This window comes from Cervus canadensis, chromosome 25 (genome assembly GCF_019320065.1).
Source record: "Cervus canadensis isolate Bull #8, Minnesota chromosome 25, ASM1932006v1, whole genome shotgun sequence".
NCBI classification, from domain to species: Eukaryota; Metazoa; Chordata; class Mammalia; order Artiodactyla; family Cervidae; genus Cervus; species Cervus canadensis.
In genome coordinates, this window is record NC_057410.1 from 48,057,856 (window position 1) to 48,346,213 (window position 288,358).

The 288,358-nt window shown below is 40.5% G+C and overlaps 3 protein-coding genes and 1 pseudogene across 4 annotated transcripts; 2 read left to right on the plus strand and 2 right to left on the minus strand.

Moving 5' to 3' along the window:
* Window positions 1–15,872: 15,872 nt before the first annotated feature.
* Window positions 15,873–18,328, plus strand: LOC122427662 (heat shock protein HSP 90-alpha-like). Its single transcript, XM_043447283.1, has one exon. It carries the CDS (start codon window positions 15,927–15,929, stop codon window positions 18,126–18,128), a length of 2,202 nt encoding a protein of 733 aa, XP_043303218.1. The 5' UTR covers window positions 15,873–15,926; the 3' UTR covers window positions 18,129–18,328.
* A 17,770-nt stretch (window positions 18,329–36,098) lies between these two features.
* CSRP2 (cysteine and glycine rich protein 2) lies at window positions 36,099–55,868 on the plus strand. 2 transcript variants are annotated; one of them, XM_043447285.1, is made up of 6 exons: window positions 36,099–36,249; window positions 47,100–47,212; window positions 50,188–50,356; window positions 53,927–54,056; window positions 54,948–55,041; window positions 55,561–55,868. In XM_043447285.1, the coding sequence occupies exons 2-6, from the start codon at window positions 47,101–47,103 to the stop codon at window positions 55,635–55,637; spliced, it is 582 nt and encodes a 193-aa protein (XP_043303220.1). In that variant the 5' UTR covers window positions 36,099–36,249; window position 47,100; the 3' UTR covers window positions 55,638–55,868. The 2 variants fall into 2 exon arrangements, with proteins under 2 accessions (XP_043303220.1, XP_043303222.1); XM_043447287.1 differs by having other exon boundaries at window positions 36,244–36,262.
* A 5,729-nt stretch (window positions 55,869–61,597) lies between these two features.
* Window positions 61,598–157,466, minus strand: ZDHHC17 (zinc finger DHHC-type palmitoyltransferase 17). Its single transcript, XM_043447284.1, has 17 exons — window positions 157,245–157,466; window positions 132,969–133,072; window positions 128,872–128,994; window positions 109,110–109,187; window positions 108,400–108,544; window positions 103,288–103,352; window positions 102,508–102,670; window positions 95,630–95,755; window positions 80,672–80,814; window positions 79,230–79,330; window positions 74,349–74,473; window positions 72,869–72,931; window positions 70,104–70,197; window positions 68,723–68,806; window positions 67,381–67,538; window positions 66,321–66,415; window positions 61,598–64,445 (listed from the first exon to the last, which is right to left on the minus strand). The coding sequence occupies exons 1-17, from the start codon at window positions 157,335–157,337 to the stop codon at window positions 64,307–64,309; spliced, it is 1,899 nt and encodes a 632-aa protein (XP_043303219.1). The 5' UTR covers window positions 157,338–157,466; the 3' UTR covers window positions 61,598–64,306.
* A 99,974-nt stretch (window positions 157,467–257,440) lies between these two features.
* LOC122427193 lies at window positions 257,441–260,722 on the minus strand (annotated as a pseudogene).
* Between the last annotated feature and the right edge of the window lie 27,636 nt (window positions 260,723–288,358).

Genomic DNA, 288,358 nt, shown 5'->3' on the forward strand with positions numbered 1-288,358 from the left:
AATGATACATAGATCATAAAGTCCCTTTCGGTTTATTGGATGACCTCTACAAGTTATAACAAATCCCAGAGGAAAAATTAAAATGCCATTTAAATTTACATTTAAAGCTAAATTCAGACTTAACATAAAACTGACTTGTATGAGTTTATTTTTTTGCTAAATTATTCTAAAGATGTTTTCTAGAAAAATTAGCACATCATCTGCAGATGTACTAAAATTTATATCAAGGTAATTTATCAGAAACTCATCCCACTGTTGTCACTTTCTATAAAATACTTTTAACAGCTCCAGTAACAGTTGTATCAGCAGAAAGATCCTTCACAGTATTACAAATAAAATTATCTGCCACAAATGGCTGACATCACTTTAAAATACATTAGAAGTATAAAATTTGGTAATCCACTGAATTTGCAGAACACTGAGCCAGAAAAATTGTATGAGCAATCAAGATATCACATTAATAAAGTACGGTTTTAACAAATGTAAAAAACAGAAACCAAATAGCAAGACATAAATATCTTTATAATTTATATATATAAAGTTTTTTAAAACTTATATAATATGTATATAAGATATAAATATCAATAATGACTGTTTGGTGGCTCAATGCTAAAGAATCCACCTGCAATGCAGGAGACGTGGGTTCGATCCCTGGATCAGGGAGGTCCCCTGGAGAAGGAAATGGCAACCCCCTCCAGTATTCTTGCCTGAAAAATCCCATGGACACAGTAGCCTGGTGGGCTACAGTCCATGGCGTTGCAAAGAGTTGGACATGAGTTATTGACTAACGCTTTCACTTTCATTTCAATAATTGCATGTAAATGGTGCTAAATATTCCAATTAAAAGACAAAGACTGTCACACTGCAGAAAAAACAAGATCCTACCATATGATTGCTGTGGGAAACCTGCTTTAGGTATAAAGACACAGATAGTTTAAAGATAAAAGGATGAAGGAAAATAAAACATGAAAATACTAAGATAGAACTGATTATATTAACATCAGACAAGGCAGACTTCAAAACAAGAAGTATTAGAAAGAAAAACAGGATCACTGCATCATAAAAAAAAGAGAATCAAGTCCCTCAGAAAACATAATAATATGCACTGATGACAAAGCTTCAAAGGGCATAAAACAGCAACTAAAAGAACTGAAAACAGAAATTAAAAAAACACACAATTACAGTTAGAAATTTCAAACAAAGACTACATGTTTTAAAATTTAATAACCAAAATAATTAATTTGAAATATGAACACCTACAAAAAATTCTTCACAACCTTTTAAGTCTATAAAGACATCATTAAAATATAAAAACATGATGACAACAAACACCAAATTCAGGATACCATTCACATCTGAGGTGGAAGTGAATTACTGAAAAGAGATACAAAAGGGGCTGCTACTTGACTTGCAATTTTCTATTTAAACAATCTGAAGTAAATGTGGCAAAAATAAATAAATTTTGAAAAATCTGAAGAAAAAAGTACTGTTTTAATATGTAAAATTATGACACCAAAGAATGCTCAAACTACCGCACAATTGCACTCATGTCACACGCTAGTAAAGTAATACTCAAAATTCTCCAAGCCAGGTTTCAGCAATACGTGAACCGTGAACCGCCAGATGTCCAAGCTGGTTTTAGAAAAGGCAGAGGAACCAGAGATCAAATTGCCAACACCCGCTGGATCATCAAAAAAGCAAAAGAATTCCAGAAAAACATCTATTTCTGCTTTATTGACTATGCTAAAGCCTTTGACTGTGTGGATCACAACAAACTGTGGAAAATTCTGAAGGAGATGGGAATACCAGACCACCTGACCTGGCTTCTGAGAAACCTGTATGCAGGTCAGGAACCAACAGTTAGAAATGGATATGAAACAACAGACTGGTTCCAAATAGAAAAAGGAGTACATCAAGGCTGTATACTGTCACCCTGCTTATTTAACTTATATTCAGAGTACATCATGAGAAAGCTGGGCTGGAGGAAACACAAGCTGGAATCAAGATTGCAGGGAGAAATACCAATAACCTCACATATGCAGATGACACCACCCTTATGGCAGAAAGTGAGGAACTAAAGAGGCTCCTGATGAAAGTGAAAGAGGAGAGTGAAAAAGTTGGCTTAAAGCTCAACATTCAGAAAACTAAGATCATGGCATCCAGTCCTGTCACTTCATGGCAAACAGATGGGGAAACAGTGGAAACAGTGGCTGGCTTTATTTTTGGGGGCTCCAAAATCACTGCAGGTGGTGATTGCAGCCATGAAATTAAAAGACGCTTACTCCTTGGAAGGAAAGTTATGACCAACCTAGATAGCATATTAAAAAGCACAGACATTACTTTGCCAACAAAGGTCCGTCTAGTCAAGGCTATGGTTTTTCCAGTGGTCATGTATGGATGAAGCTGAAACTCCAATACTTTGGCCACCTGATGCGAACAGCTGATTCACTTGAAAAGATCCTGATGGTGGGAAAGATTGAGGGCAGGAGGAGAAGGGGACGACAGAAGATGAGATGGTTGGATGGCATCACCAACTCAATGGACATGGGTTTGGGTGGACTCCAGGAGTTGGTGATGGACAGGGAGGCCCGGCGTGCTGCGATTCATGGGATCACAAAGAGTTGGACACGACTGAGTGGCTGAACTGAACTGATGACACCAAAAAATACTTTTTGCAATTTATAAGTTTATGTTGTTACTCATGCATCATTATTACCCTTATTATGCTTTATAATAATAAAATCTTTTTAAAGAAAACTTTATTTTAGTACCTTTAATGGCACTGCCCCTCCTTTTTGAACAAAGAGACCTACATTTTCATTCAGCACTTGGCTCTACAAATAATGCAGCTGGTCCTGCTAATAGTCATTTGAAACGTCACCATTTGAATCTGGACATTAATTTGAAACAAAAGGAGATCCTTTCACTATGAAGAAAATTAAGTGTGGCATGTAAACAGGATCTAGCATCTGGCAGTGGTCCTTGCTGCCCACCCTTCTGGTAGGAGAAGATGACTAACTGATGAGAAAGATGAAGGAAAGAAAAAGTCTTTCTCTGAACATACATCTTACAAAGTCAAACTCAATACCTTGAAAAAGAAATAGAACTAGTGGTTGAATTCAAGAATGCACATAGAAAAATATAGTCCCTACCTATAAATAACTTGTTAATTGGCAACACGAGTTAAATACATAAAACAAAACAAAATCAGATGAAAAGTCTTACTTGAGAGCTAAATTAAATATAAACCAAGAGACTATAGACAAACTATAGACTACCAAGAGACTACTACAAACTATAGACTACAAACTATAGACAACGAGGACTCTGATGAGAGAGGAGCCAATGTTTTAAATCAGAGGAGTTCCTAAGATCTAAGATTCAAGGAATTTTTCTTATGGATCAAGATGGAGATGAGCTGGTAGCTGGCACAGAAGGAAGCAATACAGACTGTTATTTTCCTCAAATATTAAAATGCTAGATGGTTGCCCATAATCATCACTCTTACATTATGTCAACGTACAGAAAGCACAGTTGATAGGCCAAGTGGGATTTAGGGTTCTTGGTCTGCCACTAATTATCTACATAACACAGAGCAAATGTAGCCACTTTTTTTCCTAATCTGAAAACTGAAGGAACTGTAGATAAGATAGTCTTCCCACTCACAGGATTATATAGAGATAACATACGTGAAAGTGCTTTGGAAAAATAAAAAGTAGTAGTCAGAGCCTTAAATTATACATTCCAGCACCTAGAAGAGCTGCTTTATGTTAAAAAAAGAGAAAGAGAGAATGGGTTTCCTGTGATTTAACAAAGACTATAATTTCAGTGGAGTGATCATCAGTAGTATTATCTCCTGAAGCATTCTTAAAAAAGTATCTATCAAATGCTGAATAACAAAAATACCAGTAATTACTGAGTTGTCCTCAAATCTCTCCTAAACTGAGCACAGTCATGATAAACAGCTAACACAGAAGTAGCTGACCAACGGAAAACTGCAGTGGTGAACACTCTGGATTAGAATCCAAAATAAATACCAAATTGTTTAAAAATAGCTTCATGATTTCGAAAACACTAAAATACAAACACACAAAATTCTTCAAGTTATTTGGGTAAATTATGATAAACATGACAAAAATATCCTGAATCTTAAAATCAGACATGAATTTTCCCAAGCTATCTCTTCAATCTTTATAGCAAAGTTTCTTCCTAGGGAATCTGTAGAACCTAAGTGAAACTGCAAGGTTTGTTTCCGGGACACAGTTATGTAGCCTTGTATATATTTCTGTATTTTGAAATATTCCATTTAAGCATTTGTAAAATAGGATAATAATCTCTCCTCTGCCCATTGCATGGTGCTTCAAAAAAAAACCGAGTGTGAAAATGTCTTGAAAACAATGAGGGAGACATATTTCTTCCAGTTTTCATTATGATCTAAGATTCTGGAATCTTGTCTGGAAAAAGTCAGAGGTAGTGAGCAGGGGGAAATCTAAAAAATCCTTCATTTAAGGCTATAATGAATAATAAAAGGACAGAATACTCATTAGTGGACTTTGTTAGAAATAACGCAAAAAAGAACTAAAATTAATGACTATTAACCTGTTAGCAACCAGCTCCTGGTTACCAGAAATCTCTGTCTAGTCAAAAATTAATAAGTGTTATGTTGCAGGGGAAGAGAGGGATAAATTAGGAGTTTGGGATTAACAGATACACGCTACTATATATAAAATAGATAAACAACAAGGACCTACTCTATAGCACAGGAAACTATATTCAAAATCTTGTGATAACCTTTAATGGAAAATAGTCTGAAGACTATATACATGTAACTGAATCACTTGCTATACACCTGAAACTAACACAACATTGTAAATTAACTATACTTCAGTTTCTAAAATCCTATGTATTTAAAAAATAAATCCACTATAAAAAAGAAGTGTCATATTGCATACATGAAACAAACTTATGCAAAAATATCTGAATATTTAAACAAAGTGTTGTTGCCCTCAAAATAACCACACTTTTTTTTTTTCAAACTAGACAACTCCCCTTCTTCACTGTTCAAAATACTTTTAGATCTGCTTCAAATTTTATTTGTAAACCAAAATAGTAGTATCCAGAATTGCCCCCCCCACAAAGAGTTTTGGTTCCTTCCAAAAATCAAATCTGTTCTTAAAGACTGACATCTTGCTTTCATTGGGGATTATTCAATAGCAGGGGCTACAGGCTTCAATCATAGGTTATCACAAAAGTTGATGTTCAAACTGCTTTAGCAGTGGCAACTTCAATGTTAACATTTGTATAATTTTGAGAAGGAAATGGCAACCCACTCCAGTATTTTTGCCTGGAGAATTCTGTGGACAGAGGAGCCTGGCAGGCTACAGTCTACGGGGTCGCAAGAGCCGGACACGACTAAGTGACTAAGCACACCTATAGCTGTACAGGTAACTTCCTCGGAGAGATCCAACAAATTGCCGTTTTGTTCTACTGTTAATCGGTCATGTTCCGTCACAGTGACACTGCCCACATCCATGTCTGTATCCTGAGGTGTGCAGATCTGTATTTGTGAGCTTGTGTCCATCAGTGGCAGCTGGCATTCTTTAATACCCTTGAGACTGCTAGATGACCTGAAAAAGCTCATACAAATTTGACCCTCAAGCAAAGGCTTTATTAGTGTGAAAAACTGGCTTTACCTACTGGTAATTCCTCTTTATCTCATTGCCCTGTTTTTTTAATTTTTTAACACCAAAAAGATTTTGTATTGGGGTACAGCCAACTAACAATGTTGTGATAGTTTCAGATGAACAGCGAGGGACTCAGCCATACATACACATGTATCCATTCTCCCCCAAAGCCCCCTCCCATCCAGGCTGGCACATAACATTGAGCAGGGTTTCATATGCTATACAATAAGCCTTTGTTGGTTATCCATTTTAAATACAGCAGTGTACATTACCTTCCCAAAGTCTGTAATCATCCCTACCCCCTGGCAACCATAAGTTCCTTTTGGAAGTCTGTGGGTCTCTTTCTGTCTCCTAAGTTCATTTGTATCATTTCCTTTTACATTTCACATATAAGGGATGGCTTATGCTGTTTCCCCTTCTCTGTCTGACTTACCTCACCTAGTAGGACAATCTCTAGGCCCCTCCATGTTGCTGCAAATGCGTTGCTCGGTCTTCATGTTCATCATACCACTGATGATTTATCTCAGATTATCTTCATTCTGTTTGTTCCTTCTCCCTATTAAGACTCTAAGCTCCACTTGAGTAGGATTCTCTGGGTCCTTCTCCGCTCCAGAGCCCAAGGCCTGGAACATAAAAAAAGCTTAAACTAAAAAAAAAAAAACTTAAACTATTCAGGAGAGAGAGAGAGAGGGCTCCCAGGTCTGGGCTGAGATTTTATTCACTTCTCTGTGAAACAAGTTGGCTGGTGGTTCCCTTTACACAATCAAAAACAGGTGAGGGAGCCAAGGATCAGCTGGTCTCCCTTTCCTAGCCAACCCCCTGCATCCACACCCATCATCTCTGCCAGTTCCTACTGGACTCACATCTACATCCTTTAATATACCTTCTCAATCTTAAAGTACGATGAAAATACAGCTTCAAGGCAAGGATTCCAGCCATTGTCACCCTTTCTGCATAGGAATCACGGAGCTGCCAAGGAAACCCACGGCTATGGTATCAGCCTGAGTCTTCTTTTGGCTCTCTGGCTCCTGCAGTGGGGTGGGGAGAGAGAGAGAGAGAGAGATTAGCCACTACCTCCACGGTAGCTCATACTTACAGTCACCTTTGGGGGTGGGGGATCATGTTAAAAATGGCTTCCTAAATGCAAACGTTTAAAATTAAATGTGCTCGTGTTCGGACATTTCTCCATTTTTAAAGATATTGGGAGTCCCAAGAAATGGAACTGGCTTGGGCACTGTCTACCTCGAAAAGGTCCTGAACAAGATGGAAAGTTCTAGCTTCTAGTTACTTGACCTTGAATATATTTTTGAAACTTTGACCACCTAGTTTAATCATTTATAAAACGGAATCATCATCTCTACCCCGCCTATTGCACGGTACTGTTCAAAGGGCCAAATATGGGAAGACCGCGGAAAGCGGTGAGGAGCGCCCCTGGGAGGAGCTTCGGGAGCACCGCCCGCCTCCCCGGCGGCTCCGGGCCTGGGCCGAGCCTCCCGCCTGCGTAGCAAGAAGTGCGTGTCTGGCTCTGTTCTTGTGGCCACCAGCTACCCAATTCCGAGATGTTAAAGGTGATAACTACTATCACCACTGTCTTTTCACCTTTGGTAGCCATCCTTCCAACAGAAGGGGCTGAAATAAACTGGCCTTTTTGACTGTCACTTATTTTATGGAACGAAGAGCTCACCATTAACCCCAGAGAAATGAACAGAGGGTGGAGCTAAAAGGAAAAGGCAGCGTGTTCGCTGAGAAATGGGCGTGTTTTGAAAGTCGATGGCTAGTGAACTAAAAAAAAAAAAGAAGAGTCTTCATGCTTCTAGCCATCGTGGATCACAGGTGACGGCCTCATCTCTGTCCTCCTCAGAACTAGCCAACTGTAGCCAGTCTATTATTACAAGCAATTGAAAACATCTGACACAAGGAAAGGAAAATGAAGGGGGGTGGGGGTGGGGAGGAGGCCAAAGAAAGTCAATTTGGTCTGCACGTGCTTAACAAATAATAAAAGGGGGAAAAAAGGACTGTCTGTTTTGAGTTTGACAAGGACTAGAATAAAGCAAGAGGCTGAAGTATTTATTAAAATGTCCGCTCTCTTCAAAACCTCCTAAGTAAATAATTTCACCAGTTTTCCTCAAATAGATATGAACTTGGTTTTTTTCCCAGGTTCTCAAACCTGTCCTTCAGCATAGAGTTTAGATTTTCTTGAGCAGATGCTAAATTATATATATACACACACATTTTAAAAGGGCTGATTTCTAGTTTCTCAAAAAATTGAAACACGTGGCAACGATGGACATGAAACACGTGGCAACGATGGACATCCGATCTTCTGTCCTCTACCCCTGCTTTCTCCCCTCTCTTCTCCTGTCCTCCCCTTTGCTGCCCTCTTTTCTGTGGTGGGGAAAGCTTCTACCCCACTTTCTCTCCCCTCTCCCGGCTTTCTCTCACAGTCTCTCTCCTGTTCTCTCTTTAAAAACCTGAGTCCCTCTTATTTATTTAGACTTCCTGCCTGGCCCCACTGACTTGTGAATTTTTTACCCCAGACCATGAGGCGGATAGTGTCTTTGTTTGGATTTCCTTTATTTACACTACATTTTAAAAGCTTTTCCTGCTTCTGAGTTTTTGTCTTAATGTCAATATAATATGACCACCTTAATAGTAAAAGACTAGGAAGACAGACTTTATTTAAACATATTTCGGGGATGTAAACAGAGAATGCCTTTGCTTTGTGTAAATAGAACAAAGACATTAGAATTGTGAATGGAAAATATATATACTAATAAAAAAATAAGCAAATTTCACCAAACTCAGAAATCCATTCAAATGAGTCTGTAGATAAGAAAACCTGATTTTATTAAGCTTCTAACTTGGAGGAACTCATTTTACAGTGACAGAGCATAATAAACTAGTTTTCTTTTTTAAGGGTATGCTTATGTAATTGAATATTGCACCAGTTACATGGTGGGGCCACCAGTACCACAAATGAAGTCCCTGGTTGTAGATCAGGACCTCCTAAATTTGGAATCACTTTGGATGCCTTAAAAGAAAAAAAAAGTCTAACTCTACTCCAACAGTTTAGGATTTAATTGGCATGCAGTGTGGCCTGGACATTGGGATTTTAAAGCTTCCCAGGTGCTTCTAAAATGTGAGAAAATTTTAGAAGCACCGCTGTAGCTGTTGCTTTGGCTATAACTAAATCTTAGTGCTACTGCTTCATAAAGCCAGCCTTATTTGTTGAAAATAAAATCATCTGCATATTCCCAAGGCTGAAGGGAGAGGCAACTCCTCCCAAAAGGTGCAATATGTCACTAAACTCAGGATCTGAGAGAACAGCTGGCCACAGGGCAAATCTTTTTACCCCAAAGGAACTATCTGATCCATCAAGATAATTTCCACAGCCCTACCGAGACTCTGACAAGTTAGTTCCTGAACTGAGCTTTGCTATCCCCATTTGTAAAACGGAAACAGTAGTACCTTCTTTTGAAGGTTGTTCTAAAGATAAATAAGATCATGTATGTGAAGTAATATTTTGTTCTTAATAAATAGTAACTATTTTGAAAAATTCAGTATTAGTGATTTTAGTTGTTCCCCAAAGCCATCGCCAATAATTCTAGCTAGTATTAATCTCGCCTCCCTTATGTTACAAAGCACAGCAATTTCAAATGATTTTGTATTGCTCTACAGTTGTTCAGTGAATGTGGTCTTACTGGCTAGACAAGAATTATTTGCAAGAAAGGGAAATTAAACTGATCATTTAACAGCAATGATAAAACCCGTGTGCTTCTCACACAATTGAATACAGCATGTTAAGTTGAGAGACTTGGCCCTAAAGTTCTTAGAGGAAACGGGCCGTGACTTGTAAGGTGGTGTCCAGGCCCCCAGGGAGTCAGGAGATGGGAGGGAACTGTGGATCCACATTTTCCTTCTCAAAGGCAGACTAACCTGTATTGTGTGTATTACTTTTTTTGCTGCAGCTGTAACAAATTACCAGAAACTTGGTGTCTTATACAACACAAATTCATCTCACAGTTCTGTATGTTATGACAGGTAACAGAATATGGCTCCCCCAAATATGCTACTGTGGCATATTGATTATTTTGAGCTGTAGGCACTTGCAAAACAGCAAAGGCAGGGAGAGGCTTTTTTCTGATCTCCCCTTATCTGCCTAAAGACAGGACTTCCAAAAGGAACTCAACTGGGATAAATTCCCCTCCCCAAGAGTTTCCTTAGCCGGGGAGGAGACTAGTGGCTGACATCACACCCAGACAGACTTTGTCACAAATGCGACAAATGTCCTGTCTCCCATCTGTACTCCCAAGGGCCTATTTATCTTTCATAAGAATTCTTTGCTCTCCCCTAGGAGGTATACACCCCCACCTCCCCTTTCCCTGTTAAGATGGTATTTAATGCTGAATCGTAAAGCTACCTCTTTTAATTACTCATCTTCCTGGCTATTTTCTGAGTTATGTGAATGCTAAGTCACTTCATTACCTGCCACCTGACCTGCCTCCTCAGAAATCTGTATGCAGGTCAAGAAGCAACAGTTAGAACTGGACATGGAACAAGACTGGTTCCAAATCAGGAAAGGAGTACGACAAGGCTGTATATTGTCACCCTGCTTATTTAACTTATATGCAGAGTATATCATGCAAAATGCTGGGCTGGATGAAGCACAAACTGAAATCAAGATTGCCGGGAGAAATATCAATAACCTCAGATATGCAGATGACACCACCCTCACGGCAGAAAGCGAAGAACTAAAGAGCTTCTTGATGAAAGTGAAAGAGGAGAATGAAGAAGTTGGCTTAAGATCATGGCATCTGGTCCCATCACTTCATGGCAAATAGATGGGGAAACAATGGAAACGGTGAGAGACTTTATTTTTGGGGGCTCCAAAATCACTGCAGATGGTGACTGCAGCTATGAAATTCAAAGATGCTTGCTCCTTGGAAGAAAAGCTATGGCCAACCTAGAGAGCATGTTAAAAAGCAGAGATGCTACTTTGCCAACAACAACAGTCCGTCTAGTCAAGACTATAGTTTTTCCAGTGGTCATGTATGGATGTGAGAGTTGGACTAGAAAAAAAAGCTGAGTGCTGAAGAATTGATGCTTTTGAACTGTGGTGTTGGAGAAGACTCTTGAGAGTCCCTTGGACTGCAAGGAGATCCACCCAGTCCATCCTAAAGGAGATCAGTCCTGGGTGTTCATTGGAAGGACTGATGCTGAAGCTGAAACTCCAATAGTCTGGCCACCTGATTCGAAGAACTGACTCAATGGAAAAGACCCTGATGCTGGGAAAGATTGAGGGCAGGAGGATAGGGGGATCACAGAGGATAAGATGGTGGGATGGCATCACTGACTGGATGGACATGAGTTTGTGCAAGCTCTGGGAGTTTGTGATGGACAGGGAAGCCTGGCGTACTGCAGCCTGTGGGGTGGCAAAGAGTTGGACGCGACCAGCGACTGAACTGACTGAAGTCTCTTCAGTCATGTCTGACTGTCTGACGCTACGGACTGTAGCCTGCCAGGCTCCTCTGTCCGTAGGAATTTTCAGGCAGGAATACTGAATGGGTTGCAATGCCCTTCACCAGGAGGTCTTCCCGACCCTGGGACTGAACCCACATCTCCTGTGTATTGGCAGACAGGTTCTTTACCACTAGTGCCAATTGGGAAGCCCATCTCCTGAGGTATACATGATAATAAACGTCTGTTTGTTTTTCTCCTGTTAATGTCTTTTAATACAAGAGGGCTCAGCTAAGAACTCTCAGAAAGTTAGAGGAAAAATCATTTTTTCTTCTCTATAGTTAGAAATAGGACATGGATCCCACCTATTTAAGAGCAAGGTGCTGGCAGGACACATTCCTTTCTGGGAACTCAAGAGGGACCTTAGTTTCTCGAGTCCGCTTTCCTTCACTCTCGGCTCCCTTTCTGCTTTTTCAAAGCCGACAAAGTGAAGCAGCGTCCTTCACCACGCAGCTGATTCTCTGGTTCTCATTTCCAGAGCCGCAGCTCTGCCTTTGTCTCCTCTGTCTCTCACGCTTTGAAGGACGCTTGTGATTAAAATGGGCCCACCAGGATATAATTCACAGTCCACTCCCTACATGAAGGGAGTGGACTAATCACTAATCACTAGCTGATTAGTGATTTATTCCATCTGCCCCTCTGCCATGTAACGAACATTCACATGGCAGTGGCTATGGGAAGAGGTGTCTAACTAGATTGCCAGATAGGTTGCAGTCAGTAATCATTTTATCATTCCATTCAGTCAAACGTGACTGTTATCCCAGTTCTCAGGGTTAGGAGGTAGACCTCTTTGGGGAGCACTGTTCTGCCTGTCCCATTTAGAACTCATCCCAAGGAGTTAATTAGGACCAAGAGTTTATAAAGAAGTAGGTCCTGGTACAAGATGGGTTACATGACAGTAACCGACAAAGTCGTTTCGCTGACAGGACAATCAGGCCCCTTCTCCTCTATACCTGATCCATGGCAGACGTTGCTAAGCATACTCTCAGGATCCTTCTCCACACAGCATAATAGGTAATCACCAGTACAGTCAAACAGACTTGGCAAGCAAACTGAAATCTATTTTCCATACTAAAACTGAACAAACGTAGTGGAAACAGACTTTCTCTCGGGGCCTTTTTTGGTATAACTTGCTGATCTGCTGTTTTTAAATTGGCAGACAAAAGGAGTCCCAGCTGGCCTAAATAAAGAGATCATAATATGAAAGTAAAATAAATGGAATAATTTATTCAATCCTTGACAGAAGTCTCTTTCTATGATACTTTGTAGAGCACTCAAACAGTAACTAAAAAAGTCTGCATTTATTAATGGCCCTGCCCACACAATGCAAAGCCTTCTCTTGAGATTTTTTTGAAAATGAATTTTTTTTTCCTAAGAGGATATTTTGCTTAGATAAATATTTGACTGTGTGCTTATATGTAGATATTTGAAAGCTTTTAGTATTTCTAAAATAGAACATTATGATCTTTTACATGCAATCCATAATTGTGGTAGTGAATTTTGGAAAAACAAAGAAGAAACAAAAAAGGAAAACCACATAGAATTCTGTCAGAAGTACAGTCTGGTTCTCATTCTGCCAGATATGTTTACATTCATTTATTCATTCAACACATTTTTACTGAGCCTTTGTGCCACGCAGTTTTGTTGTTGTTCAGTTGCTCAGTCGTGTCCAGCTCTTTGCAACCACATGGACTGCAGCACGCCACCTCACCATTTCCCGGAGTTTGCCCAAATTCATGTCCACTGAATCAGTGATGCCATCCAGCCATCTCATCCTCTGCTGCCCTCTTTTCCTCTTGCCCTCAATCTTTCCCAACATCAGCATCTTTTTCCAATGAGTCAGCTCTTCACATCAGGTGGCCCAAGTATTGGAGCTTCAGCATCAGTCCTTCCAATGAGTATTCAGGGTTGATTTCCCTTAGGATTGACTGGTTTGATCTCCTTGCAGTCCAAGGGGCTCACAACAGTCTTCTCCAACATCACAGTTCAAAAGCATCAGTTCTTTGGCATTCAGCTTTCTTTATGGTCCAACTCTCACATCCGTACATGACTACTAGAAAAACCATAGCTTTGTCTATATGAACCTTTAAGTGTATATTATGGGGAAAAAAATAAACAGACAAAAATCTATTCCCTCAATGAACTCAGTTATGTACAGAGAAAAAAAAATTACACCAAAAATGATACTATATTTTTCAAATTGTTTGTAACTCACTTTTTTGATATGCTAGTTTTTTTTTCTTTAAACGATTCCTCTAATTTTGTCAGGCTTTTGTAGTTTTCCCAACAGTCTTGATCGCTCCAAGAGACAGGATGATTGTAGATTGCTACATAATTGGCAGTTCAGTCTTCGGTCTTGACCCCTCCTTCTAAGATGTGATGCTATGTGATCAGGAAGAAACCTCCCACAAAGAGAATGCTGTGAAATCGTACGCCACAAAAGATGACCTAGGAAACTGAAGAGAACTTCATTCTATCTGCTTCCAGTCATCCATCGTTGTACTGTGTGTCTTCCTAAAGCTTAGCAGCTTAAGAGAACAGTGGTCATTTTACTATTATTAACTCTAAACAGTTCTCAAGATTTACTCAACTCAAGGGGCAAGCTCCCCTTCTCGGAACTTGTTTTTCATGCAGCCTGACAATTCTGGGTACTGGAGTCACCTTCTATGTTTCTCCACTCACACGGCCCATTGCTTATGGCCGTTGGCTAGGACGTCAGCCAAAGCTGTGGTCTGGAGCACTCACACACAGCCTCTCCGTGTGGCCTGCCTTCTTTGAACAACGTGGTTGGAACACAGGTGGAAGCTGTAGCATAGCCTTCTATGCGGTAGCCTCACAAGTCACATAGGGTCACTTCCCCCATCGTTACAGGCCCGTCAGATTCAAGAAGAAACAGAGATGCCATTTCTTAACAGGAGGAGCATCAGCATCACATTGTAAGGGGTGGATTGTGGTGAGCATCTTTGGAGAATGCAATCTGCCACAGGTCTCAAACACCTTACACCGTTCACCCATATGATTAAAATCAGGGAGAGCAAACTTCCAGGATCACTATAAGTTTAAGAAGAAAAGTTCTATCACTATCCAGACTCTCTAAAAAATGCAACTCAAAGATTCATTTTAGTTAAAAAAAAAAAATTCCAATAATTGAATAACCAACTAGTCTGCCATTCCCTACATTTATCTTATGGATCCCACTTAAGAGTATTGCTACGTGTGTGCTAAGTTGCTCTAGTCATAACCAAATCTTTGCAACCCTATGGACTGTAGCCTGCCAGGCTCCATAGGATTCCTGGCAAGAATAAAAGTGGATCGCCATTTCCTTCTCCATTAAGAGTATTAATTGATGATAAAATGACTTGATCAGATTTTTTTGTCTTTAATTTACAAAACTCACCTTGAGAAAGTGACACATAGAGAAATAATCTTTCCTATGTATGAAGCATGGGAAGAACCGTGAGCTAAATTTGTCATCCATGGCTATTAAAATTATAAAGTAAGTTAATTTAAGAAAGCTGTTAAATGGGTTCCAGACATCTGCGGGATCTCCATGTACATCACTGTGAAGAGATAAACACATTAAATCAATCAGATTACTCTTACCTAAAAAGCCAGATAAGAATTTAGAGAAATAATTAATACTTGGTAAAACAACCATTTACAACAGCCCAAGACATGAAACGTCTACTAACAGAGGAAAAGATAAAGATGATGTGGTGCACGCTAAGTTACTTCTGTCATGTCCAACTCTTTGTGACACCATAGCCCACCAGGCTCCTCTGTCCATGGGATTTTCCTGACAAGAATACTGGAGAGGCTTGCCGTGCCCTCCTCCAAGGGATCTTCCGAACCCAGGGATCGAACCTGCGTCTCTTAAGTCTCCTGAATTGGCTGGCAGGTAGGTTCTTTACCACTAGTGCCACCTAGGAAGACCATATATATGTATATATATTATATATATATAATGGAATATATATAACATGGAATTTCACTTAGCCGTTCAGTTCAGTCACTCAGTCATGTCCAACTCTTTGCAACCCCATGGACTGCAGCATGAAAGAATGAAATATTGCCATTTGCAGCCACATGGATGGACCTAGAAATTAGCATACTAAGTGAAGTAAGGCAGAAAGAGAAAGAAAATATGATATCACTTATATGTGTAATCTAAAAAAAGATACAAAACAGAAATAGACCCAGAGACAGAGAAAACAAACATGATTACCAAAGAGGAAGGGGGAGAGGGATAAATTAGGAGACTGGGATTAACAGATACACACATTAGTAGATACAAAACAGATAATCAACAAAGACCTGATATATAGCACAGGGAACTCTACTGTGCTACAAACTCTATTTTGTAATAATCTATATGGGAAAAGAATCTGAAAAAGAATATATATGTGTATAACTGGATCCCTGTGCTATACACCTGAAACTAACATGACATTGTAAATCAACTATACTTCAATATATAAAGAAAGGAAAAAGTAAAGAAAAATACTTGCTAAAATGAATCAACATTTTACCCTTTTATTTCAATTCTTAATGATATATCTGGTTCAAATACTATGTACTCATGTCATACTAGCTATTTAGGAAATAAAGTAATATTAAAATAATCAATACTCTGTAAGTTTAATAGTACAAATAAAATCCTATTATAGTTGCCTCTGCGTCCCTGTGCTGCGTCGTTGCGGAGCCCGTGCTAGTCCTTCAGCCAAGATGCCCGAGGAGACCCAGGCTCAGGATCAGCCGATGGAGGAGGAGGAAGTGGAGACGTTCGCCTTCCAGGCGGAAATTGCCCAGTTGATGTCACTGATCATCAACACTTTCTATTCGAATAAGGAGATTTTCCTGAGGGAGCTGATTTCAAACTCCTCCGATGCTCTGGACAAGATCAGGTATGAGAGTTTGACCGATCCCAGTAAGTTAGACTCTGGGAAAGAGCTGCACATTAATCTCATACCGAACAAGCAAGATCGAACCCTCACCATCGTGGACACCGGCATTGGGATGACCAAGGCCGATTTGATTAATAACCTGGGCACCATCGCCAAGTCCGGGACCAAAGCGTTCATGGAGGCTTTGCAGGCTGGCGCTGATATCTCCATGATAGGCCAGTTTGGTGTCGGGTTTTATTCAGCCTATTTGGTGGCTGAGAAAGTGACCGTTATCACCAAACATAACGATGACGAGCAGTACGCCTGGGAGTCTTCTGCAGGAGGATCCTTCACAGTGAGGACTGATACAGGAGAACCTATGGGGCGTGGAACAAAGGTTATTCTGCATCTGAAAGAAGACCAGACTGAGTACCTGGAGGAACGGAGAATAAAGGAGATTGTGAAGAAGCATTCTCAGTTCATTGGCTATCCCATCACTCTTTTTGTGGAGAAGGAATGTGATAAGGAAGTTAGTGATGATGAGGCAGAAGAGAAGGAAGACAAAGAGGAAGAGAAGGAGAAAGAAGAAAAGGAGTCTGATGACAAGCCTGAGATAGAAGACGTTGGCTCAGATGAGGAGGAGGAAGAGAAGAAGGACGGGGACAAGAAGAAGAAGAAGAAGATCAAGGAGAAGTACATCGATCAAGAAGAGCTGAACAAGACAAAGCCTATCTGGACCAGAAACCCTGATGACATCGCTAACGAGGAGTACGGAGAGTTCTACAAGAGCCTGACCAACGATTGGGAGGATCACTTGGCGGTCAAGCATTTTTCAGTTGAAGGACAGTTGGAATTCAGAGCCCTTCTTTTTGTCCCAAGACGAGCTCCTTTTGATCTGTTTGAAAACAGAAAGAAGAAGAACAACATTAAGTTGTATGTTCGCAGAGTTTTCATCATGGATAACTGTGAGGAGCTAATCCCTGAATACCTGAATTTCATTAGAGGTGTGGTGGACTCTGAGGATCTTCCTCTGAACATTCCCCGTGAGATGTTGCAACAAAGCAAAATTTTGAAAGTTATCAGGAAGAACTTGGTCAAAAAGTGCTTGGAACTCTTCACTGAACTGGCAGAAGATAAAGAGAACTACAAGAAGTTTTATGAGCAGTTCTCTAAAAATATTAAGCTTGGAATACATGAAGATTCTCAAAATCGGAAGAAGCTTTCAGAGCTGTTGAGATACTATACTTCTGCTTCTGGTGATGAGATGGTTTCTCTCAAGGACTATTGCACAAGAATGAAGGAAAACCAGAAACACATCTATTACATCACAGGTGAGACGAAGGACCAGGTAGCCAACTCTGCCTTTGTGGAGCGTCTCCGGAAGCACGGCTTGGAAGTGATCTACATGATCGAGCCTATTGATGAGTACTGTGTGCAGCAGCTGAAGGAGTTTGAGGGGAAGACCTTAGTGTCAGTCACCAAAGAGGGCCTGGAACTTCCAGAAGATGAGGAAGAGAAAAAGAAACAAGAAGAAAAAAAGACAAAATTTGAAAACCTTTGCAAAATCATGAAGGACATTTTGGAGAAGAAAGTTGAAAAGGTGGTTGTGTCTAACCGGTTGGTGACATCCCCATGCTGCATTGTGACAAGCACATATGGCTGGACAGCAAACATGGAACGGATCATGAAGGCTCAAGCCCTGAGAGACAACTCAACGATGGGTTACATGGCAGCCAAAAAGCACCTGGAGATCAACCCTGACCATTCCATCATTGAGACCTTGAGGCAAAAGGCAGAGGCTGACAAGAATGACAAGTCTGTGAAGGATCTGGTCATCCTGCTGTACGAAACCGCTCTCCTGTCTTCGGGGTTCAGCCTGGAGGACCCCCAGACGCACGCCAACAGGATCTACAGGATGATCAAACTCGGTCTTGGTATTGATGAGGATGACCCCACTGCTGACGACAGCAGTGCTGCGGTCACTGAGGAAATGCCTCCCCTGGAAGGAGACGACGACACGTCCCGCATGGAAGAAGTAGACTAAGCGCTGCCTGAGGATCGCTTGGCTGTGTGTTCAGCACTCTGTCTCCATTCCCTCTAATATGTTTTCAAGTATTTCTTTATTTTTGTTAACGTTTAAAAATCGTATGGCATGGTAACTACATAAGGGGAGGATAAGATTTCTTTATACTAAGTGTGATACTGTGATACTTTTAGCACTAAAGCAGAGCTAGTTTTTTCCTAGTTTCATGTTGGCTTATTTTAACAGATGGAAGTAGTTACGTTTGTTGTAAGGTGTGTGTGTAACCTGTGTTAACTTTGTGGTCTGAAGTGTTTAGATATCAAGCGGATTGTTTAGTAGACCAAAATTTTTTGTCACTGAAGTGTTCTGAAGTATATACCGTGATGTTTAAAAGAAACACTTGTTAAAGCAAGTTTTCATCTTCTGGGATATACTTTTTAAAACTTCCATCCCCTGTAGTTATGACTACATGTGCCAGGCCTCTAGAAGTTAGTGTGTTAAGCTGAACCAACTTGATTGGATTCGCTGTCCGTACATAGGGCTTGTTTTCCAAAGAAAAATATTGTTTAGAGTAGCAAACTTATAAGCCTGCTCAGGCATGTTGTAAAGCCGCTGGAAAAGTAACTTGGAGCAAGTTTTGTGAGTGGAAATGCAGTGCTCAAGTCACATTCTGCTTTAAAAAGTTGTAACAAATATAGATGAATTAAAAAAAAAATCCTATTATAGTAAATACCATTATGAAGAAGTATACTCTAGAGCAGCTATTTATACTATAATACTATAGTAGACTATCCACTACATCACTGCACTATTGATCTAATCTCAACACACTTTTCCTGTTGCTTAGCCAAAAGAGTTACTTTACAGGTTCATAATGGATTCCTGTGGAGGGAAGAATCAAGCTGGATGTTAGCTGAATGCCACTCGTTTCTTTTGTCTGGATGTCAAGAAGCACTGACTTCTTTCCATGTTGTATGAATTCTCAAATCCTCACTCTAAAAGTCAACATAAAGAAGGAAACATGCTTTCTTTCTGAGTTCAGTCCTTTTTCCCTATTAATTCACAACAGTGAATATCTTTTAATGATTTTACTTATTTATTTATGGTTGTGCTGGATTTTTGTTGCTCAGAAGTTTCAGCTCCCGATTTCTAGAACACAGGCTCAATAGTTGCAGAGCACAGACTTAGTTGCTCTGTGTCATGTAGGATCTTTCCAGATCAGGGATTAAATCTGTGTTCCCTGCATTGGCAGGCAGATTCTTTACCACTGAGCCACCAGGGAAGCCCCACAATGAATATTAATTGTTTCTTTCAAATCTGTTTCTAATCATGAGTTCATTAAAACTGAAGTTCTTGTTTTAAATTTTGTTTATTCTCTAGAGGGCATTAGAATGCAGGTTGACTCCTGAGATCTCCAAGAACATTCTGCATTAATTAGTTGATAAAATCAGCCTAAGAAATCTGAGATTTTGTGCATGATGTACTCAACTTTATGAACTTAATGGGCCATTTCACTTAACAAGCGGGAAAAACAGATGAGAGAAAACTGTCACAAACTATCAAAATTTTGTCCTCTATTGTTTTTTTGGTTCAGAGGTTTGGGTTTAGTTTGGGTTTGGTCTTGCTGGTGAAAGGACCGTTCTCACACATATCAGGAGCTTGTTCACCAACATTGCCCTGACAAAGATACCTGGGCCAAAACCCTATTTTCCTGGAATCGCAGCCTTTTCTCCCCATCACTAAAGACAGTTTAGGGAACTCACACCACCCAGGTTTCTTTCCAGGAAACTCCATTTCTTTCTTGAATCATACACTTACACAGGGAGAGGAAATGATGAAAAAGTTTTCTTTCTGTTCTCAGAATAGACTGTGTCTGTGGGTCCATGCGTGGGGACTGGAATCCCTTGTGGGCTTTCTAGGGTCTTTAGTGAATAGTCTTCGTCTTTTATTATTTAGAATTTCAAATGATCTAGAAGAGCTCATGAATCTTGAATTGTTTGATACTGTAACTACCATAGTGACCAGTTGTTTTCCTCCAGATACTGCAAATGTATAAACTACATGATAATCATATATTAACCACTTTTTTATACATCTGTTTAGGCCTTCTTAGGTCACAGAAGCATAATGGTTTAGTGAGACAAGAGTCATCGTTTCTTTTGATGATATAAAATAGGGGAGAAGAAAGAATATTAGTTAGATTGATTCATTCCCAGTTTTCCAAATCTGTCATAAGTATCAAGGTTTCACTTCATAGGCATTCAATACTTATATCTGGGAAATCAATTTCTAAAACCAGAGTAAATCGGCCTTTTCATGATGGGCCTTACTCTGGTTTGACTTCATATTTTTTCCCACATTTTGTTCATTCACTCTGCCAACATTCATGAAGTACCTAATATGTTCCAAGCCTGTGCATTAGGCTGGGAGCTGAAGACAAGTGAAACGAAAAAACAAAATTCCTGGTCCTCAGAGAGTTTAAAATTTAGCAGGGAAACTGACGATAACCAGTCACAAGACAATGTGTTTATACAGGATGCACTTAAAGAATGGCTTATGCAACAAACATTCCAGACACCCTACAAGGTGGTAGGAATAGAACAGGTAACAACAACAACAAAGACACAAACTCTGTCTCTGTGAACTTTAGTCACGGAGATAGGCCTGAATGAGACGTAACACAGATATAGGTCGAATATTATAAAATTTAGAACCCTTTCAACTCCAAGTAGCCAAAAACCCAGCTCACACTGGCATAAGCCAAAAAAGGGCATTTATGGATTCATGTAATATACAAAACAAGGGCTAGTTGAGGCGGGGATTGGTATAGAGGTACCTGGTACCTCGCCTTATTTCAGCCCTGCTTTTACCTGTGTTTGGGTTCATCCTCACACTGAAATCCACTAGTAACAGAAGAGTGTTTTTCTCTTCTCCCAACAAGTACCCTGGGCGTGAAGCTCACCAGGCCACCTTCCCTAAGCGGCTCCTGGTCAGGGCACGTGGGCGCCTGGTGGGCGGGGCCAGCGTCACACGTGAGGCCTCGGAGGAGGGGCTGGGCCGGTTCCCGGGACGCCTGCGCAGTGAGAGATGGGAGGCGGGTCAGGCCCCCGAGGCAAGACGGGCTGCCTAACCCCAGGGGGTCTGGACGCTGGCGGCCAAAGCCCACTGGCCACGCTGCACGGCCGTTTCCAGTCCAGTCCAATCTCCATGTGCGGTCCTACTCCTGGGGACAAACACAGCAGCCGAAATCCCAGCAAAAGCGATTTCCGTCCTTACTGGTGCCTCTCAAAGTCTGCCCAGTGTGATTCGATTCGCAGGCCTGACGCACACCGCGACGATCCCGTTTCCCTTCCCTCTCCCTGGCTCTCATACCCAACATCTCCCCACTGCCTCTCTGCAGCCCTGCTCTCCAGCTCCTGCCCGACGTCCTCTCGACCCGAACTCATGCCCCTGCAGCCCATCCCTCAGTTTCCCAGCCTCCACTCGCCTTGTCTGGATCCACTGCCCCCTCTCCTCTAGTACTTTCCACCTCCAGCGGAGATCTTCCAGGCTTAGCTGTTTCTCAGGTTTTCTCTCCACCGATCACCCTCATCTGCATAATAAAGGTCAGGATACCATTACAAAGTGGGGGGTGGGGGGAGGGATGAACCCATTAACTATGAAAGATTGGACTTTTCAGCTGAAGAAGCGGAGACCATGAGCACTTTTAATGTCTTTTCTTCTGTCTCTGCCATCCAAATAATCACATTCCACAGTACATAATTTCAAACTGTGACAAGAATCTGGAAAGCAGGTAGAGGACATACTGGCGGACGTATGGATTAAGATCTAAAGAATGAACGAGTTCAGCAGGTGAGACGGTGCTCTGAAAAGGAGACACATCATTGGACAAGATAAGCCTGGGGAAGGTAGAACGGAAAAGCGGGAAGAGTGTTCAGAAGGAGGGAGCAGGACGCGGGATGAGGCCAAGGGCTACGTGCAGGTAATCCCCAAGCATTGGACAACGCAGGAGCAACACCCACGACCCAACAGGAGAGTCTGGCCCAAAAGGCCTGCACAGTTCCCTTGGGTCTCAGGCAGACAAAGGAGAGTACTTTTAATAGTGTTGCTAAGCCCCAGGCTTGGAAGAAAGAAATCACTTTTTGAATCCTCTGTGCCTGGGTTGTTACGCTATAGCCATCTGAGTTATGTAAGTGCTCTGAGAAGAAAGAAATGAAAAGTGCCTTCGGCTCAGCGTCTCTTGGCTGAACTTGTTAGTCATCTTTCTGTGATACGCTAAGTCAGAGGAGGAATCGCTGCCAAGATCATTTTGCTGTTATGATTAGTTCAAGTTTCTAATCTTTCACTGCACTGCTTTTGGAGAGAAATTTAATGCTAATAGGGGATAAAAAGTTAACTTGTTTATTTGCTGAAGCGTACAGGGGGCAAAACACCTGGTTTATTTGCCCAAGTGTTTACAGATATGGATGGGTTTAAATCTATCATCTTGCAATTTATTTTCGAGTTGACTTACCTATTCTTTGTTCCTTTTTTAAAAAATATTTTTCTACTTTCTTTTGGGTTGAGTGTTTTTATGGTTCCATTTTATTTCCTTTGGTAGCTTGCTAAGGTTGTTTCCTTTTGTTGCTTTAGGGTTTACAGTATATGTCTGTTGCAGTCAACTTTCAAGAAATAATGTACCACTTCAAACAGAGTATAAAAACCTTACAATAGGACACTTCCTTTTCCCACATCTATGTATGCTATTGTCATACATGTTACTTCTACCTACATTATAAGCCCTAAAATACATCATATACATTGCACTATTTTCTTGTTAAGCAACTGATTATCTTTTAGACAGATTTTCAAAATAAGGAAAAAATGGTCTTTTCTACTTACCTATGTACTTACTGTTTCTATTCTACTGTACCTATGTACTGCTCTTCAATCCTTTAAGTAGCTCCAGATTTCCTTCTAGTATCATTTTCCTTCTGTTTGAGGAAGTTTTTTAACATTTCTTTTGGTTCATGTCTGCTGTGATGAATTCTTTCAGCTTTTATATGCCTGAAAGTAACTTTATTTAACCTTCCTTTTTGAAAGATTTTTTGTTTGTTTTTGAATTCTAGCTTGGCAGATTTTTTTTTCTTTCAGTACTTTAAAGATGTTAATCCACTGTCTTGTGGCTTGCATTGCTTTCTATAGGAAATCTGTGATCATTCTTCCTTTTGTTTCCCCTCTGCATAGATTGTGATGTTTCCCTTCTGACTGCTTTTAAGATGTTTTTCATTATCATTAATTTTAAATACTCTGATTACGATATGCCTTGGTATAGTTTTCCTGTTCCTTATTCTTAGAGTTTGTTGAATTTCTTAGATTTATAGATTCATAGTTTTCATGAAATTTGGAAAATTTCTGGTCAATATTTTAAAATATTCTTTCTGCCCTTCTCTTTCAGGGACTCTCAGTAATGTATTTCATCACTCAAGGTTGTCCTGAAGCTCACCAATGATCTACTGATTTTTTTCCTCACACTCTTGCTTTGGTCAGTATTCAACTGCAGATTTCAGGAGGAGCATCTGCAGTTCTCTAGACTTTTCTTTCTGTGTAGTTTTCTCTTATCTGCTGTTCTGCTGGGGAAGTCCTGGGCATCTTGGTCTCCCTGGACTCTCAACTCCCTCCCCACTACTCAGTGAGAGAGGCAGGCCCTTCCTGGGGCCCCCTCTTCCTTCACCTAGAACTCTCTCTGTGTGCTAAGCTGGAACAGTTGTCGGGATCATTTTCTTTGTTTTCCACTTCTCAGGATGACTGTCCTGAGCTGCCTGATGTCCAGTGTCTGAAAACCATTGTTTCATACATTTTTTCCAGTTTTTCCTTTTTTTTTCAGGTAAGAGGATAGATAAATCTGGTCCCTGTTCCATGTTATATGCTGAAAGCTGAAGTTTTAAACTATGTGAAAATGGTGATTCTTAAACCTTTGTATGCACGCGTTAACTGGTAGGCTTATTAAAACACAGGGCATAGTGGTAAGGAAGCTGTATGCCAATGCAGGAGACAAAAGAGACAGGGGTTTGATCCCTGGGTTGGGAAGATCCCCTGGAGAAGAAAATGGCAACCCACTCTGGTATTCTTGCCTGGGAAATCTCATGGATAGAGGAGCCTAGTGGGCTACAGTCTTTGGGGTCATAAAGAGTCAGACAGGACTGAGCACACACATTTGTCATTCATCATTTGAGTTGTTAATGGGTGCTGTGTGAAAGATGTTTATAGTCGAATAAGGTTAGGGACCTATAACATGTTAATGTATTTTATGAATCTTCCAAGGGGAAGATGATAATAAGAAATGTTTTCCAAACTGATTTGACCACAGAGACATTTATTTTGCAAAACATCTATTAGTAACTTGAGAAACTTTATTGCTCCTTGGAAGCTAGTTTGGGAAATACTGGAGCAGACCCTTGGCTTTTGTAAGTTTATTATTAATGTTAGCTATTTGTCAGAAGGCATTTCATTGCTGTAATAATTTGTGGTTCTGCTGGAGTGAGTTTCCATTCCCAGGAAGTGAGTCACTCAGCTAATGAATGAACCTGACCACTGCCCATAATCCATACCCTAATTTGCTTAGCTGCTCATCACTCAGTAGCTTTTGTAGTAATAAAAATTTGTTTGCTTTGTGAAAATGATCCTGAGAAAAAAAGTCAGCTATTGGTTTTGGTGGAAGAGAAAAAAAAAGGATTTGGTAGTGTTGGAAGTTATATTAAAAAGGGTGTCTTAGCAATGAAATAGAAGTTTGGGGATAAATTTTAAAGGCCATCTCCTAAATTTGTCAGGGACTTGGCTCTGTATGCAAATAAGCTCATCCGGTAACCTACTCGGAAACCAACAAGAATGATTCATGAATCTCTTTAGTGAGAGACAAAACCTAGCAAGATAAGATGTTACACAAGCAATTGCTGACTGAAGTATAATTCAAGAGAAAGCCAAAAAGCCTGGGCAGGTGTTTCTGTGAAGCCGCAGGAGGTGAAGACACTCATACATAATGAAATTGGCTTCTAGATTCTAAAGAGAATTTTTTTTTGGTATATTACACTGTCAATAAGGGAGATATGACCTTAGCTGACTATATCTCAAGGAAATGGAATATGTTTCATCCTATGCTAAAGACCTTACAGAAGCCTGAGAAATAAATTTCATGCCTCAGGACATAAAGAAAGTTATAGAGGGAAAAAAATGCTGCTAATCACAATGGTTCTTTTATAAGAACTTAAATTCATGTTCCTCTTACCCCTTTCATACTCTACTTAGGGCTTTTCTCGGTTAACTTAACCAATGTTACCAGTATTTATTAAGGACCAGGGGTATGATAGTTATAGGAGTTTGAAGTGTAAAGAAACCAGCGCCCTGCCTGCAGGGACCTCAAGGGTGAGGGATGTTTGAATTACTGCAGCCTGACTGATTCACCACAGTTGTGTTCCCACAGGGTCCCTCACTAAAATGTCAACTCTGTAAGGGCAGATATTTGATCCGTCACTGTATTTGTGGAATATACTTTAATTGATTAAATAAATATGCCTTATAATAAAGCTTAAAAACAACTTAGGTATTTAAGTATAGAGAATTGAGTCAAGCAAAGAGTTAACACAATGAAATACTAGGCAGTAATAAAAATAAGAAATAGTGTCAGAGGGGAAAAACAAATAGAATAGAGTTATACCAATGAGTTATTAAAGTATCCTGCCTTGTCTAGGTTTATGCTCCAGCTCTCCCCTGCCCACATCTGTAGATGCCCTACCTCTTTAAGGCTCAGCTGAAGCACCACATCCCCTCTCAGGTAGCAAGACTCCTGCATCCCTCCACCCTCAGAATTAGCCTCCTAGAAGATGCTGGCGATCCTTACCCACACACCTAGTGTTTTACCTTCAGTGCTAACAAGTGGATTTCCGACTGCAAGTAGCAGTGTGTCTTTGGTTGAGAAACCTTCTCCAAACCTGGCGAATGCTGCTGTGTCCACTTGCTTGGCGGGCCAGAATGCTGAAGAAGTAACTGCTCCCCATCTGGGCCCCTGTGTTCCTGTATTGTGATGTGTCTCACATTATGCACTTTACTGTGAGGTTTTGTGACTGTCTTGGCTCTTGTAACCTGCAAAATTATTTGAGAACAGACACCTTTAAATACTGTATCTCCCAGAGGCTAACAAAGTATCTTGCATACAGAAAGTGTTTTTAAAAAACTAGATTAACTACATTAATCAAATTGAGTATTTCTAGAAGACAAGCACTGTAGATATCTAATACCTAAATAGTTCACAGCATTCTCTGTGGTATTTAATCAATGAAACTACTTAAGCAAGTTTTTATGAATCACGGTTATTGATTTTAAAATCTTATAATAAAAGTCTTATAATCATTGTTTCAAGTTCAAAGTTGGGCTTTGAGTTTTATATTGAGTATATTTTAACATTTCCTGATTGAAAAAACTCAGCATCCATTGAGGGAAATAGAGGGGATAAGATCTGAATTGAGTCTGTACTTTTTTTTTTTTTTGGCCGTACCATACGGCTATGGGACCTTAATTCCCTGACCGGGGATATAGCCCTGAACTCCCTGCAGTGGAAGCTTGGAGTCCTAACCACTGGACAACCAGGAAATCTCTGTATTGCTTAACACAGCATCCAGAAACCCACATGTTCCAACCCCCACTGTCTTTCTCAATTTTATCTTCCATACTCTGGCTACCTTTCCTATGTATACAGCTGTGGAATCTTCATGCAAAAGATTTGTAGTTCATATTTATCTTTGCTTGTTAACCACACTGTGTCATTGTTAATGCACAGATAACAACAATGCAGTGTTCTACAACAATGCAGTGTTCTTATAAAGTGATATGTTCTTATGAAGACATCACTTCATAAGAAAAACTATCATTTGAAAAATGGCAATGAAAGATATGACACATGGCAATGAAAAATGGCAATGACAGTGTGATACGAGGACAAAAAAAAACTCCACATGATAATCCTTCTTGAGATCCCACTTTTGCTTCCCTATCATTATTATATTGTCTTTGAGTCTTTACTAACAAATGTTCAAGTATCTAGGAATTTGATAACATGACCTAAATTTGAATAATGATTTACATGCCTTTCAAAGTTATTTCCCAGGTCTAATCCAGTGGCCAGTATCCTGAAGACGCATATCTACAGGACACAAAAAGGATACCACCTCTATGTCACATATAATCAAAAGAACATAAACAATAAGCATCATTCTTTTAAGAAAAAACACAAGATATACTCATCCTTGGTAGAAATATCAGGTAATATAGAGAAATGAAAAGGCAGTAAAAACACAGTAATATTTCTGATCAAAGCAAAATACTACTAAAATTTTAGTGCATACCACTCCCAACTTTTTTGGTATGGTATTTTTAACATAGATATTTAAAGGGCTCATGGTATGTGCATGTTTTTTTCTCCTCTTTGCACTCAGTCATGTAACACGCCGAACCAGGCACCACACACAGGCTCACTTGACACCCACTCAAGTTCGAACACAGCTTTCCATCCTCCAGAGACTACTAGTAGTAGTAGTGTTAGTCACTCAGTCGTGTCAGACTATGTGTGAACCCATGGACTGTAGCCCACCAGGCTCCTCTGTCCATGGGATTCTCCAGGCAAGAATACTGGAGTGGGTAGCCATTCCCTTCTCCAGAGGATCCCTACCCAAGGATCAAACCTGGGTCTCCCACATTGCAGGCAGATTCTTTACCACTGTACCACCTGAGAAGCCCAAAGGCTAGAAAGCCAAACATTTCCAAGACTCCCTTGCAGCCTGGCTTCCACAAATAATTGAGTTTCCACCAAGCCCAGATGGAAGATACATTCTCTGAGCCAGATTTGGAAGGCAAGTGAGTGACATGAAGTGATGATCATGATCAGGGATGGCAGATCTACTGGTAACCGAGACAGAATGCTTACTCTCAGTCTCTAGGATAATAGCCATTGAGAGGTGAGCATGGGCAGACATGGCGTCTCCTTTCACACTGCGCTGTACTGGGCTCAGCTATTGTTCTGGGCTCTATAGCAACACTTGCATCCCTGCTCCTCTCAGAAATTCTGTGGTCTGCAACTAAGAACCCTAATGAATACCTGTGAACGCCTTTTCATGTCAAAAAATACAAGTCAAGAAATATTATATAATTGCCACTAGTAGAATCAGAGAATTCTAGAGCTCAGTGGGAACCAAGCAATCAATTAGACTTAGGAAAATATGCTCAAAGAAGTTAAATAACTCACCCGTTTCCCCAGATGGAGACTGGTGAAGGCAAGACCACATGTAAATCTCCTTATCCCCACTCCATATAAGGAATTTACTCCATGCTTGCGTCCCAGTGAGAAGATGGACAAAAATGGCAGTGCTCCAAGTTAAACTTCAGTGTTTTGTGTTGCATAACACACTCATCCATCATCGGGGAGACGTTAGCCCAAGAAAAGCCACAGTGTGATGTCTTTTTAATGTGTTGCCTCTTCTTTCCATCCACCTCCATACCCCAGCACAGGTCCATCCCCAGAGCTGCTCCCCTGGGTGAAGACCTGCTGACTTAGTCAGGGTGCCATGACCAAACACTGTAGCCTCCACTCCAGTTGGCTATGGGGTGGAGCATCTCCTCAGGCTACAGAAGTTTCTGTTTGGTTTGTATGAATGAAGACTTGCTCCCAGGGAGCTAGCGGTCTGTAATGCTCTCAAAGAGGGATACTTCTTTTCGCTCTTCTCTTATGACAGCAAAGATTCATTGTCAAAAGCCTTTGGATCCAAACTGGATCTGAATCCCAGCTCTTCCACTTACTAGCTATGTGACTGTGGGAAAAGTTATTCAATTTCCACAAGTCTCTCACTTTACTTCTTCGTAAAGTGGAAAGAAAGATAATGGCTTTTACAAGGCTGTTCTTTGGACCAGAAGACATATTTCTGTAATGTTTGACATGTAAGGGACATTTTCAGGTGGCTCAGTGGTTAAGAATCCACCTGCCAATGCAGGAGACTTGAGTTCAATCCCTGGGTTGGGAAGATCCCCTGGAGGAGGAAATGGCAAACCACTCCAGTATTCTTGCCTGAAAAATCCCAGGGACAGAGGAGCCTGGCGAGGTCACAGAGAGTTGGACACAAATGAGTGACTGAGCACACACAATAAATAGTTCTTTTTATTGGGTTGCAATATATGCTGTTAACCTGAAGAGCAGCCAATGGAGTATATATTGACCCTTCCCCATTTATGATTTTATAGCTGAATTTGAGCAGAAGAGTAAGATCACTCCAGGGTAGCCCACTGCCATTTTACAAAGGGTTTAGACGGTTTCTTGAGTCCATATAAACATACATATCTGAGCTCATACCCAGCCATTAACAGGTCACAGGAGTTTGTTTCTGCTGCAGCCCTACAAGTCTTCCACCAAGTGAACATAGGGGCAAATAAATCAAAGCTTGGGTCTTTGAACATACGACATTATTTAAGAATTAGGTATGGAAATTAGGTATTCCCACAATCTCTGGAACGGTGTGAGTCAATAATATTTAAAGTAAAAGCTAAGTCAGCTTTCCCTATAGACATATAAATATACAATTTATAGGAGTTGGGGTGTTTTTAGGTATTAACCTTTTTTCTATAGCTCAACATTTTTCTTATGAGGTGAGAGCTGCAGGACATGACAATTTTTATTTTGTTTTGCAAGAAAAGGTTCATTTTACAAATGACGTTTAATCCCACATGGGAAGAAGATTACACAAAAGTCCTGGCAGGCATATGCCGTAAGTAAGTAATTAAGTGCTGGTCAATTATAGCGTTGTGCATTGTTTCCAAAATCAGGTTAACTTTCCTTACATCATTTCCCAGAGAAGCATTACATATATACATATATATATATGATGTTTTAACTGGAAATTTTTATGAGGCTTTCTCTGAAGTTTTGTTCAATGATAAAAATACATATGGAAATCTTGTTTAACAATATTTGAAATGAAATATATACCCAAATGCTGATTCTTAAATCCCAAACTAGACTAATTTTCTAGTCTTTTTCCGAACAGAAGGGAAAAAGTCAAAATACTTTGATAAGCACTACTGCAGATTCTAAAATTTTTTCTTGAAATTTACTGGATAAATATACACTTTTATACAATCTGTAGCAAGGGAAAACTATATGAAAGTTAGAATATATATATATATATATATATATATATATATATACATTTTATTTTCCTGAAATTATCTAGTGTTTCTTATCAAGCATGAGATAATTCTTTGGGGGGGGGGGTAGAAATAGGTTTCCCAAGTGGTTGTGGCTTTGAGAATTCATTCCCATTTCTCACCAAAACAGTCTTAAGACAGAAGTTAGCATTTGTGTGAAACTTTAGAACTGTGACCTTTCTTAGAAAATTCCATTCTGTGAGTGTACACACAATCACATATTCATTCAACATTGTCTCATAACCAAGAGGTCAAGTAGGGTGAGCCTTGGAAGATGGTAACTGGTTTGGTAATCAGGGCCTCTCTGTGACCACAGGGAGAGGCTCAGGGTCTCTCGGGCGGGTGATGTCAAAGCTGCAGCAAGCACTGGAGTCATTTCAAGCTTGACAGACTATAGAATCTCCTTCCAAGCTCACTCATGTTTTTGTTGGCAACAGGCTTTGACTCCTTGGAGTCTATCAGCTGCAGGCCTCTGTTCTGCACCACGTGGGCCCTCCACGGGCTGCTTGCGTGTCCTCCTGACATGGCTGCTGGCTTCCCCAGAGCCAAGATCCATCCAACAGAGACAGAGATGCAGAGAGAGAGGGATGGGAGTGCAGGACACAGGAGGAAATCACAATGCCTTTTAGGATGTAGGATGAGAATTATAGACTTTATGCTATTTTCTGGAAGTGAGTCACTAAAACCACCACACACTCAAGGAGAGGAAAATTAAATGCCACCTAATGAAAAATCTAGACAGCATATTAAAAAGCAGAGACATTACTTTGCCAACAAAGGTCTGTCTAGTCAAGGCTATGGTTTTTCCAGTGGTCATGTATGGATATGAGAGTTGGACTGTGAAGAAAGCTGAGCGCCGAAAGATTGATGCTTTTGAACTATGGTGTTGGAGAAGACTCTTGAGAGTCCCTTGGACTGCAAGGAGATCCAACCAGTCCATCCTAAAGGAGATCAGTCCTGGTGTTCATTGGAAGACTGAATGCTGAAGCTGAAACTCCAATTATTTTGGCCACCTCATGCAAAGAGTTGAAAAGACCCTGATGCTGGAGGGATTGGGGGCAGGAGGAGAAGGGGACAACAGAGGATGAGATGGCTGGATGGCATCACCGACTCGATGGGCATGAGTTTGAGTAAGCTCCGGGAGTTTGTGATGGACAGGGAGGCCTGGCGTGCTGCAATTCATGGGGTCGCAAAGAGTCGGACACGACTGAGCGACTGAACTGAACTGAACTGAATGAAAAATTAAAGAATTTGTGGACATAGTTTTAAATCACCACAATCAGTTGAGAGTCCTAACTGCAAGTTACAGAAATCCCACCTCAAAATGAAATAAACATCAATGAGAATTCATTTGTTCTTAAAATGAAAAGACCCTGCAAAGTAGACAAACTTTGTGCATCATTTGTTCAGAGCTCTGGCTCTATTTCTCCGATTCTCTGTGTGTTGAATCATCCTCAGGCTGGTTTCCTACCAGCAAAATATGACTGTAGAAACTCTGGGCCCCATGTATGTGCATAGAGCTTTCCAGACTGAAGAGCGCTGGCATCCTCTCAACATCCCAACAGAGTTCAGAGACTCCCCCTGCCGGGACGGGCTTAGGTCGCGTGACTCGCCATGCAAACCAGGGGTTGGAAGGCCTAGATTGGCTCCAGAGCACCCCAAGTCAGGGCTGTGGCGGCTGTTCCCTGAAAGCACATGGACCTCCAAACAGAAACATGGGCCTCTGGGAAAGGGGAACGGATGCTAGTGAGACAGCCACCAAAACCTACTACAAAACTCAGGGAAGTTTCTGCCAACTTTTAAAAATATGGGGTAGAGAGCATTTTTGTAATTATTGATAGAAAGGGAAGGAAGCAGTAGAAATAGAGAAATTGAAGCGCAAAGTAATATAAGCATGCCAAAGAATGAAAAACACAGGCAGAATGGATATTCTTGGTAAGATGGGAGAAGCCCTGTTCCTCTGTAAACATGGGAGAAAATATGGTGATTCAAGGCAAAGTGGAGGAAGCTCAGGCAGTGTTGGCTGGTGAATGGGAATTAGAATGAGGGAGAAAGTGATGTCACCACCTGAAATAGAACAGTATATGGGGCATTTAAGGGGTTAAGATGGTTGAAATGGACAGACTCAAAGGCTAAAGTTAATGGTATTTTTCATACTAGAAGAGCTAGAAAAACTCTGCTGCAGTAAGAAAAGTCTAAACCAGAGGAGCCTGGTGAACTACAGTCCATGGAGTCGCAAAGAGTCAGACCTGACCGAGCGCGCGCGCGCACACACACACACACGCACACACACACACACACACACACACACACACACACACACAAGCAGAGCTGTTATAGAAAAGAAAACCTAAATAATGCTGTAATGAAAGGTAATAGCACTGAAGGGAAATACCGTAGTATTCAATAAGGGAAAGGTTAAGAAATAACCAAATTAAAGAAAGTGGGAGTTTGAAGCAAGTTTAAAAAAAAGCAAATATGGTAAATGTCAAAAATGATATTTTAATCTACCTTTCAGATTTTAAGCATATAAAACTTACATTATTCAGTCTCTGCCAGACAGTGCCTCACAGAGTACTGGGGTAATTTTTGAGTATGGGTGATTTTTAATTCTTACCATGGCTTCTAAATCTTGGCAACAAAATGAGGTGGGAACATCTGCTTCTTTTTTATTTTTAAGCATGTAGATAAGCAAAATGAGAGAATGTATTTTTTTTCCCCTTTATTTAACAAATACTAAAAGATTCCTTTCCACCTAGCTGGCTTCTGGGAAGGAATCCTGGCCTTAAAATAAAATAAAGAAGCTTTATGTTTATACTCATACGCTCATCTGGCTCAGAGTTTTGTTAAGAAAAAGTAGCATGAAATAAAAAGAATAAAAATATTTGAAAAATCCAACCTTGAAGCACAAGGTCATGAAGAAAGGCAACCTTGGTTCAACTTGCCTTAGGACAGCGACCTTGATAAAGGACTTTGATTCAAAATTGGCTAATGGGTTCCAGAGACTGAAGGAGCTGTTATACAAGTATAATGTGCCTTTCTTGGGAAAAAGAAACACCCTTCTGGATACATTTAACCTTCAATTTTGCCTCTTATAATAAGGTGGAAGGAATCAAGCAGACTAGGACCATATGGAAATTAAGAAAGGCCTATTCTTCTCCATGAGGGCACATTTCTCCCACTAGCTCTTTCCCAGGCTGACAATTTACTTTCTACTGGCAGTCTCTTAATCGTTTTGGGAAATACTTCATACTTTCTTACTACCAAACCCTTCATGGGCAACATAAGATGAACTATCAGCAAAGCCTGGCTTCTATTTCTTTCTCAAGGCAGAAGAGGACATCAAGATATCCTTGTTTCACATAACTATCATCATTTACTGAGTGTTCACCAGGTGCCGCATGCTGTACTTGGCATTTTACATACGTCATCTGATGTAACTCTCCCAACAATGCTACAAGGTGTGTGCTATCGTCATGTGACAGGTAAAGAAACGGATACAGAGAAGACAAGTATTCGGTCAAGCTCACAGGGTTAGTAGGTGTCAGAGCTGTATGTTGAAACCACATGTGTCTGAAGCTCACACTCTTTCCTTTGTGCCACTCTGTCTAAATAAATGGAGAGAATTTCCCAACATTTATATTGAAAAGAGTCAACAGTTTAAGGAAATGTTTAATTTAAGAGAAATAAAATAGTTTTTAAATGTGGATAGTTCAGTACAAATATAGATTAAAAATCAAATGTTGTACTTTACCCCCAAACTCACTGTGAAATACACTCAGACAAATACACGGAGAGATAGCAGAAATACTTTTTAAGCTCAGAAGCAAAGTGAAAGTCGCTCAGTCGTGTTCAACTCTTTGCAGCCTCATGGACTATACAGTCCGTGGAATTCTCCAGGCCAGAATACTGCAGTGGGTAGCCTTTCCCTTCTCCAGGGGAGCTTCCCAACATGGAGCCCAGGTCTCCGGCATTGCGGGTGGATTCTTTACCAGCTGAGCTATCAGAGAAGCCCCCAACTTCAAATGCTAGGAGGTAACTGACAAGTTTAGGGATGACATGAGCATATCAGAAAGCTCAGGCCTGGAGATAACAGAACCCAAAGTAACTGAGAAAGGACAACTAAATTGAAACTGAAAACCAGTGTGGCATCAAAATTCACTGATGGCTTCCTTCAGTTAGAAACACAACATAAACCAGTGCAAGAAAAAATAAATAGTGTAAGCAGCAGAGCTAAAGGGAATATAGAATCTGAAAAACAGATTTTTCATGTTAGCCCCCGGAGTCAAGTCACTCTTACATTAGATGATGTCATGAAAATAGGGGCTGACCATATTTAGCAACACTCACAGCAGGCAGGAATATTTTCAGACTCCCAAGACAATATCAGGAGATGTCAATCACCACTATGTCTTTTTGCACAGTACTGGGTGGACAGAGAATAACGGCTGCTGTTTTAATGGGTTTATCCTGGATTGGTCCCAGCATATAAAATAAAACAATAATAATACTATAAGCCACTTCTGCACTTTGTCATGAGGATATATACCAGGGTGGTGTTCTCAACCAATGTCCTCTGCCCCCTCCCCAGGAGGGCATTTACCACTGTCTGGAGACTTTTTGATTATTACAGTGTGGAAGGAGGGGTGTTATTGGCATATCGGTGGAGACATTCTACAATGTGCAGCAAGCCCCCACAGCTAAGAACCATGCAACCCCAAATGTCTACAGTGGGGAGCTGGAGAAGCTTTGCACTAGAGGAGACTATTGCATTTGTGACCTGAGGGAAAGCCTTGGTCACTGCCTCTTGGAGTTCTCCACTTTCCCAAACGCCAACTCTCAGGGATCATCGCTGCTGGCACAGGTGACTAGCAGGCCTAGAACTGTGAACAAGGTAGAGATGCCACTGTTTATTTTTCTTTCCACCGGAAACAATAAAGCTGACTGGGGGTCAGGTATCAGGTCGCCTCGGTTGTCACTGCCGTCCCTGGGGTTCCCTGGGGTTTTCCGACACCGACACGGCAGGGTCCTTTGGCGCCCGGGGTTTCTGGCTGGATTTGCCCCCCCACCCCGCCTCTCCACCCCCGCAGCAGAGTGTGCAACCGTGCCCCAACGGTGGGAAAAGCAAAACACTTGGGTAATGAGGCGTTTTCTGTAACGTCATTTATTTAGTCTAGATGAGAAATTTTGCTCTTTAAGAACAGGAAGGCTGCGCGAATTCCCAGAAGCTGGAAATCGGGCCAGAGGATACTTATCCATTGGGGAAGTTGATCACTTTGAGTTTATTTATAAGGATAAGGCAAGGGAGGCGGTGGTGGAAACCCCCGATCTGGCCGATTTCCTACTGCTGGAAACTCTTCCACCTTGGAGTGCTCCGTCCTGAAGGAGAACTGGCGCCCGCCGTAGGAAGGGCACGTCGCAGAGCTGTTTTCCCAAGGGGACCGTCCCTCCGTCCGGCCTCGCGGCAGGGTGAGGCGGTCTCCTTTCCCAGTTCCTCTAGAAACCGCGGGCTTCAGCGGCTAGGGCGAGAAGGAAACCGGCGGGAGCGGGCCCGGTACGGTGGGGGACGCCGGGCGCGCGGGAAGCAGCAGGAAGAGGCGGGATTCTGCCTTTGTCTCTCCGGCCTCACCCCGGAGCCCCGCCGCGCGCGGCGCTCCCGCCAGACGCCCCCAGTCCTAGCAGCCGGCCCGGGAGGCCGCCCGGCGCGGCGGGGCGGGGCCGGGGCGCACATAGGCCACGCCCACGGGGCTTAAAAACGTGCCCGGCGGGGCGGGGGCGCCGCTATTGGGGGCGGGGCGTTCAGAGGCCACGCCCACGGAGCTTTAAAAGGTACCGGCGCTCCCGACCCTCCTGCCAGACTCCCGCCGCCGTTTCTGCGACCTGTTTTCGATCGCTTAGCGTGGTCCTCCTTCCGATTCGAGTGAGTAACCGGAGTGAGTAAGGCGATGGGGGTGTCCCGCCGATCCAAGGGGTGGGGGTTCCCCTCAGCCCCCCCGGATCCTCAGGCCACCCTGCGGGCGCCCCCTCCCATCTCTTCCGATGTTACCATCGCGATCCCCATTTGGTACCCCCGCCACCCTCCTCACTTATGCGCCCCGATCTCCGCCATCCCTCTCCACACACCTGCCCTGGTCCCCGCGGCCACCCGAGCCCTGCTCTCGGATCCCGGGTCCCCTGGGCAGAGAAATAATGGTGCGTGATCTCCATACCGGTTTTTCCGCGAGGGAGAGGTAGGGTCGAGAGTTTCGCGTGGCTGCTAATCCGCCTTTTAGTAGCCTTGGGCCCGCTCGTCCAGTGGCGCATTCTCTCTCCGCGGAGGGGAGGGCGGAATCCGAGTCCTGGGGTCTCCTGTGCCCCGAATGTGCTATGCGCCGAGGGCGACCTTCCCAGGGGCTGGTTCGGAGCCCTGGGGGTGAGCAGGGGGCTTCCATAGCCGGTTGAACCCAGAATGCGTCCTCTGTTGCGGTACAGAGCTCCTGGTAGCCCCGTTGTTCGGTGGCCTCTGCCCACCGAGCACCGAACCTTAAATGTTGGAGGAACGGGAGTGAAACGTCATATCGATCAGTCCCAGCTTTTTCCGGAACTTTCTACGATTCAGGTACAAACCGGGAAAGCAAGAATGCTTGGTTGTAAATTCTGCAACAGGTTCTGAAAATCACAACTGCGGTTCCAAAACTCCACGTAGGCAGCCCCCAGGGGGCAGGGGGGAGGGGGCTTTTCTGAGTCAGGAGACACCCACGTCTGCCCCACCCCCACCGCCCAGCCTGCACATTTGTAGAACGGTATCTGTTTAAATGGTTACTCAAAATGTTTAAGCTGCTTTATTCGCGGTCCAGAGACCAGACTTATTTTTCATTTTCATTTTATAAATACTTTTTATTTTGGGTAATTTTTTAACTCGGGCAGTAAAAATGGCCTCTATAATTCTTAACTTTTCTAATTAACCTGTTTTAAAGCTCTACTTAAAAAATGCCAAGAATTCAAATAGGACAGCCCCAGAGTTGGCTATAATTTGACTCAGATTTTCAGGAAAGAGCTGGGCAATAGATTCTAAAAGGGTAAATTTCACATACTCTGTGTGTGTGTGTGAGAGAGAGAAAGAGGTTTATTGTTACTTGTAGCAAAGAAGGAGAATACTTTCCCAAAGCAGTGTCTCCCCAACAGCAAAACCGGGGAAGTTTTAACCTAAGGGCACATGCGTATTCATGAGGGGGCTTGAGCAAAGGAGAATTCAACATAGAATTGGGACAGAGGTCAACAGAGTCCAAGCCTTAGTTTATTGAAGTTGGGGGCAGGGGTGTGTCAATATCATTATTCCATCCTCTACCTGGGTGGGAGGGCCTTAGTTCCTGGTCTCAGGACTTAATGAAACCCAGGTTCTTGATGCCTCATCTCAGAATTCACTGAGAAAGTATTAGGTAAGAAGTGGAGTATTTAGAGAGAAACACACTCCACAGACTGTCTGAGAAGGTGACAGACTGACGTACTTTAAAACTGTATATATTCAAGACATACTTTAAAAACTGCATACCAAACTAGAACAAATTTTATCAAGTTCTCTGTGGTCTCCCCCCACTATCTCATTGGTCATTGCCCTCTAAAATTGATTGCCTCTGATACTTTACCAGTATTTCTCAAGGTTCTTTCTACTCTGAATTCTAGTTTCCTTTTCTCTTTCAGAGTGAAGTTAGGTAGAGACAGGGTCTGCATCTCACAAGTCTTTGAAATTCACAGAACTTTGCTTGGGTATCTTAAACACTGTTGGACCAGAACCAGTACTGGGTAACTGAACGAATGAATGAAAGTTTCAGTAAGATTGCAATTATAGAAAACAAAGATTTAATTGGACTCAAACTACGTAAGTATTAGCAGATTGGAGCCACAGTTTCTATCTTGAATTTTTTAATGGATTCCTCTAAATGTATTCACAAATACTGATTGATACTGGTATGTGCGAAATACTGAAGTGAAAAGCCATACTCTTCGGAGGTCTGTCCTGATGAAACCGCCAACTCACTTGGATTTTGAGGAAACTCTATTTTACACTAAAACAGCAAGAATGATGGCATAGAATAAAGGTTGGCAGTAATAAATGAGCTTGAGAAACCTCAATGCCACTGAATGTGAAGATCTGGGCCTCTAATTTTTCCTCTCTGTCAAAAATCAGGTAAATCAGATGAGCGGGGTCAGCACGCCCGCTGCAGGAGAGGAGGCATATAGCATGGTGAGAAGGACAGGACTGACTGGCTGGGCCCAGATGTACATCCCAGCTTCAGCACTCACTGCTTTGATGACCTTAGGCAAGTTAGTTTACTTTGGGTGTTACGTCATCTTATAAAATGGGTATAATAGCACTTACCTTGCAGGGGTTCTCGAAGGCACGCTGTTCCTTGTACTACCCTGTACTTTGTTGAACACAGGGGTAAATGGCTATCCATGAAAGCCTCCTCTGGGAGAGTGCTGCCTTGGACAGTGTTGCCTGGGCCTTGCTTGGAGGCCAGCTTTCTTCCCTTTTGCAGGTTTCCTCAACTGTGTCATTTCCTGGGCTGGTATCGCCGGGCATCCCTTGTGTTCTCTTGGATGGGGTTCCCTGCACCTGGGGTCTCGATTACTCAGGATGGCACTACCTAACTTTTTCGTGTCATGGAACTGTTTGGCAGTCTGGTGAAGCCTCTGGACCCCTTCTCAAACTTTTTAAGTACATAAAGTAAAGTTCATGGTACCAAGTTCACCGATCCCCAGAATTTCAGGGAATCTGTGGACCTCAGGTTAAGAACCTTGACTTAGGGGGAGTTTTCTCAAAATGGATTGTGGAGGAGCCAGGCACAAGTTCTGATTGTTGAACATTTTAATGTAAGTCTTAGAGGAAGAACCAAAAGATGTGTATTGTAAACATTTTGCAAAGGCCATCAGGTTCCTTTGTTGCTCATCTCATTGTGCCCACACTACTACTAATTGTCCTTGACTAACAGGAAGACGACACATACCGTTGAATACATCTTGGCCGGATGTCTTCCCAGTAAGGTTTCGTCATGGCTGCTTTTCCAGAAGAGAAGAACAGCATCGAACCCTCACCGCTCCCACAGCAGGACAGAAAATATCCAATTTAAAAAGAACTTGTTGAGAGTGTAGCATTGACATAGATATACTACCACGTATCAAACAGATAGCTAGTGGGAACCTGCCACATAGCACAGGGAGCGCAGATGGGTGCTCTGTGATGACCTAGAGAGGTGGGAGGGGGGAGGTATAGCTATATGTACACATGTGTGACTAATTCACTTTGTTCTACAGCAGAAAGTAATACAACACTGTAAGTGTCCTCTCTGCTAACCTCACACCCAGACTGCTGCTCTCAACCGAAAAGTACTCTACACTCCTCTGTGCTCCCCCAAGTCCATCCTCCTACTGAGGGAAACCTCCCTTCTGCCCAACAGGCACCCCTGTGTTCACCTCACCCTCACCATTCACTGCTAATTCTATATCCTGTTGCCACGCATGTCTTCACCTTGGAGGACAGCAAAATCCCTGACACAGCTTTGGAGACTAGCTGTCAGATCACCCATTAGAATACGACTACGCTCTCAACTCGGTCACTGACCTCCGTCTGCCAGCCACAGCAATCCAGAATCTGTGCAAATGACAAGATATTTACTCAGACAATTTAATGTTTGTATGGTTTTTACATACAGTCACACTGAGATTGATCTGCCACAACTACTGTTTATTTGCCAAAAGGTCTTAGGTTGGTTATCTGATCCGCTTATTTTCTCATTTTAAAAATGGAGATACTGCTTATTTATATCATAAGGCAGTTTTGAGATTGGATGATATTTGTAAAGCACTTAGAATAATGTCTGCCATGTGATAAGTAGCAGTAATTAGAAATAGTTATGTAAAGGGGCTTCCCAGGTGGTAAAGAACCCTCCTGCCAGTGCAGAAGATACAGGAAACACGGGTTCAGTCCCTGGGTGGGGAAGATCCCCTGGAGAAGGGAATGGCTACCCACTCCAGTATTCTTGCCTGGGAAATCCCATGGACAGAGGAGTCTAGTGGGCTACAGTCCATGGGGTCACAAAGAGTTGGACACGACTAAGAAAAATCAATCAACGGTAAAGCTTACTATACTTATGTTAAGTAGTTTACTTATATTAACTTACTTAATCCTCATGACAGCTGAGGATTATCATTATCATTACACTGTATGAGTGGGAAAGCTGAGGCATAGATTATTAAGTGACTCATAACTGTGAAACCAAAAATTACCAATTCAACCTAAAAATACCAATGAAATTCAAATAGACTATATTGAATTTATTTGACTGATGTTTCACTAAAACTAAACCACTGCTGGCTAGATGGTTGAAGACACCAGAATGGAAGGCATTCCCGGGTGTAAGTTATAGTTCATGCTCCAGTGATCTGAATGTTCTCCACCCTTAAATCAGATACGAGAGTTTGGGGGACAGCTTGTGGTTCTGGAGTCAGACATGAGTGGTTGAACCTATATTTGCATCTCTGGAGGTCACTGATCTGAGCAGGTCAGTTAACCCCGAACATTTGGTAACCATATTTCAGGCCCACTGGCACTCCTGAAGGAAAAGGAGGCCCACGTTTGTGGAGCACAGGCTCTCTGCCAGGAACTTTACGGATGTTATTAATACCTCGTTAGATCCTTAACAGTCGTCCTATGAGAAAGAGACCGCTCATCCAATTCCAAGTTGTAGCTGAAGACACAGAGGCTCAGGGGGTCAGGAACTTGGTTAAGATAGCAGAGCTGATCACTGACTTGCAAGCTTACAAGTGACTGATTCTGAGTCCCACACTTTATCTTACTCCAGGAATGACTTAAGAGGCGGTGTGTGCACTGCAGTTTCTATAGCAGACATTAAATAATAATCTTGAATTCAGAACCTTGACTGATCTCTGGAATCTTTTTTTGGCATAGTTGCAGGAACTCGTATCAGTGAACAAGGTGAAACTGTCCCGGCATCCTTCTGTCGATAGACTTCCCAAACCCTTTCTCCATGCGCCTGGGCTTTGGGTTATGTTATTTTGCTGTTACTTGTTTACATACTTCTACCACCAAAGTAGGACTCCCTGAGAAACTGACACTCTTCCTTTACCCTTTGATCCTCAGCTCCCGACCCAGGATGTGGCTTGTAAGATGCTGAGCTAATAGATTTGTAGGAGAGCTTCATAAACGGCACAGCATTACAGTGTTTATTAGCTGCTCCTATGCTGGAAGAATTACTTGAGATTCAGAAATGAAGTCAGGAGTTAACTGGATGAGTGAGGGAAGTCAGTTTTCCTGATGTTAGAGGGATTATGGGTATAATGGAGGAATGCATGGACTCTGAGATGGGTAGAAGATGAGTATTGATAACAAAGACTGAACCTGGCTAAATACCAACGGTAAAGGCTACCAATCATTAGAGGCTGACTAGAAGGACATTTTCTCATCTGATTCTCTTAACAATTCTATATGAAAGGCATTTTGCATATGAGGGAAGTGAGTTTGTTGACTCCAAAATCCGTTTTCTTAGTTCACCTTGAGTCTGAGCTCTCCTGAAGGCTAGCTTGAGGGTCTGGCTTTGGTAGAAGGAGCCCAGTGGAACATGGAGAGCATCATTCAGATTCAGTCTCACTCAGATAAGGGAAGTAGACTAATAAGAAGGTAGTTTGGGTTGAAGAAGAAAATTTTAGAATGGGCATTCATACATGAATGCTCGTGAAGCTTAATTTCCAATTATTTACAGCTCTCAAACTCTAGCCTCTTTAAAAACCACTGTAATTGGGGACAGTTACATATTCTTTAACAAGTGACCCCATCTGGATGTGGCTCAAAATGAAACTGGTTTATAGTAGATTCTCCTCTTGGGAAGTTAGGTTATAGTATAATAACAAAGATTCTTGTATAATAACAAAGACCTGCATGTAGTCGTAAAATGGCAGATCTTCTGGAAGCATTTAGAACCTAGGTGTATGAACGATTCACTCGGCATCAGAGCAATTAACTTAAATTGCAGGTGGTGACATGGAGACTTGAAATTCATGGATGTGCGTCATTCAGATCCTAAAAGAAGGCAGTTAGCGCAGCACAGGTGGGGAGGATGATCCCTGTGGCCGCTGGCCATCTAGAGAATGAGCTAGCTTTACCACACGGTGACTCAGATTTAGACGACAGTAAGTTTCTTCTTGGGCTAAGTCTTATGAATTCTGGGTGTGGTGCCTTTAAACTAGCGAGAAGCAGCAAAGAGAAACTGCACATAGGTGTTTGGATGAAAATCAGGTTTTTTCATCCAGCACAGTGGATAAATCCTAGTGCTGGAACTCTTTCCGGTAAGGAGAACCAAAGAACAAGACGAAAAACCTGAATTAGCCCAAGTATGGCCTCTTCTACAAGGGATGTGTAACGTGGGGTTTTCTTACCATTCTGTAAATTAACGCCACAGGATCAGGGAAAGGTATGCAGACTGCTCATTGCAAATCCAGTCTGCTGTGATTCATGTCAGCTGCTGTGGGGTAGTGCAGCCGGGGGCTTGTAGGAAGAATGAAGCTTTGGGCTTGTGTGTGTGTGTTTTAACATATGCATAGCAGTGCCAAGAGCGACAGAAACGGAAGATGGCCCCATTTCCCTCTGCCAAATTTAGCAAATGTGCAGAGGGGCACACCCAAACGGTGTGAATCCGAACTTCATCTCATAGTCCCCACAAGCGCCAACTGTACTTGTGGTGCATTGCAGTGTCCCAGAAGAAGGTTTATGAGTGACTGATCAGGTAACTTTTCTCTTTACGGGCTGTTGCTCTGAGCTGTGTCCTGTGGGTGCTGGTCCGGGGGTTTCCTCTAGGAAGACTACTGGCAGGGTGGACAGTATAAGACGCTCCCCCCATCCTCAAGCTGCCAGTTACTGGATATCTGCCAAGAAATTTATGTATTTGTGTTTTATCTTCACAATATCTCTGTGAGGTAGAGAGGGCTACCTTCCCCCCCTCTTTTGCAGATAAGAAAGCCAAAGATTGCACAACCATTAAAATAGTGAAATTAACCCAGGTCTGTCTAAATCAATGTTTTCCTTCATCTCTCCCGTCCTTCTTTTCCCTCCTTCTTTCCTTCCATTACAAAATATTTCAGACGAAACAGAGAATAACGTAAGAAACACCCAGCTACCCACTGTCCGGCTTAACCAATAAACATAAACCCAACTGAATCTCTCTGAGGATGCCCTATGAGCTTGGCCCACAGGGAGCGTAATTCAGAAACCTTGAGCAAAGCCTTTAAGCGGAGTGCAACTTTTAAAAAGTTAATGATTTGGAAATTGTGCTGAGAATCCAAGAACGTGACGGAGAAAAGTAGGACAGTGCCACCACTGTCTTCATAAGATCGAATTGGGAAGTGTACAAACATTGAAAATGGAAGGATTCTTTGAAAACAATAGAAATTACATATTTTAACATGTGCCAAATACTCTGGTAGATGGTGCGGAGGAGACAAAACTGTGGTCCCCACCCCCAAAGGAAGAAGTTCTTAAAATGCTAAGCTGAACAGATATTGGATAGGTATTTCCCCAAAAGATTTGACTGGCATGCTGTGTACGGTAGGAATCAGACTTGACTTACAAGAAGTGAATTTAAGTAACCCTGAACTGCATAAGAAAAGGGAGGATATTCTTCCTTTTTCTTTTTTTTTCTAGACAACAGCATCATCCTTTATTTTGAAGGAGAAGTCTGTATATTATAAATACAAACAGTCCTGAGTTGCTCTACAGTAGAGAGAAACATAGAGTGATGAGTTAGTTTTGATGTATTTTTAAATGCTATTCAAAGAAAATCCAGGACAGTTTTAGTCTTGATAGAAGTCTGACTCCTTACAGGTGATTGCTCCAAAGTAAATATAATACAGGTTGGCGTTTCCATGACACTTTCGAATGTGATGAAAAGTGCCTTGACGATGATGTATTTTAAAAGCCAGCTAGGCTGTTGATGTTTGGGATCCGATTTTAAGTCGCTACAGCATCGTTACCTACAAGTCTGGCTTTGGTGTTTGGATTCCTCAGAATCACGGGGTTACTTCCAACAGATGTCTGTTGTATCTGTGAGCGTTCCAGAACACAGGTAACTTTGGAGCCACGGGGCAAGGTCGTTACATTAATTCAGCTCCAAGCTCAAGCCAGGGCAGGCTGTTGGAGCCAAGTTCTGTGTCGAGTTCTGCAGCCGGGTTCAGGTTTCACTGTGGATTTAAACACTGGATTTAAGCACCTGTCTCCAGGGATGGGAATGAGAGATTTATGCCACTACTGAAGGACAGCGTGCAGATATACTTCATTGGTGCTGGGTATCGATCCTATATGACGCCTTCACAGGAGCCTGGTAACATGTGGACCCCAGGAACTACTCTGTTCCTGTCTGAACAAGGGAAATAGGCTTTCTGCAAGTTGAGGCCAACAGTATAGTGATAACTGGTCCCATCAGTCAGGCCTTGGTGTGTCTCTTTGTGTGTTGCTGTTGTTTATTTCTGGGACCAGGGGCTCTATCTCCCAAAGGGAATTTATTGGCTCATATAACTGAAGAGCAAGGGATACAATGAGGTGAAGCTGAAAAGCATCTGGTTTCTCTGTTTTCCTCTATGCTGGGTTCCTTCTCAAGTTTCCTTGCAGACAGCTGCTAGCAACTCCCCTCCTGCATTCGCCCAGTTCTAAACCAAAGACCAGGTTTCACTTCCATTGAACTGGCCTGGGGTCCTGTGCCTGGTCCTAAACCAATCACCATGGGGGATGCAGTGATCTGACTGGCGTGACGAGTTGCATGTCTGGCCTTGGAGTGGAGGGTAGAGGCAAACACCTCTAACCCAGTGCTTCTCAGACCATCTGTGGTGAAGGACTGTTCTCTTTAATTCCCAAATAGAGACTGACTGTCCGACTGGCCTCTGTCCGACAAGATGAGTCCACTGATCATGCTCTTGACCGTTGTGGCATAAAATTGGGGAAAGGTTTCTAAACACTTACCTGAATGTTGTCTTGAATTGGTAGCAAGCACTGTGAACTGTCACCAGGAAACTGCATCTTAGTAAGTCAGTCTCTTAGACCATGTGTGCCAAGAAAGAGATGGTTGCTTCCCTGGAGAGAATCTGGGGAAACTATTCCCAGAAGAGGAGCCAGGGAAGGCTGGGTACCAGCAGGGTGCCCAAAACGGTGACTAATTCTGTCAGGCTTTCCTGTGGAAAAGACCTCATCTCAGTGTTCAGGAAGCCTTACGTTCTGGATGGTCTAAACGGTGTAGGATGGTAAGTGGGATGGGCATTTTCTCCACCCTCCTTTTTATCTTAAGACTGAAGATTCTTCAGCTTTTTGCTTAGAGGCTGTCCCCTGTCCCTTCTTTTTCTAGCCAGATTTGAGTTAGTCAGGACATCCCAGCTTTCTTAGCAAGCTATGAATACTTCTATAGAGGCCAGCCGCTCATCCAAGGGGATGCAACAGACAAGGGCTGCAAACGCCCGTGACTGAAGGGAAGCCTGGAAATGATGGTGGAAGCCAAAGGGATTCTTGTACTTTGTTTTTAGATACTGTGTTGTCGCTACAGCGGGGCTGACATAACATGCTGTCTTTACAGGAGAACTCTTAACTGGCAAAGGCACTCGAGCAGGTTGGCCATTCAGAACTAGGCATTTTAAACGGTCCAGGGAGACCAACTCATTGAGAAAGAGATGAGACCACGCTGCCCTACATCATAGCAAGACAGCCGAGGATTTTGACTTCCAGCTGCTCCACCCAGCTCCCAGGGCACACTGCATGCGTGATCAGTCGCTCAGTCGTGTCCGACTCTTGCGTTGCTATGGACTGTAGCCCCCAGGCTCCTCTGTCCATGGGACTGCCTAGGCAAGAATACTGGAGTGGGTTGCCATTTCCTCCTCCAGGGGATCTTCCTGACCCAGGGATCAAACCCACATCTCCTGAGTCTCTTGCTTTGGCAGGTGGATTCCTTACCACTGAGTCACCTGGGAAGCCCCATCAGGCCACACTGCTTAGGTTATTCTGACGCTCAATGAACAATTCACTTCACCAGGAAGGGACTAGGTAACATGTTTTGTATGGATGGACAGGCCCATCAGAGAGGGACAGCCAGCTGTTGGCTGGACTGGAGGACCCTGGGATTAGTGGCCATCTGGATGGAGGTCTGCTGTGGTTACAGCCAGGCTCCACCCACGCAGTTGTGCTTAGTCAGATAAACAACTGTTTACGCCGTGACCTCCCAGAACTTTACAGAAGATATCCAACTTAATGTTACCGGCCATCCAGCACTTCCTTCCTAGAGAGTGTGTCATAGCTTGTGTATGTTAAGTGGTTAAGAGTTTGGCGGTGTTATGATGACATAAACGTGTAACAAAAAGCTCTCCCCTTGAGCTGAGTTTTCAGAGCTCATCACAGCCGCTGCGGCTGGCGGCAGCGTTGGCCCTTCCACTCCTACACTGCTTTCTTAAACCCTGTGGGTGCGGGGCGGTTTGGTTTGTGCCTGGCGACGTGCACGGCTGTATTGTCCTTTGTCCTGCAGCAGAAAAAAAACCTGTGCTTGACAACCCGGCTTCCTAGTGGAAGAGCTGTAATTTGGGAGGCGAGATGAGGTTATGCTGGAGGACCCGCCCGTCTTTGAAAGATGTGGTCGGGGCAGGTGATAGAGAAATGAACGCGGTTCCTCGGGTCTCAGCAGCCCTCCGGGGACCTTGTGCGGCATCTCGTCGGGTGGGGGCCCGTCCTAACGAGGCTGTCTTCCGCAGGATGCCTGTCTGGGGAGGCGGCAACAAGTGCGGGGCCTGCGGGAGGACCGTGTACCACGCCGAGGAGGTGCAGTGTGACGGCCGGAGCTTCCACCGCTGCTGCTTTCTGTGCAGTGAGTCTCCTGAGATCCCCCATCCACCTGCTTCAGGCAGAAGATGCTGTTAACAAAGCCGACACCCCGGTCCCTGTGGCTTCTGCCTGCCTGTCCTCCTGGACGGTGCATGCGCCCAGCCTCCCAGCGAGGACGGCGACCCAGACACCCAGCCTTGCGTCCCCACGGCACCTCCCCTCCATTAGGCTCCAGTGCACGTTGTCATGTTGTCTCCCCCGCTGCGCCCAGAGCGCGCCGGTGTCTGTGGTTTGGCGCCCCGCACAGTCCCTGGCGCATCCCCGGGGCTTGGCTGCGATCCCCGGATGAACGGCTCACTCCCCGTCCGCCCGGGCTTTCTCGTCCTGGCTGAGCTGCTCCTCCTTGAAACCTACTGGCCGGTTTCTCAGCATGTCATTCGTTGAAATTCACATGTCTAGGAGCTCAGATCCTAACTTCTCTGACAGTGAATGTTTACAGTTCTTTCTTGTTATTGATGTCCTAAATTTGAGGGAAAGGAACTAAGGAAATGAGAATACCATAGAATTTGTGGGGAATTCCTGTTGTTTCTGGATGGAGAATGAGCAGTGTCTGATGGAGACAGGAAGTAGCCCATTAAACCGCACATGCCCGTCTGCTCCAAGGACGAGCAGTACCTGATAAGGAGAGAGAGAGGATAGGACAGAAGCCCCCTCACCCACCAGGCTGCAGACTCCTCCTGAGGACAGCCAGGTCTTCAGTCTTCAAACAGGAGAGTAGCTGCTTCAGAAAGCTCGACGTTAATCAGCTTCTGATTCAAACGACATTTTCTTTAATGAAGGATTTGTCACATGAGGAACCCAACCATCGGTGCAGCTATCTGCCATCTCTAGAGTGCCGTGCAGTGAAAACTACTGTTAGGAGTTCTGTATGTTTAAAAAAAAAATTAGTTACACTAAGGAATAATCAGAAAGAGCGTCCCTCACAAATTTTAGTCATCCTTTTCCTTCTAGGCACCAGCACTGAAGGCGTCTGGACCTTTTTATACAGCAACTGCTTTGCAGGCGATCAGAAACATGAAAGTTGCAGTTACAAAGAATACAAACACAACATAGGAATGTCTGCTCTGTAGCCTCCGTAACAGCTAGCACGTCTCAGATTTGGTTTAACCATTTCTTCTTATAAGTTAATTTTCTTTTAAAGGAATCTAATTTTTCCACAGCTTTGTACCAAGAGAGTGTAAGAACAGAGAGGAAATGCAGATACTTGAAAAATTGTTCTTAGTCTCCTCTAGGTTAAGCCACGATGTCTACACCATAATCAAGCCAGTGTTTATTCAATGTCAAGGTCATTACTGGTCATTTTTATTACTCTTTCCTAATATTTGCCTCTGCTGACCAAAGCCTTTTAATTTTTTTTCTCCTAAAGCCTTTTAAGGAAATAGTTTGTAGACCTAGAATTTTACTGCATAGAATACAGATGAGACCTTAGGGGGAGGGGGTGGTTCTGTAGTAAAAATTTCATATATTTAAACTTGTTCTGGTTCATAGATACGTGTTAACAGTTAGTTTTCTGTGCATTCTGTGAAGGGTGTTTGTTCTTTAGCAGTGTACAATTTTAGGTTAACTCTGTCTTTAGGCAGACATCCGTATGTCAGTATTTGAGCCTCAGCATCAAGGTTCAAAGATGATGATGTCATTCTGTTCTACCAGAGAGGACTTCAGTCTAAGATAACAGAAACTTCATCGAGCTCTGCTCTGAAGCAGCCTTTCCCTGCTCTTCTTTCTGTCTTTCCTCTTTTCATTTCTCCCTCTTTAAGAAAAAGGGGGGCGGAAAACCCCCTCTCCTGCTGCACTAATGTGGGGTTTCCTGCAGCCCAACTGTGCCACCAGTGAGCTTTCTGACAATTCTTTTTCCCTCCAGCTTAATTGAAGTTTTAGAAAGTGAAATAATGTCTGGATAAAACTTGATGACATTTGGCAGTTTTATGAAGTGGGATACGTGGAAATGTCTTGTGGTAAGAAATCCATCAAGAAAGAATGTGTTCCCCTTTGGGACTGAAGGGAGACTTGAAACCACTTGAAATCAGACTTGAAACCACTTGACGATTTTCAGACGTACTTATCACTGCTGGAGAAGCCGCTGGTGAGATGAGGGAAGACTGTTTTTTTCCCCTTCCAGACTAGTGATGACAACTAGAATTCTGGATTTAAAACTGTGTGCATCCCAGGAGGTGCTTTTGGGGGAGGAGAAGCTGCTGCAGAGGCAGCCCCGCCCCCTGCCCAGGCTCTCCTGCCCTTTTGTTCCTTAACAATGCTTGGATGAAGGGAATGAAAAGGCTCGGTGTTGAGGGCTGGGAGCAAAAGCCTGGGCACAAAGTGCTAGCTTCCTTGCTTTGTGCAGGTTATCAGTCATCTCTGAAACTTCTCTCACTCCCGCCTGGGGGGCAGATCCTGCCACCAAGTCTGAGGCTTCAGGATGTTCACATTCTAATGTACTTTTTTTTTTTTCATTTATTTTTATTATTTGGAGGCTAATTACTTTACAATATTGTTAGTGGTTTGTCATACATTGACATGAATCAGCCATGGATTTACATTGTTCCCCATCCATCCCCCCTCCCACCTCCCTCTCCACCTGATCCCTCTGGGTCTTCCCAGTGCACCAGGCCCGAGCACTTGTCTCATGCATCCAACCTGGGCTGGTGATCTGTTTCACCCTAGATAATATACATGTTTCGATGCTGTTCTCTCAAAATATCCCACCCTCGCCTTCTCCCACAGAGTCCAAAAGTCTGTTCTGTACATCTGTGTCTCTTTTTCTGATTTGCACATTCTAATGCAAACCATCATATAGGTGGGGGAAGGCAGAGCGTTCGTGGGGCTTTTGGGAACCAGAGAATACAGCAGGACTGAGCGCCTCTGCCTTTCCCATTTCTAAGTTTTGTGTCAGCGTTATCTTTGTTCTAAGGAAAAAGGCATCTTTGGCACATTCTTAAAGTCTAACTTTTTCCCCCTCAGTGGTCTGCAGGAAGAATTTAGATAGCACAACAGTGGCAATTCATGATGAAGAGATCTACTGCAAATCCTGCTACGGAAAGAAGTACGGGCCAAAAGGCTATGGGTACGGCCAGGGCGCAGGCACGCTCAACATGGACCGGGGCGAGCGGCTGGGCATCAAGCCCGAGAGGTGAGTCAGGACTCTGACTGGCAGGGAGGAGCAGTGGCGATTCACGTGGCTTGAGCAATGGGGGAATCTTGGTGTTTCCAGGTTTTTAGCTTGAAATAATCAAAGACAATGACTCAGATTTACTGCTGTTCTTTAAGCTTGAAATAATGGACAGTTTTAGACCTGGCAAAGTTCTTATTGATTATTCTAGTGATTTCCAGTCCTGGTTTATAGCATTCTGAGGTGTATCAAGGAGTCATGATATTCTCAAAAGCAAGTGCCACTTTCACAGCACTTCAAAGACGTCAGATGCAGTGTCGGAATCCAGAGATGCATTTCTCCTGTGCAGTCACGCAGTCGCCGACAATTCCTCAGTCACTCCCTCCTTGCCAGAATGCTTCCTCACCAAGACATGACTTTTCTTTAGCTTACTTAAAACTGGAAATTATTTCCTGTATTTGATTCTATGAGATGAGTTGCTATTAAAGGTGTCAGTACCCAAGTAAGCCAAATGCTAATAAATCTGCTAAATTTTAGTGATTCATGTTGACGCTAATTTCTTCACGTGAAACTTAATTTCTATTGTTGACCCAATAATTCCCTCATTAGAACTTCATATTTTTCACATCCATTTTTATACTGAAGAAGCCAAAAGTAGTATAATAATCCTGTAAGATGGCCTTTCTCTTGGATAAGGCCATTAATTGTGCCCTTACTCTAGACTAGACACCATGCAATAATATATGGTAACTCATATAGTTCTCGCAGTCCTATAAAGTAGGGTTTCCCATCTTACTCAGGAACAAAGAAAGACAGAATTAAGTGATTTGCCTAAAGTCACACTGCTAGTTAACTGTAGAGCCTGGAACAATGTAACTCCAAAGTTTATAATCTTAAATACAAAGCACTATGGTATGCCTGAAATAATGTGTGCTGAACATTTATGTTCATTCTGTGTAATCTTCATAGTAACTCTGAGTTTAGGTACTCTGTCCCTGCAGGACACTAAGGCTCAGCTCACACAGGTAAGGAGCAGAGCCAGGATGTGAACGTTTGTCCTCTTGGCCCCAAACCTGTGCTCCTTTCTGCATCGAAGCTCACCTCTCGTTTCTTCTCCTCTCTGAGCTACATGGCCTTGCTGGGCGTCAGTTGTACCAGGACTGACTCATTCCCTGCTGCATGCCATCACTTGCAGGAAGGCCAGCTTACCTCTGACTTGGTTAAAGTTCACTGTTCTTGTTCTGCTCTTCTTTCCCAACCTGTTAAAATCCATTCTTGTTTCCCAAGATTTTATTTCAAACACAGATCTGTCCAGCTTCCCCCCTAAACTAAGCTCATCCATGACCCCAAAAGTGTCACCAGGACCCGTGGCCCGTCCTTATCTGCTCTTCACATTCTCCAGTAACTGGCCAGTGTTCCAGGCTGGCCTGTGTTGATCTGTGCCCTCACCTCATCCTTGCGTCAGCCTGGCCCTGTGCCACGCACCCAGCAGGACCAGGTGAGGTTTCCTTTTCTGGACGCCTCTCCGTGACTGCCCCCTGGGAGCACCTGTGGTCGGGATGGCCCTCACAGTGCGTGGTCAGAGCGCCAGGCGTGGGGGGCACACAGCTCCGGGAGACTTTCTTGACGAGGCCACACTGAGGGGGCAGGAACATCTTCACTGGGGCAGACCTGCATTTTTTTAGTTCAGGCTCACCAATTTACTAAAGCTCTAGCCTTTCAGCAGGTTATTCAACACATTAGCCCATGTTTCCTCATCTGACATTCAAGGTAACTATTAACCATACCTTCTGAGGTTGTTAGTTCCCTAGTGACTCTGAGGGTAAAAACAAAACACAAAAAAACTGCCTGCCATGTGGGAGAGCCAGGTTTGATCCCTGAGTCGGGAAGATCCCCTGGAGAAGGGCATGGCAGCCCAGTCCAGTACTCTTGCCTGGAGAATCCCATGGACAGAGCTGGGTCACAGTCCATGGGTTTGCAAAGAGTCGGACACGACTAAGTGACTTTCCCTTCCGAGGTTGTTGGAAGGAAGGTGGAAGATAATCCATACGAAGTTCTTCTCAATATAACTAGCAGATCTGGAAATTTTTCTTGGAGAACACGTAACTACAAGTGTTGGATATTGTGAATAGCTTTTAAAGATCACAAAGCAGGTGCAAGTATCCTTTGGTACCTGCAGGAATTGGTTCCAGCACCCTTACAGATACAAAAACCCAAGAATGCTCAGATCTTATACAGAATGGTGTAGTATTTGCATGTCACCTACACACACTCTCCCAGGTACTTTTAAATCACCTCTGAATGACTCATAAGACCTATTACAATGTAAGTGCTATATAAATGGTTGCTGGTATGTGGTAAATTCAGGTTTTGCTTTTTGGAACTTCCTGGAATTTTTTTCTTGAATATTTTCAGTCTGAGGCTGGATCAATCTGTGGATGCACAACTTGTGGATCAAGAAGGCGAACTATATATATATATATATATACAGTGGGTTGTGGAGTTTTAAAAATATGCCTATTTACGGACAGTTCAATCCTGTGAATTAGTACTGTGAATTGATATTTGTTGCTTAGAATAAAATTTCCAGTGGCACGTCAAACATGATTCAAGAAATGCTGTGCATGAGACAATTTAGGTAGGTGGAAATGTAGGAAACTTGGAGATGAAGATATTAATGATACATGTGAAGTTTGAATAAACTGTCTTATGAAAAGGTGGTATTTCTCAGTAAACATTTCATTTAAAATATATATGTAAGTTACTTAATAAAATATAACTAGGACAAGATTGTTTTCCTAGGTGGAAAAACTGACACTTAGCTGCCCTTTGCTGAATGCTAACTGTTGCTGTCTTCTCTGCTCAGCCCATGTGTAAGGTTTTAGAGGAGCCTTTCAATCTGTTCAGAGCCCAGAATGGTGTTCTGTGCAGGTGCATCTATATAATGAGTGGAGAGAAATTGCAGAACAAGGAAATAAGGTTTTATCTAGTGACAAACACAGCACTCTATACAGAGAAAAAGTAAAAGATAGGCAGATCACATAGTAATAGGAAAACTTTCTGAAATATTTTCCCATGAAGAAAGTAATTATAAATAAATTATACTTTATTTAATTCCCCAATATATTGGGGAATTAAATAATCTGTAAAACATACTTTTCATAATTCTGCCTATATGCAGAAACTTAACTGTCTAAACTACCACTGGTTTTTTTCTTTTTTTTGTGGAGAAGCTAGCTGTTAATTCCAGTGTTATATGAACAATAATATGAATGTGGGATGCACATAGGTGCTGTGGTAGGTTTAGTGCTGAGGATTCCATGAATTCTGATGAGTTTAGACTCAGAGGGACAGATACTTAAGTCTGGAGCCTTGTCTGACTTGGTAACAATAATGAGCCCATAAATAGATTAAGATAATAACTGGCTAGCCCCTGAGATTTCTTTCTCCTTTGCCCTGGCCTGGCCTGTGGAGGCCTCCAGCCAAGGACAGTAGAGCAGTTACATCCCAGAGTTCTGCTGGGTCTGCCTTGTGGCTTCCGAGAGCCTTTTGGGAAGTCTTACCTAGTTCCTTTTTTCCCCTTTCCTCAAGTGTTCAACCTCACAGGCCGACAACAAACCCAAACACTTCTAAATTTGCTCAGAAATACGGAGGTGCCGAGAAGTGTTCCAGATGTGGGGATTCCGTATACGCTGCCGAGAAGATCATTGGAGCGGGAAAGGTGAGGTGCTGAGTTAGTTACCTGCTCTCTGCTCCCTCCACCCAGGTCCCTTCAGGGTCCACTCAGGCGCTGTACCTTATACGTCAATGCCTTGAATTAAACTTTTTCTTAATCAGATTTCCATCTGAATCAGTAATTTTTTGAAGTGATCCTCTTGTTTGACAGATCACATCTATACATCTATGTTTAACAGAAACTTGTTTTCATCGGGGGCACTTAGGAAGGTGTTAACGAATAAGGCCAGACTTTTTTTTTTACCAGAGTTCTAGGACTTTTAATTTGTCCCAAAATTGCTGAAGCAAAAATCATGATAAAACATTCGGCTTTCCTTTACACCCGCCAAGGCAAAAAAAAAACAACAACAACTCCGTAGTGTTACCTGATCAATGACAGAGCCTTCTGAGGACATTCCAAGACAGTATACAGCCCTGTGGTCTACTTGGAAATCCATATAGATAACATTTCAAGGGAGATAACCCTGTTGGTGTTGACTGGATATTCGTATAAACTTTTTAAAGGCCAGACTTTTAACAAACCTGGACTCCACAGGTTTTTCAGTGTGGTGAAAGGGGAAAAAAAAAAGGAAGGAAGCAGTGACTTAGTCAGGGCCCCTGATACACTTCCCCTCTTTAAGCTGCAGTGTTCTCAACCACAGAGGAGGCAGTCTTTAAAGGGAGCACTGCGCTTGAGGCGCGCTTGTGGACAACTCCGGGAAACGGCCCTTGTGTGGCACAGCGCCTGCTCCGTGTTCTGTGGATGAAGATAGAACTGAGCACCTCTGCGGGTAGAGGGTCTGGCTTTAGCCTTCTGGTCGGGGCTCGCCCACAGCAGTCAGGAGCCCGTGGGGGCTTGATCTTCCAGCTCCTAAACTTACTCATTCTTCTCTTCCAGCCCTGGCACAAAAACTGTTTCCGATGTGCCAAGTGTGGGAAGAGTCTTGAGTCAACAACTCTGACTGAGAAAGAAGGTGAAATCTATTGTAAAGGTATAATTTAACTTCAGTTATTGCTGTCCATATGAATATCCCATATTGGCTACTAGTGAAGAAAATGTCACCAGCAGGGGGGGAAAAGACTCTGAAAATGGGGGAAAGGTGGGGGATAGTGCCACTGGGTATTTGAAAAGATCTAGATATGCTTACAGATGACAGAAGACCACAGAACATTCTTGAGGACACAGTAAGTTAAGTTCCCGGCCATTTAAAACACCCCTACATAAACAAGTCTTCTTTCAACTTAAATGTTTTAAGCAAAACATATGAATATATGAAGGTAATAGACAAATATATAACTAGTCTGCTCCCAACTTGCAACTCAGTTGGGACCATGAGCTGAACCCTAGGGAACTAGAACACTCAGACTTAAATTTGTAGCTTTAAGATAGTTACTGTAAGGCATAGCCAGCAGGTTTTTATAATTTACAGAGGTTTGTTGATACATGGGTCTTAAGCAGTGCTAGCAAAGCTTAATGGACTTGCACTAATTCTTCCCTTTTCTTTTTGTAGGATGCTACGCGAAGAACTTTGGGCCCAAGGGATTTGGCTACGGCCAAGGAGCAGGAGCCCTTGTTCATGCTCAGTAGAGGTGCAAACGCAGAACCGAGAAAGATCACACACTGAGAATCTACATAATCTAGGCACAGATAATCTAACACTAAACTACTGTGAAATTCTACAGTACTGAAGTACTGTATGTTGCCCTGTACTTGGATAGGCTGGCTGACTAGTAGGAAGACAGGACTGTATCTTTTCACTTTATTCATCAGTATTTCAAGAACTATTTCTTTTACATTTTAAATAAAACCTCAGCTTGATTTAGGTATTCCGTGTCTTTCAGTTAACCTTTGGGAAGAGTGCTGTGATGCTGGCTAGCATAAAGCTAACCAGTGGGTCCCCACCTGCATTTTTATTGGTTAAAGAGCGTCTACCTGCCCCATTACGTGGTTGACTCGCCAGGTTAATCTCTGCATTACAGCTGTTGGAAAAGATGGCTCTCTAAGCAGCAAGTGTGCCCTGAGGGAGGGTTGCTAGGCAACAGGCCCACCACGCCAGCGCCTCAGAGCTGGCATTTAGCAGCGCAGAACTCCTGTCTGTCTGCCCCCCTCAAGCGCCGTGGGTGCACTCCTGTTGTTGGGTGCCGCCTCCTAAAACAGGGCTCCTAGACAACCTGCACCAGTCACCTGAGGGCATGAGAAGGCAGGTGCCTAGGCGCCACAGAAGCAGAATCTCCAGCAGCGAGGCCACAGAAGCCCTTCTACACAAGCTTCTCAGAAAGGCACGCTGACCCAGGCTGAGCACATTGTTCAACAAAACACTTAAAAATTCTTTTGATTTATCTAGATCATTACAAATAGCTACCTGTAGACAACTACAGAATCTGAGGCTTAGTGACACCCCACTCTCCTCTGATAAGATGGTGAATTACTAATCCAGGAAATGGGTGATTATCTTGCAAGTTTCAGTTCTGCAAAATCAGCAAAGGATGTTACATTGATGTGGCACATTCAGCTGGCTCAGGTAGAAAAGGAATGTTCGACTATATGAGGTATATTTTCATTATTTCTCCAGAAACTTTTAGTTCATTATCAAAGACTCAACCCTTTATTTTTCAGGAGCAGGGTGTGAAATTGTTCTGTAATGTGTAATTATAAAATTGAACCAGCCTAGTGTGTGAATATCTCTTAATCTCACATAACCTTAGTGGGAAAAGACTAGTTGAGGGTGTACCAGGTGAAGAGAGCTCATGATTATTGACATCACAGCCTTGAACACTCTGCATGTTCCATAAGCTAGGTTTCACTGTGAGAAAGGGGACAGCAGGCTGGGGAAGTTCATCAATAAGGGACAGAGTTCCCTCGTGGTCCAGTGGTTAAGAACCTGCCTGCCAGTGTAGGGAACATGGGTTTGATCCCTGCTCTGGGAAGATTCCACATGCCTCAGACAACTAGGCCCATGCGCCACAGCTGCTGAGCCTGGACTCGAAAGCCTGCGTGCTGCAATACCAGAGCCTGTGCTCGGCCACGAGAGAAGCAGTCCCTGCCTGCCACAATTAGGGAAAGCCTGCACAGCCAAAAATAATAGTATGTAAAAATTAAAACAATAAAGGATACAGGGTTATGAAGAAGACTTACGTGATAAATGTAATTCATTCTGTGGCAGTTTCAAATGTGTACAAATACTTTTGGCAGCTCCATCAAAAGATGGGAGTCTTAATTACCGTTCCCTTGGAGTAAGGGTCAACTTTAGTGACTCATTTTTATAACAGTACATATAATGGACCAGGCTAGGCTAGAAAAGACAACAAAGCTACCTGCCTGTTTCTCGAGATGCTTACTCTTGGGTGGGGAGGCCACATGTAGGTATTACAGCCATAACCTCAGCTAAGATCTCCCTCATCAGACAGTATCAACCAACAGCTTGCAGACTATTCCAGTGCCCAGTTTTTTGAACTATCCCTGTGGATACCAACTGGTGCAAAGTGAGTTATTCCTGTTGAGTCCTGACTAAATTGCAGATCCGTGAACAAAAATGCCTTTTTAAGCCACTAAACTTTTCAGTGCTATAGATAATCAGAATTTAACTTACCACAGAGCCAACATTCCCCATCATACTAGGTTTCCCAAACTGTACTGCAGATGCTAACAGATATTCAAGAGGAAAATACATGAAGTTGTCAGGCACCTGATAATTTGAAATTTAAAGTTTAGCCACCCCCCCATTCAGAATTAAATTTATTCTTAAATTGGGAGCCATGGCAAAACAGCTACTCCAAAGGTTCCGGTGGTTCCAGGAGTAGAAACGGAAATGTGGCTTTGAGTAGGCTCTGTTCTGAGAGGCATCGCTTTCATCATCTGGAAGTGCATCAGTAGGGTAGCCCCAAATTAATCCAAATGTGATAAGTGTTGCACCATAAATACCAATATTTTTGTTTTAAAAATGACCCACTTGGGATATTCACCCCAACAGGGGCCAAACCACTCAGGCCCCTGTGGTGGTTTGGTACATTTGTTGACAAGTCTAGTTCTGAAGGGCTTCCCTGGTGGCTCAGATGTTAAAGAATCTGCCTGCAATGCATGAGACCCGAGTTCAATCCCTAAAAAGTTTCCATGATCAATTAAGTTTAGGGAGCGTTACAGCCATCTCTGTCTATACCTATGTTCCTTTAGATTCACAGTGCACATCAGCATATTGAAGTCTTGAGACTTGTGGTTTTAACTTGAAGAAAGCCTTGCATGGAAGTAACTGTTCATAGAACCACTAACATCTCAAGGAACAACACTGGAAAATGCTGGCCTGGACCACTGGTTCTCAAACTTTCTGACTGCAGGACCTCTTTACATTCTTCAGTTACTGAGCCCCCCACCCCCGCAAAGAGCTTTTGTTTATGACAGTTAAATCTGTCATTACTTTCCATATTAGGAAATTTTTTAAAAATTTTAAAAATATATTAGCTCAGACTTATGGTCAAGCTGAGATTGAGAGGAACCAGATTCACCTCACTTGAAACAATCAAAAATAAAGACAAATTACATGAAAAAAATAAGATTTTGAGAACTGATAATAGGCAACAAAGGATAGTTAAGGGGAAAATGAGGTCAGCCTTGAGATTAGCAAGCTTATTACTCTTTTTGGGAGCTGGGCTATAGTGCAAGGAGGGGGAATAAATGAGGGAGCTGGAAGGCACCCCAGTTGAGACAGAGCTGAGGGTCCAGAGGGACCAAGGCGGCTAGAGGTGGAGGGGCTGGAGAGAACTGCACAGAGCAAGAACCCCAGGAATTCATAGAGTCCCGCCTAACCCCCGACGTGAAGTCTTCAGCTATGTTCTGGACTGAACATGCGTGTGAGGTGACTGCTCAAGAGTATGGAAAAAACCATCTGAAAGATTTAGACAGAACAGTGTCTGGTGCCCATACAGAGCTGGGAATAGTGCCTACTCTCATCAGTGAGATCGGGAAGCATGACTCATGGAACTCTGGATGGAATACACAGGTCTTGCTTCAGTAATGGCGAACAATTAACCCTAAACTGAACACTGCTCTGGTTCTGTCTTAAAAAACCCTGCTTATCAGCAAACCTGAAAGGATCAAAGTTTCCGAATAATTGCATCCCAGAGCAATGCTCTGGAGTTTCTATAGGAATTAAAAAATACCCAATACTCAGTTTCTAGTGTCTGGTATCCAATCAAAAATTACCAGGCATTTGCAGCAACATGGATGCATCTAGAGATTGCCTTACTGAGTAGAGTAAGTCAGAGAAGGAAAAATATGGTACGACATCCCTTATATGCAGAATCTAAAGTGGCTCAAATTTACAAAACAGAAACAGACACATAGATTTAGAGAAAGAACTTATAGTTGCCGGGGGTAGGGGGAAGGGATAGTTAGGGAGTTCAGGATCACCATGTACACACTGCTATATTTAAAATGGATAACCAGCAAGGAGGTCCTACTGTATAGTACAGCAGAGAGAACTCTGCTCAATGTTATGTGACAGCATGGATGAGGGGGAAGTTTGGGGGAGAATGGATACTTATACTATATGTATGGATGAGTCCCTTTGCTGTCCACCTGAAACCATCACAACATTGTTAACTGGCTATACTCCAACACAAAAGTTCCAAAATAATAGTAATAAAAAAAGTTAAATTTACCAAGCATGCAAAGAAGCAGGAAAATAGTCCATAATGATGAAAAATAAAATCTATCAGGACCAACTGAGACCTGATATACATTGTGATAATTAGCAGGTAACAATATTAAAACAGCTAATTTTAACAGTAGTCTATTTTGAAAGTGTTAAGTAGCAATCAGAAGATGTAAAAATGGCTCAAATAAAGCACTGGAGGTGAAAACTATAATGTAGCAGATAAAAAATACACCAAATAGTACTGATGACAGACTAGACAGTGCAGTAAAGAACTTAAGTGAACTTAAGAGAATTTTAATAATGAGTTATCACTGAGCTTCAGGACAATCTCAAACGGCCTAATATGTGTGTAACTGGAGTCTGCTGAAAGGGGGCAGAAAAATATTGGAAATGATGACTGAAAAATTTCCAAATTTGATGAAAACTGTAAAACTAGAGATCCAAGAAACAGCATTAGTAGCAGTGAGGCTTCCTGATGCTTTGGATGGCAACAGTCCCTCTCTCTTACTCAGTACCAGAAACACTGCTGTGTATTAAAAAGCATTTACCAAGACGAGGGTGGGACGATATGAGAGAACAGCAATGAAACATGCATATTACCATATGTGAAATAGATGACCAGTGCAAGTCAATGCATGAAGCAGGACACCCAAAGCTAGTGCTCTGGGACAACCCAGAGGGATGGGGTGGGGAGGGAGGTGGGAGGGGGCTTCAGGATAGGGGACACTGTACGCCCATGGCTGATTCATGTCAATGTATGGTAAAAACCACCACAATACTGTAAAGTAATTAGCCTTCAATTAAAATAAATATATTATTTTCTTTAATGTATTTCCCAATACCAGTCTGTTATCTGATGACAGAGATATTCTGGTAAAATTTATCTAAGCAAAACACTCATACTTCAATTCAAAGGCAAAAACTTTTCTAAGAGACACATATGATTTCCTTGAGTTGGTGACTTAGCTGACCTAGATCAAGGGACATTTTGAATTTTCCACTTGGAATTACAGATTTTTCTATTTTAAAAGCCACATAAAGATATTTAAAACTCATATACCAAAAGTTTGATAAGATTTAAGGTTTACTTTCTGACTTGAAGCTAAGATTTCTTGCCCTGGTATGTACTTGTTTCCAATTATCTCCATAAACTCTTAGAACCAGGCATCCACATCACAGTGCAAGCTGCCAACCTGGGGAGGACTAGGGGATCCACTGCAGAAGATAACAAAGAGAAAAGGACCTAGCCAGAGGGAAAGGGGAGGGCTTACTGTATGATTTCCTTCTGTATTTGTACTTGTTTAAAACATTGTTACTTGAGTTCTAATAGCTCTGGAGGCATTACTTTCAATATAGCACAATAATTATGAAATGAGTATTGGGTCAATCTATTTTTTTAATACCACTGGGTTCTCAGTTAAACCATAAACAATCATGTGATCAACAGGAAAGGATTCCTCCATAATTTTTCCTTTGTAAATTCCCAAATAAAGCTTTCCTTGTCACACAGTTTCTCAAGTAACTGAGAGCAATGTTTCATAGGTTTCCAATTTACTAGAGTCTTTAGACACACTTAAGGTTTAAATCTTGGGGGTTCATACAGTTCCTGAGAATCCTAATTAACTCTATGGAATCCAAAATTCTTAAAGAAAAATATACTTTCTTATTTTAAAATTATTAATTACAAACATGCACACATACACAGAATGAAAGTTTTGTTTGTCTTTTAACAATACTTCTCACCTTCTACTTTTGCCAATTTGTAGTTTTGCCACTTGATTCCTTGTTGACCCAGATATAAACATATAGAATAACCTTTTCATATCACAGGTACCAATATTAGCAGTTCATCAATCTCGTGAAGTGAACTGAGCAAAATAACAAACACACACCACACTTAAGAGTCAATATTTATTCTGATTAATATTTTACAAAATTTTGACAGATTTAATTTATGTAAGGAGAGCTAATTTATTAAACACTTTACAGGTTTTTCTTTCCACAGAATAACACGTTAAGTAGCAAAATAATACTTGGCACAGTTATAAATAAAATATAAAATAAAAATATCCATAGCTTAAGTATAATAATGATGCTGTTTTATGCCTATTAATATTTCAAACAAATTCCTGGGAACAACAAAAATAAGGAAAAAATTCCAAAGAAGTAATTCATGTTTAGAGCTGAGAAGTAAGTTCCTATTTGCTAAAAGTATCCAATTAAGCTGACATGAACTATTCCTCAAAGGGTCACCCTTATACACAACTTCAGAATGGGGTTAAACTGGTTCCACGCGTAAGACCTGTAAAATCATTAGAAGATACACTGCTGCATAGTTGGCTCCTGACCATCTGACCATTTCTGAGTTAGAGATTTCAGTGGTGCTATGAGATAGCTTAGTGCTAAAGCATTAACATTGCTAATATTTTCCATGTATACATCTAGAGGTTTTTTTTTTTTCTATTTAACTGAAAGACATTTCTTTCACACTTAAAAGAATATTGTACCATAAAGAAAGAACATGGTAACAACACTCTCATTCAAACTCTGAGAAAACCACCATTGTATTTGACTGTTAATAAAAAATGTTTCGATAAAAATTGCAACTGAGTCTTCATGTGAAGTGGCTCAAAATACAAAAAATTAAAACAAATTCTAGCCTTTTATAAATAACTTTGAATTTAAAAATTATCTAAAATTTCCCCCAATTAGTAGTCAAAACTAGCAGAGACATTTGTAAAGTTAACCAATTTTGTACATTCTATGACAAAATGGCACGATGCTATTGCCACCCCACACCCATCTCTTCCCTTTTCAAAAATAAAGTAGGTATGCCAATTTTCTAATATTAAAACACTCACATACACTAAGTAATCTTTTTGATGTATGACTTATGGTCAAAGAAACTACTATATAAAAATGGTACTTGGAAATACTGAACATCAACTATATACATTTTCGCTGCTCCTCCTACTAAGGCAAGGGGCGGGTTTACCACTAGATTGCTTTAATACCTGTAATCTGCATTTTACAGAGAATACTAATTTTACCAAGCATCAGACATGCAGTGAACTTGCAGGGTATAATGCCTATTAACAGCAATATTGAACATCACGAGAAGCTCATTAGTTATCTCCCTTTTCTTTTTGGTTGGATAAAATGAAACGAGCAGCTTTAAACACACTAACACATGGAGACACAGAGAGAAAACTATTTGATAAATTATTATATACAGATACACAATCTTTACACTGGGCTAGGGTCTGTCATCAGTCTGGCCACCCTCGTCCCACTCTCCCCGGCCTGTTCCCTCTCACACGTTTCCCACAGGTCGCTCGAACCACAGTCTGCTACAGCACTTAAAGAGGACCACACCAACCCTCACTCTGTAAACAATACTCGTGGAAGCAGTGACTAACAGTTCACCGTGAGACTATGGAAATGCTGCAACGAAAATTGATCAGTGCATCATGTTTAACAATTAGAAAATCTTTCTGAGATTGTTTCAGACAGCATTAACAAATTTCAAAACATTCAACAATGGGAAAACTGAAACAATCTTAAAGATAAAATCCTTTCTGATAGGTCATTTTTTAAAAACCAGAATATACCATTAGCTTTTCTTTTATTCACATGTCCATTATGTACAGAAATCATGCTCCATCTTTAGCTAGACTCCCATTATTTTGTCTATAATTTATTTTTGCTGTATATCCATTTATCTCTATTACTGAGAATTTTGCATTAACTTGAAAATAGCTCAACTCTTAAAAATTGGACTATTTGCACATCAAATTAAATTCTAATTTATGCTTTACTGGATAGTGTGTGCTAGTATACATTCTATGAGGTGCATCATGCACTTAGTAGGGCTTTTAAGTTGAACAAAATAACATGACTTACTATACTCATGCAAGTGCTTTATTATCAGACCATAAAACCTTAAGAGCAAAGTTACTACAAATTATTTCACTGAACCAGAAATATATCAGCACTTCAACAGCTGATAGCAATAAAATATTGTTAGCACATTTTTTTGGTGAACATTATTTTCCTGTGCCTCTGAAGACACATTACAGTAGATCCCTAATAAAACCACATGATTTTCATCACAGTATTTACATGTACATTCTAACACGTACATAATACTAGTCTGAATCAATTTAAGACAACTCTCTTGGAATTAAATGCAATACTAATAGTAGATTGCATTATAAAATTTAGCTGTATACCATAAATTTAGTTTTAGCTAGACTCGAACATTTCTGATCAGTAAACCATGTCTGTCAACAGAATAAGTTCCCTCTTTCCTCATGAAAAATGTTATGAGAACAAAACCAAAAAGCTGCGTATGTTGTGAATTCCCACATTAAGAACCATTAAAATTCTTTTTAAGATCTTTATTCTTCCCAGAAGTGGCAGTGTGTTCTGTCCATGTTTACCTTTGTTAATAAAAGTGTTGGAAAAAAGACTGTAAAGTTCACTGTTAGCCCTACATATAGCATGCTATTTGTTCAAAGGATGTGGATTCGAGTGTGAGAGAGACACGGACAGACACAATTTTCAGGCACCACTCAGCAATATGCTTCAAAGGATAAAGATGTTGCTACACGAGCTGGTACCCAGATCCTGATATTTGGTCATATTCTATCGTATACTGCCTGGTCCAGTCCACGATAACAGGACGAAAGAGGCCACAGCATCGAAATTCAAAGAAGTCTATAACATTCCTTACACATCCATGGCTAAACAACCCCCCACAAAAAAAAAAAAAAAACAGAAACAAACAGAAAAAGAAAAAAATAGTCTATTAGTATAATAACTTTGAGTTTAACATAACTTTTTAACATTTTAATGTTAAATATATTTTTTCCAAACTTAAATACTCAGATTTTTTGTCAGAAAGAATCTGCTTATAACTCTACAAGTTATGCATTCATGTTTCTTCAGAGCTCTGACAACACTGATTTTTCTCTTGTGCTTATACCATGGGTTACACTATTATATTTTAAAGTTATTCAAACATCCATCTCTCATTCCTATGTAAAATGCAATTTTTGATAAAACCTTTCCTTGACTGGCAGCTCTTTGGCAAGGAGACAAACTATATTCAAAACTGAGAAAGTAAAAGAGAAAATAAACATAAATAGCACAAATGTGACAGTGTACCTAAGAGTAACAATTTAAAACAAGAAATGTCAAGGGAAGTTCCTGGAATTTTGGAATTCAAGAATTTCAGAAACTTCAAGAATACCTTTGGAAAAACAGTCAGTTTTACACCTTATGTAATTATTGTGCCAATGGGAGAATTCTCAAAACTGTTCAACTGACTGTTGTTATTTTTTTCTTTTAAAGATCTGCGTGCTTTCTAGAAGCATGCAACAATTAATAGCACCACAAAAGCTTGAAGGTAGTAGAAAATTTGTTTGAGTAAAACTCAAAGTTTTAAATATTTCATATTATTAGGAAACTACTGTTTAACCAAACTGAATGCAAATTTCAAAATATATACATATATAAATAAAAGAATAGTACAATCTCTTCAATAAATGGTGTTGGGAAAACTGAACCACTATCTTACACTATATACAGAAATTAACTCAAAATGGATTAGACTTGAATTTATGAATTGAAACCAGAAAACAGAGATGGTAAGCTCCTTGACATTAGTCTTGGTGATGAATTTCTGAATCTGACACCAACAGCAAAGGTAACAAAGCAAAAATAAATGAGACAACATTAAACTAAAAAGGTTCTGCCCAGCAAAGGAAACCATCAGCAAAATGAAAAGGCAACCTACTGAATGGGAGAAAATGTCTGCAAATCATATATCTGATAAAAGGTTGACATCCAAACTATATAAAGAACTCACACAACTCAATAGAAAAAAAGCAAATAATCCAACTAAAAATAGATGATCTGAATAGACTGATGGCCAACAGACATGAAAAGACGTTCAACATTACACTAATCGTTAGGGAAACACAAATCAAAACCACCATGAGACAGATGTGCGTCATTCAAACAGCAAATAAAATAAGTAATCAGTGGCTAAGAATACACACTCTCAATGCAGGGGACCTGGGTTCGATCCTTGGGCAGGGAACTACATCCCACATGCTGCAGCTAAGAGTTTACATGGTGCAACTAAAGATCCTGAGTACTGCAACTAAGATCCAGTACAGGCAAATAAACAAATAAATATTAAAATAATAATAAGTAATCTGAAGCAAAAAGTAGCTGCCCAAGAGTCTAAGAAATTTCCCTAAATAATGAATTTCAAGCAATTGTATTTTTAAAATATTATTTCAATTTTTTCATTTTTGAATGAAAACTTATAAATTGATGGAAATGTTAAAGAACAAATACTAAATGTTAGTAGGTCAATAAAGTTTGAATTATATAATTAAAGGAAAAAGTGAAATCTTGGTATTTATGTTTTACAAGCTATTTTATACATGGCTAAGTAAAGAAATATTCCCTATTTCATATCTTATTGCCACTTTAAAAGAAAGTACTTCTCTTTGAGGTACTCATTACCTATTTGCTTAGTGTAGTTAGTAAGGAACTTCGTGAAGGAACTTCAAGAGAAAATATTAAATCCACAGAAATGTACGTACTTGAATGGACTTTCAATAGATGTTGTTGTGACTTTAAAGTGCTTGTATCTCCTGGCATTCATTCTTTCATTTGTAGTAATACCTAAACATGATATCTAAGAGGCAAAAGAAAGCAAACCATTAAATCTCTGAATATTTAATATAAAATAAATTTAAAATTAATTCTCAAGAGGATTAGGATGGAGAAAACAATGATGAAGTCTGTCTTTGCTTTTCCATCAGGAGACATCAAGCTGGTGTACATGAGATCATCTGTTCTATGAAAAGTAGCTAGCTAAACAGGGAAATAATTTTTAAACAGGCATTGTGTATGTGGAGAGACAGACATTATGTACATACTACTACTCCATCGGCTCCTTTAAGCAGGAGATTTTAAAACTCTAATTAAAAGGAAAGGGCTTCCCAGGTGGCTCAGTGGTAAAGAACCCGCCTGCCAATGCAGGAGATGCAAGAGATACAGGTTCGAACCCTGGTCAGGAAGATCCCCTGAAGAAGGAAATGGCTACCCATTCCAGTATTCTTGCCTGAAAAATTCCATGGATACAGTAACCTGGTGGGCTACAGTCCATGGGTTGCAAAGAGTTGGATACGACTGAGTACACACAGCACACACAGAGAAAATCCACGTGTATCAGTTTTCTTAATTAAGAAAAAATTCTTAACTTAAAAAATTAAGTTAAAAAAAACAAACGCTTGAATAAATACTGATATTTGCAGGTAATAAAATATTACCATTCAAACACATACAAAATTAATGTCACCATCAATTTAAGCTCACAGTTATATCCAATTGGATGTATGTAAATCAGCAAAGACAGAAATCATAAGCTTCGTCAAGAGCAGTACTGCAAGTCAAAAGTCCCTAATATAAGAAGAGGGGGGAGAGGTGGGAAGACAGGGAAGAAGAAAGGAACAGCAAATTGAAAATTTTAACTCTTGAAAAAATTTTAATTATTGAAAAGTAGGAGTGGTTATAAAGAGGATACGCTATTATCTTTTAAGCAAGGAGTGAATTTTTAAGAGTTCTCAGCACACTAAAGAACAACGCATGTGCACATACCTGATACATTTGACACATGAGTAATACAGCCACCCACATGAAGTGAAAAACACTGTTCAGAAACATCCAGAACATCCAAGGTGAACAGGTGGCAATTTGAGTAATATACGTCCAAAATCCATCCTTGGTGTAACTGGTCTCACAGTGGAGTCCCCAGTCTAAAATCAGAGCAGACGTACTCAGATTTACTCGATCATCATCCAGGCCCCTTGTGGATGATTTTGTGGTAGGTACCACTAAGAAAACATGACCTAAGAATTTAACTGATGACTTTCAATGCAAATATTTTTGTACTCATAAATAATCCCCTTATCCATTAGTGAAAAAACATAAAGAACAGAAAGGAGCAGCCAATCTTAAAAACAAACAAATCTGTACTGTAACAACAGCTTTTATCTGATTGGTACTGCATACATAGAATACTTTAGAAACATTTCCTTTATACAAAGATAAGATGATATATACATGTGAGACTTCTTTGGAGGGAAGGCATATAATATATGATCACCTCGGGGAGGAGAGCTTTTTCCAAAACAAAATTTACTCAGAGAGCTGCTGCCATAAAGAACTGGTGTTATTGCTGGACTGTGCTCTTTCTTAGGGGTGCTGGACTGCCAGAAATTAGGTAAAGATCTCTAGCCAAAACTTTCTCTCTGTTCATCTCTATTTGAGGAACTAGCCTCCTTTTTCATTACGGTATTAATAATAATAGAGATTATTCTTAATATCTGTGGGAGTAGGAAGACTAGGAAATCATCCAAGACTTATTTTCAAGTCAGTATCTAATATGTCTTCATGCTAAATACCAACAAGGCCTGAAGGACAGTAACTAATATTTTCATTCAAATTCTTTCCAAATTATGTTCTCAGTGCAATAAAAGCCTATTATTTCTTCTAAAATACTAAACCATATGACCAGTGAATGACACCTTATTTTTAACCTTTTAAATATTCTCTAGTAGACAATAATTATACCTTACTCTTCAAAATATTTCAAGTTCTGTGAAAACTGAACTTCAACTATATTTTCCCAGCTGTTTTATAAGAAAGAGCAACTGGCATAATCCCAAAATTTACAAACTACTAAAGTAAAGCAAGCATGCAACGTGAAAAATCTTGGTGTATTTTACCCAGCTATTCAAAACCTATTAAAAGATAATTAACTGATAACTCTGTTGCTTATACTCTACTGAATGTTTGATAGTTCTATATCTATTTTTTCATTGTAGTGAAGTGCCCCAGTTAAAAGACATTTGTCATTACAGTGTTTTTTGTTAATATGGTAAAGCGTGAGGTTGCAAACATTTGCTTTAAGAAGATAAAAAGTACTAACTGTACTCACAAGAAATACAACCATAAATCATCCAGCAGATCATAAAAAGCAAGAAGAACAGGTAGCCCATAAAGTATCTGTGGTTGCCTGCACCTAAAATACAAAACAGAAGCAATTTTTTTCCAGCTAAGAAAAAACAACCAGACACATACCTAGAGATGATGCTGGGGTGGGGAAATGCCATGAATAGTGAGATACACACTGGACAATAATCACATATGTTATTCATTTCATAAAATGATTGTCAAGAAAACAGTTGTTTTAATCAAAGTCTTTAAATAAAAGAATGCTTACAATTACACACAAAGATATAGTGACTGCAATGAAATGCATTCTGAAGTCAAAAGTCTTAATGAACCAAATAAATCACAATTTTGAGCTTTCACTGTGTGCTTTGAGGTTTAAACAACCCTATTTTATCTTTACTTTTATAAATTTTATAATCCAACTTTTTAAAGGTTTCTCCCCAAGAGTCATACAATCTTTGTAACATTTCCCTGCTGTCCCCTCATAAAATCTCCATGGTCATCTCTCAGGCCACTGAGTCCACTTCCTTAGACTGTACTATTCTGAACATTGACGAATGTAGAGTTCTTTTTTTTTTTTTTTGAATGTAGAGTTCTTATCTGTCATTCTTCTTTGCCTCTGTACGTAACAATCTTGTAGCAAATTTTAATCATCTTACTTTCTCTAGTTTAACTAAAAGACAACACAACATGCGTCTTTACTGATTTCACTGCTGTCCAATGGAGAAAACAGGAAAGAGGAGGTACCAGAGAGAACTGATTAAGAAATTATATCAGTCTTTCCTAGACACTGATTTTTTTTTTCCATTTATTTTTATCAGTTGGAGGCTAATTACTTTACAATATTGTAGTGACTCTTGCCATACATTGACCTGAATCAGCCATGGATTTACATGTGTTCCCCATCCCAATCCCCCCTCCCACCTCCCTCTCCACCCGATCCCTCTGGGTCTTCCAGTGCACCAGGCCCAAGCACTTGTCTCATGCATCCAACCTGGGCTGATGATCTGTTTCACCCTAGATAACATACATGTTTTGATGCTGTTCTCTCGAAACGTCCCACCCTCGCCTTCTCCCTAGACACTGATTTTATGATGTCTTTTCCCCTCTCTCACAACTGAGCTGATGTACTGCGAACAAGAAAATAATTAGGGGAACGAGGGGGTGTTGCATGTTGCAAGAACAAAGCTTCTGTGTCTACTTGAATGTTGTACTTCATTAGTTACCTAGAGCAATATAAATGAACAATACATTTAGAAATTACTTACCTAGAAATAAAACTTTAGAAATAAAACCTTTAGATGTTTTAAATGTTTAAAACTTTTAAATGTTTTAGAAATAAAACATTTAGAAATAAAACTTACCCACACAGTTACCCACCCACGGGCAATGATGGTCGAACTTTGCTATACAGCGGTTACACACACCACAGTGTTTGGACCTTACTGGTTTCCGTATCTGTTAACAGGCATGTGAAAAGATTACAAAGGCACTGGACCTAAGACAGAAAAGCTGAACATTTTCTCAAAATACAATTATGAAAAAAACTATTTTTTGAAAAGGATTACACCAAGGTTTCCAAAGGAATAGATCCAATCAAAAACCATTCTTGTTTAATAAAATTTCAACTGTAACAACAAAGATGAAAAAGAAGGCTACACTAAAATACAAATTCCTTGCTGTGTGGACAGTCAAATAAACAAACAAATAAATAAAAACTCCTAAGGTGGGGCAGAACTATCAATTTACAAAAATAAGAATCAAATACCAATCTACTATTGCAGTGAATGGTACTATATTTAATTCATAACCCTTAAATTCCTCAAATATCACTCTTCTGGCTTCTTAATGAAAATCTATCACAGTGAATGATACTGGTTGCTGTTTAATAAAATGAAACTGTTCCTTAGTAATAGGAAAGTCCTTAGAAGTGAATAAAAGCAGCTTTTAAAATTCAAATCATTAATAAAATGTCTTCTCAGAGTTAACAAATCTAGCAACAACAACAACAAAAACCCAGTAAGTGCACGTGTCTTTCAGAGCCTCTTCAGATCTCATTAAGGCACAGCACTTTACCCTGCTGAAGTGCAAGACCACTACCTAAGAAAATACAACATGCTTGTGAAGTTTAGGCAGTCCCTGTGTGTTCTAAAAACAGAACATATATTATACAGCTCTTGACAGGCAATAAAGAGTTAATTTTCATAATGCCTTCTGTTTTAAATGTTGTGAAATGCCTTTCTCTCCACGACTCTAAAGCAATCAAGTGAATACAAGAACTCATTAGTGACCTTCAAAGAGCTGTTAGCCCCAATGCTGGATGCGTGACAAGAGCTAGAGTTATAACACTTGCTAGAAGCAAATTTTATAATGCCCTTCACTGGTGCTTCAACAAAAGCACTGTCGTCTCCCCAACACTTTACATAAGCATGCATGATTCTGAGGGTACTAAGAAAAAGGCATCGGTGCATTATGTGGCTCTTACCTGTACTAAAATTATCTGTGGACCCAAGAAAAGGCTAAGTTATTCTTCATCACAGATATGAGACTAAATCCATCAGCAGAAAGAAGTAGGATATACCAAACAACTTCTACCCTAACTTGCAACTCTCAGCTAAGTCTCCTCTTTGGGCAACAGCTATGAAGGAATTCTGCACAAAAACTGACGCAAGGCTCCTGAACACAACAGCTGCCTTAGTTCACTTCCAGAGCAGTTCATTTTCAGGAAATTCTGATTTATGTATGTCTTCTTACCTATTTGTCAAACTGAAGAATACCCAAATAATTACAAATACCTCTGTCAGTTTGAATCATTTTATAATACGACATGCTCTTGAAAGATATAATATATGCTCTTCATATAATACGACATGCTCTTTTACAATGCCAAATTATCTATCCAGAACTACAACTTACTGTAACATAACACATAATGAAAACATTTATGCTATAATGACAATAGTCTTGTTCTTGCCATCAGATATTTACTTAATAATGAAACTGTATTGAGCAACTTTATATAAAAGAATCTGTTTGCCATATGGCAAAAACATCAGCAATGTATACTTGACTTTATGGAACAGGATAATATGTTCATAGAATAGTAGAACATAAAAATGTTCTAAACGTTAAGAATACAATTCTGAAAAAAAGAAGAATACAATTCTGCAAATTACCCATTGTAAAGCACAGAAATAAAAATATTTTTAAAGCATTCTTTAAAATACAAAAGAATCAGTACTCTAAAGTTGTTACCAAAAATAAAACAGTATATACAGTGAAAATCCAAAATCATAACTGTCTAAGAATGTTAAGTGAAACAAAAGAATCTGTAGAATTAGAGCTTAATTTCAAAAACTCAATCCAGAATTCTCAACTAAGTCAATTATTCATTATTATTGTTAAGATGTTAATTCAGTTGCAGTGTATAACTTAAAGGTATAAAAGAACATTTAGTTTCAAGCATGATTTGGGGATATTTCCATTTCCATACAGAGAAACATGGTTTATACAGGAATGCTATATGCCACAGAAAAGACTGTGGCAGTCCATACATTTTCCACAAGAACTGATTACAAAAACCAAGCAGAAAATCCCTAAACCACAAAACTGTTTTATTATCTATGACCTGGCTGAATATGGTAACTTTTACTGTCAATGATGAAAGAGTGCTCTAATTTGCATAAACACTCTAACACAGATGGATAACTGCTCTAATGTTGTCTTAAAGGTTACCTAATTTCCCATCATGGCCTTTAAATATAAGAAACAAGTTTCTTAAAATATGATTAGGATAACAGCATATTAGGGAATCATGGTAAACTTTTGATTTTAAATACTTTATTAGTTTTTTGTTGAATTACATTCTGAGAAAAAAAGAATGAATATAAATGAATGAACGATACTGAATCAGAAATGCAGTTAAGGTGTAACATCAGTGGGAAGGAGAACACTGGGAAGAAGATATCCTTTCACCATCTTTCCTCCTGTCCCATGATCCAAAAGCCTTCTGGCTGGGGGATCATGGAACGTGCTCAGTGAAAGACACTGTCCTGGTTTCCCAAACTCTCTATGCTACGCCACTGCTAAGGGAAAAGGAGAAAGGGAAGAATAAAGAAAAAAATACTACCAAACAGGTACTGCAGAATATACTGAGGTCCAGACTTCCTGTCTCTGCAAGTTCAACTATTGTCTGTGAATTAAAAAAAAAAACTTCATTCAAAACAGAACAATATTCATCAGCTATTATTCCATCAATATGAGTGTCAACAGGCACTACTAAATATAGATAACCAACAAGGACCTACTGCATAGCACAGGGAACTATACTCAATATTTTGGAATAAACTGTAAGGGAAAAGAATCTGAAAGAGAATCTATTATTTCTCGGATTACACATATAAAACTCAGTGACTCAGTGAACACAGCTGAGTCACTGTGATGTACACCTGAAACAAAAACAACACTGAAAATCAACTACACTCAGTAACAGTATTCATGTAAGTGTCAACAGACACATTTATTTTTAATTAACCAAGGTTTTCAGCTGAAAGTAATAAATTTCTTCACTTACTTCTGTTATTTTACTATAATCTGGATACAGAAATTTTATTTCTTGGATATATGAAAAAGCAACCCTAAACCTAAGTTACGGGAATAAAACTAAATTACCTAAGAACTAGTCTGAATGGGTTTTGATGATTAAGAGATAAATGTAAACCTGAATCCAAAAAGACTCGAATCTTCGGAGCTAGATGATGACTTAAGAAACCTGGCAAATCAATTAGCAGTGAAGCCTGCGGCCCCCTGGGACACAGAGCAGCGCTCTGGATGCAGACAGAGAGGGGCAGACTGTAAGGGACCGCTAGTGCCTTACTCACTGTGGGCAGAGTCACTCATCAGGGTCTGCTCTGCGCTCTGGATGTAGACAGAGAGGGGCAGACTGTAAGGGACCGCTAGCGCCTTACTCACTGTGGGCAGAGTCGCTCATCAGGGTCTGCTCTGCGCTCTGGATGCAGACAGAGAGGGGCAGACTGTAAGGGACCGCTAGTGCCTTACTCACTGTGGGCAGAGTCGCTCATCAGGGTCTGCTCTGCTTTCAGCGACTGGGTAAACAGCTCTTAAAATAATTTAACTGCCTCTGGTCTAATTCTCTACTTAACATGACCTCTTTGGATTACAAATTCGGCTTCCTAAGTACCTGGGCTATAGATGAGGGGTGCCCTGGATCATATATACAAATATGTTTGTTATTAGAACAATTTATCTATACTATCAACCAGTTTTCTGGCCTTCTAGTTTACATGGTCTTTTAACAAACATTTACTTAATGGATGCAAATTTATGTGCTGAAGGTTTACAGAGTTGTTTAAAATACTTTATTAGTCCCTTAAAACAATCATAATCCTTAGAGAGGAGAGAAACATGAAAATTTTAAATGTCATTTTAAAATATCAAGGAAGTATAAGGACAGGCATCTCAAGAGCATCAACTATATACATAATCTCAGTTTGGTTTGAAATTCTGTTTCTTTGTATTCTCATATCTGCTAAAAATACTGATAATCTGGCAATAAAACACATGTAACTAGTTAGATTGTATCTTGCTACCTTTTTCTTTTGTTCTTCTGTGGCTTTAATAATCCCTGGATCTGATTTCCAAGATTTTCCAAAATTGTAGAAAAGTGCAATACTATTGGCAAGGAATGGAAGATGGATAAATAGAAAATTGAGATGTGCCTAAAGTTAAGGAATCTAAAGAAGCAATGAAAACTAGTTATTACTATAGATAAACTTATACTCTGCAAGATTTTATCACACATACAAAAAAACCTAGAAAAAAGTACAAGATGGTTTATTAAATCAAAATGAATTCCATCTATACATGCTAGTCTATTACATCGCAACAAACACATTTTCCATTGTGCTCATAAGTAAATGTAAAAAACAAAAATGTCAATTGTTTACAAATTTTAAACCATGTAGGGTAAGCTTATCTGACACTTTTTTTAAAGTCAGTGAATACATTATTTTAAATGATCATTACTTCTTTCGACAAAAACGAGGGGCTTCTCATGTCCAAAGTAATTAGCATATTACTTTATCTATATTCATTAAAATCTATGAAACACTTAGATATCATACCCATATATCTAAAAGATTGTTTTTACATTCTCTTCATTGCCATTTTTGCCCACATTCAAGTTGACTTTAATTTTAGAAAAAGTATTTATAAACTTGCTTAAAACAGAAATACTTTCTTTGGTTACATTTTCCTTCCTAATAAAAACATGATAAATGTACCAGGCACTTATAAATGTTAAGTGAAGCATCAAAGACTATTTTCAATAACACTGGGGAAAATAACACAACGTTGCTAGAGCAACACATTCTTGAGGCACGGAACACACCGTTCCCAAGATGTGACCCAGGTACCAAAGCTGCCCACGACGTTTCCGGGAGAGTGGGGCCGCCGCGGTGCCAGGGGAGAGAGGAAAGGCCTCTCGCAGAGGTCTGGGATGGACGCGACGGCCGGGATCTCCGTTCACACACTGACTGCACAACCGTGCACCCCCACACACCTGCTGGCCACACCCCACCAACGACTGCCTCAGCCACATCCTTGTCTTGTTACTGCTTCACAAATGCATTATTGGTCTAAAAGGCATGAAGAGTCCTACTCCGCTCATCTGTTAGGTCTTCATTATTTATGAAGGCCCCTAAGTACACGTTAAAAAAAAGAAAAGATTTAGTAAAACATGTAAGCTAGGAATTCCCTGGTAGTCCAGTGGTTAGGACACCACACGCTCTTTGCCAAAGGCCTGGGTTCAATCCCTGGTGGGGGAACTAATCCCACAGACTGCAGGATGCAACCAAAAAGAAGAAAAGTGTATGCTTTTCTCCTTTTTTTTTTTTTTTAAAAAAAACCAAACAATTTTATGTAGTACAAGTATCATACAAATATTCTGTAAGATTTTTAGGTATTATCATGTATACACACTCTTTACATTTCTCATGGAAGCACAGGTTAAGAAAGAACCATTTCGTAAATGAAACAAACCTGTATTTGTTTGGTAAATACCAAAACACTACCCAACCACTTAAAATACAGGAGGAAAAAAAGGAAGAAAAAGAGTAGTTAATATCAGCTGCCACATATAAAAGTGATTTTCTTGCCCAGTCCCATTTATTCCCACCTTTCACCATCCTCATTCTCCAAAATCCATGGGTACAGCCAGCACAGGATACACAGAAAGCCAAATTTCCACCTCTTTCAACAGCCAAAAAATAAATAAAATAATAAATAAAGCTTAAGAATAAAGCTGGATAAATGTTATGTGCAAAAAATGCCGAATGGTGGCATTTTTCAGTGCAGAATCTTTATTATAACAGTTTCAGAAAGTGCTAACATATGTAACAAATATACACAGCAGGTTCTTGCTGTCCTTCAGTTACTCAGTCCTGTCTGACGCTTTGCGACCACATGAACTGAAGCCTGCCAGGCTCCTCGGCTCATGGGATTTCCCAGGCAAGAACACTGGAGTGGGTTCCCATCTCCTTCTCCAGAGGATCTTCCCGACACAGGGATTAGACCCATGTCTCCTGCATGGGCAGGCAGACTCCTTACTAACTGACTCACCTAGGCAGCCCACATGCCATTTAGACTGCACAAAAACCCATGATAAAGCTTGCTGCCATCCCCAAGACAAAACTGAGGTGGAGGTTAATCAAGCAGTCTAAGATTAAAGAATGGATTAGAGATGGAGCTGGTATTAAAACCTAGGCTCTTACTACATATGCTATCCTGCCTCTCCAAAGTACTCTGCAGAATATTCTGAGTCATTAAATGTTATGGGAACAATGATCACATCCACCTCTGATTTAAGAAGCTTAAGACCTGACTGAAAAATAATTTATTTTTAGATACAGAATTCCTAATAACCTATTTCGAAAATTTTGTCAACACACTAAACAGTAGACTATATTATTTACGAGAGCGAATTTCAGGGTTGTATGATAATTATAGAAGTATGAACAAAATTTTCAAACAAAAGTGCAAGCAAATCACTCACAAATCTCACAACCAGAAATAACCACAGCTAAAACTACATGTGCTCACTTCCAGCTCTTATCATTCTAGAATCTCTCTGTAAATACAATTTAGTATTTTTTCATTTGTTACAAGTATGAGCCCACATCACTAAGTCTCAAAAAAGCATTTTAATGGATATTTTATTGTATACCACATGTCAGATAACTGATAAATCTATCCTCCTATTCAGGTTATTTCCATTTTTTCCCTATTATAAATGGTACAATGATAAACTTCTTTGTAAATAAACCTTTGATCGGATCTCTTATTATTTCCTTGTACAAATTATGGTCAGTGTATAATACAGGGCATTTGAAGATATACTGCAGCAGGTCAAAGAACTGGGTTCTATACCAGACTCTCAATAATTACCTGGCTATGAAACTTTGAGAAAGGCATACTACTTCTATGAACCTCAATTTTTCTATCAGTTAGAAAACAGCATTATGATTTGTGTGGTTTTTTTTTTAATCTCAAAGAATTGTTCTGAGAACCAAGTAAAATAATATACCTGAAGAACTATAAATCAAATAGTAGAATTTATTTATTATAACAAATGGTTTATATCAATACAAGACTCATTATCACCACAAAAACACTGAAGCTGAGTAACATATGAGAAACTAAAATAACTTATATAGTTATGTTTACTAGCTAAAATTTATTTGTAACCCCAAAACCAATATTTAGAACGCTTCTGCAGTCATTTGTGAATATGTGCAAAGTAACAATAAACATGAGTTGCCTTATGCACACATTTCCAGTTGAGCTAAACAAGGCAATACTTTGCCTTCTTGTTTAGCATTTGTGTGCTTTATGTTGGTGATTTTGCTGTTTAAAATGGTCTCCAAGTATAGTGCTTAAGTGCCATCTGAAGTTTCTAAGCAAAAGTTGATATATGGACTATATAAAACTCTCTGGCATAAAGTTTTCATTATTTGTAATTTACTAATTATCCTGCTTTTCTCTATTTAAATGCAAACAGATTAACAGTACAGCAACAGTCTAAAACATTCTGAGATGTGAATTGGATTTTTTTTTTAAAACATAAAATTTACCGTCCGATTTAGGAAGCCAAGCTAGAAAACATGTCTGAAATACTAGTCATTTCAGAGGTCAGTGCTTTTTATAAATTTAAAACAGATGAGGCACTGAAAATGAGCAGATATGTTTTACTCATTAAATAATCCAATAAGACAATTCTAATGCTTAATAAATCTCTGAAGAACAATTTTTATATCAAAGTATAATACAAGCCCAGAATGAGCTAGTGAAAACTGCAAGTGAAAAAATTTCAATAGACACTATGCTAAGAAGGTATTTTAAAAAGTAATCCTATAATGCTGTGAAAATTAAGAATTAGAAGCACAGTTATAATTCTGTCGCTCAGTTTCACAATGAAACATATTTTGTTCTTGTCTAATACACGGAACAACTTAACAAAAAGAACATAATATTATAATATGCAAGACTGTGAAGTGAAGCCAGGTATCAGTAATAATTAATATTGTTCAGCACAGTTAAAAGTCACTGAATACTGCATACCATTTAAAATATCATATACTTTTCATATTGATAGTAATGTTTTGAAGAATGATCTAAGACATCAATCATGTACCTTTATTATAATAAAACAGACTGTCTTACTGATTTTTTCTATTAAAATATCAAATGCAGACACTGTCCTTATTTCTTAAGATGTACACACATGCACACACAAATTTACAATGTCTAATTATACTATGTTTTAAAAGTACATTGAAACAAAAAACAAAAAAAGTACATCAAAATAATTTGCAAACATCTGAAGATAACAGCACTAAAGGCTTTTCATAAGCAAAAGAGAAGATTAACTGTTACCTATCGCAACAGAACAGTAGTAAGCGTGACAGTAAGAAAACGTGCAGAGAAAATGCTGACAGTAAAACATGAAAATCACAATTCAGTGGAAAGGTGCAGAACGCGTCACAGAGTCAGACAAATACGTGTTTCTACTCTCCTCTATTAGAGAGGGGCTGTGTGATCTTGGGATCACAACAAATTAACCTATTTAAACCTAAGTTTTCTCAACGATAAAATGGAGACAACAATATAAACATATATATAATAGGATGTGTAGTAAATGGAACACAAAGTATTTAGGAAAATGCCCTTTAAAAACTCAATTAATGGTCACTATTATTGATATTATTATTACTACTGATGTTATTAAAAGCAGCTTTGAAAAGCAATTTATTAAATATGAAACATTTAAAAATACATTAGTTCATACTTATGTTTCTAATAAAACTGTTTTATTCTAGCATATAGTGAGTAGCTCATCTATGTTAAATATTAAACATTTGTTTAAATAGCAAACAAAAATTGTTTTAGATAAAACCTTTATAACCAAAGGATATCATTCCAAAACCAGAAGAACCACGTCACATACATCCAAAATTTGGTTGCCAAATATATTCCAAGGGGCAATGCACTATGCATTGAATGATCAAAAAAGGATCTGTAAAACACAAGTTTTATAAAACGTGAACTCCATATTTCATTGTAAAAATGAAGATTTATTTATTTAAATGAAAATTACATCTATTCCGCATAGTAAACTTTTAACAAAATCCAGAAATTCAGGATGCTTAAATATGAAGGCTGTTTTCCACAGTAATCAGTAAGACATGAATGCACAGCTGAATGACTCAAGTCTGAAGCTACTTTTAATTCATCAAGAATTAGAATTATATTCTATATACTTTCCAACTTTAGAATTTCATTGTATTCCCATTCTTTTAAATAAAAAACCCACTTTAGCATATACAGTAACTCTATCATCCAGCTTACTACACACCAAAGGCATGTTATAATTTTAACAAATGAATGCAAAGTGATACCCGAGTTTTTCTCTATGCTGCATCATTATTTCTCCTTACCTACACATTCCCACTAAGCTTTCAGCACATCTTTTCAAAGAGAATGAACCAGCTAGTTTGGAGGAATTAAAGGTCATTATTTACAGCATTTAGAATTCAGGAAAAAATAAACACTGATAAATCTTATTAAACACTAAGTAGGATCAACCATCCAGGTATGCTAAGAAGGCAGAATTGGTGAATTCTTTCTTACACCTCTTGGTGAAAGTAAACACTAAAATAAGATTAAGTTTCTTCCTGAGAGTTACCACACTGGTGCATTACCATTCACTCTCATCTCTGTGAATTATTTTTAGAACTCTCTTTTGAAATTCTAGTGAAAACCAAGTACTAAAGGAATGGAAATTAGGTGGGAAATTCTGGATCATAAATAACTTCCTAGTTTGCTGGATGGGCAACTTTAGGGCAATAGGATTTAAGGATAAGAATAAAGCAGAATGAACACAATGCTTAGAGAACAAAGGAGAAAATTTTAAAAAACAACTGAGCCCACTTCATATGCTTAGACTCCTCATGTGTTTAGGTGTTCCCTCATTCTTGCATGCTGCCTATGGCCAAAGAAAATTTAATTTCTATGGAAAGGTAAGCTCAAGCATTACAGTTAACCAGAAATAAGCAATATATTACATTCAGAGTTCAACAAACTCACATTCATGTCTATTGAAATGTTTTAAAACTGTATTTTAGCCTTAAAATGTTAGACTTAGTCACTATTAAGTACCCTTACAGTCATTTTTCACAATGATGTTAAAAATGTTAACGATTTCAGATATAAATTTGCCCAAAATTCTTTAACATTACATTAAGATCAAACATGTTACATAAAGGCAGTGTTCTAAATATAATTAATTTTACATAGCCAGGTGCAAATTATGATTTTTATCTGTCTGGTTAAAAACACAGTTAAAAACAACACTTACTTTGAAAGAAACTGCACTGTAGCCCAGACGCCACCATACATTAGCCCTTTAATGAGCCAAGAGTCAATGTTTAGGTCTGCTATAAACCCAACCAGCCAAATGACTAGGAAAGGAGTTCCCAGCATCACTTTCTGCCGAAATTCCTGGACAGGAAAAAAAAAACACACACAAAGTTTTTCATGTTTCAAGTAACCTCAATGTGAATCGCTGTTACCTTTGTGAAAACACACAACCGGGGTGAAATTATCAAATATACCTACTACGTGCAGAAAGTATTCAAGGTGCTAGTCTGATTTCTAGAAAGAGGTATTAAATAATTTAAAAGTACCTGGTTAAAGTCGTGGAAAACGAAAACAGAAGTTATAAAAGTGGGTTTAGATAGTCAGATACAGACAACAGCAGGTACCCCCTGCTAACACATGGATGGGCTGAAAAACAGTTCGTGAAAATACTACCCAATTTTAACAAATGCACGGACATCTAAGGAGACAAGGGCAACCAGAATGACTGAAGGTCTCACAGCTGTATCAGATAAGGAAAACAGTACGTTTAGCCTGGAGAAGATGTTTTGAATGATACATGTAAATAGTATATACCAAAGTAAGAGAATAAAATCAATTTTATTTACAGAGCCCCAGAGATCACAGAATGGAGATGATGTGCCTCTGAACACGTATCAAAGGACAGTGCTTCAAAGCCCAGCTGTAGCACCACTGCGCTTCCGTACCGGTCTAACTGCAGAGACACTCCAAGTATGAAACTGCCTGCCTCCCTCCAGCAGCTACTACGACCGTGTCTCTGGAGCAACACACACATGGCCTCTCCTACCTAACAGCCCTTCACAGACTTAAAGGCAGCTATTACGTCTCTCGAGTTACCTTAGGGGACAAAATTATATGAGATATTCCAGTTGTGATCTAACAAAGCTCAGAGTGTAAACATTACTCTCCTCATTGAATATTTACCTATCTGAAGGACAAGATTACATCAGACCTTTTTTAGCACCCCTTTCATACCATTGGCTTCTAATGAAATAAACACTTTTTTCATATAAATGACTGTTTTCCCCAATTCAGTCACTGTAATTCATATCCTGAACTAATTGTGTAATTTTAACTTAGACTAATAATTAAACATATCAACTTCAGAGTTTAATTTTATGCTGTTGTGAAATGTCACCCTTCCAATTTGTTTTTTATCTCTATTATGTGTGAATTTTGTATCAAGACATTAGAGAACGTGTAATTGGGAAGAGTATGTGAGTAGGGTGGATATTGGTGGGAGAGAAGGCGAACGTGTGGCATTTGAAAAAGTATTTTCTAAAATTATCTTTAATCTGGCTTGTTTTTAGTCAAGACATTTTTCCCCCCAGCAATGGCCACATTTTCTTCCTTATTAAAAATTAAGACACAATTTACATACAGTGAAATTCACCCTCTTTTGTGTATACTTCTCTGAGTTTTGATGAATATACACAGTTGTGTAATAAGCATAAATATCAAGACACAGCACAGCCCCATCAAGCCCTGAGACGCCCTGAGCCACGAGGCACAGCCCTGGCGGCCACTAGTCTGGGGTCTGACCTTTGACTTTTTCCTTGGCATGCATGTCACGAAAAATGGGTCATACTGAATGCAGTCTTTTACATCTGGTTTCATTCACTTAGGTAATGCATTTGACATTCATCCATTTGTTTCATGTATTAGTCGTAAGTTCCTTTTGAATGCTGAGTAGTATTCCATTACAGAATTTAACACAGTCTGCTTATCCATTCCCCAGCTGAGAGACTATGCTTGTTCCCAGTTTCTGATTGTAAATAAAGCCATCATAAACACTTACATATAATTTTTTGTGTGAACACTGGCTCATTTCACCCGGTTAAAAGCCTACATGTGTGATTCCTGGATGTTTTCCAAGCTGTCATTTAATATACATATTACAATATTGTAAAGATGTAACAGTGATATGTTGCTTTTATAGATACAGAAAAAATTTATATTTCATTACAGAATTTTTCAAATATATAATAAATTTGAAGGGATTTTGAAGTGAATCTACCACCCAGATTCAATTTAGTTCTTTAATTCCACTTTTTGTTTTTAAATAATTGCAATTTTTAATCTATTTTAAAAACTGATGTACAGTTAAGTACAATGTTGCATTAGCTTCAGGTATATAGGTATACAGCAAAGTAATTTCAGTCATACATATAAAGGGATATTTATATATATTCCTTTTCAGATTCTTTACCATTATAAATTATTACAAGACACTGAACATATTTCCCCGTGCTATATAGTAGGTACTTGTTGTTTATCTATTTTATACATAGTAGTGTGTAGATGTTAATGCCAAACTCCTAACTAATTTATCTCCCCCCACCCCCTATTATCCTTTCTGGTCACTGTAAGTTTTTCTATGTCTGTGAGTATCCTTCTATTTGGAAAAGACATTCATTTATATCATTTATTAAGATTCCATGCATAAGTGATACTGTGTATTTGTCTTTCTCTGACTTAACATGGTTTCTAGGTTCATCCACGTTGCAGCAAATGGCATTAGTTTATTTTTTATGGCTGAATAATATTCCACTGTGTACATATACCATCCTTATCTTATTTAGGCTGCTTCCATGTCTTGGCTATTATAAATAGTGCTGCTATGAAAATTGGGGTGTATGTATCTTTTTGAAATAGAGTTTCATCTGAATACATGCCCAGGAGTGGGATTGCTGGATCATATGGTAACTATTTTCAGTTTCTTAAGGAACCTCCATATTGTTCTCCATAATGACTGCACCAATTTGCATTCCCATCAAAAGCATAGGAGAGTTCCCTTTTCTCCACACCCTCTCCAGCATATATTATTTGTAGACATTTTAATGATTGGTGGGCCTCCTGGGTGGGACTAGTGGTGGCAAAGAATCCACTTGCCAATGCAGGAGTTATAAGAGAGAGGGGTTCAATCCCTGGGGTGGGAAGATCCCCTGGAGGAGAAAATGGCAACCTGTTTCATAATCTTGCCTGGAAAATTTCATGGACAGAAGAACCTGGTGGGCTACATGTTCCATGGGATCACGAAGAATTGGACATGACTGAGCACACAGGAGAAAGAGCAACATTGGTGGGAGTGGGATTAGGCGGCAGGGTGCTCTGTTGCCAACCTGTGAATATGTAAATATATACTGACTGGTGTGAAGTGGCACCTCATCGTAGTTTTGATTTACATTTCTCTAACAATAAGTGATAATGAGCATCTTTTCATGGCCGTCTGTATGTCTTCTTTGGAAGGAATGTCTATTTAGGTCTTTCACTCATTTTTTTGATTGGGTTTTTTTTTTATATTAAGCAATATGAGCTTTTTATTTTAGAAATTAATCCCTTGTTGGTAGCATCATTTACAAATATTTTCTCCCATCCCACAGGCTGTCTGTTTTGTTTATGTTTTCCTTTGCAAAAGCTTTTAAATTTAATTAGGCCCCATTTGTTTCTTTTTGTTTTTATTTCCATTACTCTTTAGAGGTGGATCTGAAAAATACTACCATGATTTATGTCAAAGAGTGTTCTGCTTATGTTTTCCTCTAGGAGTTTCATAGTATCCAGTTTTATGTTTAGGTCTTTAATCTATTTTGAGCTTATTTTTACACATGGTGTTAGAGAAAGTTCTAATTTCATTCTTTCACATGAAGCTGTCCAGTTTTCCCAGCACCCACTTCTCGAAGAGACTGTCTTTTTTCCATTGTATATTTCTGCCTCCTTTGTTGTAGATAATTGACCCTAACTGTGTGGGTCTCTTCCTGGGCTTTCTATCCTATTCCACTGATCCACATACATATGCTTCTGTACCAGTACTATACTGTTTTGATTACCATAGCTTTGTAGTACAGTCTGAAGTCAGGGAGCATGATTCTCCCAGTTCCCCTTTTCCTTTCTCAAGATTGTTTTTGCTATTCCAGGTCTTTTGTGCTTCCAAACAAATTGTAAAATTTTTTGTTCTAGGTCAAGAAAAATGCCATTGGTAATTTGATAGTGATTGTGCTGAATCTGCAGGTTGCCTTGGGTAGTATGGTCATTTTAACAATATTGATTCTTTCAATTCAAGAACATCATATACCTTTCCATCCGTTTATGTCATCTTCAATTTCTCTCATTAGTAGCTTATAGTTTTTTTTTAAGAGTACAGGTGTTTTATCTCCTTAGGTAGGTTTATTCCTAGGTATTTTATTCTTTTTGATGTAATGGTAAATGAGAGTGTTTCCTTAATTTCCCATTTTGATATTTCATTGATAGTGTATAGCAATGCAACAGGTTTCTGTATATTAGATTTGCATCCAGTAACCTTATCAAATTAACTGATGAGCACTAGCAGTTTTCCACTAGCATCGTTAGGATTTTCTATGTATAGCATAATGTCAGCTGCAAACAGTGACAGTTTCACTTCTTTTCCAATTTGGATTCTTTTAATTTCTTTTTCTTCTCTAAACTGCTGTGTCCAGGAATAAAATGTTGAATAAAAGTGGTGAGAGTGGGCATCCTTGTATTATTCCCAATCTTAAAAGGAATACTTCCAGCTTTTCATCACTAAGTATGATGTGAGCTGTGGGTCAGGCAGTTTTAATAAAAAATGCAGGCAGATCCCAAGTACTCGATACCCAGAGTTCCCATCTTGCAAAACAGTACTATAATATCACAACCAGGATACTGACACTGACAAAATTAAGATACAGAGTATTTCCCTCACTACAATGAGTATTTCCATCCTTTAAAGCAACTTCCCTCATCCCTTACCCCTCATCCCCGTATAAACCTCTGCCAATCACTACATTTCCATAATTTTGTCATTTCAAGAATTTTCTATAAGTGGAATTATATAGTATGTAATCTTATAGGATTGGCTTTTCATTCACCATAATTTTCTGGGTATTCATTGGGTTACTGCATATACCATTAGTTCATTCCTTTTTATTGCTGAGGAATATTTCACAGAATGAATGTGTTAGTTTGTTTAATCATTCACCCACTGAAGGACTTGGGGTTGCTTCCGTTTGGGGTCTATTATGAATATATGAATGAATATTATGAATATATGAGTATGGATGCTATAAACAGTCACATACAAATTTTCGTGTGAATGTCAGTTTTCATTTTTCTGGGATAAATGCTTAAGAGTATAATTTCTGGGTTGTATGGTACTGCATGTTAAGTTTTTTAAAAGAAAATGCCAAAGTGTTCTCCAGGGTACTGTACTGCTTTACATGTCTACCAGCAATGTGTGAGTCTCTCAGCATCCTCATCAGCATGTGGTGTAACTTTTTACTGCAGTTATTCTGATAGGTATATAACAGTAAGTCACTGCAGTTTCAATTTGAATTTCCCAAATGACTAAAATGATGTTAAAGATTTTTTTCATGTGCCTGTCAATTTTATACCTCTCTTGGTAAAAACTGTCTCTTCTTTACACTATTTTCTAATTGGATTCTTTGATTTTACACTTCTGAGTTTTGAAAGCTCTTAATATATCTTGGAAACTAATCCCTTTGTTGGATATGTGGCTTGCAAATTCTTTACCCCAGTCTCTAGTCTTCTTTTTCATTTTAATAACAGGGTCTTTCACAGAACATAAGTTTTTAATTTTGATTCAAATCTGAATGATCAATTTTTACCTTTATGGATCATGCTTTTTACGTCAAATCTCTGTGTAGCGCTAGATTTTTATAGTTTTACATTTTACATTTAAGTCTTGAACAGTTTTGAGTTAATTTATTAATAAAGTATGAGGTCTGATGGAGAAGGCAAAGGCAACCCACTCCAGTACTCTTGTCTGGAAAATCCCATGGACGGAGGAGCCTGGTAGGCTATAGTCCATGGGGTCGCGAAGAGTTGGACACGACTGAGCAACTTCACTTTCATGTTTCACTTTCCTGCACTGGAGAAGAAAATGGCAACCCACTCCAGTGTTCTTGCCTGGAGAACTGTCTATGGGGTCGCACAGTCGGACATGACTGAAGCGACTTAGCAGCAGCAGCAGCATGAGATCTGAGTAGAGGTTTATTTTTTTGCCTATGCATGTCTAGATGCTCCAATATCAATTGTTGAAAAGGCTATGTTTCCTCCACCAAATCGCTTTTATACATCTGTCAAACATCTGTGGGCACATCTCTGTGGTTGTAATTCTAGGCTCTCTATTCTGTTTCACTGATTATTTTATTCCTCCAGCAACACTACAGAGTTTTGACTACTGAAGCTATATAGCAGGTGTTAAAACTGCAGACAGTGATTCTTCCTTTTCAAAATTGTTTTAGATATTCTAAGTCTACTGGTTATACAAATAAAAAAAAAAATCTTGCCAGGATTTGAGACCAACTGCAGACAACACCACCCTTATGGCAAAAGTGAAGAGGAGCTAAAAAGCCTCTTGATGAAAGTGAAAGAGGAGAGTGAAAAAGTTGGCTTAAAGCTTAACATTCAGAAAACTAAGATCATGGCATCTGGTCCCATCACTTCATGGGAAATGGATGGGGAAACAGTGGCTGACTTTATTTTTTTGGGTCCAAAATCACTGCAGATGGTGACTGCAGCCATGAAATTAAAAGATGCTTACTCCTTGGAAGGAAAGTTATGACCAACCTAGACAGTATATTAAAAAGCAAAGACATTACTTTGCTACACAGGTCTGTGTAGTCAAAGCTATGGTTTTCCCAGTAGTCATGCATGGATGTGAGTGTTGGACTATAAAGAAGGCTGAGTGCTGAAGAATTGATGCTTTTGAACTGTGGTGTTGGAGAAGACTCTTGAGAGTCTCTTGGACTGCAAGAAGATCCAACCAGTCCATCCTAAAGGAGATCAGTCCTGGGTGTTCATTGGAAGGACTGATGCTGAAGCTGAAACTCCAATACTTTGGCCACCTCATGAGAACAGTTGACTCACTAGAAAAGACCCTGATGCTGGGAAGGATTGAGGGCAGGAGGAGGAGGGGACGACAGAGGATGAGATGGTTGGATGGCATCATTGACTTGATGGACATGGGTTTGGGTGGACTCCGGGAGTTGGTGATGGACAGGGAGGCCTGGCGTGCTGCGGTCATGGGGTCGCAAAGAGTCAGACACGACTGAGTGACTGAACTGAACTGAACTGATATATTTACTATATTTATTGTATATATTATATATACATATAATATAATATATATATATACATACAATATATATATTGTAAATATATATATTTACATGAATCTTCCAATTCATGAACACAGTAAGTCTCCCTACTTACTTGGATCATCCTTGATTTCTTTCATTGGCATTTAAAATTTTTCAGCATACAAGTACTTTAAAACTATTTACAGAGAAACTCTCTAGGAAAATAACCTGAAGACTAGCAGAAAAGGTTTTCCATAACTGAAGAAATAAAGATGGAACCACAATGAGACGGCAGGAAGGGGTGAACACAGTATAACCAGGGCTCACATCTCCAGGATCAGTGGACTTACAAATGGAAGGAGTATCACAATCCTGGAGGTCTTCCCCAAGGAAGAAGTGGTTTAAGCCCTATGTGGGGCTCCCCAGCCACGGGGTCCTCCTACACTAGGAAGAAAAGCTCCCACACATCTGGCTTTGAAAAGCAGCAGGACCCATTTCAGGAAAGCTGCAGGTCCACAGGAGACAGAGATTCTGCTTTTCAAAGACAATGGCAAAATTTCAGACACTCCAAAGTACCAGCACAAAGAGGCAATAGTTAGAAGCCTGTAACAGATCTACTAGCTGAGCTTAAAGAGTCCTCTGGAGTGGCAGAAAGCAAATAAAAGACCCCTACATATATAAAAATTGGTGGCAGCTATTTTGGGGAACTTCTTTTACCCTAATAACCCTAGGTTTTCTTGGTGGCTCAGCTGGTAAAGAATCCACCTGCAATGCAGGAGACCTGGGTTCGATCCCTGGGTTGGGAGGATCCCCTGGAGAAGGGAACAGCTACCCACCCCAGTATTCTGGCCTGGAGAATTCCATGGACTGTAAAGTCCACGGGGTCGCAAAAAGTCAGACACGACTGAGCAACTTTCTCTTTCACTAACACTAGGGCTGGAAAGCGGCATTTTAGAATCCTCCCTCTAGCCTATTGGTCCCCAGAACCTGGCCCCACCCTCCATCCAGGCAGCACACCCTAAGCACTGCCCCTGCCACCTGCTGCTGCTGCTAATGCTAAGTCGTGTCAGTCGTGTCCGACTCTGTGCAACCCCATAGATGGCAGCCACCAGGCTCCCCTGTCCCTGGGATTCTCCAGGCAAGAATACTGGAGTGGGTTGCCATTTCCTTCTCCAATGCATGCATGCATGCTAAGTCACTTCAGCTGTGTCCGACTCTGTGTGACCCTATGGACAGCAGCCCACCAGGCTCCCCCGTCCACGGGACTCTCCAGGCAAGAATACTGGAGTGGGCTGCCATTTCCTTCTCCACCCAAACAGCCAACCAATCAGCATGATATACTACACTAGCAAACTGAAGCATAAATATCATACGATTACCTCAGTAGATACATAAAAATTTTTTAACAAAATTCAACATTCATTTATGATAAAAATCTCAACAAAAGGGGTATAGAGGAAACATATCTCAATATAAAAAAAGGCCATATATGAAAAACCCACAGGTAACATCATACTCAATAGTAAAAAGTTGAAAGCATTTCCTCTAAGATCAGGAACAAGACAAGGACGCACACTCCTCCACTTCAACACAGTATTAGAAGTCCTAGCCACAGCAATGAGACAAGAAAAAGAAAAAAAGAATCCAAATTGGAAAGGAAGAAGTAAAACTGTCACTGTTTGCAGACGACATGACACTATATATAAGACATCACCAAAAATCTGTTAGAACTAATAAGTGAATTGAGTAGTTGCAAGATATAAAATTAATAAACTAAACTCTGTTGGTTACATACTAATAACAAACCATCAGAAAAAGAAATTAAGAAAACAATCCCATTTACAAGTGCATCAAAAAGAATACAACACATAGTAATAAATCTAACCAAAGAGGTAGAAGATTTGTACTCTGAAAACTATTAAGACATTGATAAAAGAACTGAAGATGACACAACAAATGGAAAAACACACCATTCTCACAGACTGGAAGAGCTAACATTGTAAATGATGGTATTACCCCAGGCAATTTACAGATTCAATGTGGTCCTTATCAAAATGCCAACGGCACTTTGCACAGAACTAAAACAGGAAATTCTACATTTGTATGGAAACACAAATGACCTGAATAGCCAAAGCAATCTTGAGAAAGAAGAACAAAGCCAAAATACCACATTCCCTGATTTCACACTATACTGCAAAGGTACAATAATCAAAACAGTACAGCCCTGGCAGAAAAACAGACACACAGGTCACTAATCCGTGAAATGCAAATCAAAACCAAAACAGGATGCCACCTCAGACCTGTAAGAATGGATATCATCCCAAAAGACAAAAAAACAAATGCTGGTGAGGAGCTGGAGAAAAGGAAATCCTTGCACACTGCTGGTATAATTGTTAAGTTGGTACAGGCTCTATGGAGGGTCCTCAAAAAATTAAAAACAGAACTGTCGCGTGTCCCAGAAATACCACTTCTGGGTATTTACCCAAAGAAAACAAAAAGACTAAATAGAAAACATATTTACACCTCAGTGTTCACTGCAGTATTATTTACTGTAGCCATGATATGTAAGCAACTTAAGTGCTCATCAGTGTATGAACGGACACAGAAGATGTGATCTATATATTTAATGGAATATTACCCGGCCATTAAAGAGAATGAAGCCTTGCTATTTGTGAGAACATGGATGGATTGAGAGGTATTATGCTAGGGGAACACATCAGAGGAACACAAATATCACTACCATGTGGTCTCATTTACACGGGGAATCTAAAAAAACAAACAAAACAAAAACAGACTCGGAGATATCAGAGGGGAAGGGGCTGGGGCTGAAAGAGATTAAGAGGTACAAACCTCCAGTTATAAAATAAATAAGCCATGGGATGTAATACACAGCATAAAGAATATGGTCAATAATATTATAACAAATTTATATAGGAACAAATGGTTACTAGACAATGTGGTGATCATTTCATAATGTATACAAATGTCAAATCACTATGCAGTACATCTAAAACTGACATAATATTGGAAATCAACTATATTTCGATTTTAAAAAGTTATATTTACACTATAGTCCATTAATAGCCTTATGTCTTAAAAAAACATATCTTTTCATTTAAAAATATTGCTAAAAAATTGCTAGAAAGTGCTAGCCATCACCTGAGCCTTCATCAAGTCATAATCTTTTTGCTGGTGGAGGGTTTGAAATACTGCAAGCATTACCAAAACGTGACATGCAGACATGAAATAAGCAAATGCTGCTGAAAATGGCATCAACAAGACTTACTTGATGTAGCTTGCCACAAAACTAAACTTGTTAAAAAAAGAGAGAGCGAAGAAATACCTGTGAAATGCAATAAAATGAGATATGCCTGGAGTTTTCCTTTTTGTACTGTCTTTGCCTGTTTTTGGAATCATACGTCATTTCTATTCTGCTACTTGCCCATACAAGCAACTTTCCAATATTCTTGTAGGTGAAGTGAGTTTCAGACAGTATATAGTTGAGTCATGCTTTATAATCCACACTGCTGATATCTGTCTTTTAATTTGTATATTTAGACCATTTATGGTTATTCTGGGCTTTCTGGGTGGCAGTAGTGGTAAAGAACCTGCCTGCCAATACAGAAGACTTAAGAAATATAGGTTCGATCCCTGGGTCAGAAATATCCCCCGCAGGACATGGCAACCCACTCCAGTATTCTTGCCCGGAGAATCCCACGGGCAGAGGAGAGCTACAGTCCAGAGGGTCGCAGAGAGTCGGACGTGACTGAAGCGACTTCGCACACAAACAGTTACTCTAATTACTGATATGTCAGGATATAAATTTATAATTTAATCTTTTGTTTTCTATTTGTTCTGTTCCTATCTTCTTGTGAGTTACTGAAAAACTTCTCGTAACTCTATCTATAAGAGCTTTTCAGAATTTATGAGTATATCTCTTTGAATAGCTATTTTAGTGGTTACTCTAAGTGCAATATAAATATAACTTATCACAGTATACTGGTGTCATCATTTTACCAATTTAAGTGAAGTGTGGAAACCTTACCTCCGTTACTATCCCTCTGTCCTCACCTGTTTACAATACAAGTTGTCTCAAATCCATTCTCTACATGCATTTAGATCCACAGCACACAATATTGTGATGTTTGTTTCAACTGTCAAACATAGTTTGGAAGATGCAGAATAAGAAGGAAAGTCTACTGTATTTACCTGTAATTTTGCTTACATGATATTATGTTCCAAGAATCTCTTTTATCACTTCCCGTCTGTCTAAAGAACGTCTCTTAGCCACTTTTAGGGCAGGACTGCTGTCTACAAATTCTGACTTTTCCTTTATCTAAAACTGTGCTCTTCCCCTTCACTCCTGAAACATATCTTCACTGGACATGGGATTCTGAATCGATAGTTCTAACCATCCAGCATTTGGAAAACACAGCAGCCCCTTCTGCCTCCACAGAGTCTGAATAGAAACCCACTGTTACTGAACGGTTTATCCCTACTGGTAAGGGGTGTTTAAGATTTTTATTTCTTGGTCTTTAGTTTCCAGAAGTTTCACTATGATACATTTATTTGGTTTGGATTTCACTGAGTTTACTCTGTTCAGAGTTTGTTCTACTTCTTAAACTACAAGTCTGTCTTTTGCCAAATTTGGGGAATTTTTGGCCATTCTATCTTTGAGCACGTTTTCAGCCCCACCCTCTTTTCTTCTGGAACTCCAACCATACCAATGTTAGATATTCTGTTATAACCACAGGCCCCTAAGGTTCTCCTTTGTTTGTTTTCCTCAGTTTATTTCCTTTTGTCATCTTCAACGTCATTGATTCTTTCCTCTGTCACTTCTCTTCTGCTGTTGAACTTATCCACTGACTTTTTAAAAAAATTTTTGGTTATTTTAATTTTCAGTTTTACAATTTCCATTTGGTTCTTTACAGTCTATTTCTAGGTCTTCACTAAGCCTCTATTTTTCACTTGTTTCAAGTGTGTTCAGAGTACTCACTGAAGGCTTTTCACGAGGGTTGCTTTAAAATCTTCTGCCACACAATTCTAACAGCTTTGGCAGGACACTGGCATCCACCGATTCTCTTTTCATTCAGTCAGACCTTCTTGATTCTTGTTTTGATGAACAACTTCTGTTTGAAACCTAGACATCTGGGGTATTATGAGATGCTGGATCTTATTTAAACCTTTCGTGTGGATTCCTCTGATGCAGGCAGGGGGACTGAAGTAAGACACCTTCTCATTATTGGCAGGGGAGGTGAAAGTCCAGGATCCCAAGCGGGCCTTCACTGACACCTGAGGAGGGGTTTCCTCATTACTGATGGGCAGAAGTGGGGCTTCCAAGTCTCCAGTATCTTTCTACCGGCACACGCCCTAGCTGAGAGTGCCTCATGCCTGCGTGCTACGTGATCATCACTAACACAGCAGGGAATGGGCCCTCACTAACAGCCAGTGGGGACGCAAATCCCGACTCTTCCACTCCACCTTCCCTGACACCACCCCAGGAGAGAAGCTGGGGCGCATCACTATAGTGTGGTAAGGTTAGAAAGCTAGGTCTTTGCTGGTATGAGTCAGGGTGGGTCCACAGCTTTTGCTGTTGTTTCTGGCTGTAGCAGAAATTTATTTTCTAAAAATTTCTACCTTGCCAAATACGCTGTCTCTTTTGTGGTCTTTGGCTTAAGGGCAAACTTTTGGGGGAGCTGTTTTTGTCTGTACCCATTCATGATTCTGGGTTGTTGGCTTTGTCAGTTCCTCTTCTGGAAAATATGAAGCAAAAAAAGAAAAAGGAGGGAACTCACCACCACGTTATTCTTTGGATCCTTAGCTCCCTAACTCTCTGCCTTCTTCTCTCCATCTTCAGCCTTCCTATATGTGTTTTGTACATAGTATCCAGGTTTTTTAGTTGTACTTGGCAAGAAGGAATAGGGAAAAATACATCTACTCCATCTTCCCAGATTTATTTTCACATAATTAATAAAAAAACATTAGAGAGTAATACTTGTGAGATTTTCACTGCTAACAGAATGGATCCTGGGTTTTTAAATGTTGAGAAACACTAATTTAGAGATTTCCTTATAACTCATCAAGATTCCTTTCATATCTGTCTACTATCAGTGTCCAAAAATAATTTTTTTCCTTTTGGGCTGCTTATTTTTAGTAAAAAGCTATTGAGTCTTGGGCGGTTTCTTGTTTAGTTTTAAATACAGAACATACTTCACAGACTAGCAAATCAAGTCATGTTCATAATTTAAATTTTTCTAATGTGAGATGGAAAGAGCATAGTCTATACAAATACAAATACTTACTTTCACAAAGCCCCACTTAATGAAATCATGAACTTTCATCTAGTGATCGCTTTAGATTACATAATATTTTTAAAGCTACTAATGCAAAAAGCTAAAACAAAAAAGCCAGGAATATACAACTTCTGAACTGATCACAATAATATATACAAATGTTAATAAAATTGTGCAGAACTTTTTAATGCAGCTCTCTTCTTAAAAGAAACCGCATTCAAACATATAACCCTGATACATAGTTCACTACTGCTGTAATAAATAATTTTATAAACATCTACAACTTCACTAAGCAAATGAAAGCATAAAGACAATGAGACGTTCCAGAGTAACAAGAGACAGCTTTATCAGTGGCCTGGTTATTACGAGAAATTAGCCACTTTTCACTCTGCTGAGCAAAACTGCTCCAAAGCCTGGAGGACAGAGCGACATCCAAGTATTGGGGTGGCCAAAAAATTTGTTGTGGTTTTTCCATAACACTGTATGGAAAAACTGGAAGAAACTTTTGGGCCCACTCAATAAATAATTAACTATTTTTAATAGTACACGTAAACAGTAAAATGAAAAGATGACATGACATGCAAAAACCGCTCCTCAGCCTCAAATATGGGGCTGAAAATGGCCAAGTTTATAAACTACAAATCTACTTCTTCTGATGTCTAAGTAATGGACCAATGGACTTTTCAGCTCATTACGACATTAAGGAAGTCTAAATCCTACATATCAATGAGGCATGCTTTTAAATAAATCTGTTTCTCTTTACCCAAAACTTGTTGTTTTGTTTTGGTAACAGATAGATCAGTGTTAACTTTATATAAAAGTATTACCATTAGAACCGACTGAATAAGACATATATGATACCCAAGGCTTAATGCCATTCAAATTGTGATTACTAACAAGTTAGCAAATATCTCATCAATTATTTAGATATACAAAAAAACTATCAGTCAACTAATTTTTCCTTTTAAGGAAATAAATTTTTAAGAAATACAGATCCTTCTTTTGGGGAAAAATGTTCTTAGTTTTGAAATCATACAATTAGGCAACTAAGGCAAAAATCATACAGTTTAAAACTGAAGAATTTATGGAAGATTTAAAATGAACTTTCTATAGAGAACTGAATAATAAGTTTCTCTCTCTCAATGAAAGTTACAACATATTACAAAAGAATGGAAAGCTTAAATTAACTATAGAGTTGTAAGTAGTTTCAAAATATATAAGGACTAAGATTTTTCACAATTTATTACTATACTAACAAATACACTTAAAAGGAAAAGTTTTATTACCTCTCTATAAAAACTTAACAAAGGCCAGATGAATTAAAGTTTATGTTAGTAGTGAATTTCAGATATACCCATCCTTCTTAAACTTTGGTATCTACCTTTATTTAGCTGGGTGAAATAATATTTTAAAAACTACACTGGCCAATGCCAAGACTAAAGCATGTAAATACACATGCTAAGAAAATATGCTTATGAATTTTACTTAAAAAGACTATCTGCTGAAAATCTTCAGTCATGGATTTACCTTATCAGCTTTCAGCTTTCTAAGGAAAGATGGATTGTCATATCCCTTTGCTTGCCGTGCCTCTTGCAAATGGTTGATCATCCACACATTTTTTCTCTGCTTTGCCAAATCAAGTGCTGATTCACCCTGATGATATAAGCAGAAGAAATTCACATTAAAAAAAAAAGAAAACAAAGAAAAAACAGAATATTTTAGTTACAAGCTTTTAAAGCACTTCCACAAACGGACCGCACTATTACTTCATTAACATTGCTTTTACATTTGGCAAAGTCAATCACTAAAGACTCTAAATGATATATTACTTATGCTTTTCCACTTAAGGTACAGTCAGAGAATATATTTACACATCCTATTCTATAGACTATTTCTGGCTTGCATTTTAACTTATTTTAGAGAGTAATCAAAAAGTAGGTATTTTAGCACCTGCTGGATCAGAGGCTATCACTAAGTTTATGCAGTTATTCCAAATTCTTTAAGGGTTTCATTAGTAATAGTTATTGCTACAAACCATTCTGCTATAATACCAAACTGCCAGAAATCTGCCTGTTTAATTTTAGTGATGAAAGAAGTCTAAAGAAGACAAGAGAGAAGAAAAAGAAAAAACTTCCACTTCTACGACTATTATATCGATATTCTTGATCATGTTAAATTCATTCACTCATCCAGAAACTTCCAAAGAGAACTAGGGCAGTAACAAAAAAGTTAAACTCATTTTAGAGACTTGAAGCTCCCTTTAATTGCAAGAAAAAGAACACCAGGAAGTATAAAAACAGAACTAAAACGTTTTAAAGGAAGTAAGAAACAAGAAATGAGCGTCCCCAATTCTAGATTTATGCTTCTTTATGCCTTTATTAATTTAAAATCTTATTTCTCCTTTTGGTAGTTAGATACCTACATTTTTATTCGATTTCATAGTTTACACTTTTATCTACTTCCTCAAAAGGAAAAAATAATTTTGTTTGCCAAAATTTCAAGAATTAAGGATGAATATTCAAAATTACTTTAAAAATGGAAGAAAAATACTGAAATTTTATTTTTAAAAACTGGATAAAAATAAAGAAATAAGGAGGCCTGGGTGCCTTACTTATGAGGGATAATTATTAATCAAATATGGAATATGGTTTATTCAACTTAAAAAAAAAACACTGAAAAATAATCAAACAACAAAATAAACACACCACTACCACCAAGAGCAACAACAATAACAACACAACAATAAAAACAAAAAGCCTAACCAATCCTTTAATAAAAAGATCAATAGTATTTAATAAGAAATGGGCTAACTTAGGTGAATCTTCCACAAATAGGGATATTTACCTTAAAATGTCTCCTTACCTATTCCAAAATTCTATCACCTAGGTTGTCAGAATCAGCTAGTTAATCCAAACTGAAAGATTACCTGAATAAAAGCAATCCCTTGGGTAACAACTCCCAGAGAATATTCTGCAGTTGCCTCGGTCCAGCTGAGCATCCCTTCCACTAGAGGGCCATGTGACACCTAGGGATTGCCTAGATAAAAAGATGGAGGGAGCTTTAAGAAATCTTTCAACTACTCCTCTAGTCATCTGACTACTTTTGTACAGTTCTTTCATTCAGCTGGCAAAATAAACAAGCAATTAATTTTAAAAATTCTACTAAAACCAAGGATCCAAGTCAAGTCTATATTTAACACTCCATGTGTTAGCCAAAATAGCAAGTGATAATAACAAGAGCAGTAACAAGAATCATGGAGTATTACAGAGTATGTAACTAACTAGTAATGAAAGATATTCTTCAGGGGTTTTGGTGAGATAAACACTATGGAAGGTGGAAGATCACTTTTTGCCTAAGTGAGGTAGAATTTCATTATTAAAACTAAGGGAAGTTTTTCCTTGGAGACCATCAAGGTCGGGTACCTAAGGGGTAATGAAAACTATTTTCTGAATATAGTTTCTTAGCTCTTTTCAAGAAACCATACAAAAGTCTTTCAATGTATTAATTAACAAAGCTCAGTAATTTTACATTTTGCACAAGCTAAAAATTATGTCCTTTGATAATTTTAGAAAGAATAAATTATAAATGTATAGGCAGCACTCAAGATTAACTGCCCTCTCCAAACTCATCGGAATTTATCAACCAAAAACATGTGTAAGGAGGTGAAATATATTTTTTAAATCCACAAATGAGATGCTACCATGAAAAGGGATTACTGCATAGGTCATTTTTCTTAAAGTCTGTTTCCCAAATCACTCTCTCCCACTATTGTTACTACCTCAGAAGATTTAAATTTATTCTCTGTAACCATTAATTAGGGACATGGTTTTTAAACTCTTTTAAGGCATGTCTGATGAAAGTTTGGTGACTTCCTCGCCAGAAAAATGCTGATACTTTTTCATGAACAATTTTAGAGCTCATGGACCTACCCCTTAACCAAAATCCACTGGTGGGCCCCAGATTAAGACCCTCTAATTGAGGATATATGGTCATTCCTAATCCTTCTAAGGATAAAATTAGTCATTTTAAAGTTACCTATCATTTAATAATGTCTCCAAAATAAGTTATTATTTTGATAAAAGAATCATTTACTTATATATTATAAGAACTGAAACACTCAAATAACTAATTTACAAGGCTATAAAGACAGATTCCTAAGAAACTTATGCTTAATTTTATTTAGGAAATAGCTTTCACAAGGAATAGAGTTAATCAATAGTTAAATACTATAACATATACTTTTTCATATTCTTTGAAGAATGTAACTTCTATTAGCTATTAAAGCCATATCCAGATTTACAGGCTCCATCTTGGTAAAATTCATGTTTATCAACCAGACCTTCTTAAGACTTAAAATGAAAAAAGGAAAAATACACAGCTATAAATCAACTTAATCTGTCAAATTCCAGGACAAACAATCTAGGTTGGGTTTTTTTTAATTAACAAATTTTTCACATAGCTATGTGACATTCCACATAGCTAAAAGGCACCACCTCAAATTATATATGACTAAAACAGAACCAAGTCCTATTGCCCCCAAAAAGCTTATTTCCTTCCGTTTTCACAACTTCAGCATATATCACAAGATACTCAGTTATTCAAAACAAAACTAAATCAGTAATGTTTTTTCTTTCATCTTTATTTTCATTCTACCTTTTCTTTTCTACTCTAAATTAACATTTCCAAAACCATTCATTTTTCTCCATCACTTCAATCTTAGGCAAAAGTAACATTGTCACTTGCCTGATTTATTATAAGAACCAAACTGATCTTAATACATCCCCTTTCATTTTCTCAATTCTTCAATATATTCTCCAAATAAAGTAATGTTTAAAATATATTTTAAACACAAAGATTACATAACAGTTCTACAGACATCTCCCCAGTCTGACTGAACACAGTCAGAGCACTTTCTCACGGCCTGGCACCTGTCTCTCGGGGGCTCTTGCTCGGTCAGCACCGTCGTGCCCACACCGCTAACACGACAAGCTTGCTCCTGGCCTTGGCCTCACACTTGCGGGTTCCTCCACATGAAAAGTGTTCTCTCATGTATCTAACTGGTCCCTGTCTCAGAGGCACGCACAAATCACTCTCACCTGATACAGCCCCCTTAGCCCTCATCACGACCGCATTTGCCTGTGTGTATGTGTTTGTTATTTATTTATTGTCTATTTCCTCAATACGGTGCAATTTTCTGAGAGAACAGGGACTTTGTCTATCTAAAGCATTGACTGCCCAGCATTAAACAAACATTTGCTGGATGAATGAACACGCTCCACTAGAAGGTGACCAGGCTTCAGCATATCAGGAATGCCAGATTCCAGTAGAAAAGGTACTTGATACTTATTTCACTCTTGTAATCACATTAAAATTACAGTTTTAAACAAAAATCTACTTTTTCACCAGTGCGGTTAAAAAGATTGTTTTTACTCTGAAAGTATAAATGCTCCCTGAGCAACTGAAGCAACTCCTTAGACTTTCTTTCCTTTAAAAACAGTGTCACTTCAAATAAGTCAGAAGAAAGACAAATACCTTATGCTACCACTTACATGTGGAATCTAAAAACAAAACATCAACAAAACGCAAGCTCACAGATACAGACTGCTGAGTGCCAGAGGCAGACAGTGTGGGAAGTTGGGGAGATTAGCGAAGGGAGTCAAAGGTATAAACTGCCAGTTCTAAAAAAAAAGAAATCACGAGGATATAATACATGACAACTATAGTTAACAATTGTTGTTATTTAGCTGCTAAATCAGGTCCAACTCGTTTGTAGCTGCATGGACTGCAGCTTGCCAGGCTCCTCTGTCCGTGGGATTTTCCAGGCAAGAATACTGGCGGGGTTACCATTTCCTCCTCCAGAGGGATCTTCCCAACCCAGGGATGGAAGTTGCATCTCCGGCATTGGCAGGCAGGTTCTTTACAACTGAGCCACCAGCAAGCCCACAGTTAACAATACTGTAGTGCATATTCAGAAGTCACTAAGAGTAAATATCTTGAGGGTTTGCATCATGTGCGCGCTAAGTCACTTTAGTTGTGTCCAACTCTTTGCAACCCTTTGGACTGTAGCCCACCAGGCTCCTCTGTCCATGGGATTCTCTAGGCAAGAATACTGGAGTGGGTTGCCATGCCCCCCTCCAAGGGATCTTCCTGACCCAGGGATCAAACCCATGTCTCTTAGGTCCACTGCACTGACAGGCAGGTTCTTTACTACTATGTCCATCTGGGAAGCCCAAATCTTGAGGGGTTTGCATCACAGGAAAAAAGAAATTTGTAACTGTGATGGTGATAGATGTTTACTGAACATGCTAGTCATTTTGCAAGGTGTGCAAATGTCAAATCATCATGTTGTACACCTGGGAGTTGTATGAAAGTGAAAGCATTAGTCACTCAGTCATGTCTGACTCTTTGTGACCCCATGGATGGTAGCCCACCAGTCTCCTGCATTGGCAGTCAGATTCTTAATCATTGAGCTGCCTGGGAAGCCAAAAGCTTATCAAAAGTTTATACAATGGTTAATTTGGAGTACAAGATGAAAAGACATTAAACTTACAAACCACATCTCAAATACATAGAAGTTCATGACTAAAGAGAAGTTATCTAAACTTTTATATGCTAAGAAAAGATAATTTTAAATGCTATGAAAATACTAACTACTAGTTTCAAATTATAAAACTGTGCCGTCACTTTGTCATAATTCTTTGGTACTACTGTAATTTCAACATATCTATACGATTCTTGGCAAAGTCTATGGGCATACACTATTTGCCACACTGAAACTGGTTCTATTAAAATATAACACTAAATACTGGAAATGTATTCCTGAGGCATGACTCACTTTAGGAATGGCTATTCAGTAGCTAAGAGAAGAAAAATAACACTCTAAAGCAATTCAGATCATAAAATATAAGGTCATCTAGTTAAATTTTTTCTCACAGGGATACTGATTAGGTTTAGTCAAACTCCTCCTTTCTTTTTCTTCAGGCCTTGGGATCAGCCTAATTTACTAATTACGATATTACGAACTTTTCAGAACTTCCTACTTTAAAATGTTTGGAAAAGCAAAAATTTCTATGATTTCGGAAGTGGCAGAGAGGTATGCCAGCACAGTCATGAAGACCAGCCTGGGGTGAAGCTCAAGACAAGAATCTTCATTCGGTCAACAAAACTAAAGAGTGTTCATCACATGTCAGACACGAGGGTAAGCTGACTGTACTCTTTCCATAAATTTACCAGCAGGTAACTAGACCGTTCTGATCACTTTGGGTAGACAAAAAGACTTGAACTTGAAAAAAGGTAAAAGAAAATACATGTTTTTCTCAACTTCTTAGTGTTTCCAATAAGATATTTGATAGTAACTTTTAACTAAGTACTTTTAGTTAGAGACTCACTTCTAAAAATTGGTTGTAATTATAAATAAATTAGTCTAAGCTATTTTAGTAGTTTAATCTTCTCAGAGTAATCAAACAGAGAAAGAACTATTCACTGCTACATAAAAAGATGCCCTGATCCAGCAGGAGATAACCAACTTTTTGATTGCCATTTTAGATTATTATGCAACTCAAATTCCTTTCATATTTAAATAGCATATACTCCTTAGAAATTTAAGAGGCATGACTGAGACAATACTATGGCTTACAGTAAAAATTAAACAACATTTGTTAATGAGTACAAAGTTATTTAAGAAGGCACATTATTATAAGATGTTTAAAATTTTCAAGTCATTTCACAGAAGAAGTCTGTTGCTAAAAGACAAGCTTTAAAACTGAGAATGGTTAACCAAAATTTAAGATTACCAATAGAATTTTCTTGCAGGTATTCATAAAAATGTCTATAAATTTCTAAGTGCTCAGAGTGTAAATGTTAACATTGTGTATACTTTTTGGGTACATTTTTCTTGGATTACTCCAGCATAGAGAGAAATTCTCCTATAAATATCATAAAGGTGATTATCAAATTTAAAGGTCTTGACCTTTATAAAAATAAGACAATTAATGACCAAGTCAAAAAATTAATGAAAGTTATTATGCATACTTGGGATAAAAATCTGTGATTCTCTGTAATGATATTATTTATTTATTTATTTAGGTTGCATGGTGCCGCATGTGGGATCTTAGTGCAATAATCTTAAAGAAACCATAAAACTATCTATTCAGTTATAAATAGATAAAAGTCAGTAAGAATTTACTAATGAAAAGGTCACCAAAATCTGAAAAATACTTCAATACTAAAAGACAAAAATAAATAAATTAGTTTTTCAAAACAAATTCTTGCATGGAAACAAAGGGTTGAGAGTAAGTTAGTTACTTCCACCTCTGACAGTCTATTAAAAAACCTAAGTTTTATTAAAGAATTCCAACCTTGGTAATCACATTTCACAAAGCACAATCAATAAAGGCTATTTTTACCTTGATATTCTGGGCATCGACATTAGCTCCAGCTTCCAGAAGAAGACTAATGACTGTGGTATTCCCTGCTAGTACTGCCCAATGCAGAGCAGTGTTTTTGTGATACTTGTCACCAAGGTTAACTGAAACATTGAATGTTAAAAGCAATCTAGTTGGATCCACACTGAAAAGGAAAAAAAACACAACAACAACAACAACCCTAATTTCAATTATAGAAATCATTACAGATACTAAACTGATTGTGGTTATATTCCATCGTGGAACACTTCTATTCTAACCTATTTTTGACAGCTTTAGAATGAGTAATGAGACAACATTTTTAATGTGAAGTATTAAGTATGTTCTACATCAAAGAATGTAAACTAGTTCCAAGAAAGCGCACAATTGGTCCTGATGTTTATATTCTACATCATGGAATTAATGTCATTAATATTTAAATACTTAAACAATTAAAATTTTAAATTTAAATCTAGACTGTTCCAAAAATGATTTAAGGCAACTTATTAATGTTAAACTTGCCAACACACAAGTCATATAAAAAATGAGTTATACTTTTAATAAGAAGGTGCTTAAGACTACCTGAAGGATGCTACATTTACAAACATAAAAGTAAACATAAAGACTCAAAATATCCAAAAAGATAATCTGTGTTAAATACTATGTATTCATTGTAAGAATTTTAAATGTTAATAAGTGTAACATTGATTGCTTTTCCTCACCACCTGTTACATTTCATCATGCTGAAATGACCTGAGTAAGTGTTCTGTAATGGTTACATACCTGTGTGTCCTATAAGCTGCCCACATTAAAGGCGTCATCCCATTCTGATCCATCATATCTACATCCTGATAGAGTAAAAAGCCAGACAGTAAAAATTTCTAAGTCCCTACCAAATTTACTCAGAAAAACATAATTTACACATCACAAAAGAAACCAGAATGATAACACCACTCAATCAAGGTTGATTTATGAAACTTTTTCTTTCTTAATTTTAAAATAAAACTATTTGTTAAATATTTAAATTAATATGGATATAAGTATCTACATAAATATACTTATTTATAAATATATGTTTAATATTTAATTACCTTCTATTTATAGTTTTCTCTTTTAAGATGCTTCACTCAGCCTTTTAATGTCTTCATTTAAAGATCTTGACCTTCTCTTGATCTTTCACCCACAACGAATAGATTAAATAAATGATATATGTTTCTGAAAAACTTATTTATACTAATTCATGATATGAGGGAATAATAAAACCCTGTTTATTTCTAGCCATTTTAAAACAAAGAATAAATTCAATAAATTTTAAAAGAGTCAAATGTTCTGAATCTATTAAAATTTATTGAATTTGTTCTTTGTTTTAAAATGCTTTTCATCACTATGTCACTACACATAAATATTTTTAGAATTAACTAACTCTACAAAGTCTGTGGTGAAAAAGCAAATAATAAAGCAATCCTCTGTCTTACTCCCTACCATTTTCATTTTTTTAAAACTCATTATTGTGCTTTTTACTCCCACATACTTAAAATGAAAAACCTGAATTGGTACTTATTGATTTTTCAGTTTCAGGCATTATCCTCATGTCTCACATATTAACCTCAATACGAAAAACGGCACATTCTCTCTTTCTTCTCACTGCCCCATCACAGACATGCACCTTTCCTATTCCTTCCTCTGAACAGATAATAATTCAGGTTCTATAAATATTTGATACTTACATTATTGTAAATATGTATGAATACTATTCCCAATAAAGTTATGTAGAAACCATGATTACTTTTCCTCTCCTACCCAGCTTTTTGCTTTCCTTGGTACTGTATTTTTTCTCCCTTATGCTTAGCTTTTTTTTTTTTCTTTTTAGAAAATTAGAACTAAAACTACTACCTATTCAACCCAAACTCTTCTCAAGTTATCTAAATCTTCTTTCAAGACATGCTAATATATCAGGGATTCTGTTAGTTTCAGTTCCCTACAATTCTTTCTCTTGACCCACTCCAGCAATCAATTTGGATTGATTCTGCTATGTACCTGAGGTATCTGTCTCATTAACTAGAACAACACTTCTTTAAAGATCAAAATTGTTTTAAAGTCATCTTTGTATCTACTTTTCTGGGCATGGAGAATAATAAAAAGCCATCTGTTAAATGAAAAGACAAGTTTACCTATCTACTCTTCTAGACTTGGGAAAGGCATGGGCGTTAGAACAAGACAGACATGATTTTGAATTCCTAGCTCCATCACTTAACTGTAAAATTGGCAAAATTACTTTAATTCCCTGAACCTCAGCTTTCCCATCTACAAATGTGAATACAATAATGGCTTCGTAAGATCCCAGTGATGATTAAATGGAATGATGTGTGTAAGGCAACCTAATTCTATAGCCTGGAACATAACAGACATTCAATAAAAATTGTTTCCTCTTCATCCCATCCCCATCTCCCATTCCTGGACTACATCAAACCCACAGATGTTATCCAACTTATGTTATCTAATCTACCACCCAGCGGAGAGAGCACAGTTATAGTGAGTGCACTGTAAAACACTTCATAACTCTATGTACAGTTCTCTGTAAGTCACTCTTACTGATGCGAGTATGTCTCAAATGTCCAAATACATTGAGGTAAAGAGAAAAAAAGCCGAGAACCACTATCTTGACAAGAGGTAACATATATCCTTGGACATCACTAATTTCAGTCTGTCTCATGAAAACTATAGTTAGGTATCGTGCCTTACCACTACAAATCCATTTCTAAATTTATTCTATGTGTTGTTGGGAATATCTCATGTAACCTCACTCAATATTTACATTATACTTTTTCTTCTTTCCAATAAAAATCTTTTAAAAAAGCTGCTCTGAAGAAATGACAGACTTCCTGGCTTCTCACATGAGAGCTGAGTACTGTCACTTATTTTACTTCCTTCACTGCCCTGGTTTCAAGAAAGCTCAACTAAATTTGATGTCCAATTAAAACAAACATGTAAATTCTTATGTTTAAGTTTCTTCTTCCTTCTTAGTCATAAGTCTCTGCATTATTATTTTTTAAAAGTGACAGTATTAAAAATATTAATAAATAAAAAATGTAAAACTATGCCACACCTCTAGAGTACTAAAAGAAAAATGAAAATCAACCTTTTCTCTCTTTGGGTCAGGATTTAAAACTTGGTACTTCTTTTCCAAGTTCAGCCTGGACGTATGAGTATTCTCTATTAGGAAGAATTAACAAGCCCAGATCAAAAGGTTATGGGAATTCCATGATCAACAGGGCTCCATTACTTAGCATTTTCCCCTGAAAATCATTCAAAAGAATTGGTAGTGAGCACTGAATATATTTAACAGTATAACTGACATGAAACAACTGTGATGAATAGAATGACAAACTGAGTGGAAATGTTATTTGTTCTAAGAATGTAAATTTGGCACAATTAATAAAAAAGGGGGGTGGGGTGGGAAAAGGCTGAAAAGAAAGTATAATGAGTGTCTACCCTGCAATAGCTATGAGTCAAAGAATATTATTTAGAGCTGAAAAATCAAGTAACAGAAATGTAAGTTATATTTATCAGAAAAAAGTTAACACTAAGAAAAACAGTATTACTGACTAATGACAAAATAAGATGGAGAATAAATAGGAACTAGAAATACACTAATTTTATTACTGCTTATAATTGGGAACTAATCAGAACTAATCAAAATTGAGCAAACATCTGATTAAAGTGAGAGAAAAGGAGAGAGAACTGTGTGACTGAGAAAAGAATTACCAAGCAGAAGAAGAGCAGGCACAAAGGCCCTATGAAAAAACTTATCAAAGCTGCTGAGCGAACTGCAAGACAGGTGTGGTAAAAGCAGTGAGTGAGGCAGAGACGACAGAAGATGAGATGACAGGTTTCCAGGGCTAGACCACACGTAGTTCAGTAGGCCAGAGAAGGACTTTGGAACCCATTTAAAGTACAATGGAATGCACGTTAGAGGGGTTTTCTTTCTATGATATTTTAGCATGTACACTGACAAATTCTGGAAAAATACATAGTAAACATTAGAGGAAGAGATCTCAGTGGGGGTGAGGAGGTAAACAAAGAGGTGAGATTTCATTCTCTAAGCCATACTTTTCTGTTATGTTTGAATACAGTAAGTACTGTTACTTTTGTAAGCAGGAAAAAACAATTACTCATGAAAAAGAAAACTAATTATCTGTCAGACATTCATTAACATCATCATGTATTTACTGCACGAAAAGTACTATGACAAAAAAGTCTACCCTAGACTTTTACAGCCTCCACACTATGCGAGAGTTAAACTGACTGAAACATCCAAACTCAAAAACCAATAGGTTAGCAAAGAGAGCCAGAACTTTATTCCACTATTCCTACCCAGTGAAAAACTGGAAGAGAAAAGGTGAACAAGTATTGTAAACTTATATCTGTAATATAGAAGGCCAGTAAAGACAATGTCATGTGCAACAGCGCCATCTACTGCTTTTATCCCCAGTCTAGAAGGAACTGTAGGAGAACAAAGATGGTCCCTCCTGGTAGCTGGTCTCCAAAGACAGCCTCCAATAAACCACCTCTCCGGGTGTGCAAACCTTTGTGTTCCTACAATGAACATAGGTTGGCCCTGTTACTTGGTTTAATTGACAGAATGGAGCAGAAATGTTGCCATGCTGGTTCAAAACCTTTAAAAAAGTCCGACAGCTTCTGCTTTTGCTCTTTGGGGAGCTCTGAGCCACCATGCTTCCCTGCTAGAGAGAGCGCATGGAGGGGTGGTGTGGAGAAGGAGAAATTCTGGGACTGCATGGAGAAAAAGAGATAGGTATCCCAAGTGAGCCCAGCCTTTTGGCCATTCCTATCAAGATACAAGGTATGCAAGTGAGACATTCTCCAGCCCAGCGGAGCGCCTATATATGTCTCCCCTGCCATCATCACAGGAAGAACCACCTAGCCAAGCCCAGTCAACCCAGAGAACTGTGAAATATAACGGTGGGTACTGTTCTAAAACCATCAGATTTAGGGGGCAGTCTTTAACACAACGATAGATGATAAAGCTCCCCCTTTCAACAATGAACTTAACCAGCTTCCACCTCCTTTTCTTAGCAATAGCGTACAGCACACAGTCATCACTGACTGGCACTGCCAACAGCAAACACCTCCAAGGAGTCACAAAATGGCATTCAAGTCCTAAATCTAATGTTTCACATTAAAATAACAAATATATCTTAACAACACTGAATTAAAACCATTTATCTTACTTTTATGATGAGATCCTTAACTATAAAACTAATGTGTAAGTACAACTAGAAAAAACTCATGAAAGAAAAATTAAGTGATATAACTTTTAACAAAATACATTTGCTATTAGAAAATCATGGTACACATAAACTGATAATATTTAATGTGATTATAGTCACTACATATTCAGGAGTAATTAGGAAGAACCACTTATATCATGAGAATTCTTCTGACATGTAAGAAGCAGTATTTTAGACATCGGAAACAGAAAATGAGTGAAGAATGTATCCCCCTTGAGAGGGACTTAATATAGAAAATAACCAGTATTATGTTCAAAACAGTTTAAATGAATTCAGATAATATATTCAAAGGGTGTAATTAAGGGGGAAAAACAGACAACCTAAATTTTCTCCTTACTTTCTGAAATTCATGTCTATCACTACTGGAAATAAAAACCCAACTTAACGGGTCATTATCTGGGTCATAACTGGTTTTTGTACTTTTAGGTTAACTACAATAAACAGCTCATTTATTTACTCTCTTCACTCATCAGAAAGTACTATTTTAATATCACTAGACTGTTACACTTGTTAACACCAATGATATTAGGTATTCAAACCATGAAGAAAGTTTGATTAAAATCTACCCCACTGTGATTTTTTTTACCTGTCCTTTTGCTATGAGATAAGCAACAATTGAGGTATGTCCAAACTGAGCAGCCAAATGAATACAGCTACATCCTTCTCCATCAATTAATGAAGGGTCTGCACCGTATTTCATTAGTTGCACAACCATAGATAGATGGCCTTGTCTAAAACATAAAAGAATAAACACTTAAATATATAAAGTTATTTCAAACAAGAAACTCTGGAAAGATCTTTTAAAAACAAATAGGGTAATGGTAGAAAAGATTAGAAAAACCTTACTTTATAGATATATGTCAAGACACATTTAGGATTTTATGTTCTTAAGTCTTAACTGGTATAAAAGTCTTTGAAAATTTATACTCATAACTTCTTGAAACATGTATTAAATAGTTACTATATTCTATTAATCCTATTCCAGTATGACCTTAATTGTCCCATGAACTAGACGCTTCTTTCAGTGTAAACATATATAGACTGCAAAAGTATTCCAAAGTTGAACCCCAACTTATAATTAACTGGATTGATATCAGCATGGTTAACTCCTAAAGGACACTTTAGACAACAAACTTTGCTTTCAATGCAAGTAACCCTGGACAGCAATAAATGAGTTCATCACTGACATTAACTATCAGCATAACAAGTTCTCCCATGCATTTCAGCACATCATTCTTTTAAAAAGTCGATTATAGACTGCTAAAAGAGGAAAACAATCCAGAAGTAAATTTAAACCTTGTGGCCCAGTGCAATGGAGTTGAATTTAGGTCTCCTCCAAGTTGATCCACAATAGCACCTTTCGAAATATAGTATCTATAAAACAAAATTTTAAATAATTAAGACAATTTCCAAGTTCAACTTTAAGAAATTATATGAAAAACAAAGAAATAAATGTTCTTTATTTTAGATCTCATGCTAGTTTATGCCTCTGGCAATAAACAGTCTTTTGTGAGTTTTTAAAATACATTAGAATTTTATATGAAACATATCTGTCCTGTTTGTTCCACAAGTAAAAGGAAAACAATGTTTTTAATTACAGAAAAGAATAGCAAAGCCAAACAACCATCATATAAAGAAGAAAGCAGTCCAAGAGCCACAAGATTTGGTTCCTATAGTAGGATCAGGTAGAATTTTGGGAAGAGGAACAGTTGTAGAGTAGGCCAGACCTACTCCACATGGGTAGAAGCTGTTTTACCTTCCTCACAAGATTACTGTAGATTAAATCAAACAATGTATGTGAAGGAGTTTTCTAAGCTGTAAAGTGTAATACAGAGGTTCTTTATGATGCCTTATTTGTGATGCTTTTAAAGTTATGTTGCTTTAAAAAGAAAGAGCAACCTCATTGCTTACTAAATTAAATGTCATAACATCTTGACATCCTCTGAAATGAACAGGACCTAGCTGTTTATATAATGCTTGCTTTCAAACTGATTAATGCAATGAATCTTGAATACAAATGATTTCAAGGCATTTGATGGCAAATATTTGACATATGTATTTTACTGAGGTTCTTTAAACTGTCCTAAGCAATTACTGCTCTAGACCACTAGTGCATTCTCTCTTAATGCTCAGTTCTACACATTTAATACATTCATACTTATGAGCTTGATTCAGAAATTTTCTTCTATGTATGCCTAAGTTGGTGCTTTTAAGGCATTATGCAATGATGGGCCCAATTCCACTCTATCATATAGAACAGTTTGAAGTAACTTAAAGTATTTCCAGACTAACATATTTTCAGTCCAAAATAATTTTCAGTTCAGACAGTCTGAACACAAACATTCAAATACTCCTAAACTGCTTCTTGAGATACTCAGCAGACATCAATGTAGTAAGAAAAATGGTTTAGTTGAGCCCAAAGAGAAGTACAGCACTGCCAAAGAACTGCTTTGACAGGAAATATTTTCTTAAAAATTCCAACTAGAAAGAAATTTTTTAAAAGCAAGTTTATTGCCTTCTCTATAGTTAATATAGCTGTATCCCTGAGAGGTACTTTTACTCACATTTCAAATTCATGCTAGGACTATGGGCAAAGAGTCATTTTCAAAGTTCTAAAGTACAACTTTGTTTTCACAAGGATAGGGGAACTTTTTTCCTGCATTCTAAAGAATAACTTCTTTTTCATTGTAAAGTTTTAGAAGAAAAACACCAGCTTTTTATAATCTGTTATTCTTTGCAGCTTGAATATTTTAGTTCAAAACTCCAAAATTCTGAAATCTTATAATTCTTACTTTTAAACCTAAGCCTCCTTGCAATACTATAAGAAGGTTATTATCAAAAAATATACTTGCAGGTACTAATGATCCCTAGGTTTGAGAAGAGAGTATCAGTGAACAAGAGATAGCAACACATCTCTGAAAGAGGAAAAGCAAAGAGCTAAAACCCAAATGTCTTCAGAAACAACAATGAGAAGCAAGCCAGAATATGTTTTAAAATCCTAGAAAGGTTAAGGGATTAAAGGTAAGAGTTACAACAAAAGGAAAAGGTAAGAATCTGGACTGTAAACAGAAACAGTGGTTCAAAGTCAATATAAGTTGCTAAAAATTGTTGTTTTCCAACTTATATTCTCACTGAAAATAATTATTTATTTAGCACCACCACAGGCATTTTGGGCTTTCCTGGTGGCTCAGACAGTAAAGAATCTGTCTGCAATGCAGAAGACCCAGATTTGATCCCTGGGTCAGGAAGATCTCCTGGAGGAGGAAATGGCAACCCACTCCAGAAGTCTTGTCTAGAGAATCCCATGGACAGAGAAGCCTGGCGAGCTACAGTCCATGGAGCTGCGAAGCTTGGGACATGACTGAGTGACTAACACACACGCACACAGGCATTTTAGTGACGTGGACTCAATCAAGCTGCCAACCAGACTACACTCGTTTTCTCTGTGCAATGTGTTCTTAAAATGTGACTGTTCAAATTTTTAATAATATGACGGTATTTCAGGTATGATACCTGAAAGTCTATTAAAATCAGACTGACTCTAGTGCCCTGACACTTCTCACGCTCCTGCTGATTTTAACACTCAGCCACTCAGTACTTGCCAAAAGGTGATTCAGTGCGTCTTTACCAGAGAAGTTTAGGCACTCAGGGAATTACACCACAGAAACACAGGAGCCACTGAAAATGTAGCCATGAGAGTTTACAAGCTGAAGGGACATTTGGGAGGTTCCTGTTGTGAACTCTATACGTTCCACAACTTCTAATCAGCTTTGTTACGTCTCCTAAGTATGAATGGTCAAACACGATCAGATAATTGAAAAAAACTTCAAATATGGAAGGAGACCAAAATAAACAGAAGCTCCAAATCAATAACATACAGAGAAGAAAACCTTAAAAGAGAGACTAACACTGAGAAAGACTGAAGGCAGGAGGAGAAGGGGCCGACAGAGGATGAGATGGTTGAATGGCATCACTGACTCGATGGACATGAGTTTGAGCAAACTCCGGGAGCTGGTGAAGGACAGGGAAGCCTGGCGTGCTGCAGCCCACAGAGAGTTGGGGTCACAGAGAGCTGGACACGACTGAGTGACTGAGCAACAAATAATTAATATCCTCCAAAATATTATATCCTCCAAATATGACATAAGAATAAAACATTTTTTCAAAGTGGGGAGAGAGGTAGAGATCAACAAAGAATGCTTCAAATTGAAAGCGCAATAGATAAAATTAGAAATTCAAAAGAAGGATTAAAAGATAAACTAAAAAATCTCCCTGAAGTACAACAGCTATAAAAGGACCATATCAATGTACAATGATGTGAACTTTCACAAAGTGAAGGATAAAGAATAAAAACTTACATGTTTTTAAGAGAAGAAGAGTAAGCCACACACACAGAGTGTTCTCAGAATTTATAAGCTCCATGTTTTTTTAACAAATCCCCATGCTCATTAGTTACACCTTGACTTGAAATCAAACTGAAATCAGAGACTATAAGCATTATTATCTGTTGTTAATGAAGAATCCTGAGATAACAGGAGACTGCTAAAGCCAAAAACCTGCACTAAACCTTTCTAGTTCATTCTATCTGGATAAAATATCAGGAACAGTTCAAAGACTTCCACTTGAAAACATGAGAAATATGAGAAATCCGAGTTAGGTGAAGGTCTCCTCCTTTCCAAATTATACTTACTTTAATCTTTATCATCATGAAAGTGACCCAACTACTTTGCTTGCAGTAAGTTTCTTTAACACGTCCTGATGGAACTTAAGACACTTCTCCATTGGTCTCTGGGGCTCCCCTATGTCTTGCTGAGTACATGAGAACACTGCAAGGTCCTAAACACTCTTCACATAAGACGTTTCTCAGAGCTGTGTGTGCATCAAGCAACCTTGAGGATGAGGTAATGTCTCCCTCTGGAACAAAAAGCAACCTTGCTTCCTACATACCATAAAAGCAATGAGAAGAGGAGGGAGCGGAGCAGACAAGAGACCGCGCGGCAAGCAGAGCAGCGGCGGGATCCACAACTCCAACACTGGTGCGCATGCCCTGGCTGCCAGGCGGTCACCCCCGCAGGCACCGCCCGGCGCTCCCAGACCGTCCCCAGGTGGGGCCCGCGGCCACACTGGGCACGCCTAGCCAGGCCTGGGGGCACTGATCAGGTGGGCGCAGCCGAGGAGCCACGGACTGCAGCCTGGTGCGGACACTGCTGCATGGATGCTGTAATGGGGAGGAGGGTTGGGTAGACAGCTGGACCGTTCACGGGGGCCATCGGGAGCCTCCCTGCCAGGCGCGGAGGCCTACATCCTGCGGAAGTACCGGGACAACAGGATCGTCTCCAAGCACACACTGTGGAACTGCATGCCCAAGTACTGATTTGAGCAATTCAGAATAGCCAACTTTTATTTCCTTGTATTTCCCGTATAGCTGATTACTGATACGCTCAGGAGTCTGGTGAGGAGTGGTCTCTCCTTGTTCTTCCTCATCACTGTCACACCCAACTCGGGTGAGCTTCACAGACAGAGAAGAGGAAGGTTCTAAAGAGTCTGTTCCCGCCTATCACCTTTCATCCAAACCAGTCATCTGGCTTGTTTGAGCCACTTCATGGGAAATGTGACTCACTTCTAGAAGGTCGCTTTTGTAACTGCTTTAGACGGATTCTCGAGTTGAGACTGTTGTTCTTTGTCCAGTCACTAAGCTGTATCTGAGTCTTGACCATGCCATGACTCCAGCGCACCAGGCTTCCCTGTCCTTCACTCTCTGAGTTAAAATAAGAGATTCTACAATTTGGTGCCAGTCTGGTGCCCTGCGAGTTTGAAGAAGAACCTATTGTTCTCACACGGCATCACAGGGAGACGGCACCTACGACGTCGCTTCACCCGCTGTGTCACCAGCGGCCCTAACTGCTAGGACCTGCTCCTGCAGGGCGTCTGAGATGTGACCCCATCGCTCAGCCCACTGACTCCTGACTCGCTCAGTGGGGAGCCTGATGTCCTCTGCTGTCCTGACGAAGGAAGATGACAGTGACTCACGGGAGGAGCGGTCCACCTTTTATTTCCATAAACTGATCACTGAAGTTCAGTACTTACCCACCAGCTCTAGTCAGTTCCAGAAAATTCCCATCATCCTGAGCATCTCTCTCTACCTTCCTCGCCACCCCCAGCCCCTGGCAGTCACCAGTCCCCCTTCAGTAGCTTTTGTTTGCTTATTCTGGATTTTTATGAACAGAAGCACACACTAACAACCTCCGCGTTGGGCTTATTTCACTGAGCGTGTTCTCGAGGTTTATCCATGTGGTAGTGTGTGTCCGTGCTTCAGTCACAGATGAATAATATTCCATCATGTGGGCAGACAACACATTTTGTTTATCCACCATTCACTGATGAACATTTGCGGTGCTTCCACTTTTTGGCTATTATGGAGAACACTGTTATGAACATTTGCATAAAAACTTTGTGTGGACATAGCTTTTCAGTTCTCCTGCATACATATAAAGTAAAATAATTGCTCTAAAGTTGTATTTTCCAAACTGACTGCCCTCTTTACATTCTCATCAGCCATGTTTGAGATTCCAGTTTTTCTACATTCCTGCTGAGGCTTGTTGTCCATCTTTTTTATTATACTCATCCTAGTGGGTGTGAAGTGGTACCCACCATGGTTTTAGTTTTACATTTCCTTGGTAACTAATAATGCTGAGCAACTTTTCATGAGTTTACTGACCTTTTGTAAATTGTCTTTTGAGAAACACCTTCAAAATCATTGGCCCATTTTTAAATGGGGTTGTCTCTCATCCATGAGTTGTGAAAATTCTGTGTGTGTTCCAGATACAAGTCCTTTATCTGCTGGCAACATTTGAACAAAATGATATTTGCATTTGAAATTATTTCCAAAAGGAAGCATCTAAATTCTTGGTAATCACATTGTTGCTGACAAAGTCATGCTTTCTGTGTTAGTCTCTAAATTAAAAATAAAAACACTAGGGGAAAAAAGGGGGGATGAGAGAGAAGATGGTGGAGGAGTAGGTGGACATGGGAGTACATCTCTCTCCACAGGTGCACCAGGAATACATCTTCTGATGCACAAGATCTCACAGAATACCAGTTGACAGTCGACAGGAGTCCCTGACCATTGTAAAGAAATATATAGATCCATACAAAGTTCAGTAAGATGAAGGAAGGAAGGGAAAAAAGGAGAGTGAGCAGGACTGGACCTCCATCCAAGGGTTGGGGTCAGATCCCCACGTAAGACCAACTGTTTCAGACAGAGGGGAGGCATTTGAGGCTGATGGGACAGTGCAGCAGCTGATTTGTAACAGTGAATGGAGTAATAACCACACAGACAATCCTTCAGCAGCCCCACATGCCCCAGACAAGGATGCAAGTCTCCTGGAATGGGTGGCAGCTGAGACTGGAGTATGGGGAATGGAGAGCAATCCTAGGATGAGGTCTGCTGCCGACTGCACTGAGACGGCTGGAGGGGGCATAAGGGAGATCACAGAGGGGAATACCTTTGGAGGAAAGCAGGGCAGTCGTGGAAGCAAGGCAGTACTGCTGAGTCATGCGCAGGCTGTGGGGCCATCATTGTAGCCTCTCTTTCCCCACACACCTGTGCTGGCGGCTGACCAACAGGGAAAGACCCCAGAGAGGGTGGATCTTTGAATGCCTGATCTGTGGAGCAAACAAAAGGATCCCAGCCAGGGGGGCACTCTGAGCACATGCTGTGCTGAGCAACACAGAAGGACCCCAGCTAGGGGGGGTCTTTCGAGCACCAGCTGTGCCAAGCAACAGAGAAGGAAGAGCCAGTGAAACTCTTTGAACAACAGCTGTCAGAAGCCACAGAAAAGACTAATGGGGCCTTCCTGGTGATTCAGATGGTAAAGAATCTGCCTGCAGTGCAGGAGGCCTGGGTTCAGTCTCTTGGCTGGGATGATCCCCGGGAGAAGGGAATGGTGCCCACTCCAGTATTCTCGCCTGGAGAATCCCATGGACAGAAGAGCCTGGCGGGCTACAGTCCACGGGGTCGCAGAGTCAGACACAACTGAGCGACTGACACCACTACCAGCAAGTACCACAGCCCCCGTGCCTGAGGATACCAGTGTCCCTGCCTCCTGGGGCTGCCAGGGTTCCCACTGCCCACGCAGCCGCCCCGCCTCCTCGCCCGGTCCCTGCGCGGCAGATCTACCCGAGGCTAGAAAAACCCCAGCAGTGCCGTGTCTCCTGTGCTCAAGGCCGCCAGCTCCCCTCACGCCTGGCGCTGCAATCCAAGCAGCTGCCCTGCCTCCACGCCCGGTCCTCACGGAGCAGACCCAAGTCCCAGAGGGCAGTCTCAGGAGCAAACGTCTGTGGATGGCCCACAGGCAGAGCGGGGCTAGAGGCACAACTGAACTCCAGAGGCAGTGCAGCTAAGGAAGACTAACAAAAACATTTCACCAGCTATACAAGCTGCGGATTAAATCCACAGGATCAACAAGGCCGACTCTGTGTCCATGGAATACATAAACGGATAATGAGAGTCCCCACAGAAGAAAACCACCCAGCTCTGGCAGCTGGGGGCAGTGGAGGCAACAACACGCAGAAGTAGGGCCAATGAGAGTCTGAGCTGTCCCATGGCAGGTACAGCGATAGCCTAGTGTTGGAAAGCAACCTAAGGAGGTGGATGTGGACTGTGACTCACAGCAAGGGAAAGGACGCTGACAGCTGAGATCAGAAAAAACACTATTCTTCTTATATTTTGATGCGTTTGGTAGTTCTGGATTTTTTTTTTCTCTGTTGCTATGATTGTTGATTTATTATTAAATCTATTTAAGCTTTTGAGAACTTTTTTATTTTAATCATACTTTTATTTCCTTTATAAACTTCTACCTCTACTGTGGCTCGGATCATGAACTTATTGCCAAATTGAGACTTAATTGAAGAAGGTAGGGAAAACCACTAGACCATTCAGGTATGACCTAAATTAAATCCCTTATGATTATACAGTGGAAGTGACAAATAGATTCAAAGGATTAGATCTGATAGAGTGCCTGAAGAACTACGGATGGAGGTTTCTGACACTGTGCAGGAGGTAGGGATCAAGACCATCCCCAAGAAAAAGAAATGCAAAAAGGCAAAGTGGTTGCCTGAGGAGGCCTTACAAATAGCTCTGAAAAGAAGAGAAGGGAAAAGCAAAGGAGAAAAGGAAAGATATTCCCATTGGAATGCAGAGTTCCAAAGAATAGCCAGGAGAGATAAAGCCTTCCTCAGCGATCAATGTAAAGAAATAGAGGAAAACAATAGAATGGGAAAGACTAGAGATCTCTTCAAGAAAATTAGAGATACCAAGGGAACATTTCATGCAAGGATGGACTCAATAAAGGACAGAAATGGTATGGAGCTGACAGAGCAGAAGATACTAAGAAAAGGTGGCAAGAATACACAGAAGAACTAAGCAAAAAAGATCTTCACGACCCAGATGACTACAATGGTGTGAGGACTCACCAGAGCCAGACATCCTGGAGTCCGAAGTCAAGTGGGCCTTAGGAAGCATCACTATGAGCAAAGCTAGCGGAGATGATGGAATTCCAGTTGAGCTATTTCAAATCCTAAAAGACGATGCTGTGAAAGTGCTGAACTCAATATGCCAATAAATTTGGAAAACTCAGCAGTGGCCACAGGACTGGAAAAGGTCAGTTTTCATTCCAATCCCAAAGAAAGGCAATGCCAAAGAATGCTCAAACTACTGCACAATTGCACTCATCTCACACGCTAGCAAAGTAATGCTCAAAATTCTCCAAGTCAGGCTTCAACAGTATGTGAACTGTGAACTTCCAGATGTTCAAGCTGGATTTAGAAAAGGCAGAGGAACCAGAGATCAAATTGCCAACATCCACTGGATCATCGAAAAAGCAAGAGGAAAAACCTCTACTCCTGCTTTATTGACTATGCCAAAGCCTCTGACTGTGTGGGTCACAATAAACTGTGGAAAATTCTTCAAGAGATGGGAATACCAGATTACCTGACCTGCCTCCTGAGAAATCTGTATGCAGGTCAAGAAGCAACAGTTAGAACTGGACATGGAACAACAGACTGGTTCCAAATCCGGAAAGGAGTACATCAAGGCTGTATATTGTCACCATGCTTATTTAACTTATATGCAGAGTACATCATGAGAAACACTGGGATGGAAGAAGCACAAGCTGGAATCAAGATTGCTGGGAGAAATATCAATATCAATAATCAATAAAATAGAGATGACTCCACCCTTATGGCAGAAAGCAAAGAAGAACTAAAGAGCCTCTTGATGAAAGTGAAAGATGAGAGTGAAAAAGTTGGCTTAAAACTCAACATTCAGAAAAGTAAGATCATGGCATCTGGTCCCATCACTTCATGGCAAATAGATGGGGAAACAGGGAAAGTGACAGACTTTATTTTCTTGGGCTCCAAAATCACTGCAGATGGTGACTGCACCCATGAAATTAAAGGACGCTTACTCCTTGGAAGAAAAGTTATGGCCAACCGAGACAGCATGTTAAAAATGAGAGATATTACTTTGCCAACTAAGGTCTGTCTAGTCTAAGCTATGGTTTTTCCAGTAGTCATGTATGGATGTGAGAGCTGGACTATAAAGAAAGCTGAGCACCAAAGAATTGATGCTTTTAAACTGTGGTGTTGGAGAAGACTCTTGTGGGTCCCTTGGAGAGCAAGGAGATCCAACCAGTACATCCTACAGGAAATCAGTCCTGAATATTCATTGGAAGGACTGATGCTGGAGCTGAATCTTAAATATTTTGGCCACCTGATAGGAAGAACTAACTCATGTGAAAAGACCCTGAAGCTGGGAATGACTGAAGGCGGGAGGAGAAGGGGATGACAGAGGATGAGATGCCTGGATGGCATCACCAACTCAATGGACACGAGTTTGAGTAAACTCTGGGAGTTGGTGATGGACAGGGAAGCCAGGGGTACTGCAGTTCACGGGGTCGCAAAGTCAGCCAGGACTGAGTGACTGGACTGAACTGAACCTACTCATCGGCCGTTTCTGGCTCTGTGGGTGTTTTCTTTTCCTCCTTTCTTTATTTCACCATGTTTGTTAGTTTGCTTTGTTTTCTTTGTTTATCCCCCAGCTGGCACTCTGCTTTGGTCTTGTTTTCTGGTGTGTTTTAGTTGTTCGTAACTGGTCAATATCATTTTTTATTTCCTTTGCTCAGCAGGTTACTCTCTTCTACTTCCTTTTCCTCGGGCTGTTTTAATTGTATGTGTGTGTATGTTCCTTGTCTTTGCTTTTATTTGTCTGATTTTGTGTTTACCTTTGCCTGGGGTTTTCCCTTTGTTTCTTGTTTTGTCTTTTGTTTTAATCCCCTTTCATGCCATAACAAACAACTTGTGCAATCTTGGTTCCCAAACCAGGATCAGGCTTGAGCCTCTGGAATGGGACCTCTGAGTCCAAGACCCTAGACTGCCAGAGAGCTCCTAGCCCCAAGAGTGCTAATTTGTGAGAACTCCCACAAAGGTCTCCACCTGTATCCCAGGTCCAGCAGCACCCAGCACAGGACATCTGCCCCAAACCACAAACAAGACAAAAACACAAACTCCATCATCAGCAGACAGGCTTCCCACAGACCCCCAAAACATACCACCTCACACAGCCCTGCTCATCAGAGGGAGAAAAGCTGACCTCCTCCGACCAGAATGCAGAGACCAGGCCTCCTAACCCACAGCCTACACAAACAACTGGACCACCCTAACCCACCATGGGCAGAAACCAAAAGGAAGAAGGAAGACAACCCTAAAGCCTGTGAAAAGGAGACCTCAAACACAGTAAGTTAGAAAAAAATGAAAAGAGAAATACTGCACAAGGGAAGCAACAAGTTAAAAAGAAGCAACAAGTTACAGACTTACAATACCAAACAAAGGAAGAGGAAATAGGCAAACTACCTGAAAAAGAATTCAGAGTAATAGTCAAGATCGTCCAAAACCTTGAAAACAGAATGGAGAAAATCCAAGAATCAATTAACACATTTAACAAAGACCTAGAGGAAATAGAGAATAAGCAGAAAGAAACAACACAGTTAATGCCATTAAAAACACTCTAAAAGGAATCAATAGCAGAGTAACAGGCAGAAGAACAGATAAATGAGCTGGAAGGCAGAATACTGGAAATAATGACTGAAGAGCAGAATAAAGAAAAAAGGATGTAAAGGATTGAGGACAGTCTCCAAAACCTCTGTGATAATATTAAACACACCAACATTCACATTATAGGGGTCCCAGAAGAAGAAGGAAAAAGAAAGGATCTGAGAAAACTGAAGAGATTATAGTTAAAAACTTCCCTAGCATGGAAAAGAAAATAGTTGATCAAATCCAAGAAGCAGAGTCCCCCCAAAACAGAATAAACCCAAAGAGAAACATGCCAAGACACATACTAATCAATCTAACAAAGATTAAACACAAAGAAAGAAATCTAAAAGCAGCAAGGGAAAAGTAACACATGAAGGAAATACGATTTCATTTTCATATGATTTACAGCTGATCTTTGCAGAAACTCTGCAGGTCAAGGGAAGGGCAGGATATATTTCAAGTACTGAAAGGGAAAAATCTACAACCAAGATCACTCTACCTAGCAAGGATCTCATTCTAAACTGATGGAGAAGTCAAAGGCTTTACACAAAAGCAAGAGCTGAGGATTTAGCAACACCAAACCAGCTTTACAGCAAATGTTAAAGGAACTTCTGCAGGCAGGAAACACAAGAGAAGGAAAAGGCCACAAAAACAAATCGAAAACAAGAAAATGTCAAAAGGAAGACATATCGATAATTACTTTGAATGTAAATGGATTAAATGCTCCAACCAAAAGACATAGACTGGCTGAGTGGATACAAAAACAAGATCCATATATATGCTGCTTTTAAGAGACCCACTTCAGAGCTAGAGATACATATAGGCTGAAAGTAAGAAGATGGAAAAAGATATTCCATGCAAATGGAAATCAAAAGAAAGCCAGAGCAGCAATCCTCATATCTGACAAAACAGACAAATAAAAATATAACAAGACAACAAAGGACACTACATAACGATCAAGGGATCAATCCAAGAGGAAGACGTAACAATTGTAAATATGTATGCACACAACATCAGAGCACCTCAATACGTGAAGCAAACACTAACAGACATAAAAGGGGAAACTGACAGTAATATAGTAATAGTAGGAGACTTTAACACCCACTTACACCAATGGACAGATCATCAAAACAGCAAATTAATAAGGAAACACAAATCTTAAATGACACATTAGACCAGAGAGACCTTATTGATATCTTCAGGACATTCCATCCAAATGTAGAAGAATACCACTTTCTTCTCAAGCGTACATGGAACATTCTCTAGGATAAACCACATCTTGGGTCACAAGTCAAGCCTAAGTAAATTTAAGACAACTGAAATTGTACCAAGCATCTTCTCTGACCACAACACTATGTGACTAGATATCAATTACAGGAAAAAAAACTTAAAAAAACACAAACACATGGAGGTTAAACAATATGTTTCTAAATAACCAACAGATTACTGAAGAAATCAAAAGGGAAATCAAAAAATTCCTAGGGAAAAAAAAAATTCCTAGAAACAAATGACAATGAAAACACAACTCAAAACCTATGGGATGCAGCAAAACCAGTTCTAAGAGGTAAGTTTATAGCAATACAATCCCACCTCAGGAAACAAAAATACCCAATAGACAACCTCACTTTACAGATAAAACAACTAGGAAAGGAAGAACAAAAACCCTAAAAGTTAGCAGAAGAAAAGAAACCACAAAGATCAGAGCAGAAATAAATGAAAAAGAAGTGAAGGAAACAATAGTAAAAACCAAAACAACTGAAAGCTGGTTCTTTGAGAAGATAAACAAAACTGACAAGCCATTAGCCCTACTCATCAAGAAAAAAAGGGAGAAGAATCAAATCAACAAAATTAAAAATGAAGGAGGAGAGGTTACAACAGACAATGCAGAAATACAAAAGATCATAAGAGCAACATGCCAATAAAATGGACAACCTAGAAGAAATGCACAGATTCTTAGAAAAGTTCAATCTTCCAAGACTGAACCAGGAAGAAATTGAAACTATGAACAAGCTAATCAAAAGGAAATAAAAATCAAAACTGTGGTAAAAAATCTCTAAAAAAAAAACCAAAAGTCTAGGGCCAGATGGTTTCAAAGGCAAATTCTATCAAACATTTAGAGAAGACCTAATGCCTATGCTTCTCAAGCTCTTCCAAAAAACTGCAGAGGCAGGAACACTTCCAAATTTACTCTACAAGGCCACCATCACCCTGATATCAAAACAGATAAAGATATGACAAACAAAGAAAATTACAGGCCAATATCACTGATGAACACAAATGCAAAAATCCTCAGTGAAATTCTAGCAAACAGAATCCAACAACACATTAAAAAGATCATACACCATGACCAAAATGGGTTTATCCAAGGGATGCAAGGATTCAATATACACAAATCAATCAATGTGATACACCATATCAATAAACTGAAAGACAAAAACCATATGATAATCTCAATAGATGCAGAAAAAGCTTTTGACAAAATTCAGCGCCCATTTATGATAAAAACTTTCTCTATCTAAGATAAGGAAGAAAAAGAGTGCCCACTCTTGCCACTATGATTCAACATAGTTTTGGAAGTCCAAGCCATGGCCATCGGAAAAGAAATAAAAGGAATCCAGATTGGAAAAGAAGAAGCAAAATTCTCACTGTTCGCAGATGACATGATACTATACACAGAAAACCCTAAAGATACTATCAGAAAACTAATAGAGCTAATCAGCTGTAGTAAAGTCACATGATACAAAATCAATACACAGAAATCACTAGCATTCCTATACATTAACAACTAAAAATCAGAAAGAGCAATCAAGGAATCAATCCCATTTACCACTGCAACAACAGTAACAACAATAACAAAAAAAACCCTAAGAATAAACCTACCTGATGAAAGAAATCAAAGACAACATAAACAGATGGAGAGAGATTCCATGTTCCTGGGTTGAAAGAATCAATACTGTGAAAATGATTACACTACCAAAAGCAATCTACAGATTCAATGAAATCCCTATCAAATTACGAAAGGCATTTTTCACAGAACTAGAACAAAAAATTTCACAGTTCGTATGGAAACACAAAAGACCCCAAATAGCCAAAGCAATCTTGAAAAAGAAGAACGGAGCTGGAGGAATCAACTGTTCCGACTAAAGACTACACGACAAAGCTACAGTCATCAAAACAGTATGGTACTGGCGCAAAAACAGAAACATAGACCAATGGAACAAAATAGGACGCCCAGAGATAATCTACACAACTACAGGCACCTTATCTTTGACCAAAGAGGCAAGAATATACAATGGAGAAAACTATCTTCAGTGAGTGGCGATGGGAAAACTGGACAGCTACGTGTAAAAGAATGAAATCAGAACACTTCCTAACAACACACACAAAGATACACTCAAAATGGATTAAAGACCTGAATGTAAGACCAGAAACTATAAAACTCTTAGAGGAAAACACAGGCAGAACACTGTATGACATAAATCACAGCAAGATCCTCTATGACCCACCTCCTAGAGTAACGGAAATAAAAACAAAAATAAACAAGTATAATCTAATTACATTTAAAAGCTTTTGCACAGCAAAGGAAAGTATAAACAAGGTGAAAAAACAACCCTCAGAATGGGAGAAAATAACAGTAAAATGAAACAACTGACAAAGGATTAATTTCCAAAATACACAAGCAGCTCATGCAACTCAATACCAGAAAAACAAACGTTCCAATCAAAAAGTGGGAAAGAGACCTCAACAGACATTTCTCCAAAGAGGAAATACAAATGGCTAATAAACACATGAAAAGATGCACAACACTGCTCATTATTAGAGAAATGAAAATCAAAACTATAATGAGGTATCGCCTATCAGTCAAAATGGCCATCATCAAAAAATCTGCAAACAATAAATGCTGGAGGGAGTGTGGAGAAAAGGGAACCTTCTTGCACTGCCGGTGAAAATGTACATTGATATCTCCACTATGGAAGACATTATGGTGTTTCTTTAAAAAAGCTAGGAATAAAACTAGTTATTCCTAGTTTTATTGCTGGGATTGACCCAACAATCCCACTACTGGGCATTTACCCTGAAGAAACCATACCTGAAAAAGACACATGTATCCCATTGTCCACTGCAGCACTATGTACAATAGCTAGGACATGGAAGCAACCTAGATGTCTACTGACAGATGAATGGATACAGAAGCTGTGGTACACACACACAATGGAATATCACTCAGCCATAAAAGGAACACATTTGAGTCAGTGCTAATGAGGTGGATGAACTGAGAGTCTATTATACATAGTGAAGTCAGTCAGAAAGAAAAAAACAAACATCATATATTAACGCACATATATCGGATCTAGAAATATTGTACTGCTGAACCTATCTGCAGGGCAGCAGTGGACACACACAGAGGCAGACTTGTGGACGTGGGGCGGGGGGGAGGACGGTGGGACAAAGAGAGCACATGGAGACATGTACACTGCCATACGCACACAGATGGCCAGTGGGTCTGCTGTGTGACTCAGGGAGCTCAGTGACAACCCAGAGGGGCGGGATGGGGCGTGAGGCGGGATGCAGGCTCAAGAGGGAGGGGACGTATGTATACCTATGGCTGATTCATGCTGATACATGGCAGAAACCAACACAGTACTGTAATTATCCTTCAATTAAAAACAAATAAATTTAAATAAATAAATACAATTTATATCTAAAAAAATTAAGTTATTAGAATATTTTTCTAATATCCTGACTCAAGCTTTCTAACAGCTGGCTTATCTTTGTCTTTTTGTCATATTTAGTTGCATTTCATTTGTTTTGTTACAGACCCTGTAGTCACACCTAGACTTTCCAAACTGAAAACATTACATCTATATATGATCTACAAAGTCAATATATGATCAATGATCAAACTGGAATATCTGAAAGAAATGCAATTTTGAATTAGTGTCAATGTTTCATATTTCTATTTTCTGAGTAAAGAAGAAATAAATATACTTTCTTGTTATACAGCAAAATAAATCTTAAATACTGCTTAAAAAAAAAAAAAAGCAATGAATATCCACTGTGTGTGCTACATCCATATGGACCATATCAAGCTGCTCCCACAGAACCTATGGAGCAAGAGGGAGCTATGAAAATAAGATGCTCATGCTATTTGCTATACTGTGAATAATAAAGGCCTTTGTCTCTACCAGAATCATGTATCTTCTGCTAGCATCCATGAAACAGTAATATGCTTTAGCTTTAAAGTAGGGTGTAATTCTAGACTCAAAAGTAAAAATCTTGAGGCTATGAATACTATTTGCTATTGAAAATAGTATTTACTCACAATTATGTTTGTTTTAGGAAAGTAACTTGCTAGACTATGTATTGTAAGAAATTAAGCTTACCCCCCTGAAGGTATAATATACACAGACACTATAATTATTAACCCACTCTATAATTACTGACTTTATTTTGTAACCTCACTTGTCCATAAGTGGCGGACAATCCATAAGGCAGGCAACATCAAGACTTTCTGTCTGCATTTTATCATTTTAGAGTTTCTTATTTATTTTTACACAAGACAAATGTGACTTTTTGATCAACAGAATGAGATCAAACAAATCTCAACTGCAACACTTGAGCAAAAACATAATCAAGTAATGCTTCAAAATTCTGAGAAAATTAAGTTCAACCTAGAAGTCTATGCTCAGCCAACCAACCAATAAGGTTTAAGGGCATAAGAGATAGTCCCTTCAAAACATTTTCCTCCCAAGCACTCTCTTTCTCTCAGAAAGTTATCAGAAAGTTCATTTATCTCCTAAGAGCAGAGAGTAAACCAACAGATAGAAGCATCTGAGATGCAGGAAACCAACAATGCAGCAAAGGGATTTCGCAGAAGGCATGCAAAGGTATGTCTCAAGATGATGGCTGTATGCAGCTCTCAAGGGCAAACAGTCTTTGCTAGAACAGAAAGGCAGAGAAATTCAGAAATGATTTCATCCTCTCCACTCCACCGAAAAAGGAACCAATAAATTATCTGATACTATTACACAGACGGTTTTTAAGTTCTATTTAAGAGTATGGAACAATCAGTTATGATATACAGAAAGTTAAACAAATGAGGGGAAAAAAGCAACTATTACTTCAGACAAAAATAAAAATTCTACAAGAAAAAAACCAGATCACCGAACACTTCTGGGCTTATCAGTGAGAATTTACATACACACAGCAGTTTAAACTTTACACAGTAATTTAACTAAAACTGTAACAGCAGATAGAGGAAGAAGTATTAGCAGTGAGGTGTTCTAGGACATCTGGCTATCCCCAAAAGGAAAGTCAAAATAAAATAACTAATAAGCCAAGAATAAAAATATAAAATACAATAATGAAAGAAACATCTGAAGTACTGAAAATAGTTACCTCTGGGGTATAGAACCCAAAGGGTAGGGAGGGGCTGCTGTTTTTACTGTAAGACTTTAAGTACTATTTAATTTTTTTAATTGCTTATGTACTATTGTGACTAAAATAACAGTAATTTAAAAAAATACAGAGCCTACAGAAGGCTAGATAATTTGAACCAACTCAATGAAAAAAAACTTTAAAAAGCTCAACAAAATATAAGAAATATTTCCTAAAAATAAAACCTAAGAAGGTTAAGAGCATTCACTTTCATCAGGAGATTAAGATTCAGGAGAAGGTTAAAACTGGGAAAAGTCAGAAAACTGCTTGGGCTCCATCTGCCCAGAGACACTCTGCTGAGGCAGGAGAGCTGGCCCAGAGACAGCCTCAGCAGACAAAGGAAAAGAAGGGCTGGGACCCCGAGAGCTTAACTGCAGAAGTAATTAAGGACCAGAATTAAACCTTGCTCTAACACAGTCTTCAGCTACCTGAGTGACCCAGAAAATCTAAAGCTTAAAAGTTGGGCTTAATGAAAACAAATGGTATCTTCTCACCTTAGGCCTCAAATTATTCAACAACTAAGTTTTCAAACATAATATCTAGTATACATTCAAAGATAAAACAGGCACACAAAAGAATAATACAACAGATACAGACCCACATGGGCTCCCAATGCTGTCTTCTCAGACAGATTATATAATAACTATATTTAAGTATGTAACACAAGATGGAAAATTTCAGCAACAAAAGAATCAAATACAAGCTAAAAGAAAATAAAAATTCTAGAACTGAAAAACAAAATTAGGAACTCAATGAATAGATTTAACAGCAGATAACACATAGAGCACAAAAGAACTGGAAGGTAAGTCAGAAGAAGTTTCCAGAATGAAGCAGAGGAAGAAAGGACGGCGCACACAGAAGAGAGGTTAAGAGACACGGTATACAATGAAAAGGTCAGACACACATGTAACTGGCATTCCAGGAAGAGACAAAGAGAGAATGGGGCAGAAATATCTGAAGAAATGCATGCGTGCTAAGTCACATCAGTCATGTCCAACTCCTTGCGACCCTATGGACTGTAGCCCACCAGACTCCTCCATCCATGGAATTCTCTAGGCAAGGATACTGGAGTGGGTTGCCATTTCCTTCTCCAGGGGATCTTCCCAACCCAGGGATCAAACCCGTGTCTCTTGTGTCTCCTGCACTTGCAAGTGGGTTCTTTACCACTAGGGCCACCTGGGAAGCCCTATTTGAAGAAATAATGGCTGAGATTTTCCAGAACTGATGAAAACATCAATCCACAGAATCAAGAATTTCTTGCAATCTCAGAGTAAATAAAAGAAATCCACACTCAGAAACGTCATCATGAAACTACAGAAAACCAGAAAGAAAACAAACTTAAAAGCAGTCAGAAAAAAAGAAAGGAAAAAAAAAGCAAAGCCTTTAAAAGTGTAATACTTAGACTGACTTATCAATAACAGAAGCCAGAAAACAGTGGAACGATACTCTCAATGAGTAAACAACAAAAATAAAAACAAAATGGCCAACCTAAATTTCTATGCCATCTGAAAATATCCTTCACAAATGAAGATGAAATAAAAAAATTTTCTGACAAACAATAACAGAATTTAGACATCAAGAGACTCTGTGCAGGCAGAGGAAAAGTTAGAGGTGTAAGAAGGGGGAAAAGAGCAAATAAGATGGAAACACACTCTCCAGATGAAAGGGATTCACGGAGTTCAATGCTTTAATTATTACTTGCTTAATCTTTTTTTAGTACTCTAAGGGCTAATTCTTTTACTTGATATTAACATCCTATTTATCTCTAGACTCTGCATGCTGTACTTCAAAGGCACATCTGCAAGTAGTTCATTTCAGATTCATGTCTCTATCTAAAGATCTTAGGCCCAAATTGCCAGAGACTATTAAGCCAGATTTACTAAGTAGTTCATTTCAGATTCATGTCTCTATCTAAAAGATCTTAGGCCCAAATTGCCAGAGACTATTAAGCCAGATTTACTAAGACTTTGTCATCATTCTGACTCCTGCTTATCTAACTTATTATTACTGAATAAGCAGAAAGTAATAAAAATAATTTATACTGAGTATATAAGGTATTCTTCATTTATGCTGATATGAAGTTAGGTTACTACCTACTATCTTTGTGACACCTCTTTCCTTTTCCTCTTTCCTTTTCTCCATAGAATTCATATTTAGACTGTGAGCTACCAGTTAGACTGCCTGAGTTAAAAGTCCAGACACCAACCTTTAACAGCCAAATGTCACTGGTAGTATATTTAACCTCTTTATGCATCAGTTTCCAAATCATTAGGGCAGTAGCAAAAATTGTTATTTTCACATAGGTTATTTCAAGAATTAAGATCTAAAATATACATGGAAAAGCTCTCAGCAAAGTATCTATCACATAATAAACATTCAATATACATTAAAAACAATTTTTTCTCGGAAAAAAAGTACATAGAAACTACATTTTAAAAGCTATGAATTTTAGAAATTATATGTTTTAAAATTATTCTCAATAATTTTGTAGTAACAACTAATTCCTTAAAAATAAGGGACTACTCACTTGACTAGATCTGTTCTGTTGTTGATAGCAGCCCAATGCAGGAGTGTAACGTTTTCTTTGTCTGGTTGCCTCACGTCATAACCTGCTTCCACCAACTCTCGGCAGCGTTCATATATTCCGTATCTTAAGAAGAAGGAAAATGAGGCAGTTACCATTATTTGACAAGAAGTTTAAAGCTGAAAATAACATTTCTAGATGCTCCATTTTGATACCTGGAAACTAAAAAGCCTTTCTCAATATAAAGTGTTACTTTAGAAATATCAATACTCCAACAGCTTTTACTAACCCATATTATAATTTTAAACTTCTCTTCTCTAACAATGCAATACCTCGTAAAGTAGAAGAGAACAGGACACTATAGATTAAAATATCTATCAGTTTGTTTTTATTAATATCACCACTTATTCCACAAAGCACTGAAGGCAGCTTATTAAAAATACATATAATTATGTTAAAATATTGTCATAAATAAGCAATAACAAAGTTTGTCATTGATTTACAACATCAAAAAAAAGGATGTCTTACAACTTTAAGATGCTTTATTTAGAAACTTAGCTTTGGTATTCCTAAAGGCAAATAAAAAAGGAGGTGTGGAGGTGGGAAATAGCGTGGGTGGGGAAGTCAATGAGACATAAGAGTTTAAGTCAATGTGACATAAGAGAAAGACATTGTGAGTTTAAGTCAATGAGACATAAGAGAAAGTTTACTGGAAAAGCGTGAGAAAAGATGTTAATGTAATAAAGAAGAAAGATGTGTACAAAGAGCTTAACCTTTTCCTCCCTTTCTGTTTAGGTCATTGTGTGGCTGCATATATATTTCTCAAAATGCTGTAACATGGAAATTTTTATGCACAAGCAAAAATGCAAAGAAGACAACAAATCACCAAGAATCCATCATGGAGTCTCAAAAACCATCAACTTTATCCAAAACAAAATACTGGATCCTTGGAAATATGAGAAACAATAACAAATTTAAACGAGCTTTGACCATATTAATCAGAATGGTCTCCAAAATAGGGAAGGCATACCACAGGGTGAGGCTGGGGAAGAGGTGACATAACAATGGGACATTTGGAGCAAATATTAAAACTACATTCGTATCACAGTTTACAGGGAAAAGAGATTAATCTTCACTAATGTTCAACAGCCTTCACTGCTTTAATGCTCACCTACACTGGCTCCGAACTGCGTATGTTCACACATACACACACACACACGTGCGCGCGCGCACGCACACACACGCACGCACACATGTGCGCACGTGCACACACACACACAAACACACAAGGTCACTCAACCTAAGCGAAGAGCAGGAGTTCCACAATTCACAAGTAATGAAAGTAGCACCTTCAGTTCTCTGTTCTTTTTCAGAAAACTGTTTACATGTGCCCAGTTAAGTGAACTATGACTGAACAACTGCACACACACACACAGAGGAATGCTCATGAGAATGATTCATAGTAATTTCATGAGACGTTTCCTTGGGGAGATAAGGAAAAAGGATGCTGAGCAACCTGCAGCAATTATAGCAAAATGTTAGCATCTGCTTAATCTGACAGTTATATTCTTCTCTATATTTATCTGGAGGATTGAAACATTTCAAAATTTAAATAAATGTTTTAAAAGGTAGAAATCATAGACCGCACATATAGTTAAGAGGGTATTTGAGGAATAAAGGTGTTTTTTTTTCTTAAGATGAAAGATGCTAGAGTATATCTGCTGATGGAAATCATGCATTAGAGTGCGAGATTAATGACAAAGGAGAGAAAGAATATATTAATAGAAGCCAGGTTTGAAAAGGAAAAATTAATGTAGAGCAGTATAATTTGCTGGTAAATGGAGCTGGCGGGGTGTGCTGTGAGTTCTGACTTCGTGGACACAGTGTAAATTAGGGTGACAGCGGACTAAGAGCTTCAGAAAGTTTGCCTCTCCACAAAAGTAATGAAAAACTGGCAGTATCAACGTTTAAGATTTTCCAAAAAGTTCTTCTCACTGCTAAAGAATCCACCTGCAATGCAGAGGATGCGGGTTTAATCCCTGGGTCGGGAAGATCCCCTGGAGAAGGAGCTGGCAATCCACTTCAGTATTTTTGCCTGAGAAATCCTGTGGATAGAGGAGCCTGATGGGCTACAATCTATGGGGTCACAAAAGAGTCAGAAATGACTCAGCAACTAAACAACATCAAATTTTTCAGAATCTAGGGGGAAAAAAAGTTAACAAGACTTCCAGCTACCAAAGGTATCTTTGGTCAAGAAAAACAGGAAGACTTTCAGGAAGAACAGAGGACTCTGGTATTTTAAATACAACACTCCCAGACTTCCCTGGTGGTCCAACGGCAAGAAACGGCCTGCCAATGCAGGGGACATGGGTTCAATCCCTGGCCTGGGAAGATTCCACATGCTGCAGGGCAACGAAGCCCATGGCCCACAACTACTGAAGCCTGCAGGCTACAGTGCCCATGCTCCACAACAAGAGGAGCCACTGTGATGAGAAGCCTGAGCACCAAGCTAGAGAGGACCCCACTGTCACAGACAGAGGACCCCACTGTCACAGCTAGAGAGCACCCCCCACTGTCACAGCCAGAGAGGACCCCACTGTCACAGAGAGCACCCCACTGTCACAGCTAGAGAGCACCCCACTGTCACAGCTAGAGAGGACCCCACTGTCACAGCTAGAGAGGACCCCACTGTCACAGAGAGCACCCCACTGTCACAGCCAGAGAGGACCCCACTGTCACAGCCAGAGAGGACCCCACTGTCACAGATAGAGAGCACCCCACTGTCACATCTAGAGAGGACCCCACTGTCACAGATAGAGAGCACCCCACTGTCACAGCTAGAGAGCACCCCACTGTCACAGCCAGAGAGCACCCCACTGTCACAGCTAGAGAGGACCCCACTGTCACAGCTAGAGAGCACCCCACTGTCCCAGCTAGAGAGGACCCCCACTGTCCCAGATAGAGGACGCCACTGTCGTAGCTAGAGAGGACCCCACTGTCACAGCTAGAGAGGGCCCCATGTCACAGCTAGAGAGCACCCCCACTGTCACAGACAGAGAGGACCCCACTGTCCCAGCTAGAGAGGACCCCACTGTCACAGCCAGAGAGGGCCCCATGTCACAGCTAGAGAGGGCCCCACTGTCACAGCTAGAGAGGACCCCACTGTCACAGCCAGAGAGGGCCCCATGTCACAGCTAGAGAGCGCCCCACTGTCCCAGCTAGAGAGGACCCCCACTGTCACAGACAGAGAGGACCCCACTGTCCCAGCTAGAGAGGACCCCCACTGTCACAGACAGAGAGGACCCCACTGTCCCAGCTAGAGAGGACCCCACTGTCACAGCCAGAGAGGGCCCCATGTCACAGCTAGAGAGGGCCCCACTGTCACAGCTAGAGAGGACCCCACTGTCACAGCCAGAGAGGGCCCCATGTCACAGCTAGAGAGCGCCCCACTGTCCCAGCTAGAGAGGACCCCCACTGTCACAGACAGAGAGGACCCCACTGTCCCAGCTAGAGAGGACCCCACTGTCACAGCCAGAGAGGGCCCCATGTCACAGCTAGAGAGGGCCCCACTGTCACAGCTAGAGAGGACCCCACTGTCACAGCCAGAGAGGACCCCACTGTCACAGCTAGAGAGGACCCCACTGTCACAGCTAGAGAGGACCCCCCCCCACTGTCCCAGATAGAGAGCACCCCATGTCACAGCTAGAGAGCACCCCACTGTCACAGCTAAAGAGCACCCCATGTCACAGCTAGAGAGGACTCTCCACTGTCGCGCAACTAGAGAAAGCCCGAACACAGCAACAAAGACCTGGCAAGGCTAGACTAATAAACAAACAAAAATCTTTTGAAAATACCGCCATCCCATCCTCTGCTCCCCAGCAGCCTTGAAAAAGATGTTATATTCCTGGTACTGGTATCAAGAGTGAACAGAACAGGAAAGGAGTTCTTTCAAAGCCTCATTCCCAATGAGGGGTCATTATCTCACCTACATGGCGGTTCCCTGGAAGAGTCTACTTGAAAGGCTTATCAACGGGATCTCACCCAGTTGATGACTTCAAAACAGATGTCAAAGAAGAAGACAACTCCAACAAGAAACTTACTGTGTAGCCTTAACTATGTCCCATGTGCTATAATCATCAATGTGAGTTTTCCGTCCCAGGGGTTCACCATATCCATGGTTATAATGGCTTTGAGGTTTGATTTCCTGTTAAAGAAAAAAAAATTACACAGAAGAAATGAGAAAAGTACAGAAAATATTTCAGTGTTTTACTATTGCTTCTGTGCTGTTTGAAGAATGTTTATTATTTAAAATATTAACTTTAACCTTATGCTGAAGTCCGTACTCTTTGGAGAAAAAGCATATTCAAACAGATACACTCCTTATACAAACTCTCAAAATAAACAGCTGTAAGACCTTAAATTAGTGACAAATTAGTCACTGAAATTTATCTTTAGCTCCAAAGAACTCTACTTCTTCATCAAATCAACTCTCATTCTCTCTGACCAATTTTTCTATTATTCCATCATCACCTCTAGTTCTACATCAAAACTTTCATCACCTGCCAAATAAAAACTAAGGTCCTAGAAAAGGAACCCAGGATACTACTTTATCAGTCTCAGATGTCACCTTTTCCTACACTCTGTCATGCTGAGAGCACGTTACGCATTTCTTAGGTGAAAAAGGAAAATGGGGGCACTCTGTGTGTGTTCAGCGGCTCAGTCGTGTCTGACTCTTTGTGACCCCATAGATTGTGGCCCACTAGGCTCCTCTTTCATGGGATTTTCCAGGCAAGAATGCTGGAGTGGGTTGCCATTTCCTACTCCAGGGGATCCTTCTGTTCCAGGGACTGAATCCTTGTCTCCTACATCTCCTGCTTTGGTAGGCAGATTCTTCACCACTGCACCACCTATAAATTCGCTTAAGTAATCCTAAGAATGTCAACATCCTTAAAGAAACTAATTTTTAAATAAAAATTTAAACAGCCTTATAGAATATTATCAATATATCCACTTAAAGCTTGTATACTATGTGCAACTTTCTATTTAAAATACAAAATTTGCTATGCATAGTCAATTTCTTCAATATATAGCACTAAGATCCAATTACTTCTTCTATATGAAAACAGAAAAATTGAGCATGCTTGGCTCTACTATCATCCATTCAAATCTCTATGATTCTGATATTTTTCTCTTATAGGTGCACACACTTGCAAATGAAAAGATAAGGCATAACAAGATATTCGGAAAGAATTAAATCCTTAGAATAATTCATTTTTTCTTGGTCACTGAAATTTAGTAATACAAATTTAATGGTAGTTCACTGGAGGAAAAAAGGCTATTATCTTCAGCTCACTCTAGCCATTCAACCTGTGAAAAATTCCAAACTGATTTGTCTGGGCCATACATTTAGAGGACTATCAACAATACAGCTGAATATTTTCAACAACAAAATATTTAGAAGTTTCACAAAAATAAATTCTGCCTAATATAACCTTTCAACAAAGAAAGCTTAGTTCCTTATGAAAATACTATCGCCAATATTAAAATACCACCACAACAATCACAAATACACATTTGCAGAAGAAAGAAGATAGACGTCAGTCTTAAGCCAAGATTCACAACATACATACTGCATACAGTTTATTAAGTGATTTTTTTTTTGAGAGAGATTGTTCTTGGATTCCATTAAAGTACAATTGGTTAAATGTGAACACAAGCAGGTACACTATATTGGGTGTAGGCAACACTGAATAATTGATGGAGCGAACCAATACATGACTTGCTGCTGCTGCTGCTGCTAAGTCGCTCAGTTGTGTCCGACTCTGTGCGACCCCACAGACAACAGCCCACCAGGCTCCTCCATCCCTGGGATTCTCCAGGCAAGAGTACTGGACTGGGGTGCCATTGCCTTCTCCAAATACATGACTTACCCAATTTAATTTTTTTAGAACTTTCCTGTTAAATTTCTCCACTGAATTCCAGTTCTCAACTTCTCAATGCTCTATATTCAGTGGCATAAGATACGAGAAAGACACTTCTCAGATCAGTAACACTGATCTTCCTTTTTTCTAAATATTTTTATATTATTCTCCCCTACCATAGGGAAAATAACTTTTTAAGAGGGTGTCAAAAAACTCCATAATCAAAATCTTAAAAGTAAAAATGAATTATCTTTTAAAAATCAAACCCCTCCCAAAAAAAGACTACCCAAACATCAAAATTTTAAATATAGATATCACTAGTAGTATTGCTCACTGCTGTTCCTTTGCACCAGGCTCCACTGTGGCTTTTTCATACTATCCACGGGGTTCTGCTGTTACAGTGCTGTGTTCAAATTGGTCACCAAATTAGGAAAAATCAGCTGCGGCCACAGGACTGGAAAAGATCAGTTTTCATTCCAATCCCAAGGAAGGGCAATGCCAAAGAACATTCAAACTACCATAAAATTGCACTCATTGCACAAGATAGCAAGGTTATGCTCAAAATCCTTCAAGCTAAGCTTCAGCAGTATGTGAACCAAGAATATCAAGATGTATCACAAGCTAGATGACTCTCAAGCTGGAATCAAGACTTGCCAGGAGAAGTATCAACAATCTCAAATATGCAGATGATACCACTCTAATGTCAGAAAGCAAAGAGCAACTAAAGAGCCTCCTGATGAGGGTGAAAGAAGAGTGTGAGAAAGCTGGCTTGAAACTCAACATGCAAAAATCTAAGATCAAGCCATCCAGTCCCATCACTTCATGGCAAACAGATGGGGGAAAAGTGGTAGCATTTTATTTTCTTGGGCTCTAAAATCACTGCACACGGTGACTGCAGCCATGAAATTAAAAGACACTTGCTGCCTGAAAGGAAAGCTATGACAAACCTAGACAGCATATTAAAAAGCAGAGATATCACTTTGCTGACAGAGGTTGGTATAGTCAAAGCTATGGCTTTTCCAGCAATCACGTAGGCATATGAGACTTGGACCATTAAGAAGGCCGAGTGCTGCACTGATGCTTTCAAACTGTGGTGCTGGAAAAGACTCTTGAGAGTCCCTTGGACTGCAAGGAGACAGAACCAGTCTCCTTTCCTAAAGGAAATCTACCCTGAATATTCATTGGAAGGACTGTTGCTGAAGCTGAAGCTCCAATACTTTGGCCACTTGATATGAAGAGCCGACTCACTGGAAAAGCCCCTGAAGCTGGGAAAGATAGAAGGCAAAAGGAAAAGGGGGTGGCAGTGGGTAAATGGGTTAGACAGCATCAGTAACTGAAAGGACGTGAATCTGAGCAAACTCCAGGAGAGAGTGGAGGACAGAGGAGCCCGGCGCGCCATGCAGTTCATCGTTCAGTCACTAGGCTGTGTCGCTTACGGTCACTTAAGGTCACCAAGAGCGGGACACCACTTAGCGACTGGGCAACAAACCACTGTGCTTGGATCAACTGCAAACCAAGATGCAAACACCCAGTGTGGTCTCTTGCTCCCAAGGCCTTTACAAACCAGAGTGGAAGGACAAAGTAGATAAGAAGCAAGGGCAAAGATTAGAAGCCCAGAGCTAAGCTAAAACCTAAATGATGGCAACATAAGGACCAAAAAGTAATACTATAACTTCAAAACCTATGTCAACATGAAAATCTGCTAGGGCAAACTGCTGTTCTTTTTCTTCCTAAGGACAAACATGTTCTTTTACAGGCAAATAACAAATATTCATTAAATAAAATAAATATCTTTTTAAGGCTTACTACTATAATACTTTCATGTGATTTTAATTTCATTTTTATAAAAACCCCAGAGACCTGTTATTATATATGATTAAACTGTATTCTCAGTTTATCTTCTATCCATTTTATCCCACTGACAGTGCCAAATGTGATATTCCAATATACTAGAAATCAGACTTTTTTCCAGTAACATTTAAAAGTTAAACCTATAACCAGTATTTGTTTTATCATAATTATCTGATTTTTATTTAATTTCCTACTTTTTAGTAAAGGAAATAAGATTTTTTGAAAGATGGTTTTACATATATCCCTAGAGTAATTCTTAAGAGGTAGTTATTCCCACTAAAAAGGTAGAAGAAATGGTGTTTAAGCAACTCTCCAACCTGTTTTACTTAAAAAAAAAAAAAAGTAATAATATAGAATTCAAATTATTTTTCTCATTTTAAATCACACTGGAAACTGACTCATCTCTGGAACTAGTACCCTGCCAATCTGACATGACAACATTCTCTATCAAGATAAACACCACTATCACTAGGTCCAGGAGCAACAGCTGTGATTTTTAAACTTTAAAAATATAAAATAAAAAATAATGTGCTAATGTAAATAAATATCACCTATAAACGTAGAGATAATATTAATTTTAAATTATAAATTTGCTACCATACATCAGATGAATTTTCAACATACAAATATTTAATAATAATTTAATTTTTTTTCCATTTATTTTTATTAGTTGGAGGCTAATTACTTTACAATATTGTAGTGGTTTTTGCCATACATTAACATGAATCATAGCACATTAAAATCTTATAATTTTTCCTTGATTTGAATGAAAACCAAGAAGCAATTTAATTGGTTTCTCTGCCAAGGAAAGTAATACTGATTTCAAAATACATATGTAGGTCATCACAACTTTTAAGAATACAGTTATTCTGTTAAAAGCAGCACAGAATAACAGAAAAAGTCCTTGACTGGGAGACTATTGAATTGAAAGTCTGCCACTCTCTTATCTAGGCTACAACCCAGCAAGGCAATTAACTACGGCAGGATTCAGGTCCCTTATTTGCAGAAAGAGGAAGATGAATAAGATGAGCTGAGAGTTTCACTGAGGTGCCTCAAGGACCACACCAGGGCACCAAAGAGCGTGATGGTTTCAGCTCCACTCAACTCACTCCCTTCTCAAACAAAGCACTTTATTATTTAGCCTCTTCTTACATACATGGCAATTTACATAGTATATCTTTAATTTTAAAAAAAGATTCAGCTGTGTTTTAAAAAACTTGAAAAACTACTAGATCAGAAGTCCTCCAAGATCCCGTCTAAGGCTAACACACAATGAAATTATCTTACATACTGGAGCAACACAATTACAGTCACCAAAGAGTCTTAAAGGCTCCTAAAGTGACAGAAAAGGTTTTTATAGCCCTAGGATTGCTGAACAGAACTGGCAGGAAAGCATCTCCAAACCTTGCTGCTGAAACAGCTGACAGGAATGAGAACTGTGACAAGCTCAGCTGTCATACACTGCCGCTAAGAGAAATCAATAAGATAAAACTCAAACTTACATGCAGGTACAGGCAAACACTGGCTTGCACATCAAGATGGTAAGACTCCATGTGTGCATGCTCAGTTGTGTCTGACTCTTTGCAACCCCATGGATTATAATCCACCAGGCTCCTCTGTCCATGGGATTATCCAGGCAAGAATACTGGAATGGGTTGCCATTTCCTCCTCCAAGGGATCTTCCTGACCCAGGGATTGAACAGGAGTCCCCTGCAGTGGCAGATGAATTCTTTACCATTGAGCCACCTGGGAAGCCCCAATAGGCTCCATCTGTTCAGTTCAGTTCAGTTCAGTCACTCAGTCGTGTTCAGCTCTTTGCAACCCCATGGACTGCAGCACACCAGGCTTCCCTGTCCATCACCAACTCCTGGAGCTTACTCAAACTCATATCCATTGAGTCGGTGATGCCATCCAACCATCTCATCCTCTGTCATCATCCCCTTCTCCTCCTGCTTTCTATCTTTCCCACCACCAGGGTCTTTTCCAAGGAGTCAGTTCTTCGCATGAGGTGGCCAAAGTATTGGGGTTTCAGCTTCAGCATCAGTCCTTCCAATGAATATTCAGGACTGATTTCCTTTAGGATTGACTGGTTTGATCTCCTTGCTGTCCAAGGGACTCTCAAGAGTCTTCTCCAACACCACAGTTCAAAAACATCAGTTCTTTGGCACTCAGCTTTCTTTATGGTCCAACTCTCCCATTCATACATGACTACTGGAAAAACCATAACCTTGACTAGATGGACCTTTGTTGGCAAAGTAATGTCTCTGCTTTTTAATATGCTGTCTAGGTTGGTCAATAGCTTTTCTCCCAAGGAGCACCTTTTAATTTCATGGGTACAGTCACCATCTGCAGTGATTTTGGAGTCCAAAAAAATAACATCTGTCACTGTTTCCATTGTTTCCCCAATCCCCATCTATCTGCCATGAAGTGATGGGACCAGATGCCATGACATTAGTTTTCTAGATGTTGAGTTTTAAGCCAACTTTCTCACTCTCCTCTATCACTTTCATCAAGAGGCTCTTTAGTTCTTCTTCACTTTCTGCCATAAAGGTGGTGTCATCTGCATACCTGAGGTTATTGATATTTCTCCCGCCAATCTTGATTCCAGCTTGTGCTTCATCCAGCCCAGTGTTTCTCATGATGTACTCTGCATGTAAGTTAAATAAGCATGGTGACAATATACAGCCTTGATGTACTCCTTTCCCAATCTGGAACCAGTCTGTTCTTCCATGTCCAGTTCTTCATAGTCAACAAAAGAGTCCAAAATGCAGAACTTGGACGCAATCTCAAAAATGACAGAATGATCTCTGTTCATTTCCAAGGCAAACCATTCAATATCACAGCAACCCAAGTCTATGCCCCAATCAGTAATGCTGAAGAAGCTGAAACTGAACAGTTCTATGAAGACCTACAAGTTCTTCTAGAAGTAACACCCCAAAAAGATTTCCTTTTCATTATAGGGGACTGGAATGCACAAGTAGGAAATCAAGAGATACCTGGAGTAACAGGCAAATTTGGCCTTGGAGTACAAAACAAAGCAGGTCAAAGGCTAACAGAGTTGTGCCAAGAGAACGGACTCATCATAGCAAACACCCTCTTCCAACAGCACATGGACAAACAAAAGACTACACAAGGACATCATCAGATGGTCAACACCGAAATCAGATTGATTATATTCTTTGCAGCCAAAGATGGAGAGGCTCTATACAGTCAGCAAAAACAAGACTGGGAGCTGACTGTGGCTCAGATCATGAACTCCTTATTGCCAAATTCAGACGTAAATTGAACAAAGTAGGGAAAACCACCAGACCATTCAGGTATGACCTAAATCAAATCCCTTAATGATTATACAATGGAAGTGACAAACAGATTCAAGGGATCAGATCTGATAGAGTGCCCGAAGAACTATGGATGGAGGTTTGTGACGTTGTACAACAGACTCCATAATATGTGTTTATTCACATGCCTGGGTGGATAGCTAACAAACTAGTTACCAAGTGTCTGTGTGCAATCTAGTTAACTTTTAAAAAATGCTAGACCTATTAAATTCATTTAAGACAAAGAGGGAGGCAGCACTGACCAAAGAATCCTCTATGGCACAGGACTTTATCACCCACCAAATACAGATGTTTTTATTAGTGCTCTATAAGAAAAGGTGCTCCAAGAATTGGTTCTATGGTAGAGTATATCTGAAAGAACAAACATGCAAAGAGTAAGTTCAGGAATGCTCAGAAAGAACAATAAGGGCAGGGACTTGTCCTAGCATTAATTACAATATATTAGAAAGCAAGCTAATGAAAAACTAGGAGTGCTGCAGTAATAGGGCAGAGGATAAAGCTTGAAGAATGAGAACTGGGATCAAGAGGGAAAGGCATGTTACTCAGTAAATGGCTGTGCATGTGTGCTCAGTCATGTCCAACTCTTTGCGATCCCATTAGGCTCCTCTGTCCATGGAATTTTCTGGGCAAGATTACTGGAGTGGGTTGCTATTTCCTTCTCAAGGGGATCTTCCCAACCCAGGGACCCATGTCTCTTGTGTCTCCTGCAACGGCAGGCAGATTCCTTACTACTGCGCCACCTGGGATCCCCTAGAATACCTGACTGAGTAAATGGTACAAGCGGACAACCAGCCATTTAGGATTTTTAAAAAAGAAATTAAACAAGCTCCAACACAGAAGGGTGATGTGTATGACAGAAAAGCGCCAACAAATACAGCCAAGGATGTATTTTCTTTAATGGCAGATGCTGCTGAAACTTGTCTGAAAAGGCAGTACCACACAAAGCAGAATTCAGAGCAACATACTCCCAGGTGGAAGCTTCCCAGGTCAGCAACATATTCCATGAGAACATACAGGGAGACAGCTATCCCACTTTCCAAGCGAGAGAAGCATGCAGCCCCCTGTTCTTAGGGGGTCTCTGTGCCATTCTGGACGCTCCTATTCTGGAGACACAACCATATGTTTGCTGCTGACCAGGTCTAAGCAATAACTTGTTCAAAAGAGCTCTAGGACTTTCCAGAATGACTAATGCAAGACCAGGTAAGCTGCAGATCAATTTCCCAGGCTTCCTAGATAAGTGACTATCAGGTCTCAGGACCAGGCCTCAGTCTGCCTAAGGACTCTTCCTCTAAGATTCCCATCTCATTCCTTACATTAGATAACTTCCAATCAGATTAAAGATTTAAATATAAGAATATCAGTAATAATAATTCTAATGTTTAAAAAAAAAAAGCTCTGAGAAAAGCATGAGTAACAACACATTTGAAAAATGGGCAAAGAATATGAAGATAATTCAAAAGAGGGCAAAACACAATGGCAAATATAGGTAGGAAGACACCATAATTCTCAATTAATATAAATGTATTTCCAAAATAAGAGGGAGAAAGAGAGAGAGAGAACTGGAGCACAAAATCAATTCAATGAAATCCTAGGGCACATACATGCTGCCTACAAGACGCGTGTTCCCTGCCTGCCTTTGGGGCACTCACTCATAGGCACGGGTGCATCAGAAACCCAGCAGGGCTTAACTGCATGCTTATGTCAGGGCTTACCTGTACGCTGAGGAGCTGCACCGTGCAAAGGTCTGCCGTCAGGTCACTGTAACAGGGTGAACTCTGAATCAAGGCGCTAACTGTGTTTAATTATATAATTTTGAGCTGCTCAAATTTAGTTCTATAAAATGTATAGAACAATACCAAGGGTGACTGACAGGAAGCAAGGAAAGAACACCTCTATTCATAACTGACTTATTCTTAGTCCTAACCACAACTGATGAGCCAAATGTGAGACCTTCTTAAAACCCAGGTAGTGATGAACGAAATTCTAGGACTATCATAAGGGTTTTTTTTCAAAGAATAAATAACGAAACGACCCACACAAGCATAAAAACATACAACCAAGTGAACAATGAAGGATAAAGAAAAGTAATAGCCACCACAAAATTATAAAATAACTTTCTTTTTAAATATATCTGATTAACAATGCCAGCAAATGGCATTACACTCAAGACAGAATTTCTCACTAATCTATCTGATGCACCCTCTTTAAGGGAAGATTGGACAAAAAAGATTTGGTAGTACAATGGAAAGATTTCACATCAATTTTTCAGTTAGAGGCCTCTTACATAGTATGTGATCCGCTGTGGTCCCTGATCCCTGGTTAAGAGTATATGACTTTTACTTTTAAAACAGACCAACTTGAGGCATAAGTTCTCTTCATGCTGCAGAACCACCACTGTCTCAAATTCACTTTGCTTGCTTCCAACAAATTTTACACTAGGAAAATATTTATCACCTTCTATTAAAAGCTGATTTTCACTTCATTTCCTTCTAGCATTAATCTATATGTATACACATGTATATAACAATATACATAAATCTGGCATACTTTTTTTCCTTCCACAGACATTTGATAAACAAATTCCTATATGTGTATTTTTATCCCTCTCTTAGAAAAAACAAATAACTTTATTTTAGGATTTTTATTTAGGATAGTTTAAGATTTACAAAACCAAGGAAGAGTCCCCATAATTTTTTCACACACCCAGTTTCCACTATTATTAACATCTAACATTCAGTTCAGTTCAGTCGCTCAGTGGCGTCCGACTCTGCAACCCCCATGAATCGCAGCACGCCAGGCCTCCCTGTCCATCACGAACTCCCAGAGTTTCCTCAAACTCATGTCCATATGGTACAATTGTTCTAATTCAATCAACATTACTATTAACTGAGGTCTATACTTTATTCAGACTGCATTAATTTTTAGGTATCCTTTTTAGGTGTCCTTTTTCTGTTCCAAGATTCCATCTAGGGTGTCACATTAAAGTTGTCACGGCTCCCTAGGCTGTTAGTGGGTATGACAATTTCTCAAACTTTACTTATTCTTGATGACCTTGACGAGTGTTTTGTTTTATTTTAGGGCTTCCCTCATAGTTCAGCTGGTAGAGAATCCACCTGCAATGCAGGAGATCTGGGTTCGATTCCTGGGTTGGGAAGATCTCCTGGAGAAGGGAAAGGCTACCCACTCCAGTATTCTGGCCTGGAGAATTCCATAGACTGTAGAGTCCATGGGGTCACAAAGAGTTGGACACAACTGAGCGACTTTCACTTTCTTTCACTTTCATGGGTTTTTTAAATGTGTGAGCTTTTAATGTAACCTAGTTTTGTAAGTTCCCTTCAGTAGTGCTATATAATCTTTATCTGCCCAAACATTTATATATCTTTGTGTAGTCTGTAATCACAGTATTCATGTATTTTATACTCTTCCCTTTACATTTCCTCTTAGAATGACTACCAATAAAAAGACAAGATATAACAAATGTTGGAGAGGATATGAAAAAAAGGAAACCCTTGTACACTGTTGGTGGGACTGTAAACTGGAACAGTCACTATGGAAAATAGTATGGAGATTCCTCAAAAAATTAAGAATAGAATTACCGTACGACCATACTATAGTTACACTGACCAGGTTAATTTTGGAGGAATCTGATGGGTACTAAATTGTTATCTTGTTTTCATCTGCATTTCCCTGAAGCAAACTGAAAAAGATTTATCTAGAATATGGATCCTGCTGAAAAGTCACCAAGTCAACCACTGGATGCAGCAACACAGACGTCCTGTTGCTTTGACAAGGGGGGTGGGGGGGACACGCCAGACTACAACTGATTAAGGAAAAGACTGAAGGAGAGAAATGAGGAACAGCAAGTACAGGCAAACCTTCTGAGTTTTGATACAAGGAAGAGCAAAGGACTAGGGCAGTAGGCAGAAAAGTGGAATCAAAGGAAAACAGTTTGGGTTTTCAGAGTTTTTAGGATGGGAGAAATGACTGCTAGTAGAAATGACCTGGTCAAGTCAAACACTGATGAGGCAGAGGTATGAACAGAGAACTGATGGAGAGACTCCTTGAGTGCGCATGAGAGGACAGACATTACCATAAGCAAACACATGCAGTACTTCTAAACTAAAAACACAGAACACTGATGAAAGAAATCAAAGAAGATCTAAATAAATAGGCAGACATACCATATTTACAGACTGGAAGACCAAAAATGGTTAAGATGTCAATTTTCCCCACAAGGGATGTAAGGCAAGTCCTATTAAAATCCCAGCAAGATGTTCTGTATGTATAGATAACACTATTCTATTAATAAAACTTATATGCAGGGTTTCCCAGGTAGTTCAGTGGTAAAGTGGAGACACAGGAGACGCAGGTTCAGTCTCTGAGTTGGGAAGATACCCTGGAGGAGGGAATGACAACCCACTCCAGTATTCTTGCCAGGAAAATCCCATGGACAGAGGAGCCTGGTGGGCTACAGTCTATGGAGTCGCAGTGAGTCGGATACAACCAAGCGCAAACACAAAATTTATATAGAAAGGCAACTAAAACAGCTAAAATAATTTCAAAAACAAAAAAAGAAATTGTACAAAGCAACAGTCTATTCAATTCAAGACCTAGTACATAGCTCCAACAATCAAGACTGTGTAGTACTGGGTGAGAGATAGATACATAGATCAATGAAATAGAACCCAGAAACCAGAAATGAAAACATACAAATATGCTCTCCTGATTTCTGACAATAATATAAAAGCAATTCAATGGAGGGATGATAAACTTTTCAATAAATGGGGCTAGAGCAGCTGGACATTTATGGGGGGGGGGGGACGTTCAACCTAATTTTCACATGTCATGCAAAAAAACCCTCAAAATTTATCCTGAACTTAAATATAAATGTTACAAGTAAAACCATAAACTGTTTAAACAAGAAAAAAAACCTATTGGATCTATCGCTAGGCAAAGAGATCTCAAACTTGACATCAAAAATACAATCCATAGAACGAAAAATTTATAAACTGAAGTTAATCAAAATTTAAATATATATATGCTTTGAGAAAGACCCAGTTATGAGAATGAATAGACAACCTACCCTGGTGGTTCAGATGGTAAAGGGTTTGCCTGCAACGCAGGAGAACCGGGTTCAATCCCTAGGTCAGGAAGATCCCCTGCAGAAGGGACTGGCAACCCACTCCAGGATTCTTGTCTGGAGAATCCCTGGTGGGCTACAGTCCACGGGGTCACAAAGAGTTGGACACGACTGAGCGACTTCCACTTTCAAGTTAATCAAACTTTCACAAACAAGCTACAGGCTGAGAGAAAATATTTGCAAACTATAACAAAAAACTATTGCCTAGGAAATTAAAAACAAACAAAAAAAATCTTCTCAAAACTCAAGAGTAAAACAATTCTTTAAAAACCGGAAAAAGACACTGTCATGGGCTGAACTGTGTCCCCCCCACATCCATCTGCTGAAGCCCTAACTGGGCAAGTTAAAATGACGTCATCAAGGAGGGCCCTAATCCAGTGTGACTGGCGTCCTTGGCGCTAGTCGCTCGGTCTACCCGACTCTTTGCGACACCATGGACTGTAGGCTCCTCTGTCCATGATCCCATGGACATGCCAGGCTCCTCTGCCCATGAGATGCTCCAGGGAGGATACCAGAATGGGTTGTCATTTCCTGCTCCAGGGAGAAAATCTGGACATGCCGACACCAGAGATGCATATACACAGAGAAACAGACGCGCTGCGGACACAGCAAGAGGGCTGCCATCTGCTAAGCAGAGGGACACCTCAGGAGAAACCACACCTGCCGACCTCACTCTTGGACTCCGTGCTTCCAGAACTAATAAATGAGAAAATAAATTTCCATTATTTAAGACATTTCATATGTGATATTTTGTCACGGCGGCTCCAACAAACTAACACAGACATGAAGAAACATTTAACCCAGGAAGGTACAGATGGCAAGTGAGCACATGAAAACAAAGTCAGCATCGTCGGCGGTTAGGGAAATGTAAATTAATGACATCAAGACTTAACACCACATACCTATTAAAATGGGCTAAAATTAAGAAGTGACAACACCAAATGCTGCAAAGGAGGCAGAGAGATCAGATTACTCATACACCACTGAGTTGGTTGGAATGTAAAACGTACAGCCACTCCAGAAAACAGTCTGGCAGTCTCTTAAAAATTTTAACAAACAACTATCATATGGCCCATTAACAGTACTCTTAGGTATTTATCCTAGAGAAATGAAAAACTTACGTTTACACAGGAACTTTACACAAATACTTAAAGCAGCTTTATTTATAATAACCCCAAACTGGAAACAATGTGGATGTATATCCACATAAGTGAAGTGAAGTGAAGTCGCTCAGTCGTGTCTGACTCTTTGCGACCCCTCATGGACTGCAGCCTATCAGGCTCCTCCGTCCATAGGATTTTTCGGGCCAGAGTACTGGAGTGGGTTGCCATTTCCTTCTCCAGGGGATCTTCCCGACCCAGGGATCAAACCTGGGTCTCGGATCGACCCGGGTCTCCTGCGTTGCAGGCAGATGCTTTGCCCTCTAAGCCACCAGGGATTTAGTAATAAGAAGGAATGAACTACTGATATATGCTAAAACCTGGATGAATCTCCAAACTGTTATGCTAAATGAAAAAAGCCAGTCTCACATGGATACACACATGATTTCATTTAAAAAACATTCTTAAAATTACAAAATTATAGAAATGGGAGAATAGATTGGTATGGGTATACAAAGGCAGTATGAAAGATATGGCAGTATGGTGATAAAATATCCTGTAACTTCACTGATTCAATATCAGTCTCTTGGATGTGGTATTATAATTTTGCAAAGTGTTACCGTTTGAAAAACCTGGATAAAAGGGTACACAGGATCTCTCTGCATTTTTTCTTGCAACAATATGTGAATCTATAATTATGTCCATATAAGAATGTTTTAATTCAAAGAAAATTAACTTAAACATTTAAAATGTGTAATTCATAACTATACAGACCAGTGTTGTCCCATAGAACTTTCTGCAATTACTGATATATTCTATATTTCTGTGCTATCTGTAATAGTAGTCACTAGCCACACATGTCTAATAAAATACTGAAAATGTGGCTAATATAACTGAAAAGCTCAAATTTTTAATCAGTTTAAATAGTCACAAGCCATTGGTGGCTACCAGACTGGATAAGGCAGATCTAGATATTATAAAGAATGGGAAAGATCATTATGTGCTAAGATGAAACTACGGCAAAAGTGTATTCAGAAAAAGTGTAAATTTTATAACACTGTATGATACCAATAGGGTTTCCCAGGTAGCACAGTGGTAAAGAATTCATCTGCCAATGCAGGAGATGTTAAGAGTCACAGGTACAGAGTCAGGAAGATCCCCTGGAGGAGGAAATGGCAATCCACTTCAGTATTCTTGCCTGGGAAATCCTATGGTTAAAGGAGCCGGGTGGGCTACAGTCCATGGGGCTGTAGAATTGGACCCCACTTAGCAAGTAAACAACAACATTCAATTATCCACAGGAAAAAGGAGACAAGTAAGGAAAAAACAAGTATTATAGCAAGTGTTAAATCAGAAAGCAAAACTTCCTCAGAAAATGATGCCTACATTTTATTCATATTATAAAAATTACAGAATTATGAATGAAGATTAATGCATATTTATAATTACAGTGAAGGGAGATAAAATCTCCAAGGTAGAAACAAATTCAACAACGGTGAGCAATCTCTCTCTCATAATCTTGAACAGCAGAAAGGGAAGACTATAAAACAAGTAACAGCTAACTCTGTGCCAACTGCTATTCTAAACTTTACAGGTAGGATTCCTCAGAATCAAAGATGCTGTTGACTGTAAGATGCACATTGTTGTTCGTTGTTCAGTCATTAAATCATGTCTGACTCTGCCACCCAATGGACTGCAACATACCAGGCTGCCCTGTGCTTCACCATCTCCCTGACTTTGCTCAAACTCATGTCCATTGAGTTGATGATGCCATCCAACCATCTCAATTCTCTGCTACCCCTTTCTCCTGCCCTCAATCTTTCCTAGCATCAGGGTCTTTTCCAATGGGTTGGCTATTCGATCAGGGTTGGGGCCAAAGTACTGGAGCTTCAGCTTCAGCATCAGTCCTTCCAATGAATATTCAGGGTTGATTTCCTTTAGAACTGACTGGTTTGATCTCCTTGTTGTCCAAGGGACTCTCAAGAGTCTTCTCCAATACCACAGTTCGAAAGCATCAGTTCTTCGGCGTTCAACCTTCTTCATGGCCCAACTCTCACATCCATACATGACTACTGGAAAAACCACAGTTTTGACTAGACGGACATTTGTCGGCCAAGTAATGTCTCTGCTTTTTAATACACTGTCTAGTTTTGTCATAATTTTTCTTCCAAGGAGCAAGCGTCTTTTAACATCATAGATGTGGTCACCATCCGCAGTGATTTTGGAGACCAAGAAAATAATATCTACCACTGTTTCCATTGTTTCCCCAATCTATTTGCCATGAAGTGAAGGCACGGGATGCCATGATCTTAAGTCTCTGAATGTTGAGTTTTAAGCCAGTTTTTTCACTCTCTTCTTTCACCTTAATCAAGAAGCTCTTTAATCCCTCCTTGCTTTTTTGCCGTTAGGGTAGCATTATCTGCATATCTGAGGTTGATATTTCTCCCAGCAATCTTGATTCCAGCTTGTGATGCAAACACAAGATGCACATAGTACTGTAGTATTTAATACTGAAAAAAAATCCATGTGTAAGTAGATCCACATAGTTCAAGCCCATGTGTTCAAGGATCAACTGTACATGACATTATGATAAAGGGATAACTATGGAAACAGCAAAAAGATCAGAGGTTGCCAGAGTTAGCAGAGAGGGAGGGATGAGTAGTCAGAACACAGAGCATTTTTAGGGTAATGGAACTCTTCTCTATGATACTTTAATAGTAGGTACATGTCATTACTCATTTGTCAAAACCCATATTAAAACCCAGAAGAGAACCCAAAGTGAAGTACAGATTTCGGATGATAACAATGTGTCAGCGCAGGTTCACTGACTGTAACAAACATGCCACCTCTGGTGCACGTTGTTGACACCTGGTATGTGGGAATTCTCTGTACTTTCTGCTCAGTGTTGCTGCGAACCTCAAGCTGTCTAAAAATTAATCTATTAAAAATATTTCTTATAATATCAGGGACATTCACCGTCACAGCCAGCTATTCAATCAACTCTATCATCACTATCACACGCTGCTGCACAATACTAAAGGGGCAACTGGATTTAAGCAGCTTGAACCCGAATTCAAATTCAGTTCTGCTACTTACCACCCAGTTACCCTCTTTATGCCTCAATCCTCTCCTTTGTAAAAGATGTATTTCAAAAGGTATGGGAATTAAATGAATGAACATATATGCAAAACTGCTTAGGACAGTGGCTAGCTCATAGTTATAATTTGATAACTGTTAGCAATTACATTTGTGATTATCAGAAGACTGAGGATCTTAGTCTTGAAAAGCACACAATACAATGCTTTATACCTTAAATCTCAAATTAGCATCCTTCTTCCTTCTTGTGCAAAAAAAAAAAAAGTAATAAAATTTTCCCACATATCAAGTGTGTATCAGAGAGGGCAGGAGAAAGTATGGGATTGTTTACAGCATCACCTCTGAAAGTTTTTCAAAACATACATACCACAAACCCAAATACTAAATTAGAAACTTTGAAATGTGTATACGGAAGCATGTGTATTCTAACAAAGTCCTCCATAATACACACGCACAGACACACACATTCTTATTTTACCCAACCCATCTCCCAAGCTGATGGGAGATGAAGTTATTGCATACCAGCAGTGAATGGAACTTAATGCACTGAAATAGCAAAGATTTTAACATAAATTTCTTGGAGTTCTTACACATTATCTAGGTTGGGGCTGGCAAATAGAGCCTATAATTCAAATCTGGCCCAGCATTTAATTTTATATATAAAGTTTTATTGAAACACACTCATTCATTCCCATACTGCCTACAACTGTTTCCATACAATCACCACTGAGCTGAGTCACTGCTCCAGAGACTACACAGTCCACAAACTTGAAAATGCTTTCTATCTGGCCTTTACAGAGAACGTTTCCCAACCGTAGTCTGGATTATTCATGCAGAATGCTATTCAGTAGCTCAACTAGAACATTTACTGTTAACAATGAGTGCAGTGTAATTACAGAGTCCCAAAGTACGTAAAAAACTAGAAGACCGGAACAAAGCAAATAAACGGTCTTCACATTAAGAGCAGAGAGCACAGAAACAGTCTCCCTGGAGCATTCCTTCTTTAAGGAAACTGTTTCTCCTCCGCTTCCAAGCAGGAAATCTTGGCCAAGTTTAGGCTCTCTCCCATGGTCACAGGAGTGGGCACATAAACTAAATCAGGACGACCTGATTCCACTTCCCAGTGTGGCATGAGGAAAAGACACGCAGTCCCTCTCTAATAGTTGAGATTTTAGATATAATGCTGGCATCCATGTCCCCTCTGCAGAGAACACAGAAGCTACTCTGCATAAGGAGAAAATGAAGCTGAAAGGCAGAGATGAGACGAGAGAGAAGACTGTCTTGGTGACATTCTCGGCTCAGGTTCCAGGTATCCTTGAGCCCAGCTGCATCGCTGGCATGCCAAGTGTGGGCTATGTGAACGAGTAAATTCCCTTTTATGCCCAAGGAGATTTTTAAAAGGCTGGTGACATTTGCAGTTCAAGGACTCTAACTAACATGACAAGCAACTTCTTCATTCACAGAATGGTTTGTTCATTCAATCATTCATTCATTCATTCATTTATTTTAACAAGAATGAGAATAGTTCTGGTCACCAATTTTGTTCATCCTTCATCAAATCTTTCATAAATTAATAGATATTCATAATTAGAAAGTTATTCTAAAAAACTGAACTAGGGTACAGTAACTTCTCAACCATTAGTTATTATTTCTCAGTTGATTGTTCCTAGTATAAAACAACTGAGAAAAAAAAATAAGTTATCTGACATAGGTACAAAAAACCCTTCAGGTATACTTAGCCCTACTGTTTCGATCTCCTCAACAATAACTGTCGATAATCAGAAAGATGAGCCTAAGACACTATAATATTCTGATTTATCAAAGAAAGATTCTATCATATTTAATATGTATTAACCCTAGAAAGTCAAAGTAATTCATTTGGCAAATCTTCAACAACTGAGGCAAAAACAAAAAATATTTTGTTAACCCTCTATAATTCAGGAAATTAAGCTTTTCATAATATCTCACAGAAAGCTCAAGTTTCACTCCACTTTTAAATTAGCTGCCTATAGCTCCATTTTAAGGAGAATTTAACAGAAGACATCATCCTACAAATGTATAATTATTGCATGGGGTGAGAATTTTACCTGCATATTTTGTAAATACAACACTGCCTTCAATCAATTTTTTAAACTTCACAGTTTAAACTATTTGATATCTTATTCTTAAATTACCTATCTGTAATAGAATCTAATCATAAAATAATATTAGAAATAGATGATGCTTTGAAAGCACATTTCACATAACCTTGATATTGAAACATCTTTTAGGATTACGTGCCTGTTGGGAGTTCTGTTAAAAGCACACCACATCAAGACACCGTAAATGACTAACCAACCCTCAGACACCCTTAAAGACACTCTTCAGAGGAAAGGCGGTCCACAATGCATTTAAAGATTTTAAAAAAAATACACACACACACAGGTGCACCTTCATCTATCCAGAGGGACCTGAAGGCTGCCAATTCATCTTTTGTTATTTTAGAATGACTTACTCTGTGGCCTATCAAAGCATGAAGACCATACTGAGCTTTTCAATAAACACTCCTAGATCAAAGCACACATCTTTAAGAAAACTGTTGTTGTTTAGTCACTAAGTCATGTCCAGCTCTTTTGTGACCCCATGGACTATAGTGCACCACGCTCCTCTGTCCATGGGATTTCCCAGCAAGAATACTGGAGTGGGTTGCCATTTCCTTTTACAGGGGATCTTCCCAATCCAGGGATTGAAGCCCATGTCTCCTGCTTGCCAGGCGGATTCTTTACCAACTGAGCCACCTGGGAAGCCCTTGGTGTTGGTTTAGTTGCTAAGTCATGTCCAACTCTTTGTGAGCCCATTGACTATATAGCCCGCCAGGCTCCTCTGTCCATGGGATTCTCCAGGCAAGAATATTGGAACAGGTTGCCATTTCCTTCTCCAGGGGATCTTCCCAACTCAGGGATCAAATCCGGGACCCCTGTATTGTAGGCAGATTTTTAACCAACTGAGCTATGAGAGAATGGGAAGCCCTTAAGAAAATTAAATACTGCAAAAAAAAGTTTATAATAAAAAGCTGCCTGCCCATCTGCTCTTCAAACCCCAGACAACCAATTTTCGTTCTTAGCTACTTACTCAGCTGTCTCAATATCTAATACATGTATACTACTCTTGCCTGAGATGTTACTACCTTATCACAGCATTATCAGCTAACATGCATTGTGTTATTAAGTGCCAGACACAGAACTTCATATATGTTTTCTCATTTAATCTTCACAGCAGCTCCATGATGTAGGGGCTATTATATCCCCATTTTAGTCTGGGAAACTGGAACACAGTACTCTGGAACTTGCCCAGAGTCACATGGGTAGTAAGTGGAAAACTAGGATTTGAACTGAAGCACTTGCAACCTATACATTCCTACATTTACCTACTGAACAGCCCACTCTTAATAAAAATTTTTGGGATAAGTCTCACAAATTAAATAAAAACAGTGATCAAAACAGTAAAATGGCACTTCTCACAATCGAATGTAATTTTTTTGTTCCGCACATCAGTAATTTTCAACTTTGGCTTTGCCACAGTTCATGAGGTGACCAATTGGTTGCATTTTCATTTTATATATATTGACTCAGTGGTTACTATGCTTAAGGTATAGTATTTTAAAATATAAATTACAAGTATATGGCCTACAGCTGAATTTTTGCTGAATAAAAAAAGGGATTAGATTCTTAAGACTGACAGAAAGACCTGTTTTGAAGGGAAAGAGTGTGCCAGTAACCTATTAGAAAAAGAAAAGCAATTTTCAGTACTTCAGTTTAATACTCTAAATAAACAAAGAAAAAATGAGACATGCATATACACAAGTGTAATGTGAAGCAAAAAAAAGTTAGCATTAAAAAAAAAGGAGACACTAGAAAAAAGGCAGTAACAGAAGGTTTGAAATTGAGGGGGGGTGGAAAGGAAGCAATCAAGAGATGAAAGTTCTACGTAATCTAGGCAATCCAGTTCAAAGCTCTAAGTCAGCTCTTGCTGAAACAGAGAGCCCTTAAAATAATGCTCTGACTGAAGGAGATATCATGGCCTCATTATACGAAAGAGCAGAGATGGCTTACTGAAGATATACTGGCAAGTGAAATGGAAGGCTGGTGACAGACAGCAAGTCAGCTGGATCTGGAGACCAACATACGGTATCCATCTCTCCGCTCTAGATGACAGGAATCCAAACTTACTAACTGGCTACACTTCTCCTTTCAGCACTTGGTTTCGGCGATCTTCCCAACTAGGCCATTAACCTCTGGACAGCTGAAGCTATTTATTTCATTTTCACCCATAAAACCTAGCAGAGGTTGATCTGCAGAGGATCATCTAGCAGAGAGATGATCAAGCCTATCAACCTTGAAAAAATCACAACTTACGTCAGAACACTAAAGTTTGACGAAATCTGAAGACAGCACCTAGTCTAGCCTCTTTATCTTAAAAGCAAAGAAACAAAGTATAGTTTAAATGTCCACTAGCCTAAAGTAGGAGAGCTGGGATTAGCACCCTAATCCCCTGATCATCAGTTTATCTTTTTCCAAATAGCCTCTAATTTTTTCCACTACAATAAAAGTCTATCTCATCAGAAAACAAAAGTCAACAGCATCAGTACTCTCTTTACATCAGGGACCAGCGCCCTTTAGATTTGGTTGGCAATCTATGTGCCTAGATCTGCCATGACTGCTTTATAAATGTTATTCTACTTAATACTCACAAGGACTCTAAGAGGTAGGTATTATTAACCTAATTTCACAAAACCATAAAATGTAATTTGACCATGATGATAGTAAGAGGCAGAATCTAGATTTTCCATTTGTCACTAGTCTTGGCTCTTAACCAGTATCCTATACTGTTTCACATTGACTTTATCACAAATATCCTGAAGTCTCAAGATAATGAAATGACTTACTAAATGAATGGATTATTTAATTAACTGAAAAGTAAGGTTCTCTCACAGCAAATACTTCCAAAACGGAGGGTTCATTGTTCATCTAGTTACATAATCCCCTAAGAAAGGTTTTAACAGTGAGCATCTGCATACTAACAGATTTAAGGAATAGATAATGTCTTTACCTCACAAATGATCTATTCAACAAATAGAAACAATTTTTGTGACACAGTGCTAAATTTGAACATAAAAAGTAAAATAAACTTGTTCCTGCAAGATCTTATTCCATTAAATTAAAATCCAAACAAGTTTTTTTTTTTTTTTCCAAACAAGTTTCTAAACCATTATCAAAATCAAAATAAATGTATAACACCACTCTCCTGGTTGGAGAGAGGAGAAACATTAGCTGAGCACCTACAATGTGCCAGTTCTTAAAGCTCAACAAAACCTGATCCCTTAAAGCCAAGTGAACTAGGCAGCATTTCCATTTTCTGATGAACAAACTGAGGTTTTAAGAGGTTAAGAACCTGTCTCAGGTCACTTGGCTAATTACTACAAATCCAGAATTGGAACCCAAGTTTGTCTAGCCAAAAGTCTATGTTAACCAAGTTAAAGGTACTATTATCTTATTTGCTCACCAAAGCAAATAAAGGTTTGCTCAGTTTCTTTCCAAAGAAGAATGAAGACGCTGCTTACTTTAACAACAAAAAAGGATACATTATCTCGCTTAATCCTTATTATAGCTTATTAAAATTATTACTTCATCCCATTATTAAAAATCATGAAGCTAAAACTCAGAGAAGTAGCTTGCCCAAGAACACACACAGAATTACCCCAGGTCTATTGTTTAGTTCCTAAGTCATGTCCAGCTCTTTATAACCCCATGAACTGCAGCATGCCAAGCTTCCCTGTCCTTCACCATCTCACAGAGTTTGCTCAGACTCATGTCCACTGAGTGGGTGATGCCATTCAACCACCTCTGTCGCCCCCTTCTTCTTTTGCCTTCAATCTTTATCAATGTGTCGGCTCTTCGCATACCAGGTGTGAATGCAAAACTAACCACAGGAAAAATGCAGAAAGACCATAGCTCTGGTATTAACAGTTATGAGCTTAAGACTCAAAATATCTAAACTAAGCAAACCCCATGTTTGTCAAGTAAAAAGGAATGGTAGCTATCCTGCATTTCAACTTTCACTTTCACTGATGAGGAAGTTGATTTTCCAGTTAAGAGTCTATTAAATGGCAACCTGAAGCCTGGTCTCTGAATTTCAAGCCTACAGGCCATTCCATCACACCAAGCAATCTCTGGATTTGTCGCCTGTTGAAATTATTCCTGAAGTACCAAACAATGAACTACTTCACAAAGCAAAAGTTTGAGAGAAGAGTTATGTTAAAATACACAGAATCAATATTTATGTATTTAAAAATACTTTCAGAGGAATAGGTGATTAGAAATATTTCTTAGCAACATTTTCAGTGCATCTTCTGAAAGCTTCGTCTATTTCTTGATATAATTTTAGGGCCTGAAGCCTGAACTAAAAGAGAGATGTCTCCAATGCCAATTCTGAGAATTTTTTTTTACCATCTGGTCAAAAAAGAACGTTTAGTTTTATTGTACAGCTCTGTTAGAAATCCAGAGTAGCCTTTTCACTGAGAGTGGCCCAGGTATACACCTAAGGAACTGTCCCACTGTTTTTGATAAGTCAAAGTGACAAATGAGAAGGTAACGAGTATTAGTATATAACACGGGTAAGTGCTTATATTTATATTCTACTAAGTAATATAAGCATGCTATGGGCTTCCCTCCTGGCTCAGTGGTAAGGAATCCACCTGCCAATGCAGGAGAGGTGGGTCCGATCTCTGGGTGGGGAAGATCCCCTGGAGAAGGGAATGGCAACCCACTTCAGTATTCTTGCCTGGAGAATCCCACGGTCAGAGAAGCCTGGCGGTCTACAGTACAAAGGGTTGCAAAAAAGTTTGTACCAGACTGAACCACTAAACAACAAACAATAAACAGGGTATAATCTCAAGTGCAGAAATAAACAATTATTCTAATGCATGATAACCAGTTAAGAGACTTCCATGTTTGTTCATCCTACAACACAGAGACTGTCTTCATCCCTTAAGTTCATAAAAACTATACGAGTTTTTCAGGAAGCTTTGCTGCTGCCCTCCGCACATCACTGTGGGTCATTTAAAACCGAATGTATCAAGAATCGCGTCCAGGCCTGAATGAGCACTACCTCAGCTATAAAACTAATAGTAAACACGTACAGAATGCTCCTGATCCTGGAGCGGAGCACTGTTTACTGTTTACCGGGAAGACACTCATGTGATGGGAAAACGTGTTGCACTATCCTCTTCTGGCTCCTGCCCCCCGAAAAAACAAGATACTCTGACAAGCTAATGTGAGCGTGGGTTTATTCCCTAAACTTTCGACCTCTCTTTTTAATCGCTTAAGGATAAACGCTAAAATACGGAGATCCGACACAAGGTGCCCGAGGTGCTGCCCATGGCATAACAGGAAGGACATCACTTTGGCCAAGAAACTGTGTTCGTACCCTACACACCTCCAGAGAGCCAAACGCGAAGAACAGACACGACGTTCACTCTGGTGAAGGGAAACAAGAAATCAAAAGCAGACGCGCTTCCTTCTCCCCCCACCCCCGCGGGGAGGCTTGAGAGAACTAGGAGCTCAAGGTGCGGTCCCAAACCAGCACCAGGCCCCCGCGTCCACCGGACCGGCGAGCAGCGCAGCGACAGAGGAGACCCGTCAACACCTCCACCTCTGTCCTCCAGGCACAGCCGGGCCGGCGTCCCAGAGCCCGCCCCGGCCGGGCCCGCCCCGCTATCTCCTCCCCCGTTATCCGCTCACAGCCCGCTCGGGCCTGGATCTGCCTGCCCGCCCTCCCCAACTCCGGCACGCTCCACTGCCCCACACACGCAGGCCACCGCCCAGCCGCGCGTCCCGGGGGCGAAGGGCCGGGGGGACCGGGGGCGAGGACTGCGCTCGGTGCCGTTCCTCACCTCTGGATGGAGAAGGGGCACGCAGCCCGCTTCGCTCTCGTACTCATCCGGGCCGTCCGCCATCTTGGTGTTAAATCCCTCCTCCCGCTGCATGCCGGGAGAAAGCGTTTCACCCTCGCGGGGCTCGGGCGAGGCGGAGGGCGAGCGCGAGGGCGAGCGCGAGCCCCGCTGGAGGCGACGCGGTCGCCGCCGCCTCCTCCCCTTCCCCCCGGGCCGCCCCCTCTGCCCCCTCCCCCTCGGAGCGCGCGGGTCCCTGCGCGCGTGCGCGCGTGTCGGCCGGCCCGCGCGGGAGCGCGCTCTGCTGCACTGCGCCTGGGCCGGCGGGCCTGAGGCTCTGGGCGTGGGCGCCGCCGCGCGGGGGCGGGCCCTGGCCTCCGGCAGCTGTGGGCCACTGGCTGCCGGGGGGCTTCGGCCGCCCCACAAGCCGGTAACCCGGTCCTTCACGTGGGAAAAAAACCTTGCGGCGGCGCAGCCACAAGGGCAGGGCTCCGGAGCCGCGCAGCCGGGACTCGGGGCCCCTGACAGTCGGGATAGCCCACGCCAGCAAATCCCACTGTCCCGATCCGAGCCCCCCGGGACCCGTGCCCAGCGACCTGGGGTGCAGCCATCACCCTGCTCCAGGTACTAGCTTTGGGACGCTCAGGCTTGAATCCAGATGTGCATCGCTCCTGGAAAAAGAAAGACGCACCCCTTCCTCCGCCCTCACAAAGATCGCCCCGCAGTTTATGCCTCCGGGGGGACACGCCGGAAAACACGGGTAAAGCTTGGGATTTCTTCCTGAAGAAGCCTTTTTAAAATGATCCCAATCAGCCCTCACTGGTCTTGAATTAAGAATAACCACATTTAAAATGAACGCCCTCAAAACCCGCACGCCCCCATCTGCTACATTTTAATGTAATCCAGGAATTCAGAACTGAAAATTGAAACGGAATTCGCCTAAATGCGAACCAGAGAAAATGACTAAAGACATTTTTAAACTGATATTAGGACTCCATGGGAGGTAGCGGGGATTGGGTTTTAGAAATGTGCTGATGGCACTGTTATAGAAAGTCTTATTTATTAGCTATTAAAAATAGAAAATCTAAACTGCTCAGAGAACTGTTTAGCAAGAAGCATAATTTCTTAGGGACCCTGATACTAACCTGTCTCGTGTTAAAGCCAAATCAGGAAGAAGCCTGCAATCCGACAGTATCAGATTTATTTGTAATCAGGAGGGAGGGCACTCCAGAGGAAGCTTGGATACCGCTCAGAAAGGTAGGAGAAAGCATCTTCTGTAAGGTTTAGGTTCCCGCCAGAGGAGGTCTGTAGGGTCTGGGTGAGCGGGGATCGGTTCTGGATTGGACGTTGTTTCTGAGGCGGGATTTGGAAAAGAGGGGTAACCGGGGATTGGATGCTGTCAGTGGGAGAGGGCGGCTCAGTAATTGGGTAGTCTAGTAATAAAAGAAAAAAGCAAAGTGTGTCTGGGCATCATTGGCAAGAGAAAAGTATCGCTCAGAGCGGAGTGAATATGGCATCTTACAGACGCTGCATGTCTGGGGGGAAAAAATAGCGTCTCTGTTAACTTTGTGGCTGGTTTTATCAGTGTATCTTCTTCCAGCACAGTTGCTTTTTCTCATTTTGGTCTGAGCTTATTTTCATTCTTTTGGTCCTGGCCCAAACCAAGAATTTTGGTTCTGACTCCTACACCCGTTATGCAGAATTAAATAATTAGGGTTCTGCTTTTGGTGCTCCAGACTGCTTTCAGACACATTTTAACATGGACAGAAATAATTTTCGCTACAATTCAGTTTTCATCTTGTCCCATTGGTGTAGATAAGATCGAATTAGAGAACTAAAGGGAGCTTGTGGAATTTGACATGTGTTTAACTTGGGGATGAGGTGCGGTTACTGACCAGAGTCCTTGGACCCTTTAATCAATAGAAATTGATAAGAGGCCAGGCTTCAGGCAAAGCTTTATTGGGACCCACAGCAGGAGGAAGTGAACTCAAGTAACAAGTGCCCTTGCTTGCTCTCCCAGGAGGTCAGACTGGTTCCTTAAATGGATTAAGTGTTGGGCTGATTGATGAGATGGGCTGGGGGGCAGGGGATTTAGGTGGTCTGCTCACCCCCTTGGTGGTACTGTGTGTAGGGATTATACGAAATACTCTGCTCCCCACAGCATCAAAATGGCAGTTGGTTTGCAGCCTGTTTGTGTCTTATTTTTGACAATTGCCCTAGCTGCAAGCGTAGTTAATTTTAGTCCCTTAGTTTCGCTGTATTCTGCTGCTCCAGGAAACTTGTCCGGGTACACAGGCAAGCAGTCGTCCCGGGTCCCAGTTAGCTCGGTGCTAATGGTGCTCTGGTTCTCTATGCTGGACCCCTGCCCGGTTTCCTGTTCAGGAGGAAATTAAAACAGCGAACTTATAAGAGGGCCTCCCTGGTGACTCAGACGGTAAAGAATCTGCCTGCCACACAGGAGATGTGAGTTCGATCCCTGGGTCTGGGAGATCCCCTGGAGAAGGAAATGACAACCCGCTCCAGTATTCTTGCCTGGGGAATTCCACGGACAGAGCCTGGTGGGCTGCAGTCCATGTGGTCCCAAAGAGTCGGACACAACTGAGCAACTAACACACAGACACGAGGACTTTCATTAGGACAGTCTGGACGTGTGACAACTTACAGGCCTAGACTGTGACCGGCTGCTTTCATAATGCTCCCTGGCAGTGCTGTCCCTGACCTCTTCCCCGAGCCCCTGGCCCATCACTGCAGGGACGGATCCTGATTAGTTTATGTCCCCTAAGGTATCAGATCAGGCTTCCAGGGTGGCTCAGCAGTAAAGAATCCGCCTGCAATGCAGGAGCCACAGGAGACGCGGGTTCGACCCCTGGGTAGCAAAGATCCCCTGGAGGAGGGCATGGCAACCCTCTCCAGTATTCTTGCCTGGAGAATTCCATGTAGAGAAGTCTGGTGGGCTACAGTCCATGGGGTCACCAAAGAGTCAGACACAACTGAAGAAGCTTAACACACATGCAAAGTATTAGATCAGCAACCAGGGGCTCCTCTCTCATTGACTTATTTATACCTAAGAATCAAATTGAGAGTTGGAAATTGAACTAAAGTTGGCTCAGCTGATTTATATTATTTAGGAAACATTCTTCTATCCAGTTTTTTCAGGCTAATCAGACCACCTAGGTTTGAATCCTGTTTCTGTCTTCTTTACTTTCTTCCCTGCATATGAGTCCAGTTTCATTTCTACTCTTAGTTTCTGTGTGAGGACAGAGTATTTCTTCTTCTGTTTACTTTTCCTTTCCTTGAGGAAATGGTGGTGGAGACAAAAGCCCAGCTGAGGCAAGATACAGCCTGCGTGAGAAAACCTGGGTTATGTTATCTTTGCTGAAAGTTTATTCTCATATCTCTTATCTCTTTCCCATAAGGAAATGCCCTGAGACTTCAGATTGTCTCCCCATCTTAGTGAAAGCCCTGGAACTTTCGCTTTCATTGTAAACCTCAGCTCCATGGTTCATGTTCTCTACCTCACCAGACTTTCTTGCAGCTATTTCTAGTAATGTACAGTCCCAAAATGAAACACGAAACCAAACTAGGTTGGTTTCTCTGCCAATTAGTGTGAATCTCAGATATTTGCTATCTTTATCAGTATAGCTTGGGTTAGGTAGGTGGGTGAAAGGGCACAATTAAGAAGTAAGCTCATTCATTCTTCTCTGCTTTGTTTCAGAATATTATGTTCCTTTGTGTCCCTGTCTATTTTTTATTTCTCTTTTTTTTTTAACTTGAGGATATACCACTTTCATTTTTTGATTGCTAAATTGGTGAATTTTCTAGACCTTTTTTTTTTTTAATCAGGTATTAAGGAAGAAAATCTGTAGTGCAGTTTTAATTGACTATCTGGATATTTCAAAAATCCCTCACAGCTGAAAGCTTTCCTCCATCCTCACTCAGCTTTTGATCTGCTAATATAATCAGGTACTCTAGAGCAGGGGTCCCCAGTCTCTAATCTAATGCCTGATGATCTGAGGTGGAGCTGATGTAATAATAATAGAAGTAAAGTACACAATAAATGTCATGTGCTTGAATCATCCCCCTTACCCCGGTCGGTGGAAAAATTGTCTTCCATGAAACTGGACCCTGGTGCCAAAAAGATTGGGAACTGCTATTCTAGAGACTGTTCTCAGATTTCTGAACCTGAGAGTTCCCTGACACCTCCGCCCCTCATTGCTAAGTCTGGGCTCTTTCTACAATTGGTTACCTCATTCATTGCAAAACTTTTTTCTTAATTGCATCCCCTGAGATTGAGCTCAAATTCAACTTTTGGGATACTTGCCGTTAGATTGGTCCATTATGAGAAGACAGTGGGAGCTACAGGTTTCTAAACATACGTACACACAATTTTGTATAAATATTAGAGAGTTCAGGACTTTCTCAGTCAATGGATCCCAGGTTGGAAAAAAAAAGAAAAGAAAAATCCTGATTGTGTTAAATGATGACTCTAGTTCTTGACTAATAACTTTAACCTTTGAAGGACTTTGAGAAGTCATCTAGTTTATCTTAGGTTAAAATAAGATTAAAATAATTCTCAGTAAGTATATGGGCTTCCTTGGCAGCTCAGCAGTAGAGAATCTGCCTGCCAATGCAGGAGACACAGGTTCCATTCCTGGGCTGGGAAGGTCCCCGACAGTAGGAAATGTTAACCAGCTGTTGACTTTTTTTGTGATTATACATACAGTTCAAGTAACACTCCAGTGGATGCTCATTTAACTTGATTTGAGACTCACTGTGGTCTGTTAGTCATCATTACGGAGCTCTGTGGGTGAAGATATTCCGGTTGTCATTCTGGCCTTGCAGCCCATTATCCCAATCATGTCCACTTTCCTTCTGTCGTTTTGGTGCTGCCATCTGGCCCCCACTGTTTTGGGTTCCTATCAGTCCAGATAAGGTTAAGGAGCCCAGTCCCATAACAGCATCTCTTCACTGTGACCCATGATGGATAACTACCACTGAGCTTCTTGGAGATGTCAATGGTACCCTCACCACTGACCTTCTTACTGCCTTGGAGATGGATGCATCCACTGGGCTCTTACAAAGAACACAGTCAGATGGTGAGTTCTCAGGTATAAAATTATCCATTTTTTCTTACATTCTAACCTCTCTGAGCCTTCGGACACCTTCCTCAAGGCAGTCAAGGCACTTCTAGAGTCTATCCTTCGTTTTCTATAGGTCTTTACTCTATCCAAGGTCTAAGGAGCCAACCTAGCAATATATTAGACTTAGCTCATGTGTCCTGCCATGAAATGAAACTCCAGATGGTTTTCAATGTCAGTGAATTCTCTTCTGTCCTTCTTTGCCTTCCCTGGTCTGGCACTTTCAGGATTCACTCCTCCGTTCCTTTAGGTAAATACATATTAACCAGCTCTTACGGGTCTTTGTTTCTATGTCTGTTGCTTCATAGGGGTTTATTGTAGGGTCTCCAGAAAAGGGAGGCTATTCTTAAGCAAAGCAGAAGAAGCTACTTGTATGGACACAGATTCCACAAGACATTTTGACAATTTCTCAGACTTGTTCACCTAAGTGCTACTGTTGCAAGTCTCAGGATTGTATTTTTTCCCCTTTTAGGGCCCTGCCTTTAACATAGAAGACTTGTCAAGAAGTATATGCAGTCTTCTGTGTAGCTCTGTGACCTTCCAGCTCAGTCCTGGATCTGGTTATCAGCACAGTTTGCTCTGTGGATACAAAAAATAAGCATACCTTTAAGTACTGCCTTGGAGGCTTTCTGATTTTCATAGCCTGCCTGGAGTTAAGTATTGGCAGCATGAGTCTATCCTTTCTTTAAGTCTTTTCTTTTTTTTAAATTAATTTATTTATTTTACTTTATATTGTATTGGTTTTGCCATACATTGACTTGAATCCGCCATGAGTGTACATGTGTTCCCCATCCTGAACCCACCTCCCACCTCCTTCCCCATCCCATCCCTCTGGGTCTTCCCAGTACACCAGCCCCGAGCATCCTGTATCATGCATCGAACCTGGACTGATGATTCATTTCACATATGATATTTTACATGTTTCAATGCCATTCTCCCTTATCATCCTGCCCTCGCCCTCTCCCATAGAGTCCAAAAGACTTCAATACATCTGTGTCTCTTTTGCTGTCTCACATACAGGGTTATCGTTACCTTCTTTCTAAATTCCATATATATGCTTTAGTATACTGTATTGGCATTTTTCTTTCTGGCTTACTTCACTCTGTATAATAGGCTCCAGTTTCATCCACCTCATTAGAATGGATTCAACTGTATTCTTTTTAATGGCTGAGTAATATTCCATGGTGTATATGTACCACAGCTTCCTTACACATTCGTCTGCTGATGGGCATCTAGGTTGCTTCCATGTCCTGGCTATTATAAACAGTGCTGCGATGAACATTGGGGTGCACGTGTCTCTTTCAGATCTGGTTTCCTCGGTGTGTATGCCCAGGAGTGGGATTGCTGGGTCATATGGCAGCTCTATTTCCAGTTTTTAAGAAATCTCCACACTGTTTTCCAGAGTGGCTGTACTAGTTTGCATTCCCACCAACAGTGTAAGAGGGTTCCCTTTTCTCCACACCCTCTCCAGCATTTATCGCTTGTAGACTTTTGGATAGCAGCCATCCTGACTGGCCTGTAATGGTGCCTCATTGTGGTTTTGATTTGCATTTTCTCTGATAATGAGTGATGTTGAGCATCTTTTCATGTGTTTGTTACTCATCTGTATGTCTTCTTTGCAGAAATGTCTGTTTAGTTCTTTGGCCCATTTTTTTGATTGGGTCATTTATTTTTCTGAATTGAATGCAGGAGTTGCTTGTTATATTTTGAGATTAATTTCTTGTTCGCATGCATCGTTGCTGTTATTTTCTCCCATTCTTGAAGGGCTGTCTTTTCACCTTGCTTATTGTTCCTTTGTTGTGCAGAAAGCTTTTAATTTTAATTAGGCTCCATTGTTTATTGTTTGCTTTTATTTCAATATTCTGGAGGTGGGTCATAGAGGATCCTGCTGTGATTTATGTCAGAGAGTGTTTTGCCTATGTTTTCCTCTAGGAGTTTTATAGTTTCTGGTCTTACATTTAGATCTTTAATCCATTTTGAGTTTATTTTTGTGTATGGTTTTAGAAAGTGTTCTAGTTTCATTCTTTTACAAGTGGTTGACCAGTTTTTCCAGCACCACTTGTTAAAGAGGTTGTCTTTTTTCCATTGTATATCCTTGCCTCCTTTGTCGAAGATAAGGTGTCCATAGGTTCATGGATTTATCTCTGGGCTTTCTATTCTGTTCCATTGATCTATATTTCTGTCTTTGTGCCAGTACCATACTGTCTTGATGACTGTGGCCTTGTAGTAGAGCCTGAAGTCAGGCAGGTTGATTCCTCCAGTTCCACTCTTCTTTCTCAAGATGGCTTTGGATATTCAGGGGTTTTTGTATTTCCTTCTTTAAGTCTTCATGCCCTGCCATGCACTCGTGCTCACGTAGCCCGCTAGGCTCCCCTGTCCATGGAATTTTCCAGGCACGAATAATACTGGAGCTGATTCTCCATTTCCTTCTCCAGGGGATCTTCCCAACACAGGGCTCAAACCTATGACTCTTGAGTCTCTTGCACTGGCAGGCAGATTCTTTACCACTGTACCACCTGGGAAGAACGTCTTTGTGAGTCCTTAACAAAAATGAATCAATCTACAGGTCTTATAACTCCCATTGTCTTCAAACTATTCAAGGACCATCCTTAAAACTGTTCAAGGGTTCAAAAACAAATGCTTGACTTTCTACCTGTAATTCATCAGTCATCTACCAGTGAGTCTTAGTGATGCTGATTCAGGCCCAGGGTCATCACCACCCACGCTTCTCACCAAAAGTGCAGCTGTCTGACTGGTGAAGGAGTCCGTTCCAGAATACTCTTCTGGGTGCCTGCTTTCTAGGTCTACTCTTGAGATCACATGTCTTTCTTGGGTTCCCTCAAAAGCGTAGAGTCTGAGACAAAGATTTAGATGCAGTTAGTTTACTTTGGGCGGAGAAGGCAATGGCACCCCACTCCAGTACTCTTGCCTGGAAAATCCCATGGATGGAGGAGCCTGGTAGGCTATGGTCCATGGGGTCACTAAGAGTTGGACACGACTGAGTGACTTCACTTTCACTTTTCACTTTCACACATTGGAGAAGGAAATGGCAACCCACTCCAGTGTTCTTGCCTGGAGAATCCCAGGGACGGGGGAGCCTGGTGGGCTGCTGTCTATGGGGTCGCACAGAGTCGGACACGACTGAAGTGACTTAGCAGCAGCAGCAACAGCAGTTTACTTTGGGAGTAATCCTAGGGGACAGGAGTGTAATTGCAGATTAAAATCATAAAGACAAGAAAAGAAGGCCAGTCCACGCATATGTATTTGGTTGGTTGGTTGGTTGGTTTTTTGTGTATTCACTGTCTTTTAAAATTTTTTTTCGATTGGAGTATAGTTGCTTTACAGTGGGGCTTCCCTGGTAGTCCAGTTGGTAAAGAATTCACCTGCCAGGGCAGGAGACAGAATAGATGCTGTTTGATCCCTGGATTAGGAAGATCCCCTGGAGAAGGGAGTGGCAACCCGCTCCAGTATGCCTGCCTGGAAAATCCCATGAGTTGTATTAGTTTCTGCCGTACAACAACATGAATCAGCTGTAAGCCTCCATGTATCCCCTTCCTCCAGCCCGCCCCTCTACGTCATCACAGAGCGCCGGAAGGAGCTCCTCGCGCTGCGCAGCGGCTCCCCACGTGACGTCTCTTGCACATGGTACTGGGTATTTGTCAGTGCTGCTCTCTCAGTTCATCCAACCCTCTCCTGCCCCCACCCCACCCCCAGCCTCCATGTCCTTCTGTTCTCTACAAGCATAGGTTTTTGAGCTGGTCATCACTCTGGGTACCGGGAGCTTTGTCCTGATGAGAGCCTTTGGAGAGCTGTGTAAATTGTCCCTCGGAATTGTCAGAACTGTCTGACATGGAGGAGTTGATGATTGATTCTCTGGCTCTACCGTTAAGCGTCAACCCCTTCCACTCCCCAGTCTGCCTGTGCTAAAATAGCTGGTTGGGCTTCTGTAGGTATCCCAGGTGGCGGCAGAGGATTCCTACTGCAGTAGCAAGAGATGCCCCAAGCACTTGACACAGACCGTGGCAGAGCATAGTTGGCTCCAGCAGAAATGGCTGGAGCAAAATGGTAAGCCAAGAAAATATGAAGAATGAATAAATATGTCTACACAGAGGTTCATCTGACTTACTGTGATGATCAGACTATACCAGAATTATTTCTCTGTGTGCTGTCACAAATCCTAGATGCTAAGTACTTTAAAAATAGGAACATGGGATAAATTGGCATTATGTGTCTCCTGAAATGATGCACTGAGAAGAAGCCAATGTCACTTCTGTGATATTCCTACCAAAATCATATCCTGAATCTAATCATTAAGCAGAAACATCTGACAAACCCAAAGTGAGGGACATTCTACAAAATATACGGCATGTACTCCTTAAAAATGTCAGTGTCATGAAAGACAAAGGAAGAGAGAGGGATTATTCTGAATTAAATAAAAATTGAATGCAATATATGACCCAGAATCTTACGTTGCTATAGCAGACAACATATGTTGTTATTGGAACAACTGGCAAAATTTGAATACAATCTGAATAGTAGACAGTGCTCATGTATCAATGCTACCTTCCTGATTTTAATCACTGCCCTATGATTATATAAAAGAATGTTCTTGTTTTTAGGAAATTCATGCTGAAGTATTTAAGTATAATGGAACATTATGACAAAGTCTCAAAGAGAAAATGATAATAAAATGTTAATGTTTGAGGAATCTGGGTAAAGGATATGTAGCAATTCTTTATTCAGTTACTGCAGCAAAGATCTGAAATTATGTCAAAACAAAGAATTTTAAACAAATGGATAGATATTTATTCACATATATGTATATATGTGTATAAATGTGCATGTGTAATTAACTAATTAATTATTTAAGCACCCAGAGCAATGCTTGCTGTCATGTAGTAGGTTTTCAGTAAATGTTATATCAATAGAAGTCAGCAAAGGAGTACTCTGAAACAAAGCAAGGGCGGGTTTCTATGTAATCCAGCATTTCCTTTCCCCATCGTGATAATTCCAGACACCATGCTTAGGATTCAAGCTGTTTCACCATAAGCTACTACATAATTTGCAAATGCAAACTGTACTTTAAAAGTGTACCTTGACCTAACATTTAAGGAGAAAGTTACACTAATTCTCTACAATCTTTTTTAGAGGACAGAAGCAGAAAGAATACTTCCTAACTCATTCTAATGCTAATTCACTAGCATTACTCTAATATTAGGATAAGACAAAGATGTTATTAACACAAGAACAGAAGGATTCCCAGCAATTTCTCTCAAGAACACCAATGCCAAAATTCTCAACAAAATACTAGCAAATTGAATCCAACAATGTATAAAAAGAAGTATGCCCTACAACCAAGTGGGAATTATCCCAGCCACCCAGGTGATTCAATGGAAATCAATTAACAATCCGTCACATCAAAAGGCTAAAAAAGAGAAATAAGATCATATCAGTAAATGAGGAAGAGGCATTTGACAAAATCCAATACTCATTCATCATAAAAATTTTCAGTGAGTTAGCAATAAAGGGAAAACTTCCTCAACTTGATTTTAAAAACTAAAAAAAAAAAGTATGATATAGCTAACATCATACTTAGTGGTGAGAAACTAGAAGCTTTCACACTAAAATCAGAAATAAGGGAAGGATATTCCCTCTTATTGCTTCTTTGCAACACTATATTGGAAATACTGGCTAATTCCATAAAACAAGAAAATGAACTAAAATGTGTACAGCTTGGGAAGGAAGAAATTAAACTGTCTTTGTTTGCAGATGGCAGGATTGTCAGAGATTTGACAAAAAGAAACCTCCTGGAGCTAATAACTGGTTATAACAAGGTTGCAGGACACAAGATTAGTACACATAAATCAGCTGCCTTCCTATATACCTGCAGTGAAACAAGTAGAATTTGAAATTAAAAACACAATGCCGTTTACAAACATGAAATAACTAGGCATAAACATAACAAATATGTGCCAGTCCTATATTAGGAAAATGGCAAACCTCTGAAGGACAAAATTAAAGAACTAAATAAATGGAGAAAGATTTCATGTTCATAGGTAGGAAGACTCAATATTGTTTTTCCCAAATTGATGTATAAATCCAATGCAATCCCAATCAAAATCCCAGCAAGTTTTTGTGTTGTTGTTCGGTTGCTAAGTTGCATCCGACTCTGCCACCCCATGGACTGCAGCACTCCAGGCTTCCTTGTGCTTCACCATCTCCCAGAGTTTGCTCAAACTCATGCCCCTTGAGTCAGTGATGCCATCCAACCATCTTATCCTCTGTCACCCCCTTCTCCTCCTGCCTTCAATCTTTCCCAGCATCAGGGTCTTTTCCAATGAGTCGACTCTTTGCATAAGGTGACAAAAGTATTGGAGCTTCAGCTTCAGCATCAGTTCTTTTGTGGATATTGACAACATGATTCTGAAGTATATATGGAGAGACAAACGATAAAACAGTCAACACAACATTGAAAGGAAAGTACAAAGGTCGAGAATGACACTACCCTATTTTAGACTAACTATAAAGCTATAGTAATCAAGACAATGTTATTGGTGAAAGACTAGACAACTAGATCAATGGAACAAAATAGAAAGCCCAGAGACAGAGCCAGAAGTATATAGGCGATTTATCTGACAAATGAGCAAAGGCATTACAATAGAGCAAAAACAGTGTTTTCAACAAATGGTACTGGAACAACTGGACATTGACATGCACAAAAATAATGGTGAATCTAGACATAGACCTTATACTCATCACAAAATTTAACTGAAAGTGGATGACAGATCTAAATGCAAACTATAAAAACTTCTAGAAGATAGCACAGAGAAAACTTAGATGACCTTTCTTGTGGTGATGACTTTTTAAATACAACACCAGAAGGATGATACGTTAAAGAAATAATGGATAAACCAAACTTATTAAAATTAAAAAACCTCTGCTCTGTGGAAAGTAATGTCATAAACATGAGAAGACCAGCATCAGACTAGGAAAAAATATTTGCAGAAGACACATCTGTTAAAAGACTATTACCCAAATTAAACAAAAAACGCTTAAAATTCAACAAGAAGACAAACAACATGATTTAAAAATAGGCCACAGATCTGAACAGACACATTACCCAAGAAGACATACAGATGACAAACACACTTATGAGAAGCTGCTCCACATCATATGTCATTAGGGAAATGCAAATTAAAACAATGAGATTTCACTATATACTTAATAGAAAGGTCAAAATCGTGAGCACTGACATCACCTAATGCCAGCGGTGATGTGGAGGAGTAGGCACTTTCATACTTTGCTGGTGGGAATACAAAATGGTACAGTCACTTTGGAAAATAGTTGGGCAGTTTCTTCCATAATGAATCATGCCCTTACCATAAGATCCAGCAATCATGCTTGCTGGTAGGTATCCAAAGGAGTTGAAAATTTATGTCTATGCATAAAAGCCTTCATATGGATGTTTACAGAAACTATTCATAATTGCCAAAACTTAGAAGCAACCAAGATGTCTTTCAGTAGGAAATGGACAACTTGCATACATACAGACAATGGAATACTCTTCCGTGCTAAAAAGAAATGAGTTAACAAGCCATTAAAAGACATTAAGGAAACTTACATGCATATTACTAAGTGAAAGAAGCCAATTTTAAAAGGCTACATATTGTAAGATTCTAACTATATGACATTCTAGAAAAGGCAAAACTATGGAAACAATATCAGTGGTTGTTCAGGGTTGGGGGAAGGGTACAGGTGAGAAAAAAATAGGCAAAGCACAGAGAATTTTTAGGGCATTGAAAATACTCTCACAGTGGATACATGTCATTAACATTTGTCCAAACCCATAGACTGTACAATACCAAGAATGAGCTGCAATGTAAACTGTGGGCTTTGGGTGGTGATGTACGTCAATGTAGGTTCATCAACTGTAACAACTACACCACCCTAAAGAGGGATGGTGGTAATGAGGGAGGCTATACATGTATGAACACAGGAGGTTTATGGGAAATCTCTGTACCTTCTCCTTCATTTTGCTGTGAACCTAAAATTGCTCTAAAAAAGTAAAAGTATTTAAATATGGAAAAAACCTACATTCAATTAACAGCCTATTAGGATGAGACAGCCATTAATGCAAATATAAGGGCTTCCCTGGCAGCGCTAGTGGTAAAGAACCACCTGCCAAATCAGGAGACTTAAGAGACATGGGTTCGATCCCTGGATCGGGAAGATCCCTGCAGAAGGGCATGGCAACCCACTCCAGTTTTCTTCCCTGGAGAATCTCATGGACAGAGGAACCTGGCAGGCTACAGTCCATAGCATCCCAAAGAGTCGGACATGCACACACATAATGCAAATATAAAGATTACATTCTTCATTCGCTCAGTCATGTCCAACTCTTTGCGACCCCATGGACTGCAGCAGGCCAGGCTTCCCTGTCCATCACCAACTCCTGGAGCTTACTCAGACTCGTGTCCATTGAGTTGGTGATGCCATCCAACCACTTCATCCTCTGTCATCCCCTTCTCCTCCTGCCTTCAATTTTTCCGAGTATCAGGAGTCAGCATCAAGGAGTCAGTTCTTCACATCAGGTGGCCAAAGTATTGGAGTTTCAGCTTCAACATCAGTCTTTCCAATGAATATTCAAGACTGATTTCCTATAGGACAGACTGGTTGGATCTCCTTGCAGTCCAAGAGTCTCTCAAGGGTCTTCTCCAACACCACAGTTCAAAAACATCAATTCTTTGGTGCTCAGCTTTCTTTATAGTCCAATTCTCACATCCATACATGACCACTGGAAAAACCATAGCTTTGACTAGATGGACCTTTGTTGGCAAAGTAATGTCTCTGCTTTTCAATATGCTGTCTAGGTTGGTTATAGCTTTTCTTCTAAGGAGTAAGCATCTTTTAATTTCATGGCTGCAGTCACCATCTGCAGTGACTTTGGAGCCCCCCAAAACAGTCTCTCACTGTTTCCACTGTTTCCCCATCTATTTTCCATGAAGTGATGGGACCAGATGCCATGATCTTAGTTTTCTGAATGTTGAGTTTTAAGCCAACTTTTTCACTCTCGTCTTTCACTTTCATCAAGAGGCTCTTTAGTTCTTCTTCGCTTTCTGCCATAAGGGTGGTGTCATCTGCATATCTGAGGCTATTGATATTTTTCCTGGCAATCTTGATTCCAGCTTGTGCTTCATCCAGCCCAGCATTCCGCATGATGTACTCTGCATATAAGTTAAGTAAGCAGGGTGACAATATACAGCCTTGACATACTCCTTTCCTGATTTGGAACCAGTCTGTTGTTCCATATCCAGTTCTAACTGTTGCTTCCTGACCTGCATACAGATTTCTCAGGAGGCAGGTCAGGTGGTCTGGTATTCCCATCTCTTTCAGAATTTGCCACAGTTTATTGTGATCCAAACAGTCAAAGGCTTTGGCGTAATCCATAAAGCAGAAGTAGATGTCTTTCTGGAACTCTCTTGCTTTTTCGATGATCCAAGAGATGTTGGCAATTTGATCTCTGGTTCCTCTGCCTTTTCTAAATCCAGCTTGAAAACATGCATTCTTGGGCAAGTGCAAATGAAATAAACTGGGAGATAGGCCTTTGTGAAAACATAAAAAGTTAAATATATTCTGGAATTTACTGTAGTGGTTCTGTATAGTAGAGAACAAAAATCCTCCAAGAAAAGGAATTAGTTTAAGTAAAGGGGATAGAGGTAAATTCTCTGGAAATGACCTTAATAATAAATTTTTATTGAGTGAAATAAAAGAATAGGGATGATGTCTTATCCATCTTTATATTCTCGGTACTTAGTAAGTCACCCGGCCTCTGTTCAGTGCTTTCTAGTAAAACCCAGCACTCCTGTTGCCATCTCTTCTACCTTATGTTCAGGGAGAGCCCGCCTGCGAAGGAGCCTAAGCAGAGAACAGCAGGCAAGAGCTGGAGGATAAGGCTTAGCCCTCTAGTTGTTGTTTAGCTGCTTATTCATGTCTCGCTCTTTGCAACCCCATGGACTAAAGCCCACCAGGTTCTTCTGTCCATGGGATTTCCCAGGCAAGAATGCTGGAGTGGGTTGCCATTTCCTTCTCCAATAGCCTTCTAGAGTAAGCCCTGAACTCACTGATGCTTGAAAATGGTTAATCCCTCAACTTTCCTTTACATAAACCCAGGAATTCTCTTTTAGCCTGAACTAGTTTGAGTCAGGCTCCTGCACTTGCAATCGAAACTCACCACCACCAAACAAGCTAAAGTGAAAGCAGCTGTTTGTCCTACTCGGGGATTCTCTATGTTGGAGATATACCTACCTTGAATTGAAACAAAAGTAAACAGGTCCTTTGGTTAACCTTTGTGTGGCAAACCGTCCTGGAACTCACACCAGTGCTGGTGACTTTCTCCTTTGCGTTTGCCCACTGCCTCCTGTTTCTTTCCCAGTTGCACTTGAGATCTGGGCCAGTCCCTGCTTTTAATTTCACACATGGCATAATCATGCTGTTTCTTACCTCCGTCTTACATAACGTCCAAAAAACTGTTTTCTGTGCTTTTGGCACTGAGACAGCCCATCCTCTACGACGCATGTTTTTGAGCCTAATGGTTACAGTAAACCATATCATGCAGCTTTTTAAAGAGGATGTGAATATCTGAGGCTATCATTCCTGGGGCTGGTGAATGCAAGTAAACTGATGCAGTGTGAAGATCCAGATGGACTGGGGAGCTTTTCCTCAAACCAAAATCATCATTTTGTTATACATGACCCTGGCACCCATATAGTTCTAATTTTAATAATAAGCTTTAAAATTTTCAGGCTTTTAAAATATGAAACTCAAAAACATGTGCACTGTTTCTTGGAAATCATCCGCAATATAAAAACTCAGTCACAAAAAGAATAGAAGTCAGAGAAAAAGAAAAACAAATTGTTAATAAATACATGAGAAGTGCTAGAGCTCATTCATGATTAAAGCAATGCATAGTAAAATAACAACATTTTACCATGTTTCACTACCAGATTGACAAAGATTTAAAACAGATGCTCACAGACACATGCTCTTTGTAAGAGCTCAGGCTGGCATAGCCTTTTTGGATGGCATTTTCATGGTATCTATCTAAATATCAAGTACATCTACTCTTTGACCCAGCGATTCCATTTCTAGAAATTTGCCTTATAGATACATAAGCATGCAAGACTATATATTACAGAGTTACTTGTAGCAGTGGTTGTAATAGTGAAATTGTATTTTAATTGTATTTCAATAGATAAATATTATTAGTTAAATGCATTACGGTACATCCATACTGTGAAATATCTGTATGACATGGACAGATTGTTAGGAAAAAGCTAAGTATAAGAGTGTGTGTGTGTACAGGCATAAGCCCACTTGTGGGAAACAACTGTACATGCTTAAACATCTGGAATGACGTATATCAAACAGTGTAACTTCCAGGAAGTGGGATTTGAGAACAAAGAATAGGATGATTTCTTTTTATTTCTTGACTTTTTCTATTTGTACAACAAGCATATACTACTTTTATAATAAAATATATATATTTAAATTCAGTCACAATTTTCCATTACTGCAGAATCCATAAAACAATAGAAAATACAATTAAACTGTGCTATAAAATTAAACTGTAATTAAACCATGCCTCTTAGCCGCTGTCAGAGCAGGTGGTATTTTAGGATGATAATCAATTGACATATGAGAGGAAAGTAAATAAAAGTGTATGAAACTTGAGTTTAAAGATGAGGCATTTTTTAATCTACATCGATAATATGTTTATTTGCTAAGTCGTGTCTTTTTTGCCACCCCGTGGACTGTAGCCTGCCAAACTACTCTGTCCATGGGATTTCCCAGGCAATAATACTGGAGTGGGTTGCCATTTCCTTCTCCAGGGGATCTTCCTGACCCAGGGATCAAACCGATGTCTCCTGCATTGGCAGGTGGATTCTCTACCTAAAGCCACCAGGGAAACCCAAAGATTTAACAGTACTAATATAAATGAACTGCTGAATTCAATTTTATGAGAGCAACTTTACTGCATGGATTTATACTTTCAACAGCCAGCAGTGAAGTCACTGGTGTCATTTATCTTCAAGTTCACGTATCTTCCTATTGCCCTGCCACTGCTATCTCTGATAGGGCAGTAGAAATTATTTTGCAAGATCAATTCAGTTCAGTTCAGTCTCTCAGTCGTGTCCAACTCTTTGTGACCCCATGGACTGCAGCACGCCAGACCTCCCTATCCATCACCAGCTCCTGGGGTTTACTCAAACTCATGTCCATTGAGTTGGTGATGCCATCCAACCATTTCATCCTCTGTCGTCCCCTTCTCCTCCCGCCTTCAATCTTTCCCAGCATCAGGGTCTTTTCAAATGAGTCAGTTTTTTGCATCAGGTGGCCAAAGTTTTGGAGTTTCAGCTTCAACATCAGTCCTTCCAATGAACACCCAGGACTGATCTCCTTTAGGACTGGTTGGATCTCCTTGCAGTCCAAGGGACTGTCAAGAGTCTTCTCCAACACCACAGTTCAAAAGCATCAATTCTTCGGTGCTCAGCCTTCTTTATAGTCCAACTCTCACATCCATCCATGACCACTGGAAAAACCATAGCCTTAACTAGATGGACCTTTGTTGGCAAAGTAATGTCTCTGCTTTTTTAACATGCTATCTAGGTTGGTCATAACTTTCCTTCCAAGGAGTAAGCATCTTTTAATTTCATGGGTGCAGTCACCATCTGCAGTGATTTTGGAGCCCCCCAAAATAAAATCAGCCACTGTTTCCCCATCTATTTCCCATGAAGTGATGGGACCAGATGCCATGATCTTAGTTTTCTGAATGTTGAGTTTTAAGCCACCTTTTTCACTCTCCTCTTTCACTTTCATCAAGAGGCTCTTTAGTTCTTCTTCCCTTTCTGCCATAAGGGTGGTGTCATCTGCATATCTGAGGTTATTGATATTTTTCCTGGCAATCTTGATTCCAGCTTGTGCTTCCTCCAGCCCAGCGTTTCTCATGATAGCTATGTCTATATTATTAGAAATACACTAGGAAAACATTGAGATTTGACAGAAGGCCTTCAGGAACCAGATAGGTTCTGGAGCTTCAAAAATTCAAACTGGGACTCAGTACCATCAGGATTTTCTTTTTTGTTCATGTCGTCTCTCGTGTTTACTTACTTCTGCTCGGCTTCCTTCTCTCCTATAACAGATGGGCTTTTTTCCACTGGCAGAAAAACTTCTCTGCCAGCAGTTTGGGGCTTATATCATCCCAGTTATCTTTCCCAGAAGAGGAGATATTTTTTCAGCTTCATTTTGAATATTTCCAGGGAGAATTCCGAGTGGCTTGACTCACTTACCTGTCCCTGGACCAACCATCATACTCTGCTTAGTCCTGCCTGCATTGCATGTCCACCGGTAGGCCGGGGAGTGGGGTCCTGTGATTGGCAGCTTCACAAAACCATATGGGATGCAGAGTTGGGGGGTGATGACCTGTAGCTGAAGAAGGGGAAGATGTTACTGAAAGAAGGGGAAAGAGCCGCTTTGGATGTCCACAGGGTTAAGTGAGTGAAAGTCGCTCAGTCGTGTCCGACTCTTTGTGACCCCATGGACTATACAGTCCATGGAATTCTCCAGGCCAGAATACTGGAATACTGGAGTCGCTAAGTTGTGTTTGACTCTTTTATGACTTCATGGACTGTAGCCTGCCAGGCTGTTCCATCCATGGAATTTTCCAGGCAAAGTTCCAAGCAATACTGGAGTGGACCAGCCTTTCCCTTCTCTAGGGTATCTTCCCAACCCAGGGATCGAACCCAGGTCTCCCGCATTGCAGGCAGATTCTTTACCAGCTGAGCCACAAGGGAAGCCCAAGAATACTGGAGTAGGTAGTCTATCCCTTCTCCAGGGGAACTTCCCGACCCAGGAATTGAACCGGGGTCTCCTGCATTGCAGGCGGATTCTTTACCAACTGAGCTATGATGTCCACAAAAGTAGCCAGTTATCTAGATGGGAAACTGGCTAATTTGGTGACTATACAGATGACAGTTACATGTGTTAGTGAATCATTATAGGGTCTAATGTTTGTTCTCATTGTTTCCAAAAGATTAATTGTTTTGCTATTCTCTCCTGTTCAGTTCTTCAAATGCATAAACATTATTGTCATATTTCAAAAAAAGGAAGAACCTGTTGATATCTGAATTAGAACTGATGACACTTGGACATTTTTACATTAATTAGACTTCCCATCCAATGTATAGCATAGCTTTCCTCTTGTTCAATCTTCTAAAAAAATTGTGTAGGTCTTTTATGTAATGTAGGTGGGAGATTATGAGCAAAACAGCTGGTACCAGAACAGCCTTTGGTTAAGAAAATACCTTAATAAAGTGAAGGTCGGGCTGCTACGTACTGCTGTTCTGCCCTGCCCTGCACAACTCTGGGGAACCCCATTTACATGGACGACAACGTCAGTGCGGCCCCTGGAGTTACGCAATGAAGCTGTTCTGGGATGGATGTGAGCCTGGACAGGCGTCAAAGCAATGAGAAAAGTGGTTAAGCTTCTCTGCGTGAGAACATGAGAAAATTTTGATCCAGCTCTTGAGAGAGAACAGAAAAGAAAATAGAAAAGGATGAGAAAGGCATCAGGACAAAGAGAAGCTTATGCGATGGTGGAAGGCTGAGTGGTGCATGGGTGAGGAAGCCAGTGAGAAAACCTTGGCAGCAGGATACACAAGGAACATTTCAGAGCAGGAATGGTCTAAATTTTCAGTTTTATGAAGTGGGATGTGCCTGCTCCTATCTTCAGTAGAATTTCTGTTACTGGATACAACCCTTTTGTACAAGATGAGTTTGGAATGGGAGAGGGGAGCAGAAAGCATGGGCAATGACCCAGCTTGAGTCATTGTCACAGCAGAGATACAGAGATAGACACTAACATGCAGGGAAGAGAGGAATTCAAGGCAGGGAAATGGAGGGTTTGAGTCAATCCTTTCTGGAACTCAGGATGCAAGGCTGAGGGCGCTCCTGCTAACACCCAAGTGGCAAGTGTACTGACGCCACACCGCTCTCCCTCAAATTCTGTAAATTGTTGTTGCATAGTCACTAAGCGGTGCTTGACTCTTTTGTGACTTCATGGACTGTAGCCTGCCAGGCTCTTCCATCCATGGAGTTTTCCAGGCAGGGGTCCAGGCAAACTAAAGTGGGTTGCCATTTCCTTCTCCAGAGGATCTTCCTGACCCAGGATTGAACCCACATCTCCTGCACTGGTAGGTGGATTTTTTAACCACTGAACTACCAGGGAAGCCCATTCTGTAAATTACTGGGTGGCTATTTCTTGTCCTTAGAAATGGGACCCTATTTTCCATAAATATTTTCTTGGCAGTTTTTGCAAGTTACTATGATTTGTATCTATCTATCTATGAAGTATACATTTTATATGTACATATATAAAGTAAGGAAATTTTTTAAAAATATAATAAGCTTTCCTGCTGGTCTGGCTTTTATCTGATATCATTTCCAATTAGACCAAAGAATTTATTTTACTATTTCTTTCAGTTTAGATCAGTTGTCAGCAAATTCTCTCATCTGCTATCTTAAAATGTCTTTACTTTGTATTTCTTTTTAAAAAATCATTTGGGTGACTTTTTCTCTTTAAGCACTTTAAAGATATTGTAGTTAGACTATAATATTCATATACATGTTTTCTTTGTATTTATGTTGCTTATAGTTTCCTGAGCTTCTTGGTTCTGTGAGTTGATGTCTTTAAAAATTTGGGGAAAATTTATTAGAAATTCTTCTACTCTCTCATCTTTCCCTCTTGGGCTCCAATTACATGTTTTAGATAATTGGTATTGTTCCAAAGGACTTAGTTGTTGTAATCTGTTTTTATTTTAATCTCTCTTTTCTATTTGTGTTTTAATTTGAGTGATGTCTATTTACCTAAATGTCTTCAAGTTCAGTGACTATTTTCTCCACTGTGTCCAGATTGCCTTTAAGCCTGTGAAATAAATTCTTTGTAATTTACATCAGATTTTTCACTTCTAGCATTTCATTTGATTTTTTGTTTGTTTGTTTTCATATCTTTTCAAAAATTCTCCTTTCGTTTACACGTACTGTTGATGTTTTCCATTATGTGTATATTTATGTGTGTGTGTGTGTTATGCACTCAGTTGTGCCTGACTCTTTGCAACACTATGGACTGTAGCCTGCCAGGTTCCTCCATCCATTGGATTCTCCAGGCAAGAATACTGGAGTGGGTTGCCATTTCCTTCTCCAGGGAATCTTCCTTACCCAGGAATGAAGTCCATGTTTTCTACATCTCCTGCGAGATTGAACCTGGGTCTCCCACATTTTAGGCAGATTCTTTACCATCTGAGCCACCAGTTATACACACACACTAAATGTGTGTGTGTGTGTATAATCTTATATGTATGCATGTATATAATCTGTGTACCAGAGGCCTCTCTGGTTGGCTTATTTTAAGATGACAACCCACATACTAACAGTGAGATAGAATAACACTTAAGCCCAAAGACATCCAATCAGGTTGCCACGTGCATAGAGAAAGTACTTCAACTCAAATATGAAGGAAACATCTTATTTTCAAGTAAGAAAAAACAAAGTCTGTTTTCTTTTATTGGCAGATATCACCTTGAGATCATAGAGAGGCATTCTGGCATAGTGTTTGAGTGGAAGAGTTGGAATTCAGGGGAACTGGGGTTGAATTCCTAGCTCTGCTGCTTATAAATAAGCTCTTCAGTCTTGAGCAAGTTAGAAATTCCTCTAAGTCCTGGTGTGTCATCGGTGAAATGTAGATAATTATAAAAATATATTCTGCACAGAGTTTCCATGAGGTCTATGTGTGAGCATACATGGATAGTAATCAGTACATGAGCTGGCACAGAGGCCCTTAGTGAACACAAGTAATTTTCTTTCCTTTACACATGACTCATCCCCTCCCCTCCAGGCTGAAATGCAAAACAGAGAACCAGCTTAGTCTTGGTCATTGATGTAGCTCTAGTATCCATCCCATCACAGACACTCAATATTTGTCGAGTGAACAAATTCCTAAAGCTCTTCTCTGAGTAAGATAACCCAAAACGTTGAGCTCACCAGGAATCAGGCTTGCCTTAAATGATATTTTCATAAGCCATCCAGAAAAGGGGGTGTTTTGTCAAATCTATTAGGCTTCAGAAGACTCTAAAAATGGTAGTGAAATGTTTTGCTCATACACAGGCACTTCAGAGAAAATCTGCTATCATGGGGGCAAAGCCACGGTAAAGTAGCACTATGGACACACAGAATTGGTGCTTTTTGAACCTTTACTTCACACCATGAATGAGAACTGAGAATCACTAAGTTTCTGCTTAAAGATATGATATCCATATCTGACTTTAACCAAAAATGAAAATGAGAAGGTTGTCAGGAAAATCAACAAAGTATACATTCATTTATCCTTGTTATCCAAGTTTTATCCTTGTCTGAAAAGCAAGTCTAATTCTACAATAACGAATGCTAAAGACTCAGGGAGACACTAGTTCTTGAAACTAACCCACCAAGGAAGAATAATTAGCAGTGTGTCTCTGTTTCGCAAGAGTTTCTAAGAAGCATTTGAGGAAATGTAGAGTATGTGCTCCCTGGCAAAGGAAGAGTTAGTCATTTTATAAAATGCTTAAAAATCACTTTATTTTTAGAATGTTCCCTTTTGTCATTGACATCTTAATGTACTGTAATTTGAAATGTTTGCATGTCGAGTGAGCAGAGCACAAGCACTTCACAGCAGTGAGAATAATTGCTACTTAAATGTGCTATAAATCAATATGTAATGCAAGGATGCACAATAACAGCTCAGCCCACTTACTGTACTTTAATGGTAGTAAAACACAGTTTAAAAAACAACAAGAGGTGCTGAATGGAATAATCATTTTACTTTGAAATATATTCTCTAGTTCTTTTATTCATTATCTATTTGTCAATTTGTTAACTTACACCAGTGAAATTCATAATTCTAAAGCTGTGTGTATATAAACCTCATACTTTTTAGAGAATCTCAGGGAAGATGTAATTTATTGTGAAGAAACATAAATCAAAATTTATGATCAAAATGAGGAATGAACCATATTGTTTCTAAACTTAAACATCTCAGTATGTCTTTAAAAACAGCAATTTTATATACAGTTGAAATCTTTCTAATATAATGGTCATGGATGAAAATTCTACAAGCAAAAGAGTTTCCTTAATATCTAGGAAATGATCAGAACAAGAGAGTTCCAAAAATTGGAGGAGAAAGGCAGTTAGAATGTTAGGTGAGGTGATTTCTCTTGATTTGTAAGTACAAAGCTTAGTGCTTTATAGAAAGGCCTTAGAAAATGTTTGAAATAAATAAATCTTCTCTCAGGATGGACTTCTCTTTCATTTCCTTACATTCTCCTGGAGTCTGGCCCATTAGACTATGAAAAGCTCAAAAGACAAATATTCTTTCATAAATAATGTAGAAGGCATTAATCTAGATAATGCAGTTTGATTATCCTGCAGATAACCCCTAAAAGGCACCCAGCATGCAGTCTAATCTGGCCTCTATCCAGCACCTTTAGTCCATCTGCTCAGTGAAGTCACTTAGGTTCCAGGCTCCCTTCATCTTTCTGTTGGCATGTTTGGCATGTCATAATGTGCTCTTCATGGTAACAAAATAGCTGCCTCAGCTCCAAACATCACAGTCTCAAACAACAAAGTCAAAAAGCAAGCAAGATAGAAGAGCCAAGAGCTTCTCCCATGTATCTCTCTTTCTGCAAGGAAGGAAAATCTTTTCTAGAAGTGCCCCACCTAACTTCTATTTTCTCTTTTGTTCCTCAGTGGCCACAACTGTGTCACATGACTTCCTTAAATCAATCACAACAAAAAGGAATGGGTATTCCCACTGAGTTAGAACACTCACAAATTGTCCCCTGGGACTGAGGAGGGACTCACTTTCCCTGAGTATACTGCCACATCTCTGAACTAAAATAGGATTTGTTAGGAGGAAATAAAGGCCAGATGGTTGTTTAGTCAGTATCCAGCAGTGCCCACCATACCACAAAGACATGTATATACAATTAAATGCCATTTTACTCATTTACACTTAGAAATATTATTTCCAGGAGAACTGGGGCCTTGAGTTCTCTGGCCGACATGTTCTTTCCTTACAGAAAAAAAATTTCAAGTTGTTATAAAAGTGAGAAAGTTACCAGTTGAGTATAGAATCAGTGGAATAGTTATTTCTCTGTGCTCAGGCTGACTCCTCTGCCTGCAAAGCCTTTTCCCTTTTTAAACTCCCACATATTTTTAACAATTCAGCTTAAACATCGTCCCTTTGAGAAAGCTTTCTTTGTTACCCCCACCTTCTCCACCTGCACTTCCCACCCCCAAGCTGAACTGCATGCCTCTCTTCTGTATTACCATGACATACTGTGCATAGCTGTATCATTACACCTACTCTATTGCATTGTACTTATCAATTTATATGTTCTCTTCTGCAAATGTGAGTTCCTTATAAGCAGAAACTGGGATAGCTTGTTTTCAGAGATTTAGTAGTTAGCACAGAGGTCAGAATGTGGATATCAAGAGAGACGCTTGTGGTAGGCAGAATAATTGCCATACACCAAAATGTCCAAATCCTAATCCCTGAAACCTGTTGTGATGGTTAATTTTATGTGTCAGATTGGAGAGTGTTTTTGAATGTGATTAATGTTTACATGCATGAACACAGATTGCCTTCCATAATGTGGGTGGGTCTCATCCAATCAGCTGAAGGCCTGAATAGAACAAAAAGACTAGCCTCCCTGAGCAAGAGAAAATTCTCCAACAGACTGCCTTTACCCTTTATGGGCACCATGCTCTCTCCTGGGTCTTGAGCCTGTCAGCCCATACTACAGATTTTGGACATGCCAACATCCATAAGTAAGGCAACTCCTTCAGTTCAGTTCAGTTGCTCAGTCTCAGGGCTTCCCTGGTGGTGCTAGTGGTAAAGAACCCACCTGCCAAATCAGGAGACTTAAGAGACATGGGTTCCATCCCTGGATCAGGAAGATCCCTGCAGAAGAGCATGGCAACCAACTCCAGTATTCTTCCCTGGGGAATCTCATGGACAGAGGAGCCTGGCAGGCTACAGTCCATACCATCACAAAGAGTTGGACATGCATGAACACAATGCAAATATAAAGATTACGTTCTTCACTTCAGTTCACTTGTTGAGTCATGTCTGACTCTTTGCGACCCCATGGACTGCAGGACACCAGGCCTCCTTGTCCATCACCAACTCCCAGAGTTTACTCAAACTCATGTCCATTGAGTTGGTGATGCCATCCAACCATCTCCTCCTCTGTCATCCCCTTCTCCTCCCACCTTCAATCTTTCCCAGCACCAGGGTCTTTTCAAATGAGTCAGTTCTTTGCATCAGGTGGCCAAAGTATTGGAGTTTCAGCTTCAATATCAGTCCTTCCAATGAATATTTAGGACTGATTTCCTTTAGGGTGGACTGTTTGGATCTCCTTGCAGTCCAAGGGACTCTCAAGAGTCTTCTCCATCACCACAGTTCAAAAACATAAATTCTTCAATGCTCAGCTTTCTTTATAGTCCAACTCTCACATCCATATCTGACTACTGAAAAGAACATAGCCTTGACTAGATGGACCTTTGTTGGCAAAATAATGTATATGCTTTTTAATATGCTGTCTAGGTTGGTCATAATTTTTCTTCCAAGGGGTAAGCGTCATTTAATTTCATGGCTGCAGTCACCACCTGCAGTGACTTTGGAGCCCCAAAAAATAAAGTCTGACACTGTTTTCACTGTTTCCCCATCTATTTGCCATGAGGTGATGGGACCGGATGCCATGATCTTAGTTTCCTGAATGTTGAGCTTTAAGCCAACTTTTTAATTCTCCCCTTTCACTTTCATCAAGAGGCTCTTTAGTTCTTCATTTTCTGCCATAAGGGTGGTATCATCTGCATATCTGAGGTTATTGATATTTTTCCTGGCAATCTTGATTCCAGCTTGTGCTTCATCCAGCCCAGTGTTTCTCCTGATGTACTCTGCATATAAGTTAAATAAGCAGGGTGACAATATACAGCCTTGATGTACTCCTTTCCGGATTTGGAACTAGTCTGTTGTTCCATGTCCAGTTCTAACTTTTGCTTCTTGACCTGCATACAGATTTCTTAAGAGGTAGGTCAGGTGGTCTGGCATTCCCATCTCTTGAAGAATTTTCCACAGTTTATTGTGATCCACACAGTCAAAGGCTTTGGCATAGTCAATAAAGGAGAAGTAGATGTTTTTCTGGGACTCTCTTGCTATTTGATGATCCAGCAGATGTTGGCAATTTGATCTCTGGTTCCTCTGCCTTTTCTAAAACCAGCTTGAACATCTGAAAGCTCACAGTTCACATATTGTTGAAGACTGGCTTGCAGAATTTTGAGCATTACTTTACTAGCATATGAGATGAGTGCAATTGAGCATTCTTTGGCATTGCCTTTTTTTGGGATTGGAATGAAAACTGACCATTTCCAGTCCTGTGGCCACTGCTGAGTTTTCCAAATTGGCTAGCATATTGAGTGAAGCATTTTCACAGCATCGTCTTTTAGGATTTGAAATAGCTCAACTGGAAGTCCATCACCTCCACTAGCTTTGTTCATAGTGATGTTTCCTAAGGCCCACTTGACTTCACATTCCAGGATGTCTGGCTCTAGGTGTGTGATCACACCATCATGATTATCCGGGTCGTGAAGATCTTTTTTGTACAGTTCTTCTGTGTATTCTTGTCACCTCATCTTTTTTTTTTTTTCCCATTTATTTTTATTAGTTGGAGGCTCATTACTTTACAATATTGTAGTGGTTTTTGCCATACATTGACATGAATTAGCTATGGATTTACATGTATTCCCCATCCTGAACCCCCCCTCCCACATCCCTCCCCATCCCATACCTCTGGGTCATCCCAGTGCACCAGCCCTGAGCACTTGTCTCATGCATCCAACCTGGACTGGCAATCTGTTTCACACTTGATAATATACATGTTTCGATGCTATTCTCTCAGATCATCCCACCCTTGCCTTCTCCCACAGAGTCCAAAAGTCTGTTCTATACATCTGTATCTCTTTATCTGTCTTGCATGTAGGGTCATCATTACCATCTTTCTAAATTCCATATATGTGCATTAGTATACTATATTGGTGTTTATCTTTCTGGCTTACTTCACTCTGTATAATGGGCTCCAGTTTTATCAATCTCATTAGAACTGATTCAAATGTATTTTTTTAATGACTGAGTAATATTCCATTGTGTATATGTACCACAGCTTCCTTATCCATTCGTCTGCTGATGGGCATCTAGGTTGTTTCCATGTTCTGGCTATTATAAACAGTGCTGTGATGAACATTGGGGTGCACATGTCTCTTTCAGATCTAGTTTCCTCTGTGTGCATGCCCAGGAGTGGGATTGCTGGGTCATATGGCATTTCTATTTCCAGTTTTTTAAGGAATCTCCACACTGTTCTCCATAGTGGCTGTACTAGTCTGCATTCCCACCAACAGTGTAAGAGGGTTCCCTTTTCTCCACACCCTCTCCAGCATTTATTGCCTGTAGACTTTTGGATAGCAGCCATCCTGACTGGCGTGAAATGGTATCTCATTGAGGTTTTGATTTGCATGTCTCTGATAATGAGTGATGTTGAGCATTTTTCATGTGTTTGTTAACCATGTGTATGTCTTCTTTGGAGAAATGTCTGTTTAGTTCTTTGGCCCATTTTTTAATTGGGTCTTTTATTTTTCTGGAATTGAGCTGCAGGAGTTGCTTGTATATTTTTGAGATTAATCCTTTGTCTGTTGCTTCGTTTGCTGTTATTTTCTCCCATTCTGAAGGCTGTCTTTTCACCTTGCTTATAGTTTCCTTTGTTGTGCAGAAGCTTTTAAGTTTCATTAGGTCCCATTTATTTATTTTTGCTTTTATTTCCAATATTCTGGAAGGTGGGTCATAAAGGATCCTGCTGTGATTTATGTCAGAGAGTGTTTTGCCTATGTTCTCCTCTAGGAGTTTTATAGTTTCTGATCTTACATTTAGATCTTTAATCCATTTTGAGTTTATTTTTGTGTATGGTGTTAGAAAGTGTTCTAGTTTCATTCTTTTACAAGTGGTTGACCAGTTTTCCCAGCACCACTTGTTAAAGAGGTTTTTTTTTCTCCATTGTATATTCTTGCCTCCTTTGTTGAAGATAAGTTGTCCATAGTACGTGGATTTATCTCTGGGCTTTCTACTCTGTTCCATTGATCTATATTTCTGTCTTTGTGCCAGTACCATACTGTCTTGATGACTGTGGCTTTGTAGTAGAGCCTGAAGTCAGGCAGGTTGATTCCTCCAGTTCCATTCTTCTTTCTCAAGATTGCTTTGGCTATTCGAGGTTTTTTGTATTTCCGTACAAATTGTGAAATTATTTGTTCCAGTTCTGTGAAGAATACCATTGGTAGCTTGATAGGGATTGCACTGAATCTATAGATTGCTTTGGGTAGAATAGCCATTTTGACAATATTGATTCTTCCAATCCATGAACACGGTATGTTTCTCCATCTGTTTGTGTCCTCTTTGATTTCTTTCATCAGTGTTTTATAGTTTTCTATGTATAGGTCTTTTGTTTCTTTAGGTAGATATACTCCTAAGTATTTTATTCTTTTTGTTGCAATGGTGAATGGTATTGTTTCCTTAATTTCTCTTTCTGTTTTTTCATTGTTAGTATATAGGAATGCAAGGGATTTCTGTGTGTTAATTTTATATCCTGCAACTTTACTATATTCATTGATTAGCTCTAGTAATTTTCTGGTAGAGTCTTTAGGGTTTTCTATGTAGAGGATCATGTCATCTGCAGACAGAGAGAGTTTCACTTCTTCTTTTCCTATCTGGATTCCTTTTACTTCTTTTTCTGCTCTGATTGCTGTGGCCAAAACTTCCAAAACTATGTTGAATAGTAGTGGTGAGAATGGGCACCCTTGTCTTGTTCCTGACTTTAGGGGAAATGCTTTCAATTTTTCACCATTGAGGATGTTTGCTGTGGGTTTGTCATATATAGCTTTTATTATGTTGAGGTATGTTCCTTCTATTCCTCCTTTCTGTAGAGTTTTTTTTATCATAAATGGGTGTTGAATTTTGTCAAAGGCTTTTTCTGCATCTATTGAGATAATCATATGGTTTTTATCTTTCAATTTGTTAATATGGTGTATTACATTGATTGATTTGAGGATATTAAAGAATCCTTGCATTCCTGGGATAAAGCCCACTTGATCATGATGTATGATCTTTTAAATATGTTGTTGGATTCTGTTTGCTAGAATTTTGTTAAGGATTTTTGCATCTATGTTCATCAGTGATATTGGCCTGTAGTTTTCTTTTTTGTGGCATTTTTGTCTGGGTTTGGAATTAGGGTGATGGTGGCCTCATAGAATGAGTTTGGAAGTCTACCTTCTTCTGCAATTTTCTGGAAGAGTTTGAATAAGATAGGTGTTAACTCTTCTCTAAATTTTTGGTATTGCCACCTCTTCTTAATATCTTCTGCTTCTGTTACATCCATACCATTTCTGTCCTTTATTGAGCCCACCTTTGCATGAAATGTTCCCTTGGTATGTCTGATTTTCTTGAAGAGATCTCTAGTCTTTCCCATTCTGTTGTTTTCCTCTATTTCTTTGCACTGATCACTGAAGAAGGCTTTCTTATCTCTCCTTGCTATTCCTTGGAACTCTGCAGTCAAATGGGTATATCTTTCTTTTTCTCCTTTGCTTTTCACTTCTCTTCTTTTCACAGCTATTTATAAGGCCTCTTCAGACAGCCATTTTGCCTTTTTTGCATTTCTTTTTCTTAGAGATGGTCTTCATCCCTGTCTCCTATGCAATGTCATGAACCTCCGTCCATAGTTCATCACGCATTCTGTCTACCAGATCTAGTCCCTTAAATCTCTTTGTCACTTCCACTGTATAATCATAAGGGATTTGATTTAGGTCATACCTGAATGGTCTAGTGGTTTTCCCTACTTCAATTTCAGTCTGAATTTGGCAATAAGGAGCTCATGATCTGAGCCACAGTCAGCTCCTGGTCTTGTTTTTGCTGACTGTATAGAGCTTCTCCATCTTTGGCTGCAAAGAATATAATCAATCTGATTTCAGTGTTGACTATCTGGTGACGTCCATGTTTTGGACACATGGCCTCCAGCTAGCAATTACATCACTTGTACCTTTGCTTCTGTCATTATGTCTTCCCTGACTGTGACACTTCTTCCTCTCTCTTTTAGAGACCCTTGTGATTACATTGTGCCTACTGGATAATCCCAGATAATCTTATAATCTTCCCATCTCAAGATCCTTCATTTAATCACATGTGCAAACTCCCTTTTGCCATGTATAATAATATATTCACAGGTGTATTAGTAAGAGTCAACAGAAGATATATATCTACATATCTCAGCAACTCCTTATCATTCGGTACATAGCTCTATCTACCTATCTTTCTATCTATGAATCTAGATATGTAGGGATACATCTTCTGTTGATTCTAATATGCCTGTGAATATATTATTATACATGGCAAAAGGGAGTTTGCACATGTGATTAAATGAAGGATCTTAAGATGGGAAGATTTTAAGATTATCTGGGATTATCCAGTAGGCACAGTGTAATCACAAGGGTCTTTAAAAGAGAGAGGAAGAAAAAAGTATCACAGTCAAAGAAGCTATAATAACAGAAGCAAAGGTACAAGTGATGTGATTGCTAGCTAGAGGCCACAAACCAAGAATAGTATCTAGAAGCTGGGAGAAAAAAACCAAACAAACCAATCTTCCCTTGGAGCTTTAGAAGGAATTCAGCTCTGTCAACACCTTGATTTTAGCCCAGTGAGCTCCATCTTGGATTTCTGACCTCCATAACTGCGATATAGTAAATTTTGTTGTTTTAACTCAGTAAATTTGTGGCAATTTGTTATAGCAGCATAGAAAACTAATAAAATAGTAAAGAAATTTAGGGGAGAGAGTGACAAAATGATTTAACATACTTAATGCATTTAGCTGTAATAACAATAACTAGCTTTTAATTATTGCTTGCTGTATCCTAGGCATTTTTACATATTCAATCTTGATCCAAATAACTAAACTAAGATCAAGATATTATTATATTTATTTACAGATAAGCAAAGCAAAGTAAAGAAAGATTGAACAGTTTTATAAAAGTACCACGCCATCAGGGCTTCCCAGGTGGTGCTAGTGGTAAAGAACCTGAGTGCCAATGCAGAAGATATAAGAGACCTGGGATTGATCCCTGGGTCGGAAAGATCCCTTGGAGGACAGCATGGCAACCCACTGCAGTATTCTTGCCTGGTGAATCCCATGGACAGAGGAGCCTGGCAGGCTACAGCCCATAGGGTTGCACAGAGTTGGACATGACTGAAGTGACTTAGCACGCACACCCACTATGCCAATAACTGATACAAATGTCTTGGAAATAAAGGCATCTTCCTCTAAATCCTCAGGGCTTCCAAGATATCCTGAGACATGCAACCGTACAATGGGGTACTAAAGATGGCCTCAGAGCCTTTCAGCCTCCCTCAGTCTGACTCAGAACCCCTAAAGCAACTTACATAACAGTGAAATTGAAGTGACAACAGTGTACTTACTTGCAAATGGAGTTTCAAGACAGGTCTTGAAACCTTGTCACAGTGGAGGGACTGCCCTCCGTAAGTATCTCCCAGAGGAAACGTTGGAGCTGCTCACAGTTGAGTGCTGTGTGTAGCTCTAACTCTCCACAGAATGAGACAACCTAAGTCCTGGGACCTGGCTTGCCTTTATTGTCATATTTTTGTCTGTTTACTAATTCCCATCTTTTGAAAATATTGATGTGATCAGTTAGACCCTAAACAGGACTCCCCAGGCAATAAGCCTGTCTTTTATGATTTTGTATATCCATAAGTGCATTCATTTCCTATAGATGTTGTAAGTTTATGATTAACTGAAACCCTATTTCCAAGTTAATGAGCTTCACCTCACCACTGACCCAGTGTATTTTCTACACACTAATAACATAGTGAACATTCATATCAGTGCACATTTATTTAAAAAATCTTTTTAATGAGCAAAGACTTCTAAAGTCCTTGCACTATAAAATACCAGTTGGAATAATTCACACATGTTAAAAAATATTCTTAAAATGTAAATAGATTCAACCCCAAGTTTATTTTGACTTATCATGTCTTAGAATATGATAATTTGAAAAGATTTCAAATATGAAGAGAACATTTCTAATATTAATAATTTAGAGTTTATCTGTATAAACCAGTGTGCATGGCCTCTTCACTACTACCTATGACTCATATTCAGAGCATTTTTTTTTTCCAGAGCATTTTTCAAGAATTTGAGAATTAAGTATTTGCCAACCACACAAAGAGTTTACTTGGTGTACATACATAAAATACAGGTAGCTTTACCAGTCTTTTTGTAAATATGTTAATTAATTTACTCCAAAATCTTAGGTAGTTTGATAAGGAAGCTTGTAATCAAGGAAAGTTCCCTTCTCACTTTTTGCTGACTTCTAATCTCAAACACAATTTACAGTAGTAAATTTGAGGGAAGAAATTAATACAATGGAGATTTCTTTAAAATGCTCGTTTGGAATAAACATTATATCAAAAACATACATGGTATAAAACTTAAAAAAAAATTAAGCTGAAATCTTTTTGACAAGCTTTTCGCTTTCCTTTGTCAAACCAGTCTCAACCCTGACTCCTCCCTTTCTGTAATTCTGCACTTTCTTTTATGAAACCATTCACTGAGTTACTCTGTCCCCATGCCAGCCCCTGAGAGCTAAAGGATTTGGCTTGATTTATCTCTGTATTTGTTTTCAAAGCTCCTGGCAGTTGACAAAGATGGTTCACAGCTGTGCCTTAAGAGAGATGCTGTGGCCAACTGACCTGAACTGGTTCTGACTGGACCGCAGGAACACCTGTACGGATGAGCCCTGGAGATGCTGAAAACTGCCTTTGCTTCATCATTACGTTAAGATCTCTGCCAAAGGCGAGGACTTGTATACCCGCTAGGCGAAGTTCCTGCCACGTGCAGAGAAGCAAGGAAGACTGCACCCTCCCCAGTGGACTTCCGCTGCCCCTGGAAGTTTCCACCCCTTTTCTAGAACGCTGATAACTTGTCTGCCTTCCACTATCTCTTCAGTTCAGTTCAGTTCAGTTCAGCCGCTCAGTCGTATCCGACTCTTTGCAGCCTCATGAATCGCAGCACGCCAGGCCTCCCTCTTAGAAGTCCCTTATTCCTCTCATCTTGGGGAAGAAGTGTTTTTCTAGCATGAACTCTCCCTTCTTCATTTCCTGATGAAGGAATAAAGTTTCTGCTCTGCCATTATGAAACTGGTTTTTGCTTTTTTCCCCTGATATTTGCAACTCCGGGCAAAGGACCCCCTGAGAAGTCACCAACCCGTTGGCGACCGGTAACACCGTTATTTCGGCCTCTGTGTCCCCATCTCTAGTGCAGCTGTCTTAGTTCTGGCCACCTTTAGCTCTGCTTGATTTGCTGCTGCAGCCTTCCAAAGGGTTTCTCCATTTCTTTGCCTCTAAGCTCCACTACCAAACTCCTAACCACAAACGTCCTCTAACATTTTGACAGATTTCTTTGTAAAATGAAAAGCTAGTTGTACCACTCTGCCACTTAATTTAAGTGATGAGACAAACTAAATATGTTACACCATTAATGCAGAGAAATTATATACTTAGCATCTTTGACTATATTATCACTAAATGATTATTACTCTTAAAATAATTAATATATTAATACATACTTCCATTTATTCATCTGTTCTTTTGCTGGAAATGTTTTCTTGAATCTTTTTAAATTATTTCTTGAGACTCTACTATATGCCAAGTTCTGTTCAAGGTAGTGGGCATACAGGGCCTGGTATCTAGGAGGTAGGATCTCTACTCTGATGGAGTTTATGTTCAGTGGGTAGAGACAGACAAGAAATAGGAAACAAAATGTAGAAAAATAAAGTTTCAGAAATCGCTAACTACTATAAAATAAACAGACTTTCCTGGTGGCTCTGATGGTAAAGCATCTGCCTACAATGCAGGAGGCCTGGGTTCGATCCCTGGGTCGGGAAGATCTCCTGGAGAAGGATACGGCAAATAAAATAAATAATTAAAATATGGCAATGTGAATAGGCAGGAAGAGGACAGCTTTAGTTAGGGTGATTCAGAAAAGTCATCTCTAAGGAAATAAAGGCTCTCAGTGGTAAGGACCTCATCAATGAGAAGGAGCTATGGGAAAATCTGGAGGAATAGTGGTCTACACAGGAGAGATGAGTGCAAGGGCTCTGACGTGGGAATAAACATGCATATTCTCCTAAAAGGAAGGACTGGCATGACATTTTATGTAACGAATCTGTGCCTGGGCAAGAAGTAATGATGGTTTGAATTAGAGTTTTAACACTGAAGATATTAAGTGGTTGAATTTGGTATATATTCTGGAGTTCCAACCAACAAGACTTATGTGGGAGGTATGAAGACAAAAGAGGCACCTTGGGTTTTGACCTAGCTGTGTAAGTGGTGATGGCGTTTCTTGAAATGGAGAATATAAAGGAGAGTTCTCTTTGCAATTTATTTATTTTATATGGAATTTGAGAACTATATAATACATTCAAGAAGAACCATCAAGGAGGAAGGTGAATACATGAATATAAAACTCAAGAGCCAGGAGTAGAGTTTTCATCAAACATTTCTCTGTTGCCAGCTACTTTGTTCATCGACTTAAAGTTCATGAGAACTGTGGCCACCTGCATCAGTATGATATAGCTGGAGGCCTAAAGCCCGAGACCACCTGTGTCAACATGACAGATATTTGTTCCAGGAAACTTTGCTCAGAGAAGATAAAATCATAAGTCCATAAATAACTCCACTGTTTGCTTCAGGAAATCCACTGCAAATCAGTTTATCTGCGACAACAGTCTCCCTCGTCAAACCATCGTTTATTTATGAAAACTCATCTCACCTCACTGTGCCCACCAATCCTAAAGTTTTATTTCACAAAATTGCCCAATCTCAATCTGCTCCCCACTTTGAAATACCAGCCATGATACCCTTGAGCCCAGACCTCCCGTGTGTGCTTGTGCTCAGTCGTGTCCATTTGCAACTCCAAGTGTGCCAGGAAGCTCTGTCCGTGGGATTTCCCAGGCAAAAAATTACTGAAGTGGGTTGCCATTTTCTCCTCCAAAGGATTTTCCCGACCCCCGGATCAAACCCACTTCTCTGTGTTTCCTGTATGGTAGGCAGGTTCTTTACCACTCAGCCACCTGGGCAACCCTCCAGACATTCCAGATCCTATACAATCTTTCTCTGATGCCTCTCTCTTGATTCTGATAGGGCACTGTTCCCCCAAGTGCAGCGACTTCAAATGAACTGAGTTCTGCTTTGTTAACAGTTTGATTGTATCTTGGAGTTCAACATTCTTTCCTATTTTTACTCTCATGCTTTTAAAGTAAGTGTTAGTCCTGTAAATAAGTGTTTACCCACCTGCTCTGAGACCTACCATTAGCAAAATGAGATTTTTGAAGTCAGGAGGACCGTTAGACTTATTCAAATCAATTTGTTTTACAAACAAAACTGAAGCCAGAGCAATTGGGACTTGTCTAGTGTCACAGAGTGTAGCTTCTAGATCATGACATTGATAACTCCCAGTCTGGCAGTCTTTTTGGAAGAACATACAAGCTCATGTTGAGCAAGGTGTAATATATAATATATATAATAATATAGCTTATTGTCTATAAACTTTCTAAGAGAGGAGAGAGTAGTGTGACTGTTTTGTTTTTGTTTGTAATTGCAATACTTCTGGAACACTTGCCCAGCTGGCTTGGACACCAAATGCATGGACTCATAAAGATATTCAATACAGTTCAATCACTCAGTCGTGTCCGACTCTTTGCGACCCCATGAACCGCAGCACACCAGGCCTCCCTGTCCATCACCAACTCCCAGAGTCCACCCAAACCCATGTCCAATGAGTCGGTGATGCCATCCAACCATCTCATCCTCTGTTGTCCCTTTCTCCTCCTGCCCTCAATCTTTCCCAGCATCAGGGTCTTTTCAAATGAGTCAGCTCTTCGCATCAGGTGGCCAAAGTACTGGAGTTTCAGCTTCAGCATCAGTCCTTCCAATGAACACCCAGGACTGATCTCCTTTAGGATGGACTGGTTGGATCTCTTTGCAGTCCAAGGGACTCTCAAGAGTCTTCTCCAACACCACAGTTCAAAAGGATCAATTCTTCGGTGCTCAGCTTTCTTTATAGTCCAACTCTCACATCCATACATGACCACTGGAAAAACCATAGCCTTGACTAGACGGACCTTTGTTGGCAAAGTAATGTCTCTGCTTTTTTTTTTTTTTTTTATTAGTTGGAGGCTAATTACTTTACAATATTGTAGTGGTTTTTGTCATACATTCACATGAATCAGCCATGGATTTACATGTATTCCCCATCCCGATCCCCCCTCCCACCTCCCTCTCCACCCGATTCCTCTGGGTCTTCCCAGTGCTTTTTAATATGCTGTCTAGGTTGGTCATAACTTTCCTTCCAAGGAGTAAGTGTTTTTTAATTTCATGGCTGCAGTCACCATCTGCAGTGATTTTGGAGCCCAGAAAAATAAAGTCAGTCACTGTTTCCACTGTTTCCCCATCTATTTCCCATGAAGTGATGGGACCAGATGCCATGATGTTACTTTTCTGAATGTTGACCTTTAAGCCACCTTTTTCACTCTCCTCTTTCACTTTCATCAAGAGGCTCTTTAGTTCTTCTTCCCTTTCTGCCATAAGGGTGGTATCATCTGCATATCTGAGGTTATTGATATTTCTCCCGGCAGTCTTGATTCCAGCTTGTGCTTCCTTCAGCCCAGCATTTCTAATGATGCACTCTGCATATAAGTTAAATAAGCAGAATGACCATATACAGCCTTGATGTACTCCTTTTCCTATTTGGAACCAGTCTGTTGTTCCATTTACAGTTCTAACTGTTGCTTCCTGACCTGCATAGAGGTTTCTCAAGAGGCAGATCAGGTGGTCTTGTATTCCCATCTCTTTCAGAATTTTCCACAGTTTAATAAATAATTAATAATTTAAAGATATTAGTAAATCTTAATTTACATTTGTCAAAAATTCAGATTTTGAAAGTTCATTAATTAGCAAAAATATGTGGAAACATCTGCTTCCAAATCATACAATTACTGATGTAGCTGCAGTTTTCTTCTAATCTAATCTAAATACAGAAGAAAGGAATGAAGACAAAAATATAAACAAAAACCCCAACTTATTGAATCAATTGTATATCTTTCTAAAAGAGCAGGATTTGACCTGCAAAACATTCAAGAAATTAGAATACTCAAGCTAAGGGGTATCTTTGAAGACGTTGAACTATACAAAACTGTTATGGGTACATCTCAATTTTGAATGAAATCTGATAAACACTGGAAAATCTCAAGCATTTTCCATCAAAATATTGTACCTTTGAAGTGCATACCTGTGACATTTTCTTCTCCTCATTCCTTTATTTCAGAAATTGCTTCTGCCCACTTCATCCATATTATGTCAGTAGGAGCTGCCCCATAATGACTCCAGGCCTTTATGGCTCCAAGGCTCCATGTCTATGCAATAACTGATTAGTCGGAGCTGGACATCTGGCCTGTGTTGGGCTAATGGGCCAATGAGCTGGAGACCCCAGAGAGTTAAGTCCACCTCTCATTGCCTGGATTGTGAATGTATAAAACTCAGGAGCTGCTGTGAGCTGTGCCCTGCCATTTGCCCCAAGGAGCAAAGGAAGCCACATTTCTGCTTGAATGCTCGTTCTCTAGTGTCTCAGCCCAAGTATTAAGGGTGGGTGAAGCTGTTCAAGTCAATACGCACTTACCCACCCTAATTACCAAATTAATACCAGCCATTTAAAAAGAATAAAAAGGGAAGCAAAAAGGAAACACTGCCAAATATCTGCCCTATCCTTCATGCCCTGGAACCAAGGCAGTTAATTATCATTTGTACATTATCCCTGTGCCAGGCACTGTTCTAAGCCCTTTATATGCAATTGTCCTATTTCAACCTTATTACAAGGCTGTGAGAAAAGTACTTTTACCACCCTCATTTTATAGCTGAGCAAGGGGAGGCTTCCCTGGTGGCTCAGTGGTAAAGAGCCCACCTGCCAATGCAGGAGGCATGTGTTCGATCCCTGGATCAGGAGGATCTCCTTGAGAAGGAAATGACAGCCCACTCCAGTATCCTTGCCTGGAAAATCCCATGGACAGGGGAGTCTGGCAGGCTACAGTCCACGGGATCACAAAAGAGCTGGACACAGCTACAACAAGAGCAACAAAGAGAGACACAGAAGCTTGAGCGGTAGAACCAGAGCTCAGTCTAGGCAGTCTGACTCTAGAATCTGGAATCATAAGCAGAAGGTTATGCTGCCTTTCAATGAGAGAAACATAGCCAACTTTGTATTGTAAATAGCCTTCCCTGGGGAGATAGACAGTAAATAGTAAAATACATGGAATGTCAGGTGATGTTGATAAGTACTATGAAGAAATGAAAAGCAAAGGATAAGACAGAGCAGGCCAGAAAGTAGGGCTTGGGGGCAGTTGTAATTTACATAATTACAAGGAAGGTTTCAATGAGAAAGGAAGGTTTCGGTGAGAAATGAAGGTCAAGGAAGGTTTCAGTGAGAAAAGAAGGTTTCGGTGAGAAATGAAAGCCAAGGAAGGTTTCAATGAGAAAGGAAGGTTTCGGTGAGAAATGAAGGTCAAGGGAGGTTTCAGTGAGAAATGGTGTCTGAACAAAGGCCTGAAAGAAGGTAGAGAGCAGGCCAGGCAGATGCCTGAACACAGAGCTTTCAGACAGAGAGGTCAGGAGTACAAACGCCTGTAAGTGAGAGTATGCTGAGTATGATCAGTGGCAAGCGTGGAGGCAGGAGAGATCAGGAAGAGGAAGTGAGAGGGGAGGTTCGGACGCTACTGGGAGATCAGGGCAGATTACTGCGGCCTGAAACCCTAAGAGCTCTGACTTTAACTCTGAAAGAGATGGACAGTCCTCGCAGGATTTTGAGCAAAGGGATTGCATGATCTGACTTGTTTTTTATAAAGATTGTCCTCACCACTGTGTTGAGGATAGATGGAGGGGGAAAGAGCAAAAGTGAAGAGATTAGCTGGGTAGAGGCAAGAGACAGAGGAAGCTTGAAACAGGGTGATGGCAGTGGCAGTGTTGAGATGTGGCGGGAGTCTTGACACACTTTGAGTTTAGAGCCAACAAGATTTGCTGATGGACTGAGCGTAAGAGAAGGGTGTGAGATAGAGATGGAGATGACTCTAGTTTTGACCTGAGCAATGAGAAACGCTGGGCTGGATGAAGCACAAGCTGGAATCAAGATTGCCAGCTGAAATATCAATAACTTCAGATATACAGATGACACCACACGTATGGCAGAAAGTGAAGATGAACTAAAGAGCCTCTTGGTGAAAGTGAAAGAGGAGAGTGAAAAAGTTGGCTTAAAGCTCAACATTCAGAAAACTAAGATCATGGCATCTGGTCCCATCACTTCATGAAAAATAGATGGGGAAACAGTGGAAACAGTGACAGACTTGAATTTGGGGGCTCCAAAATCACTGCAGATGGTGACTGTAGCCATGAAATTAAAAGATGCTTGCTCCTTGGAAAAAAAGTTATGACCAACCTAGGTAGCATGTTAAAAAGCAGAGACATTACTTTTCCAACAAAGGTCCGTCTAGTCAAGGCTATGGTTTTTCCAGTGGTCATATATGGATGTGAGAGTTGGACTATTAAGAAAGCTGAGCACCGAAGAATTGATGCTTTTAAACTGTGGTGTTGGAGAAGACTCTTGAGAGTCCCTTGGACTGCAAGGAGTTTCAACCAGTCAGTCCTAAAGGAAATCAGTCCTGAATATTCACTGGAAGGACTGATGCTGAAGCTAATACTCCAATACTCTGGCCACCTGATGTGAAGAACTGACTTCTTCAGGGAAGTCGGGAAAGACCCTGATGCTGCAAAAGATTGAAGGTGGGAGGAGAAGGGGACGACAGAGGATGAGATGGCTGGATGGCATCACCAACTCAATGGACATGAGTTTGAGTAAACTCCAGGAGTTAGTGATGGAGAGGGAAGCCTGGAGTGCTGCAGTCCATGAGGTCACAAAGAGTCAGACACAACTGAGCGACTGAACTGAACTGAACTGAAAATGCATATTCATGAGGGGGCTTCAGCGGAGGAGAATTCAGCATTAATTTGGGGCAAAGGTCAACAGAGCATTAGCTGATTGAAGTCAGGAGGGTCAGAAAAGTTCATCAGGTCAGGTTCCTGTTGACCTGGTGATTGAATTCCTGAGAAGGGTTAAATCCTTCAGATCAGCTAAAGAAAGTGCTTCAGGCTAATCTTTACTATTGAAACCAAACTGGGAGCTTACAACTGATTTTTTATCTTTGCTATTGTTACTTGTCATCTGATAGTTTTTTTTTCTTTATTCACTGAAGATGATTATTATTGAGATATGTTTAAGGGCAAGCATTGTGGCAGGCTTAGATCACAAAATGGTTTAGGCCAAAAATGTTTTCTCTTATGTCAAGAAATCTATGTCTGATTCTTTTTCTTCAGGGGCCCCTACCTTATCTGCTTACACTGAGTGAATATAGATAGTGAAGAAATCTGAATACTAAGCTCTGCGATATTCCATCTAAAAAGAAAAAATGTTGCTCAATCCTATCTGACTCTCTGACTCCATGGATGTAGACCACCAGGATCCTCTGTCCATGGAATTCTCTAGGCAAGAATACTGGAGCAGGTAGCTATTCCCTTCTCCAGGAGATCTTCCCAATCAAACATGGATCTTCTGCATTGTGAGAAGATTCTTTACCATTTGAACCATCAGGGAAGCCCTGTTTTGTCTGAAAAAGGGCATTAAAACTAAGAGAATTTTTTACAAAATTGTAAGAGATTAAGGGGGAAGGACTACATTATTTTTGAAAAGTATAAAGCTTTTAGGGTTGATACCTGCATAGCTGGGGCAGTTCTCCCTGCCAGGATGAGGCACTTTTATAGACATAGAAGCAGGGACCCTTGTGGTTGTACAGACATCTGCACTGTTTCATTCTAGCTTTGTCCTCCAGGATTTAAAAAAAGAAGAAAGAAAGAATTCAATAAAATACTGAAACCATAGTTGGGAACTTCTGTGGCTGAAAGAGTTTGGGTTGCATAAATAAAACCATGAGATAGAGCCTTTGTCTTCCCATGAGTAAATATCACTCACACTTAACACTACCGATGCAGCAAATTACAGCAAGATGAGACTGAAAAGCATTCAGTCTGACTGATCTTTTTCGGAATGGTTTCAATATAGGATTGATGAGTGCAAGATATATGTATATTGGTTTGGGGTGGAGTGCAGAAGATAGATTTAAATGGATAATTTGAAAGTGAGAAAAGTGAAACTAGAAAATATATAACTTTCATCTTTCAAAAGCTTATCTAGGTGTTAAGAATCATTTTCAAAAAAAAGGTAAAATCAAGACTCTCATATACAAAGTGATGAGATGTCAAAGATTATTATATATCTTTAATGAGGAAATTATAAAAAAGTCACAACCAATTTGAAGTCAGAGAACCAAAAATTTATACTAAGTAAAAGAATATTGAGAGGAGAGTGAAAAAGTTGGCTTAAAACTCAACAACATTCAGAAAACTAAGATCATGGCATCTGGTCCCATCACTTCATGGGAAATAGATGGGGAAACAGTGGAAACAGTGGCTGACTTTATTTTTTTGGCCTCCAAAATCACTGTGGATGGTGATTGCAGCCATGAAATTAAAAGACGCTTACTCCTTGGAAGGAAAGTTATGACCAACCTAGACAGCATATTAAAAAGCAGAGACATTACTTTTCCAACAAAGGTCCATCTAGTCAAGGCTATGGTTTTTCCAGTGGTCATATATGGATGTGAGAGTTGGACCGTGAAGAAAGCTGAGCACCGAAGAATTGATGCTTTTGAACTGTGGTGTCGGAGAAGACTCTTGAGAGTCCTTTGGACTGCAAGGAGATCCAACCAGTCCGTGCTGAAGGAAATCAGCCCTGAATATTCACTGGAAGGACTGATGTTGAAGCTGAAACTCCAATACTTTGGCCACCTGATGCGAAGAGCTGACTCCTTGGAAAAGACCCTGATGCTGGGAGGGATTGAAGGTAGGAGAAGGGGACGATGGAGGATAAAATGGTTGGGTGGCATCACTGACTCAATGGACATGAGTTTGAATAAGCTCCAGGAGGTGGTGATGGAGAGGGAAGGCTGGCATGCTGCAGTCCATGGGGTCGCAAAAAGTCAGACACAACTGAGCGACTGAACTGAACTGATAGGGATGGGAGGGTTGGGGAGGTTGGGTAGTTGGGAAGAATATGGTTTCCAGCCCACCAGAGAGAAGTTATTTGTATCACTATAGACAAGACTTAGTCACACTGACCTTAATTATTTCCTTTGAATATGTTCCTGTAAGTGGAATTACTGAAATCAAAGATATGAACTTTTCAAGAACTCTCTAAAGCTAAGCGGCTCCCAAGAAGATTGTTTCCATTTATATTAATACTTCCATCAGAGTATATAAAATGCCTATTGCCCTGCACCCTAGAATGTATCAAATATTAGCAAGTCAATATTATTTATGGAAGACACTAACTAAAGTCCGCACAAAGCATCAGAATAGTAAGCTCCCAAAACAAAGCTGTTTTGACTAATTTGCCTTCATTATGAGAGAAGACATTAGTGAAGCCTCTCAGTCCAAATACAAATGGGCTATACTAGCACAGTGTGACATGACGCACTTTAACTCCAGACCAAAAATTTTTATCTTATCTTTATAAAAGTCTTAGTTTTTAGAAAACCTAGATACAGAAGAAAATAAAATATCAGTGTAAACCATATTTAAAAGACAATATGTTGCATCAGAGACTTGATAAAAAAAAAATTTTTAGTGTGTACAACCTTCAGAAGGAAGCATGGATGTTCAGGAAACAAATTGTGCAAATTAATTCCATGTGCAGTCACAGAATAATCATTTCATGTTATTAGACTTTAATGTGTGGGGGTGGTTGTTGTTCAGTCACTAAATTGTGTCCAGCTCTTTGTGACCGCATAAACTACAGCATGCCAAGCTTTCCTGTCCTTTGCTATCTCCAAGAGTTTGCTCTAACTCATGTCCATTGAGTCGGTGATGCTATCCAACCATCTCATCTTCTGTTGCCCCCTTCTCCTTTTGCCTTCAATCTTTCCCAGCATCAAGGCCTTTCTCAATGAGTCAGCTCTTTGCATAAGGTGGCCAAAATACTGGAGCTTCAGTTTCAGCATCAGTCCTTCCAGTGAATATGCAGGGCTGATTTCTTTAGGATTGATTGGTTTGATCTCCTTGCTGTACAAGATGGGGAAGAGATAGATCCTTGCTTTCCTGTGGTGGTTTGGTTCTAGTTTGGTTATGTTTTATTACTTGTGCCAGGTTCTTTATATGTATTATCTCCAACAGTCACTAACCTTGGCAAGGAGGATTTTGGGTTTTTTGTTTTCATTTTATAGACAAGGAATCAGATTGAGCAGTAAAAGGTAAGTTCAGTATTTGAGCCCAGATTTGTCTGAGGACAGAGCTGGCATCATTCCACCAGGCTAAAGCGACTCCCAGAGAGATACAATAAGGTTTCAAATTGTATCTGAAATTGTATTTCAAATAGGGAGCCATTGAAAAAGTACATATGAAGCACCTGCTGTGTGCCGAGACTTGTCTGACTGAGGATAGAGAATTAACAAAACAGTTTATTTTGCAATGATGTGCTTTAACCAAATATATATTAAAATGATAGATATTAAGTATAATGAAGAAAAATAAAGGAAAATAAAGGAGTCAGAGTGACAGAGAGCACTATTTTCGGTAGGTAGTCAGAGAAGACCTCTCTGAAGAAGCAGTACTAGAGTAGGGACATGGATAAAAGTGAATGAGTCGTGCCGCAGGTCTAGGGGAATAAGAACAGCAGATACAAAAGCTGTAAGTGGGGGCCAGCTCGGTGAGCTCAAGGAAGGGTGTGGTGCACAAGTGCTGTGTGACCTCAGAAGAGCCAGTGAAGGTCGCTGCAGCTCAGATCATCCCGGGCTTGTGGGCCTTGTTAAGGACTTTGGGAAGTTTTATAAGGACCTTGTTAAGATTGATATTAAGTGTGATTAGAAGTGTATCAGGCTTCCCAGGTGGCACGGTGGTAAAGAACCTGCCTGCCAATGCAGGAGACATAAGAGATGCCGGGGAGGAGGGCGCGGCAACCCACTGCAATATTCTTGCCTGGAGAATCCCAAGGACAGGGGAGGCCGGCAGCCTACAGGTCACAGGGTGGCAGAGTCAGTCATGACTGAGCGTGTACACACACAGAGAAATGTACCAGTCCCAGGAAAGAGACGCTCACTATTTAATTTGGAAGAGACTGGGGGACTTGCTCGGTGGTACAGTGGGTGGGAACCCCTCTGCCAGTGCAGGGCTCTCGGGCTCCGTCCCTGCGTGGGAAGATCCCACACGCCGCCGAGCGCCCCAGCCCGCCTCTGTTGCTGCAACTACTGCAGGCTCATGCACAGAGCCTGTGCCCTGCGAGGGCAGAAGCCACTGCCACGGGGAACCCATGCAGAACAGCCAAGGGCAACCCTCACTTCACAACTGGAGAAGGCCCAGGCCCAGCAACGACAGCCCAGGGCATCCAAAAATAAATGCATTTTAAAACATGCACTCTAGGGGCCAAACAGAAGACGCACTGCTAAAGGTTATAGCAGTAGCTTAGGTAAGAGATATATACACAGCCTTAGACTAGAGTGGCGACCACGAAGAAGTAAGGAACAGTGAAAGTATATATTTTGTAAGTAGAGCTTATAGGATTTGCTGATGGATATAAGGTATAATAAAAGTAAGGAATCTAGGATGCCTTCAGGATTTTGACCTAAACACCTGGATCAATAGCAGTGATGTAGACCAAGAACGCTGGGAAACACTCCCGTTTGTCTCAAGCAATAAAGAAAATCTCAAAATTGTTATAGCAGTACCTGGCTCAAAGCTAATGTTCAGTTGGTAGTAGCTATTTTTTTTAAACTAAAATAACATATTTGCCTAATTCCTTGAGGTTGAGGTCACTGAGGATGAAATAGGACATTTATGAATGGTAGTCTTCCAGGTAAAGACAGCAAGACATCCAAAATCTGGTATCCTATCCCGGCTACTTACCAAATCCGCAGTAACCACCACTAGGTTGCAAGTGAAAGTGTTCCTCGATCAGTTGCATCTGACTCTTGGCAACCCCATAGACTACAGTCCGCCAGGCTCCTCTGTCCATGGAATTCTCTAGGCAACAGCATTAGAGCAGGTTGCCATTCCCTTCTCCAGGGATCTCCCTGATCCAGGGATTGAGCCCCAAATCATTCCATATTCATGTCTGGAGCTGTGGATCTAAGCGCCAGTGGAACTTGGTGCTTCAGTTGAATCAAGACCGTTCCTTTTGCCAGGATTGGAGGAAGGCCTAGAGAGCTTGGGAGATGTCTCTTGGACTAGCAGGAGAGGATGGACTCACCCAGTGTTTGGCACTAACACGTGGATTTCCATGAGACAGAATTCACAGAGACTCTAATGTGGAATCTAAAAAGAGGAGAATTCAAAAGGAGAAATACAAAAAGCGGAAAATACACAAGTACAAAAAGATTTCCCCCACAGGATCTTAATAGGAGCTAACGTTAAATATTAAACACCACTGAGAGATTTTCACATGCCACCTCCTAATCCTCACAGCAGTCTGTGAGGTAAGGGTTATGTCTGGTGAGCCATCTCGATCCTAGAAGAGATCAGCTTTCTAGTGTGTGAATGCCCCTGGCCCCAGTGGAGTGTTTACTCTGCTCAGGACAGCACCCCGTTGAGTTCTGCATGCCTGCGTGCACTCAGTCACGTCCAGTTCTTTGCGACCCAGTCGACTGCAGCCCACCAGGCTCCTCTGTCCATGGGATTTGCTAGGCAAGAATTCTGGCGTAGGTTGCCATTTCCTATGCCAGAGGATCTTCCTGACCCAGGGATCGAACCCGTGTCTCTTGTGTCTCCTGCTTTGGCAGGCGGATTCTTTACCAGCTGTGCCATCTGGGAAGCCCACAAGGTAAGGGTTATGATCCTCATTTAATAGACAAGGAATTGAGGTGTAAGGGCTCATGGCATTACATATCCTATTCAAATACACTCTCACCAGAGACCTGTATCAATACTGGGGATGGATTGTATTGGAGGGCAACATAAACGCAGGATATGGCCGTGGTTTTTGTGGGGGAGACATTAGGTTAACCTACTGTGCCAACATCACTAAGAAATAATTTACAGATGCCTGTTATATTGGCTAAGGTAACACTAGCTGCCATAACAAACCTCAAAATGTACAATAGCTCAAACACAGGGGACATTCATTTCTCACATGTGGAAATCCAGAGTAAGTGTTCCTGATGACAGATGGCTCTCCTCTAATTGCTAGCCCATCCTGTGGCTCCTTCATCTTCAACTCATGTCTTCCCAGGCTGCCGTGTTCACCTCCATCAAACCAGAAGAAGGGAAAAGAACATGAGAAGGTCTTATGGACCAGTCCTGGAGGTATCAGCTCAGTTCAGTCGCTCAGTCGTGTCCGACTCTTTGCGACCCCATGAATCGCAGCACGCCAGGCCTCCCTGTCCATCATCAACTCCTGGAGTTTACTGAAACTCATGTCCATCGAGTCAGTGATGCCACCCAGCCATCTCATCCTCGGTCGTCCCCTTCTCCTCCCGCCCCCAATCCCTCCCAGCATCAGGGTCTTTTCCAATGAGTCAACTCTTCACATGAGGTGGCCAAAGTATTGGAGTTTCAGCTTCAACATCAGTCCTTCCAATGAACACCAGGACTGATCTCCTTCACGATGGACTGGTTGGATCTCCTTGCAGTCCAAGGGATGCTCAAGAGTCTTCTCTAACGCCACAGTTCAAAAGCATCTATTCTTGAGTGTTCAGCTTTCTTCACAGTCCAACTCTCACATCCATACATGACCACTGGAAAAACCATAGCCTTGACTAGATGGACCTTTGTTGGCAAAGTAATGTCTCTGCTTTTTAATATGCTATCTAGGTTGATCATAACTTTCCTTCCAAGGAGTAACTATCTTTTAATTTCATGGCTGCAATCACCATCTGCAGGGATTTTGGAGCCCCCAAAAATAAACTCAGCCACTGTTTCCACTGTTTCCCCACCTATTTCCCATGAAGTGATGGGACCAGATGCCATGATCTTAGTTTCCTGAATGTTGAGCTTTAAGCCAACTTTTTCACTCTCCTCTTTCACTTTCATCAAGAGGCTCTTCAGTTCCTCTTCACTTTCTGCCAGAAGGGTGGTGTCATCTGCATATCTGAGGTTATTGATATTTCTCCTGGCAATCTTGATTCTAGCTTGTGCTTCTTCCAGCCCAGCATTTCTCATGATGTACTCTGCATATAAGTTAAACAAGCAGGGTGACAATATACAGCCTTGACATACTCCTTTTCCTATTTGGAACCAGTCTGTTTTCCATGTCCAGTTCTAACTGTTGCTTCCTGACCCGCATATAGGTTTCTCAAGAGGCAGGTCAGGTGGTCTGGTATACCTCACCTCAACTCAGTTATCGGCTAGAACCCAGTCACCCAGCTACATGTAATTGCAAAAGAGACTGAGAAATGTTGTCTAGCTAAATGCCCAGCCAGCCTGCCTGTCACAATTGGTCTTATCCACGACATGATTTCTCTCAATTTATTCTCAAAAGGAAACCAGAAGTTTAGTTTGGGGATAACCGTGCTTTTTTTCTCATGTAAAAGTTATATCTAGGTCAGATGGACTACATGACTTTTCCTTCACATTCGGTTTGCTTACAGAGAAGTGCTACATTTATTTCTTCAAGCTTTTAAAATAAATTGTTCTTCTTTGATGATGTTGTCCATGTCTTTTCCCATTACTTTCTTTTTTTTAGTACTTTAATAGTGCATTACATCTTGCAGAAAGTTGTAAAGCTTTCATGTTGTAAAGATGCCTTTAAAACTTAATTGATGAAACATTTAGAATTTTGTTGCAAGTGTTAATCACACAGTCATGCCTGACTCTTTGCGACCCCATGGCTATAGCCTGCCAGGCTCCTCTGTCCATGGAGTTCTCTAGTCGAGAATACTGGAGTGGGTAGCCATTCCTTCTCCAGAGGATCTTCCCAACTCAGGGGTCGAACCCCAGTCTCCTGCATTGCAGGCAGATTCTTTACCATCTGAGCCACCAGGGAAGCCCATAAATCTTGTTAAGTCTATCCAATTTATTGATCCCTAAAATTTTGTGCCCTGATGTGGGCAAATACACAATAATGCCATTTTCAGCATGACAATTTACATATTAATGAATATTCAGTTCAGTCGCTCAGTTGTGTCCGACTCTTTGTGACCCCATGGATTGCAGCACACCAGGCTTCCCTGTTCATCACCAACTCCTAGAGCTTGCTTAAACTCATGTCCATCAAGTCAGTGATGCCATCCAACCATCTCATCCGCTGTCGTCCCCTTCTCCTGCCTTCAGTCTTTCCCAGCATCAGGGTCTTCTCTAATGAGTCAGTTCTACACATCAGGTGACCAAAGTATTGGAGTTACAGCTTCAGCATCGGTCCTTCCAATGAGTATTCAGGGTTGATTGTCTTAAGGATTGACTGGCTTGATCTCCTTGCAGTCCAAGGGACCCTGAAGAGTTCCAACACTACAGTTCAAAATGAAGAATATTAGGTGCTAAGTCCTAATGATGATATCCTTATAGAATCTCATTAGATTTTGCTTCAGTTTTCAACAATGCCCCTTTATCTTCTCTAAGTTCCAAACATTCCCCTGTTGTGACACTTGTTGTAACTTTGATTTTCACAAAGGATTCTGCCTCACATTCCAATGCCTGGGGTAGTCCCAGCACCACCAAGCAATTCTCAAACATTGGCCTGGTGTCCTGTAATTCAGCTCAGTTCTGACTGTATACCTGGAGAAGGCATCATTCACAGATTATGAGCTCAATCCTACAAGACTGCCCCTCCCCACACTAATATTTTTCTCCATAGTGTTTTCATATAGTATGAACACAACTGAAAAGACACCAATTTACTCTTATTTTTTATTTTAGCTACCAACATTTCTGAAAACATCAAACCACATGAAAATATTTTCCCTTAGCACTGCCAAAGCATCCGTTCATCCAACAACAATGAAAATTCATAATCTCTTAGGTAGCAAGTCATAAACAAACCGTTACAGTGCTTTGATCTAAAACAAAATAGACTGCCACTTATTTCTCCAGCAAAAATGAGTTTTTTCAGGATCAACAAACAATTGCAATTTGGGCATCTGCAGTCATGGTGAGCCATATGCAAATCCCCCATAGCGCAGACAGGAGGACTCCTTTGTAAACAGGAAAAGGAAGTCGGGTGGGCGACAGGAAACAGTCCATTGGAGGAATTTACACTTTGAAGTGTAGTGGCTTTCTGTTGACTGAGTTGTGACCATTTCTCATTGGCTGACCTCTTGCCAGGCAAGAAGAGGAAGTCTTTCTTCTCCTGTTGGGCTCTGCTGTCACCATAGATGATGGGAGCTCCCTCTTCTACTCTCTGAAATCTACTGTAACTGAGATTTCTGTTTGTTAATTTTTACATTGCCAAGAGCTAAAGTACACTCATGGATAAAGTGTGAAGGTAGGATTAGAGACACTGATCAACTCATCTTAGAAAAGTCAAAGACAGCTGGATAAAGGAATTGACAATTGAGATTTTAGGTTGTAGAGATGGGGAAAGATTTCCGGCCATAGAAAACAACGTAAGAAAAGGCAAGGATTTGTGCTTTAGGGCAACAGGCATTAGGAAAAACAAAATCTTCAATGTTTCAACCAATCACTGCTGAGTGGTATGTTGCTGGGTAAAATCAAAATGCAATTAGAAAAACATTAGGGTTATTTTTCCTAATCTAACAATCTCCTAAAAGATCTTGAATCCAAATGGGCAATCTCTCATTCCACTAAATCTTCATATTTTTGTTGCATACCTACATAATTAATTGGGTATGGGTTCTCTGGTGATGCAAGGTATTTGACCAGCAGCTGAAGGACTGACTGCATCTACAGCATTTCTTCTCTCTTCTTTTCAGCATGATTTCTTTGGTGTCACATAAAATATGAACCAGAATCAAAGGTTTCCCCACACTCATTACATTGATAATATTTTACTCATATGATTTCAATAATTAAGACCTGATTTTTGGCTGAAAGATCTTTCTTTGTTATACAAATGTGGTTACTGCCTTATATGAACTCTTTGATATTTAATTTAAACCAATAAATAATGAATATAAAAAGGGGCCTCTTTGGCAGTCCAGTGGTTAAGACTCCATGTTCCTAATGCAGGGGGCATGGGTTCTATCCCTGTTAGGGGAGCTAAGACTCTGCATGCCACATGGTGTGGCCAAAAAAAGAAAAAAAAAGTGAATATAAAATGAGGCATGTTTGGGGATTAGGTCTGTGATTCAGTATGTTTCAATGTTTTGTCCGTGGCTATCTGGTCCTGAAAGTACTCACTCTTACACAGGAGTCTACAGAATCAGGATGATACTAAAATGGAGTCTAATACTGAACCTTGGAGAAACTTTGGTGTCTCTTCTCTCAGCCGCTGCAGTCCCTCCAGTGCATAGAGGTTGATGACAAGAGCACAGATTTGGTGTCAGCCTCCATTTGCAAGGGCTTCCATGGTGGCTCAGCTGGTAAAGAAAACAGTTGTCAAATATAAAAGGGACAAGTTACATGTCTTTTCTCAAGAATGACAAAAAACAACACTGCAATCTCTCAAAAGAAAATGCAACCAATTTATTTCCTTATAAATCGAAATAAGGAACAAAGAGTAAAGAGATCTTCTTACCTTTACCAGAGATACAATGAAATATGAAAGAACTCAGAAAAGTCACGTCTCTGAGCCAGGGAAGTTTTATGGTAAGCTCATTGGAATTTTCCATCTCATGTTCCTTAGAGGATTAGCAATAAGTATTTCCTAATGGACTTCTTTCTCCTTTTGCATATTTATGGCTATTTCTATTCATAATGAATACATATATGCATTCTTTTCTTATTAAAAATGTTCCCTGTACTTGAGCAGGCTTCTCCAACCAGACTTCATGCAGAACTTGGATGTAGAAATGGATCGGCTCCAATGTCCTCACTGCCACTTTTTACATAGAAAACAGACTCTCTGAGCCTTCCTTTTTCTCCCTTTAATCAAAAGCAGATTTCATAGAAACATAGAATTAGGATGGTGTTTGCCAGGGCTGCAGGGAGTAGGAAATGAGGTGACAGTTCAAGACAAATTTTATTATGAAAAGAAGGTACTGCATGATGACTATAGTCATTTAATATGGTTCTGTATACTTGGAAGTTACTGAGAGTGGATTTTAATCATTTCACCACAAACACACACACTTAATTACTTTAACTACATGAGATGACAGATGTGTTACTTATCTTGATCTTGGTAACTGCTCCACAATGTATATGTACATCAAATCATTACATTGCACACTTTACATGTACACTATTGTATTTGTCATTTATTTCTCAGCAAAGTTAAAAAGCTGTAAAGAAAAGAATCCAGCTGTAGTTATTTGTCATTTTCAAACTAGAGTTAATGGGCTACATTCCCTGAGAGTATCTGCATCTTCTTACCTGTGGCTTTAATATTTATTGCAGAAATAAAACCTGTCTCTTTGATGATGATGTCTTCCAATGTCTCGAATTTCAGGCATCAGAAAAATCAGGATTCTGAGACTTTGAAAATGTTTGTTCTGACCTTTGTAGGGGTGTGAGAAAACAGTCGCCCCAACATGGTACCACACTGCACATAAAGCCCAGCCCCGGCTCAGCCCCTCCTGCTGAGCATCTGAACTGCCCGCCATCTGGCAGAATTTACCTGGTCTTCCTCTTTCACATTTGGTGAGGACACTTTCACAGGGAGGAAGTCTTCAGGATCTTAGAACTAGTGGTCCTAGGTAGGATCGGGGGAGGGAGGCTCCAGGGGGAGGGCAACCCTGTGAACACGGAGCTGACTCACTTCGCTGTTGGCAGAAATGAACACAATGCTGTGAAGCAGTCATCCTCAAAAAACAGAAAAACAAGCCTAGTGGTCAGCGTTTTCCTTCTGTTCCATACTATTTATTCATAGATACAAATCACCTTATCAATAAAATCTCTCATGGGAGTGGGAATAAGCATCCTCTCGGCACACGGATGGCAGGGCGCAGTAGGCAAGTTGGAGCTAATGTAGGCTTGTGGTCAACCTGATACACCTGGGGATCTTCTTCAAGCAAAAGAATATGCAATTATGAATAAAATGTTAGCAAATACCTACTTATAATGAGAAAGGATACCACAACATATTATACATTTTTAAAAGCTGAAAAATACTACAAATATTATAAAATACAAAAAATATAATATTCTTACTAATTTTAATTGTCTGCTTGATGCACCTGTTATTCTATCATACCTTTGTGACTGCACACTATTTAATCATCTCTTCATATAATATTTCATACTCTTTCAATGGGAGGGAATTGCAAAGCAATTTGATCTTTCTCCAAACATAGTTGAGCAAAGTTTATTTTTATTATAGTTTTAAAAATTTCTTTCAGTTTTATAATTCTTTATTAGTGATATTTATACATTAATTTGTAAATTATATGTATAAATTTTTAGGATTGCTGTCTAATTTGGGAAAACCTCAGTCAAGTTTCTTTCATGTATGAGTTATAAGCTTCTCAAGGCATTTACATTTTGTTGAACAATGGCTAATTTTAAATACTCTTAAACTGATGAGAGCCATTAACCAGTTTGTGATCAATATTCTCATTGTAGTTGTGCAAGTGAGTTTTGTGGGTTTTTTTTTTCATAGATATCAACATCTCGTTTTGTATCTGTCTGGGTCCAATCAGGAGAGAAGTCACACAGTAATTTGATAGGAAAGTTTAATAAAAGACATAAAGAGAATAAATAAGTATATGCTATTTCTAAATGCCTTGGATCCATTCCACACCACATTTTGGCCCCTGTTCTTTGACTAGCCCAGGAGTTGAAAATTCCTCAGAATTCAGAAACAGGTGAGTGTTACAAATGGGAGCAGCAGCTCTGTCAAGAAAGGAGGGCTTATGAAGGGAAAACATTGCCTGTTGAAAGGAACGCTATTGCCACACGGAAATACCCACTCAGCCTAATTATATCTTTTAATTTTTCAAGAGAAGATAAAAATCTGGTTTTTATGTGAAATCTCCCAAATATCCAAGATTGGCAATTAGTTTTAAAAAAAAAATTAAGACTCTATGGGTCAAACAGTTGCTTTCTGGAGTAAATCTGATATCTGACAGGCCACTCAACCAACTGTGGCCATCTCTACCCTTCCAGTCCCACCTTGCAGTCCCACCATCTTGTTTCATTATCATAATGGCATTTATTACCACCTGACTTTTACTATCACACACACACACACACACACACACACACACACTCACTCACTCACTCCGTGCAAAGAAAGGTCCCTAATGAAGAACCCTGTGTAAACTTCTCACTGCTATATCCTAGCACCAAGAACAGTGCTGGCCTAGTAATACAACACACTCAATGTTGAATAAATTGACTGAATGAACAAATGATTTGGGATTTAATGCTTTTGAACTTGTCATCTTTGTCTCTTTCTAACGTGTGTGTAAGAGCATTCTCTCTGGTCCTACAAACGTTGTCAGCACTTTCCCCCAAGTGAACCTCCTTTCTGTTCAGGCCCCCAACAAGCAGGGGGGAGAAGCAGACATAATCATCTCCATCCCTGCCTCAAAAATCCTGAGACTTTATCATTGTTGGCTGCATGAGCTCTTCATTGCTGCATGGCCTTTTCTGGGCTTCTCTTGCTGCAGAGCCGAGACTCGGGTGTGGACTCCAGGAGCTACGCGTGTGGGCTCAGTAGCTGAAGAGCATGGGTTCAGGAGCTGTGGGTCCCAGGCTCTGGAGTGCAGGCTCAATAGCTGTGACCCGCAGGCTTAGTTGCTCCGCGGCATGTGGACCCTCCTGGATCAGGGATCGAACCAGTGTCCCCTGCCTTGGCGGGCAGATCCTTTACCACTGAGCTACCAGGGAATCCTTGCCATAGGTTTTTAATATGAAACATGATAAATCGAGGTTTTACATTTCAATTAAATAAAGTTTCATTTAAAATTTTAATTATATTTTCATCAAGATTGTTATTGTACTGATCAGAACTTAAGATTCTTTAGCCAAGAATAAGTTGCTTCAGTTGTGTGCAACTCTTTGTGACCCTGTGGACTGTAGCCCACCAGGCTCCTCTGTCCCTGGGATTTTCCCAGGCAAGAACACTGGAGTGAGTTGCCATTTCCTTCTCCAGGGGATCTTCCTGACCCGGGGATTGAACCTGTGTCTCTCAAGTCTCCTGCATTGGCAGGCAGGTTCTTTACCACTAGCGCCACCAGAGAAGTCCCAATATAAAGGATAAATGACAGAAACTACAGTAAACATAAAAATCCAAAATTGCTATAGCTCCATGAAAGTGGTTTTTTGTCTTGTTTGACTTGGCATGTTAATGTTTGGGCTTCTCCTTATGGGGGAAGAGTTTAAGAAGCCAAGGTTTAGTGGATCATCTTGACATGTCTCCTAATGTGCTCTCTTACATACACTTCAATTATAGAGTCACAGAGCATTAGATCCATTCTTTTTAGAATGGAGCCAGGTAGCATGAAAGGTTCATCTGTCTTCTTTTGTCTTTATGTGTCTTCAACAGAAAGACAAAAAAACTCTTTGTTGTGTCAATTTACTTTTGTTATGTTGAATTGGTCTCTTTGAACCTGAAGCCTAATCCACAATATGCTTAGTGTGAACAGAACAGATGGATGACAGCTCTCATAGGAAGGGACAATTCAAGGGTTGACCAATTGCGACCACTTCTCCAACACTGAGCAGAGGAGAGAGCATTATTCTAGACACACCCGCTCTGCCTAATATGGATCAATAATCAGATGTTAGAAATACGTGGGAGTTCCCTGGCAGCCCAGCTGTGAAGGCTTCCCCTTGCAATGCAGGGTGTGCAGGTTCCACCCCTGCTCAGGAAGCTAAATCCCACGTGCCTCCTGGCCAAAAAACCAGAACATAAACAACAGAAGCCATATTGTAACAAATTCAATAAAGACCTAAAAAAAAAAAATGCAACTCACTCCCTTTGTTCTGATTCCCTACTTAGCAAGTGGTCCTCTCTGGCTTCCCACATAGGCTTGCTGCCCTAAAGCGTACCTGGTTCTCAGCACAAGCTGTCCATCAGAATTACCTTGGGAGCTTTTAAAAAATCATGATACTGGAGCCTCTCCTGAGGCCCACTGAACCAGAGTCTCTGAGGGTGGGGCTCGGCATAGGTTTTTCTAAAAAGCACCCTTGGTGATTCCAAAATGCAGCCAAGGTGGAAAAGCACTGGCGTGCAGGACACAATGAGCTGATCAGATTTCCCTGTTCCAAATCCTCTAACGGAATAAAGTCCTCAATCCTCACCAGGGACTAGAATGCCCTGTGTGATCTGAGGCCTCTCCGCCTCTCGGAGGCCATCACCTACCACACTCTCCCTGCCCCCGTGTCCCAGCCACACTGGGTGTACTAGTTATCTCTTGCACGCATGCATGTGCATGTGCTTAGCTGCTCAGTCGTGTCTGACTCTTTGCAACCCCATGGACTGTAGCTCGCCAGGCTCCTCTGTCCAAGGAATTCTCCAGGCAAGAATACTGAAGTGGGTGGCCATTCCATTTTCCAGGAGATCTTCCCAACCCAGGGATTGAACCTGGGTTTCCTGCATTGCTGGCAGACTCTTTACTGTCTGAGCCCCCAGGGAAGCCCCAAAAGTTAAAGGCTAAAAACAGCAAATTTTCTTTTTGTGCAGCTGTTCTGCACAGCCTGCAGAATCATAGTTCCCCAGTCAAGGGTAGAACCCGGGACCCAGCGTTGAAAGCGCCAAGCCCTAACCACTGGACCACCAGGGAATTCCCAACAAACATTCATTATCTGACAGTTTCAGTAGGGCAGGAACCCAAATACAGTTTAGGTTGTGCCTCTGGTTCAAGGTCTTTCACAAGGCTGCAGTGATGTTGGCCATGATGGGATCTTCATCTGAAGGCAGTTGCTTCACCTTGTACTTCTATGTTACAGAGATGCTGTCTTTCCTCAAACTTCAAGAACCAACCTCTACTGGCTTCAGGCTTTTCTTTTGTAGCTTCCTCACCCCTCTCAGCCTTCACAGGACTGAGGAGAGTTAGGACCTTACTCTGAATTAGGCTTTGGCTTAAGGGAATGTTGTGGCTGTTTCAACTTTTTTTTATCCAGACCACTAGAACTCTCTTCATATCAGCGATAAGACTGTTCCATTTTCTCATCATTTGTAAGTTCACTGGAGCAGCAGTTTTAACGTCTTTCAAGAACTTTTCCTTTGCATTCACAACTTGCCTAACTGTTTGGTGCATGAAGCCTAGCCTCCAGCCTATCTTGGCTTTGACAATGCCTTCCTCACTGAGTTTAATCATTTCTAGCTTTTGATTTAAAATGAAGAGATGTGTATACCACTTCCTTTCACTTGAACATTTAGAGGCTGTTGTGGAGTTATGATTGGCCTAATTTCAATACTGTTGTGTCTCATGGAATAGGGAGGCCTGCAGAGAGGGAGCGAGACAGAGGAACAGCAGCTGGTGGAGCAGTCTGAATACACACAGCAATTGTTGGTTAAATTTGCCGTCTTATGTGGGCATGGTTTTTGGTGTCCCCAAAACAATACAACAGTAACATCGAAGACCACTGATCACAGATCACCATGGCAAATATAATAATGAAAATGTTTGAAATGTTGCAAGATTACCAAAATGTGACATAGGGACATGAAGTGAGCAAGTGCTGTTGGGAGGAAGGCACCAATGGACTTGCTCAACACGGGTTGGCTACAAACCTTCAATTTGCTTTTAAAAAATGCATTAAGTGCAAAGTGCAGTAAAGTGAAGCACAATAAAACAAAGTGTAATGAAATGAGGCATGCCTGTGGTTGTACCGACACCAAGATTTTGAGGATACACAGCCAGGTCATAAAAAAGGCACAGAGTCTGGGGAATCCATACGTAGGCTCCCTTATGCGCTCACCTCTCACAGGGGATCCCAGAGCTTCCCTTCTTCTCTCAGCAAAGAAAATGCAGCAGGGTGTGTGTGCAATATTTCTGCCTGGAGAAGCCCACTAAAGATTCAGCACCCAAAGATTTTCCGGGGGCCTGGTCACACAAGCACCTTCTGCTTAGTGCCTGCTAAAATCCCAGTCTCCCGGGAGGAAAGTAGGTGTTCAGCATAAGCATATTATTTACAAAAACAGTCTAGGTGTAGGGAACACCCCTTATCAATTAGGGAAAGTTTTACATCCTCGTAGGGAACAGTTTACCAGCCAAGTGCCCAGATGCCAGCCAAGGGCCAGTCTCACAAGCTGGGCTTTCTAGGGATAGTCATCTTAGGCCTCCCATATTCATCCTTTTCTGCATAGAGAGAAAACAAGAGCCCGAAAAAACTGCTGTTCCTTGCAATCTAATATTGGCAGAGACATTCCCTCACCTCTGTGACATTCTGCTTGTTAGAATCTAGTTACACATTCAGCCCAGGGAATTTCATAAAGCTGTGAATACCAGTAGCTGGAGATCATTGAGAACCATCTCAGAGGCTGCCTAACCCACTGACTTACTTTTTATTCCTCAGTCACTCCCAAGATTATCTCTGTCTCAGAATCTTTAAATGTAATACTTCCTATTTCTGGCATTATCTCCCCCTACACTTCATTTAGGTTTCTGTTTAAATGTCCCATCCTGAGGGACCCCTTCCCTTTATCCAGTTTAAAACAGCATACACTCCTTCCTAACAAGTTTCATCCTTTTAGCCTATGTTTTTCTTTATAACAGTTATGATTATCTGCAATTATGTATTTATTTGTTGACATAGTTGTGCAAATTGCATGACAGTAACAATCTATTCTGTTTGTTTTTTTGGGTTTTTTTTTAAGAAATTTTATTTGTTTTTATCTGTGCTCGGTCTTGGTTGCTGCTTGAGAACATTCTCTAGTTCCAGCGAGCGGGGCTCCTCTCCAGCTGCGGTCCCGGGCCTCTGGTCGCTGTGGCTTCTCTTGTTGCAGAGCACAGGCTCTAGGTTGCATGGGCGTCAACAGGTGTGGATCCCAGGCTTAGCTGCTCTATGGCATGTGGGATCGTCACAGACCAGGGACCGAACCCGGGTCTCCGCATCACAGGCAGATTCTTTACACCTGAGTCACCAGGCAGCCCTAACTGCTCCTAATCGCCCTGTCGGTCGTGTGCTCTCCGCTAGTCACCGCACTGGGGGGATAGGTGTAGAATGTAAATCAACCACAGCTCTTGGTAGCCAGGAACTGAAGCTAACTCTGGATGGATCACACCATAAAAGAGTTTAATCAAGGGTTATTCGTTGCTCGTAGAATTGCCTGAAAACTGGAAGAATCAGGTTTCTGGATAAATTTCTAGGAGTCATGCCACCCAAGTGGGCTGATGAGAAACTGCTGTCTCTGTGACAAAAGCACTAGATGGTTCGGTTTGCGCTGACGTCACGCCCACCCTGGAGCCAGTTTTCATGCAGCTGGTGCTCCCACACAAAGTCACTGCCGTCCCAAAACCCTGACTTGGCGGCCACCCCTGCAACCACGGCCACTGCTGTGTGCCTCTAGAGAGATCTCCCAGCCCCTTCCCGCCCATGCCATTGACTCTGACACCGAAACTGAACTGCAGCCGAGTGATGAAGCCCAAGGTTGCATGCTTCTGCTCTTGCTGCAAGGAGACCCAGGGTACCAAGTTCTGAGCACTTCCGTCACTATAGGGCCCATCTTTGTCCCGCCCCAAACTCATAAGCAGGAACATCTGTGACAGAGTTTCGATGCTGAGAGGACTCAAGGAAAGATAGAATTTCATTCGATCCTCACAACAGCTCCAGACATGGGCATTATTGTCCAAAAATCAGAATTGAGGAAATACCTTACCCAAGATAGCACAGTTAATGAGTAGCAATGTTGGGAGTAAAAGTCAGGTGTGTTTTTGGCTCCAGGGTCGTGTTCTTAACCAAAACTCTGCTCGCACTTTCCTGGAGGAGTAGTTATTTCCTGAAAGTGTTCTTTTCAAAAAAAAAAAACCAGACCCAAACTGGTCTGCTTTATATAAACAGAATATTCCATTGATAGTTCTCAATATAATCATCTTTTAAGCTTCATACTTACTAGCAGTAAAATTCCCTAAACATATGTTACCTTCTTTTATGTAACAGTGATGTTACTGATGAACCACAGTGCATATTTCTTTGCAATTAATCTCTAGCAGTGACGACAGATTTATACTGGATTATAAACAGAATTATCCAGACTTCACTCTGGTAAAAGGCATTTGCAAAACAAATAGATGGTGTTACTACAACTGTCGTGATTACAAAGTAGCCATCTGTGACCCCGAAGCAGCCCCCAAGATAACTGACCTACATGGTGTTTGAACCTACAGCTTAACCTTATCCTTTAAACTAAGTCTCCTAGCTGAAGCAATCTGATGTAATCCTTTGCATACAAGACACTGGGATGCATTTGGGATTCTATGATGAACAAGCTGCAGAACGTAAGAAAAACCACACGAGTGAACTTTTTAAAACTCAAGACTTGTTTCAATGCAATGAAACAAGTATACTATCAAGGGTGAAACAGATCACCAGCCCAGGTTGGATGCATGAGACAGGTGCTCAGGGCTGGTGCACTGGGATGACCCAGAGGGACGGGATGGGGAGGGAGGCGGGAGGGGGAATCGGGATGGGGAACACATGTAAATCCATGGCTGATTCATGTCAATGTATGGCAAAAACCACTACAATATTGTAAAGTAATTAGCCTCCAATGAATAAAAATAAATGGAAAAAATAAATAAATAAATAAAAAGAGAGAGAGAAAAAAAAACTCAAGACTTAACTGCACTTCCTTCCTCCTGCCTCAGACCCTTCCTCGGTTTCCAGTTGCACTTTGAACAAAATCCAAACGCTCTACTATGGCGATTAAGGACCTAGGTGATCCGGCCCCTCCCAACTTCTCCAAACTCAACAAATGCTCTCATCTTTACTTGGGGCCAGGCTCACTGGTAACATTTGTTCCACCTGAGTACAATCTCCGAAACTTTCTCCTATCCAACAAGATTTAAAGGGAAATGTCGATACGCCAGTGGTGTCACTTCTGTGCCATTCTGACACCACTCCCCTACACTTGGAACGATACCTCAACCACGACGGGCCATCTTATGAAGCAGGTTATCACAGCCTAAGAGCAGATGGGCAAGAAATTAGTTTTCATATGCAGTTGAGTTACATAGACTAGGATGTTTAATCCCTGCACCTGGGCTACTTTAAAATTTTAAAAATGAGGCATTAAGAAAAAAAAATATCCAAAACTTAGAAATAAGGCAAAGGAAAGGCAGCATGTCTTTTCATTGCTAACCTTTAACAGGCCACCCAAGGATTATTTAAGCATCTAAGGGAACACACTTTTGATTCACCATCTAATATTGATTAAAATCCCAGATTCTGGGAAGTTGCATCTAAACCTATAGATTTTTTTTTTCTCTCTAGGAGAGATGTAAATGATTTCCATCTAGAGGAAGGATTATCTCCCATTTATGGTTTTATTGCCTTGTAGGCTATTAACCAGTTTTATATCTATTCTAACAAATCTTATTCCAAAATTCTTTTTTCTAATGTTTTTAAATACTCCTTTACTCAGATGCTCTTTAAATCAGCATTACCATCTTAGTGATTCTTTTGTTAATGATTTGAATAAATCCTTGACACATGTCTATTCTATGTATGGAAGATGTATTTTTTAAATTTTTGAAAATCATACTTTGCCCAAGAAAGCTAAAGAGATGGAAGGATTTTTTTTTTTTCCTGACAAAAATATTGGATCTGGTTTGGGGGAGCACAGCTTGACTCCTTATCATTTCTTATCAGATTCAGAATCACAGGGCTAGACTTTGCTTGCAGTCCAGTGGTTAAGACTGCCTTTTTATGCAGGGGGCACAGGTTCCGTCCCTGGTCAGGGAACGACAGTGCAACAAAACAAAAATGTGTGTATATATGCTGTGCTGTGCCTAGCTGCTCCGTTGTGTCTGCCTCTTTGTGACCCCATGCACTGTAGTCGCCAGGCACTTCTATCCATGGGGATTCTCAAGACAAAAATACTGGAGTGGGTTGCCATGCCCTCCTCCAGGGGATCTTCCAGATCCAGGGATTGAACCCGGGTCTCCTACCTTGGCAAGCATGTTCTTTACCACTGGGCCACCAGGGAAGCCCAGCCTCTGCTTACTAACGGGCTCAAAAGGAAAGTGTTTGTGAGAGAAATGATACCACAAAGAAATGTTCACTGGCTTAAGCAAATCAAGAAAAAGACTAAGATGTCAAACCCACCAAAAAATCCAACAGTGCTTCAAAGGCATTGTTTAATTACATTTATGTTAGTAAAAGGATGAGACCCAAACCTGGGAAGGAGGAGCCTTTGTCTACAGAGGAGTGCCCTTGGCACCACTGAATTCATTGCCCAGGTAATAAAGTTTCCATCCAGTAAACATTTTTCTATATGGGAAGCCATTCTAATTCTATTTGAGGAATATAGATCGCTGATGAAATTCAGAGACCATGATCTCTTGTGCTGATTTAAAAGATTCAGATTCTGGTAAAGCATCCTGTACAGTCCTTCATAATCCTCAGGGGTGAGGGAGGGAGGTGGGGAAGCAAAGCTTCAAAACAGGTGAATTTGCTTTTATTCTTTTGCCAACTACAGACTGGCACTTGCCAAGAGCATTTGCCGGGGCTTCAAAGGTGGCACTAGTGGTAAAGAACATGCCTGCCAATGCAGGAGACAGAAGGGATACTGATTCGATCCCTGGGTCAGGAAGATTCCCCTGGAGGAGAGCACGGCAACCCACCCCAGGATTCTCGCCTGGAGAACCCCACAGGCAGGAGGAGCCTGGTGGGCTACAGCCCACACGGTCTCAAAGAGTCGGGCACGGCTAAATCTGCTTAGCACACACACAAGAGCATTTGCCAGTGACTGGCCACCAGCAACAACAGGGGTGTTTGCCATCTGCCTCTGCGGAGACTGAGCCCTATTCTGCGGCAGCTGCTGACCTTCAGCACCGGCTGAGGGGGATCAGGGTGGAGTGAGGCACTCTGAGCCCCAGGGAATCTGGTGGGACAGGGCTTTAGATAGATATTTTCAGGAACTGATTTCATGATCCCAATCTTTGCCTCTCTTCATATTTAGAAAAGCACAGTATCTCTTCATGATGACATCAGATTCTTGTGACTAGCAGAAAACCTTTTGTAAAATGAGTGCTTAATTGCACTGAACTCCCCCCTTCGCCAAAATCTTACATATTCACCTTCCCTCACTGCCTCTTTGGAGCAGTCTCCCAGAGCTACCTGAGGTGCTGTCTCCCGGGCTGCAGCCATCATTTTGTCCCAAATAAAACTTAACTTGCAACTCTGAAGTTGTGCATCAGTCAACACTGTTGCTTGAAGGGAATCATGTATTCAGCTACAAATGCTGAATTCACTGATACAATGCTTTTCTTCTCACCAGCAATAAGACGGTGTAAATCCATTATTTACTTCTTTTCCAGCTAAGGGTCCTTGTCCTGGCTGACTAAATAAACCATGGAATATCTCCTTGGAAAGAATACGTGGCAGAGGTGCTAGGGTTTAAATGCCCACAGATGCTGGGCTCTGAGAGCTCACAGCTGATTGCAAAGTCACTGTTTGCAATTTACTTCTGGCAACTGTTGCCATTTGGCACAATGCTAATGGGCCCCCTGGGAGTTAGCGCTGAGCTTTCTGGATAACTCACTTTTCAAATCACCCAAGTGAGTCAAGTAATTTTTCTTTGCCAGCATGAATTATGCCACTGGTGAAAGTATGAATTCATACTGTTAAACCAATGCAGATTACTCTATAATTTCTACATTGTTCTGATTAGTACCAAATATAGACGGGCAGGCTGTTGTCAAGAGCCAGATACCAACCGCTTTGGCTACAAGGACAACAGGTAGTCATCGAAGTGGAGAGCTGACTAAGTCAGTGCCCCTCACCCAAAAGGCCCATTCGTGTTTTAAAATATAGGATTTTGAAATATGCTTATTTCTTGCCTCCCTAGCCTCCGTGGGCTCCTCTAGGCCAGCCCTATGTTTTCTTATTGGGCCTGGAGACTCCCATTCGCTGGTATAATCTCTGCTTCCTTTTTTCTTCTCACCCGATATAGGAGAGACTTTCTATTTCCCTTACTTGGCCTCCACAAGCTGTGTACATATTACATCCTTCCCTCTTTCCAAATCACTTTTACACACCACACACACACACACACAGAGTTAGAAGGACTGGGATGGCAAAGGGGCTGTCTACAGGGAAGGCAACCATATTATGGAAAAGGGAGAACCCTGCAGGAAGTATTTCTTAAACCGGTCTTGCGCTGAGAAGAGCCCCTCGTCTAGGTGCCTGATCTCTGCCCAAACAGCAAGCAGAGGGCCCCGGGTTTCTGCTGAGGCTTGCTTACAGGGGGTTGGGGGAGCAGCTGTGGCCCGGGGGAGCGCCAGGTGAGGCGCGTAGTATAACACGGACCTCACCCTTCCCTACCGCGCTGCTGGGTGAAGCTTAGGGGCGGCGCCTCGGGAATCTGCAGAATGAGGGGTCCTCTGGAGAGCAGCACTCCGCGAGGAAAGGCAATAGACGGCAGAGCGCTGGGAGGGCAAGGCCTGTGAGTAAGACGTGCTGCCTATGCTAGCAGATCCCCCAGGCCCCGGGGACTCACCCTCCAATCAGCGGTGGGGGCGACTCTGTGAAAAGGGCTGGTTCACGGAAACCCGGCGAGACAGCGGCACTGTGTTGGGAGGCTCTTAAAAGAAGGAAGAGAAAACTGCGCGCGCGGGCACAGCCAGGCCTTCCCTGACTGCGATGCCCAGCAGGCCCAGGCAGCAGAAGTGACCACAGCGTCTTGCAGATTAGTTCTGTCTAGGGAAGGACGCTGACATGCTCCGTGGAGAAGGCTTGGGGTAAGAGGGTGGAAACAAAATGACCGTTACTGTAGCTGACTGACCAGCCTTGTTTTGAGGAACAGGTGGGAGAGACACCTGGGCACCTTCATCAGTACTTGGGCCGGGGAGGACCCTTCATAGATCCCAAAACACTGAGACCCCGCATTAGCAGGCGACAGTGATCGCCAGTGAGACCAGGGTGACAGGCAGTTCTTGGCCTGCCTGAGGTTTTACTTGTTGAGTAACCGAGCCCTCAGATACTTAACTGTTCCTATTGTAAAAGACAGAGGCGACCCATGTTACCCAGTTCAGCTCCTGAAAGGCTGTGATACCAGGAGGAGCAAAACTGGAATGTGCTGCAGCTTCGGGAGGTGGAACATGGCCCAGAGAACATAACCAGGGCTACTGGTGATTTTACCACTCCACTGAAGCAAGCAGACTACAGTTATTAGTGTACAAACAATTTTTCTTGAAAATTTAGCATTTAATTTCTATAGCTCTCTATATGTTTTTTCCTTTGAGACTTGGTTCATCCTTGGCATTCAGCATGGGCATCTTTCAGAGAGCTCGTATCTGGATAAATTCTCCATGCTTGTCTACCCATGGCACTTTGGGAATACTTAATTTAAAATTTTATTTTAGATTGAAATGATTGATGCATATTCTAATGCCCCTGAGTGAGGCTCTAAGTTCCTCAAGGACAGGGATCATGTCAGATATTTGTATTATTTGAACTGAATTCTTCATGTGTGCCTGTGTGTGTTTGCCTGTGTGTGTGCCCCATCGCTCATTGACATTGACATTGAAGTCACTCAGTTGTGTCCGAGCACGGAATGTAGCCTATCAGGCTCCTCTGTCCATGGAATTCTCCAGGCAAGAGTACTGCAGTGGGTTGCCATCTCAGTCATGTCCAATTCTCTGCGACTGTATGGCCTGTAGCCTGCCAGGCTCCTCTGTCCATGGGATTCTCCCAGCTAGGATACAGGACTGGCTTGCCATTTCCTTCTCCAGGGGATCTTCCTTCTCCAGGGATCAAACCCACATCTTCTGCATCTCCTGCATTGACAGGCAGATTCTTTACCACTGGCATTACCTAGATTTCATCAAAGAGTAAGCTCTTGTCATTGCCTTTGCTTGACAAAAGAATATCTCAGGTCGAAGTCTTTATGCATATTCTACCATGGCTAAGACTGGCAGTTGTCACTCAACTTGTGTTTTTCTTTTCTTTGAGAGTAAGAAAAATCTTAGGTTGGCATACATTAACCCCATAAAAAACTACGTTACCCAGATTCCCTTGCAGCTAGGTGTGCAATCATGTGATAAAGGTTTAGCCACTGGGATGTGAGCTAAGTATTGGATGTGATTCCCAATTTGTGCCAGGAAAGGGCAGGAGAGAATCTTCTTTCCTCCATATCCTGTGTCTTGCTGCTTGGATCAGAGATATGGTGATGATTACGAACCATCTCTCTTAAAGCTCACTCTCTAGATATGGTAGAAAAACCAACTAAAAGAAAGCTGGGGCCTGACAGTGCAGTCATCATCATATCCCTGAACTGCTTGTGCCTGAACTATTATGTGAGAGAGAAATAAATGTCTGTATTACTCAAATCATTGAGCATATGAGGATACCATTTTGTTTGTTGCATGGTATACATAAAAATATTTATTCCTCCTTTTACTGATCAGATCTTGCAGCTCTTGGCACAGGATAATAGGAACAAGTTTAATATCAAGCAATAAATAACCACATTGTCAGTAGCTGTTGCTGCTGCTGCTAAGTCGCTTCAGTCGTGTCCGACTCTGTGCGACCCCACAGACGGCAGCCCACCAGGCTCCCCCGTCCCTGGGATTCTCCAGGCAAGAACACTGGAGCGGGTTGCAATTTCCTTCTCCAATGCATGAAAGTGAAAAGTGAAAGTGAAGTCGTTTCCGACTCTTCTCGACCCCATGGACTGCAGCCCACCAGGCTCCTCCGTCCATGGGATTTTCCAGGCGAGAGTACTGGAGTGGGGTGCCATTGCCTTCTCCATATCAGTAGCTGGTATGTGAAATTGGCAGGATCTCTTGTATAAATTATAAATTTCTAATGTTTCAAATCTTTTCCTTTGCTTGTGGTTGTGAAGTGAGGGAAGAACCTTCCCTCTCAACACTGTACAGCCCACACGCCTACCACTTGGATGGATATCTAACTCCAAGAGAGCTAAAGTCAGATTCTCTATTTCCTGTCCTGATGCACTGAGGTCACTCAAGTGTGGCTCCTCCCTACCCCCAACATGCATGTACTCTGAAATTAACATATTGAAGGCTGAGTCTGATAAACCGTGATGAGAAACAAACTTTGGGTTCTTTCATACTCACCTCCTTCTCTGCTCTCTGTTTATCCTTCTCCCCCAGCGGCTTCACCCTCCATCTCCCACATTACTGCCCACCGGCTACCACCACCACTGTCTTAGCCAGAGAGCTGCTCACAGCGTCCAGGAGAGACTCTGGTGCCCCTGATGAGTGCTGAGACGCCTGCTTACCCAGGACGCTTTCCGTACATGGAGTGGTACTGCCTGGAGACCCTGAGCAGCCTGGCCACAGTGCTAGCCAAGTGCTGAACCAGGGCTGGCTGTCGGGCCCTGAAAAGCTAGGGTGACCCTATCCTGAGATAATGGGACATTTTTGAAAATAAGGGACAAGCTTGATGGAAAGTCCTTCAGAGAGAACAGAAAGTCAAATGACTAGTTCTAAGGGAAGTGGTGGCATAGGGAATAGACAACAGAGCTCAAGGATTTAAAAAAAAAACAACGAAAACAATTTAAGTTGCACTTGAAATCAGAGTTCACAAGCCTCAGACCACTACAAGTCATTTGCTGGAATATGATCACATCTATATTTTTTTGTTTTGAACCTAAGTTGAAGAGAATTCATTGACTCATGGCATACTGCCATCATCAGTCTGGGCAAGGGTTCCCTCTCATTGGTTTTGCTTTATTTTTCTTCTTCATCCTTGAGTCCACCTTCATTTCTCTCGCCATTGTAGGGTCCATTAAAATATATAAGCAATGTATATCCTAGGGATATGTCTGTGACTTCGGGAAATAATATAGAACTCAGAATTCAGATTGGGAGTTAGGCTCAGGCAAGGCTGGTCACAGCTTGGTTGGAATTAGGGTTCACATGTCTCAGACCATTTCAGGTTGTTTGCTGGAATGTGGTAAAATGTAATCTATACTGGGTTTGGGATTTTGGATTTAAGGTGGAGAAAGTTGAGATACTCATGGGAGGTTCCCATCATCAATTTCTTAGCAAGGGCCCTCTCTTAGTTTTGTTTAATTTCCTTCCTTCATCCTTGATTCCCACCCTTATTCCCTTCTCCATCTTAAGGACCCATCCTACTATCCAAGCAGAATACATCCTTCTGCCATTCAGTATGTGGCCTTTTTGTCTTGTTGATAGTTCACTTCACTGTATGAAAGCTTTTTAGTCTGATGTAGTCCCATTTGTTTATTTTGCTTTTGTCTCCCTTGCCTGAGACATATCCAAAAAAAAATTATTAAGATAGATGTCAAAGAGTCTACTGCCTATGTTTTCTTCTATAAGTTTTGTGGTTTCAGGTCTTACATTTAAGTCTTTAAATCATTCTGAACTTATTTTTGTGCATGGTGTAAGAAAGTAGGCCAGTTTGATTCTTTTGCATGCAGCTGTCCAGTTTTCCCAACATGATTCATTGAGGAGCTTGTATTTTCCCCGTTGTATAGTCTTGCTTCTTCTGTTGTAGATTAATTGCCCACATAAGAGTGGATTCATCTCTGGGCTGTCTGTGCCGCTCTACTGACAGATGTGTCTGGTTTTCTGCTGGATCGATACCGGTTTGATTACTGTAGCTTTGAGGTAAGTTTGAAATCGGGGAATGTGATTCTCCAGTTTGTTTTTCTTTCTCAAGATTGTTTTGGTTACTCAGGGTCATTTGTGTTTGAAAAATGTCATTGATATTTAATAGGGATTGCACTGAATCTGTAAATTGCCTTGAGTAGTCATTTTAAAAATATGCATTTTTCTAATCCATGAGCACAGTACATCTTTCCTTCTGTTGTGCCCTTTCAACTTCTTTCATGAATACCTTGTAGTTCTCTGAATACAGTTCTTTGTCTCCTTAGTTAGATTTATTTCTAAATATTTTATTATTTTTGGTGCAGTTATAAATGAGATTATTTTCTTAATTTCTCTTTCTGTAGTTAATTGTTAATATATAGAAACACAACAGATTTCTGTATATTGCTTTTGTATTCTGCAACTTTACCGAATTCATTGGTGAATTCTGGTAGGTTTTGGTGGTTGGTTTCTTTAAGATTTTCTATGTATAGTATCATGTCATCTGCAAACAGTGGCAGTCTTACTGCTTCCTTTCCAATGTGGATTCCTTTTATTTCTTTTATTTATCTGATTGTAGTGGAAAGTCCTAGCCAATAGCCCTTTGGTTCTCCCAAATTAAGCCCCATTGACCGTCAAATCCAAACGTTCTGGGAGCTCATCTTCCTGGTGCAGGACCTCCAGAATGGGGAGCCCAGTGTGGGGCTAAGATCCCTCACTCTTTGGGAAGAACCTCTGTAATTGTAATCAATAGTTGCTTTGTAAAGAGTTGTAATTTTTGTTTGGCCATGGGAGGAGGGGAGATCAATGTCTTCCTACTCCAGCATCTTGGCCATTCCTCTACTTGTTTCAAATATCATTTCCAATCTGTGATCTGTATATGAACTTCACCTATTATATTTTTTGATAAAGAAAGGTTCTTAAATTTAATGTCTTTTTCATCCATTTGTTTTTTATCTTAGAGTTTGTGTTTTTGAGTGTTGGTTTAAGAAGTTCTTCCACACTCCAAAGCAAGAAAAATAATCCACATGTTTCTTTTCCCTTTTCCATTAGCTTTTTAGATTTTCCATTTAAGACTTTAATCCAACTGGATTTTCCCCTTGTATATGGCATAAATAAGCGTTCTTAATGGGGGTAATGGCATTCCCAAGAAAGTGAAATTGGTTCTTAGAGGGTAAAAAAAAAAAAAAAACTAGGTATTATAATTGTTTATAGCCCTTCACAGGTGGCGCTAGTAGTAAAGAACTTGCCTGACAATGCAGGAGACACACGAAACACAGATTTCATCCCTGGGTTGGGAAGATCCCTGAAGGAGGATCTTCCTGGAGTGGCAACCCAACCCAGTATCCTTGCCTGGAGAATCCCGTGGACAGAGGATCCTGGCAGGCTACAGTCCATAGGGTCGCAAAGAGTCGTGCACGACTAAAGTAACTTACCACACGTGCACATGCATAGCCCTTCAAGGACCATAAACAGATACATTCCATATCCATGATATTAAAATTTTATTGGTAATGGAAGAAAATCAGGGGGAAAATATACCTAAAAAGTTTTCTTCAAGGTACAGTAATGAAAACACTGGTCGAGAAACACTGGTATAGGCTAAGAATCCAGCATTACTTTTTTCCCTAAAATGACACATCCCTAATCTATTAAAACTTTATCAATTCTTTCTCTGAGGTCACCCCTTTCATTGCCCTTTTTCAAAATTGCTTTAATTATTCATAATATATTTAGTCATCTTATATATGTTAGAATAAGTATGTTGAATTCACTTTTTAAAGTCATACTGAAATTTTAATTGAGGTTGAATTTACTGACTAAGTTTAGAGAACTGACATCCTTACATTGTTGCTATCCTTTCCATGAGCATGATATAGCACTCCACTTATTTAGGCTTTTGTACCCTTAAAACTTTTCTCCATGAAGATCTTGTACATTGTTTATTTGGTTAAATTCAGTTTATAGTGTTGATTGCTATTATGAAAGACATCACAGACTCTGTTCTATTTTTAGCTGACAATTGCTGAGGCTGAAGAACACTATTGATTTTTGTGAGTGAATCTTGTTGTATCTGGCATTCTCGCTGAAATCTCTTATTAGTTCTAAACCTTTCTGTTGATTCAGTTGATTTCTTATCTGAAGAAAAGAAAAAAACAAGGGGAAGGAAAGGTAAAAGGGAGGAAGGAAGAAAGGAAGAAAAGGATAAAAAAGAAATTGTGTACTTTCTCTGAAGTAGATAGGGGAAAGTCAATAATCCAGTGAGCTCCCAATAGCAAGAGGATCAGTGAAGAAAATGCATGTGGATCACACTATAATAATTGGCTGGTCTAGTTTAAGGACACAGGCAAATCTGCTTTGCATTTCAACAGTCAGCTTATTCAATTCTGCCTAATAAATATCTGCAATTGTTGGCTTCCTAATTCACATGCTCAGTCCTTTCCATCAAATAATTATGACTTTCACGAATGTATTGTGTTACAGAAGGGTAGAACCACTTGTACTGCTTTATCTCAGCAAGCAACACAGTAATCAGTATTCCGTGGCTTTCTTTGAATAGTCATACTTAATAACCTCTTAACATTCTCACTAATACTCACAGTGAGAAGAACATTTAAGTGCATGAATTAGAGGAGGAAAAAATCTCTTGAATAGTTTCCTAAATGATGACCTATCAAAAGTGGCTAAGTCAAAAGTAATCACTTTTACCTGATGATCCGTTTATTGCTTAATAAGAGCTTCAAGAGATTAGTTGCGTCAAAACATACATACCACTCCCTGAATTGAACAATATGTACAAATAAAATTATGTTCCATTGTAGAAAAGTTGGACAAGGTTTCCATGCACATACATGGCTATAGAAGCTGGAAATTTCCCAAACTGTTCACAAGAAATCTAAATGTCTTTAGAAACAAGTTCCTGAAAACAATCAAATCAATTGGAATGAAAATTTCTTTGCCACCTAAAAAGTGCAAGAAATCACTTGAGTAATTTCTATCAGAATAAAAGTATGGCATTTGGCAATATATAAGTATATGTGCTTTAAATACCACCAAATAGATTTCTACATAAAGCTTTTTGTAAGCTAAATGGATTTCAGAGGTAAGGCATACAGAAGAAACACTAAGATTAATTGTATTAAAGGGAACAGACGTCTCTGTATCTGTTACATGGGACAGTTGGAAGGACAAATTTGTAACAATGGGATAATCCTAGCTGCCCTTTGTAAAGTAGACAAGACTCAAAGTAAAATATAATGTCTTAGCAAGGAGAGAGAAAATCATAACAAAAACATCTTTATGAAGGCTATCCTATGTAATTCTATTAAAATTACAGGAAGAACATGAGAGTTAAAGGAAACATAATGAAACAACAGAGTAGTGATTTAGTGTAGGTCATCACTAAAGACAGCAGAGCTGTCAATGACATTGTTCATTCATTATACTTTGTACATACCTCTGTGAAAACACCATTTCTCCCTATGTCCTAACTATGAACACTTAGCAGTCAGGAATTCTCCCTCCTTCTCCTGTTTTGTTTTAAATCTCCTGTACCCAGCATGGTTTTCCCCTATCAATGCAAAGAAATAGAGGAAAACAACAGAATGGGAAAGACTAGAGATCTCTTCAAGAAAATTAGAGATACTAAGGGAACATTTCATGCAAAGATGGGTTCGATAAAGGACAGAAATGGTATGGACCTAACAGAAGCAGAAGATATTAAGAAGAGGTGGCAAAAATACACAGAAGAACTGTACAAAAAAGATCTTCATGACCCAGATAATCACAATGGGGTCATCACTCACCTAGAGCCAGACATCCTGGAATGTGAAGTCAGGTGGACCTTAGAAGCATCAGTACGAACAAAGCTATTGGAGGTGATGGACTTCCAGTTGAGCTATTTCAAATCCTAAAAGATGATCCTGTGAAAGTGCTGAACTCAATATGCCAGCAAATTTGGAAAACTCAGCAGTGGCCAGAGGACTGGAAAAAGTCAGTTTTCATTCCAATCCTAAAGAAAGGCAATCCCAAAGAATGCTCAAACTGCTGCACAATTGCACTCATCTCATATGCTAGTAAAGTAATGCTCAAAATTCTCCAAACCAGGCTTCAGCAATACATGAACCGTGAACTTCCAGATGTTCAAGCTGGATTTAGAAAAGGCAGAGGAGCCAGAGATCAAATTGCCAACATCCGCTGGATCATCAAAAAAGCAAGAGAGTTCCAGAAAAACATCTATTTCTGCTTTATTGACTGTGCCAAAGCCTTTGACTCTGTGGATCACAATAAACTGTGTAAAACTCTGAAAGAGATGGGAATACCAGACCACCTGACCCACCTCTTGAGAAACCTATATGCAGGTCAGGAAGCAACAGTTAGAACTGGACATGGACCAACAGACTGGTTCCAAATAGGAAAAGGAGTACGTCAAGGCTGTATATTGTCACCCTGCTATTTAACTTATATGCAGAGTACATCATGAGAAATACTGGGCTGGGAGAAGCACAAGCTGGAATCAACATGGCCAGGAGAAATATCAATAACCTCAGATATGCAGATCACACCACTTCTTATGATAGAAAGTGAAGAGGAACTAAAAAGCCTCTTGATGAAAGTGAAAGAGGAGAGTGAAAAAGTTGGCTTAAAGCTCAACATTCAGAAAACTAAGATCATGGCATCCAGTCCCATCACTTCATGGCAAATAGATGGGGAAACAATGGAAACAGTGTCAGACTTTATTTTTTAGGGCTCCAAAATCACTGCAGATGGTGATTGCAGCCATGAAATTAAAAGACGCTTACTCCTTGGAAGGAAAGTTATGACCAACCTAGACAGCATATTAAAAAGCAGAGACATTACTTTGCCAACAAAGGTCCGTCTAGTCACAGCTATGGTTTTTCCAGTGGTCATGTACGGATGTGAGAGTTGGACTGTGAAGAAAGCTGAGCACCGAAGAATTGGTGCTTTTGAACTGTGGTGTTGGAGAAGACTCTTGAGAGTCCCTTAGACTGCAAGGAGATCCAACCAGTCCATCCTAAAGGAGATCAGTCCTGGGTGTTCATTGGAAGGACTGATGCTGAAGCTGAGACTCCAATACTTTGGCCACCTTGTGCGAAGAGTTGACTTATTGGAAAAGACCCTGATGCTGGGAGGGATTGGGGGCAGGAGGAGAGGGGACGACAAAGGATGAGATGGCTGGATGCCATCACCAACTCGATGGACATGGGTTTGAGTAAACTCTGGGAGTAGGTGATGGACAGGGAGGCCTGGTGTGCTGCGATTCATGGGGTCGCAAAGAGTCAGACACAACTGAGCGACTGAACAGAACTGAACTGACCCAGCATGGTGCATAGGTACATAGCAAGTGTTCAGTCTTGGAAATGCTCTGTTTTAAAGTCATGTGATTAGATGACTTTGCACTATTTCTAGATGTTTTTATTATCACAGGGTTTGTCTAATAGGCATATAACTTATTCTGCTTGAGCTACAATGCCATGAATTAGTGCAGTCTAGACTAATTTCACCCCTAAGTTGGACTTTTAACTCTGCCAGATGCTCTTTGACAGTCGGTTCCCCAGTACTGAAGATCTTGCCAAGTATGCATTATGTTATTGTATAATTACAACTCTCTAGTGCTCCGTATGGTATTATTAGCTCAAGCTGTAGCTCATTTGGACTACATAATTACAGCAGACTCAGCAGTGAACACTGACCTACAAAGGGGGGATTTCTGGGGCTATTTTTTTTATCTACTTCAACTGACAATAAATGTAGTTATCACTAGGACTCCAAATTTTGAGAAAGTCTGATATTCACACTGCATTTGCAAGTACCTTTGGACTGTCTAATATCATGCTGATTTTTAGAGCTGTTATTTCCACTAATGATGATTGAGTGTTAATATTATTTGAACAAAAATTCAATTTCTTTGTTGTTCTTTCCTCTGGTGGGTGTTTTCTGGGGGAAAACAATTAAGGGCAAAGTGGTACAAAAGTGTGCAAGTCTTGGGGACTTTCCTGGCGGTCCAGTGGTTAAGACTCTGAGTTTTCACTGCAGGGAGCTCTGTTTGACATCTCATCAGAAAACTGTGATCCCACATGCTGCGCAGTGCAACAACAACAAAACAATTTAATTTAAAACGTAAAATTAAAAAAAATTAATATGCAAGCCTTAAAGAATCATTCTGTTGGAGATTCTAGCTTGTTAAGGTTTTATAATGCCTATGGCATATTTCTGCTTAATCACCCAATCGTGTGTGACTCTTTTTGACCCTTTGGACTATAGCCCACAAGGTTCCTCTGTCCATGGGATTTTTTTAGGTAAGAATACTGGAGTGGGTTGCCATTTCCTTCTCCAGGGAATCTTTCTGACCCAAGGATTGAACCTGCATCTCCTGTGTCTGCTGCATTGTAGGCAGATTCTTTATCCTCTGACCTGTCCAGGGAGCCCAAGGCGTATTCACAGCTCAGTAAGTTGCACTTTGTTGTCATCACTGCTCTTACATGTTTTGCAGCTTCAAACACCCCTTCTTAAGAGGCACAAGCGTTAGCCCTTAAGCCCCTGGTAGTTGTAGGTGCGTTGTCCTAGGGATCAGGATTGTCCTGCATGCAGCTGCTGCTGCTGCCAAGTCGCTTCAGTCGTATCCGACTCTGTGCGACCCCATAGACGTCAGCCCACCAGGCTCCCCCGTCCCTGGGATTCTCCAGGCAAGAACGGTGGAGTGGGTACTGTCTTGCGTAAGAGGTAGTAAAGTCTTATGTGAACTTGGGATGGCAGTGAGGAGGGCTGCAGTTCCCTGGGCATTTCCTTCCCAGTGGGCTTCACAGAACCTTGCTGCTCCCTACTCACTGTTACACGTCTAAGCACGCCCTGCTGCCTTTGCCTATGTGTTCCTCCAGGATTTACTTTCATTGCAAGAAAAGTTACGGGGTGACAAAGCAGTGAGTGTGCATGCCTGCTGGGTTGCTCAGTCATTTCCAACTCTTCTGCAACCCCACAGACTGTAGCCCACGAGGCTTGTCTGTCCATGGAATATTCCAGACAAGAACACTGGAGTGGGTTGCAATTTCCTCCTCCAAGGGATCTTTCCAACTCAGGGACTGAACCCGTGTCTCCAGCAGCTCCTGCATTGGCAGGTGGATTCTTTACCACTGAGCCGCCTGGGAAGCCCGAAACATAGGGCACTGAACTGAAACTGCCAAAATCAACGATCGATGGACTTTTCATTTTTTTAAAAAGCAAGCATCCTGAAGATTCTTTTTATCTTTCCTTATAGAATCGTCACGATAAGAGTTAATGCTCTTGCACACTGTTTCACACGTGTAAAGCTCTGCCAAGAAATCTCTTAAAGTGTGCAGTTTAAATCCCATTTTATTCTGATGCACACAGTAATTTTTTTAAGGTTTAAAAAAATTTTATTTAGAAAGGCTGAAATGATTGTATGCTAATTTGAGCAAGCAATCTGTACAAGGATTTTTCAGTTTTGTATCTTCCACATTGGATTCTATTATGTATTCTGATGCACACAGTATTTTAATTCAAAGGAACTGCTTCTTAAGAAAGAACCGTCACTTTTCAAACTATTCATAATTTACATTTGAAGAGTGTATTTTAAAATATTCTGGCAGAAACTAATACAACATCATAAAGCAATTATAATCCAATTTAAAAAATGCTAATGATAAAAGCTATGGCTGCCTCAATATTCAGGATCTCTTTCCATCTCTCATGTGGAAAAACACACATGAGCAATTTTCATTTGTGTGGTTGAAAGTTAATATGCTAATATAGGCAGGAGAATTAATTAATTCAAGAAAAGTCTTTTTGGTACACCTGCATAATCAGCTAACAGTCTTTAGAGGACATTTATTTTATTAATATGTGAACATTTTTCAGACTTTGGTTCAACCAATGACAAATACATACACACGTACTTTTCCTGACATCAAGCCATGTTATAGTAGGGTTCTATCTAAGGCATCATGGCATTTTCCTTACATGGATATTGCAATCATTATAGACCTGAATGACCATTGTGAACCTGACTGATGGGCTGCATAAGCAGAATGGGCCTCTCCTGATAAGTGCCAATGAAGTATAGAAATCTTAGAGCTGTTAGAGGCCTTGGATAGTATTTAGCCCAGAATATCATTTACAATCCAACTAAGGCTAGGAGAACCAACCTGACTTAAAACACTCACACTGTTTCTAAAGGTAGAATCCAAGAGATTATTAATAGTAAAACATTTCAGTTTGAATAAACAAATCAATTAGCAACTTACAAAAAGAATTAGACATACACCATATGGTTTCTAATCAAGGCCTAGCATCTTGAAAATTTAAGGAAAATATCTGAGTTCAGCAATAGTCATCTGAAATGTATTTGAAATCTTTTATAGTAAGTGTTTATGTTAGATGCCATGAATGGTTTTCAGTTCAGTTTATTTCAGTTGCTCAGTTGTGTCCGACTCTTTGTGACCCCATGGACTGCAGCACGCCAGGCCTCGCTGTCCATCACCAACTCCCAGAGCTTACTCAAACTCATGTCCATGGAGTTGGTGAGGCCATCCAACCATCTCATCTTCTGTCATCCCCTTCTCCTCCTGCCTTCCATCTTTCCCAGCATCAGGGCCTTTTCAAGTGAGTCAATTCTTTACATTAGATGGCCAAAGTATTGGAGTTTCAGCTTTAGCATCAGTCCTTCCAATGAATATTTAGGACTGATTTCCTTTAGGATGGACTGGTTTGATCTCCTTGCAGTCCAAGGGACTCTCAAGAGTCTTCTCCAACACTACAGTTCAAAAGCATCAGTTCTTCGGTGCTCAACTTTCTTTATGGTCCAACTCTCACATCCATACATGACCACTGGAAAAACCATAGCTTTGACTAGACAGACCTTTGTTGGCAAAGTAATGTCTCTGCTTTTTAATATGCTGTCCATGTTGGTCATAACTTTCCTTCCAAGGAGTAAGTGTCTTTTAATTTCATGGCTGTAGTCATCATCTGCCGTCATTTTGGAGCCCCCCCAAAAATAAAGTCTGTCACTGTTTCCACTGTTTCCCCATCTATTTGCCATGAAGTGATGGGACTGGATGCCATGATCTTAGTTTTCTGAATGTTGAGTTTTAAGCCAACTTTTTCACTCTCCTCTTTCACTTTCATCAAGAGGCTTTTAGTTCCTCTTCACTCTCTGCCATAAGGGTGGTGTCATCTGCATATCTGAGGTTATTGATATTTCTCCTGGCCATCTTGATTCCAGCTTGTGCTTCATCCAGTCCAGCATTTCTCATGATGTACTCTGCATATAAGTTAAATAAGCAGGGTGATAATATACAGTTTTGATGTACTCCTTTCCCAATTTGGGACCAGTCTGTTGTTCCATGTCCAGTTATAACTGCTGCTTCCTGACCTGCATACAGATTTCTCAGGAGACAGGTCATGTGGTCTGGTATTCTTTAAGAATTTTCCACAGTTTGCTGTGATCCACACAGTCAAAGGCTTTGGCCTAGTCAATAAAGCAGAAGTAGATGCTTTTCTGGAACTCTCTTGCTTTTTCAATGATCCAGTGGATGTTGGCAATTTGATCTCTGGCTCCTCTGCCTTTTCTAAATCCAGCTGGAACATCTAGAAGTTCACAGTTCATGTACTGTTGAAGCCTGGCTTGGAGAAAACATTTCTAGTTAGAAAGAAGGCATTACTATTTAACACTAAGTCTCCGTAAGCATTTCTGTGGACAAGACATTATGCATTATGCTTGTCTCTGCCATTAAATGAAAAGCATTTCAAAGACAGAGCACATATCTGACTTATCTCCCAGAGTGAGTACCTTCTGTTAATAGTATTTGTTCAGTAGATGCTTCTTGAATTGAAATAAATTCTGCCACTATTATCATGTATCCAAACACCAAAGATAAATCCTATCTTTTATATACCCTTTCAGACTCATTAATGTTTATCCAATAAATATTTTGCATACAGGATAGTCTATATTAAGTTTTTTAAAACAATAGCTTGTACAAGTGGGTTTCAAAATACTTGAGGGAAAAGTACATGTTGAAAACATTCATCTTTTCAAGAACTTTATTGACTACTTAAAATATCAGTATGGCATTTTCTTGACTAGTAACTGATTTAGAAATATACTCATTGGCACTCTCGTTAGTCATTTAGCTGTGATCTTGAAGGTAAATTGACAATTTCAGTTGAAGAAGAATGCTTAAATTCTTTATTAAGTTATACCAGGTTGAGAGGGGAAAATAACTAAATGAAAGGCAAGGAAGAGTGTTATAAGTCAAATGAGTCACTGAAGACAGACGATCAGCTGGCAGGGATACGGTCTACTTAAGGATGAAGAGGCTGGAGTCTGGGTATCGTGGAGGAGGGTCTGGTAGGAATCATCCGGAAGGAAGAGCATGAACAAAGGCACAGAGATGTATATGTAAGGGTCAGCATACACTTCTCTTTGTTCTAGAAAGCCAAGTACTGTTTGGAGGACCAGCTGTTGTTGTTTTGCTTTGTTTTCCTTTGGAGGATAATCACTGTACAATGTTTTGTTGGTTTCTGCCATACATCAATGAGAATCAGTCATCCATCCTGCGTACATGCTATGTTGATTCAGTCATGTCCGACTCTTTGCGACCCTATGGACGGTAGCCCACCAAGCTCCTCTGTCCATGGGACTCTCCAGGCGAGAATACTGGAGTGGATTGCCATGCCCTCCTCCAGAGGGTCTTCGCGACCCAGGGATTGAACCTGAGTCTCTTTTGTCTCTTGAATTGGCAGGCAGGTTCTTTACCACTAGCGCCATCTGGGAAGCCAAGTATAGTATATCTGCTACCTCTCGAGTCTCCCTCCCAACACCACCCCGAGCCCACCCTTCCAGGTCGTCACAGCCCCAGGCTGAGCTCCCTGTGTTATGTAGCAGCTCCCCACGTGGTCATGTACACAATTCAGTGCTCTGTGCCGGTTCTGACCAGGGGCTTCTGGTTTGTTTGTGGCACTCCTGTGCTTCTTGGCACCTTGCCTGATTCCTCAAGTCACTTTAGAACTAAAGTCTTGTCTGGCTCTTGCCAACCCCACTCCCACCCCCAAACATCTGAACTCCTCCCACTGTGCCCCAGAACGTGCTCACCAGCTAACTGACTTTCCCAAGTCATCTTAATATCCACCCTACTGGCTTGCTGTGAAAATAAAACCAGTAATGCCTGTAAGCTGGCCAGCACGATGCGTGATGAATGTTACTTCCATTCCCCTCTGAGCAATATCCACTAGTTGGGACACCTCCACTGTTTTGCTTGCTACCACCTTCGCCCTCCACACACACCCAGACCTGTGATATGCTTCCCTGAAATACCAGCCACTTTCTGTTGGCCTTCTCTCTACTCCCCACGGTCTGCTGCCCGCTCGGGAAGCGGACTCTGTTCTCTGGTCCCGCAGGGCCTGCTCCATCTCTCCCATGGGAGGGTCTCATTTCCCAGGGCTGGCCCCTCCCAGGCTGCAACTTCCCGAGGACTTGTCCTGAAATCGGATGCTGGGAACTGTGAGTCCAGAAAAGAGAAAGCTCGGGGAAACAGCTGTTCTCTAATGTTTGAAGACCTGACTCATAAACAAGGAATTAGGCCAGTTTCTAAACATTTCATGCTCTTTGGTGGTCCAGTGAAGCTTATGAATGCTTTCTTAGAACAGTATTTTTAAATGCACAAATCATTACATATAGGATTACAAAGAAGCCAATTATATTGAAATACAACCAACAAAACAAGCTCGTGATGCAGCAAAGTGTATGATGTTTTATTAGCATATATCCTGCCATGTATTCCTTGTTCTTTCACCCCCATCTGAGGGGCACAGCAAGGAAGACTAGAGAAGAATGCAAAACTGTAAAATTTTCAAATAATAAAATGGCAGAACAAGACTTTTGGGGAATTCATCCCCGTCAGTTTGACTCAAAACCAACTTCTGATGCTGTTGTCTGCTTCTTTTAATCATTAATAGTATTATATTTTTGGCTGGACACTTTCACCTCCATCTGAGGGGCACAGCAAGGAAGATTAGAAAAGAATGCAAAAATGTAAAATTTTCAAATAATAAAATGACAGAACAAGACTTCTGGGGAATTCATCCCTGTCAGTTTGACTCAGAACCAACTTGTTCTGATGCTGTGGTCTGCTTCTTTTAATCATTACTATTATTATATTTCTAATCTCTGAGGACTTTTTCTTCATGCTTGGACACTGGCAATGTACTCTGGGGAAGAAATAAGAACCACCCACTCTCAGGGAAGCTTTGTAGACTATCACTTTGATTCTTGCTAAGCTGGGTTTCTCTGTCCTAGGGCAGACAACAGAGTGATGATTCACAAACTGATATTTATGACTTGCTATGTTCAAAGAAACAAGCAAAAAATATTCATTTCTGTCACTTCTGTTGGGAACTCATCTGAGTCACTCCTGCATCTCCCTTGGTATTTAAAAGACTGTAGTTTTCTATGTCTGTGAGTCTGTTTCTGTTTTGTAAATAGATTCATGTGTATTATTTTTTAGATTATACGTATAAGTGAAATCACATGGTATTTGTCTTTCTCTGGCTTACTTCACTCTGCACGATAATCTCTAGGTCCATCCAGGTTGCTTCAAATGGTATTATTCCATTCTTTTCTTATGGCTGAGTTATGGGGAAAGGAGGGTGGGGGAGGGATTAACTGGGAGTGTGGGATTAACAGATACACACTACTGTATATAAAATAGATAAGCAATAAGGGTTTACTGTATAGCTCAGGGATCTATGCCTACAAAGGTCCATATAGTCAAAGCCATGGTTTTTCCAGTAGTCATGTACCGATGTGAAAGTTGGACCATAAAGAATGCTGGGTGCAGAAGAATTGATGCTTTTGAACTGTGGTGCTGGAGAAGACTCCTGAGAGTCCCGTGGACAGCAAGGAGAGTAAACCAGTCCATCCTAAAGAAAATCAACCCTGAATGTTCATTGGAAGAACTGACGCTGAAGCTGAAGTTCCAGTACTTCGGCCACCTGATGCGAAGACCGGATTCATTGGAAAAGACTGTGATCTGGAAAAGATTGAAGGCAAAAGGAGAAGAGGCCAGCAGAAGATGAGATGGTTAGGTAGCACCACTGACTCAGTGGACATGAATTTGAGCAAACTCCGGGAAATAGTGGAGGATGGGGAAGCCTGATGTGCTTTTTCCATGTGCTTTTGTCCGTGGGGTCAAAAGAGTCAAACATGACTTATCGACTAAACAGCAACAATAGGGATCTATATCCAACATTTTGTTATAACTTATAATGGAAAGCAATCTGAAAATATATAATAAATATCTATATATCTGGGCTTCCCAGATGGCACTAGTGGTAAAGAACCCACCTTCAGTGCAGGAGACTGGGTTGGATCCCTGGGTCGGGAAGATCTCCTGGAGAAGGACATGGCATCCCATTCCAGTGTTCTTGCTGAGGAAATCCTGTGGACAGAAGAGGCTGGTGGGCTACAGTCCACAGGGTCGCAAAGAGCTGGACATGGCTGAAGCAACTTAGCATGATGCATCGATATAAATGAATCACGTTGCTGTAGATGTGAAACCAACACAATAAAGTAAATCAACTATACTTCAATTTTTTAAAAGACTATAATTTTTAGTAATCAGACAGCAGTCTTCATACATGGACATAGACTGATAGACCTAATGAGTTGGATCTGGCCGAGATAATTGCACCAAACACTGAGCCTCCTGCTTGCAAGGCAGTATGTTAGACATTTTATTCTTTCATTTTGTTTAACAAAAACTCTGTGAGGTATTGATATCTCTGGTCCCATTTTATATGAATGAGCAAAATAAACAAAGGGATTGAACAATTTACCAAGAGTGTCGGAACCGGAAGTCAATCCATGTCTGTTAGATTCCAGAGCTCAAGTTCTTAACCCTCTGTTTTCAATTACTAGGGAACTTTGTCAGTAATAAGCCAGGCAGGCCACTGGCAAATACTCCTGAAATACTTGGTTTATAGCTCTGCATTGAAGCCTTCTATCCAACTATAGAAATGTGCCCCAAGCTCCTTTTTTTTAAACTCTCCGTATTTTGAATTCCTTTCAGAAAATGCTGTTAGTATTCCCTTAGCATCCTCCATGTGCTGGTTAGTGCAAGAAAAGTTATTTTTAGCAAGAAAAAAAGTCTCTCCTGGGGGTTGGTTTTGTAAATGCAGCCACATCTGCTGTATTTGAGAGTCTGGCTGAAGTCACTGGAGTGATGAGCTGAACTGGGACTCTGTCTTGGTGACACCTGAGACACCCCCTACAGTACACATCCACATGGTCTCCTGAGAGGGGGGAGACCACTGGGCCGAGTCACTGCAAGGGGAGGAGAGGGAGTCGGGATCCTAGTAACCTGACTCAGATTGTCCACCGTTTATGGAAAATGGCATTTACCACGGACAATAGTCTCCTTAAGGATCCTCCTTCTAGAAAAAATCCTTTTAGTGCCTCCAGCTGTTTCTTGATCTTCTGCTCAGGATGTCACGATTCAAAAATAACGATTTATGGAACTGCCAGAAGTTACTCAGATAATGTTTATTAGTTCTAGTCAAACACTTGCTCCCTTTTGTTTAAGCAACCTGGGGCTGCTTTGCCAAAGAATATTTTCATCAGTAAACACTGGGCTTTGCCTAATAACCTAATAGGAGTCAGAAGTCCAGAAAATGTACAAGAAAATTACTTGTAGTAATTATTACAGTAAGAAACATTTTGTGGGGATTTATTCTTTAAGAGAAATATAGACTATAAACACTGGAATCTGCTAGAAGAAAAAGGGGAAATCTCAGGTTGGTTGATTTGGAGGATTTTTGTGTTTTTATATTTCACTGCATCATTTTGACTTCAGTTTGCAAAGCCTTAGAGGTCTTTCAGTTCAGTTCAGTTCAGTCGCTCAGTCATGTCCAACTCTTTGCGACCCCATGAATCGCAGCACACCAGGCCTCCCTGTCCATCACCAACTCCCGGAGTTTACTCAAACTCATGCCCATCGAGTCGGTGATGCCATCCAGCCATCTCATCCTCTGTCATCCCCTTCTTCTCCTGCCTTCAATCTTTCCCAGCATCAGGGTCTTTTCAAATGAGTCAGTTCTTCGCATCAGGTGACCAAAGTATTGGAGTTTCAGCTTCAGCATCAGTCCTTCCAATGAATACCCAGGACTGATCTCCTTCAGGATGGACTGGTTGGATCTCCTTGCAGTCCAAGGGACTCTCAAGAGTCTTCTCCAACACCACAGTTCAAAGGCATCAATTTTTCAGCGCTCAGCTTTCATTATAGTCCAACTCTCACATCCATGCATGACCACTGGAAAAACCCTAGCCTTGTCTAGACAGACCTTTGTTGGCAAAGCATATAAACACAATGGAGAAGAAATCCTTTTCTGTGAGCCAGGGAAGCATTTTGGTATTTGTTCTGATTTGCTTTTCTTACTTTTAAAAACTGAAAGATATTTTTTAAAACAAGAAGTACTAATGGTTAATAGTCAAAAAGTGTTCTATCTAATTTTTGCAAAATTTGTGAAAGGTAAACTTTGATTTTCCATCTGTGATTTCAAAACAAGAGGAAGAGAGAGAGCATCAATAGTTGCAGTGGTGTGATTTCCTATTCCATGGATGAGTTTAAATCTTTCTGGCAACTTATTCAGCAAACTGTATAAAATTCTTAAAAAAGGTTATTTCCTCACATATTCTTTTTTATTAATTTATTTATTTTTAATTGAAGGATAATTACAATATCGTGTTGGTTCCTGCCATATATCAACATGGACCTCATATATTCTTAATCCAGTAAATATAGCTTCTAAAAATCCAACCTAAGAAGACAGTTGCAGATGAAATTGAAGATTTACATACAAATGCACTGCTCACAGCCACGTCAAGAGAGCAGGCTTCCCTGCAGTTCATGCTCCTGGAGTGTCTAACTGGTTGGCTATGAGCGGCAGTGGTGACGCCCACCTTGTGTCATTATTTGAAGAACATTTTAGACATGGAGTTAAAAAAAAAAACAGGATCAAAGCTTTGCTCTGACCCCTTTGTCAGTGAGCTGACTCTAGAAATTACTTTTTTAGTGTGTTATTTAACATTTTCATCTGCATCATAAAATATTTTAAGATCACCAGATTGTATTGATTCCTAGCTCTACTCTATACTAGTTAAATGAACTTGAGTGAATCCCAGTGCCTCAATTTTTCCATCTTGTGACATGGTGATAATAATGGTTCTTCTCATCTAGAGTTGTTTTGAGGGCTTAAGTTGGTGCTAGTGGTAAAGAATCCACCTGCCAATGCAGGAGACACAGGTTCGATCCCTGGGTCAGGAAGATCCCCTGGAGAAGGGAATGGCAACCCACTTCAGTATTGTTGCCTGGAGAATTCCATGGACAGACGAGCCTGGTGGGCTATAGTCCATGGGGTTGCAGGGAGTTGGACATATGCACGCACACACACACAAATGAGTTATTTGGAAAGGTGGCTTGTCAGGGCTTGGCATCCATCAAGCGCTGTGTTAAATGAACCTGCACAATGAAAGTAACGACCTCTGTTTCACCCAAGTGATGGAAGGATTACATGGGAAGACATTCATGGAAGTATTCTATCAACACCCTGCACAGCATTATGCCATTATTAAGGAGATAGTCAGGAGTGATGTCAGTCTGAAGACTGTATGGAAGGAAGTCTTTCACTTGCTAGAAATCACGTGTTGGAGAGGTAATTGACTTAGCAGACCAGAGAAAATTGAAATTTAATTCTGGTCCAACAGAAACTAGTCTAGAGTGGAGCTGGTGGCAGAAGCAGCACCACCAAGGAAAACTGAGACTGACGGATTGTCAGCTGTGTCGACCATGTCAGAGGGGTTTTCCTGACACAAGCTATGTAGGGTGCATGCGAAACAGATTGGATTTCTATTTATGGCCATAATGATGGGATTCGCTAACGTTAGTTACATTGTTAGTAACAAAGAGTAATTACTCTAACACAGGTTATAGAACTATATTTGAGACACAAGAACTGGAAAAGCATGTATGTGTGAATGGGAAAGGGAGGGTGATGAGATAGGATTAAACCCTTATCTCTCATAATAGGAGGTTGAGCCATGGAAATAAGAGTCAGACAGGACTTCCCTGGTGGTCCAGGAGTTCAGAATCCGCCTGCCCACACAGGGGACGTGGGTTGGACTCCTGGTCTGGGAAGATTCTACATGCTGTGTGGCAGCTAAGCCCATTCACCACACTTAATGAGCCTGTGCTCCACGGGAGAGGCCACCGCAGTGATAGGCCCCTGCACCCCAACTAGGGAGGAGCCCCCACTCACCCCAAGAGAAAAGCCTGTGTGCGGCAGTGAAGACCCACCACAGCCAAATGAACAAAAATGTTAGACAAAAGGAGTCGGACAGATGAACATTGAAATACCAACGTCTCTTCTGAGAGACAAGATTTGGGTCCAAGAAGTTTGTGGGGAAGTGTTTCTAGAAAGTAAAGTAAGGATGTGGGGGAAAGAGCCAGAGAAAGGAAAAGAGCCAGTAAAGAACAGGTCCCTGATGCCAATTCCCTTGGGGAACCTTCTGCGCAACCGTGTGGGACCCAACTTTGAATTATCCCATCAGAGAACAGGAAGGCTTATCCCACTAGCTGAAGATGGTGTTGATCTCTCTGCAGTTTTGCTTCTGGTCATTCAACTAAGAGCGCCCACGGAGAAGTGAAGAGATGCAGGAGTTGTCACTACAGCCACAGCAGGTGAGCTCAGAGGTGGCAGGGGCTGGGGGAAGGGGCATTAACAGAGTCTGTCAAACAGAAGGTGGAGTGAAGCTCGGAGGGTGGATGTTCTAATACTTCAACTGTGAATTCGGTGGACTTGGCTCCTCCATCATTGGCCTCAAGCACTGGCAGGCTCTGGCCCAATACATTCACAGATCGGGGGAGCGGAGCTGCAGACACCCTGCCTGACATGTAGGCGCATCCAGGAGGAAGAGGATGGGGATCTGGTGGGCCTGCTCACTAGCCAGGGTGTCACTTCTCTCTGGGGAGGACGTGAGCGAGAGACCGCAGGGGAGAGTAACCGGAGCCTTCCGTGTGGAGAGAGAAGCCCAGGAAATGGAAGGCCCAACAGAAACCAGCGTATAAAACTTAATAAGAAAGAAAGAAAGAAAGGAAATCATATTCACTCATTATTTCAGAGTATCAAGGTATCAGTTCAGTTGTTCAGTCGTGTCTGATTCTTTGTGACCCCATGGACTGCAGCACCCCAGGCCTCCCTGTCCATCACCAACTCCCAGAGTTTACTCAAACTCATGTCCATAGAGTCGGTGAGACCATCCAGCCATATCATCCTCTGTTGTCCCCTTCTCCTCCCACCTTAAATCTTTCCCAGCATCAGGGTCTTTTCAAATGAGTCAGCTCTCCGCATGAGGTGGCCAAAGTATTGGAGTTTCAGCTTCAACATCAGTCCTTACAATGAACACCCAGGACTGATTTCCTCTAGTGTAGACTGGTTGGATCTCCTTGCAGTCCAAGGGACTCTCAAGAATCTTCTCCAACACCACAGTTCAAAAGCACCAATTCTCTGGTGCTAAGTTTTCTCTATAGTTTAACTCTCACATCCATACGTGACCACTGGAAAAACCAAAGCCTTGACTAGATGGAACTTTGTTGACAAAGTACTGTCTCAGCTTTTTAATATGCTATCTAGGTTGGTCATAACTTTTCTTCCAAGGAGCAGGCATCTTTTAATTTCATGAGTGCAGTCACCATCTGCAGTGATTTTGGAGCCCCCCCAAAATAAAGTCTGTCACTGTTTCCATTGTTTCCCTATCTATTTGCCATGAAGTGATGGGACCAGATGCCATGATCTTAGTTTTCTGAATGTTGAGTTTTAAGCCAACTTTTTCACTCTCCTCTTTCACTTTCATCAAGAGGCTCTTTAGTTTCTCTTCACTTTCTGCCATAAGGGTATATACTGGATAAAATCAGTTATCTGTTGGGAAATGGTAATCAGGACAAGAGAGAGTGGATGAGACGAGGGACTGCTGCTTTTCATATAGGTTTAATCATACTCTTGGACTATTTCATCTGCATACTGAGTCATAATTGCGTACTTACTCATCCATTTCTCCCAGTGGACATTAATTTGAAAAAACTATATGGCAGATCCATCAAATTAAAGGTCGGGGGGAGTTTTTAAAATAGGCATGACAGAATAATCCTCATGTTAAAAAGTTCTATGCCAAAAATTTTTACTACTTTAAGGAAGAAAATACAAATACATACTAAAAATACTTTAAAAAATAAAGAAAAGATGAGGTACAATCACTAATATGTTGGTTCTATGTACTATGCATGAGTTGCTTCAGTCATGTTCAGCTCTTTTAGACACTTTGGACTGTAGCCCACCAGGCTCCTCCGTCCCTGGGATTTTCCAGGCAAGAGTACTGGAGTGGGGTGCCATTTCCTTCTCCAGGGGATCTTCCCAACCCAGGGATTGAAGTCAAATCTCTTAAGTCTCCTGCATTGGCAGGTGGGTTCTTTACCACTAGCACCATCTGGAAAGCCCCTACATATTATGCGCGTTAAGTATTTGAAATTATTTCAGTAATTAGTTCTAAGAAGCAACAATGAAAATAAATTTAAGAGTATGAGTATACTATACTAGTCCAAACACCTCTGCTTGATTGAAATGTCTGGGCCTTTTGGGATATAAATGATACAAGTTAGGTACTTAATGTAAAATGCAAGAAACTCTGGACTTAGAGTTAAAAAGCTAGATTGGAGTTTTGGCTCTGCCTCCCACTAAATAGTTAATGTTGGTTAAGTTCTTCAACATCACTGAGGCTTGGTTTCCCCCTGCAGAAAGGGGGAAATAACTGACTTCACAGGGTTATTGTTGAGATGAAGCAAAATAATATGTGAAAGCACTGTAAACAACTATATGGATATGTATGTATGAATAGGTATATATTTTTAAATCCTTCTTTAAATATTAGGTTTTAAAACAAACAAACACAAATGCTGGAGAGGGTGTGGAGAAAAGGGAACCCTCTTACACTGTTGGTGGGAATGCAAACTAGTACAGCCGCTATGGAGAACAGTGTGGAGATTCCTTAAAAAACTGGAAATAGAACTGCCATACGACCCAGCAATCCCACTCCTGGGCATACACACTGAGGAAACCAGATCTGAAAGAGACATGTGTACCCCAGTGTTCATTGCAGCACTGTTTATAATAGCCAGGACATGGAAGCAACCTAGATGTCCATCAGCAGACGAATGGATAAGGAAGCTATGGTACATATACACAATGGAATATTACTCAGCCATTAAAAAGAATACATTTGAATCAGTTCTAATGAGATGGATGAAACTGGAGCCATTATACAGAGTGAAGTAAGCCAGAAGGATAAACACCAATACAGTATACTAACGCATATATGTGGAATTTAGAAAGATGGTAACGATAACCCTATATGCAAGACAGAAAAAGAGACACAGATGTACAGAATAGACTTTTGGACTCTGTGGGAGAAGGCGAGGGTGGGATGATCTGAGAGAACAGCACTGAAACATGTATATTATCAAGTGTGAAACAGAGCGCCAGTCCAGGTTGGATGCATGAGACAAGTGCTCGGGCCTGGTGCACTGGGATGACCCAGAGGGATCGGGTGGAGAGGGAGGTGGGAGGGGGGATCAGGATGGGGAACACATGTAAATCCATGGCTGATTCATGTCAATGTGTGACAAAAACCACTACAATATTGTAAAGTAATGAGCCTCCAACTAATATAAATAAATGAAAAAAAATTAAAAAATAAAAAGCTAAAAGACAACTATAGATGACCTATTAAAAATTATAATGGAACATTTTAAATGTTTTTAGAAAGTATATTTTAACACAAAGTACAGTTGTAGATAAATATTACCATCTTTAGGTGCTGGCTAATACACTAGCATGCTTGTAACAATCTTGTGTTTTTTAGTTTACAATTTAAAAAATCTGATTATAAAAATAACATGTGTGTGTGTGTTACTCACTTCAGTCATGTCCTACTCTTTGTGACCACATGGACCGTAGCCTGCCAGGCTCCTCTGTCCGTGGAGTTCTCCAGGCAAGAATACTGGAGTGGGTTGCCATTCCCTTCTCCAGGGGATCTTCCAGACCCAGGGATTGAACCTGGATCTCCTGCATTACATGCAGATTCTTTACTATCTGAGCCACCAGGTAAATCCTATAAAAGTATATGTGCCTATTAATATATATCCTCAAATATATCTTCCAGAAAATAACTCTTAATGGCCACAAGACATTCCACTGAGCAGCTGCACAGTGATTTAACATCTTACTCCCCTGGAGGAGGAAATGGCAACCCACCCCAGTATTCTGGCCTGGAAAATACCATGGGGAGAGGAGCCTGGTGGGCTACAATCCATGGGGTTGCAAAGAGTCGGACAGAACTGAGCACAGATGTGCGCATGCACACACACACACAGTTAGGATAGGTTGTTTCCAACTTTGCAGTGTTATAATTAACCTGGGGTAAAGATGCTCCTACACAGATTGTTGCATCTGAGTCATAATTGCCTGCTTACTCGTCCATTTCCCCCAGTGGACAAGAAACACTGTGAGAGTCTATTCCTCTTTTGCCACTGTTACTTAGTTCCTAATACTTCCCCGGGCACATAGTATCTACATATCTAAATATGTGTTGTGGGAATGAACAAAGGAAATAATTAACAAATACTGGTATTTCCCCACAGAACTCAAGGGGTATTGCAGAAGAACCGAACAAAATATGATCATCTTCATGAAAGTCGTTTGTGTGTTTTAAACTTTATCATCTTTTAATGTGCATTCCTTTTACTGTTTTTTATTGCTACCATAAACCAGAGCAATAAGAAAGAGATGTTTGAGAGGTGGGTGTGGGTGTGGGTGGGGTCCGGTGTGGGGGCCAGGGGAGGGATACACCTCTTCCTGTCCCAGTTGCTGGCAAGCAGGCTTTATTTAATTCTGCCTTGGCAAGGACGAAGCTCTCGTCTTATCGGAATCTTCTGCAGGGCAGTTACATAGCTGTTTCAAGGCAGGAAGGAAAAAAAGAGAAAAGAGAATGACTGTGTGGGAGAGGAAATTATGGAAGGAAAACATTTTTTCTCATTTTCTACTTAAAGTATGAATTAGAGACACACAAGGGGAGTTTATGGACAGAAATGCAGAATGCAGCAGTGACTCCGTCTGTATGCTTAAGCTCTATGCTTGAGGCCAGCAAAAATGTGTATTTACTAAAATCTGGATGTAGTGTGCTATTCCAGTGTACCACCCTGTAACCACGCTAGAGGTTAGACAGCTTGGAGGTGGTGTATGTGTTACAGGAGGAGTGATACATTAGGGTAATTTCTGGTTTAAAAGGGCACAAAGGAACATTTTGGGTGCTGGAAATAATTCCTACCTATGTTGTTTGGTGTGGTGGTTACAGGGGAGTATACAATTTTACTCAACAATTCGAACTGAATGCTTAAGATCTCTGTGCATTTTACTGAATGTAAATTATACCTCAGTTTACAATATTAAATAACAAGATTTTTCCAGTAACAAAAATAACATGCATTCATTCCAGAAAGTTTAGAAAATATCAACAACCACAAAAGAAATGTAAAAATTACTTGGACTTTCACTGCCCAGAGATAATATGCTTGAGTCATTGTTATGTGGCTTTTCATTGTCACAGCATTCCAGTTACAAGGTTACCCAAGATAGCAATATTTCCCATGATATGGATATAGTTAGCTAATGAGCTGACTGCTTGTAAAGTCCACGCCCACCCAAACATCCTCAGCTTTGCACTCGCTCCCGTCCCCACCCATCCTGTCAATGAGCTTGTAGGCAGCTTTTCCCGGCATGTTGGATGTAAACATCCACAAACGTCACGGAAATTGAATCAAAGCAGATTGTGGACTTTTTTAAAACAAGGTATGTTTCATAAAATCAGTGACCATAATGTTGGAAAACTGCTGGGTCATGTAAAAACCACGGAAAAGGGAGGCATTAGACTCGATTGATGTGCATGTACTGAGAGAAAATAAGCAAGGATGATGACAAGCCCTTCAAAAGAGAATGATTTGATTATCAAAGATTGAAAAAAGCCTTTGAAATATAATAAAGCCCTCAAATTATTTTTGTTACAAAAGTTTTGATAGCACCACAAATTTCAGATGTAAAGTGGGGAAGAAGGCTGTATAACACTGTCATTCACTTTTTGTCCAAAAGAAAAGCCAAAATACCAGTATTTTAAAAGTTAATTCTCAATGAAATATTAAAAAAAAAAACTATTTCCTGTAACACAGTTTCACAAATATTACTGTGCATAGGAATCACGTGAAAATCTTGTTAAATTGCAAGTTATGATTTAGTTAGATCAGAGAAGGGGCCCCAGACTCTGCATTTCTCAATCTCTCATGAATGTTGATATGGTCAGTGTCTGGACCTTACTTTGAACACCAGGACTGTAAAATTGTGATTCAAGTAGATTCACTTTAAGTGGCCTTTATTCAATACTTATTAGCTTTGAGTGTTGAGAAAGACTTCCCTATACTTCCAGCTCTTTCTAATTTAAATGTCCTAGGTATACACAATACATGGTTCTTACATTATAAACAAAGTCATCTGGACAACTTGTTTAAGCATAGATTGTTGGGCCCCACAAAAGCTTCTCTCTTGGTAAATCTGGAGTGGGGTCTGAAAATTTGCCCTCCTAACTTGTTCCCAGGTGATGCTAAGGTGCTAGTCCTCCGGCCATACTCCGTGAAACACTGGGTTAGAATGATTGTAAGTAACTTCTTTTTTTTTTTTTTGTAAGTAACTTCTAGGGGGTTGTTTACAACTCCTAAAGGACACGTTCTGTTACACTTGCAAAACAAAGAGTATGATAGAAATTGTTGTGTATCATATGAACAGGCCCAAACATGTTACTGAATGTTCCTAGTATCAATGTTTACTGAGCTCAGTGATCCAGTTCACTGTCCAAGTGTTCAGCTTGACTTTGTATGTGTAGGTTAGTGGCCACCAACTGTTTTGACTGTAAAACATCTTGTATACTATTAATTATGTTTCTAAAGAGGGCAATAAGATCTGCTTAGATCTGCTCAGATTTTCAATTGCTTTATTTCACTTTGGCTCACAAAGGATTCCCTCTCACTTTACACGTAGTGGCCCTGTCATCATATTAATTGATTGTATGTGTGTTATTAGAATATGCAAAATATGCCCGTGTTTCTATTAGTATAAATGGCTCACTACACACAGTTTCTTTGTATGGATTCTTTCAGGCAATCCTCTTATTTTGAGAGGCTTACTTAGTTCAAATCAGATAATACAACCTGTAAATCCACTTCCTGTCTTTGTAACCTGCAATACAACACAATAGGCAAAAGAGGAACAAACCGTTTAAGGCTTCAGTACAAATCCCTTTCCTCTGAGGAACTCCCACTCAGGATGCTGTAAACCTTTCTTCACTACTCTTAGTACTTTTATTCCATAAACAATGTGTCAGCTAACTGCATTTTCACCAGCATGCAGGTTTGCTGTTGGTTCAGAGTGATAAAATGGGACAGTGTCATGGCCCAGAGGAAGAACAGTTGTGGTTCAGCCCTCTGGCTCTAAAACCAGATGGTCTAGCTTAGACCCTGGCTCCCCCTCCTGCCATGCACTCTGTGGTCTTCAGCAAGTGACTAGATCACTCTGTGCCTCGGTTTTCTCATCAGTAAAATGGGAGTAATAATAACAGAACATATTTCACAGTGTCATCATGAAACTCAGGTAAGTTAATATGGGTAAGGTATTTAGAGTAGATCCTCGCACAAATTCAGAATGTAATAAACGTTAACAGTTTTATTATATCCTGAACACTGAACTGAAAGCCAGAAGACCTGGGTTGTAGCCTTTAAGTGACATGTGCAATGTTGCTCTAGGCTCCCATTTTATCATGGAGATAAGCGTGGTTACCCAGCCCACCTCCCTGGGCAGGACCTGGAGAGAAATGAAATACAAACATTCACAGACACCATGCGTTCTAGATAACATCAGGTAACATCAGGTATGCATCTAGCCTAGGAATTGGTGATTTTCTTTTTTTTGGTAAAAGACTAAATAATAAATATTTTAGGCTTTCTAGGTCATATGCCTGTGTCACAACTACCCAACTCTGCTATGGTTGCGTAAAACAGCCATGGACAATATATAAACAAATGGGCGTGGATGTGTTCTAATCAAGCTTTACTTATGGATGCTGAATGATTTTCATATACATATTACATGATATGAAATCTTTTGATTTTTTCCAAACCATTAAACTGATGATTCTTAGCACAAAAACAAGCAGTGAACTGAAACTGACCTGCAAGCCATGGTTTGCCAACCCAGTTCTCGTACAATGCCTGGCATGTAACTGAAAGAGCGGGTAGAATCACACACACAGTTGCTTTATAAACTAAAATCATCAGATATAATCTGTTGGCAACTTTGTTTTCTCCACCACTGCTTGAGGACCAGCAGCTCTTGCCCTATTATCACATCTGTGCTTTTCCAGGAGCTAAGGACATACATAACTCATCCGGAATTGGGGACCTGGCGTTATCAAGAACATTGATTTGACCTGTAAGTCTTTTACCTAAGCCTTGCTTTATTTCCTTGTTTTTCAACAAAATGTTAAGAATCTTTTTAAAATTACTTAAATTGCCTAGCAAATTACTTAAATTACCTTAAATTACTTAAGTAAATATTTTACTTCAATATTAAGTAAAAAAAAAAATAATGCTCATTCTAAAATTTTCAGGAAAGAGAGAAAAGCAGGAATAATGAGGTGGCCCTCTCAGTCATTCCATGCAATCAGATCAAGTTTAGTTATGTTCCCTATCTCCCACTTTGAGAGCCAGTTCCTTTATTAAAAAAAAAAAGTAAAGCAGCAATCAAGTAGTTAAGACTTTCTCTGCCACCTGCCAGCATTACATCATTTTCTTGCTCCAAACATAATTTTTTTTTTTTCACTGAACTGTTTTTATTATCCTCAACTTCAGCTGGTTCTATACTTTCTCCTTCCTGAGTTTTTTCCCTTCATATGTGTGATAATTACACACGCCTCTTTCTATCATCAGCATATACCTCAACAGAGCCCATTCTGTTTGACCACACACATTTAAAAAAATATTTTCTTCCTCCTCAGCTTTATATGTGATAGTGATTTCTTATAGCCTGTGTTTCCCTGGCACACCAACCTATGGAAACGGTGAGACTATATTAGCAATAATAAGCAGGGCTGTCTCTGACTTTCGTGCACACCTCCATTTGGGACATCTAGCGATTCTCACAGCCTCGTCCAGGCGCCTGTAGGAAGCTCATGGGTGCTCAGACAGGTGCTCATGGAGTCACGTCAGTTACCACCTGTCTGCCACGATCCTCTCCTCCCTGGCCCCCATCGGTGGCACTTGCTGCCAAAGCCACTGCTTCCCATGAGGGGACTTGCTGGTGCCTGACCACTGCACCCCCGCAGGGGCGATCCACCCTAAGGACGGCGTCTTCTGAAGCTGCCAGCTGTTAAAGTCTCTCCTGCTCTTAAAGCTGGTTTCCACTGTTACGGAGCGAAGAGGCCTCTGTTGTTGCCTCAGCCATCAGGGCTGCTCTCCGTTGCTCATTGAATGTTACAGTTGGGGGCGGGGAAGTTTTTAGAGTTCTGAAAGCTCTGAGGCCATGTGCACCAAAGCGGGGATGCGGCTTTCCTCCCTGGTGTGTTAGCATCAACAGACGATGAGCAACAGAATAGGACTGTCTTGTGATCCTGGTATCTTACATAATTTATTCAAGCAGAGCTCTCGTTCCTTGTATTCCTCTCTGGCGTATAAACCAGAGGCTAAATCAGAGAGACAGACACCGTGCGGTCCTGGTTTTCCCTTCCATCTGGCCAGTTACTGGTCCAAACTTAAGAGCCCTCCATCCTCTCCATCTGGAATGAATCCTCTCCCAGGAGACAACTGGCCCTGACACGGCGCATGTGGCGTATCTGAATGCCAGTGGTGATCAAAACTGAGGTTCCAGCCAGAATCGTGCCACCCCATCAGAATCCCACCCCCCTCCGCTGTTCTCATTCTTCTTAATCTGTTGTCCGTTTTAAATGATGTTGGTCAGAAAACCAGAGTTAGCTTTACTCTGGGCTTTTAGAAATCTGTTTTTCTAAAGTCTCCCATATGTTTTGGTAGTGGACATCTGCTGTTTTTGCAAGTCTCCTCAAGAACATTTCTCCATAAATTCTGCCTTCCCCCTACTACATCATCAGTTTCCTCTCCCCATTGAATCAGTCTATCAGTATATAAATTTCTCCCATTAAAAAGAGACAAAAAACAGGGATTTCCCTGGTGGTCCAGTGGCTAAGACTCTGTGCTTCCAATGTGGGGGGCCTGGGATCGACCCCTAGTCAGGGACCTTGATAAACTCCTGCCACAGCTAGGAGTTTGCATGCTCCAGTGAAGACTGAGGATCTTGCATGCTGCAACTAAGATTTGGCACAGCAAAATAAGTAAATAAATATTAAAAAAAAAAAAACAGCTTCTCTTGATATCCCTCTTCTAGCTACTACCCCATTTCTCTGCTCCTTCTTATGGAAAACACATGGAAATAAACTGTGTTGTATTTGTTTTTAACATTTATAGTCTCCAAATGCCTTTCTTCTCATTCTCTTTTGAAGAGACTCCAATAGGGTTTGTTTTTTTTTTTTCACATTATACCATTTAAACAGTTCAAGTCAAGGCTTGCGTATAGTTAAATCCAAAGGTCAGTCATTTTCACTTGACCTCCCTTCATTTGACAGAGTGATCTCTTTCTCCTTGAAGCATTTGATTCCCTCTGCTTCCAGGATTTCTCATTCTCTGCAGCCCTTGTCGAGATTGGCTGCTGCTTCTTGGCCTCCAGTCTCCGCGGCTGATCCCTTATCATTACCCTAATGTCTCAACATTGAAGTACCTCGTCTGGTAACTGTTGATCTTCATACTCTCCTTCAGTGGTCTTATCCAGTCTTATGGTGTTAAATACCACCTACAGGAACTTGCCTGGTAGGCCAGTGGTTAAGCATCCTCTTTGCAATGCAGGGGACACAGGTTTGATCCCTAGTCAGGGAATTAAGGTCCCACATGCTGTGGAGCAACTAAGCCTACACTGCAACGAAAGATCCCAACAGCTAAGATCTGATGCCGCCAAGTAAATAAACATTTGAGCTTCCCTGGTGGCTCAGTTGGTAAAGAATCTCCCTGCAGTGCAGGAGACCCTGGTTCGATCCCTGGGCTGGGAAGATGCCCTGGAGAAGGGAATAGCTACCCACTCCAGTATTCTTGCCTGGAGAATTCCATGGACAGCGGAGCCTGGTGGGCCACAGTCCATGGGGTTGCAAAGAATCAGACACAACTGAGTGATAAATAGGACAGGGACCTCCTGTATACTAATAACTCTGTGGCCAGGAACTCTTACTCGAATCCCATGCTCATACATTCTACTGCCTGTCAACATCTCCAATTTGAATCATGAAAGTACCTCAAATTTATTATGTCTTCAGTGGAACGCCTGTTCTCCTACAGGCCTGTTGCTTCCACAGTTTTCTGCATCTCAGTTAATGACAACTCCAGGCTTTCAATCACTCTGGTCAAAAATCTCAGTTATCCTTGATACTTTCCCTCACTTTCCACCCCACCCCCCACACCCAAATCCACTGCCTTGAAAATATTTCCAGCATCTGACCTCCTTTAACCAGGTCCACTGTTATCATCTTGGTCTAAACCATTAGTATCTCTAATCTGGATTATTACACTAATCTCTTACCTAATCTCCTGCTTTCTCCCTTTGATCTACATTTTAAAATGTCAACTAGCTCATGTCACCAACCTGCTCAAGCCCTCTAGTAACTTCTGAACTGAGAATCAGTAGCCTACAAGACATTTTACAATCTTTGACCTCATCTACTCTCCCCTGGCTCATTGTGCAAGGTACAGACCCACACATGCACTGCTCTTTTCTTTCCCTTTCACCCAGATATTCAGAGAGCTCATTGTCTTGTCTGCTTTGGCTCACATGTCCCCTTCTCAGTGATAACCCTGCATAAACGTGCAGCACCCTTCTTCCCAGCAATCTCCATTCTTCTTATATGTACTGTGCTATTTTTCTTCACAGCACATATAATCACATGAAATATGGCATGGTTTTTTGTTTAAATACTCATTTATGTGGTTGTGCCGGGTCTTCATAGCAGCATGTGGAATCTTTTAATTGTGGCATGCAAACTCTTAGCTGCAGCATGTGTGATCTAGTCCCCTGACCAGGGGTCAAACCCAGGCCCTTTGCATTGGGAGCACAGAGTCTTAGGCCCTGGACCACCACCAAGTCCCATACCATCGTTTATTAATGTAGCTGTTTGTTGTTTTTCTCCCTCACCCCAACTGGAATGTAATGTCCTATAGAGCAGGAACTTTTTCTATATTATTCACTGGAATATATACCTGGAATATAAAATAGGCATACATACATTCAGTCCAGTTCAGTTGCTCAGTCGTGTCTGACTCTTTGCAACCCCATGGACTATAGCATGCCAGGCCTCCCTGTCCATCACCAACTCCCGGAGTAGGCACTCAATATATATTTTTGTTGAATGAATCCCTAGTACCTTCAATTCTTAGAGGGGACCCTTACTTTTCCCTCATGGGGCCATTCCTTTTCAGTTGACTTGTGCTAACTTTACCTCCTCAGCTTCAGACCTAACATTCCTGGTATGTACCTATTCCCAACCCCCATATGGGTCACATAATTGATGTAGGGATGGGCCCACAACACAAGCTTATCCAATGACGCTCAAATTCCAAATTCTTGGAAACTACTGGGGAAGAGATGTTTTTTTCCTAAGGAGGTTGATTGCCTCCTCATAAGACATAAGCTCAGAGTTATTAGAGATCATCTTGCCACTGCAAGAGGTGACCCTGTCTTGAGAATGAAGCCAGAACCCAGGAAAGCAAATAATACCAACAGGGAATACTGATTCCTGGGGACTTCATTTGAAAACCTGGATCCAGCTGTGCCTGAGCCATTTGGAATTGGATTCCCACCACTTACAACTAAAAACTTACAACTCATACTCCACTTCCAGTGTCCAACACTGACATGACAGGACCTCTTGATATTTTATCTTGATTTTCTTGTAGCTTTTACATACCAGTTTTTCCTTATTAGTAAAAGTCATATCTAGAATGTTTAGTCCCTCTAATGGCTTCCTCCGTCTTCTAAGGAATGAAATTATCATGGAGATAAGCAAAGAATTTTTCAAATTCTCTGCTTTTGATAAAATGGAACCTTGGGATAGTTTCAGTTCTTCCTCTGTTACTAGTCTCTGTGCAAGCTTGATAGCTGGAATCCAAAAAGCAGGTTCTAGAACATCTGTCTGGTTAGATGGCGTGCAGCGTATGCCTATAAAAATATCACTTTCAGTTTCCCTTTTCATATGGGACAAAATTAGTTTTATCATCTCTAGCCTTGGGCTTCTTGATCTCCTAGGTGAACTTTATTTATTAAGTCCGGAGATATTTCTTAAATCCAGACTCCATACCAGGTACTTTTCTAGGTCCTAGAATGTAAAAATAAATTTTTATACCTAGCATTATCTTGTACACATGGTAGGTATTCAGCAAACATTTGTTAAGTTAGTAAATAAGTGGATACATTCATGTGCAGACCTACTTGAACATTCATTGCATCTATTTCCTTTGAACAAGGTTTACCTTTCTGTTGCTATATGTTAATTCACTCTAACAAGTGAATTAACATCCCTTGGCAGGGATGATAATGACTTCACATTTATAAAGTAGAATATATATAATGTTTTATTTATTGATATATTATCATTATTCTAGTTGGTAATCTTTAGGTGGCTAGGAACAAAGACTGATTGAAGTTAACTGACATAAAAGGGTGAACAATAAGATTGTTATTGTATATAACAATAAAAGTGTCGTAGTGTCAATTCCAGAATACCCATACATCGTTGCTATAATAGGAAGTGCCAGGGAGGAGTTCTGGATTGAAGACATTTCTGAGGATGTCAACAACAGGAATTCGTGAACTTGACTCGTTTGCATTGTTGTTCATTATCATGGCTCAGTGGTATTCCACATGACTGCTTCCTTTGCTTATACTTATACTCTGGTCAGTCGGCCACTCTTGGGTTAAGCAGCCCATGGCCAGAGTCACAGAAGCGTGACGTTAAAAGGCAATTGGCACACAACTGTGGGGAAAACTATAGACAGTGGTGAAGACTGGGGTTAATTTAAGCTTTACTTAAAGGGGACTATCAATTATTGCCATGTGGACCTATGGATCTATTGTTACCACATATCTGATTTTTCACAAGAAGTTGGAAACCTGGTGAAATTTCTTAGGTTCTGAAGGATGGCGAGGAAGGAAAGGAAGGAAGGAAAGAGGAGAGAAGGAGGGAAGGAGGAAGGGAGGGGAGAAGGATAAGAGAGAGAAAGAGAAAGAGACAATACCACGTGGCAAGCACTGCTGAGGCTTGCACAGAAAATGAGCTGACGTAGCAGGCCCGGCTGCCTTTTCTTAGAAAGGCCTCCTACCTACGTAGTTGACCCTTGGCTGGCATCTAGGAACTTGAATTTCGCTCCCAGCTTTCCCAGAACTGGTAATGATGACTCACTGGGCTAAACTGTTTTTGCAAACAATATGGCTTGCGCCCAGCACCTGCCTTCCTTCTGGGAGTACGGAATGTTAGTATGTGCCTGGCAAAGCCTGCCCACATGGCCAGCCGCCAGTGAAACCTTGGGTGCTAAATCTCTGAGCATCTCCTTGGTTGGCAGCGTTTCTCATGTGGTGTCACCATTTACTGCTGGGGCCGTTGAGCACGTCCTGTGAGACTCCGTGGAGAGGACCCTTCAAAACTTGGGTGATGCCCCGTGAGCTTTGTCCTATGCGGATCCGGCTTTGTATCCTCTGCCATAAGAAGTCATAGCCATGAGTATGACTATATGCTGAATCACTGAACTTGGGGGTAGTCTCGGAGACTCCCGATACAAAGTTAAACAAAACATCTCTAAGCCAAATCCAGCCCACAGGGCTTACTTTTCAACTTCTAATCTAGGAATTACCATTGGCAGTAGAGCTATGACCCCAAAACAGAGCATTTTTGCATGGCTTATCTCATTTAATCTTCACAACACTACACAATAAACTTTTTATGACCCCAATTTATACAGGAGGAAACTGAGATTCAGAGAGCTGAAGCCTGCACAAAGTCACTTAACCTGTAGGTGCAAAATGCAGGACTCCAGCACAGCTAAATCCCGTTTTATTTCCATACTGCCTCTATGAAACTACGTTGTCCCCCTCATGTTAAAATTTCAAGATCATTTTGTTTATTTTCCATTTCCTACGCATGGCTTTAACATCTCAGAGCTAAAAGTATTCTGATTCCTCCTCTTCTTTATCACATCTGCTTCTCTTTTACCCCATGCCAACCTTCTCTTCCTGTCCGCGTTGAATAAGGCTTTCTGAGCCGGGAGGGAAAGAAGGAAAGGAAGATGGAAACGGGCAGGGGAAGGGAGGCTAACCTGGCCGGGAGGGAAAGAAGGAAAGGAAGATGGAAACGGGCAGGGGAAGGGAGGCTAACCTGGCAGCGTGGCCAAATTGTGCTGGCCTGAGAGTGGTCCCAATAACAGGGTCTGAAGTGCGTGGAGAATACAGGGTTAGCCCGTGCTGGGGTCCACATCAAAGAACGGGTGGTGCTATTGCTACCACCTTTCTGACGCTAGCGGTATTTGTCAGAGGGGCAGTGGGAGTTTTTCCAGAGGGATCTATAGTTGTTCCAGGGGTTCGAAGCAGAATCTCATTTACATCTGAGGAACAGTGGCATAGTTTGGGTATCAAGATAAGAGGGGAGAGACGTATAGGCAGATTGTTAAGGTAATGGCTGGGATCCATGACTGAGTTATATTCTTAGGAAAAATTGGTATAAAAGTCAGGAAATCAGGAAGAAGCCCTCCCCTAAGATCTGAACTCACAGAGTCAAAGTTAAGAAGGGGACCTGCAGCTTGATGGTTGAGCAAGCACTCCAGAGTTCTCCTTTGGTCCCCTGAATATCTACCTTAAAACAGCAAGACTAATTCCAGCCCCTTTCTCTAAGTGGCATTGTGGGTGATGCTAGAGCTGCGTTGCTAAGGCCACACACCTGTGTGGGGGCAGAACTGAACATGTTAGGGACTGCACAATTCTTATCGGAGGTATAAATCCAGATAAGTTTGTCTGGGTTTGTAATATGTATATACCTCTCTGGAAAGACTCAACAACATATGTGTAAGCTCTAAATGATACTCAGAGAGATGCCATTTCAATGAACTCACGAGGCTAGGCACTTTTAGAGTCCCATTACCAGTATAGATGATTATTCCCTTAGCAAACTGTACTATGGATATTTTAGCACTCATCTCTGAGTTATGAGTATCGGGCTTGTGAGCATCCTGTCCTATCGTGTATCCGCTAAAACTTGTTGATATTACATGTGCCTCGTGGTGACTGTACAGAGTCCCAGTGACTGACATTGATGGAGCATTTACTCTGTAGTCTGCATGGTTACGTTTACATGATCAGCTCATCTCTGCTCACAATAACGCTAAGAAGTAGGCATCACTTTTTAGAAGTAACTTATTTATTTTTGGCTATGCCGGGTCTTGGCTGCAGCAGGCGGGCCTCTCGTTGTGGTGGCTTCTCTCGTTGTGGAGCAAAAGCTCTAGGAAGTGAGGGCTTCAGTGGCTGAGGCTCCGCAGCTCCAGCACAGGCTCAGGAGTCGTGGTGCGGGGGCTCAGCTGCTCTGCAGCACGTGGGATCATCCAGATCAGGGACGGAACCCATGTCTCCTGCTTTGGCAGGCAGCTTCTTTAGCACTGTGCCACCAGGGAAGCCCAGATATCACTTTTATATTCATTCTACAGGGAGGAAACCAACTTTTGGTTGTTCCTGGAAATGTTCTTCGCTTCAGCCAATTAACAGTTTAGAGTTAAGACGTATTCAAATATAAACCAGCAGTCACACTGTCTCCCCACACATTCACCCAAAGGCTGCCTTTATCCTGAACACTGATTAACACCCTTTGTTTCAGTTGGCATCCAAGCTACTCTGATGCCACCTGTTGACCAGCGCAGAGAACTGCCTGACTCAGTATCTTCCCTAAAATCTTATTTCTCCTTCTGTGAGTGTTTCTAGGGCAGTGAAAGTCTGTCTTACATTCCATGTATTTCCTAGTTTTAAAATGCCCATTTTATTCCATACAACACTTAATGCATATCATTTACATCTGAAGAAGAGATGGTCATGAGATTGATCCATGTAAGTAAAACACTTACCCTAAGAAGTGTAGTCCATACATTGTAAAATTTCAGTAGTTCCATACACTGAATGGGTTTCTTTGCTGCAGAGAATCGAAGTGGAATGAGCAATGGAGATGTGTAACAAGTTTTCTTGAAGGAAAAAAAGATGACACTCTGTATCCATTTAGCCTTCTGTCCCCTCTGCACTTCACATTCTTCTCCTGCATTGTCTGATATCCATAGAGTTAGGTTGTCTCTAAGCTGTTGCATGATAAGGATGTTTTTCTCTGAGTCTTCATTCAGCATATCAGACTCTATCATGGCTTCACCAAAGGTGGTTTCAGCCAGTATGCAGGCAAACTCTGGGTTACTCAGGATTTCATAGTAAACTATAGAAAAGCTAAGAGCCAGCCCAAGAGTGATTGGGTGAGTAGGTTGCATCTATTCCATGTTCATATCTAATGCCTTCTGGGACACTCCTTGGGAATTGTCTATAGTTTGTTTTTGATCATCACCTTATGCAACAGAGGAACCGGAAGTAATCTCCATTTTCAGATGAAAGATCACTCTCTGGGTTAGCTGCATTGGCTGTGACATTAGTTATCCAACAATCTCAGGACGCTGGTGCAGCTGGTTCTCAGTTCACACTCTGCTTTTCCCCAATAGTTCTTAATCAGCTGCAATTCTTGTCAGAAGTATTTACTTTTTGCCCAGAGCTCAAGATAACTCTCCAGGTGGACCTGTGTCCCCAAGGATGTCCTTGTACCCTCTTTCCCAGAGCAGGTTGTGTTCTCATTGCATAGCTCCAGTGGGTTTTCAGCCAGAGGTGTGGTTTTTGTCAGAATCACCAAAGTTTCAGCTAGGTGTCCAGAGGTCTCGCAAGGAAGAAGGTTACGCCTGTTTCCATCCACTGCACAGCCTCAGCTGGAGCCAGAAAGAGAACAGTGTCTGGGCAGTTGCTCACGCCAGTTGCCAAAGGGGTAGCCCCGACAGGCCGGAACTCTGGCCTCACTGGTTGCTGTACCAGTAAATTTATGTTACTGGGCCCTGCCAAAACCTGCGGAACTCTCCATCCAGCCACTAGACGGGAACTGACGATGACGTACGTTAGCTTTGAGTCTCCGTGGTCCTGATTCCCCACTCTGGTCACTCGAGGGACACCAGGTGAGACAGAGAGGATGGGACAGCTGTCAGCTGCTCTGAGCTTGAGTCTTCAGCCTTTCCCCTATACTATTCTCCAAGTAGTTTCCAAGAAGAAAAAATTATAATAAATGTCTCCTTTATTCAAGCGTTCCTCCTTCCGTCCCATTGTTTTCAGCAATGGCAGAGCCGAAGGTTACCTGGGGAATTGCTCACCCCATAATTTCACAATTTCATCAGTGTCCTCATCCCCAGTTCTTTGGTGGTGACCTTTGACATTTCCTCAGTCTGACTGATATACTGTGCTTTATAAAATCAGCTTTAAGGCTTATCTTCTAACCAGTATGCAGCCTCTCACCCACCCTAAATAGAATTTCTGGACATGCCATTACCTCCTGGAGACCTTTAGTAGGGAAATGACTCAAAGCAAGAGGTTTGCTCTCTTTGCTGAAGCCCACCTCGTCCTCTGAAGCTCTCATTTCTGCAGACTGGATAGAATTAAAGATGCCTGCATTTTATCTCCATAGGTTGCTTGTGCCCAGGAACATCAGAACCCGGCTTCTCTGCTAATTGACTTCTAGTGAGGCTGGATAATGTTCTTTGTGGATAATGTTCTTCAGAGACTGTGTATGAGGTTAGGGCCCTTCATAGCCGCAGTGTAGATAGAGTTTCCTTCTCTAATTAGCTTCCTTCAGTTCCTTTAAGTGGGTATAGGAATAGGAAGGACATTTTTTAAAGTATGCTTTTTACTGTAACCTCTTTTACTCTTTAATTTTACAAATGAAGAAATTGAAGGCTGGAGGGGTAAAATGACCTGGCAAAATTCACACAGCCAGACAGCAAAGAGCAGAAGACTGAACCCAGGGCTCCCTACTCACAGACTAAAGCCTATTTTTCCTGTTTTGTTGGGAAAAAAAATTGCCACAGCTTTTTAAAACATTGTCTTTTCATTTAAAAATACTTGCTCTTTCAACTCCGTTATGAATTCAGCTAGTGGCCTCCCCTCAGAAGTGAATTACTATTTAAGTCCAGTTTTCTGTAGGAAAATGCATTTCTAAATCTAAATACTCAATTTTCTTATTGTCTCAGTCTGTTTGGGCAGTTAAAATACCATAGACAAGATGGCTTAAATAACAGACATTTGTTTCTCACACTTGTGGGGGCCGGGAAGTTCAAGTTTAAGGTGCTCGTAGTTTGGGGTCTGGATAGGCCCTCCTTCCTGAGTTTCGACTGGTCGCCTTCTTGCTGTGCCCTCTTATGCAGAGGCGAGTAGCCCGCTCTCTGGCCCCTTTTCATAAGGACATTCATTCAGTCGTGAGAACTACATCTTGTGACCTCATCTAGCCTAATGACTTCCCGGAGGCCCAGTTCCAGCTCCATTACTCTGACGATCAGGGTTTCAACATATGGATTTTGTGCACACGCTCACGGGTGTGTTTCCCAGCTTGGGAGAGGGATACCAACCTGCATGCCCTACGTCAGGAACTTTGGAAAATATGTTACCTAAAAATTCCATTTTCATGAGGATCCAAAGGTGTGCAAAAATAAAGTTTGAAGATTTAACTATGGTATAAATTGATGTGACTATGGTACTGTAATAGGGAAGAACATTTCGTATTCTATTACGAGTTAATCACTAGAGGGATGTTGCCTATAATTTTAAGTTATACATAATGGCCAATCTCTGGGAACTCTGCCTCCCAGGTAATGAGCATTAAGTTAAAATACCTTTGTTTAGCTCACTGGAAACATCTTGACCAGGCCTACTCGTGAATGACTGTAGGGAAGAAGAAATTAACACATCCCCTCTGGAGGCTGATGGGAACCAGGAAGTGTTTGATTTTACTTCCTCCACTTTTAGTGTAAAAGGAGTCTGAATTGTAACTCAGGCAAGATGGTTCTTTGGGGCATGAGCCCACCATCTTTTCAGTTAGCTGGGCTTTTGGAATAGTCGGTATTCCTTGCCCCAAGAACTCCCATCTTAATTATTGGCCTTCCATGCAGTGAGCAGTCTAGTCTCAGACCCCACCTGCTCCATGGGGAGCCTTGGGCTGGTGTTCAGAACAAGCGCTCTGGAACCTCTGTCCTGTCCCGTGTTTTGCCTCATCCTCATTCCATGTCCATTCTTCTACAAAAAATACTATACTGACTGAGATTCCAGGCCAAGAAAGAGAATGCCTGCTTTGAATTTTGGCTTTCTCATCTACTAGCAATGTGGCCTTGAGACGTCAATAATTGGAAAAAAAATTTTTAAAAGGAGAAAAAAAAACCCGAAGAGAATTGTCCAGAGACTACATGCCTAAATGACAGACTGGTTAAGAGAAGCTTCAATAAATGGTTACCTAACTGCTGATGGAATATAAATATATAGGAATCTACAAGCTGTCGTTTGGCCTTGGAGTACAAATTTGACCTTGGAGTACAAAATGAAGCAGGTCAAAGTCTAACAGAGTTTTGCCAAGAGAATGCACTGGTCAGAGCAAACACTGTCTTCCAGCAACACAAGAGAAGACTCTACACATGGACATCACCAGATGGTCAATACCGAAATCAGATTGATTATATTCTTCACAGCCAAAGATGGAGAAGCTCTATACAGTCAGCCAAAACAAGACCAGGAGCTGACTGTGGCTCAGATCATGAACTCCTAATTGCCAAATTCAGACTTAAATTGAAGAAAGTGGGGAAAACCACTGGACCATTCAAGTATGACCTAAATCAAATCCCTTATGATTATACAGTGGAAGTAACAAATAGATTCAAGGGATTAGATGTGATAGAGTGCCTGAAGAACTATGGTTGGAGGTTCATGACAGTGCACAGGAGGCAGTGATCAAGACCGTCCCCAAGAGAAAGAAATGCAAAAAAGCAAAATGGCTGTCTGAGGAGGCCTTACAAATAGTTGAGAAAAGAAAAGATGTGAAAGGAAAAGGAGAAAAGGAAAGATATACACATTTGAATGCAGAGTTCCAAAGAATAGCAAGGAGAGATAAGAAAGCCTTCCTCAGTGATCAATGCAAAGAAATAGAGGAAAACAATAGAATGGGAAAGACTAGAGATTTCTTCAAGAAAAAGAGATACCAAGAGAACATTTCATGCAAAGATGGACATAATAAAGGACAGAAATGGTATGGAGCTGACAGAAGCAGAAGATATTAGTAGAGGTGGCAAGAATACACAGAAGAACTGTACAAAAAAGATCTTCATGACCCAGATAATCACGATGGTGTGATCACTCACCTAGAGCCAGACATCCTGGAATGTGAAGTCAAGTGGGCCTTGGGAAGCATCACTTCAAACAAAGCTATTGGAGGTGATGGAATTCCAGTTGAGCTATTTCAAATCCTAAAAGACGGTGCTGTGAAAGTGCTGCACTCAATATGCCAGCAAATTTGGAAAACTCAGTAGTGGCCACAGGACTGGAAAAGGTCAGTTTTCATTCCAATCCCAAAGAAAGGCAATGCCAAAGAATGTTCAAACTACCACACAATTGCATTCATCTCACAAGCTAGCAAAGTAATGCTCAAAATTCTCCAAGCCAGGCTTCAACAGTACATAAACCATGAACTTCCAGATGTTGAAGCTGGATTTAGAAAAGGCAGAGGAACCAGAGATCAAATTGCCAACATTTGTTGGATCATTAAAAAAGCAAGAGAGTTCCAGAAAAACATTTATTTCTGCTTTATTGACTATGCCAAAGAATTTGACTGTGTGGATCACAACAAACTGTGGAAAATTCTGAAAGAGATGGGAATACCAGACCACCTGACCTGCCTCCTGAGAAATCTGTATGCAGATCAAGAAGCAACAGTTAGAAGTGGAAATGGAACAACAGACTGGTTCCAAATCGGGCAAGGAGTATGTCAAAGCTGTATATTGTCACCTGCTTATTTAACTTATATGCAGAGTACATCATGAGAAGTGCTAGGCTGGATGAAGCACAAGCTGGAATCAAGATTGCCAGGAGAAATATCAATAGCCTCAGATATGCAGATGACGTCAACCTTATGGCAGAAAGGGAAGAAGAACTAAACAGCCTCTTGATGAAAGTGAAAGAGGAGAGTGACAAAGATGGCTTAAAACTCAACATTCAGAAAACTAAGGTCATGGCATCCAGTCCCATCACTTCATGGCAAATAGATGGAGAAACAATGGAAACAGTGTTAGACTTTATTTTGGGGGGCTCCAAAATCACTGCAAATGGTGACTGCACCCATGAAATTAAAAGACACTTGCTCCTTGGAAGAAAAGCTATGACCAACCTAGACAGCATATTAAAAGACAGAGACATTACTTTGCTGACAGAGGTCCATCTAGTCAAAGATATGATTTCTCCAGTAGTCATGTATGGATGTGAGAGTTGGACTATAAAGAAAGCTGAGTGCAGAAGAATTGATGCTTTTGAACTGTGGTGTTGGAGAAGACTCTTGAGAGTCCCTTGGACTGCAAGAAGATCTAACCAGTCCATTCTAAAGGAAATCAGCCCTGAATATTCACTGGAAGGACTGATGCTGAAGGTGAAATTCCAATATTTTGGCTACCTGATGTGAAGAACTGACTCATTTTTTTTTTTTTTTTTTAGAACTGACTCATTTGAAAAGACTCTGATGCTGGGAAAGATTGAAGGTAGAAGGAGAAGGGGACAACAGAGGATGAGATGGTTGGATGGCATCACCAACTCGATGGACATGGGTTTGAGTAAACTGCAGGAGTTGGTGATGGACAGGGAGGCCTGGCATGCTGCATCCCATGGGGTCACAAAGAGTCAGACATGACTGAGTAACTGAACTGAACTGAACTACAAGCTGTTATAAAATACACTTCATTCAGAACCCAAAGGTTAATTTAGAAAAGCAATGAAGGAAAGAAATATCAGTTCCTAACAAACTGGGAAAAGTGAAGAGAGTTCTCTGTATGGATTAGAAGAAAATGAAGAAATCAGAGCCCATGAATCAGATTGCCTTTGTGATATAATGTGTGTACCAATATTTCCCCATATATATATACATAACATATATATGTTACATATTACAGTGTTTATATAAAGTATATATATTACATATTACAATGTTTATATATACAGTATATATAATATATATCAATGTTTTGTGCCTTAATTGCCTGGCATAATGTGCTTAGGTAGGTGAATCAGTGTGGCCAAGAACATAAAAAACAGAGATTGTAAGACTCTTTTTTTTGCATAAACATGGCAAACAACCCCACACATTTGAGAAATCCTAGGTGTCTTTAGTTTAAGGGAGACCCTGGCCCAATTTCATCAAAGATATAAGCTTGCAATTCACCAGCAATTTGTTAGTCTCCTTTCTCGCTTTGTGGTGTCCAGGCCTGTACTGTGTATAAACAACCCTAGAACCAAGCAGATGTTTAAAACCCAGGAGACACCACTCAAGCACACCGGGTGAGGTGTTATTTGGACATGCAACCAAAAGTGAGTTTGCTTTTCCCACAAATTTATTCCACAGAGTGTTTTCTGCTTCCCAAAGAGACCTCAAAAATCAAATTATTTTTTTCTTTAAGTAGCACTCATGCTCGACCCCTAGGATCCTGATAAGAAGTAAGTGTATACTCCAGAAATGAAAACACTCGTCTTTTTAAATATTGTTTGGGAAATAAAGACCCACGGGATTCAAATATTTTTCCCGACATTAAAATGAACTGGATGTTGGTGATAAGAATGGGTTTGAAACTGGAAGTAGCTGGAGCCCTGACTGGTCCCAGACGATGAGACAGAAGCTCGCACCTTTTGTCTGAGAAAAGATTCATAGATGTGCTGTTCACTGGTGCACAAAGGGAGGGAAAAGGGCATTCTAAAACTCTTCTCCTAGCTTGACAAGGAAACCTCATAAATATTTCATTCATTGCCTTTTAGAAAGTAGAGATATCAGTTTTAAAATAATTACTAGGGAAGCAAATTATTAAGATAACCAGTTAGAACTGCAGGCTGTTGGAGGTTGCAGGGAAGCTTTTCAGAGGACACAAAAGCAATTGCTCCACAAATCTGTCTTTAAAAGATTTCTTGAAAAAGAATACCTTTGAATCAGTTCTAATGAGATGGATGAAACTGGAGCCTATTATACAGAGTGAAGTAAGTCAGAAAGAAAAACACCAATACAGTATACTAACACATATATATGGAATTTAGAAAGATGGTAACGATGACCCTATATGCAAGACAGCAAAGAGACACAGATGTAAAGAACAGACTTTTTGGACTCTGTGGGAGGTGAGGGTGGGATGATCTGAGAGAATAGCATTGAAACATGTATATTACCATATGTGAAACAGTTCGCCAGTCCAGGTCCGATGCATGAGACAGGGCGCTCAGGGCTGGTGCACTGGGATGACCCAGAGGGATGGGATGGGGAGGGAGGTGGGTGGGGGGTTCAGGATGGGGAACATATGTACACCCGTAGCAGATCCATGTCACTGTATGGCAAAACCACTACAATATTATAAAGTAATTAGCCTCCAATGAAAATAAATAAATTTAAAAAGAAGATTCCTTTGTATAAATATCTTGCAGAGATAGTTCTATAATAACAGAAAACAACACAAGATTATATGTTTTTACAGGTATCTCCAAACTGAAAAGAAAGTAAGACTGGTGCTTTTGTGAACATCCTAGATTCAAGCCTTTATCAGAAATACCTTGGGAATTCTCTGGTGATCCAGGAGTTAGAATGCCACACTTGCACTGCTGAGGGCATGGGTTCAATCCCAGTTCAGAGAACTAAGATCCTGCCTGCCTTATGGTGTGGCAAAGACCAAGCAAACACAAACAAAACCCTAACCCTGACCTTCATTTACTGAAGTGCTTATCAGCAACATGTGCTTAATTCTTTATAAGAGAAGAAAGACCATCTTTTTCTCTTTGTTTTTCTGAAAAATTTCAGGGGCAGTTTGAGAGAAAAAGGCAAGGCTAAAACATACTTTCAAAAAGTATGTTTGTTAGACTCTTTGGGGGCAATTGATAGAGATGCAGCTGAAACACATGAAGGAGGAAGAACGGAATTTGTTATGAGGAATGAGACTGTCTCACAGAACGCAAGGGCTAAGACGGGGCAGGACCTCGAGAGTTGGCTGGAGCCAGGTTCCCGAGCAGCAGGGGGAAATCAGAAGAGGCTTTCCATCCTGGGTCTCCACTGCCCCTTCAAGTCTCCAATTTTATCTGTCCTCCAAACCATGGGGCAGAAAGCATTCACCAGCTACAACTCTGTCTCTAGAAGTTAAGACAGTTGAAATCTTTGATCAACAAATATCTTTCAGTCAACAAATATCTGTTAAGTTATTGCTATTGTGTTGTTCTCAGTAGACAGTAATAAAAAAAAAATAGACCAATTCTTTCCCCTTGTAGAACTAGATTCTCATGAGAAAGATAGTCAATAAAGAAGTAAATACATAAAATTGTGTCAGGTGGTTGCAAGCAACATAAACAAAAATAAAAGCAGTATAAAGGAAGCGAGTGATAGAGGTGCTAATTTAAGTAGAATTAATGGTCAAGGAAACCTCTTTGAAAGGTGATACTTGGCAAAAATCTAAAAGAAAAAGAGAGAGAGTAAGTCATGCTAATATGGGAGATAATGGGTTTTGATGCTCTGAGTTTTGGTAGATTCCCAGTCTCCAAGAAGTTTCTTTTATAATTATTATTAATTTTTATAGGACTATAGTTGCTTTACAATGTTCTGTTATTTGTGCAGCAAAGGGATCAGTTATACATATACATTTGTATATATACAGGCTTCCCTAGTGGCTCAGATGGTAAAGAATCTGCCTGCAATGTGGGAAGCCTGGGTTGCATCCCTGGGTTGGGAAGATCCCCCTGAGGAGGGCATGGCAACCCACTCCAGTATTCTTGCTTGGAGAATCCCCATGGGCAGAGGATCCTGGCGGGCTATAGTCCATGTGGTCACAAAAAGCTGGACGTGACTGAGAGGCAAAGCACAGCGCATGTACACTTACGTGTGTATCTCTGTGTATGTACCCCGGGCATTGAGTAGAGTTCCCTGAGCTCTACAATAGTGTCTCATTGGATACATAGTGTTTGTGTCAGTCCCAACCCCCCAATTAATCTAGCCCCACCTTCCCCCCCTGAGTTTGTCTTCCACACCTGTGACTCTATTTCTGCTTTGCAAAAAGTTCCTATCTACGATTTTTCTAGATTCCACATATAAGCAGTATTATACAATAGCTGTTTTTCTCTTCTGACTTACTTCACTCTGTGTAACAGTCTGTAGGTCCAGCCCTGTCTCTGCAAATGTCATATTTCATTCCTTTTATTTTTTCCCAATTATTTTTATTAGTTGGAGGCTAATTAGTTTACAATATTGTAGTGGTTTTTGCCATATATCGACATGAGTCAGCCATGGATTTACATGTGTTCCCCATCCTGAACCCTCCTCCCACCACCCTCCCCATCCCATCCCTCTGGGTCATCCCAGTGCACCAGCCCCGAGCACTTGTCTCATGCATCCAACCTGGACTGGCGCTCTGTTTCACACTTGATAATATACATGTTTCAATGCTGTTCTCTCAGATCATCCCACCCTCCCGTTCTCCCAGAGAGTCCATAAGTCTGTTCTATACATCTGTGTCTCTTTTTCTGTCTTGCATACAGGGTTATTGTTACAATCTTTCTAAATTCCGTATATATGCTTTAGAATACTGTATTGGCATTTTTCTTTCTGGCTTACTTCACTCTGTATAATAGGCTCCAGTTTCATCCACCTCATTAGAACTGATTCAAATGTATTCTTTTTAACAGCTGAGTAATATTCCATGGTGTATATGTACCACAGCTTCCTTATCCATTCGTCTGCTGATGGACATCTAGGTTGCTTCCATGTCCTGGCTATTATAAACACTGCTGCAATGAACATTGGGGCACACGTGTCTCTTTCAGATCTGGTTTCCTCGGTGTGCATGCCCAGGAGTGGGATTGCTGGGTCATATGGCAGTTCTATTTCCAGTTTTTTAAGGAATCTCCACACTATTCTCCATAGTGGCTGTACTAGTTTTCATTCCCACCAACACTATAAGAGGGTTCCCTTTTCTCCATATCCCCTCCAGCATTGATTGCTTGTATACTTTTAGATAGCAGCCATTCTGACTGGTGTGTAATGGTACCTCATTGAGGTTTTGATTTGCATTTCTCTATTATTGAATGATGTTGAGCATCTTTTCATGTGTTTGTTAGCTATCTGTATGTCTTCTTTGGAGAAATGTCTGTTTAGATCTTTGGCCCATTTTTTGATTGGGTCATTTATTTTTCTGGAATTGAGCTGCAGGAGTTGCTTGTATATTTTTGAGATTAATCCTTTGTTTTTTCATTTGCTATTATTGTCTCCCATTCTGAGGGCTGTCTTTTCACCTTGTTTATAGTTTCCTTTGTTGTGCAAAAGCTTTTAAGTTTCATTAGGTCCCATTTGTTTAGTTTTGCTTTTATTTCCAATATTCTGAGAGGTGGGTCATAGAGGATCTTGCTGTGATTTATGTCGGAGAGGGTTTTGCCTATGTTCTCCTCTAGGAGTTTTATAGTTTCTTACATTTAGATCTTTAATCCATTTTGAGTTTATTTTTGTGTATGGTGTTAGAAAATGTTCTAGTTTCATTCTTTTACAAGTGGTTGACCAGTTTTCCCAGCACCACTTGTTAAAGAGGTTGTCTTTTTTCCATTGTACATTCTTGCCTCCTTTGTCGAAGATAAGGTGTCCATAGATATGTGGATTTATCTCTGGGTTTTCTATTTTGTTCCATTGATCTATATTTCTGTCTTTGTGCCAGTACCATACTGTCTTGATGACTGTGGCTTTGTAGTAGAGTCTGAAGTCAGGCAGGTTGATTCCTCCAGTTCCATTCTTCTTTCTCAAGATTGCTTTGGCTATTCGAGGTTTTTTGTATTTCCATACAAATTGTGAAATTATTTGTTCCAGTTCTGTGAAGAATACCATTGGTAGCTTGATAGGGATTGCATTGAATTTATAGATTGCTTTGGGTAGTATAGCCATTTTGACAATATTGATTCTTCCAATCCATGAACACAGTATATTTCTCCATCTGTTTGTGTCCTCTTTGATTTCTTTCATCAGTGTTTTATAGTTTTATATGTATATGTCTTTTGTTTCTTTAGGTAGATATACTCCTAAGTATTTTATTCTTTTTGTTGCAATGGTGAATGGTATTGTTTTCTTAATTTCTCTTTCTGTTTTCTCATTATTAGTGTATAGGAATGCAAGGGATTTCTGTGTGTTGATTTTATATCCTGCAACTTTACTATATTCATTGATTAGCTCTAGTAATTTTCTGGTAGAGTCTTTAGGGTTTTCTACATAGAGGATCATGTCATCTGCAAACAGTGAGAGTTTCACTTCTTCTTTTCCTATCTGGGTTCCTTTTATTTGTTTTTCTGCTCTGATTGCTGTGGCCAAAACTTCCAAAACTATGTTGAATAGTAGTGGTGAGAGTGGGCACCCTTGTCTTGTTCCTGATTTTAGGGGAAATGCTTTCAATTTTTTCACCATTGAGGATAATGTTTGCTGTGGGTTTGTCATATATAGCTTTTATTATGTTGAGGTATGTTCCTTCTATTCCTGATTTCTGGAGAGGTTTTTTTTTTTTTTTTTTTTTTATCATAAATGATGTTGAATTTTGTCAAAGGCTTTTTCTGCATCTGTTGAGATAATCATATGGTTTTTGTCTTTCAATTTGTAAATGTGGTATATTACGTTGATTGCTTTGCAGATATTAGAGAATCCTTGCATTCCTGGGATAAAGCCCACTTAGTCATGATGTATGATTTTTTAAAATATATTGTTGGATTCTGTTTGCTAGAATTTTGTTAAGGATTTTTGCATCTATGTTCATCAGTGATATTGGCCTGTAGTTTTCTTTTTTTGTGGCATCTTTGTCTGGTTTTGGAATTAGGGTGATGGTGGCCTCATAGAATGAGTTTGGGAATTTACCTTTTTCTGCAATTTTCTGGAAGAGTTTGAATAAGATAGGTGTTAGCTCTTCTCTAAATTTTTGGTAGAATTCAGCTGTGAAGCCATCTGGTCCTGGGCTTTTGTTTGCTGGAAGATTTCTGATTACAGTTTCAATTTCCATGCTTGTGATGAGTCTGTTAAGATCTATTTCTTCCTGGTTCAGTTATGGAAAGTTATACTTTTCTAAGAATTTGTCCATTTCATCCAAGTTGTCCATTTTATTGGCATAGAGCTGCTAGTAGTAGTCTCTTATGATCCTTTGTATTTCAGTGTTGTCTGTTGTGATCACTCCATTTCCATTTCTAATTTTGTTGATTTGGTTCTTCTCCCTTTGTTTCTTAATGAGTCTTGCTAATGGTTTGTCAATTTTGTTTATCTTTTCAAAAAACCAGCTTTTAGCTTTGTTGATTTTTGCTATGGTCTCTTTTGTTTCTTTTGCATTTATTTCTGCCCTAATTTTTAAGATTTCTTTCCTTCTACTAACCCTGGGGTTCTTCATTTCTTCCTTCTCTAGGTGCTTTAGGTGTAGAGTTAGGTTATTTATTTGGCTTTTTTCTTGTTTCTTGATGTAAGCCTGTAATGCTATGAACCTTCCCCTTAGCACTGCTTTTACAGTGTCCCATAGGTTTTGGGTTGTGTTTTCATTTTCATTTGTTTCTATGCATATTTTGATTTCTTCTATGATTTGTTCGTTATTCAGAAGCGTGTTATTTAGCTTCCATATGTTTGAATTTTTAATAGTTTTTTTTTCCTGTAATTGAGATCTAATCTTACTGCATTGTGGTCAGAAAAGATGACCGGAATGATTTCAATTTTTTTGAATTTACCAGGCTAGATTTATGGCCCAGGATGTGATCTATTCTGGAGAAGGTTCCATGTGCACTTGAGAAAAAGGTGAAATTGATTGTTTTGGGGTGAAATGTCCTATAGATATCAATTAGGTCTAGCTGGTCCATTGTGTCATTTAAAGTTTGTGTTTCCTTGTTAATTTTCTGTTTAGTTGATCTATCCATAGTTGTGAGTGGGGTATTAAAGTCTCCCACTATTATTGTGTTACTATTAATTTCCTCTTTCATACTCATTAGTGTTTGCCATACATATTGCGGTGCTCCTATGTTGGGTGCATATATATTTATAATTGTTATATCTTCTTCTTGGATTGATCCTTTGATCATTATGTGGTGTCCTTCTTTGTCTTTTTTTACAGCCTTTATTTTAAAGTCTATTTTATCTGATATGAGTATTGTGACTCCTGCTTTCTTTTGGTCTCTGTTTGCGTGAAATATTTTTTTTTCCAGCCCTTCACTTTCAGTCTGTATGTGTCCCTTCTTTTGAGGTGGGTCTCTTGTAGACAGCCTATATAGGGGTCCTGTTTTTGTATCCATTCAGCCAGTCTTTGTCTTTTGGTTGGGGCATTCAACCCATTTACATTTAAGGTAATTATTGATAGGTATGGTCCTGTTACCATTTACTTTGTTGTTTTGGGTTCGTGTTTATACCACCTTTCTGTGTTTCCTGTCTAGAGAAGATCCTTTGGTCCTGAATTCTCTCAGCTTTTGCTTGTCTGTAAAGCTTTTGAATTCTCCTTCATATCTGAATGAGATCCTTGCTGGGTACAGTAATCTGGGTTGTAGTTTATTCTCTTTCATTACTTTAAGTATGTCCTGCCATTCCCTTCTGGCCTGAAGAGTTTCTATTGATAGATCAGCTGTTATCCTTATGGGAATCCCTTTGTGTGTTATTTGTTGTTTCTCCCTTGCTGCTTTTAATATTTGTTCTTTGTGTTTGATCATTGTTAATTTGATTAATATGTGTCTCGGGGTGTTTTGCCTTGGGTTTATCCTGTTCGGGACACCTGGGTTTCTTGGACTTGTGTAACTATTTCCTTCCCCATTTTAGGGAAGTTTTCAGCTATTATCTCCTCCAGTATTTTCTCATGGCCTTTCTGTTTATCTTCTTCTTCTGGGACTCCTATGATTCGAATGTTGGGGCGTTTCACATTGTCCCAGAGGTCCCTGAGGTTGTCCTCATTTCTTTTGATTCTTTTTTTCTTTTTTCCTCTCTGCTTCATTTATTTCCACCATTTTATCTTCTACCTCACTTATCCTATCTTCTGCCTCCATTATTCTACTGTTGGTTCCCTCCAGAGTGTTTTTGATCTCATTTATTGCATTATTCATTTTTAATTGACTCTTTTTTATTTCTTCTAGTTCCTTGTTAAACATTTTTTGCATCTTCTCAATCCTTGTCTCCAGGCTATTTATCTGTAACTCCATTTTGTTTCCAAGATTTTGGATCATTTTTATTATCATTATTCTAAATCCTTTTTCAGGTAGATTCCCTATCTCCTCCTCTTTTGTTTGGCTTGGTGGGCATTTTTCATGTTCCTTTACCTGCTGGTTATTTCTCTGCCTTTTCATCTTGTTTAGATTACTGTGTTTGGAGTGGCCTTTCTGTATTCTGGTGGTCTGTGGTTCCTTTTTATTGTGGAGGTTTCTCCCAGTGGGTGGGGTTGGACAATTGGCTTGTCAAGGTTTTCTGGTTAGGGAAGCTTGCGTTGGTGTTCTGGTGCATGGAACTGGATTTCTTCTCTCTGGAGTGCAATGGAGTGTCCAGTAGTGAGTTTTGAGATGGGTCTATGTGTTAGGTGTGACTTTGGGCACCCTCTATGTTGACCCTCAGGGCTATGTTCCTGTGTTGCTGGAGAATTTGCGTGGTATGTCTTGCTCTGGAACTTATTGGCTCTTGGGTGGTGGTTGGTTTCAGTGTAGGTATGGAGGCTTTTCGATGATCTCTTATTACTTAATGTTCCCTGTAGTCAGGAGTTTTCTGGTGTTCTCAGGTTTTTGGCTTAAGTCTCCTGCCTCTGGATTTCAGTCTTATTCTTCCAGTAGCCTCAAGACTTCTCCAACTATACAGCACTGATGATAAAACTTCTAGGTTAATGGTGAAAAGATTCTCCACAGTGAGGAACACCCAGAGAGGTTCACAGAGTTACATGAAGAAGAGGAGAGGGAGGAGGGAGATAGAGATGAGCAGGAGGAGAAAAAGGGGGACTCAAGAGGAGAGAGACAGATCTATGCCGTAGTCTGTTCCCTAAATGTTCTCCGTAGCCCAGAACACCCACAGAGATTCACAGAATTGGATTGAGAAGAGAAGGGGGAGGGAGGAAATAGAGGTGATCTGGGGGAGAAAAAGGAGAGTCAAAAGGGGGAGAGAGTAATCATCACACTCCTGAGTAAAAATGGGTACTGAATATTGGATTCCTAACTGTCCAAAATTGATATCAAATACTGAAAAACAAAGATTGAAAATCTACAGTAGAGGTTAGACTCTTAAAAATACAATATTAAAAGCAAAAACACAAAAAATTTAAGAAATATATATGAAGTTTGCTTTAAAAGTAGGGTCTTTTTTTTTTTTGCAAGGTTATAGTGAAATGAAAACGAAAATTAAGGAGTAATAGAAGACTTTAAAAGAAAATAACAGAAAAAATTTAAAAAAATTTTTTTATTTAAAAAATAGTAAAAATATATGAAAATGAAAATTAGGGAGTAATAGAGGAATTTAAAAGAAACTAAAAGAAAATGAAAATTAAGGAGTAATAGAGGAGTAATAGGGAATTTTAAAAGAAAATAAAAGAGAAAAAAGAAAAAAAAATAGTAAAAATATATCTAGGAATTTCTCTGGAGCTGTTGTGGGCAGTGTGGGTTCGGTTCAGTTTCAGATAGCTGCTTGTTCCAGATTACACTTCTCAATATCTATAGGCCCCTTCTGGTGTAGTAGGCATTACCTACAGGGATTTTAATCTGTTGCACCGGTCACTTCTGAAGCGGTTCCCTTTGTTTATTTGGCTTCTGTTTGCCGGTCTCTTCAGTGTCTAATTTCCGCCCTGACACAAGCGGGCGGAGGTGGTCTCTTGTTTAGATTCACTTGTTCAGTCGTGCTATGGGGAGGGAGGGGTGCTGCAGAAATATGTCACTGGCGTGTGTGGGGAGGACCCGCAGTGTTCCAGCCACACTGGGCTTGCCCCCACTCACGGCGTGTGTGCTTTCCCCGTCTACACTGCTCAGGCTCCAGGCTGCTCTATATGGGCGGGCCCTGCGTTACATGTGGTTCCAGTTTTCGGGGTCTCCACAAAAGCGCAGACTTGGCTGGGCCTGCATTTTGTGCCTTCCCCACCCAAGCAGCTCAGGCAGCCAGGAGCTTGACGGGCACACTCTCCCCGGGTGCGGTGTGCCTTATCCCCTCCGTGGTCCCCACCTCAGTTTCTGCGCGCGGCGGTTGGGTGCGCTTTGTGTCTTTTCTGGGGAGCTAGCCTCTAGCCGCCACCCTCCTGGCGGATGTCAACCATCCAGAATCTCAGGAAGTCTTTGGTTAGAAACTGGGAGCCTGTTTGCAGTTTGGTAGGGGATGCCGTCTCTGGGGCCGCATTTGCCCCTTTCCCCTCCCCCCTGCCTCCTGCCTCTGGCAGGGGATGGGCAGGTCCGCTGCCAGCTAGCTCTTCTCTGGAATTGCTCAGTCCTTCCTTTGTTCTGCAAATGGGCCAGCAGTGCCTTCGGTTAGCGCTTTTTGCAGGTTAATTTTTTTTCTCTCTCTTGCTATCCCACAGTTTAAGTTGCTATCTCACAAAAGCTCCCTCCAATTGCCCTCAGGGCATTTGGGCCCGGTCCTTACCCCAAGCAATGCCGCCCGCTCCTCTCCATTCCACCCCCAGTTGCTGGTGGCGGATGCGGGCGTCTGGGGTACTCTTCTGCTGGGAGTTGCTTTTAGGCATGTAATTTGTGGGTTTTATTTATTTTTCCTCCCAGTTAGGTTGCCCTCCGAGATTCGAAAATTTCCCCCAGACCCTCTGGTGAGAGGGTTTCCTGGTGTTTGGAAACTTCCTCTATTACAACTCCCTTCCTGGGACGGGTCTCCATCCCTAGCTCTTTTGTCTCTCTCTTTATCTTTTATATTTTGTCCTACCTCTTTTCAAAGACAATGGGCTGCCTTTCTGGGCACCTGATGTCCTCTGCTAGCGATCGGAAGTTGTTTTGTGGAGTTTGCTCAACGTTCAAATGTTCTTTCGATGAATTTGTAGGGGAGAAAGTGGTCTCCCCGTCCTTTTCCTCCACCATCTTAGCTCCTCCTGCCACAGCTGTCTGACTTCAAGCCCTCCGACAGACTAGGCTCAACTGAGTCCCATCAGCCCCAACACTATAAGAGATAATAATAAAGTACAGACCACTGCTCCATGCTAAGCAGTTAAGGCGGTGAGTTACACAGCTGCAGATAGCCAAAACACTGAAGAACCCTCCCCAAGGGGTTGAAGCAGGTCTATCTCAACCTTTTCTAGTCAGAAGCACTTAATATTATTGTCTTTGGATCCAACCATCATGTCAAAGTCCCTATTACAATTTCTTTCAAGAGATTTTACGTCCTTCAAAATAAGATCTTAAGATCTGCCTTTCATTTCCCTGAGGTAGACAAGCAGGTAAGTTTCCTGTAATGGGTGGCATGTGGATGGTGACTCCAAGGACACTGAAGTAACAGTTTATTTTCTGTGGAGATCACTTGCACTACACCCCAAACCAAGTAGCTGTATCCAGGTGGACATTGTCATTTATTATTGTGACTTTTACCTGCTCACATTTACTAGTGCTTTCTGAGACTTTACTACAGTAAGTAAAAAAATAAATCACTTTAAAGGAAAAAAGTCAATAGTGAAAGAAAAATAATTTAAGTTGATAGAAGCTATTGAAGGACTTGAAAAGGAGAATAACAGGTTCTCAGATTTAGATATTTGAAACAATGCTGTTTCTGTTGCATGGAGGATAGAAGAAGGAAGATGAATTAGGAGGCTATAGCAGTCATCCCCAGGAAAGATGATAGATGAGAATCAAGAGGATTTGATGCCAGAGGCTTCCCTGGTGGCTCAGACCATAAAGAACCTGCCTGCAATGCAGGAGACCTGGGTTCTATCCCAGATTTTGGGAAGATCCCCTGGAGAAGGGAATGGCAACCCACTCTAGTATTCTTGCCTGGAAAATCCCATGTACAGAGGAGCCTGTGGGGCTACAGTCCGTGGGGTCTCAAAGAGTCAGACACAACTGAGCAACTAACAGTAACACTTAGATGTGGAAGGTAACAAGAGCGAAATTATCAAGGATGAGCAGCTGGAAGAAAAGGCTAAAGGAGCAGCGGAATTGGAAGAGAGGGAAAGATCAAAAAGTTCAGGGTTTTTTAAAATGTTAATTAATTAATTTATCAGCGGTGCTGAGTCTTAGCTGTGGCATGCACAATCTTTACTTGCAGTGTGTGAACTCTGCTGAGGCATGTGGGGTCTAGTTCCCTGACCACGGGTGGAACCCAGGCCCCCTGCCTCAGAAGTGTGGAGTGTTAACCACCAGCCCACCAGGGACCAGTCGTAGCCTCTGGAAGTCTCCCAAAAGTTCAGTTTTAGCCATGTTCAAATTCACATATTTCCACGAAAGAAAATGTCAGGAACAATCAGTTGGATAAACCCTCTGGAACCCTAAAGAGAGGTGTGGACTGGAAGGGGAAAAATAAGAGAATAATCCAAATTGCAAATGTGCTCCTACATGTGTTGCTTAATCAAATGTGCTCATTATTTCCTTTAACATCTTCAAAAAGTATTGTTCAGCCTTGCAGAAATGCAAATATGCCTTATTTGCAAAGTGGCTGCAAAATGTCTGCCATCTGGTGGACCGTCATGGAGAGAGCTATAAATTTACCTCAACCAAAGGAATAGAAACGTTTTTACTGACAAGTAGCACGAATCTTTTTAATGTCATTGTCTTACTAATAAACATTCATATCTTTGTCTATATTTCTCATTATGGAAAATTGGCTGCCATATTTAAACCTAAATCACATCAAAGTGTGAAGCACTGAAAAGATTTATAAAAGGAATCTTTAGTTTCATAAAGTATTAAAACCAACATTAAGTATAATTCCCCAAATTGGATTTTCTAGGAACTACACCAGAAAAGATCTAGTCTTTGTGCTCTTTGACAGAAAGTAAATTAATATTTGGGGCTTTCCTGATGGCTCAGATGGTAAAGAATCTGCCTGCAGTGCAAGAGATCCAGGCTTAATCCCTGGGTCGTGAAGATCCCCTGGAGGAGGGAATGGCAACCCACTCCAGTATTCTTGGAGAAGGAAGTGGCAGCCCACTCCAGTGTTCTTGCCTGGAAAATCCCATGGACGGAGGAGCCTGGTGGGCTGCAGTCCATGGGGTCGCTAAGAGTCAGACACGACTGAGCGACTTCAGTTTCACTTTTCACTTTCATGCATTGGAGAAGGAAAGGGCAACCCACTCCAGTATGCTTGCCTGGAGAATCCCAGGGACAGCGGAGCCTGGTGGGCTGACGTCTATGGGGTCACACAGAGTCGGATATGACAGAAGCGACTTAGCAGCAGCAGCAGCAGCAGCAGCTCCAAAATTGTGAGCAGAAATCTAAAAGTTCTAAGTATATATCAGTGGAGGAACATGTGCTTTGAGACTGTCCTGGTCTATTTCTAGAGGGGTGGACTTGAGAGAGATAGTTCAGTTCAGTTGCTCAGTCATGTCTGACTCTTTGTGACCTCATGGACTGCAGCGCCAGGCCTCCCTGTCCATCACCAGCTCCCAGAGTTTACTCCCAGAGTCACTGTCTTTTCAAATGAGTCAGTTCTTCCCATCAGGTGCCCAAAGTAATGGAGTTTCAGCTTCAGCATCAGTCCTTTCAATGACTATTCAGGACTGATTTCTTTTAGGATGGACTGGTTGGATCTCCTTACAGTCCAAGGGACTCTCAAGAGTCTTCTCCGACACCATGGTTCAAAAGCATCAATTCTTTGGCGCTCAGCTTTCTTTATAGTCCAACTATCACATCCATTCACGACTACTGGAAAAACCATAGCTTTGACTAGATGGACCTTTGTTGGCAAAGTAATGTCTCTGCTTTTTAATATGCTGTCTAGTTTAGTCATAACTTTTATTCCAAGGAGCAAGCGTCTTTTAATTTCATGGCTGCAGTCACCATCTGCAGTGATGTTGGAGCCCCCAAAAATAAAGTCTGTCACTGTTTCCACTGTTTCCCCATCTGTTTACCATGAAGTGATGGGACCAGATGCCTTGATCTTAGTTTTCTGAATGTCTTTTGTATTTGTCTGATGACTCAGAAACAGTCCCTCTGATGTTTGCTGAGGGCAGGGTGATCAGCTTACCTTTGTCTCTACATTGCCTTAAAAAAGCTTAAACTATAAGGGGGCTCATTTTCAAAAATAAATCTCTTCTTAACACATAAAGACAAGTCCTAGATAGAGAGCTATTGGATCAGGTACTTTATGTTCAGTTCTTCACCATGCCATATTCCAAAATAGGATTTTCAGATCTTATGGGTTCTATAAAGTCTCAGATAAAAGAGAAGGCAGCTCGCTGCTTTCTGAACCCGAATTGAGGCCTGTTTTGTGTCAGCTGAGGTTCAATGTGGCAGAGAAGTTTTGCTCGGTGGGAAAAGTCACAGGCTCCTCTATTAGCATTCAATGGTAGGTCTGTACTCTGTAATTGGTTTAGGTGGACTGAGATGGTGATTTGACCTCCAATTCAAAGGGCAAAGGAGACAGCAGTATTGGATGTTAAGGGCGACAACCGGACACCGTGTACTCATGTAATATGGTCACAGCCAGGTAGATGTACCTTTCACGTCCTTGTGGACGTGGATCTTTGTATCTCCAACACCCAGCAAAAAAACCTCAAGAGTTATCTATTTTTTACAAAATTATAAAAGTAAAAAAAAAAAATGCAATTATGTTTTTAATGCCTGCAAGTTCCATGAGGTTAGAGGTCATATCTGTCTTGTAAATACTGTATCCTCAGTGTCTGGCATATGGCAGGGAATTCATAAATGTTTATTGAGTGAACATTTCTAATGTAGACATTAGGAATGGTATTAGATACTGGATCTATTTAAATTTGGGTTGCAGGTATTCTGGCTTACCCAGAATGCCATTCTATTTTGGGTTCTTTTGTTTGTTTTGTTCTTTAAAAATATTTATTATTTTATTCATTATGTGCTTTCCTCCCCTTCCGTTTTCACAAAATGCAAGAACCTGAAGTAAAGGCACAAAAACGTGTCTTAGGCAAAGTTATATTAGTTTTCCTTGTCAATATATTCTTTCCTTCTTAAGAAGCAAATGTTTCTTAAATAGTTTATAGTCAAAATTTATAATCTTCCTGGTCAACATCCTCTATCATCTGAACTTTGAAGATCTAATTAACCCTATTTCCTTTCACTTTCTCAACATGCTGTTTGTGGGCAGGCCTATCTCCTTTGGGTGACATGGTCATGTTGTGCTTTTGCTTTCTTCATGTCCATTCCAACTACTTTTCGCTTACACAAAGAGGTCAGTTCTAGAAACCACACCTCATCACTGAGACGTTCCATGAGACTTTCTATGAAACTCTCTCAAATTAAGCACTGGAATATATATCTTTGGGGCTTCCTGTGGCTCAGCTGGTAAAGAATCTGCCTGCAGTGTCAGAGACCTGGGTTTGACCCCTGGGTTGGGAAGATCCCCTGGAGGAAGGCAAGGCAACCCACTTCAGTATTCTTACCTGGAGAATCCCATGGAGAGAGGAGCCTGGCAAGCAAAGTCCTTGGGGTCATAAAGATCTGGACATGACTGAAGCAACTTAGCATGCACACACACATATATATCTTTGTAGTACAAAATGTCACCTGCTGAACCCTGGGGACAAAGGGATCAACAGTCAGTAGTGTCAGTTCAATGACATTACACAAAAAGTGTCATGGGGGGCTTCCCTGGCAGGCCTGTGCTTAGGACTCCACACTTCCATACAGGGGACATGGGTTCAATCCCTGATCAGGGAACTAAGATCCTATAAGCTGTTTGGCATGGCCAAAAGCAAAAAACAAACAAAAAGTGTCATGGGTCTTTGTTTATGTGAGACCCATGCTCAGTTTGGACTCCAGGCAGGAAGATCCAGGTCAATGGCCAGAGGAATATGTGATCAGTTTCCACAGAGAGAGTGAAAACTCAGAATATTCAGGCTACAGAGACCATTTTACAGAATCATCTAGTCAGGTTTAGTGAGTAAAGATTCTTATGTACCAGTACAATAACAGTTTATTCCTTGGGATTTTCTTTTCAAAATATAGGGTAAAAAAATGAGACGTGGAAATACTTTGCAAAATGCAAAAGGGAAAGGGACCTACCTTCACTGAGTACTGACCGAGTGCCACACTTTGCAGTGTAACAGATGTAGCAGAGGTGTGTCTTTCTTGGTTCTCTGCTCATCACACTCTGGGGGAACATCCAACCATAATGTTAATTTCCAAGACTCATCATCCTCTATTTTTCCTATGTGGAGGAAGACCTGCATACATGAATGCTCTGATTTGCTGTTAAGGTCATTCTCTGTTATTTGTCTAAATTTAAAGTGGTTTCACATAATTCAAAAAGATACATGCACCCCAATGTACATTGCATCACTGTTTACAATAGCCAGTACATGGAAGCAACCTATATGTCCACTGACAGAGGAATAGATAAAAAGATGTGGCACATATAGACAATGGAATATTATTCAGGCATAAAAAATGAGATGGTATGATTTACAGCTACATGGATGGACCTATAGATTGTCACAATGACTGAAAGAAGTCAGACAGACAAATACCATATGATATTGCTTATATGTGGAATCTAAAAAAATGGTACAATTGAACTTATTTACAAAACAGAAATAGAGTCACAGATGTAGAAAACAAACTTATAATTCAGTTCAGTTCAGTCACTCAGTCGTGTCCGATTCTTTGCAACCCCATGAACTACAGCACTCAGGGCCTCCCTGTCCATCACCAGCTCCCAGAGTTCACCCAAACCCATGTCCAATGAGTCGGTGATGCCATCCATCCATCTCATCCTCTGTCGTCCCCTTCTCCTCCTGCCCTCAATCTTTCCCAGCATCAGGGTCTTTTCAAATGAGTCAGCTCTTCACATCAGGTGGCCAAAGTGTTGGAGTTTCAACTTCAGCATCAGTCCTTCCAATGAACACGCAGGACTGATCACCTTTAGGATGGACTGGTTGAATCTCATTGCAGTCCAAGGGACTCTCAAGAGTCTTCCCCAACACCACAGTTCAAAAGCATCAATTCTTCAGTGCTCAGCTTTCTTTATAGTCCAACTCTCACATCCATACATGACCACTGGAAAAACCATAGCCTTGACTACACGGACCTTTGTTGGCAAAGTACTGTCTCTGCTTTTTAATATGCTGTCTATATTGGTCATAACTTTCCTTCCAAGGAGTAAGCGTCTTTTAATTTCATGACTGCAGTCACCATCTGCAGTGATTTTGGAGCCCAGAAAAATATAAAGTCAGCCACTGTTTCCACTGTTTCCTCATCTATTTGCCATAAAGTGATGGGACCGGATGCCATGATCTTAGTTTTCTGAATGTTGAGTTTTAAGCCAACTTTTTCACTCTCCTCTTTCACTTTCACCAAGAGGCTCTTTGGTTCTTCTTTGTTTTTTGCCATAAGGGTGATGTCATCTGCATATCTGAGGTTATTGATATTTCTCCCAGCAACCTTTATTCTAGCTTTTGCTTCCTCCAGCCCAGTATTTCTCATGATGTACTCTGCATAACCGGGGGAAAGTGGGGGAATGAAGAAGTTGGAATATTAATACTGAATATGCGTGTGTGCTATATTGCTTCAGCTGTGTCCAACTCTTTGTGGCTCTATGGACTGTAGCCTGCCACATTACTCTGTCCATGGGATTCTCCAGACAAGGATACTGAAGTGGGTTGCCATGCCCTCCTCCAGGGGTTCTTCCCGATCCAGGGATCAAATCCATGTTCTCTTGCATTTCCTGCATTGGCTGGCAGGTTCTTTACCACTAGTGCCACTTGGGAAGCCCATCTTATACACACTCCCGTGTATAAGATGGGCTTCCCAAGTGGCCCTAGTGGTGAATAACTCACCTGCCAATGTAGGAGACTGTGAAGATGTGAGTTTGATCCCTGGGTTGGGAAGATCCCCTGGAGGAAGACATGGCAACCCACTCCAGTATTCTTGCCTGGAGAATCCCATGGACAGAGGAGCCTGGAGGGCTACAGTCCGTGGGGCAGCAAAGAGTCAGACATGACTGAAGAGACTTAGCATACATGCATATATAAAATAAATAACTAATAAGGACCTGCTGTATGGCACAGGAAACTCTACTCAATACTCTGTAATGACCTATATGGGAAAAGAATCTTAAAACAAATGGAGGTATAAATATATATGTAACTGATTTACTTTTGCTGCACACTTGAAACCAACACATTATAAATCAACTATATCCCAATAAAATTATTTAAAATAATAGTGGTTTCAGAGGAACTTACCTAGCTCTTTATCATTTTTAAATTACATTATTTACCATAGCTACATTTAAAATTGTTATATCTGTTCTTACATTGTGGTTTTTTTAATTAAATTATATTTGTTACTTAATAGCTCTCTCAGTCTTAAATAAGGACAGGAATTATCATTGCAATGGGGAAAGTAGTTGCCCATTAAAGTAGTCAAAAGTAGCTGGAGGGGAAATTAGTTGCCCATGAAGGTTGTTGAAAGAGAGCCACTCAATGGGGAAAAGGCAGTCTCTTTGATAAATAGTGCTGGGAAAGTTGGATATTCACATATAAAATAATGAAAATAGGCTCCTATCTTATACCACTCACAAAAACTAACTCAAAATGAATTAATGACTTCAACCTAAGACCTGAACCATAAAAATCCTAGGAAAAAAATTCCTTGACATGGGTTTTGGCAATGATTTTTTGATATGTCACCTAAGCAAAAATAAACAAGTTGGGCTACATAAAACTAAAAAACTTATTCAGATCAAAAGAAATTATCAACAAAGTAAAAAGATAACTATGGAATGGGAAAAAAATATTTGTGAACAGATATCTGATAAGGGGTTATTACCCAAAATATATGAAGAACTTACACAACTCTGTAGCCAAAAAATTCCCCCAAAACAAAAAAAACCTAAATGAGAAGACCCAAGTAATCCAGTTACAAGATGGGCAAAAGACTTGAATAGACATTTTTCAGAAAAAGATATATGGAAGGCTGACAGGCACATGAAAAGAGGCTCAACATCCTATCATTAGGGAAACTCAAATTAAAGCTACAATGTGATACCACCTTATGCCTGTTAAAGTAGCCTCATCCGAAGGATAAGAGAGAGAAAATTCCAGTGAGGATGTGGAGAAAAGGGAGCCCTTGTGTACTGTTGGCGAGAATGTAAACTGGTACAGCCACAGGGAAAACAACATAGAGGATCCTCAAAAAATTAAAAATAGAACTTCTATATGACCCAGCCAATCCACTTCAGGGATCTATCCAAAGGAAGCAAAAATACTAACTTGAAGAGATTATCTGCATCCCCATGTTCATAGCAGCATTATTTATAATAGCCAAGACGTGGAAAAAACCTAAATGTCCACAAACGCATGGATAAAGAAGTTCAGTGTATACATAGAATAGAACATTGTTCAGCCATAAAAATGAAGGAAGCCTGCCATCTATAACAACATGAATCAGCCTTGAGGGCATTATGCTAAGTGAAATAAGTCAGCAGAGACAAATACTATATGATGTCACTTAAATGTAGAATCTTGAAAAACAAAGCACAAACTCAAAGAAAAGAGATCAGATTTGTGGTTATCAGAAGTGGAAGGGTGTCAGGGAAGGCACAATTGGAGGAAGGTGGTCAAACTTCTACAACCTAAATGTGCATCTACAGATGAATGGATAAAGAAGAGATGGTGTATATGTATACAATGGAATACTACTCAGCCACAAAAAGAATGAAATGATGCCATGTACAGCAACATGGATGGACATAGGGATTATCATAAGTGAAGTAAGTCAGGCAGATACAGATATCATATGATATTACTCTTATGTGGAATCTGAAAAACTGGTAACAAATTAACCTCATTTATAAAACAGAGACTCAGAGACATAGGAAAGAAACTTATGGTAACCAAAGGGGAAAGATGGAAGGGTAGGATAAATTAGGAATATAGAAGTAACATATCAGTTCAGTTCAGTTCAGTCGCTCAGTCGAGTCCAGCTCTTTGCAATCCCATGGACTGTAGCATGCCAGGCTTCCCTGTCCATCACCAACTCCCAGAGCTTTCTCAGACTCATGTCCATAGAGTTAGTGATGCCATCCAACCATCTCATCCTCTGTCATCCCCTTCTCCTCCTCCCTTCCATCCTTCCCAGCATCAGGGTCTTTTCAAATGAGTCAGCTCTTCGCATCAGGTGGCCAAAAGTATTGGAGTTTCAACTTCAGCATCAGTCCTTCCAATGAACATTCAGGACTGATTTCCTTTAGGATTGACTGGTTGGATCTCCTTGCAGTCTAAGGGACTCTTGAGAGTCTTCTCCAACACCACAGTTCAAAAGCATCAATTCTTCAGTGCTCAGCTTTCTTTATAGTCCAACTCTCACATCAGTACATGACTACTGGAAAAATCATAGCTTTGGCTAGATGGACCTTTGTTGGCAAAGTAATGTCTCCGCTTTTTAATATGCTGTCTAGGTTGGTCATAACTTTTCTTCCAAAGAGCAAGTGTCTTAATTTCATGGCTGCAGTCACCATCTGCAGTGATTTTAGAGCCGCCTCAAAAAGAAAGTCTGTCACTGTTTCCATTGTTTCCCCATCTATTTGTGATGAAGTGATGGAACCAGATGCCATAATCTTAGTTTTCTGAATGTTGAGCTTTAAGCCAACTTTTTCACTCTCCCCTTTTACTTTCATCAAGAGGCTCTTTAGTTCCTTGCTTTCTGCCATAAGGGTGGTGTCTTCCACTTACAAGATAAATAAGTACTAGGGATGTAAGGTACAGCATGATAACTATAGTTAACACTGCTGTGTGATGTATAGAAAAGTTGTTGAGGGTAAATTTTAAAAGTTATCAGAAGGAAAAAATATTTTTTCTGTTTTTTTCTTTGTCTGGGATAATGGATTCTAGCTAAACATTACCATAAAACATGCAATATATTGTACCACAATATATGTACCATTTGCTGTATACATTAAACTTATTCAGTGATGTATGTCAATTATATCTCAATAAAGGTGGCAATAAAAAGGGAGAGACCCCTGAGCAGGATACTTTCCTAAGATAGATCTTGTGTGTGTGTACACACGCACTGTCGTGTCTGACTCTGCGATCCTATGGACTGTAGCCTGCCAGGCTCATCTGTCCATGGTATTCTCCCGGCAAGATTACTGGAGTGGGTTGCCTTGCCCTCCTCCAGAGGATCTTCCCAATACAGGGATTGAACCCATGTCTCTTGCATCTCCTGTATTGGCAGGCGGATTCTTTACCACAGATCTCCTAAGACGGCGTTAATCAATCTCTGGATACAATCGTATAGTAACAACCAATGGTCCATGTTAAAAGGCATAACTCCCTTTTTATTCTGTGAAAAGGAAAATGGAAGAAAGACGCATAAATACTTAAGCTATACCGTGGAGAAGAAACAAGAACTTTGAAACTGCACAGAACCTGGTTTCAAGTGTCATTCCATCACTTCCTATTTGAACTTGGAGAAGTTACTTAATCTCTTTGTACCTTGATTTGTCTTATGAAATCCAGGTAATAATGTCTAAGTGCTGTTGCAAGGATTAATTGACATACAATTTAGCATCATAAATAACACTTGCAAATCATTTAATAAATATATATCATTTTATGAGTGATATCTTTGGGAAATATGGACCGCAGAAAAGCTATGGATTCCTGCTATACTTGTCTAAAGAGAAACTCAAGAGGACTAAAATACTGACTGCATTTCTCATTTTCCCCTTCACATTTATATTGCAAAGAGACAATTATAAGGCCGGTCTAGCATAACCATAATCTTCTAATATTTGTCAGGTTCCAGTTCTTGTAAGTGCTATAAAATTAAGTTCCCAACAGGTAAAGAACTGAATTTATCATCTTGCCTGACACAAACCGTTCCTGTTTTGGCTTCCTGGTTTCTTTGAATAGATGGCCATTCCCCCTTGCTTGAAACCCGAGTCATTGTTTACAACCCCTTCTCCCTCCCCACCACCTACTGAACTTACTTCCTCATTCTTCTCAAAATCCATCTCCACTCATCTCCATTTCTGGGGCCACCACCCTGGTTCAGGCCTCCAACCTGTTTTTCTTGCCTCAGGTCTCTTTTCTCCAAAAATTCTTTTCATCTATAGTTTCCAAA

Excerpts from the sequence above, each read along its gene's own strand:
- LOC122427662 (XM_043447283.1), top strand. The coding sequence starts at position 15,927 with ATGCCCGAGGAGACCCAGGCTCAGGATCAGCCGATGGAGGAGGAGGAA.
- CSRP2 (XM_043447285.1), top strand. The coding sequence starts at position 47,101 with ATGCCTGTCTGGGGAGGCGGCAACAAGTGCGGGGCCTGCGGGAGGACC. Across the intron at positions 54,057-54,947 it reads AGATCATTGGAGCGGGAAAG|CCCTGGCACAAAAACTGTTT; the intron begins GTGAGGTGCTGA and ends CTTCTCTTCCAG. Across the intron at positions 55,042-55,560 it reads AGGTGAAATCTATTGTAAAG|GATGCTACGCGAAGAACTTT; the intron begins GTATAATTTAAC and ends TTCTTTTTGTAG.
- ZDHHC17 (XM_043447284.1), bottom strand. The coding sequence starts at position 157,337 with ATGCAGCGGGAGGAGGGATTTAACACCAAGATGGCGGACGGCCCGGAT. Across the intron at positions 128,995-132,968 it reads GACATAGTTAAGGCTACACA|ATACGGAATATATGAACGCT; the intron begins GTAAGTTTCTTG and ends CTTCTTCTTAAG. Across the intron at positions 95,756-102,507 it reads TCGATGCCCAGAATATCAAG|GGTGAATCAGCACTTGATTT; the intron begins GTAAAAATAGCC and ends TTATATCATCAG.